We start from the raw sequence: 228,938 nt of genomic DNA, 5'->3' as shown, positions 1-228,938 counted from the left end.
CTTCCTTCGCAAAAATTCCATGAGAAATCCCAGGGAAACGTGGCTGAGGCCGCATCCGTAAGCAGCGTCTGCAGCTCTGATCCATGCTTATGTAAGTGTCCATAACAGGAAGGTGTGTGTGTGTGTGTGTGTGTGTGTGTGTGTTTTAGTTGGACCCCATTCGGATTTCCGTGGGGAAGCCAGGAATCAGGCATTCGTGGAGGAAGTGAAAGCAGGGCCCCCCCACCCCCCTCACGCGTGTCGCTGCGGAAATAAGAACACAGAAATGTGAAGGACAGAAAGGCGCTGACTCAGGCTTTCTGCGCCAGGCTCCGCCCTTCGCATTCATTCCGCCGGGAAGGATCTTCTGTACGTGAGAACGCGTGTGAAGGAACGGCCTGGAGGCAGTTCGGCATCTGTCAGCTGTTCTCCCTACGCATGATTTCACTTTGCGGCCAGAGACCACAGCTTGTGCATGACCTCATAAACGCCGGCGCTTCCCCTGCACGGCAGAGATGGTTTTATCCAGACGAGCGTCTGTAGCCGTCGCCTGAATTCAGAGGGCCGTCCACAACTGTCCTCCATCACACAGGTAGGACTGGTGCAGAGCCGGCGGCATCGGATCTCACGCGCTTCCTGGGCTGCGCAGGGATGATGTGCTGGAAAATATGCACACGTGCAGAGCTGCGCAGGTTCTAACGCTGTTGCCTCTTCACTCTGCAGCGATGTCTCTTGTCTGCACCACCGCAAAGCTGCAAAAGACCCACCGGTTGACCTCCAGTTGTCCAGGGACAGGAACTAATAAGTAATCGCATGCTAGGGGTGGTGGTGGCCTAGCGGGTAACACACTCGCCTATGAACCAGAAGACCCAGGTTCAAAAGTGTCCCTGAGCAGGACACTTAACCCCGAGTGTCCCCAGGGGGGGACTGTCCCTGTAACTACTGATTGTAAATCGCTCTGGATAAGGGCGTCTGGTAAATGCTGTGAACGTAAAATGTAAATGTAAATGCATGCACTGGTGTGAACGGCGGCTTCTGTCGGCCCCACGCGGAGTGAGAAACGCCGTGGGGCGCGGCATGTGAAGACGTACCAGACGTGCGAGTTTCACTGCGTGCTCTGCAGAAGCCCACACGCGTCGACCCGCGCTTCAGCTCCGACGAGAACCGCGGTCTTTCCGCGACCGCTGCGCTCTCGCCAGCAACCCCTGCCCCGGCGTGGGCCTGCTGCTTCACACTCTAGCTGTTGCAGCTGTGCCAGCGTGCACGCTTAGCCGCCCACACCACCCACGCGCGTCCCTTCAAGGGGCCCGCAGGTCAGTCCCACAGAATCGGCTCCTCGGCGGCCCCAATCAGGGGCCAGGGACATTTCAGCAAAGGCCACTTCAAAAGCTGCGCTGCAGTTACCAGATAGAAACAGAAACTTGACTTGTTGGGTCCACCCAGAAGATGAACTTGATGTTTGATGATTTTTTTCTAAAGAAGTGTAAAAAGGGGCGGGGCCTGTAGGCACTTCATTCCGGACGATTTAACCCCCCCCCTCCTGTCGATGTGCAACACACACAGGTTTCCCTCTGTTCGCTGCACGCCTAATACTCCTTGTCCACAAATGGGACCACGCCCTCTGCCAACACCAAATGTTTTATATAGATACGAGAAAGTATGGCCACATGTGTGAGATATTCTCTTGGAAGAGGCTGTGTTGGCCTGAGATCTTGGGGGTCCCAGTTATGAAAGATCTGCAGGGTTGTGTTAAAACAGGAAAGTTGCACACTGCGCTCTCGTTCCCACAGAAGCGAATCCGCTTTCGTCCCATCGTAAAACGTTCATGGTGTCGAGTTTCAATCTGGTCTGAAGCCCTTCATTCACTTGTGACATTTACAGCCGCCTGGACCGCCTGCGACGCCCCCTTCCACGGGCCTCTCCGCCCGCTGGAAAACCCCCACAGCATCTGCCTCGCGTTGGCCGGCGGAGTCCGCGGTGCAACTGCCAAACTCTGAGATGCGCGTGACGCAAGCTCGCTGCGGAGGAGCGGGCGGGGCCGCTCTAAGCTAAACACCGCCAACCGGCAACGGTGGGGGAGCGGAGGGAACTTCTGCATTTCTCCCGTGATTATTACTTTTTTTTTTTTTCCGAACAGAGCAAAGTCTCAGCGTCTAGATACCCGGGCTCTCCGGTTCTCTCACCACCTCCGCCAATAACGGCATACCTGTCCCTGTCACAGTGGCAGGAGGCCCCAGGTCTACTCGGATATCAAAGCCGGGGCGGGGGACAATGCTGCCATGAGCGGAACAGGCCCTCGGTCACCTGAGCTCGGTGCGAAGTGAAGATTTAGGGCCTTTAAGCGCGCCGACTTGCAGAACCAGGACGGGCTGCAGGAGAGTGAATGAAAAACCCCGAAGATGAGGAAGTCGGGTGCCCCGCCCGCAATGCAGGAGTGTATTAATACCACTCACTGATTTTCATAGTGCATGGAACAGCTGCCACACTCAGGATGTTCAGCTGCTGCATTCATCCAGCCATTTGGTCTAATTGTGGTGAATCAGACCCAGGTCCAGCTGAACCTACAGTTGTTTTTGGTGGCCTGTCTTAGTTTTACTTTTAGTCTAGTCTTTGTGTCAAGCTGTCATTTGAGTTTTTACTAGTCTTAGTCATAAAAGTCTGAGCATTTTAGTCTTATTTCAGTCAGAATTATTAGTCAACGAAAATAGTATTTTATAATAGTCTCTTAAAAAATAGTCTCTTTTTTTAGTAACGCAATTCTGTTTAACCCAGTGGTGGCCAAGCGAGTGAGGAAATAGACCCGTAATCTGAAGGTTGCTGGTTCATATCCCCAACCACCAAGGTGCCACTGATCAAGGCTGTGGACACATGTTGTTGTGTGTATTGTCTGCTGTGCTTGCTGTGTTTCGCAATCCCAACCGAAACACATTCTGTTTTCTTTCCCACTTCACTGTAATGAAAGAATGTCCAAAGATCTCAACTGTCTTCTAAACCATCACAAGTATCCTGAAATCAAGTTAATGCCGCGAATGCTTATTGAGGAAGTGACATTTTCTAGTTTAGTCAATGAAAATGAAGTGACATATGTCTAGTTTCTATTTTATAAACCATACTTAGTCTCGTTTTTAATCAATATTAAATTATATATCATCAAATGAACAGGATTTACATGGTGTCTCGTCTTCAAAACGTTTTGTTGACGAAGATATTTCGTCATAAATTTTGTGGACGAGTTGTGACTCCAGCTGAGTTGTGGGGCAGCGGTGGCCTAGCGGTTAAGGAAGCGGCCCCGTAATCAGAAGGTTGCCGGTTCGAATCCCGATCCACCAAATTGCCACTGAGAAAAGCACCGTCCCCACACACTTCTCCCCGGGCACCTGTCATGGCCGCCCACTGCTCACTCAGGGTGATGGGTTAAATGCAGAGGACAAATTTCACTGTGTGCACCGTGTGCTGTGCTGCTGTGTATCACAAGTGACAATCACTTCACTTCACTTCACTTCACCCTGCATTGTGACAAGTGTTCAGAGCTGAAAGTGAGGAACTATGCCAAACAAGCATCGAGAACCGAATCTGAATGACAAGTGGCGGAAACATCCAGCGATCTGAACAATGCAAGCTGACGAGATGCCCTGGACTTTTCGCTGTGCTGCAGAGATAAGCTGGGGACGACTGTAATTCTCTTATCGTCTCGTGTTTAAGCGCTTCTCGGGTTTCTTGTCTATCAGGGCGACATGGCGAGCTCCGCATTCCTCTGCCGCTCCTGTCTGTCGGCCTGGATTTTCCCACACAACCTTAAAAGCCGTTACTCTGAGCCCTTCTTTGTTTTCAGCCCTTTCTCCCCAGCCGGCCCGCAGCAACTTCCCCAAGTCGGAATGTGGCTGGAATGTCAACACCAGCTACCTGGCAGAGAGGACTACAGGCTCCGGTCTGGCCCTGCTGGGAAGTAGTCCCGCTGCGGCCGCAGGCGTCCACTCCTGTCCCCGCACATCACATCGCAGCACCTGGAAGACCATCCCGATCGAGGGGGGCGCCCGATGACGCCAATGCTCGATGAAGTGTCTCATGCCGCTGCTGAAGGTGTATGTGCATGAACGACTGCGGCAACGAGCACGTGTCAATTCCCCATTCAAGTAGAAGAAGAAAAGAAAGTGAAGTGATTGTCACATGTGATGCACAGCAGCACAGCACACAGTGCACACAGTGAAATTTGTCCTCTGCATTTAACCCATCACCCTGAGTGAGCAGTGGGCAGCCATGACAGGCGCCCGGGGAGCAGTGTGTGGGGACGGTGCTTTGCTCAGTGGCACCTCAGTGGTACCTTGGCAGATCGGGATTCGAACCAGCAACCTTCTGATTACGGGGATGCTTCCTTAACCGATAGGCCACCACATTTATTAAAGGTGTAGGGGGGAGAGGTCACTCACTGCTCACCTGGGATATGGTTCCAGGATGTTTGGAGTCCTGGGTGAAAATAAGGGAAGATGGCCACCTCAGTTTGTTCACGAGTGTAAGTTGTGGGTTTCTCTGACTTCTCTGACTTTTCTCTGGGTTTACTGACTGTAAATCGCTCTGGATAAGGGCGTCTGATATATGCTGTAAATGTCGAGGCCTGTGAAGCTGTGTTGTCCTACTTTATTTTCATTTTGGGATGTACTTTTTTCCTTTTGAACGTTTTTTCTCTTTTGATGCTGTGTTATTTTTATATGGATTTTGGGTGCACCTACAAAAAGTGATGAGATCCGCAGCACACCACAAACCGAAGCATCCATTTCTTTACGTGCCCCTGTGGATGTGAGTCTGACTCGGAGACAAAAAAAAAAAAAAGAAAGACATCGAATGTTTCACCGGAGAGAATGTGACAGACATCAAACCTGTCAAACAAAAAATCAAACAAGCAGGTGGCCTGGGGACCCAAGTTCCTCTAAATCTGCAGAGAGCAGCCCGGCACCAGGGTGAGTTGTAGCCTAGTGGGTAACACACTTGCCTATGAACCAGAAGAGCCAGGTTCAAATCCCACTTACTACCATCGTGTCCCTGAGCAAGACACTTAACCCTGAGTGTCTCCAGGGGGGGACTGTCCCTGTAACTGCTGACTGTAAGTCTGGTAAAGGCTGTAAAAATGTAAATGAGTCCCATCAACAACCAATGGGAGTGCAGGAGAAGCACTGTGACCAGAGAACGGGGACTTTGAATGGAGCACATGGCTTCATTGAGGCCTGTGTGTTAAACGAATACACAAATATAAAAGGCTGCAGTAGGTCACCCACTCAGGACTACATGCTTCACAGCCCAGCTGAGGTTAAAGGCACCTGGGAGGCGCTGAGAGCTTCATGGGTTTCGTTTCTTGCTGCACGCGTGGAAAATGATTCATCTCCACCGGCGCTGCGTGGGAGGAAATCAAAGTGCAGCGGTTGTGGGAACCGTGCCTGTTGTCTCCTGGGAGGCAGGGGCAGAGAGACAGGTCACCCTGCAAGCCGATGGCCCGGCGAGGATGCATGGACGCCCAGGGGTCCCCCCCTCCACCCCCGGAGTCGCAGAAGCTGAGGGCGGACGCGTTCGTCTTGGCTCGCGGACCACCCGGATTCCTGAGGAATGAAAATCACTGGAAAGGGAGGATGACTTCCTGCCATCCAGACGGCCTCTCCAGAGAGGGGGAAACGGCGCGAGCAGCGTGGAGATGGCCTGAGCAGAAGACCTGGGAGGCTAATATCACAATATCATGCAACACGTACCGTTCCGGATGAAATGCATGCCACAAACAACTCATTTTCAGCTCACTAATGTCAATTGTGCGGTTTTCCCATTCTTGCCGTGGAGCCGGGCCGAAGCCAAGGCCTTGTGTTTGCTGTTTACGCCTTCCTCTCACCACGGTCACCAGGATGCGAAATTGACACACAGCGGCAGAAAGAGCCATTTCCTCTTTGCACAGGAATTACGTAAGAGCTCATTTTTAAGTGGGAGCCGTTGTGCAGTGTGAAGAATGTGACTTCCACAGACATATATATAAAAAAAAAGACTTCAAAGGACGTCTGGCACGAAACGGCGCTTAAAACGAGCTCAACAACGCCACCCGGACACAGTGAACGGTACTGCAGAAACAAGGCACGTTCTAGAAAGGATGGAATTGGGGAGAAAACAACTTTAAAAAAAGTGGCGTGGGAGGTAAAGACAGAAACGTCTTTTGTGTGTGTGTGTGTGTGTGTGGGGGGTGGGGGGGATCCCTCTGCATGAATAATTGCATTGAAAAATTGTAGAATACAATTACTGAAAAGGTCCCCTTCCTAAATTCGGAGCGCTTTGCACTGCCTGGAATTTCCTGCATGCGCACATCTCCCAAGATCTGAGAAGCAACTGACCAAACTTCTTCACTTCTCAAACGCACGCCTAGTAAGCACGAGAATGTGTTCATAGGAAACAGTCCCTGCCACGCCCCGCTGTCGGCAGGTGGCCCGCCGGGCGGAGCGTCACCTCCCCTGCAGAAGGTGCAGCAGGTGCAGGACACCAACCGACACCCGCCCTGTGGCAGGCTGGAGGCGTCACCCCCCCGCCAGGTGTGAAGAGGGCAGCCCAGAGCCCACCTGTGCCATAAACTCCGCCCAGGGCGTGTTGGGTGTTTGACAGGTGGGCGGCTTCGCGTGTTGGGACATCTGAGTTGCGTCCTGCGGTCGCTAATGCAACAGTATAATAGAAGAAATGACTGGGGGGGGGACAGGAAGCATATGGAAGGTGGGACTGTCATTACAGGACAGGACATTAAGATATTAATCAAGGTGATTGTCGTTGTGAAACACTGCACACGATGACACAATGAAATATGTCCTCTGCATTTAATCGTCACCCTTCGTGAGTAGCCATGACAGATGGCCAAGGAGCAGTGTGTGGGGACGGTACCTTGGCAGTTCGGGATTTGAACCGGCAGCCTCCCGATTACGGGGCCACCGCTGCCCCCCTCACCTTTAAATTAACAGAGCTTCGCAAAAAAAAGTAATTTTCCCATCAGTCTCTCTAAAATTGTGCCTTCCTAAACAATCTAAAAGTGTAAAACCCGCCAATAATTCAGATCGAAAAGTGTCAGTAATGGTGATGCTGACAAGTAGAGATGTTCTAGAGGAACTGCGGTTGGTCTCTCCCAACTAATGAATGATCTTCAGATGGAGAAAATGATTGTATTGCTGCAGAGAACAGAGAACAATAAGAGAACAGAGTCTCTTTCTCTACACACATGAACGCTTTAGGTAAATCCATTTCAATTTATTCATTTTTTGGTAGGTTAAAGTTGCTTGCAGCGCAGATTAAAAGCGCTTTTGTCCTCACTGACTTGTGCACAGTGCTGTGTAAAGGTGAAGCACAAATATTAATTTGATGTGAAACAAGTTTTTGAGGTGGGGGAAACCTGCGGACGAGGTTTCATTCTCCGCTGAGTCACGTCCTCTTCGTCAAAAACACCTCCTACCTTCACGCTGGTTCCCCTCAACTAAGAAAACATTCAGATGAAGACTCTGAAACAACTGCACAACATTTCCACCAAAGGAAGTGAAAGTGAAGTGATTGTCATTGTGAAACACTTCAGCACAGCACAGGGCGACACAACGAAATATGTCCTCTGTATTTAACCGTCACCCTTGGTGAGCAGTGGGCGGCCATGACAGGCGCCCGGGGAGCAGTGTGTGGGGACGGTGCTTTGCTCAGTGGCACCTCAGTGGCACCTTGGTGGGTCGCGATTCGACCTTCTGATTACGGGTCTGCTAGGCCACCACAGCCCCAAATATATAGGCTGGTAGTAAGAAAAAAAAGAAAGTGAAGTGATTGTCACATGTGATACACAGCAGCACAGCACACAGTGCACACAGTGAAATTTGTCCTCTGCATTTATCCCATCACCCTGAGTGAGCAGTGGGCAGCCATGACAGGCGCCCGGGGAGCAGTGTGTGGGGACAGTGCTTTGCTCAGTGGCACCTCAGTGGTACCTTGGCGGGTCGGGATTCGAACCGGCAACCTTCTGATTACGAGGCCGCTTCCTTAACCGCTAGGCCACCACTGCCTAGACTAGTGAGTAACACACTCACCCAGGTTCGAACCCCACTTACTACCATCGTGTCTCTGAGCAAGACACTTAACCCTGAGTGTCTCCAGGGGGACTGTCCCCGTCACTACTGATTTTAAGTCGCTCTGGATAAGGACGGTAAATGCAGTAAATGGAAATGTAAAATGATGTTGAGCAGAGATGATGACACCGAAGTGGTTGTTAAAGAGGGCAGGACTCATTTATTGGAAAGAATCCAAACACAAAAAGGACAAAAAAATGTACAAAATAATAAAAAAAAAAAAAAAAAGATAACAGACAAACATGCTGGTGAACACTTTACCACACCTGATCAGAGTAAATGGAAGTGAAAATATCAGACAAATCCATCCTTTTCTGTCAACACAGGCCACCCAGATACTGGTTCAGTCTTAGTAATCTCACGACTGGATTACTGTAACTCCCTTCTAGCACTTTACTGCCCTCCTGCTCTTCAGTAGGCCATTCTGACACCCAAGACTAACAATATACTTATTTTCTTATAGGGAATCTGTCTACTGGGATTGGCTAAGAACCATATGTCTCAATAAGTGTTTTAATTTGAACCCTTTCTGTTGTCCCGGGTAATTTTATACTAAGTATATACAGTCCAGGCCAAAAGTTTGGACACACCTTTTCATTCAATGTGTTTTCTTTATTTTCATGACCATTTACGTTGGTAGATTCTCACTGAAGGCATCAAAACTATGAATGAACACATGTGGAGTTACGTACTTAACAAAAAAAGGTGAAATAAGTGAAAACATGTTTCATATTCTAGATTCTTTGCTCTGATTACTGCTTTACACACTCTTGGCATTCTCTCGATGAGCTTCAAGAGGTCGTCACCTGAAATGCTTCTCCAACAGTCTTGAAGGAGTTCCCAGAGGTGGTTAGCACTTGTTGGGGTCCAGTTCACCCCAAACCATCTTGATTGGGTTCAGGTCCGGTGACTGTGGAGGTCAGGTCTCCACTTTTTGTTAAGTACAGAACTCCACATGTGTTCATTCATAGTTTTGATGCCTTCAGTGAGAATCTACCAACGTAAATGTTCATGAAAATAAAGAAAACACATCGAATGAGAAGACGTGTACAAACTTTTGTCCTGTACTGTATGTATTATCATATTATCATATTGCTGCTACTGGTCCGCCTGGTTTGTCCAGTTTGTCTCGACCTGCACTGTATATTATGGATTGGTACACAATGTCCTTTGTCTTGTGTTGTGTGTTATTTGTCTTTTTGCACACTGCGAATCCCCGCAGATTTACGATCTTGTCTCTCTGTGTACTTGTACATGGTGAGATGACAAAGTTGACTTTGACTTTATCATATGCAGACACCCTGACTGGGCTGCTGGGAATAATCACACAATCAAACAGTTCATTCAGATTTTAATGAAAGCATACAAAAATTTTCTTTTGCAGGTAAAATACATTGCTAATTCATTTTAGGTAATAGAAACCTGAACATTCTTTATGTAAAAATAAAAGATGTTGAAAAAACACACACTGACTGTAGTTAATTGGTGCGTTTATATGTTATTTTTCTCTGTGCTGGACACGCCCCGTCTCCTGTACAGTAGCATGTACGCTGTAGCACACCTGGAAAAAGAAATCCGAGGGCCAGTCAATGTCTATTAACCTTGTTTTTTGGAAGATGTTCAGATGTTACCTTGTTAACTTACATAAATCTGCATCTATGTCCCCCGAATGTGCTTTTTACATCTTCCCATTGAACCTGAGAATTGAAATGCGTTTAAATGCAAGCATGGTACGCGTATTGCGCGTTGGTCACGTGTGGATTTACTCACCCGCCGCACATGCATGTCGTCCACGTGGCACCACGCCTGGGACTCGCCGTACCGGATGTAGGTGGTGTAGTGGCCGAAGGTGGCTGTGCCTGCATGCGCCACCACGGCGTAGAGCTCATACTGCCACGGCACCTGAGAAATTAAACATGAAATAAATCCAGACCATTAAATAATAATAATAAAAAAACACACACACACACAGATTGGTACCTGATCTGACATCTGCAGGACATCAGTGAAGTCCAGCGTGGGAGGGAAGCTGACTGTGCCGTGCAGCTTCTCGGTGAAGCCCCTGACATTTCGGAACCTCTTCAGGTGGATGGTCAGGATTTGCGGCAAGGAGACCGGTCTGAATGTCTGCTCACAAGTTGCAACCGACTGCATCACTTCTACAGCCCAGCGAGCGCATCTCCAGCTCTTCTTCGTGGAGTTGGAGGACCTACCTGAGAAGAAGGCTGCTTCTCGCCACACCTTTCACAGTAAAACCTGTCTCCGTCAGACAGATCCTCTCGGCCGAAGAACCGCCGGACGCAGTTCTCCTGAAAAGGCCACACGGTGAGCGGCGGGCCAGAACAAGAAATGCGTCTCGGTCCAGGCGGCGGGACCTCACCAGGGAATCTGGGCATTCCTGGACAGCCAGGGGCAGGCTGAGAACGTAGCTGCTCAAGTCTGTACAGTGCGTACAAGCAGAACACTCGATCTTCCCCTTCATGCCGATGGTATAAAGATCCCGAATTTCCTGTGCCTTAAAATGGTACATTTTATTTCTATGGCATCATAAGGTGTCAAACTTTTTTGTTGGTTTATGTCATACGTAGTGATAAAAATGTCCCAGGAGAACATGGATACCGCCCCATGGAGCATGGTTCTGCACATGGTCCGAAAGGTCCACATGGTATTAATGATCATTTCATCAGACGTAATGTTATTTTTATGCTTGTATGAACAAAGTTGCATAACTGCTGTGGGAATGAGAAACGGACTATAAAATTTATGCTGGTGTGTGTGTGTGTATATATATAATTTTTTTTTTTGTACTTCTGCGAAACATCAGCAAGATGGCCATTGGTTCACCGGACCCATGCAGCTAAATGGTTTTTCATATTTAGCTGCACTTGGATCTCTTTATCTGTAGACCAACACCATTGGCTCTAACAGACAATAGATCCATAAAGCCACAGCAACTTATAACCACATGGCCTACAGTTCAATCTACTGACCTGTCATTGGGTCATGAAAGCCTTCGCTTCAATAAAAAGTCCCCTAATCTGACATTTTTTTGCTTTTATATAGGTCTTAGTGGTACCCTAATGCTATGTTTGGTACAGACAGGAAGTCGTGTTGGCATTTTTCCTGAAAAAAAAAAAAAAAAAAAAACGAACCCACTGGATCTTCAGATTCTCGGGTGATGGAACTAAAAAAAAAAAAAGCCAAAAAAAAAAAAAAAAAACCAACAACACACTTTTGCGCTCATGTTTACATCCAATCACAGAGTGAATGCAATGCTTTGCACGTTTGGAAGCCTTCCCAGTTGGTGGAAATAATGTTTTAGGGGAGGGGTAGCAAAAAGCATGAGAAACGGGAGGTAACGTCATAAGGGGACAAATTCCAGATCCGACCGCCTGAGCTGCCGCTCTCTGAACGGTGAAGCAATATGGCCAAAGCGCTCTTTACACCTATCGCCATTTCTAGCCACTGCAGGACCATACACAGGCGAGGGGAACCCGTATTAATGTTAAATCATCTCACAAAGTCACATTTTCATAATAGGGGACCGTTAACACAATGAGAAACGTCAATGCATCTTAGAAAAGATTCAAGCATTAATTACGACCAAACGTGAAATTGCTGTGAATTTGCAATAAAACCTCAAACACAGTTTCTCCTTCAAATGCAGCCACCACACAAGAGAAAACAGGGCGGTGCAGAATCGTCCTAGTCTCCCTACCAGCGCCCTGTCCCTCATCTGCTGATGGATGAAGTTGAGGGTCGAGTGGAAGACCTCATCAGCGTCGTGTTGCACGCTACCTGGAAGACACGTGTCCGGGCGTTAAAAAGGATTTTAGAGGGGAGCGTCCCCAAAACCCTACCAGAATCTGAAGAACGTACGACAGATTCCGTTGCGATGCAGACAGCGGAGGAAGTCCCGGTGGCAACCTGAGGACCGTACGTCTGCATTCATCGCATGCAGGGCCTTCCTTAGCTGGAGGGGGACATTGCAGGACTCCTCCCCGTCCCCACAAAGGTCTGCCCTGGACACATGGATGGAGTATAGAGAACTGCGCGGGTCTGACACAGATCTGAGATCTCCGTAAAGATGTCCGAGATTCACTTCTCGAGATGGTCCAGCAGCTCCGGCGTGGCAGAGAAGGTCTGCAGCAGGGCGTTCGCGCAGCAGGACAGGTCGAGGTTCAGCAGGCCTCCTGCAGGAGGGACGCGAGGTCACCACGAAGCCACGTTTCAGCCCCACCAAATGAACGCCAATATAGCTGCTTTATATTCTACAGCAGGAAGATGAAGTGTTAAAGCCGACCTGACCTGTACTGTGCATCTTGTACCGGCGCCTCAGAAGTAAGAAGCGCTTTCACTTTCACTTCGCTGCCCCGGAAATGAAACTTGTCTGGAGTTCGAGGTGACGAGCGCCTCGTTTCTTCGCGTTTATTAGCGCTATTCTACATCGGAAGATCCTGCTCGGAACCGGCCCGGTGTAAACTAGTAGACACTTTGGCGCGCAGATTCGGTTTCGATTTTTTTTTTCCTCAGGAAAACCCAGGAAAAATTCTTTGAGCTCGTGCCGACGATATTATGAATGAATTGTGCTTTATCCCCCCCCCCCCCTTTAGACAGCAGTATGCAGGCACACGGAGGACCTCGAGTTCACGTCCCGCATGTACGGGGGTGACAGAACAACGTGCACATGATCAAAGTTCCCATGTCAACTTTGTTTTGGGCCAGGAAGGTTTTAGTTGATACTATTTCTACACATATTATTTTACCCTAAACAAGTGAGTTTTCAGTGGCCCAGCGCTTCTAAACCGTAGTGTTTCCTTTTAAACGCCTTCATCAATCCAATCCACGGTTTACATGTGAAATGTTCAGTGATTTCAGTGACAGATTTTAAACATGGTTTATTTCGGAAACAGATTTCCCGCTGTAAGCCTCGCTGAACCCCCTACAGGCACAACACGGGTACTGCAGATTGCTGAGCCCAATTTAAGGTGGAAATGCAGCATGCGGAGCACAATTTCAGGTGGAACTGCAGCATGCTGAGCACAATTTAAGGTTGAACTGACACTTCGAACAAGGAGCCAACTTAAGCGACGTGTTTTACTTTGTGAGCTGGTTATTAGATGTCTAGCCAGTCAGAGAACTGCCGATGCCACGGTGCCAATGCGTGTGATGCCGGCTGTATATAATTCTATCATTTATTAAAAAATGGCTCCAGGAGAAAGTGGACAGTCCATACTGTGCACGCCCTGTGATTGGCTGAACACTTTGACGGCTCCGCACTGCACATCTTAAAATCCCACTGCACAGCTATAATTTGCAATAAAACATTTTGCATTATGAAGGAGGATACATATATATGTAATAATTAAGAGAGACACTCAGGCATGTGTTTTATTGATCTTTTATAATTATTTGGTCATCTGTTGCAGCAAGCAAGCACGCGCACACACACACACACACACACACACACACATCACACACACACACCATTTCTCAGGCAAGGAATAAAAAGTCTGTAAAAGTCAGTCTGGCTGTGCAAAATCGGTCCTGGTCCCAGTCCCGGTTCCTATCTGTGCGCGGCGGCCCTGTAGAATGGCCCGAACATCATGTCCCACGTCTGCCTGAACAACGTGAGGAGCCTGAGAACCCAGGGGAAAGACGAGGGCTGTGCTGGAGGAGGGGAAAAAAGGAGACGAGAGTTGAGGAAACATTAGGAAAAAACAGTAGCAGTTTCGAGAGACGGAACCTGGACGCTCACATGGGTCGATGCGGACGAAGAGTAGATAGAGAAGGATCAGGGACAGGAGAACCCTGCGGCGCAGGAGAGACCGGGCGCTAGATCCAACCGCTGACAGGCCTCTGCTCATCAGTCGTATTACGGCCTGTAGCCTGACGGATAAGGAGCCTGTAACACACAGAGAACATTCAGACGTGCAGGAAGCAGACAGCGGTTCACACTGGATCCCAGTCGCGACAGCGTACTTTGTGGAGCAGCTGCAGTAGCCGTGGCAACCACAGAATGGCCGTCGGTGCGAGAGCGTGGGCTTTCAGGCCGTTGCTGGCCATGCCTCTTCTGGACGTCCAGGATCTCCAGCGCGACGTGCCGCTGGTCGTCCGTGAAGGTGCCGCTGCCGATCGTGCCCACGACGAACTGCTCGGCCTCCTCTGTCCGGCCAAGCGGCACCAGCACGTGCAGAAGGTACAACTCGGCCACTGCCCTAAAGCCTGGCAGGTTCATGTTGGAGGGGCAGTGCAGCCAAATCCGAGTGGCTTCCAGCACGGTGTGGTGCTCCTTCACCTTGGAGTAGAGGAGAATGCTGCACAGCGGGAGAGAGAAGAAAGGCGTCCCGCAATGAGACGCTGAAGACCACGACGGTGGGGTGCATTTTCTGAACTCACCACATCTGCAGCAGTTTCGAAGGGATCTTCTCCACAGTGCTGTAGCGCTGGAGGACCCACGACAGAACTCCCTGCCATTGGTTGAGCTCGGCCTGGGCCTGGATACCCACAATGCAGAGAGAAGCTCTGAGCTCCCCACACCTACAACACACACAGAAAACTCTGTATGTGCATAACGCACTCAAGTTCACCTGGTACTACATCGATATCAGTTACGAACCGGGCTAGATAAAGTCTGACGGAGCTAAAAACAAGTGAAATGAATAATAATTTCTTCCTTTGAAACATTACATGTTTACCTTGTTATATCCCTGTTTAAAATCAATAACAATAATGTTGAATTAAAAAAAAAAAATATTGAAATATTGTCTAGTCCAATAGTAAATGTATTTCTAATTAAAATGTGCTTAACACTAGTCTTAAAATTTATGGTCACCGCATGTTTCCGGCACTAAGTGCTATAAGATTTAAGACCTGATTGACAGGAGAGTGTGTGCTTTGGTATTCACAGGCGTGCAAAAATGTCCTGCGAGATCACTTTATGTAGATTTATTATTACGGCCCGGCGACATGGAGCGCTAATAACTACAGATCCCAGAATGCACCGCTTCAGTTGCCGTGCCGAACGCGGACTTTACACCGAAGCTGGATCTGCGCAGGAGCCGTTTCCACGTCGACATCAATCGGCTGCTCGAAATGATTTTTTTTTTTCGCGCTTCAAAGTCACCAAAGCGCCGTGCAAACGTTTGTCAGCACAGCGCGCAGTGCGTTATGGGATGTGTAGTTCGTGTGTTATCAGCGCTTCACATCGCCGGCCCATAAAAACAGATTTATATAAATTGATCTCGCACCGCACCGGCCCCGGTAGCGTGGCAGATCACCTGGCCTCCTCCTGCTCGCCCGGTCCGCCCAGCTGCTCCAGGCCCCTCTCGCAGGCGTCCAGGGCCATGTGGAACTCTTTATCCACCATCAGGTGGTCCACGGCGGCGTCCAGCCAACCCAGCACGGACGCGGGGCCGCAGTGTCCCGGGGGACTGGAACCGCGAAACGAGCCCATGCCGGGGCCGCCGGAGAGAGGAGAGAAACGTCAGCGACGCAGCGCGCCTAAGTGCGGGCCTCCATGACGGTTTACCGGCGCGCTTCTGCAGTTTTCTGCTGCTGCGACCTGCAGCTCACGGAGCCGCCGGCGGCCCCTGCTGGACGGGAGTTTTAACTACAGATCTGGTCCATTCCACCAGAACACATTTAGAATACCAGTGGTGGGAGTGTTCCAGAGTCCAAACATCTGGGAATCACAGATGATAACAGCCTAGACTGTGCAAGTCTTTATTACTGAGTTATTATTTTTTGGCTGTTTGAGAACGAGTGAACCAGCCTTCACAATAAAGCTACAATAAGTAGTTGAGAGGCCAGTTCCAGGAGCTGGGTGGCATGTCGAGTGACATCACTGCGAGCTATAAAGATGACTTGCCCCGAGTCTGAGATGTGGTCAGCAACCCTCACTAAGCAATCAACAGAGTAGTTTACAGGGACAGTCCCCCCCTGGAGACACTCAGGCTTAAGTGTTTTTCTCAGGGACACAAGGGGGGGTTTGAACCTGGCTCTTCTGGTTCATAGGCGAGTGTGTTACGCACTAGGCCACTACCACCCAACATTTGTACCAAACGACATTCGTTACTGTCCTGCAGCAATGGAGAAGAAATGCTGTCGACGAACTGGGTCAGACGTGAAGTTGGGTTGTTTTGCAGCTGCTTCTACTCAGGGGGGTGGGGGGGTTCCCCACAACCCCAGAGCCCCCAAGCCCCCGTGGTAAATTCCTCCATCTATGTGCACACACACACACACACACACACACACACACACACACACACACACACCAGAGTGGCGGCAAAATGGCTTTGACCCTCTAAACGGCCATGTTGATGAGGCTCAGAAAGGGTGCCGCCTTTGTTCCCCGGCAGGATTTAGGGGTCCAGGTTACTGGGGTAACGGCAGGAGCCAGCAGGGGAGGAGAATAGCAGCGGGGGTTCAAAATGAAGAGGCGCACGTGAGCGTGAAGGGGAGGAGTGCATTTTTTTACTCCCCCGGTTCCTCGGGCAGGAACAACCTCCCTCCCAGCCACACCGCCGGACGGTAAGTTCTGGAACAGTTGACCGTTACTCCGTCACATTCGAGAAACTTTGGCGTTGGGACGGAGCCCGTGGCTTTTCTAATGATGCAAGCATGTTGTGTACGTGTGACGAAGATGATGGCGCTACATCTCTGTGTTCTGCTGCAGTCTGCTGTCTGCCAGGATGGAGGGAATCGACGCCGAGCCTGCGGGACACGGACAGAAAGCGTCTCCGGGGAAGACGGAAGCGGTGCACCTGAAGAGGTCCATAGGCCTGCTGTCCGCCACGTCCTTCATCATCGGCACCGTGGTGGGCAGCGGCATCTTCATCGCACCCAAAGGGGTTTTGAAGAACAGTGGCAGCGTTGGACTGTCCCTGGTTGTGTGGACGCTGTGTGGAGTTCTGTCTCTGTTTGGTAAGAACAATCTCCCTGGACATATAAACCGTGCATGCGATTACTTATACGGAACATGTGTGCACGCTGATAGGGCGCCAAGTGTCAGGCGGTCATTTTTATGCACAAAATACAGCCCTTCCGTCCACAAATGCATTCTGTCTATTTCAGCCGAACAAAGAATGTCGTTTTGTCAGGAGAATGTGTGTTGGCAATGACAAAAAGTCAATTTGTTCATAAAATGCTCTTGGTCAGCGGCAGGAATGGACAAAAAAAGTCATTTCAACATTTTGATGACTCTTCGGAGAACTTTGTCAGCGTTGGGGCGGCCGTGTGGAATTCGGTCGATGTTTCAGTGAGAACGAACCCACCAGACCTCATCAAGCATGGTCGTGTTCTTCTACGGCGTATCAAACTCGCAAATCTAGTGATCACGTTACACAATACTGTGGTATTCAGAGAACCATGTGTGCACATGATCGATCCAGCCATATAATAAAGTGAAGTGATTGTCACAGCACACGGTGCACATGGTGAAATGTGTCCTCTGTATTTAACCATCACCCTTGGTGAGCAGTGGGCAGCCGGGACAGGCGCCCGGGGAGCAGTGTGTGGGGACGGTGCTTTTCTCAGTGGCACCTCAGTGGATTCGTACTGGCCTTTCGTCCCCAAATGCATTCTGTCAATGAGAAAAAAAGGGCATTTTGTCAACAAAAGAATGTCGTTTTGGTCTCAGAATGCATGTTATCAACAACAGGAAGTCAGTTTGTTCATAAAATGATGTTCGTCAGTGGCAGAAATGGCCAAAATGAAGCGAACAAAATGACTTTTCGGAGAACTTCGGCAGCGTTGGAGCGGTCGTGTGGAATTCTGTCGTTCTTCTGTGGAGTATCAAACTCGCAAATCTAGTGCTCATGTGATACAATACTGTGGTATTCAGAGTTGCGTGTGTGCACATGATCGATCCAGCCATATAATAAAGATAAATAAAGTGAAGTGATTGTCATTGTGATACACAGCTGCACAGCACACGGTGCACACAGTGAATTTTGTCCTCTGCATTTAACCATCACCCTTGGTGAGCAGTGGGCGGCCATGACAGGCATCCGGGGAGCAGTGTGTGCTCAGTGGCGCCTTGGCGGATCGTCAAGCATGGTCGTGTTCTTCTACAGAGTGTCAAACTCGCAAATCTTGTGATCACGTTGCACAATACTGGGGTATTCAGAGTTGCGTGTGTGCACACAGTCGCGGGTGGCGGTGTCAATTAAGTGCACAAAATCAATTACAACTTTTCGATTCTGTGAATGAAAAAAAAAAAAAGAGTGGTGACTTTATTCTTGCTTTCTGTGGACAATATGCAACAAGGTGGAAGATGAATTTGTACGATGGCGGACTTCTATGCAAAATACGTAGTTCCTTTTTTTTGAAAAACGTTACACGTCCATGTCCATCCAGGGGCTCTCTGCTACGCCGAGCTGGGAACGACCTTCAAGAAATCCGGGGGCCACTACATGTACTTACTGGAGACTTTAGGGCCGCTGCCTGCTTTCCTGCGCATCTGGGCGGAGTTTATTTTCATAAGGTCACTTGCCGTTTTTTTTTGCCTATACATTATTATTAGCGTCGTTTCCTGTCCGTCCCTGCTTCTTCTCAGTCTGTCGTCTGTGCCTGTACCCCTCAGACCGGCTGTGGCGTCGTACGTCTCCCTCGCCTTTGGCCGATACGTGGTGGAGCCCTTCTTCACACCCTGCTCGGCGCCGGACGCCCTGGTCAAACTGGTCAGCATCCTGGGAGTCAGTGAGTGCAACGTCCGGCCACCTCCGTAGTCCTCCTTGCTCGGCCTCTCGTCTCCCCGCGACTGACCGCCCCCCCGTTTCGTCGCAGCGTTCGTGGTGGCGGTGAACAGCTGGAGCGTCACCCTCGCCTCTCGGACGCAGGTCGCCCTCACCTTCGTCAAGATGTTCGCTCTGGTCCTCATCATCGGCCCGGGGATCATGGCTCTCGCCCAAGGTGCGGAGAGAGGATGCTGCAGACACGTCTGCATTGTGGGCGGGGCTGGGGGGTTAACGGGCGTGTCTCTTCTTCAGGGCGGACGGAAAACTTCCAGGGCGCCTTCATCTCCGATTCTGCAACGTTAACCAACCTCCCGCTGGCCTTTTATTCCGGCCTGTACGCCTTCGGCGGATGGTGCGTATGCTGCGAATGGAGATCTGACTCGCTGGTAAACTCGCCTTCATCTCTTGCTCTCACTTCCTCGCAGGTTTTACTTGAACTTCGTAACGGAAGAGGTGATTAACCCCACCAGGTAGATCCCCGCATCCAGAATCCCTCACGTGACCCACGAACGATCGGCGCCGGTCTGAACGATGCGTTTCTCTCAGGAACATCCCACTGGCCATCATTATCTCCATGGTGCTGGTGACCATCTTCTACGTGCTGGTCAACGTGGCGTACTACGCCATCATGTCCGCGGACGAGCTCCTGATGTCTGAAGCCGTCGCGGTGGTCAGTGAATTAAACGTGTGAACGTTCGTGTGTCTTTTGTGCTTTGACGTCATCGTGATGTTCCACTGCAGACCTTCGCCGACCGTGCCATCCCAAGCCTGGCTTCGGTGGTGCCCATCTTGGTCTCAGTGTCCTGCCTTGGGGCCCTGAACGGGGGCTTCTTCGGAACGTCCAGGTCAGTGTGCTGCCACCCGCCACGAACTCCACGTGGAGTCCACGCTGGAGCTCTCACGCTGTCCTTCTGGCCTCCAGGATGATGTTCGCTGGGGCCAGGGAGAGCCACTGGCCAACTCTGTTCTCCATGATTCACATCCGCAGGCAGACCCCCATGCCTGCCGTGCTCCTGCTGGTACGTGCAGCTACTCCAAGGACATTCGCTTAAATCGGGGGTCACTAATCATGCGGACACCGCGACCCGTGATCATTTTCATTATTTATGCCCTTATCCAGAGAGACTTACAGTCAGTAGTTACAGGGACAGTCCCCCCCTGGAGACACTCAGGGTTAAGTGTCCTGCTCAGGGACACAATGGTAGTAAGTGGGGTTTGAACCTGGGTCTTCTGGTACATAGGCGAGTGTGTTACATACTAGACTACTACCACTAGCATCAAAATAGCAATATTATATGCAGTTTTATGGTCATTTTCACTTTTGTGGAAACCGGGTCCGATTTGCTCCTTAGTGTTGAAGTGAAGTGACAGCAGCACAGCACATGGTAACACGGTGAAATGTGTCCTCTGTATTTAACCATCACCCTTGGTGAGCAGTGGGTGGCCATGACAGGCGCCCGGGGAGAAGTTTGTGGGGACCTCAGTGGCACGAACCTACAACCTTCTGGTTACGGGGCCCCTTCCTTAACCGTTGCCCACCACTGCCCCCACTGGCTTAAATGGATTCCGTAGGTTTAACCTGTAACTGACAGTATGAACTTAGATCCCGTTTTCGTGATGTGAACCTGTGATCCATCTGACACACACCCCCCCGTCCCTCTGCAGTACCCCCTGTCTGTGATCACGATCGCACGGGGCGAGATCTTCCAGCTGATCAACTTCTCCTCGTTCTCGCGCTGGTTCTTCATCGCCCTGGCCACGCTGGGCCTGCTGGTTCACCGCTACAGATATCCCCAGCATCCCAGGCCATTCAAGGTGGGGCATTTCAGGTCGTGCCGTACTGGTGACCGAAGGCGTGATATAGTGACTCTCTCGGCCAATCAGAACTGCCGTGTTGGCCCGTGTGTGTGTAAACCAGGTTCCTCTGGCTGTGGTCGCCACCTTCACGCTGGTGTGCATGTTCATCGTGGGCCTGTCTCTGTACTCGGACCCCTGGAACACCGGCAGAAGCTGCGCCCTCACGCTGACCGGCGTGCCCGTCTACTACCTGACCGTGCACCGCCAGCGGCTGCCCGCCCGCTTCCTGCGGGCCTTCGGTGAGCCCCAATGCTTTAAAGTGAAGTGATTGTCACTTGTCATACACAGCAGCACAGCACATGGTACACACAGTGAAATTTGTCCTCCCTGAGTGAGCAGTGGGCCCGGTGAGCAGTGTGTGGGGACGGTGCTTTGCTCAGTGGCACCTTTATGGGTCAGGATTGGAACTGGCAACCTTCTGATTACGGGGCCGCTTCCTTAACCGCTAGGCCACCGCTGCCAGCAATGTGACGTGACGAGCAGTTTTTTTTTTCTCTTCCAGAATTCTGTAGCAGGCAGCTCCAGATTCTGTTAGAAGTCGCCCGGCAGGAGGTTCAGACCTACTGAGGACCGACAGCAGCTGGGAGGAAGAAAACGGCACAAGCAGCCGAGCGAAGAAAACCAGACGCAGAAAATTATAGAATTATATATTGAGAAAGAGGAAAAAACATTTTAACACGTACATTTCGCTCATCGCTAATAAACCGGTGCAGTTTAAACGCTCGTCTTGTGTGTTCTGAGGGGTGCTAGTGTCATAACGCAAATATGACCACTTATGTCCAACCGCTATATACAAATATATTAGTAATATGTGCAAAAGAGTAACTACATACATTCATCCAACGGATCTAAGGAGCAAAAACAGACACAAACTGTATATACGGTTTCATAAGAGCATAACGGGAGTAATTAAAGTAGGTCCGGGATGAACTGGGACAGGTTTCCCGTTCCCAGGTCTTCGTAGTCCATGCCGGAGAAGCTGACGTCCACCAGGATTTTGCTCAGGCTGTCGTTCGTGGTGTCCAGCACCAGGCCCTCGGTCAGGGAGCGTCTGGCCGGCGTGCCGCACCCCACCAGGAGGTCCCGGGGGGAGCCAAAGAGCGGGAGCTCTTTGAAGGGGGTGCTGGTGAAGCTGTAGGAGGCGTACTCGCGGCTCGGCGTGACGCTCGGCCCGCTGGGGGTGTGGATGGGGCTGAAGTCCGGGACGTCGCGGCCGCCCTTCGTCAGGGGCGTCCCGCCCCAGGACCCGGGCTTGCTGGGAGTGGACGAAGCGAGATGGCCGCCTTTGACGGGGGTCTTGAAGCTGTAGTCCTTGCCGGGGCTGTCCGGCTTGTGCTTGACGGGCTCGGTGCCGGAGACGTCGGAGGCCGCGTCCGAGTCAGAGAAAGTGCTGTTGGGGAAGAAGAGGACGGGCTCCTTGGTGGACGGTAGCGCCAGTCGCTGCTTGCGGCGTGAGCCGCTCGTCCTGCCGCAGGGTGGAGGGACCGCTGGCGTCACGGAGATGGGGACGCAGTCAGGCTCCGCCTTCACGTCTGCGGTGGGGGGAGGGGCCTGTGCGACCTTTAATCAGAAAAATAAAAATGCCACCGGCATTCTGCATTTTACAATCGATTTTCCCATATATATGTATTACTGTTTTTATCGACCAGGCTCCTGCTGTACGAGTTTCACAAGAATTTCCACGACGTTTCAATTACTCTAAAGCACATTTTCATGACCACACGTTCTCCGAAATTCCTGCGCAAATGCGAAAGGGAGAAAATAAATAAATAAATAAAAGGACCCCGAAAAGCTTCACTTCCAACGACAGCGTTTCTTCCTGCGGGTTCGAGTAAAATGGACCAGATCACGTTCCGGCGTAGATCATCAGCCGTAATTTACACGACTTCGAAAAGGCGAAGGAACGCGCAGTGGTTCACTACGTAAAGCCAGCAACGTTGGAGTCTTACGGGAGCCACGTACTCCGTTATACGTTCATGTGCCAATCACATTTCAATGACTTTTCCAGAACTTGAACCGTTTTCATGGCGTCCAGGATTTTTCTAATGACCTGGAGCTCCGGGTTTCAACATGATGATGATGATGCAGACTGGATGTAAATACGAACGCAAATGATGACCGCGGACGATTAGAAGGCTAATTCGCATTTACACGAATCGGATGTTCCGGTTTTAAACGACTATGTTGCCTCTCTCGGAGCATGAAAGCCGCTCCTGGTTAACGTGGTAGTAGCCTAGTGGGGTAACACACTCGCCTATGAACCAGAAGACCCGGGTTCAAATCCCGCTTACTACCATTGTGTCCCTGAGCAGGACACTTAACCCTGAGTGTCTCCAGGGGGGGACTGTCCCTGTAACTACTGATTGTAAGTCGCTCTGGATAAGGCGTTTGGTAAATGCTGTAAATGTAAAACGTCTGGAGAGTCGGCACCTTGGGGGCGATGCGGACTTTCTTCCCCACACCGGGCTGCTGGGGGGCCGAGGAAGGGAGGAAGAGCGGGGTCGCCAGGGGCACCAGGTACGGGTCCGTCCGCGGCAGCAGCGGCCGCTTCGTCGTCCTCTCTGAGTGAGCGAGGGAGGGAGAGTGGGGTTAACATTGCGCATCCGGGCAAACCGTCTCACCGCCGGGTCCGACCTTCCTCACCAGATCCAGCCGCGCACGTCCTCTGGGGCTCCGCGGCGGCCCGTCTCCGCTGCTGTCGGAACACACCGGAGAGTCGCGGCGTTAAAAAAAAACACACGAAGGAAGTCCGGCTCCGACCTCGCCGGCAACGGCCTGACCTAACCCTGCGCGCCCCGCCCGGAGACGCCGGGAGCCGGCGCTCCTCTCCGGCCACCTGCACTGCTGCTCTACACGCGCGGGCGAAAAGGCGAGGGGGGTCTTACTTGTCGGTCACAGACCAGCGGCGCGGGAGAGGAGGCGGAGGCGGCGGCATCGTCCGCCACAGGCTGCGGCGGCACCGGACGTTTCGGAACGGCGAAAAAGGGGGAGAGAGGGTTGCCTGGAAAGTCAGTGTTTTGCAGAGCAAGAGCATCTTCACACACACACACACACACACACACACACACACTACAGTACCCACCTTGTAGACCTGGTCCAGCGTCAGACAGCGGTTCACCTCGGGCCGGATGGTCCAGTAGGAGACCTTGCCGTCCTGCGTGGTCTCCCGGGTGAACATGTCGTGCAGGGAGAGGTTGTGCCGGATGGAGTTCTACAGGTCGGGGGGGGGGGGGGGGGGGGGGGGGGGGGGGGGATGGGGGGGGGGAGACGGTGTAAAATTGCGCGCCGCAGGATTTGGGAGGGGGGCCCTCCAGCCGGGCTTTTTACCTTCCAGCCGGGCTTGGCCACGTGTCTGAAGTACGGGAAGTTCCCCTCGATCCAGGTGTAGATCTCCTTCAGTGTCATTTTCCTGCGTTTGTTACTGTTAATGGCGAACTGAATCATTGCCATGTACGAGTACGGCGGCCGACCGGGGTGGGGGTCCTTGGCGGGAGGTTTTGCGTTGTCACAATCTCCGGGTGGCTAAGGAACACAGTTACGAAAGAGAAATATAGCAGCACATTCGTTTTATGTTGACCTAGAAACAAGAGACAATTAGCAAGAATATTAAAAAAAAAAAAAAAAAAAAAACTTATTTAAAAAGGTCCCATGACATCAGCCTTAGCGTCCCCTAATACTGTACCTGAAATCTCTTTCCCAAAATTACAGCCACTTTGATCCAGTCTCGCAATGAGATTGTCTGTAGCTTTAAATGCTAATGAGGAGGAGAGAGGCGGGACGAGGAGAAGTCGAGGGGACATTCGTCATCAACATCCACCAACCACAATGTTTGGCACCAACAGGATGTCGTGTCGATTTTGCTCATTTTTACATCCAATCAATGAGCAACTGCAATACTTCACACGTTTGGAAGCCATGACGGTCGGTGGAGATAATGTTTTAGGGGAGGGGCGGGAAATCGGCGGAAAAAAGCATGAGAAACGGGAGATAACCTTTCTCCTTATGACATCACAAGGGGACAAGTTCCAGATCCGACTGTCTGAGCTGCTGCTCTCTGAACGGTGAAGTAGAATGTCCAAAGCGCTCTGTACACCTATCGCCATTTCAAGCCACTGCAGGGCCACAGACAGGCTCGGGGAACTCTTAGTAATGTTAAATCATCTCACAAAGTCACATTTTCATGTCATGGGACCTTTCAGAAAGTGGACGCTCATTTTTTTCTTATTTACCTGTGCAGCTGGACGACCAGCTCCATGGTTCTCCTTGTCTGAAGACCCAAGGCAGTCGCTCTTCATGTCTTCAAGCCACTGAATGTTAGTCAGGCTGTCGTTCAGCGGACGACGTTCCAGTTCCGACTTCACTAAACGAACAAGAGTCGAGGTTTGTCCAGTTTTTACAAAAAAAGAAAAAAAAATATTCACCCTTAAACTCACGCGTCTTAATTTCGGCCAGAGGCTTCCTGTCCGCCGCTGCGTCGGCCGACCCGGCGCCGCTCAGCAGAATGAACCGGTTTGGCCCCTGGGGGCCGCGCTCCTTGCCCTTGGCGCTGAGGGCGCCAATGACGCTCTGCAGGTCCGCGGACTTGGGGATGAGCACCACCTGCGTGCCCGGCATGGTGGGGTGATCCATGATGCGGACGCAGCGGGCGGCGGAGGGCGCGGCGGCCGGCTCATGGCTGTGGAAAGGCAGCTTCCGCCTCTTGAGGATCAGGGGTCTCCGGGGGCTCCGTCTCATCCTGCTCGGGGACCGGGGAAGCGACTTCACGTCTAGGTAGAACGGCGAGAAGGTTGCGATTACGGCCGAGACAGTGAGCCGACGCGGATTTAATCAGTTAAACCGACGACATTCCGCGTCGTTTCACAGCGGCGTGAAACGGCGACCGGAGAATAGAACGTTTCACTCTCGGCGAGTGTTGACGCGCGGGTCCCGCGGCGCTCGTCGGAAAGCTGGCGTGGGATCGCACAGAACCGACCTTCATTGTCGATCGCGTTCTGAAACCCGCGCCGCGACCCTCAAGCGCCTTCTGTTCATGGCCGAAGTGATTTTTGAATTTTGGCGCAGTGCGATCAGTTCCGGACACGTGACACCTGCTCGTCCAATGGGCGAGGCGCTTCCGAGCGTCGCGGCAGATTTAAACCAATCAGGGAGCCCGTCTGGAGGCAGGCCCGAAACAAGCAGCTTCGGCCACATCGACTCGACTTTCTCCCTGTTGTGTGTTGTTCGACAAGGCAGGCTGGGTAATGTAAACAAAATCTTTTGTTATTTGTTCGAATTGGTCGATTAATCGCTGCTGTGCTGCTTCAAGATTCAATTTCTTCACGTTCATTTACATTTAGAGCATTTACCAGACGCCCTTATCCAGAGCGACTTAGTCAGTAGTTACAGGGACAGTCCCCCCCTGGAGACACTCAGGGTTATGTGTCCTGCTCAGGGACACGATGGTAGTAAGTTCGGTTTGAACCCGGGTCTTCTGGTACATAGGCGAGCGTGTTGCATACTAGACTACTACCACCCGCATCACGTTTCAAAATCTGACGCCTCCTGGTGGGATAGTTATGGTTTAATGATTTGCATTTGATGTTGAATTTAAGTCGATAAGTTAGCCGTGTAGCGTTAGCGCCGCCATCGGCTTCTACACACTTACTACACATGTAGTAAAAAAATATGTAAAAAGCGACGTTTGGGCAGCAACCGCACACGCACAATCTACGAAACCCCCCACAACTTCAACCCTCACCATCAACAGTCAAATTTAGTTTGCTGCATGTATACTTTCACTTTGGCTCTTTATTTCATTATTACCTTATTTCTTTATTACCTTCACATATATTTAGCCTAGTTTTAAAACATTTTTTTTTTTAGACATAACCTGTCTTCTAGTTTATAGGCGAGTGTGTTACCCACTAGGCTACTACCACCCATCAGCTTTACGATCACCCAACAGCACATTCAGCTGTTATGCTGGCTATAACTCTAAAAGTGTTCATGTTAATTTTAAACTTGTATGTAGTTACGTAGCTCTGTGTTGTGCTGTTTGCCTTAAAAATAAAGTAATAATAAAAAAAAAAAAATTAAATAAATTCTTGGGATTGGGGGGGTGTTAGGTGGTCGGCCATGACTTCTGATGCCCCGTGCCGGGCGAAAAAAGACCCCGCTGAACCCCAACAAGTTGCAGCTGGCTTTTGCTGAAGCACCCCTCAATGGAGAGACGCACCATTATGGACCAAGGCTTCGGAGCGCGGCCAACCCCAGGTCCCTTATTCGGCACCAAAATGGAACATCTTGGGTACTTTTCCCCCCTTTGGAAGTTGTATCTGAGTTAAATGGTAAACGCAGCGCTAGGTGGCGCACTCGCTCATATTTTTTCCTGATTTCTTTTTCTACAGGTGTCTTCTCAGTTTGACCAACTCCAGATCCCTGAGCGTCGAGCTAAGCAACGGAGGGAGAGGCTCCAAAGCATCAGCGGCACTCGCAGCCTGAATTCCCCGTATGTTCTGCCTAAGGTCAAAAAGGTCAGCGTTTGTAGATATCCTTCACTGTCCTTCGGACCCGAGCGGAGAGCCCAGCAAGACGTGCCTTCGTGCAGCGCTTCAAGCGTCCAGGACATGAGGACGCCGCCGCGGGCAGTTTGTATTAGGAAAAGACCCTTGAACGTCCCAGGCGCTGCGAGAGCAGATCAAATGACCGACGTGCTCACAAAGCCTCTGCAGGCTCTGGTCCCCGATGGAACTTATAAGGCCGGTGCTTCTGCGAGCCGCTCCTCGCCTGGCGCGAGCCGCGTCTTCACACCTCCAGATATAGCGACTCCGGAGGCGTCGAGGGATGGCGCGACTCCACCGTCCCTCCTTAGTCTCTTTTGGCCTCCAAGCAAAGCCAGGACTCCCCCACGCTCCCCCAGTCCGGAGATCTTGGTCGAGGACACTCCAGAAAGGGACTACGGCTTACGGGTGACGTGGAGGAGCAGGACCGCCGTGATGCGGCTACTAGTGAAACGAGGACAACTCACAGACGCACAGATGTCTGTAAACAGCAGCTGATGCAACGAATAAAGGAGGCGAATGCACAACTTGAACAAAAATGGTCTGCAAAATCTATGAAATTCACACACAATTTACTCTTGTTACGTTTTTAAATGGACCTTTTAAAATGACAATTTTCAATGAAAACTAAGCTGATGTTTATACATAAATATGAAATCGATTCCCAATGTCAAATACGGATTCATGGGGGTGGTAGTAGACTAGTGTAGTGTGTAACCCACTGTTCAAACCCCACTTACTACCATCGTGTCACTGAGCAAGACACTGGGTGTCTCCAGGGGGACTGAAAGAGACTCTGAGCTGCAACACAATGTTTGAAGTGAAGTGAAACACAGCACACACAACGAAACGTGTCCTCTGCTTTTAACCCATCACCCTTGGTGAGCAGTGGGCAGCCATGACAGGCGCCTGGGGAGCAGTGTTTGGGGACGGTACCTTCATCAAGGGGACCTCAGTGGCACCTTGATTTGATGTGGGATTCGAACCCACAACAGTGGTGGCCTAGCAGTTAAGGAAGCGGCCCGGTAATCAAAAGGTTGCCGGTTCGAATCCCAAACCGCTGAGGTGCCACTGGCTGCCCGCTGCTCACTCAGGGTGATGGGTTAAATGCAGAGGACAAATTTCACTGTGTGCACCGTGCGCTGTGTATCACAAGTGACAGTCACTTCACTTTACTTTTCTGATTACAAGTCTGTTTCCTTCTCCGCTAGGCCAATGCCCCCGTTCTGTCTGTAGACTTTCGCTTGTAGGAGTAAAAAGGTCTTCTAGCACGTTCCAGATGCACGAAACGAAAATCCCGCTCAGCTCCATAAATGAATATGAAATGAAGAAGTCCTATCGGGCCCCGCCCAGTACTCGCGTGGGCGTGGCCTTCTTCCAGTTTGGCGTGGGTTTTCGCGCATGCGCAGTGAGCGCGCAGCCGTGGCGGAGGGTCCATAGCAACCGCGGATAAACATGAGTTACCCCAGGTAAGCTAACCCGCCCGCCTTCGCCCCGCTTTTTATCCCCGGCGTGAGATTAATCGCTGTCGGTCGGCTAAACGAAGCCGCGGTCGGCGCGGCGGGCCACGTCCCGGTTTCAGCCCGGGAGCCGCGGCCACCGTGAGACGAACCCGAGCTTCGCCTCAGCCGCTCAGCTAACGGTACCGCGAACCGAACCCGCCGAGGGGGCAGATCGGCTGAAGCAGCCGGTCCGAGTCCCGCACGGTTTTATAGTCTTCGTTAAACAACCCGTGAGCGCAGAACGACCGGATCTGAAGGACTGGATGAGGCGGTACATCTTTTTTTTTTCTTTCTCCCGGCCAGGCTAGTCGTCGTGCTAACGCCAGAACCGCCAGACGTCCCAAGTTTTATTTTTTTTTCTCCTGGGAAAAGTGCGGAAATTCTCGTCGTCGCGATGGCCGAGGATCAGAAGTCTTCTCTCGTTAAAAGTTGATCACGCTTCCTTCACCCAGTTCTGCTCCTTTACTGTAAATGATCTGTCATTTTAAAAAAATGTCTTCATGTAAGAAGCATTTAAAGTGAAGTGATTGTCACTTGTGATACGCAGCAGCACAGCATACGGTGCACACAGTGAAATGCGTCCTCTGCATTTAACCCATCACCCTGAGTGAGCAGTGGGCAGCCATGACAGGCGTCCGGGGAGCAGTGTGTGGGGACGGTGCTTTGCTCAGTGGCATTCGAACCGGCAACCTTCTGATTACAGGGCCACTTCCACCACTGCCCCAGACGCCCTTATCCAGAGCGACTTACAGTCAGCATGTACAGGGACAGTCCCCCCCGGAGACACTCAGGGTTAAGTGTCCTGCTCAGGGACACGATGGTAGTAAGTGGGGTTTGAACCTGGGTCTTCTGGTTCATAGGTGAGTGTGTTACCCACTAGGCTTCTACCAAGACAGTGACCACTGTCACCTTCACTAATCAAGTTGCAGTGATGTTGTGTGCCACATGCAGACAAGTTCAACTCAAGATTCATCACCCGTATCTCCAGACGTTCCAGACCGGATCGAACTCTGTCTAATAAAATCCAGCACATTAAATTACCCGAAAGACCAGAACGTTTAGTGATTTTAGCGAATTTGCCGATTGGATTTGTCCTGCAGCATCATCGTGCAGAAGCCATCACACCAGGTCCCGATGCTCCAGGATCATTCACCTGGTTCCTTCTTGTTGTTCGTTAGAATCAAGGCCTGATGACGTTGTGGCTGCCCAGGAGAATGTGACGGTGACGCGTGCCATCGTGTCCCGACTCGTCTCCTCCCTCTTTCATGCTCTGGAGGTCCCCAGGCGAGATCTGTGATTTTGGCATTTAGCTCAGGACGTTGCCCAGTGTAAGATAGTCCAGTTAGAGCCTCTGCAAATGTTATGAAGCCATAGAAAATATAAAGTTTGCTGAGACCACAGCTGATGGTGCCTGGCGCTGGGTGAAGAACCCTTTCATCTTCATCCTGGCCTGTAACCCTGAGCACCGGGGACAGGGTGTGATCAGGGGACGAGAACTGAAACTCGCTCCATCATCTGGCCTGCCTTGATGCTGACCACAGACGGTGGTGGCGGGGGTCACAGGAACGCATCACGCCGACTCACGGTACGCTCTGGACGTCACTGGTCACGGTCGTCTGAAGGAGCGTCCCGACGGAGGCTCTCCTGTTGTTTTTCCTTCATTTGCGTTGGCAGGGATTAATTACCCCCAACAGAACTGCTCCCTAAAGACCCGACGGCCCTGCTCTGCCAGCACTGCTCCGCTCCGCTTCTGTACCTTCTGGACCTTACAGACCATCTTAAAGAGAAGTGCAAGTGATGTGATTATCATTGTGAAACACTGCAGCACGGTGAAACGTGTCCTCTGTATTTAACCATAAATACCCCTGGTGAGCAGTGGGCAGCCATGACAGCAGGTGGGACAGTGGTGGCCTAGCGGTTAAGGAAGCGGCCCCATAATCAGAAGGATCGAATCCCGGTCCGCCGAGGTGCCACTGAGCAAAGCGGCGTCCCCACACACTGGTCCCCGGGCGCCTGTCATGGCCGCCCACTGCTCAACAAGGGTGATGTGTTAAATGCAGAGGACACATTTCACTGTGTGCACCGTACGCTGTGCTGCATCACATGTGATGCAGGGAGCAGTGTGTGGGGACGGTACCTTCATCGAGGGGCCTCGGTGGCACCTTGGCACTACGGGATTCGAACCCGCAACCTGTTCTGCTGTTGGTGTCTGTAATATAGTGGCCAGCCGGTGTATTTTTATTCTGCTGTTGGTCAGCGGCAGGAAACGGGTGCATCACGGTGAATCGGGAAGTGTTTGTGCCACATGTAAGCGTTCGGTCGGTCCTACGAGAGCGAGTCCCCGCTGACCCGAGGCTGGCGGGTGGCAGAGGGCCGGGCCCAAACGGCGGCAGTAGCGCCATGGACGCGGCGAAGAGCAGCGCGCAGCCCGTCTACAGCCGCTGGTCGTACAGGTAACCCGCAGCCGCGCCCGCCCGGGCCGGTAGGGTCGGGGCTTCTCCTGTTGCGTTTTTACTTATTCAGAGCCTCGGCGGCGCGGTTCCCGTCGTGACCGTTACTGTTCAGCTCGGGGTAAAATGTCCCGTTCCGTGAACCGGGCATCAATAATGTATTTTCGCGGCTTTTTTCCTGCGACTAATCCATTTACATTTACGGCATTTATCCAGAGAGACTTACAATCAGTAGTTACAGGGACAGTCCCCCACGGAGACACTCTGGGTTAAGCGTCCTGCTCAGGGACACGATGGTAGTAAGTGGGGTTTGAACCCGGGTCTTCTGGTTCATAGGCGAGTGTGTTACTACCAACCCTTTTAATCCGGGATCCTGTTCTAAAATAATCCCTCCTGTTCTACCTCCATCTGATGCCGTTCATTGTCCCCGGGGTATTACATTTTAATTGCCCTCATTTTTTTTTTTTTTTAATCTGAGTGGGACATTAAATCGGCAGCCCGGAATTTTAAACGCGCCGGAGCCTGTGCCAGATCTGCAGCTCTAATTACGGACTCTTCCGCTCCCGACGGTAGAAATGTCCCCCCGGCTCCTGTTCATGGTGAATTCCGCGTGGAACGGGGGCCCGGATGTATGTATATGACGGGCTGGAGGTTTATTTAAAAGTACTTTCAGCTGGAAATTTCCTGCAGCCCGGCTCATGAGGGTGGTAGTAGCCCAGCGGGTAACACACTCGCCTACGAACCAGAAGACCCAGGTTCAAACCCCACTTATTACCATCGTGTCCCTGAGCAAGACGCTTAACCCTAAGTTGCTCCAGGGGGACTGTCCCTGTAACTACTGATTGTAAGTCGCTCTGGATAAGGCCGTCTGATAAATGCTGTAAATGTAAATGTAAGACACAGGTTCAAACCCCACTTACTTCCATCGTGTCCCTGAGCAAGACACTTAACCCTGAATGTCTCCGGGGGGGGGACTGTCCCTGTAACTACTGACTGTAAGTTGCTCTGGATAAGGGCGTCTGGTAAAATGCCGTAAATGTAGATCAGGGGCGTCAAACTCACATCCTGCGAGGTCACTTTATGTCGATCTATTATTGTGGCCCGACGACATGGAGCGCTAATAACTAATGAATGCTCTTCCCCGCCTCTCCCACGTCCTTCGCACGCGTCTCCGTAACCATGGAGGCCCTCCGGCTCCGGCGGCTGCTCCGCGAACTCCCTGCTGCCCCTGTTACCCGGCAGGTAAGCGGCGGCTCCCGCCCCCTCGCACCACACGCACCGGGGCGGCAGCGCCACGGGACCGTATCCGCTCGCCCGGGGCCAGCCAGCGTATGATACACGCACAGGAGAATTCTCCTACGGTGCATTGTGGGAAAGCGCTCGCTCGGTCCGTCATTGGCCGAGTAATAACAGGAGAGAAACGGGTAAAATAAGAAAGGCGCTTCCTGTGTAGATTCGGTTCTGCTTGGCGAAGTGACGTCCCCTCTCACCAGCGGGTCTCGCGGTGACGTGGCGAGTGACTCAGTGCGCCTCTGTAGGCATCACCGACACGCCACCGGAGGAGGAGCGCCGAGCGCCCCCCCCTCTCCTCCGGCTGGGAGAGACTGAGTCACATCCAGCAAGAATCCACAATGAGTCAAAAAACGGTTTTATTTCACTTATTTAACACACACACACACACACACACACACACACACACACTGTGAGGGGTGGCAGACAGACCATCTAGAAGGCCACATTCAACTGATTCACATCCTCTGGTCCTGATGTTTGAAAGTGGGCACATGAGGCATTGGATAGGGGACAGGTGTGGGGACATTGCGGCCGGTCCACGTCCTGTGTGAGGGTTTGCTGGAAGTTCTCTTCTGTTTGTCTTTTCAGCGGCCTGGATGATGACAGCCTCAGCCTCAGACAGCAGAAACTGGAGAAGCAGGTAAGACTGTGGGGGTCTGGCTGAGTGTGTGTGTGTGTGTGTGTGTGTTGAAATGCCCCCGCAGGTCTAAGTCAGGCAGAACTCCAGTGCCAGACACTCGCGCGTCCCGCCCGTTCCTATAAACACACCAACGGTGCTGCGCTGGCCCTTTAACATGGAACGGTGTGTGTGAGTTGTGCAGTCCACACCCCCCGTGTGGTCCTCCTCAGTCCTCCTCTCTCTGTTCGGTGGGCTCGGATGCCGTGTGTGTGTGTGTGTGTGTGTGTGTGTGTGTGTGTGTGTGTGTGTGTGTGTATGAGAGAGTGAGAGTTGGCGCTCTGGAGGACGGAACATGCCCGAGACAAGTGCTGCACTCTACTGGTCTCTGTGGCTGGACTGAGGAGCACTTCTGCTTTCTGAGGGATGTCGTTGGAGATGGTGGGTTTCCTTCTTCCCTCTTCTCAGAGTGTGTGTGTGTGTGTGTGTGTGTGTGTGTTTGGAGCGAGTGGAACACGGACGTGTGTGTTGATGGGATTATTTACACACTTCCTGGATTCTGGATTTCTCTGTAGAAATCCCAGGCGTGTGAGGTTTTTCCCTCAGAGAGAAGTGAGTATTCCCTGATTACATAGGCGACCTTTGATGACGACGACGATGATGATTATACGTTGGCTGTGATTCTGGTGCCGATCCGACATCAACAACATTTTGCGACCGGAGGCCCATGAGCCTCTCCTGGGGCGAAAAAGGCAAATGTCACGCGAGTAGAGCGACTCTGAACGCTGTCTGAGCGACCAGCAGAGCGATCGAGGAAATGTTCCGCGTGTCCAGAGGACTTTATTCACCGGCCGGTTTGCTCATTACCATATCCCACTCGCTCTCCTTCCGTAACGAGGATTGCGGCGCTTTAGCGTGCTCGTGGGCCTCTCCGTGTTAATGAGCGTAATGAATGGGCGCCAGAACGGCCTTTTCCAGTCCACTTCTTCATCTGAGACACGTCTTTGTGTTTCTCCATTCCCGGCTGTTACGTAATTGGACCGGCCAGCGCGGACGTCCACTTCTCAGATGGTGACCACAAAAGGGTCCAGTGTCCCGCTGGCAGTGGGAAGAGCGACCTATTCTCTATAAAGATGGAACCGTTTTTTACCTTTACAGCGGTAATTAAAACAACGACTAAATAAAATATGGAGCGAACTAACAGAGCTAGAACTCTACATCTAGCATGAACCGGAGTGAATGGTGCTTACAAAACGTTTGTAGGCTATGAGATTTACTAAAGAACTCACTCGCCGCTTTGTTGTCTCCTGGGTACTTTTTCCCCTCGTTTCTCGGGGTGACGAGGCCGGTCTCCCGGGCAGATCCCCTCCAACAAAAACCTGGCCGGCCACAGATCACACAGCATTCGCTGCTTCACGCACAGACCCGTAGGGTGCTAGTAGCCTAGCGGGTAACAGACTCGCCTAATGAACCAGGAGACCCAGGTTCGAACCCCACTCAATTTACATTAACATTTACTTATCCAGAGCGACTTACAGTCTGCAGTTACAGGGACAGTCCCCCCTTGGAGACACCCAGGGTTAAGTGTCTTGCTCAGGGACACGATGGTAGTAAGTGGGGTTTGAACCTGGGTCTTCTGGTTCATAGGCGAGTGTCTTACCCACTAGGCTACTACCACAAACGTAATACCATTGTGTCCCTGAGCAAGACACTTGTCCCTGTAACTACTGATTTTAATTTGGTAAATGCCGTAAACGTAAGGCCCTGCGCGACCACATAAAAGAAAATTAAAAAAAGATTTATCTGTCTGAAGGTTTTCCGCTGTATTTTGGCTGAGGGAAGTTCATAGTGGGTCTAATTTTTTAGCTGTTTTCCGTGTAGAATTAGTGACCGGTTGAAATGTTGAATCCTGACCGCATGTGTCCCCATGATCCACAGAGGGCGCTCTTGGAGCAGAAGCAGCGCCGAAAACGGCAAGAGCCCCTGATGGTCCAGCCCAACCCGGAAGCCAGAACCCGGCACCCACGGCAGCGGCGCAGCGAGGAAAAGGCGCCGCTGGTCGAGCCTCGCAGCAGCATCACCAGTGATGTCATACTGGATGGTGAGGACGTCACGAAATGTGCCCTGTTCAACAGAGCTGCGTCCGTGACCTCTTGACACACGTATGTTGACCCTCTGCAGGCATCGATGGCCCTGCGGCGTTCCTGGGCGCAGAGACCCCCGATCAGGGCACCAAGGCCCAGATCCTCTCCGTTGGCCTGCCGTCGCAGCAGTCTCCTCCAGCCGAGGAGCCGGAGCGGGACGGGGACACGGAGACGCTGCTGGAGCCCAAGACGGACATCCACGAGCTGCTGCAGGGTGAGGGTGGACACACACTCACACTCTCACTAGGTGGGAATTACTGATGGATGGAGTATTGATCAGATGGAGTACTGAACGTTAGCTGCGCTGCTTTTTAGCTCAGGAAGTATCTAAAATATTGATTTATTGGAGTATGGATCAGCTCCAACATTAGCTGTGCTGCTTTTTAGCTCAGGAAGTATCTAAAATATTGATTTATTGGAGTATGGATCAGCTCCAACGTTAGCTGCGCTGCTTTTTAGCTCAGGAAGTATCTAAAATATTGATTTATTGGAGTATGGATCAGCTCCAACGTTAGCTGCGCTGCTTTTTAGCTCAGGAAGTATCTAAAATATTGATTTATTGGAGTATGGATCAGCTCCAACGTTAGCTGTGCTGCTTTTCAGCTCAGGAAGTATTTAAAATATTGATTTATTGGAGTATGGATCAGCTCCAACCTTAGCTGTGTTGCTTTTTAGCTCAGGAAGTATCTAAAATATTGATTTATTGGAGTATGGATCAGCTCCAACGTTAGCTGCGCTGCTTTTTAGCTCAGGAAGTATCTAAAATATTGATTTATTGGAGTATGGATCAGCTCCAACCTTAGCTGTGTTGCTTTTTAGCTCAGGAAGTATCTAAAATATTGATTTATTGGAGTATGGATCAGCTCCAACGTTAGCTGCGCTGCTTTTTAGCTCAGGAAGTATCTAAAATATTGATTTATTGGAGTATGGATCAGCTCCAACGTTAGCTGTGCTGCTTTTTAGCTCATGAAGTTTCTAAAATATTGATTTATTGGAGTATTGATCAGCTCCAATGGTAGCTGTGCTGCTTTTTAGCTCATGAAGTATTTAAAATATTGATTTATTGGAGTATGGATCAGCTCCAATGTTATCTGTGCTGCTCTTTAGCTCAGGAAGTATATAAAATATTGATTTATTGGAGTATGGATCAGCTTCAACGTTATCTGTGCTGCTTTTTAGCTCAGGAAGTATTAAGAATATTGATTTATTGGAGTATTGATCAGCTCCAATGTTAGCTGTGCTGCTTTTTAGCTCAGGAAGTATCTAAAATATTGTTTTATTGGAGTATTGATCAGCTCCAAGAAAATAGATTTATTACTGCAACGTAATGAGTTAAAAATGATGAGTAGTCGAGCTCAGGAGTCCCAATTTTACTGACTGAGGATGAGCCATCTGGCTGCAAGTCTCTCTCTGGAGGCAGAAATAAATGAGAATTCATTTGGAAGGAAATGTTTAGTCTGTTTGTCTCTCTGCGTGGGGGGACGTCGGTATCCCGAGCGGCTATAGGGATTTTCTCTGGGTTTCCCCGTTACTACAAACTTGGAAACTGAATTGTTAGAACCTTGATTATGAATTAGGGACTCAATGTTTATAGCAGCAGGTTCTGCCGTCTGAGATATTTTCTCATGCTGATATTAAATGCTTGAATAAGCCGGTTACAGCTTGTATTAAATGCTTTAAAGTGGAGCTTGATTGCTCAGGGTTCCGCTGTGGTCGCCTGGCTACCGTCTCCAATCGTCGGCTCCGTCTGTGCCTCCTCTTCATCTTTATGCAGATGGGGTCTATTTTAAAAGTGAATATTTCAGGCGGGGTCCGTGGTCCGACCGGCGTTCGGGCTGCATGATGGGGAAGCCGCTCTCTTTCCCAAATCAACATCATCAGTCCATTTTTAGCATTTAGCACTTTACTCTTATATTTCATCCATACTCTGTTGATGCCTCCGTCACCTTCATGGCCAAAAATGTGCGCACACAAAACCTGCCATAAAATCCTCATGTAATTGAGAGGGAGCGTTTGACACTACACCAAAAATACTAATGCAATCAAATCAATTTTGTTGTTTACCTTCGACCAGTCCAAGACTTTAAATCAGCACCAAAACCTCCCTATTTTTTATTATATGGAAAATAATTTGTTTTTTACTTCAAATTCACGACTGGCATAAAAGGTTTAAAATCCCTAGCGGGGTCAAATTGAGGAGGGGATAAGGGGGAGGCCTGTTCATACCTCCGGACTGAACCTTCAGAGCAGAAAAGGTTCCTCAGGTTCTCTCCTTTTCTCAGGACTCCCCACCACCATGAAGTACGAGACCAGCAGTGACGATGGGGACAACGATGATCAAGATCCGACTCGGTCGCTGTCACCCAACACAGAGTCGACGCGGCCACCGTCAGCCTCCAGCGTCAAGTCCAGCACAGTGAGCCACCGTCTGTTTATTCCTTTCCTTATTTACAACTCCGCGATCGCCACGGTCCCATCACACTCCCCCCTCGGCAGGAGTACGTCACCTCCGGCTCCCCCACGGCCGAGGGCTCGTCCCTCGAGGTGGACAACCTGGAGGAGTTCGTGCTGAGGCCCGCCCCACGAGGCGTCACAGTCAAGTGCCGCATCACCCGGGATAAGAAGGGAATGGACCGCGGTCTCTACCCCACCTACTTCATGCACATGGAGAAAGAGGACAGCAAGAAGGTAGGAGGCGTGGTCATCCAGGCCCGTCTGTCGTGTAGCTACGAAAATAATATTTTTCCTCTGGAAGATATTCCTCCTGGCGGGCCGGAAGAGGAAAAAGAGCAAGACGTCGAACTACCTGATCTCCGTGGACGCCACTGACCTGTCGAGGGAGGGCGAGAGCTTCGTTGGGAAGCTGAGGTGTGTCTTGTCTTTTTTCAGAGCCAGGATCTAAGTGATTGTGATTGTCACTTGTGATGCACAGCACACGGTGCACACAGTGAAATGGGGGCAGTAGTGGCCTAGCGGTTAAGGAAGCGGCCCCGTAATCAGAAGGTTGCCGGTTCGAATCCACTGAGCAAAGTACCGTCCCCACACACTGCTCCCCGGGCGCCTGTCATGGCTGCCCACTGCTCACTCAGGGTGATGGTTAAATGCAGAGGACACATTTCACCGTGTGCACCGTGTGCTGTGCATCACATGTGACAATCACTTCTCTTTACTTATGTGTCCTCTGTATTTAACCCATCACCCTTGATGAGCAGTGGGCAGCCATGACAGGCGCCCAGGGAGCAGTGTGTTGCTCAGTGGCACCTTGGCAGATCGGGATTCGAACCACCAACCTTCTGATTCGGGGGCCGCTTGCTTAACCGCTTGGCCACCACTGCTTACAATAAGTAAATAAGCTAGAGTGCAGCGGTGTTCTTCCATCTCTTCTCATCTCTCGGGGTGTTAAAGGTCTAATCTGATGGGCACCAAGTTCACGGTCTACGACAACGGCACCAACCCCAGCAAGAACCCGGGCACTCTGCTGGAGGAGAGCAGCTTGCGGCAGGAGCTGGCGGCCATCTGCTACGTGAGTCGTCCTGCAACACAGTCCTACAGCCTTCATAACTGACATTTAAAGATTCCTTCACGTCACGCACGATCGCGTTTTTAAAATTAGTTCTGTTTTCTGCCCCTGCAGGAGACCAATGTCCTGGGCTTTAAAGGGCCACGGAAGATGACCGTAATTATCCCGGGAATGAATATGAACTTTGAGCGTGTGCCAGTTCGGCCTGCCGGCGTGAGTCTCCGGTTTATTGCGTTTTTTTTCCCTCTAAATCCAAAATTCTATAAAAAACACGTTGAAAGCGAAGATCCATTAACATGGTCGTTTCCATGGTTACAGGAGCAGGACACACTGCTCAGCAAGTGGCAGAATCACTCGCTGGACAACCTGATCGAGCTGCACAACAAGGCGCCTGTGTGGAACGACGACACACAGTCCTACGTGCTCAACTTCCACGGCCGCGTCACTCAGGCGTCGGTCAAGAACTTTCAGATCGTCCATGACAATGACCGTGAGTGTCTGTCTGTGTCACAATAAAATCAAATGTACTGTTTCGCCAGTGCGGTGTTGCCAGATTCAGACCAAAATTATGCACTAAAGTGAACTTTCAAGGTCCCCTGACATGATTTTTTTTTTTGCTTTTATATATGCCCCCTAATACGGAAAAGTCTCTTTCCCAAATTAGGGGAAAAAAAATTCCAGAAAAAATTTAAATGAATCCAATCACCGAGCAACTGCAATGCTTCACACGTTTGGAAGCAATGACAACATAAGGGGACAAATTTCAGATCAGATCAGACCATCTGAGCTGCTGCCCTCTGAACGGTGAAGCAGAATGACCAAAGCACTCTTTACACCTAGGGTGGTACTAGCCTAGTGGGTAACACACTCGCCTATGAACCAGAAGACCCAGGTTCAAACCTCACTTACTATACTTGTGTCCCTGAGCAGGACACTTAACCCTGAGTGTCTTCGGGGGGGACGACTGTCCCTGTAACTACTGATTGTAAGTCGCTCTGGATAAGGGCTTCTGATAAATGGTGTAAATGTACACTTATCACCATTTCAAGCCACTGCAGGACCATAAACAGGCTAGGGGAACTCGTATTAATGTTAAATCATCTCAGTAAGTGTCACATTTTCATGATAGGGGACCTTTAGACTGGATTTATATTTACTGCATCTAACAGAACCTGGGACTTCCTGGACGTCTGGCTCATAGGTGTCTAACCCACTAGGCTACTACCACCCATTAGAATTTGCTATCAAGGTAACGTCTCTGAACAAGGGCGGGCAAGATGGTGGTGGGGTTTGTCTGTGATTGGCGGGTCAGTCGCCAGGACTGAGCTTCTCCCTCTGCTGCTACAGCGGACTACATCGTGATGCAGTTCGGGAGGGTGGCTGAGGACGTCTTCACGCTGGACTTCAACTACCCCATGTGCGCCCTGCAGGCGTTCGCCATCGGCCTGTCCAGCTTCGACAGCAAACTGGCCTGCGAGTGATGCTGCCCCGCCCCGTTTACACACACAATTCTCGAACGCTACGGACTAAGAACCTCCGTCAGGACATTGTCGTGTGTAGTGCTTTTTTTTTTTTTTAAGAATAAAATCTGAAAAAATGTTGGGGATGAAAATCAGGAGTTTCCTCTACAACACTACAGTAGAGGTGCAGAAGCGCCTTTATGGAAGAAAAGGTTAACCCTGTCTGTCCTGTTGTTGGTATTTAATGTCTCTGTGTTGGTGGGGGTCGTCGGGTTGGACAGAGAGGACCGTAAGTCCCGGCCGGGGGTTTTCCAACCCTACAGACCGGCGCAGAACCCTTTACTTTCCACCCCTGACGCTGTGCTGGCCAGCAATGCGGGTTCATATTTCTTCTTTCTTCAAAGCATCGGTAGAATTAATCCTTAATCCTCAGTTTTACTGTGAAATGTATTTTTTAACAGTCTTGTTTGTGTAGCTGATGTACAAATTAAACTTGGAAAAGGGATTTTGTTTAAAAAAAAAAAAAGCCTTAATAATCGGAATAAACGGAGTGCGGAATCGGCAGAAATGAACGGAAGAAGCTCCGCCCAGCAGCCAGCTCCAGATGCAGGGTCATTTCGATTCCTTTTGCCCGTCGGAATATCATCTCTGTGTGCGTGTTGTGAATTTGACCGGCCAATCGTTGTACTGGACATCCGTGGAATGCTTTTTTTATTTTTATTTTTCCCTACACGTGCTGTTTATTGTATAAAATATGCTGAGATTTTAATTAGAAAACGAGGAAGCTGCGGTAAATACCCAATCTGATCAGAAACGAGTCACATTTTATTATATTTTTGAAAGAAAAAGAGTTTGTAAATATTAATGTGTCACAAGTGCCCGTCTGTGTTGGTTCCACGTGAAAATCTGGCTGCATGGATTTGATATTTTAGCAGAATTTTCCACGAAACACTATGTTACAGAGAGCTGTAATAAAATCAGAATATATTTCAACTTCGTGCGTCTTCATTTCGGTCACCTGAGTCTGTCACTTGTGCTCCGTGGTCACAGCGACGTCCCGCGGCTGGATCCTCAGCGGACACGCCTTGCAGCCCACCCAGAAGTAGGGAAAGACCGTCTCGGCGAAGGCGTGCCTGAAGGTGTAGATGGGCGTGTTGTCGTCGGCGTCGGAGAAGGTCAGGCGGCCGCGGTCCCAGTCCAGCGCCACGCGGACGCGGCTGGGCCGCCGCTTCAGGCTGAGGCGGGTGAGGGGGGACGTCCCGGCGAAGTACATCTTGTGGTAGTAGTACACGGTCAGGTAGCCGTTCTTCAGGACCGAGGAGACCTTCTCCTTCCGCTGGACGGACTCCTTGGCCACGCCGAGCACCCACGCCGTGTTCTCGCCCACCTCCACGTCCCACCAGTGGGACCCGGAGCTGAAGCCCACGGACCCCAGGACGCCCGTGTCGGGGTCGAACCTCTCAGGGTTGTCTGGCAGCGGCTGCCTGCTGTCACAGTCCCTCACGCTGGTCAGGACGTCGGACAGGATGAGCCACGGCGCTGCGGTGTTGGGGTCCAGCACGACCGGAGCTGGGGGGACAACAGGAAATCAACATCAGTCTGCTGGTCCTAACCAAACGTTCTACAAATGTTCTACAAACGTTCTGTAACCCCAGAAGCTCTGTAAAGAGGACCCTTTATGTTATCAATCACTGAGGAGAGTTCATGTTGCGTCTTATTGGGGCGGCGGTGGCCTAGCGGTTAAGGAAGCGGCCCCGTAATCAGAAGGTTGCCGGTTCGAATCCCGATCCGCCAAGGTGCCACTGTCATGGCCGCCCACTGCTCACTCAGGTGGGTTAAATGCAGAGGACACATTTCACTGTGTGCACCGTGTGCTGTGCTGCTGTGTATCACAATGACGATCACTTCACTTTCACTTCTGTACTCACTGAACTGGACGACCTCCTGCATCTTCTCCCACACCCTGAACCGCAGTGATCCCAGGTAGCGAGCCACGTCGATGAGCGACCCTGAAGCCACGATGGGCTCTGGGGCCACGCACTCCGCCCTGCAGTTAAGAGGAGAGAGAGGAGGAGGAGAAGTAAACCCACACACTGAACTCACTGCTGGGGGGGCTGAAGATCAGCGTTGAGGGACGCGTACCGCTTTAGAGTTTTCTTGCATTTCTGCAGGAGAAAGAGAGAGACACGAAACAAGTTCTTACGGCGACAGCAGAGCTTCTACAGTGACTCACGGAGAAGGAACCTAATGGGGACTTACGTGGAGGAAGGACAAGTCGTCTATCTGCAGCTCCTCCTCGATCGCCCTGACCGAGTCGGAGAGCGATGCCATATTGCTGAAGATCTCGTCCAGCCTCTGGCTCACCGTCTGGCTCTTCCTTCTCTCCTCCTGCTTCAGCTCGGCGATTCTGGCCGCCTCCTCGCCGCGCAGGAACTGGTGCAGCTTTTCGAACTCCTCCCGAACGAGCGCCTCGGTCTTCTCAGCCTGGGCCTGAAACAAGCGGCGTGATGGAGGCGCGTCACACCCGCAGAGTCCGAGTGGCACCGGAGGACGTCGTTTACCTTGATGTGTTCGGCTGTGGTCTCGTAGTTGCGTTTCATTTTCTCAAACGCCTCCAACTTCCCCTGCAGGACAGTCAAAGCGCACCTCAGGTCCTCCTACAATGGAACATGTCCGTCAAAATCTCATAATCCCACTGCTGAAGAATATTACATGGGTAAGTAGCCTAGCGAGCAACACACCCGCCTATGAACCAGAAGAGCACAAAGTCCCAGTTTCAAACCCCACTTACTCACTCGAGCAAGACACTTAACCCTGAGTGTCTCCAGGGGGGACTGTCCCCGTCCCCTGAGCTGGCTGCGTTTGTGTGTGTGTGTGTGTGTGTGTCTCTCTGTTTTGTGGCCTCTTTTTCAGGTTTCTGTAGTGGGCGGAGTTTCCTGCCTGGCGGCTCTGCCTGTTGCAAAATGATGAAGTGATTGGCATTGTGATACACTGCAACACAGCACACGTGCACACAACTAAAAGTTCCCTCTGCTTTTAACCCATCACCCTTGGTGAGCGGTGAGCAGTGTGTGGGCGCGGTGCTTGGCTCAGTGGCACCTTGGCGGATCGGGATTCGAACCGGCAAACCTTCTGATTACAGGGCCGCTTCCTTAACCGCTAGATTGATCGTGTGATTGCTAGTTTTCCCCTAATGCCGCCGTCCCTCTGTATTGAGTGTGTTTATTTGTGGTGAATGTCTTGTACCCGGACCAGGACGTGAATACTGTGACATACAGGCATTAATTTAGCAGTATCTTCATCCACATTCCAGAATTTCAGTGCAAAGAGATACTACCACCATCATCATCTTCATCACCTTGATGTCCACCATGGCCTCCTCCACCGGGCAGCAGTCGTGCTGCTTGTGTTTCTTGGAAGTGTGGCAGACCATGCAGATGGGCAGCCGGTCCACCAGGCAGAAGAGCTTGAGCCGCTCCCCATGCTGGCGGCACCGCTCGCCCGGCTCATCCTCCCCGCCCTGCTCGTCCTCATCCTCCTCCTGCACCCAGGAGTCACACAGGTTCTTGAGGGTGAGGCTGACCACCGGCTCATCTGCCGACTCCCTCCGGCACAGCGGACAGTCCCGCGCGGCCGGGCCCTTCTTCTCCCAGTACTGCTGCAGGCAGGCGGCGCAGAAGCTGTGGCTGCATTTCAGCACCACGGGGTCCTTGAAGATGCTGCAGCAGATGGAGCAGGAGAGGTCCTCCTCCACCAAAGAGATCCTGGCAGCCATCAAGCCACTGCAAACACACACACACACGCAGAGCAAACAGCTGGAGTTAAAGTCCAGGTCAGGACGGGGCGGGGCCAACACAGGACGGGGCGGGGCCAGGTCAGGGCGGGTCACCTACCCTAAAACACAATTTCCTCGTGAAAGTAAAACAAAGCGAAGTAACGAGGAGCAGAAACGAAACCGAAACACCCGAAAAACCCCCTTAAATAACGAGACTGGACAACCTGCGCAATTTCATGGAACAAATCAACACGGAACGAATTCACGTTAATGCTCCGTCGCGCGTCGCAACGTTAATAACGCGTGTCGGCCTGTGAATCAGCGTGTGTCGTTTCATAGTTAACGCGCATAAGCACCGTCAACGCGCTCAAACTTACAGAACGGTGACCAGCGTTGGCTGTGACGTCAGCGGGTCCAACTTCCTGCTTCGCGTTATAAGCGCCGCCCAGGAGGCGGGGCCAGACGCGGCGCCATCTAGTGGACGAAGTGAAAACACGCGAAATGCACGACGCTGCACACGTTGCAGGATCTCTTGAATACGTGAATATATTTCTCTAACCAACGTGCGGGCAGTTTTATTACGGAGCCCAGTTTCTGTTTTACTGCTGTGCGATTATAATTGATTAATGCATATTCAGTCCCCTTCAATCGCACCGCCACGAACCCGAGTGCACTGTGTACCACATTCGGGAATAAATGCATTCATCCGCAATTTTAAACGGGCGTGAAAAATGTGTGCGATGCGTCTCCCTCTCCACTAGATGTCATTAAGAGCCTGAAGAATCTGAGCTCCGAGCTCCGAAGCCATTTGTTGTCCGTTATGCAAAGCATAATGGAAAATATGGAATACATAAAAACGTGCATATTAACATATTTTCACATTCACTTCACATTTATGAAAAAAAGTCTGACACCTTCTGATGCACGGAGACGTGGAGTCCCACCAGCTTATTAATAACTGCGTTCAAATCATGTGCATTTGTTCCACAGTCTTTTGATTCAATTTAAACGAATGTGAGGCAAAGTGATGCACAGGCTGCCCTTTTTATGAAGAGCGCAGCTCCTCTCGGCTGCCAGAGCCGCGGCAAGGCCGGGGGAGCGTGAGTCACCAGATCCTCATCTCCTCTCCTCCTCATCTGGAGACGAGGCCCTCACACACGCTGAGACGCTGCGCTCTACTCCACACGTCTGATGACCCAGACACAAGTGTGTGTGTGTGTGTGTGTCACACTACTAGCTCAGTCTGCATTACAGCAGCTGCTGCAGGGACTCAACGACACGGAAGCAAAAAGCAGCAGCGAGCAGACAGTAAACAAGCGGCACTTTCTGAGATCTGTGGGCACCATGTTGGCAGGTGGACGCTCCTGCTGCTGTCCAAATGTGAGTGTTGGACGCTGGGGTGCCTGTGTTGGGATGAAGAACGTCTTCACTGCAGACTTTCTGCAGATGGATGTGGCCAAGACGTGTAATCATCTTGCACTATTTCGGTCCCCCTCAGTCTGGAGAAGCTTAAATAATGACCAGAGGGAGTCTGAGCGGAAGCAGCAGCTCTTCATTCTCAAAGGGCGCCTCTTCAGCACATAAAGGACATGATCGTCCTCAGTCTGGAACAGTAGAACAGATGCAGATTTCTTACACTCAAAGTCCAAAGTTTAATGAAAAGAGAAAAAAACATAAACAAATGAATTGCTGCACTGCAACAAACCAGCAGCAGGCGTTCTATGTGTGCAGGACTGGAACCCGAGCAGATCTTCTCCCCTGACGTCACAGGAAGACTCTTCCCATTCATTCTCAACACTGAAATTTGGTTAAAGTCAAATAAGTGGTTATTTCATGCTATAGGAGCTAAAATAGCTAACAGAATTTAACAACTTCACTTCGTTAAGTGTATCATTAGTAGTATCTTATTGAAATAAAAACTGCAGTATAAACTGCTTGGTGAGGTGTTTTCTATCCATTATATTGCCGTATGTATAATTTATCAATTTTCTCCATTTCTCCTTGGCAGCCGACTGCTCATCAAGGGTGATGGTTAAAAGCAGAGGACACATTTCGCTGTGTGCACGTGTGCTGTGCTGCGGTGTATCACAGTGACAATCACTTCACGTTCACTTTATATCTGGTGGAAACGTGCCACGTCCCCGCCCTATCAGGCCTCTTCCACTAGGGGCCGCCACTTGACCATGGACCCGGGTTGAATTTGTTTTCTCACCTCTGCCTCATTTCCCGCCCTCACCGCTTTGTGGAATTTTGCCACCTTGGACCCTTGTGTCTTAGGGTGTACTCTAGAGCTGTAATACTTTTTAGGATTCGGCTCCCTCTGAGTCACTCACTAAACTGATCCGGGTATGTGAGTCACTTGAGTCACGCACCCGGATCAGAGAGCGGGTTAGCGCTCCTGGCGGTTAACTTCCTCTACAACCGGACTCATGTAACCGAATCGGAACCGCTCAGAGAGCGGGTTAGCGCCAATATATTGGAGTTTACTATTTAGACATGGTGTAGTTAGGACTCGAAGGATTCGGTTCAATGGAGACCTCAGATTCGTGACTCATGAGTCATTTAAAGGATCCGGGTGATTAACCCGGGTGAGTCATGAATCTCACAACTCTAGTGTACTCACAATAGGCAGTTTGAACCGTGCCCGAGTGCGTTTGACCACCAAAGCGCGGTTCGTTTGACTGGTGTGAGTGCTCCGAGCCGTGCCCTGGCCCGGTTGGAAGAGGTGCGCCCGGGCGCGGTTCAGATGAAGTGTGAGCGCTAACCGTGCTGAAGCACGGAACAGTACGCGTGATGTCACGTTTTTGCGACGTTCCAAAACCAACATGGCGTGGAAAGGGTCGTTTTGGTCTAAAGCAGAGGTGCAATGTTTGTTGGAAATTTGGGCAGATGAGAGCAAAACAACAACAGCTGGACAAAACGCATAAAAACTCCGATATATTTCGCAAAATCCGGGATTATCTTCTTCATCGTGGATACCAAAGAACCACCGAGCAGTGCCGAGACAAGGTTAAAACACCGCGGACCAAACGACTCAGTAGTAGCCACACAGTGACCAGAGCGATGGACTCCATTCTGTTTATCCTGAAACCCCGCCCACCATAATGACGTAAGCACATGTGAGTGCAGGCCGGAGGGGGCACAATCGTACTCGGGCCCGGTTCATTTACATTTACAGTATTTATCAGACACCCTTATCCAGAGCGACTTACAATCAGTAGTTACAGTTTTGCCCTATTGCCCTGGAGCAACTTAAGGTTAAGTGTCTTGCTCAGGGACATGAAGGTAGTAAGTGGGATTTGAACCCAGGTCTTCTGGTTCACAGGCAAGTGTCTTACCCACTAGGCTACTACCACCTACGGTTCACGGCAACCGTGCCTAGTGTGAGTACACCCTGAATAGTTTTATGTGTTTTTGCGTAACATGCTTAATCAATATCCTTCAATAGATCAGATTCTACTTAGATTTTTTTTTTAAACCAATAGAAACATTGACCACCGATTGCTGTTTCTGCCGTATTTCCTCCATCATCACTATACAGTACAGTGAAGCTGCATCTCGCCTGTGTCGTTATGCCGCATAACACTGCTGCAGAAGATGACGTGTCCATGAGGTCGCAATTCATTTTTTTCCAGTGTAAACAGACGGGAGTGTTCGAGATCCTACTTCTCTTCGTCTCTTCGTCCTGTCTGACTTTGTTCTTGTATGCTGAATCACAGGACAAAAAGAAAAGAGGACACAGCGCTGTCCTCGTCCTGCAGCCGGGTCCCCGGGGGCCTTGATGAAAGCCCACCTGCACGAGGGCCTTCGCCTCACGGAGGAGATGAACGGAGGAGGCAGCGCCCCGACTCGGACTTGTTCGGTCTGAAGTGTTTGTGTTCCGGTGAACGGCGCGAGATGAGAGGCTGTCGCTCCGGCAACGGCGCCGCGGGCGGAGACCTGCCTCCAACACTAATTAACGCATGGCGCTAATGCCTCGTTAGGGCGGCAGTGTGCCGCGGGATGGCTGCGAAGTGAAGTGCACTTTTCATATTTTTTTTCATGCATTAATAAGTTTTGTTCACAGTGACAGCAGATGCACGTTCTGGTTCAGCGAGAAAAACAAAATGGCACAAAAAAGTGCACAAGGTAAATCTGTCCTGGTAAAAAGGCCTTTTGTAGGTGCAGAACAGGGTCAGGGTCATGCATTCTGGGACCCAGAATCCCGAGCGGCGGCCCGAATGAAACGTATTGTGTAGCGGGGAAATAAAATCCGGAGAAATGAAATAAAATGGAAACGGAGCGTCAGCTCCGTGTTCCGTGTGTGTGCTGGGCGGAGGGAAGCCGAGCCCTGCTCTGTTATCAGCCATCGATCCGCGCGAAGTCGGGCAGCGGCTCTCCGCCAGTCGTTATCCTGCGGGGCCTTCGATTTCAGTAAACAATGATGTATGAGCGCGGCGGAGGGGGAAACGAGGTGAGATAATAGTTTTATTGGTGTTCGCTCGTGTCCGTGGGCCCTAGAAAAGGTCAGGCTTTACTTCAGCGGCATCCATAAGCACGTTGTTGCGGGTAATGGCATTATTGATTGTGTGGTGGCCGCCGAGTCGTGCTTTTTACCAACTCCCCTCGCCGCTCCATAAACATGCAAATGAAGTTTTCACCAGACTCCCCTCCAGACATGGAATATAAAATGGCGCGCGTCATGGATGATAAGTTCACGCCGCAGGGCGACCATCGTGTAACAGGCCAGGATGGCATCATGGAATTACCGTGTGATCGCCGGGGGGGGAGCCGGTCAGACCGGATGACCCCGCCGTCTGTGCTGGACTCTCTGAGTAGCCATTGGGTATTGGTATTTTATTAATGCAGTAATATTTTAAACTACATGTATCATATGTGCACTTTCCAATTCGTGCGGTTGTCCTTCTGTTTAGCGCAGATGATATTTAAGAAAAATTGAACAACAATTACCTCTTCAGTGCAGTCAGAAGAACAGCATCTTGAACTTCTTACTGTTCTCCAGTCCTTAAGCCCTACTGAGAAAAAGCTGAGAGCAGTTTCAAAAGGCAATTTGAGTGTGTGTGTGTGTGTGTGTGTGTGCTCTTCACAGCTAAATGTGCTGCACACCATGCAATCAAGTGGGAGATAAAGTTAATTCATGCTGTATGTCGTTACGCTGTTCAATAAGGACCGATCCGGAACGTTCTCCCAGGCTGGAATGTCAAACTGCACGTTGCCATGGGAATTAATGCTCAGGCTGCGCACAGAAACGTATCCAGACGTGGACCAGAGAATATACTTTCATTAATAATGCATGTTTTTCAAAATGAGCTCTGAGTTTTGCGATCAAAGTTTAAACTGATATTTAAAGTGAGGATCTTTCTTTATTGTTGGGAAGGAGGGTGGATTAGGAAGGATTATGTAGGGAGCAGCTCTGTAATATCAGAACTTGCTGTACAGTAGAAGTGGCTTTGTGTGGTTGGACTGTGGACGGGCTTATCAACGTTATTGATCGTTTAGAGGTCATGGACAGCTGAGACTAGCAGGAACTGAACAATGGGTCAAACCAAAACACACACACACACACACACACACACACACACACGCACACACACAAGAAAAGAAAAGAATATACATATACACCTTCTCATTCAAGGCGTTTTCTTTATCTTCATGACCATTTACGTTGGTAGATTCTCACTGAAGGCATCAAAACTATGAATGAACACATGTGGAGTTATGTACTTAACAAAAAGTGGAGACCTGGCCTCCACAGTCACCGGACCTGAACCCAATCCAGATGTTTTGGGGTGAGCTGGACCCCAACAAGTGCTAAACACCTCTGGGAACTCCTTCAAGACTGTTGGAGAAGCATTTCAGGTGACGACCTCTTGAAGCTCATCGAGAGAATGCCAAGAGTGAGCAAAGCAGTAATCAGAGCAAAGAAACTAGAATATAAAACATGTTTTCACTTATTTCATCTTTTTTTGTTAAGTACAGAACTCCACATGTGTTCATTCATAGTTTTGATGCTTTCAGTGAGAATCTACCAACGTAAATGGTCATGAAAAAAAAAAAAAAAAAAAAAAAAAAAAAAAAATATATATATATATATATACGCACACACACACACACACACATACACGTGTGTGTGTCTTAAATATATAAATAACAAATCAATAAATAAAAAACAAATAAACACGATAATAAATAAATAAACAAAGGAATAAACGAAAGAAATGTATTTTAGTGTTTTTGAGCCAGTGCTTTAATTTATGGTCAAATACTGTTTTATGTTTCTCTTGATGAAAAGTTAGTGGCACTGTGACTCACAGGATCATATACAGAATAACTTCTGCCTTTAGATTATTTATATCCACCATTTCCAGAAAAAGAGCACTTATATCCCAATATTTAGTACGTTTAAAACTGAATAAAGATAAAAGATAAAATACATCTTTAGCTGGAATTATTCACCCCACTCGACCACCATCCCCAGCATGACGCTGATTTAAACAGTCGACTCACATCTTCTGTTCTCCAGAAATCTCTGTAGACTCTAATCCTGTCTGACGGCCCATATGCCACAGAAACAAAACCGAGATGAAATCGTTGCAGATTTTAAAATAATATCTGCACAGAGAGCGACAGAGAGAATCAATCTGTGATTATAATTATCGCAACAACAGAATAAAGCAATTTATGAAAACATGTCCGTGTCACGTCTGCTCTCTGAAGGGGTTTTCGTAGATAAATGCAGGGTGGCGGAGTACGGAGGGACGGATTCCGGGCCGCCGTTTCGCTCCGGCACACATGACAGTGTCGGCGCCGGGCTCCCACTGATTAATTGTCGGCCCTAAATTAAGTTCCTTTCCATCCAATTGCGACGTGGAAGTCGTCTCTCTGGGAGAAGCAGATAGCGGGGAGGTGGGGATGGGATCACAGACCCGTTTCCACATGATTCACCTCACCTGCCATAGACTTCAATTAGACTCATATCAGATGGGCGGCCCGTTCCAGGCCCCACCGAGGAACGCCAGGGTGACATTTGGCGCAGGAAAAAACAGAGTGACAGATGAAATGTTTGTTCTTTTTGCTTAGATGAACCTCAATTTCTGCTCACCTGCCTGTGGAGGGATTCACTGCGTCAACAGGGGGCTGCAGACAGTCGCTAATTGAGATTTAATTGACTATTATTAATCGGTGGAATCAGGAGTCACTATGGGCATTATAGTGCATGATTTCCTGATTTTTCTGCCCGGAAAGTTGAGGGCTACAGCTGCTTGCACCTTAAAAGTAAGGTCAGGTATAATCAAGCCAACCCCACACTTTTATTAGAAGTTAGGGAGACATGATAAATATGAGTATTTCTTAAAAAAAAAACGATTCACTATTCATGCACACAATCTTTCTAGGGAAATTAAATTATGGTAATATTTAATGAATATATCTTAATATCTTTTCCTTAATTCATCAGCATTCATTTAGCTGCGCCATAATTAATTAATGGGGATCAATGGGGTAATTTGTAGATTCAGTTCTGATGCACATTACGGGAGAGCTACAGGGGGGCTTGTGTGTATGATGCTGTCATGTCGATTTTATTTTTTTTTTATCTGCGCAGGACTTGCTTTCTCTCAATGTGATTATTAGTATCGGGGTGTCGCTATTAATCTGCTGCAGGTTTGCATTTTTAACAAAACAAGAGTCAATAACAATGCAATAATGTTACAGTTACAGTAATCTCCAGATCCTGCAGGTTCACTCTCTACAACATTCACAAGATTCGGCCTTTTCTCTCGCAACAGGCTACGCAGCTCCTCGTCCAGGCAATGGTCATCTCCAAACTCGACTACTGTAACTCTCTCCTGGCTGGAGCCTCTGCAGTCACCATAAAACCACTCCAGATGATCCAAATATGGCAGCCCGTCTCATCTTCAATCAGCCAAAATACACCCATGTTACACCTCTTCTCACCTCCCTCCACTGGCTCCCGGTAGCTGCTCGCATTGAGTTCAAATCCTTGATGCTGCCTACAGGGCTGTAAATGGAACTGCGCCCTCCTACATCAACACACTACTACCTAGATACACTCCTGCACAGAAGCTACAATACTACCTCCTACATCAACACACTACTACCTAGCTACACTCCTGCACAGAAGCTACAATACTACCTCCTACATCAACACACTACTACCTAGCTACACTCCTGCACAGAAGCTACAATACTACCTCCTACATCAACACACTACTACCTAGCTACACTCCTGCACAGAAGCTACAATACTACCTCCTACATCAACACACTACTACCTAGCTACACTCCTGCACAGAAGCTACAATACTACCTCCTACATCAACACACTACTACCTAGCTACACTCCTGCACAGAAGCTACAATACTACCTCCTACATCAACATACTACTACCTAGCTACACTCCTGCACAGAAGCTACAATACTACCTCCTACATCAACACACTACTACCTAGCTACACTCCTGCACAGAAGCTACAATACTACCTCCTACATCAACATACTACTACCTAGCTACACTCCTGCACAGAAGCTACAATACTACCTCCTACATCAACACACTACTACCTAGCTACACTCCTGCACAGAAGCTACAATACTACCTCCTACATCAACACACTACTACCTAGCTACACTCCTGCACAGAAGCTACAATACTACCTCCTACATCAACACAATACTACCTAGCTACACGCCAGCACAGAAGCTACAATACTACCTCCTACATCAACACACTACTACCTAGCTACACTCCTGCACAGAAGCTACAATACTACCTCCTACATCAACACAATACTACCTAGCTACACTCCTGCACAGAAGCTACAATACTACCTCCTACATCAACACACTACTACCTAGCTACACTCCTGAACAGAAGCTACAATACTACCTCCTACATCAACACAATACTACCTAGCTACTCTCCTGCACAGAAGCTACAATACTACCTCCTACATCAACACAATACTACCTAGCTACACTCCTGCTCGCTCTCTCAGATCAGCAAATGAAATGAGACTGAAAATTCCCTATTCACGGGGTCTCCGATTCCAATCATCTCTGTTCTCCGTTGTTGTCCCTGGCTGGTGGAACAACCTGCCCTCCTCCACACGACTAGCCGAGTCTACCACCACCTTTAAGAAGCAGGTGAAAACCCTCTTGTTCAAAAAGTATTTCAGACAAATCTAACACTTACACTCGCACATACATTATCATTTTTTTCTTCGTCTAGCACTTAACAATCTCCGAGCATGCCGACAAGTTGGGCTTTATCAGGGTTCTTAGTTTGTAAACTCAATATTCTATAGAAGTCGAACGAGAATTGCTGGTGTCTTCCTCTTGTAAGTCGCTTTGGATAAAAGCGTCTGCAAAATAAAGTAAATTAAAGTAAAAGTAACGTTTCAATAATGTCACAAAAACGTTACAGCCTCACATAATCTTTCATTTAAGAGATTCATAATAATAATAATAATAATTACCACTATAACAAAAACCTTTAGATAACAATTACATAATATTATATTTCATTGTGTGCACAATACATTATTAGTAAATAACCTTATTACATGTAATTAGACAGAATATTACCAACATGTTATACTGCTATATTGAGGCAGGTATACTTGCCGGGTTGTCGTCTTCTACACAGTTCAGCACGTGTGGAACCAGCCTGAACTTTCATTCACAACAAGGCCTGAAATTCCTCAGTTGACGCCTGCGCTCCTTGTCCCCGCTGGAATGAGGTGTGTGTTGGGAGTGTGTTTGCCGTGTTGCATTAGCGCCCTGAAATTGGCCGCGACTGCGCCGAGCGGCATTGAGGATAACAGCTTTGGAGGCTGAGACCCTGGCGGGTCCCTCTGATGCACCCAGGCGCCCATCAGGAGAGAGTCGCCACGGTAATAAGTTCAATCTCCATTTCCCAACTCGCTCAGAAATTGGACGTTTGCAAAGGGACAGAATGAGGAGAAACAACCGCGGCGACGCCCGTCCCCCACAATCTCCTTCCCAGCCGGTAATTCTGCAGCCGGCCCGCGTTCGGGCCTGAAAATGACGGAGCGGGAGATTGTCTGTGGACCTCAGGAGGTGTCAGAAGATCGACGCAGGAGCCGAAGATTTCATTTTATTTCATCAGCTGCAGCTGCCTCTCTCTCTCCGTCTCGCTCACACACACACACACACACACACACACACACACACATCTTTATACCAGAAAAACAGTGTTTGCGGAGATAAAATGGCAGCCAGAGTCTGTAGCGTTGGCACAAAAAAAAAAAACAACGGCGTGGTAATGAGGCGAGACTTCACCCGAGAACGCGGAACCAGAACCCCGAAGCTCCGCCGGTTCCGAGCTGTCGGGCCTTCATTATTTACGAGAGGAAAATGAGGAAGCGGCGCATGGCCACAGTGCGACCATCACACACTCACCATCGAGCGCCATGAATATTTCAGCCCGGCCGCTGCCTGTCAACGAGGTCGATGTCTGCACAGACGCCATTTATGAATTATGGAAAAAATAACTTCGCCTGGTTACTGACCAGCATTGTCCAGCGTGGAGATACTCCTGCTTTTACTTCGCGTACATTTGCATCATTTATCAGAATTCGGAGCCGAAATATTCAATATTCAGAGTCATCATTTATTAGTAATCATCAGTAAAACCTCTTCTGAAGTGGTGCATTGATGAGGTTGCCAGGTTGTCGCCTTTTTATAAGTAAATTTTATTTTATTCTGATCATATTTGAATCAAAATTCCTAATGTCATGAAAAACTGGAGAAATCGGGCAAAAACTGAAAAATGCAACAATTTTACAATAATGAAATCATGTAATCGTGAGAGTTGAAACCAGGGTGAAACAGGAGGGTTCGGTCCACAGCTGAGCTTCTCAGATCTTTCCTTGTTTGGTGAGGTTTGCAGGATCTGATCTTCCAGTCAGCAGAAGATCCTCATGTCGCTGTCGAAATTCTACTAGCAATGACAACGGATCGGAATGCTTATTTTTGTTCAATTGATGAAAGAATGTTTATCACGCAAAATTGTGTGATGGACCAGAAATGTTCTGAAATATTTGCACAGTGACATTTATGAATGTAAAATCAATTATGATTCTGCCACTTTCATTTCTTGTCCATGCTTGGACCTTCTTTTCCCATTTTAACAGGAAGGGGACGGTGGGCTGGACGTTCCGACGCCGCACGTTTTAGTTTTAGTGTAACTCGTGCGTCCCGCTTCTCTCTCCCTCCCTCCTGCCAAGTGGCCGTCCCTGGAGTGACCTTGTGGTAATGAGTCCCATCAAACACACACACACACAGACGGGCCCCTCCGGCTCTAAAAACACATCAGCTGCCCGGCCCCGTGGACAGGACAGACGCGAGCGACACAGGGACAGGAGGGAGGACGTGTGACGAGGGGCTGAAAGAAGGACCGAAGTGGATGAGGGGACGTCAAGTGCAGAAACACCTTCTGAAGAGTGAGTGCGAGAGTTTGAGAGTAAGTACCGCAGCCGGGCGCTTGCACGTGGTGGGAAGAGGCAGCCGGGCTCCGTGCGTTTTACCCCCCGCCACTTTCTCACAATTCTCAGGTGAAACGTGAAGTTTTTGCACGTTCTGCTCGTTCTGACGTGCGAGAACGGACTCCGGATAAACACCGGCGTTGGTTTCCCAGATGCTCCGCTCGCGGGAAACTGCCATCGCCGTTCCACGCGAACCTTTCAAAGCTCTCCTGTTGAGGGAAGTAAAAAAACTAAAAAAAAGTTCTCCGTGGCGCGTTCCACTATCTGCCACGAGCGGGTCTGTGTTTGTTTTCCCCGGGGAACGTCGGCAGAACGTGAACATGCTGCCAACCAGCCTCCAGCTTTCTCAGATCTCTGTAATAATATGCGTTTGTCTGAGGTTCTCCACGTACCTTCATCCACACACACACACACACACACACACACCACACACAACGGCCAGGCGCAGCGGGAAGGTGTGTTTGCAGGACAGACATTTTCCCAGGATGCTGTAATTTGGGTCATTCCTGACCGGAATGAGAAACTAGGGCGAAGCGCCACGGAAGCGCCCCTCTGTTTGAGGAACCTTCGGCCATCCATGTTGCCATAGTGTCGTCCAGTCTGGGTGCAGCAACTCGGCGTCCCTTCTCCGGCGGCACTCCCGCCGCGCACAAAGGCGCACATTCCTGCCGTGAATGGGAACCGGCCCGCTCATTTCCACGCGTGGTGGGCACCTAACGAGACTCGCACGGCACCGGCCCGGCGCGGCCGTATTACGCCGGAACACGCGGTGCCGCTGGAAGGGCTTCAGTGTGCATTTCTATACAGGGCCAACAGAGAGAGCCCCGAGAGGGCAGCGTCCAAAAGGAACGGGCTCCTGAAAAGCCGCGTGGCCGCGGGGAAGCGGCAGAGGCCCACAATGAGCTCCCCATTCAGACACGTCCTGGCCCCGCACACCCGTAGGACCTTCTTCAGCAGATCCATGGGAATCGGGAATGTGTGATGGCAGAGGAGGGAGGACTGCAGGTTTATTGCACCTCAGGACGGGTCTGCAGGGAATCTCTAAAGCCAGACAGAGCAGAGGATTCTGGGGGGCTTTCACGATGAGGCATCAAAACAGCAGGATCTTCTGCTTCTTCCGTTGCAGAAAGGACCTGGATGCAGGTGGAACAACCCCCTAGCTGATTGGCTGTATGTTGACCAGGATGCAGATTGACCTGATTTGCAGTGTGGCCCTCACCACAATCGATAGGTACACTAGGCAGAGAGCCTAGTGTACCTATCGATTGTAGTGAGGACCACATTGTGGTGGATCCAGGGATCGACTGGAACGGAAAGATGTAGAAGCTGCAATCTCTCAGTGAAGAGATTGTCATTGTGAAACACTGCATCACAGCGCGTGGTGACACAATGAAATGTGTCCTCTGCATTTAACCCGTCCCCCTTGGTGTTGCAGAGGGCAGCCATGACAGGCACCCGGGGAGCAGTGTGTGGGGACGATACCTTGATTCAGGGGACCTCAGTGGCCCGTTGGCGGTTGGGGATTTGAACCCGCAACTTTTTCGATTATAAGTCCATTTCCTTACCCGCTAGGTCACCAACAGCCAGATTGCCAATAAGTTGATTGAAAGTTTATGAATCATTGAAACCCACCCTGGTGTGTGAAACACTGCAGTCTCATCAATTTATTCATTTCTGCAGGAACTCAGAAGTCTGCTGATGTGACTGGTGGCATTTGTGATGCCCTTAAGATGTGGCTTCTCTCTCATTGTGTGAAGGAACCTGCTAGGTGTCCTTTCATGTTTTACTTTGCCCTGTGTGTGTGGGTGTATGGGACCCATCTGCAGCTCCTCACTGTTAAGAAACTTTTCCGTGTTTCTGAGAGATGCTTTATTTCTGCCGCAGACTGTGAGGAGAAGAAGAAAACCTCACAATGGTGTGCTCCACCATACCTGATACATCTCTACATCTGGGCGGAGAGGTGAAGTCAGAGTGGAGTGATTGTCATTGTGAAAAACTGCAGCACAGCACAACAAAACATGTCCTCTGTATTTAACCATCACCCTTGGTGAGCAGTGGCCACCATGACAGGCGCTTGGGGAGCAGCGTGTGGGGATGTGACAAGGGGACATCAGTGGCACCTTAGCGGTTTGGCGATTCGAACTGGGTCCGCTTCCTCAACCACTAGGCCAAGACAGAGAAGAGTCTAGATGAGTGTCTTCCTTGTACCTTCAGCGGTGAAGGGACCAAGCGAGCAGTACTGGAGGTGCAGTGTAGGGTATAATAAGGGCTCTGAGGTGCTGCTACATTCTGTATTAGTTGTAGAGGCCAGATGGCATTCAGAGGTAGACCCGCTAGACAGGAGTTACAGTAATCCAGTCGTGAGGTTACCACAGGGTGGCCTGTGTCGATAGATACGGACGCCTCCAGGTGATATTGCAGAGAAGGAATCTCAGCAAGCTGGAAAGATTGGTGATGTGAGTTGAGAAGGAGAGTTTATAGTTTGTTCATAGTTACTCCAAGGTTGCGTGCATTTGCAGAAGGAGAGATATGAGAGTTTTTTAGGTAGATAGCAAGATCCTGTGGTGAAGAATCTGCTAGAATGAATATTAATTGAGTTTTAGATGATGGGCTTTTGCAGAGATTTTGGAAGTGGCATGTACATCTGAGGGAGGAAAAGAGAAGATGAGTTGTGTGTCATTGGCATAGCAGTTTTAGGAGAACCCATGTGTGGAAATGACCTCACCAAATGATTTCATGTAGAGGGAGAAAAGGTGAGGACCGAGTACTGAGCACCAAGGGACACCAGCGGAGAATCTGATGTGGATCCTGACAACACACAAAACAGCTTAATATATTTCTGGAAATGACATCGTAAATAACCCCTAATGCATCCCTCTACTCATTCATCTTTCTGAAGTATTTTGTCATTGGAAAAAAAAGCTGAGAAATATTACTGGTCCAGTCCTGAAATCCTCCCTGAAATCTGTGTAGTGTTTATGAAAATTTACATTTACAGCATTTACCAGACGGCCTTTTTCCAGAGCGACTTACAATCAGTATTTACAGGGACAGTCCCCCTGGAGACCCTCAGGGACACAACGGTAGTAAGCGGGATTTGAACCTGGGTCTTCTGGTTCATAGGCGAGTGTGTTACCCGCTAGGCTACTACCACTGGATAGAAAATTAAAATCAAAGCTGGTTTCTTTATCACTTCAGCGTTAAAGGCCATTTTTCATTAAATCCCGGGTTTAATACGTTACGTCTTGCTTTGTGCAAAGGAATCGATGAAAATCAATGCAGGCCATTAAGCAGAAGGAACATGCGCCACGGGAGCATCGGGCCGCGCCGAAGCCGTGCCGCAAAGTTAAATGTCAATAGGGGCCTGATTGCGGCCGGAGCTGTAAGCCACACGTTGCACCAATCAATGTCTCTCCTGTACGACCTGCCGATTCCGCTCCAGAACCCAGTTCTCACCAAGACGATGCGGCCGCCATCGGATGAACTGGGAGGAGCTCCGGGCTGATATTGGTAAGCGAAGTGAGTCAATAATCCAGTCATTTTGATTTCGAAAGAATAAGTATTTGCGGATGGATGTCGGGGTTATTACTCAGACAGTGACCTGTGGGGAGGTCACCACAGCGTCCTGGGCAGTAGAACAGATCACGCAGGGAATCGCAATAATGCTGATGTGAAACGATGGAAAAAGGTAATAAAGGTAATGTATCCACCGGAACACGACTTCAGGCCTCCTCCATCTTCCAATTTCAGGCCCAACAGGACGGCATAGAGAAATGGGAGATGCAGCGGGGTGGAATAAGTGAATCGGCTGTAATGGTCGCTCTTTATCTGCCTCTGCTGGACTCTGGACCTGCTTTGTGCAGAATGAGTAACGTAGCTTTGATGCTGCTAAATAACACGAACGAGTGGTCCATTTTTGCAAGCTGCCTTTGTTGGTCATGCGTGAGGCATTTTTGCTGTGATATTGTGCAATTATGGGATTTGTGCATCAGTTTAATTGCATCCATTAGAATGATGCAATGTTGCTAATAACGATGCTAAAAAATGATAATTAGAACTTTTTAAATGCTGAGGGTTCTGAAAGTTCCACCGATGCCAGTTATTGTGGAGCTTATGGGAAGGATTTCTGGCTGCAGCACATGCCTTGAGGGCATCTCCAATTTACAGCATCGCCCCACCAAATAAGACGAGAGGAGGTCGCTCAGGGGAGCCCGTGGAAGAATCCAGCCTTTGTTTGCGCTTGGTGGACGTCCAGGACCGCTCGGCGCTTCCTCCAAACCTCTCACACCTTGGAGTGTAAATTTATCTTGTGGGCAGAGAGATAATGAACGCTGCACCTTGGAGACGGATATGCACTCACCCAGCTGTCTGTAAGCTGCTCGCATGGTGTTAGTTTAGCGCGCACAGGCTACTGTATACACACACACACACACACACACACACACACACTGTGCTCTCTCCTGCGATCTGTATTCCCTTCGTGATGCGATCTGAAAGACAGAGAATCATTATAAGTTTTTTTTTTTTCTCCCCCTGCAGTTTAAATTCCTCCCTCTGTAAACAGAAAGGGCTTCGCCTCTCACTTTCTATAGGGGGTTCAGGGGTGACGCCCGCTGGAGCGAATCACTTAACATTCAGCAGGAGAGCCACAGGGCCGGCGGGGAGAGCAGCGGCGGAGGAGTCTGACACCTCGCGCCTGCTTATTTCTTTATTTTATTTACATGCATATTCCACTCGCGCAACAGTCAGTGGTTCTGGGATAATTAGTCATATTCTGCCAGAATGTCTCATTCTGACTGGGACCACGAGAGGAGATGTGGCATATTCATGCAGCCGATCGACCCGCAGCAGTCACGAAAACTGTTTGCTTCGCTTGTTGCTCAAAAAAATGAGTGACACGCACAAAAATAAAAACCGTGAAAAGATTTCCAACATCAGACTTTGCTCGTTTTTGCTGCAACTCGATGCAACACCCCAGGTGGTCGGCTCCGTCTGAGGACCCCTTCTCTGGCCCGGGGCAGTAATTTGTGGTGACGCTCTGACCCGTGCAGGAGGCAGGTCTGCAGGGTGTTCCTGTACCACTTCTGCCCAGGGGAGTCTGGCTGTGTCAGGCTGGTGGTGTGGGTGTGGACAGGTTATAGACATGAGCCAAATCTCGACATCATCGAGGTAAATGATGTGTCAGAGGAATACGTCCTTACGAAAAAGGAGGCTGGCCTTCCCCAACCACGCCATAATTCACTGCAATACGAATCAACTGTGTCATTTTAATCTGCTTATTTTCAAAATTCAGGTGGCATTATATTATCTTACATAAGGATGTAGAAGGCCCAACATATGCATAGTGTATAAGTAATACAAGTAATACATTTTTATGTTCCATAATGATGCAGAGAATAAAACATTGCAGTGGTATGCACTGGTATCATCCCAGAATGGGCATTATAAGATGTTCTACGTTCCAGCATGAATATAGTATGAAACATACTATATTTTTAGTTGAGCAGAGCTGAATGCGTCAACTCCATCCGAGACCGGAGCCAAGTTCTGAATCAGCACCAACCACAGTGAAAAATTCAGGTTTAACAATCAACAAAAAAAATCACCAGAACGTAGCCGAATGTACATGAAGAGGCATAAAAATGAATGAAGAACATCCCTTGTCTTCTGGCCTCCAGGGCTGGGATGTCACATCACCTGTTAAAATGTGCACAGGGGACAGGAGAACTTAAATAAAAATGAATAAAACAAGTGAAAAGGTGCATCTACACATTAAGATTCCGACCTGCTGCTCCTGATAGGAGTCTCAGTAAATGTGGTGATGAGGAGTCTCAGTAAATGTGGCGATGAGGAGTCTGGAGTGGAGAGGAGTCTCAGTAAATGTGGTGATGAGGAGTCTGGGGTGGAGAGGAGTCTCAGTAAATGTGGTGATGAGGAGTCTGGGGTGGAGAGGAGTCTCAGTAAATGTGGCGATGAGGAGTCTGGAGTGGAGAGGAGTCTCAGTAAATGTGGTGATGAGGAGTCTGGGGTGGAGAGGAGTCTCAGTAAATGTGGTGATGAGGAGTCTCAGTAAATGTGGCGATGAGGAGTCTGGGATGGAGTAGAGTCTCAGTAAATGTGGGGATGAAGAGTCTGGGGTGGAGTTGAGTCTCAGTAAATGTGACAATGAGTCTCAGAAAAGGTGGTCATGAGGAGTCTGGGGTGGAGAGGATGTGGTGATGAAGAGCATCCTGGTTCCTGTCTCTCAGCAGCAGGCCCTCGGCTGGGGAATAAATGAGAAGACACGCTGCTGCATGCAAATAGAAGCAGGTCAGGGTGTCCATTATGGTGCAAGACAGTGTGTGTCTGCTGGTTAATGAATCATTTTAGAAGTGAAGTGAATATATATTGAGAACAGAAGACCAAATTGATTATTAAGTGCCATTTGCAGAGCTATTGGATTAACAGCATTACGTGTTGCTACCGTCACTACAGGATTTCTTTTAAAACTTTAACTCCTGTTATTCACTTTATGCCATGGAAATAAAATTATTACACATTCGGAACCCGAGACAGAACAGACATCGATGCACACTGGAACTAAGGATGTTGGAATTCAAAATCTACATAACACTGTTTCAAAACTTGGCCACTTATTCACATACGATGGTCAAACACAGAATAGCACAAAACAGGCAATCACCTCTGGGATGAAATGAGCCGTGTTTTCCCCTGGAGTCCTGGCTCTTGCCTTTCATCAGGTAATCCCATACAGTTTATCACTGAGTTTATCACTGAGCAGCCGCTGCTGTTCACAGATTCTTTAAATCTACCGTTGCGGTGCTCATTACGACCCGACGTGGAATAAAGCCGAGGTCCTGGAACGTTCCCATTCCCGTGCTCCAGCATCACTAAGCCAACATGAGGAAAAACGTATCACCAGATTCTCAACACATCGCAACATCTTACAGCTGATGTTGTGTGTAGGTTCTACTTTATTGTGAGCTTTAAGAGATTTATTAGGGCCAGATTTATCCGTAGAGCCTTTTAATGCAACCACAGAAATATATATAACAGATCTAACAGCCCTTACCAAACATAAAATACAAACGAAATAAAACCGAGCCATAAAACGAGAAGTTCGGTTCCTCAGTTCCTCACAAACGCCACCAGGCCAGCCTCCTGTGGGCCGGAGATTTATTCCGATGCAGGAGAGAGCAGGGGAGGGCAGGGGACATCCTCGGAGATAAGGCGAGCGGCATTATCAGTGTGGACCGGACTTCACAGACACTTGGGCTGTAGGTGCTTCACGCAGCAGGGCAGAAGAGATGAGATGAAATAACGGCGTTCTCGGCGAGATCTTGACTGCACGCCGCGTGTTTACCTGCGCCGCTGATTAATGGCTGCAAGGTGAAGGCAGCAGTGAATTGATTTCGTATTCGAAGCTGCGGCACATTTTTGAGAAAGTCACACGAGGGAACACATTAGTGGCCCATTATCGACCCCCATTAAAAGTCCCCTTACGCCCTTACTTCACAAAGGAAGTGCTGATATGGATACGAAGACCCCCCCTCCTGCGATGAGCTGATGGGCCGAGCTCAGTACGCGGCGCCGAGCACTAGGGGGCAATGTGTAGCTGCTCTCCTCCTCCTCCTCTTCCTCCTTGCACGTAAAAGCACCTACAAACAGTGATGCAATGATGTGGTGATCACAAGAGGTCCAAATGAAACCGGCGCACGGCAATAAAACCGGCAAAGGCAAACACCTCAGCCTTTTCCCCCCTCCTGCCTGTATTCTCCGGCAGCGAATAAATGGAGATGGAACCACGGATCAGTTGCAATTATTCTTTTTCTACCATTCCGGTGCGTGCATCTGAAATACAGACGATAATAAAGCCTACAGAGGTCTGACACCCAGGGACAAATAAATAGTCTTTGTTTGAGATATATTTCAACAGGAAAAAACGTATCCTTTTCCTTTCAGCTGGGCCGGAAGCCCCCGGAACAGAGCCGGCGGTGAGAAGAGTGGCACGAACAGGCCCCAGATCAGTGCAGCTAATTTTTTTTTTTTAATTTATGGTGCACATATGCGCGATTAAGCGAAAGCACTTTTCTGTGGGACAGACTAATGGCTTCCCGGCGACGCCCACCTCCCCAAATCTCAGCATCGGCGCCCAATGAGGCTGGAGGTTAAAACTCCAACCACCTGCTCACGCGCTCTACGGGAGGCGGCGGCGACGCAGCTTCCTCTCGCCCGGGCCGGTAATTCGAAGGGCCGCCGGGTGTCGGAAAGTTCCGGGCCTGTCCGCAGTAATGGCTGTGAAAGTGGTCTGGGATTACAGGTGGCCGCAGCTGCTGCCTGACCGCGAGGTTTACCTCGTCTCTGCGAGGGATCTCGTCTCTGCGAGCACCATGACCTGTGTGCCTGTGGACGTGCCGAGTCGTGAGCATGCAGGACCGTCCCCGTGTGCGTGGGCTTGTGTGTTATGCGTTAACGTGAGTGGAGTGGGTGTGTGTGATAGTGTGTTAACACTTGCATGTGTGTGAGAGACAGTACGTGAACCCCACATGGCAGTCCCGCTCTGTGTGTGTAACAATATGTGACTTGCTGTCTGTGTGTGTTGTGTTATCATTTGCTGTGAGGAATCACGATGCTCTGTTGTGGTTTCTTATTTCTTTTATAGACCAAAATCACATACAGTATGTCTCAACGGGCTTTGACACTTGACACTTCTGCACAAAAAACTAAAAAGCCTGCGATCGCTTTCAGTGCAGGGTTGGTAATAATTTGTCCAAGAAAGAAAAGTGCCCATCACAATGCTACGGGTCCATTTGAAGACCCCTGAAGCTGTATCCATTACGGTGTTGGTGACCCTCTGGTACGTTTCATGCTGGGTCGTCTTGTGAGAAGCTCATTGCCAGGAACCAGTATATTTCATGCTGGGTCTTACCACAAGTCATGCTTCTGCATTATTTACATTTACATTTAAGACGCCCTTATCCAGAGCAACTTACAACATGTTACCATGGATGAAGTGATCAGTTCTGGTTCACTAGGACCCCCAACTATGAATACAATCTTTTTATTCACTCTGTTGTAGTTTCTATACAGAAGTCAGACAAGAAGAAGGTTACAAGTTCATCTAAATATTCTCTAAAGAGGAAGGTCTTGAGCTGTGCTCAAGGTGCTTGAAGGTGTTCAGTGACTGAGCTGTTCTGACCTCGAGGGGAAGTTCATTCCACGCATTATGGTTCTCATGCATTCAAGCACCCAGGACTGAATACTGCACATTTTTACAGAAATTTGCATTCAAACAAAATAAACATGTGGTTAAAAACTGCTCACATCTAAAAAAGATGAGCTAAAGTGAAAATGAAGAAGCCCCAACATCAGAAACGTTCTCCCCTCTCTGTTGGACGCTGAAAGGATTGTGATAGGATCTTGTTTCTGGAGGCCCGCCTGATGTGCTGCTGACTTCTAAAACTCCCTCACCTTGATTTAATGCCGATAACACCATATCTGATGTTCGCTGACTGGATTTTCCGTTTGTGGAATATTGCTTTCAGTCAGACGTCGGCCGCAGTCCCCGGAGGAAAATGAGCAGAGACGGGAAATAAACGAGTTCTCCTCTTCCAATATCGTCACGGCCGAGGAGCGTCTTAATTCTAACCTGGGTAACCTGAACTGATCTGAGAACAGCAAATCCACTCTGTGGGACACAGCTCTCGAGGTGTGAACCTTCGCTGGTCTCACGATATGATGTGATTACGATTATTAATACCTCGATTACCGATGCATCCCATTTTCTACGTTACTTCACATGAGAGTTAAGGCCTCGTACACACGGACGTCTGAACCAGGCGTTTTTCTGGCATTCGTGGTGTCAAAGCGTTCAGCACTGGTCGGCCGCGGGTTCGGATCACATCAAATAAACGCTACGTGCAACGTTTTCTTGCCGTCAACTTCTGCCAAAATCCTGACAAATGTTAAACAGCAACGTGTGTTAAACAGCATCAGGCCAGCGGCAGTCAAACGGCAATCGAACTCAGCTACAAAGTGCAGGAACAATGTGTATGCCGTGGACGATACCTGGACTTTTTAACTAGAAAATCACCAAGCAACGTCATTATGATGTAATCGATTATGTTCTGCAATGCATCAATTTTGATGCCATTTCAAGTGAATTCTGCATTCGTGATCATATCAGTTTCTTCTATTCTCCATCAGAAACTCGTAACTATTTATCTTTTCATCAGCGCTGCTTGCTGACCACCCGCTGCTAAGAGCATCTTCTGGAGTGAGATGCTGGAGGCTGGTGATGTGCTTGGCGAGGCTCATGTCGATTATCCTTTGTGCTTCAGACGCTAAGTGGCTCTTCTCTTCGAATTTTTGGTTTCAATGAATCTCTCCAAGCCACAAAATGGGCTGCTTCTATAGGTCCCTGCATCTTCTACATTTTTTAAAATAGAAATCATTAAGGCAGCAAATTAAGAGTGAAGGTAAGACAGATGGCTTCATAAATGAACCCCTGTTTCTGTTCCAGAATGAGACAAAAGCAACAAGCAGACACGCTGTAGCAGCGAGTCCCCGGCCACTCTGAGTGGGTGGATGAGATTTAGATGTAAGTGTAGTCACAGAAACCGGGAATAGGCCGAGGCTAATGAGGACAACCTGAAGTATATGGGCTGTGGTGTAGAAGAACATCTTCATTTCATAATTAATTTAGCAGTGTCTCAGATCAAGGAAAAATGTGCTACATGCACATCTACATACCAATCAACCGTAACATTATTAGACAGTTAGACCTCTGAAGGTATCCATGGATGCCCAGTGGGGTAATATCTGGAGAATCTGGAGGACAACCATCACTCTGATCTGCCACAAAATTAGCACCAGACAGATTATCCAGCCAAGGCTCATTGATGGACATGTGGAGTGCAACAGAAGAGCTAATGCTCAGATCACTGAAGATCTATGACAAAATATCTTCATCAACAAACCTTGAAACAAACGCAATGAAAAAGCTGTTCATGTGATGATAACTATAACGAAACACATCCTGTCATATTGTTGACGAGTAAAAGTGAGACTAAAAATGGATTACAAAATAAAAACTAGACTAAAATATCTCTGTATTTTGGTTCACGGAAATGAGACAAGAATTTATTTCCTGTTTGCATTATTTTATTGCGATTTCGGCCTCCTGTATCTCCCATCCGGTCGCATAGATGACATCACTTGCGCATTATGCAATCGCGCAATAATATGTTTTCAGGATGCTTGTGGTGGATTAGCAGATGGCTGGGAGAAAATGATGAAGCGATTTTTGGATGCACTATGTGCACTATGCACTACTGGGTTAAATAAAATTGCATTACTAAACTAAGAGATTTAAAATAAAAATTTGACTAAAATGTCATCAGTTCTTGTTGACTAAAACTAGACTAAAATAGTAATGGATTTCTCTGACTTAAATGTACATTTACATTGAAAGAAAAGTAGTAATTAGCCTTTGCTGTCACTAGGGCTGCCACAAATGATTATTTTGATAGTCAACTAGTCACCTATAATTGTTGAGATTTGTAGCAAAATCAGGTCATGCTTAAATTAAAAGTAATGTAGGTGCTCTTAAATAATAATCATTAGCGTACAGCTAATTATTCCAGAAATAATGATACCAGAGATGGTCTTACAAAACCAACAAAATAAATAAACAAATAAACAAACAATGCATTGCATAAAGGTCCCCTATTATGAAAATGACACTTTGTGACATTATTTAATATTAATCCGAGTTTCCCTAGCCTGTCTATGGTCCTGCAGTGGCCAGAAATTGAGTGCTTTGCCATTCAGAGAGCCGCAGCTCAGACGGTCAGATCTGGACTTTGTCCCCTTATGACATCATTAGGGGAAAGGTTACCTCCCATTTCTCATGCTTTTTCCGCCCAGAGAATTTCCCACCCCTCTCCTAAAAGAGGAATTGCACTGACTGTCATCGCTTGAAACCATGGATAGCATTGCAGTTGCTCAGTGATTGGATGTAAAAGTGAGCACAGATGTATTTTTTTTAGTTCAGTCACGCTAGACTGAAGAACCAGTGGGATCATTTAATTTTTTCGCAGCACATGACATTGTGCAGAACTAAAGTGGCTGTAATTCTGCACCAAGGCTAAACTTCAGAAAGAGACTTCAGATACAGTATAAGGGGACACTAAGACCTTTAAATTAGCCCTAGCTATTGTAAAGATGATAAAGGCTAACGATACAATCATTGATAGTCACAGCTTTAACAATGCATTTTTACAATTTGCATAAAAAATTTACTTTGACTATACAAATATTTCATTTATCATGTTGTATGTTTTGTCTTATTGAGGTGTTGTGGGGAGCCATTCATCATTGCCGACCATCTGCTGGCCTCGGGCGGATGCTGAAAGCCCACATTACCCGGGCAACTCCTGCACATGGCAGAGCGATTCGGCAAGCCTCGGTATCTCCCCGCCCGGTCCCGGCGATGGAGGGGGAGATACGTAATGAGGGAGGGAGACAGGCAGAGCAGAGAGCATGAAAAACAGATAGTGAGATACTTCAATTAAAAGGCAGCCGCCGCCATCCACGCTGCATGCAAAGAGCTTTTCTCCCCGACACACTTTAATGAACAAGCATCCCAAGGTGCTTTCAACTGCTTCAGTGGAAAAATGAATAGGCTGATTTATTCAGGAAAGCCGGCATAAACTGGAGCATTCTGAGAATGGATTTGTAAAGCGAGCTGGGGAGGAGGATGACAGAAAACCGTCCCTTGTCACCACTTTTCTTGGGGGGTCTGTTAGCGGATCTAAATGAAACGAATGCTGCAGAGTCTCCTATAATCAGGGTGCAGGTCCTGCTGGAATGAAAGGACAGGCCTAAGGTGAAAACGGCGCTTTACAGTACATGCAGGATGGTCCTGTGTTGTGAGTGTGGGTGTGTATCATCCATAATTGGGCCGGAAAAGTTGGGCCCAACCCGGCCTGAGCCCAACCCGACACGATAAGTGTAGCTTTTTAAAAGCCTGGCAACCTTTACATGTGCTATGAGTGCTAGACTAAGCGGGAGAGGAAATGTGCAGGGAAATAAGTCGTTTTAAAACATAATCATCGCAGTCTAGCCTCCATTTCTCCTCCTCAGCATCCATTTTCACACCTCTCTTGCGATAAATAAAACTCATCACCTGTGTCACGGCTGTCTGGCATGGCGATTCAGGTGATCTGAAATGATTTGACGATCAAGAAGGACGCATTCGTACGACGTCACGAGACAGGGGTTTAATCTGTGATGAACATGACAGGGGAGACATCTGGTAACAAGTGAACAGGTAACATGTAACAAAGACCCGACAGTGAACAGACACGAACAGGGCAGCTTTATACCATCAGACACAGGTGAACACGATTAGGAAACATTACACATGACTAAAGTTCGGACGTAACCCCTTCCGGACCGGATCATGACAACCTGATGATGGTTGCAAATCAAATTAACATTTAGTAACATTTAGCAAAACAAATTTACAACATGCAAAACACAGTTACTAATCACCGAAACAAATTAGCAAGCAATGAATCAATGGACAGGATAGGTACAATAGACTGGAAGTTCGTGTTTGCTGACCGATCATTTACCACACAAAATAAATGAACACACATCAAAGTCTCAGAGCTACTTTACTCCCACTATAATGGACCAATGGACTTGTGGACCAATGGACTTAATGGACCGTTGCAGGAAGAGGCTTGGTGGAGTTCTCGGACAGTCTGCTCATTATCAGGGCCGAATTCAATTCTACCTTTTCCCATAAAGACAAGATTCCTTTATTTGAAATTGGAATAAAAAACGATCCTCCTGTAGCCTAGGTTCTCAAATTTTGGCACACACGGTGGTACACAATTTGTAGATATTCATTATTCTTTAGTTTTGGATTGAAGGAGATGCTTTCATAATTTGCCATTGGTATGTCCGGCTGATCTTATCTCCCCGACCTCACAGTCTTAACATGTTTTTTCAGCAGAGGAACCAGGCGAAACTGTGAAAGAACCAGCTGGTTTACAGGGCAACATGCTTAATCCCACCCTGCAGGAGTGAATAGTTTATTCTCAGATGGTATTTCGGGGGAAAACGGGCCGTTTGCTTGTTCAGACCTAAAAAAAAACACACAAAAAACGGTGCATTTATCTTCCTTTACCATCTATGCATAATTTAATCCGGTCGGGTTTTCTGAAATGGGGGATTTGTAACAGGAACAGGCCATTGCAGGGCCGAGTCGGGAGCCTGCGGGCGACGAGAAAACATGAGATTTCGATTTTGCCGCGGCCAGTGCTAAGCACAGGCATGTGTTTGCATACAATCATCCATTCATCGCAAGATCCCCCCCTCCCTCCTTCCTCCGCATGCATTTCTTTTCTCAGAAACGAGGACGGGTGGGAAATCGCGAGTCCATGCTGAGAACTGCCCTGGGTCCTGTTCTCGGCTCACAATGCGCTGTAATTAAAGCGCAGCATTCGCCTGCCGCAATGTAGATAACGTGGAACATCAAAGCCGCCGCCGTGTCGCAGCCTGCATTGTCTTCTGCATCATTACGCTTCATGGAAATGCACCCCAGACCGGAGATCTAGTCTGTTCGTGTCTTATGGACATTCATTAAGATCCAGGCATCTGCACATACTTGCCCGCGTCCTGTAATGGAACGAGTCCGGAGGCCCGAAGCCACCGGCCATCGGAAGCAGAGAAGCGGAGACTCTTCAGCAATTAAAACGAGAATCTGTTGACAAATAAAAGCGCGGAAGACAGAGGGACACGCCCCCCCCGGGGACAGTCTGATGCCTGTGGCCAGAGGTAATTATGAAAAATGCATGAGCTGCCGGCGCTATCATGCCCCAGGTCTGTGCTCTTTACTCCGAGCCTTCCATTATGCATGGTGTTGGCACTGCAGGAGGCAAACTGCTTATAAGAGCCAGAAGAAGGGACTCGCGGTAAATATTTGATGGACACAAACGTTGCTCCGGCGCCTGGGAGGCATGGTGCAGCGCCCCTTGACTGCCGCGGCAGGACCAGCATCCATAAGCAGGCGCCTGGGAAGCCGTCCGTCTTGCCCCTCCTACGCCTTAACCGCTCATGAATCTTTAAACGGGGGCCCGACAGGGACGGGGACACTGATAACATAAGAGTGTCTGCCTATTTTCTTCTTGAATAAACTCCTGGTAAACCGTCAGTATGGCACAGTTCTGCTCCGGCTTACAGTCTGTCGTGATCAGTTTCTCACGGTCGGCCATGTTTCTGGTTTACATGATGCCGGAATATCAAATTACCGTAATATAGGGCTGTAAATGCAAGTGCACCCCCTTATATCAACACACTACTATCTTGCTACACTCCCTCTCAGATCTACAAACGAAACGAGACAGAAAATTCCCTCTTCACGGGGTCTCCGATACCAATCTTAACAATTCCCTGCACGTTCAATTCTTGACAAGTTCAGCCTTATCAGGGCTCTCAGTTTTGTAACTTAAAATCTATAGAATCCGAAGGAGAATTTCTGGAATTTTCCAAGTGTTACACATGACTCAACGCAGGAAGGTTCTTTTACGTGGACTGTTCAGTGGTCTTTTCAGCAGTATTATGGTCAAGCTGCTCACGCTTTAAGATGGTAAGTTTGATGGTATTAATATGTTGGTATTAATTTGTCTTGCTCCATGCACTTTACATGCTAATGATGTGCTTTGCTCGCATTGAAATATAACTATGTATGGAATATAAAGTCGATCTGTGATGTTCTCCATTAATTAGCACATTGCCATTCAATTCTTAATGGCAATAAAGTACTACTGCAGACCAGAGAGTGTTAATGCAGTTTTATTCTCTTCTTGTGGCAGAACAATATCAACGTGATCGTTTCTCTTGTGGAAACCATTAGAGTACGGCAAAAAAAAAAGGGATTATCTGTGAAACATGAACGTGACGGGAACTGGTTGATCGTCAGATTTGTGTCCACGAGGTGGGCAGTTCAGACCATTGTCTCTGATGGACAATAACGATGAATTTGATCTAAACTGCAAGTGCAGCAGGGCGGACATGTTGAGCTGAAACCCTCTGACAAGAAAGGCAGCAATGGGACTCATTATGGATGCCCTAATGAAGACTGAGAGTTTTCTCTGCTCTATTAATAAGAGCTGGATAATTAATAATAGAACGCAGGGGTGGGTGGGGGGGGGGGGGGGGGGGGGTGGTGTTTGCCCTTTTCCTGAAATGCATTTGTAATTCTGTCTGTCTTGTGTTCCGCGCAACACCGGACAGCTAAAAATACCAATCCACAAGTTTCAGTGTCTAAAAAAATCTAAATTGCCCATATTTTGGGATGTCCCAGGCAACTCGGGACCTACCAAGAACAGAAAAGCGGCATTTTTTGGTGAAAACCTCCAAACTGAACTATAACCTACAAGAAATCCTATTATACAGACAAGACTGTAGAACAACAGCGTGTTTAAGAAGAGATACGGCCTGAACGAGAAACAACAAAGTTCAGAATCTGGCCTTTTGCAATCAATGCAGAACCAAAAACTACAGAGCTGAAGGTGGTACAGTGTGGGGAAGGAGATAAAAAGCGTCTGATCTCTCCCAGGATGCAGCCCACTCTGCACTGGTAACCAGGACGCCCGATCTCATCATTTGGCATGGTCCACTTTGCCGTGTGGGTTTTTTTGCCGTCTGTTTTCACAGCTGTGCTCCGCTATGTGTCATACAGTCCACTAGCGGATCTTCTCGAAAGGGGAACGGGGGAGTAGAGTCTGAGTACATTGAGTACGTTTTTTTTTTTTTTTTTTTATGCATTCCAGCATGGACACACAGCAGAACTGGGCGTGGCTCACTGTGTTTGGACTCCTGGTCCTGACCATGGCAGTGTCCGAGGGTGGAAAAGTGGAGAAACCGGGTGAGAAACATGCATGCACAGTCCGTGGTCTGATCTTGAAAAACCACAGAAGCTCAGCAGGCAAGAACCATTCTGTTCTGTTCCGCCTGCCGCAGGTAAGAAGGAGCGCAAGTCGGACTGCGGCGAGTGGCAGTGGAGCGTGTGCGTGGCACACGAGGGCGACTGCGGCCTGGGCACCAGGGAGGGCACCCGTGGCGGCGCCGACTGCAAGCAGACCATCAAGACGCAGCGCTGCAAGATCCCCTGCAACTGGAAGAAGCAGTTTGGAGGTCAGTAGATGTACCAGGAGCCCACGGAGACAATCAGTAATTTACAGGGACACTCAGGGTTAAGTGTCTTGCTCAGGGACACAATGGTAGTCAGTGGGGTGTGAACCTGGGTACATAGGCAGGCTGTAATTGGATGAATGTAAATTAAATATTTGTTCATGATGATTCATAAGCGGTACATAAGTGGTACATATTTTGGGGGTCCTTTGCATTATAAATTAATAAAAAAATATATACATTTTTTTCAATATTTCCCAATGTTTTTGTGCATTTCTAACACAACTACATCCAGTTAACACTTCCTTTATGCTTTATGCTATAATAATAACAAACATTGTTGACAGATTCAAGCCCTTTGCTCCAATTTGCTTCAAGTTGGTTTGCCTTTTACAATATATTTGCCCAGTATAACTGAAGACAATCTAAAAACGATTAGAGTTATTCAAGTTATTAGAGTGCCTGCTGCTTTAGTACATGTATATGTTTAAACGACAAAGTTCAGAGCTGATCCGGGAGCTGACGCCAGTATCCCACTCTGATCCCAGAGTGAGTCCTACCTCTTACGACTTATTTCGAATGCCTATCCACCGGATTAGACTCAGTGCCATACAAGGCAATTCCTGTCACTGCTGTCCCACAATGCCCCTCTCCCCGTTCTCGCGCTTCACCGCCCGGTGGAATGAACGATGTTGTGTCTCTGCATCCCCAGACAGCGCCCTCGTCATGTGCGCTCAAAGTTTAATGAGCTGCATGTTCCTGTGTGTCTGGGGGCGTGAAGATCCGGGTTCTGCGTTGGTCTGCATGTCTGCATAATCAGACGAATGACACAACATCACTGCGAAGTCGTCGGTGGTGGGTCTCATCACCAACGGCGCCGTGGAAACGTACAAGGAGGGGGTCAGCACCCTGATACAGGGATCAACTGACAGTGGACTTCGGGTGGAGTACACATCACCATCAGCGGTGCTACTGTGGAGAGAGTCAGCAGATCACGGATCCCTCGCATCCTCAGAACTCTCAATAACGCTGCCAATTTGGCAGTAACCTACGGTGACCCAGAAGGGTCAATTCAAATGCAAAAGCCACAATGGAAAGGCAGGGCAAACCATGAAAAACCAGGGAAAACCAAAAACCATTTTATTATTATTGTATTATTATTAATGTTTACCTATATTGTTTGAGAGGCAAGACGTGACAATAAAAGCCACTTGATTTGATGTGAGCAGAGGTGCTCCCTCCCGGAGGAACAGAGGCGTTGTCACCATCGTACCGGTGCCATCAGTCCTCAGATCCAGAACCCAGCAGGTAGCAGACAGCTCTTTGTCTGGGGTCCAGATAAACAGGAGGGAGTGACAGGCAGAAGGAGGGAGCGAATGGGGAACCTGCGGCCAGCAGGTAGATAAAAGACACAATCACAATCAGAGACATTTGGGAGGAGAGGCCATTGATGCCATTTAGCCTGTTTGAATAGCGCCGCCTGTTCCAACGTGACGTCTAGGGGACGAGGAGAAAATCTGGGGACAAGACGCAACACAAAGCGGTCACGATTCTGCCGCAGGCGGTGGGATTTCATTCCAATTTGGCCTTTTCTCCTTCCAGCCTTTGATGTGGGCCGGGGGGGCAGGGCTGGCAGTTAGGAGGCTGTTTCACGTTTCACCGCTTGAATGACGCCATGTCACCGTGTCATGCCAGCTGAGGGGCTCTGTTCTTTTCTCCACCCACCCAGCCACGATGGCACAGTGGACTGGACATGGACATTTCTCATTTCAATTCTGCTTGTGTGTTAACACTTTTGGAAGATCTGCAATGTTTCATATGTTTTATAAAAATCTGAATAATAAGTCAGTACAGTACTCCTCAATGGGCTTTGAAAGGGCAAACAGTTGACGCCCCCCACACTTGACCCTTCTGCACACACGGAAAAACTATACTGAAAAACTCTAGGAGAGAGAAAAAAAAGAAAGGAGGAAACGTTGGGAAGGAGTAGAGAGGGACCCCCTTCCAGGGTAGAGTAAGTTTTAGTTTTAGTTTAAATTCAGAGCGATTCATGTAAATTCACACACACACATAAACACATTTATACATATATTGTATAATGAAGGGTAATCCTTTAAGTCCTTGAAGATGAGAGCAGCTCACGTCAGACACACCAAACAGTAAAAATGCAAATATCTCTCCACTCCTGTCGTGGCTCCAGGTGACTGTAAGTACGAGTTCAAAGCGTGGGGCGAGTGCGACCTGTCGACCGGCAGGAAGAACCGGACAGGCGTGCTGAAACGGGCCCTCATGGACGCCGCGTGCAAGGAGACCGTCAGCATCACCAAGCCCTGTGGCAGGACCAAGGTCCAAGGTGAGAAGTGAGAGTGGACTAACCTAAATCTATCTTTTTTAACCTTCTGAAATATTATTCTGATTAAGTGATGAAATCAGACTCAAAGTCCAAATCCTGTTTGGCATCTGCACTGTCAATTGGCGTCATGTTCTCATGTTCAGTAACTGCGAATGTTCGCGTTCAGCCTGTAATGATCCTTATCAGCCCACTAAGGATCAGTGGAAGGTGATTAAGGACGGGCTGGAGTGAAAACGGACAGGCGTGCTAACCAGTGCTGGTCCAATTAACTGTGAAAGCAAATAGATGTGGACTTGCCGTTATGGTAATGGTCCATTACCATGGTACAATCTCCAAAGTGGAGTATTGATCACAACGATATTTAATCTCTCGGCCAACAAGTTTAATTTTGCCCTAAATTTAGCCCTTTATAGACAGATGGACTTTATTGTCATTTAGATTTGAACATGGTAAAGCAGGGCCGGCAGGAGCGACGCCAGAGGCCGGCAGGGGCAACAATCCACGGAGACGGAGGGTGGGATCTGTACAGAGTCTATGGTGCTTCTGTAGAAAGTGGTGAGGAAGCTGCAGCCGAGCTTTGATGTGCCGAGACCAGGTCTTTGATGTGCACTCCCAGGAACTTGGTGCTTTTGACCACCTCTTCTTCCGTGCTGTTAATGAGGAGTGCTGTGTGTGTCTGGGCTGGATTCTTCTGATGTTGACGACGGTTTCTTTTGTCTTTTTTTCGACCCTCAGGCTGTCCGCCATGTGCCTCTTCTTCTGTCTGTGTAATGAAACCTAAAGCAGCCAGTTTGATGATTAAATGCGGCAGAATGATTGTGTTAAATAGCAACACAGCAGCGTTTTCCCCTCCAGATGCTCCAAACTGCATCATCTGGTTATTAGTGGAAGAGGTGGTCCAGCCCAACAATTTTTTTTTTAAAGATGCCACAACGTGTCCATATCCGGCTCAAAATCTTGATTTTACTCATTCATTTGTCCTAGACGCGTAGACCACTGGAAGTGAATTTAAAGTCATGCAGAGCCAATCAATCATTCAAGTCAATCGATGACATCATTCACTGTCAACATCTAATTTGAAAGCTGCTTAACGAAAAATGCTCTCCAAAAGAGCAGTATTCACCATTCTCTTCTTCACCTTCCAACATCTGCTGTGGCGTTTCTTGCCTACTGTTGATGTATTTACAGCATTTAACATGCGAGCATGAGAACACCATTCAGCATGTATAAGCAATACGATTAGTATTTAATTCTGCTATGAAGTAAGTATATGCTGTACGTTAATTGACTGTATAATGAGGATCAGGCATTAGTGAAGAGCTAGTGCGATGCTTTCTGTCGTGTTAGGGATCGAAAGACTCCTGAAATCACATCTGACAGTTATCCCCTCCCAGGCAGATGTGCGAGCTTGAATCAGGCCGCACACATGATCAGATTTTTTAGTTTTTGATCAAAAGGCGTACAGTATCGCGACCCGCTTCTAGTCCACACTTCAGTTTGTTGTAAAATTGATTTAGATTATGATTTTCAGAGGCAATTATGTTTTTCAAACTATGTTCCACAACACAACAGACACACGTTCAGTATTCCAGATCAGCAAGCTCTTTAATTAATGTTCAGGTCTGTTTGGAATGTTAAAACGCTGAAAATCCTGGTGGATGGTGTTGGCTGGTGATTCTGTGGGCGTGACCAGGGTGTGTCGCTGACTGGTTGACTGATGTTGATCCTCCATGTGGTGAAATGAGATCAATTTCACTTTAACATGTGTGTGGTTGGGTGATGGGATTTGTCTTCAGATGTGTGGGTGATTGACAGGTCCTGAGGACAGAAATCTCCCACATAAGACCAATTAAGCCTATTAACATGTCACATTAAAGGACAGCCCATGTACCCATTTCAGTAATGACACGATTAGGATTTATTTCTTCTGGTCTATATTGAGAAATGGGGTAAAATGTTTGGCAACTAAATTTCTTCTGGTCTATATTGAGAAATTGGGTAAAATGTTTGTCTGCTAAATAAAGTAAAGTAAAGTAAAGTAAAGTAAAGGGACATGATGGTAGTAAGTGGGATTTGAACCCTCATACTGTTATTCAGGCAGTTTTAGGTGTTTTCACATCCAGAACCTTCTCATAAGAGACTATAATGAAGGTCATGGGTTTTTTTGCCAGTGTGAACTGAAACCAGCTGAGAAGATCGTCTGAGAAGATGTGAGCTGTGAGCATCACCCTGAAGATGTGAAGAATGTTGTTTCCGCTGTAAATTGTAAAAGAATGAGGTTACGGTTTTATTTTCTTGATCTGGTTGTTGCTGTCATCTTCACACAAGCATGGATCCAGCATTGAAGAGTCCGAGTTTTTGCTGTTGAGATGTTTTTCTCATCGAAAAGAAGACACGCATGAACACAGCGTAATCGTTTCCTGTTGCAGTTGGAAATCCCTAAAAATCAACAGATCATCTCAAGATACTAAAGCAGCAGTAATTGAGCTTACCACAGACAAAAGAAACGAACAAAATGAAAATTAAAGCACAAAGCACATGACCTAGACCCAGCACCTCTTTACTCTTGAAGAGCTCCAGGTTAATATCAGCATCAATAAAGCACATGTGGGTGATCAGGCGCATTACATTCTATTCCTGCAGCAGCAGTTCGTGTTTGATAGGGAGATAAACTCTGATCTGAGGTCAGGTGTGCTGGTAAACAGGCGGGTGGAGACTGGGCCCATCTCACCCAGCAGCCTTTGCAAGTCTGAGCAGCTGGTGGGATAGGTTTCCCCTGACTACGGCGCCCTGGACGCGACGTGCGCTGACATTCAGGCGGAGACAATGAGGAGAAGCAGTCTGAAGGGCCCTCGAGTGCCAAGGGTCACCAAGAGCACCGGCGCTGCGGTGGAGAGGGAACGGAACAGCACAATGGCAGGGTGATGAGGAGCTGTGGTCACCAACGCTTATCACTACAGTCCTTTTCCTCTCCCCTTTCCCTCCTTTCTTTGCTGGAAAGACCTGCTGTGTGGCACCACATGAAAGGATGCTGGGAGGAGGTGGCATTCAAACACTCAAAGGGTCTGATTTGGTTTATACTGAAGAGTCATTTCTTTCAGAGAACGTTTTTTTTTTTCTGAGCCCAGTGTCCTAACAGAGGAACACTGTGAATATGAATAATCTCCACTCCAGGGAGCCCGGGCACCACCAGCGGCCCACACACCACAGTTGACTGTGCCGTTTCTTAGCATAAACGTGTCCACTTGTGAAAGGTCCGCAGTTGAAAGTGCCATTATAAGCATGTTTAAGCATGGAGAAATTAGCGCGAACAGTAGACACCGAGGTAATAGTTTACTACCTGCCAATTATGAGAGATTATGCGGAAGCGCCACTAGATGGAGATTCTGCCTCACTGTGAAAACGAATTGGCAGCAGGAAAAGAAACGCAATTCCCGCTTCGGAAATTCTAGTCGCAATGGTCCACTGGGCATCCTTTATTACATTTGTTCCGTAAATGCACAGTCAGCTTCTCCGGAGGAAAATAATCGTAGCTCTCGCTCCGCCACGATTTTTAATTCAGCGGAGGGTGCGGAACGTTCAGCGCTATCGAGTAGCTGAGGGCCACCGCAGGGCCGCGGCCGAACTCCTGTTCTTAGGTGTAGCTGAACGGCTAAATCCTCGGCTGCCGGGGATGATTATGTAAGTGGATTTGCAGCGCAAACAATGCATGAATTAAGCTTAATCCGGCCACTTTATATTCCGGCGCCGTACTGACGGTGGCCATTACCCATCTTCCCCGGCATGTGCATGAATAATTCAGCCGGGCTACATTAAAAGTTTCTTCTCTCCTGAAAGTCGGTGGGGGCCGCGGCGCGAGGGGTGGGTGTAATTGGGGTGGATGGGCCTTCGTTTCCACGACAAGCAGGAACTTGTTTGAGTTCCGGTACACGGATTATCAGGTAAAATATGCTGCTGATTGGATGACCGGCGCATGCCTTTTCTGTGTCCCATGGTACAATACGCAGGTTGTCCCTGACGTAACCTGCAGGTGTGGTTTGAAACACACACACACACACACACACACACTGTTCAGCGTACTGAGGAGGACGTTACGGGCTTTAGTTCCTGACGAAGTACCAGGTAGTACATCCAGTACTGCTCACCTGGTCCCTCCATCTCTGAAGGTAAAAGGAAGACGCTCATCTAGACTCTTCTCCATCTTGGCCCCTCGGTTGTGGAATGAACTTCCCCTCGAGGTCAGAACAGCTCAGTCACTGAGCACCTTCAAACGGCAGCTCAAGACCTTCCTCTTTAAAGAATATTTAGATGAACTTGTAACCTTCTTCTTGTTGAACTTGTGTACAGAATCTACAACAGAGTGAATAAAAAGATTGTATTCATAGTCGGGGTCCTAGTGAACCAGAATTGATCTCTTCATCGATGGTAACTTGAAAGCACGTCGTAATTCGCTCTGGATAAGGGCGTCTGCCAAATGCCGTAAATGTAAATGTAGGGCGCGCTGTGCTACAGCGATAACGGAAATCTCGCATTCCCCACGCTGATGCGACCTGATCCAGTCCAACAATCACTGAGCACTTTTCCTCTTCGGTGCTCCGGTGTTGCGATTAACGTTTTTTTTCAGCTGCAGCCGCTCCGAACGCTTTTCTTTGTTAGGGTTTTTCTATGGCTAATGTTTTATTGGACTGATGGTAGCATTGCTACCAAAACACACCTCCGGCTGTGGTCTTATCAAATGAGTTCGACCAGACGGAAACAACGGGCACACCTGAGGATTTTGACTATTAAAGTTAGCATTTAAATCAGATGTTGTCTTTCCGCTGAATGTATTCTGTAATTGTGGGGTGGTCACATACGACCAACAGGACCTTCTATAGTAAAGTATCTTGATAAGCGCTCTTGCGCCACACAAGCCGTCGAAAAGAATGGCTTTCAGAGCAAAGCGCAGCCCATGCCACGTTCGGTCTGAGAATGGCTGTAGGTATGCCATGACAGGTTGAAAACCTGTAAATAAACACAGCGTTGATCCTTTTTTTTTTTGAGTTTTCACATAAATCGCGCTTCGCTTCTTTTTTCCAGACTCCAAGAAGCCGAAGAGAGACGGCAGAAAGAAGGAGCGCACGACTACAGACTAGTGCAGGCCCAGCTTGCCTTTATCTTCAGCCTTCTTTCTCCTCCTCCTCCTCCTCCTCCTCTAGGTGGACCAGGTCAGAGAATCGAGAGCCGTTCTAGTGAAAAGAACATTTATTGCTCCTTGTACCGTCTGAAGCTGTGCTGTCCTGTCCTGTCGCTTTGAGAGCATAATGTGGTTCATACTAAACAGCCTAACATGTAAAACACAGCAGGGCTTGAGTTCTACTTTAACAACTGATGGTGTTTCCATCAGTGTAGGAAATTACAGCTCATAAATGGTAATGGTGTTTGAGTTTTAATACCCGCCGCTTTTACTGAATGTGAAGCCTGTTGCGTAGAAAAATAAAGGAAAAATTGCACATACCTTGTCGACATGTGTGGTATTTATTACACATTTTTGTATGCTAGTGTAGTAATTATTGGCTTTGGTATCGGAAATGACAAACGTCCAGAAAGCATTCGTCTTAGATCATAATTTTTTTATTTGATTTCATTCTTTTCCAAATTAATGTAGCACGACATATGCGATATGTAACTCCTGTTTTTTTTTTAACATCCAGACTCTTCGGCCATTATCATCTTCAAAAAAATCATTAATATTCTTACTGTACAAGAAGCAAAATCAGCATAACGAGGGTAAAGGGGTGAGAAGGAGGAAGGGAACATATGATTTCAGAACCATTAACTGTATATATGTACATGTCCCCACCGAAACCACCATGATGGACTATATACACCCGCCGCCTCTACTGTACGAGAGCCATGGTGGGCGTATGTACACCGTGCCAGCTCATCCACCGAATGCCACATCTGGCCACACGTTTTTTGGTAGTGTCTTCCAAAAAGAAAAGAAAGAAGAAGCAAAATTCCCAACATTTTAAAAATAACGCTGTAGTTTAGAAACGTCCGTGAGCTCCTGATGAGCCAAAATGGCCGCCGAGGCCTGATTCCTCTCTGCAGTTGCGCTCATTAACACACAGTTGTTTCCATTTTTGAGCAACTAGTCGGAGTCCTTGATCCTTGTTCGCTTGTTTAAAAAAAGAAGGAACTCAGAAATGTAAAAACGGGACATGTTTGCTTAATTGGACAAATCCACCCCTCCGTGCTCAGAGCCTGGTCGAGACAATCCAGAAGCCCTTTACTCACTCGCAGACAAATTCCTCCCCTCGTCTGGTAATTGATGGTTCGTAATTCCATCTTTCTGCTCCCGACATCCGGCCTCTTGATTTAATGCCCAATTATCCCTTGTTGCCAGTGAGGAAATTCCTCGGCGGCGAAACCGGTCCCTCGCGAGCCTCTCCGCCTGACCTCAAATCAACCTCTGCGAATTTATACACAAGTTTTTATATACGCGATACAGCACTGCAATACGTACAAAAGTTCATACAAAACCACAAATTTTACATTGTCCCTTTAATCACACACACACACACACACACACACACACACACACAAAAAATGGCTCCATCTTGTTGGTGGACGTGTGCGTGCACAAATAATAAGAAAAGTGAGAGTGTTTAGTAAAGGAATGCTATGGTAGTGGACGATGACATGGACATTTGGATTCAATTTCACTGAATGTGTGCGTGTGTGTTATAGAGACGTACAGTCGTTATGTGTGTGTCTTTCTCGTCTGTCAGTGATGAACTGGGCGAACGGAACTATGAAAATATGAAAATAAAAGGAGAGGGCAGGGACACACAATTCTAAAAGCACATGCAGAAAAATCACACACACATACACTCTCCAGCTTACAAATATGTATAACACACATTCACCCACTCACACAAAAAGACGTGTATAATACATATTTACACAGGACTCATGAATGAACTTCTTTAGTGTGATTCGCGTGAGTGATGCTCCGGCTGCAGAATCCACAGACCTGCGCTCGCTGCCTTCCACTCGATTCGCTTTTTAATTTTCCCCCCGCTCTGGTTGCGATTTAACGTGTGAAAATACGAAATGGGGTCTTGTGCTTTTCATAAATTCACTCGTCAACAGACATCCGCTCCTCTCGGTTCAGGCACACAGTAAGTGACACACGGGAAGCAGCACGTAGCCTCGTAAATATACAACCGCATGGAGTCTTATGTCTCTGTTCAGAGGACCGTCCTCAGGTCCAAGGCACTTTACTGTACAACACACTTTACTTATAAACCTTATAATTATAAGCGAGATACAATCACAGAGTAACTGCTGCATGTACTACATTTGTTTTCTATATTCTACATATGTTCTAGACATAAATTGTCTTCACCCCCGGATCAACGGGCCGTTGAGGGGAGGTGAAGGTTTAGCCCTTTGGTTGACCGGTTTGATGAACGTCTGGTGAACGTCAGCCTGGCCTGTATGCGCCTGTGACTCCAGGAGGATGCTGTTTACGCTGAGAGACGGTGGTGAAATAGGGGTTTTATGACACGAGAGCAGGCCGTCTTGTCTGGACGTCTCCCAGGGTCAACGTGGGACATTTTTGCACGTTTCTAATCATGGCGTGAGGAAAATGTTTGCCGCCGGCTGATGTTTTGTTTCATTCAATTTCTGTCCCTGGACTCCACCAGAATTATCATGCTCCAAACCAGGAACAGGCAGAGGAATGTCTATTTGTCACATTCCTCATGTCTATTTATGGGACTACTCAAACTTACAGAGTCGGAACAATCTGTTCCTGACAGACAGGCGTCAACACACATCGTCCATGAACCCGCCCTCACTCCCAAACTGCCCCATCAAAACCAGAGTCTCAGACCCATCACAAACTGGAACAGCGCCCGGGGAGCAGTGTGTGGGGACGGTGCTTTGCTCGGTGGCACCTCAGTGGCATCGTGGCGAATCGGGATTCGAACCGGCAACTTTCTGATTACGGGGCCGCTTCCTTAACCGCTAGACCACCACTGCCCCAAATTCACCATTCCAAAATGTTTACGGTAAAATTCTAAATGCAGTCCTATGACAACTGTTCGGTCAAAATTCCATGTCACAGATTTTAAGCAATTTATCAATATACAATATTATAAATTATAAAAAGTGTTTTACGAAATTGCATGTATTTGCATCATGTCTATGAATTGGCAGATGCGTTATGTAAGCACATAAAGCAGGTGGAAATTAGTGAGAATGAGGCAGGGGGAGATGGAAGTGAATTGTTCCTGATGGCTGGAACAATGTCGTCCCATAAGGAGCGTCATGGATAACAGGATAAGCGCAGGGTGGGACGTTGGCCGCCTGCCTCGATGGAGTGTCTAATGTGAAATCTTTCATCTCAGATGTAGGTGTTCCACATCATCCGCTAATCAGATCCATGACACAGAGAGGCTGCATTATTTCTCTGTCCTAGATCTCTTTCTTGGCCCCAGGGAAATTCCGTTGGATCGCTCCGGCAAAACTCCCTGCCAAATACTGCGGCTGTGAGAAAAACAAAGAGGCTTCGGGGCAAAGCCTGAACAACAGGTGGCAGGATGTTCTGTCAGCAGATCCAGACAGGCTGAAATTCACGCTTCGTACGTCCCGTCCTCCAACACGTACCTCAGAATGGACATTCCGAGTGGCCTACATGCAAAATGCATGGGAATGTAGACAAGCTTCACAGGAGGATAAATTAGCCCTTTAATTCACAAGGCCGAGGCCTGTGATGAAGATTTACCCCCATTCTGGGGCATTCACATCGCACCATCCATTCATCCACCCACCCGTACATACATACATACATTCACCCATCCATCCGTCCATCCATCCTACCTTCCACCCACCCATGCATCCATCCATCCATCCTTCCACCAAACCATCCATTAACCCATCCTTTCATTCATCCATACACATATCCATTCCTCCATCCTAAACTTAATAGCAGCTGAAGTACACTGGTCCTCCAGACCCTCTGAAGGTGGAAAAGAGGATTGTTTATTATTATGTCCATTTTTATGTACATAATAATTTTGAGAATGTGTATGTAAATTTGGTTGGGATTTCAAATATTGATTGTGCTTTATCATCAAGCTGTCATTCTGAATGGTAGAAAGATTACAGGTACCAGAATACCAGAAAGATACCAGATACCAGAAAGATCTCCCCTGAACTGTGGCAGCCTGACAGAGCTGATGAAGCCAACAACAGGGCAAAGCAAATTGTTGATCAATCAAATGGTGAAATGGTCCTTCAACAATTCAACCTTCCATCACACTCATAACACACTAACAATGCCACAATGATCAGAGCACTCGGTCATTCACAACCCCATACTAAACACACACACACACACACACACACACAGAAAAGCACAAGATCCCTGCAGGAAAATAAAAGCGCAACCTGCCGGATGGGATAAATGTTTCTCGCAGGTGGCAACATGTTCCAGCCATCTGTCTTTGTCTAAATGAACCAAAAAAATAAAAAATTCAAACTGCAAGAGAACTCGCTTCGGTCCCGTTTTTAAAAAAAAAAAAAAAACTCTCATTCGACAGGCCTGTCCCCCTCACCCCACATCATCAGGTCATCTGTCCATGTCTGACCGGGTGTTTCATACGCAAAAGCACAAAGACACACACATCACAAAGACAACACTGACTGTACACTGATGTATGTACACTTATATACAGTTATCAACTTATACTGAACACCAAACACAAGGTTTGATTATTCAAAGCCCTATTTTCCCTTGTTAATAAGCAGAGCAGAACACAGCCAGCAGCCAATCGAAAACGTCCTCCTGGACGCCCCCGCATATGTCTGCTCCTTCTTATTACGTATTGAAACGTTGCATGCGTTTCATCGAGAGAGTTACGCTTTTGTGTTCCAAGAGAATTCCTGTCTTATTCTACAGACCACCGGCATGTCATTTTTTTTTTTTTAGGTCTGTGTATTCTTCCCAGCGGCTTCTCGCTCACAATTTGTGCATGGAGATCCAATGGAGGTTTTTTTGTATGACACATTATTTCCCGTCAGCTGCAGTTGCATTTTAGTAAAGTGCTACAATAGGTTATTTAAAAAGAAGACAAGAAAAAAAAAAAAAAGAATAACACAGAATCAAATGAGATATAAAATATAAACGTCTCACACATTCATCCATTTCCTGTTCTTTTTTTCACGCTCCCGCACGACACAGACAGATAGACACTCCGTTCTCCCCGGCCTCACACACACGTTAAAAAAGATGGTGACATTCATCTAGCCGAGCGAATGTTCTTGTACTGGCAGAGGAGGAGGTGTTTGAAGGTCTTTTTGAAGGTGACATTGCAGAGGGCGTAGCAGGCGGGGTTGATGGTGCTGTTGATGTAGCACAGCCAATAGCCAATTGTCCAGACAGTGTTGGGGATGCAGCTCGAGCAGAAGGTGTTGATGAGCACCATGACATTGTAAGGAGTCCAGGTGGCCACAAACGCGACCAGGATGGCCATTATGGTGCGTGTCACCTTCTTCTCCCGCGATGGAGCTGCCTTCTTCTTCTTTGGGGGCTGCTTGGTCATCTTCACGATCTTCCGCGCCACTTGGTTCTGCTTTTCTGCTCCATGTACGATCTCCACTGTGGTGTTGGACGCCGTGTAACAGTCACCTTTCGGCGACTTTGTCACAATCTTGATGCATGTGAGCTTGGAGCCACCTGCTTTGGCTCGATGCCTTGTGGGAGGTTGGTCGGCTTCATCATTGCAGTTTGCCCTGGAGGGCATGGCATCTTCCTCTTTCTGATTCACTACAGTGGCACTGCCAGAGGTTGAGTCGTTGGAGCTCTCTTTCTCCACCCCCATGACACAGGTGTCTCTGGTCCCATCTTCTGCTTCAGTCTCTCTGTCTCCACCTATTGTTGTTGGGGCTTTGCCATTTTGGAGCCTCCCTTCATGCTGGTTTGTCACCTCATCTGTGCTCTGGTTCGGTCTCCGTTCACTGTCATTGGCGGTTACGTTGTTGTTGTTGGCCTTGGGCACCTGGCCGCCTGGCGCCTGACTTGGGGACAGCGTCCCAGGGTTGCCGCTGGAGGGCTTTCGGTTGTCCTTCTTGACACGACTCTTGCTGGCCATGGAGATCTGCCAGTACAGAACCATCATGATGATGACTGGCAGGTAGAAGGCAGCAATTGCTGTTCCAAATGTGACAGCGGCGTTTGAAAAAAACTGGATGTAACACTCCTTTTCAGGCACCGTCCTACCACCAACGATGAACTGCCAGAACAAAATGGCTGGTGCCCAAAGGATGAAGGATAGGACCCAGGCAGCTGCGATCATCATACCCGCCATCTTGGTGGTCCTTTTGATGGGGTAACTGAGGGGCTTTGTGACACAGAAGTATCTGTCAAAGCTGATGATGAGGAGATTCATGACCGATGCGTTACTCACAACGTAGTCAAGCGCCAACCAAAGATCGCAGACCACCGGACCCAAAGGCCAGTAGCCAATCACAATGTAGACAGTGTACAAGTTCATGGAGCACAATCCGATGATTAAGTCTGCACAGGCGAGGCTGAACAGGAAGTAGTTGTTGACAGTCTGTAGGCTCCGGTTGACCTTTATAGACAGCATAACCAGGATGTTTCCAATGACTGTGACCAGGCTGAGAGACCCGGCCACCAGCACGATGAACACCACCTCCACAGTCTTGTAGGGGCTCTCAATGACCGGAGCCTCGGTTGAATTCCCATCCGATTCATTCCAGGAGGTGAAGTTTATCCCATCCATTGCATTTGATCTTTAATGCTGATCCTAATGCTGTTCAAAGCTCTCTTCACAGCCCTTCACACCTGGGGAAGACAGACAAGAAGAAGTTATAAACCATGTGCAATCCACAGTGCATGCTGCATCCTTAGTGTCTTTTGTGGTCCTGTGAAGGAACACAAACAAATATGGCAGTGCTTTCTGGGCTTATAGAAAAGCTCTAATGTTATTGAGACCGTGTGGTAAATGAGAAGTCAGCAAAAATGAACTTCCAGTCTATAGCACCAATCATATCCGTGTAATTTGTTTCTTGTTCATTTGCTTCGGTGATTGGTAAAAGTGTTCCATATATTGAAAATGAGATTTTCTGAATTCTGCTGGATTCTACTGGGCTCGGACTGAATTATGTCATGCTCTGGCCGACAGCTCTACTGTGCTTCACAGCTTTCCTTCTCCTGATACTTAACGGGCTAACGGCTAACCTGCGGCCAAACCTATGTGCTTGTATTTGGGACTTTAAACCAAAACAGGGTACTTAGTAGCTTAGTGCACTTAAAATACAGCCTTTAACACATTACTACACTACCAAGGTCTGGTCCAAGAAAGTGCTAGCAATGAATGGTATCTGGCGGTAAAATTAAACCTTCAATTTGAATTATTGCAAATGTCACTTGAACTTGATTTGTGTGCATGTCACAAAGAATGAAATCCTTCGGGAACACATTCACATGATCCAAGTGGAAACGTGTCCGGCAGGAAGTAAGAGTCACGCGGCGCGCAGACTGACAACTGGCCATTAATCAGGATGACAGTGTCACTTGACTGTGACGCCGCTGTCAAATCTGACATTAACATTTCATGGAAATGACACCTCGTGGCATCAGATTACTATCAAGCGCTGACAGCTTTGCTGTGTTATGACAATGTAGGCAGAGACCGATTTCCCCGCATCGTGTAAATACTGTGTTCACATCAATAACTGGAAAGTCCAAAAATTTGTTGAACTCCTTTTCTCAAGTGGAATAAAAATGTAATGACTTAGAAATTACAACTTACATTTCGAAATCTGAATCTTGATAATTATGAGCTTCATGGCCTAGTCTACCGAGTAGGCCAAAAGTCAGACAGTTATAATCCAATCAAAATTAAAAGATACAGCTGATTAAATATCAAAAAGTCATATTAAAATTAATCTAAATGTGTTTAATCTTGGGAGGACCATCAAACTCTTTCAACATTTACTTCAAAGACTTCACCTCATTATGGCTGCTTTTGATTTAAACCTTTCGTTTAACCTAACATATGCCCAATCAAAATTGGCCAAGGTGGACACACACATACAACAAGATATACTGTTGAACTTTTGATTCACTTGCATCATGCGCATACCACCAACGCTCTGGACTCGTCCAATAAAAACCTTCCTTCCACCACCTCAGTGTGTCCCTGTGTGCAAGCAGCTGTGCTCCAACATAAAGAAGAAGCTCAAATTGAGGATCAGGGACTCGTGAGGAAGTGTTTTTAGGGTAAAATTTCTGTTTTCGGTGGCTTTGATCCTTGAGGAGGAGAAGGGTGTCAACCTGGGTGTCCTGGTTGTCAATACATCTGGCCTGGAGGGTTTCACATCTATGGCAAATACTGAAGGAGCCTATCTGAATGACAGAATACAATGAGTGGTTTCCACACAGACCACGCTCAGAGAGATTCTAAACGTGGCTTTCATGCAGGTCCCAGATCTACTCCTCTCAGATGGTGGACATTTCCTGGTCCCCCCTTTCTCTGTGAATCTTGGATTCCACATCTGACACATGCTATGCAGGTACATGGACCGTGAGATGAACTGATTGTAAATTGAATCCTGGAGCATTTGGGACTCTAAACAACCTTAAATTTTTAAGAGACTGAATCCCCAGGAGGTGCTGAAACCATAAAACTAAAATGTGCTTGTGCGGCCAATCAGGCACATGGACATGAAATCCATTCCAGATATTGACATATAGAGGCTGGAACTGACCAATCACAGCGGCTGATACCGGGCCACGTCAGGTGTAGGCGGGAGTCGACAGAACGTGAGGAGAATTCACTTATCTTCTGAGCCAGAAACCCTTAATCGTAGTCTTCTGCATTGAGCTGAACTAATCCCCACGAACTAATCCCTGTACAACTTTTTTTTTTTAAAGGAGAGGAACATGTCAACAGCAGAGAAAAGGCGATTATGAAGTCACACCTCCAGACCATCAAGAGCAGTGTGGGCGTCGCCCCTTCTTTCCTAGCAGCTGCTCTCCGAGTCGTCAGTGAAGCCATCACTGACCTGTCAGCTCTGGGCTGTTTGGGGCGTTGCAGAATATTAGGACAGATGAATATTTTATGCACGGTGATTTATTGGGAATTGCGGCTGCTCCTGATCTACTATTTCAGGATGAAAGGGATCCCTCCCACAAACAGGTGAGACTTCCGTCCGCCTCAGGCAAGACCGCTGGATCAATCCTCTCCGCAGCCCAGCTCGTCCACCATATAAGGCCGCTGAACCCCTGACACGTTCACTACGGCGGCGGACGAACAGCAGACACCCCCGGCAGGCAGGCCTGTGTGTAAACTGCCGGGACGCTGACATAAAAAGGGCGCGGTGTTTCCGTGGCCTTGCCGTCAGGGGCTCGCACAAAATAAATCCAAAAAACCGGCCTCACCAGAGCTGAAAATTGCTCGTGTCCTTCGAGAGAAGCGACCTCGGCCTTCTGTCGTAAAATGGAAACGCTTCATGAAGACTTTTCATCTAAAACTATATTGTGAATGTAAAATGCTTTAAATTCATGCAAGTGCAAAAAAAAATCTAGTCCATAAGGGTCCCTTTAGAGTGTTACCGTACAGCAGGTAATACGTAGCCTCCCTGGTCTTTTCCCCGTATGGTCTTGGCATACAGATTGGCGACCCCCATCACGGCGCACTGATCCGGGGTATAAAGCCGGAGACGTTTCCCCCACTGCTCTCTCCACACGATTAGCTGCATTTTTATTGCCTGACCTCTGGGCTGCACGCGGGGTCAAGGCTCTCCTTTACTGTGCAGTTTGCAGAGGCGGCGCTCGCATCACGGCCCATTACGGCCCACCGGGCTCGCGGCCGGCTTGGTGTTGGCCTTTCAGTAAGTAATCTACTGACGCCGGTCGTCACCACCGAGACCAAGGGTTCCATTAAAAGGACAAACAGCATGCTCTATGCCACAAAATCACATTTCCTAGATGATCTCTACTGTACGAATCACTCCTGACCATCACACTAATGCACAGATACACTGGCTCTCACTGTCGTATCAGGAAGCACCAGTAGAAGCAGCTGCTTCATTGTGAAACTTGCATACGAGTTAAGGTGAACAAGTTCCACACATTTAAAACATATATATCGCCCCCTTGTGGTCTCCAGAAGGTCTGATTAGGAAAGTGCACATCTCAATTTAGAATAAGTGAAGTGATTGTCACATGTGATACACAGCAGCACAGCGCACAGTGCACACAGTGAGATTTGCCCTCTGCATTTAACCCCTCACCCTGAGTGAGCAGTGGGCGGCCATGACAGGCGCCCGGGGAGCAGTGTGTGGGGACGGTGCTTTGCTCAGTGGCACCTTGGCAGATCGGGATTCGAACCGGCAATCTCCGGATTACGGGGCCGCTTCCTTAACCGCTAGGCCACCACTGCCCCAATTTAAACGGTGGCTATAATAAATGATTTTTTTGACAACTCTAATATGTGCATGTTCCTTCTAGACGAGTCACAGATGCAGACGGCGAATCGATAGAACCGTCCCACACACAGAAAGAACGATCCGTTTGAGAATTCCCCTGTGAAGATGTTTTATACTGTTATAAAAGTGTGTGTTTCTTCACCACGTTCTCCGGGATAAATAATAAACCCCAGGTCCCCGTGTGCATCGCTCTGCCGTCCCGAACTGTTTGCTCATAAAGCAGTGATGAAGTGAACAGGCTGCCTGCCGGAGATTTTCAGCAGCAGGCGAGAGTAAATCCTGGCTCGGTGGTTTGGAGAGGGGGCGGGTGCCGAACGGGCGCCGCTGCCAGGCGTCTCTGGGCGAGGGCGAGATGTGACAAACATGTGACTGGCACCGGCAGGAAGCGCAAGTGACCTCATGTGGATCCTGGATCCTGAACTCCACAGAGCACAGAAAAGAAGTGGGAGATACTTCGCATGATCATCCCGCACGCATAGAAGTGTCAATACGACAAAAGGGAGACGCCAGAGTGATAATTCTGATCCGGAATTAAAACCGGCCTCTGTGCTCCGGTGCTTCCGCGCCGGATACAGTCTGTCGGCTGCACTTGACAGCCGGCTGGAAGACGAGCGAGCATCATCTCCGCTGGTGGCCCGTCAGCTCCTTATGGGAGATTCTGACAGACGTCTGTCACAAGATTTTCTTCTCTCGCCGCGCTGCGCCGGTACGAGAGGAGCAGCCGGGTTGGCGCTTGTCAGATCTCATCAGGGTGGGACTTCCCGAAGTGGGTTGGTGGAGGGGGGGGGTCTTCTCAAGTACACTTTTTCACCTGACGTTAAAGTTAAAGAAGGGGACGAGCGACAATCGAGTCAAAAATGACAGAGACGCACCTATAACTAAACTTTACCTCTAATCTTATGGTAAATATTTTCAATAACAAAGCCTGGTTAGTGTACCGGGCCACTGTAGCACCAATATGCCACTATTACCACATATTTCAGTATCAGTCGCACGATGCCACCGTCTGCCGCTGCTGCTGTATGTTCTCTCCGAGGCACGGAATCAAGCGCCCAGACTACCGGCAGACTGGAGTGAAGAGACCAGCAGATAAATCCTGGTTCCTGGCAACTGCTAAACGAGGACTCAGCATGAAACGAACCAGAGGGTCACCACAGCCACCACCACCACCACTGGACTTCATTTTGGACTTCTCCACCTCTACAGCTGTAGGCCTTTTTCTCTTATTGGACAAACCATCACCAGCCCTGCACTGACACCACTTCAACCATCACTCCTTCCCAACGTTTCTTCCCACCTTCGTTTCTCTCACCAAGAGATTTTATCCTTGTGTGCAGAAGGGTCAAGTGTGTTGGGTGCCAACTGTAGGGTCTTTCAAAGCCCATTGAGACATACTGTAGGGGATTTTGAGCTATAAAGGAAATAAATGTTGTTGTTGTACATGTCATGTAATCACTTTAAGATGAAAATGGGTGCATCGCCTCATGGTTATGATATATAACTGTAATTATTCATGGTCTGGTGTTTGAAAAAAATCAACCGTCCTTGATTAATAGAACATTTTTTGCATTCGTGAGAGACAGGGGCAGTGGGTGAGGACACGGACCTGTATTCGCAATCAAGACGGTTCAAATCCCGACCAGCCAAGGTGCCACTGAGTAAAGCACCGTCCCCACACACTGCTCCCCGGGGGTCTGTCATGGCCGCCCACTGCTCACCAAGGGTGACGGTTAAAAGCAGAGGACACGTTTTGCTGTGCTTTCTGTGCATCCAAATGACAATCACTTCACATTTCACTTTTTGTTGGAGTGACGCTGTGGGGAACTCCAGATCCAGTTTACTGTGGATGATTGTCCCTTCATTCACGAGTGTGTGCACCCTTATAAAACTACTGTTGGGTCATTGTGTGGGGTATTATGTCCTCTGTTGCTATGCGTGTCTTGGTCCACGTTTTTTGTAGATAAATCCCACTTTTGCGTACAAGTCGATCGAACGCGTCCTCAACCATCTTTGCCAGCGCCGGAAACAGGTGACAGAGAGACAGCAGTAAAAGGGATGAGTGAAGTGTTAAAACGTCTCGGTCCAGGACCAGTAACCTTGATTCCACCTGACAGGCAGCAGCCGAGGCTGAGCTTCTGGTGACAGTCCGGACACGTTAACTCCTCCTGCCACATCACCCCATCCGCACACACAAACACACCAACACACACACTTTTATTTTCTTTCTCGACTTTATAAGTCAAGAATAAAATGCGGATCATGGTAAACGGTGACAGAATTTCATATCGTTAAAGAGCATCAAGATCCGCTCCACCATGTAACCATTAACCCCCGATCAGCATTCATCCCACATTCCACACACACCCACAGGAATCAGAGAACACACTGTCCCCAGTGCAAGTCACCAAAGTGCTCTCAGGGGACGAGCACAACCGCCTCGCAGGAGATTACAGTACAGCTGGATCAGTCACAGCACACCACAAGCCCCGCCTGCATCCTGCGCTTTTACAGGCGAGTCTCCGAACGCTCACGTCAGACTTGTTTTGACAAGTCGGCTCCTCGCCGTTAAACCGCAGCAAACAGAGCTGACCTTTCCAGAACAGGACTGCTACGGTGTCCTACACGTACAGTGTCCTACACGTACAGGCCGTTCTGCACAACCACTGCTTAGCTGTTCGCTGTTCCTCAGGGCCGGTTATTGATGATACTTTACTCTACTTTACTTTGCTTGGCAGACGCTTTTATCCAAAGACACCAGCAATTCTCATTCGGTTTCTATAGATTTTGAGCTGCAAAACTAAGAGCCCTGATGAGGCCGAACTTGTCAGGAAAGAACGTGCTAGGGAATTATTAAGGGCTAGATGATTTTTTTTTGTTTTTTGTGCGTGTGTGTGCATGTGCGTGTTAGATTTGTCTGAAATACTTTTTGAACAAGTGGGTTTTCAGCTGCTTCTTAAAGGTGGTGGTAGTCTCGGCTAGTCGAATGGAGCAGGACAAGTTGTCCCACCAGCCAGGGACAACAAAGGAGAACAGAGTCGATTGGGACCGGAGACCCTGTGAAGAGTGGATTTTCAGTCTCGTTTCGTGTGCAGATCTGAGAGGGCGTGCAGGTGTAACTGGCTAGTAGTGTGTTGGTGTAAGAGGGTGCACTTCCATTTACAGCCCTGTAGGCAGCATCAAGGATTTAAAGTCGATGCGAGCAGCTACCGGGAGCCGGTGGAGAGAGGTGAGAAGAGGCGGGACGTGGGTGTGTTTCGGCTGATTGAAGACCACATTTTGGACCATCTGGAGTGGTTGCCTGGACGAGGAGCTGCGTAGCCTGTTGTGAAAGAAAAGGCCGAATCTTGCGAATGTGATGTCCCTTTGGTTGAGATTTCAGCAGTGAGAGTTCTTAGGCTGAGATTTGTGCCAGTAGAAACTGATTTGAATGAAAAATATTTCCTGCACGCTCTCTCAGATCGGCAAACGAAAGGAGACTAAAAATTCCTTCTTCACGGGGTCTCCGATTCCAATCATCTCTGTTCTCCGTTGTTGTCCCTGGCTGGTGGAACAACCTGCCCTCCTCCACACGACTAGCCGAGACTATCACCACTTTTAAGAAGCAGGTGAAAACCCTCTTGTTCAAAAAATATTACAGACAAATCTAACACTTACACACGCACATGCGTACACATTGCACAAACAATACAAAAATGTATAAATACATTATAATTTTTCTTAGTCTAGCACCTAACAATCTCCGAGCATGTTCTTCAATGACAAGTCTGAGCCTTATCAGGGCTCTTAGTTTGTAAACTCAATATTCTACAGAAATCGAACGAGAATTGCTGGTGTCTTCCTCTTGTAAGTCGCTTTGGATAAAAGCGTCTGCTAAATAAAGTAAAGTAAAGTAAAGTAAAGTAAAGTAAAATATTTGAATTTGAAAGGCACAAACTGAATTTGAATTGTTCAAACTCAATTTAACGTGTGGTAGTAGCCTAGTGGGTAACACACTCGCCTGTGAACCAGAAGACCCAGGTTCAAACCCCACTTACTACCATTGTGTCCCTGAGCAAGACACCTGAGTGTCTCCAGGGGGGGACTGTCCCTGTAACTACTGATTGTAAGTCGCTCTGGATAAGGGCGTCTGGTAAATGCTGTAAATGTGAGTGTATTCATGAAGGGTTTTTCAGGGCGTTTCATACCTGAGACGTAACGCAAATTCTCTTCTCCAAACTCTATTTCAGTTTATTGCAACACACAACACGAGACCTTGAGAAAAAGCAACGGAGCGCAGGTTCCCAACAGAGCTCATTTCCACGTTTTACGACAGCCGAACGTCCGGTGGTAGAGGCGCGTGGCAGCTGGTGTCACGCAGCATCTGGTGACCTGCGCTGGGTAACCGTCAAATAAAGCGATCGCTAGTGTCCTTATTAAACGCCATTTTGTTAAACACAGTTCCTGGCTGGGGCGATATTTCCAAATATCGGTTGAAAATAAAAAAATAAATAAAGTAAACGAGTGTCCATTAGGGATTCGAGAAATGAATCCCGAATGCGCCCGCCACAGCCTGGCCGATAAGAATGAAGCAAATCTGCGTCATGTGGGTGGTTTCTTCTGCACGTTTAGTAAGAAATCATCCTCTTTAAATTGTACGCAATAAAAAAACTCCTCTTGGTCTCATGGTGACCATACGTTAGCAAGCTCCTCCAGCTTGTAACCTCTGGTCCACTGGAAGTGGCCTTCTTGTCTTAAACTGTCCACAAATTGACAGTTTTTGCACCAAAAATTTGGAACTCACTCCCACAAAAACGACTGCATAGAAAGGACCAAAAGTATTATGGGGACACGATCAGCCGGTCGCACTGCAATGACATCCTTATGTCGACATGTTGCTCATGCGTCCTTCATCCAGCGGTAATTTCAGAGAAACACAAACTCTTCATCATGAGCCGTCTGTCGTGCCACCGGCTCGCTCTGTCCACTGTCCCCACGTCAGCGTTGGCAGGCGAGGGTGGCGACTGCCCAGCGGGTGTCCAGGATGGCAGCTTGACCCATGCAACAGGCTCATTATGGACAGGCAACCTGGGCATCTTTCTGGCTCAGCACCGTGGGTCAGTGCCAGGGGCTGATATGACACCCGACAGGTCACGAAGCCACAAAAGAGAGACGTGCCGATCACAGAAATTTAGAATGTGTCTCCGAATGAATCCAAGACTGATGGACCTTTTTTAAAAATGGCTTAGATGCTGAAGACGATATTCCCTCTCATTCACGGCTTTAAATATGAACCAAATGATTTGTTTCCTCCAAGACCTGACGTCTTATCTAGATAATTGGCAGTTTGGTACTTTAAGGTCAAGCTTGATTGACTTGAAGAGTCATATTTTTAGGACTTTATAAGACTAATGTTCACAAATTCACTAGTTCACCCATCTGAACGCATTAACTTGCATTATGGTGTTGATAATTTGTGTACAAGGGGTTTTAGGAGTTTAGAGAACGGACAGGAATGGAGGCTGCGCTACACGTGGCGTGTGACGTATTGACTGGAAGGGGTTTTAATGAGGAAGTAGGGTGTGTGACAGCTGTCAAGCATGTCTACAAGCTCCTCCCCAACCGAAAGGGCTGGGTTTATTGTAAGTTTCTCCCCCTTAGGCAGTGGCGGCCTAGCGGTTAAGGAAGTGGCTCTGTAATCAGAAGGTTGCAGGTTCGAATCCCGATCCGCCAAGGTGCCACTGAGCAAAGCACCGTCCCCACACACTGCTCCCCGGGCGCCTGTCATGGCTGCCCACTGCTCCCCGGGCGATGGGTTAAATGCAGAGGACACATTTCACTGTGTGCGTCTGTAATTTTTCCATATTTCATAGAAATTGGTTGCTGGCCTGCACAGCCTGTTCCTGGGAATTAGCAGTAGCAGAGTGTGTCAGGAAGTCTTATTTCCTAAATAATTTCCCCACCGTGTCGGAGGAAGCTGGCTGCTTCATAAATCTGCTGCTATTGTAAACAGACGCCGCTCCGGCTGCCGCCCCGTTGTCTATAAAAGGGCGCCGTCACCCCTGGCAGGGTACCTACTGTTTATTCGAAGCACATTTCGATTTACTCAACTCATTCTCTGGTGATGGATAAGGCATCGTGGCCCATTCAGATTTTAATCACGAGTTCCTCAGAAGGCTGCGGGGTCTGTGCCCGGCCAGTTTCCTGAAAAAGGAGCAGTGGAAACATTCAGCACATGCACGCCAGCCCTGGACACAAGCTGCTCCACAAGGTCTGGGTGCAGAACGCAGCAACGCAAGGTGCCTTCACGTGCCGCTCGTAGGATACGACTCCTCCGATCGCAAATAGTAATTACAACTCATTAGGCATCTTTTCGCTCAACCTGTTTCATTGTATATAGAACGCTACCTAGAAAAAACTCTATTTAATTTAAATGGTTCACGTAAATAACTAATTTTCACTTGTGACAATACAACATGATATATCTTACTCTCGTAAACTAGGGCTGGGGAGACATTTCAACGTCATGGATTGCGTCAATGTAAAAAATACGTTGACCCGATATTAGCACGTCGATGCGTTGAACCTAAAACAAAGACTTAGTCAAAGATGTGGGAGTACTTCAATGTAGAAGGAAGTTATTGAATTCACAATGAATCATTCGATCATTCGATGCATCGTAAAAATAATCGATTAATCTAGATTAATCTAGAAAACGGAAAAATAATAGGTTTGACCAGCCCTATTTTTCATGTGCACGTATCTCTCCCGCTATTTCGCTTTTCACTGTTGCTCAGGGCCGGTTATTGATGATACCCCACAAATAAATACATGTTAAGATTTCAGCAGTGAGAGTTCTCAGGCTACTTTCTTACGTAGAAACTGGTTTGAATTAAGTACATATGTGAATTTGAATTGTTCAAACTCTATCTGAATGTCTTCATCTGAACCCGAGTTTCATCCCAGAAATGTAATGCAAATTCGATTCTCCACAATTCTATATTAGCTTATTGCAACTCACAATCCGAGTCCTTGAGAAAAAGCACCGGAGCGCAGATTCCAAGGAAGGGAGCTATTGAATTGACAATGAATCATTCGATCAGTTGACGCAGCGTGAAAATAATCGCTAGATTTATCTAGAAGACCAGAAAATAATAGTTTTGACCAGCCCTATCGTTCACGTGCACGTATCTTGTATTTACGATATTTCCTCCCCGCACGCGAAGGCAAGCTTACAGCACAATGCAGTCGGTGTAAGACGAGTACGACCTCCCCCTCCCCGCGACTTTTGATGCATCCATCGCCCTGAGTTATCTGCAGAGCTGGTACTCATTAAGATCTGAGGGCGATAGCAGGAACAGGGAAAAAAAGGGTGAACGTGTGAGTTGTTCCACTTCATTGTTTTCACTCTCTTCCCCCTGTCTTCTGATGCCGCTGACGATGGCGACCTGCGGCGTCCTTGAGCAGCTCGCCTGTTCTGAGTCACCCCTCCATCTGCCATACCCCCCCTTGCTCCTAATGTTCAATCAGTGCAGATCCAGTGTGCTTCACTTGAGCAGACGTATGGATTTTCCTCCCTGCAAGCTGACGTTGAGGTGCTCTCAGCATGAATTACCATGTCACGGCGCGGCGAGCTGTCATCTGCACATGTAGCCCCACCAGCGGTAAACCTGCTGCACATCAGGACACGGCTGCTACCTGCCTGTCTACCTCGCAGGGTCTGATGGGACCTGCAGTCCACCGATCACTCATGTATGAAGGTGTTCGGTGGCCACTCGCCCGCAGAGCGATCCGTCTCTCCGCTTGTAAGAGCGGCTGTGTTGGTTGTGGAGAGGGGCAAAATGACGCACCTTTACCCAGTACAGAACGCACCACACCTCCATTACACTGGTACGTTCTGGCAGCACGCAAATAATCCGATCATGCACGAACTGTCCGCTATCTTGTCCGATTACTTTTCTTCCCATGGTATCGGTATTTAAGACACAATTTTCCATGCATATTTAGCTCAACAACAAATTAGCGTTGGCTCAACAAGTTCCTTGGCGTTGATGGTTGATATCTGATGAACCCTGACTCTGCTCTTATCACATGAGGAGGCTCCAGTAGATCGAGCTCCTGTCTGATTGTGAAACATGCAAATGAGTACAGTAGGGTATGTGGCCGCATTCGTGTTTCTTAAGCTGGACATGCAGTTTTTCCAGTCGTTTCCTGTTGTGTGGTGAAACACACAGCTGAAATTGTGCGACTAAATCATCTGCAAAGAAAAACAAAAGCCTGTGATTGGGGCGGCGGTGGCCTGGCGGTTAAGGAAGCGGCCCCGTAATCAGAAGGTTGGCGGTTCGAGGTGAGGTGCCACTGAGCAAAGTACCGTGCCCACACACTGCTCCCCGGGCGCCTGTCATGGCTGCTCACTGCTCACCAAGGCTGATGGTTAAAAGCAGAGGCGGATTTCAGAAATCACTGCACGAGTCTCAAACCTTGCAAAGTGTATCACCAGTGGGTGGTGTCTTGTATTAGCTAGGTAGTATAGATTCATGTACTTTCTTGCTGGAGTTCACTTTGTTAATATGTAACAGTCGCCGCATGAGTTACGTACAGTCTTGCTATTCATTACCGGACCAAGAACACGTTTAATAAAAACTTTAGTAAAAGCGGCTGATTGACTCAGGCTTATTATGGTCGTTGTTACAAAAGTTGTCACAATGTTTTGTGAAAAAAATGAATCTGAGTCGTTACAGATACAAGTTCTGATACCTTCAATAAATAACTGTTTCAGAGAACTGGCTAATGTGAGCTCATTATATTTATAACAAGCTGGAGAAATAAGCTCTTCTCCTCTTTCCAAGCAAAGCACTAAAGTCGCCAATTTGCTTCTCGTCCCAGAAGCTTTCGTATTCTTCGCCACCGCTGACATAAATTATACAAAACACTGTTTTTGCTGCTCAGTCATTTGCAAACGGCGCCTGTCCCAGATGAAAAAGTGCTGGAGCTCCGCGACGCCATAATCAGAGAAGTTCGCTTCTCTCGTCCGCCGCACGGGGAAACACTCTGAGATGTGGTTTCGCTAATTTGAAGAAAGGCGCTCCTGCGCGTCCAAAGGTTATGAAGTGGTGGACATGGAGCAAACCACAGCACTGTCCACTATCTGAGCGGGAAGTTCTGCAGGAGCTCCGGCGCCCGTGATGGCTCAAGACGTCCTCTCACTAACCAGGAGGTCAGGAGGGGCAGCTCATTACTCAAAGGAAAGTTGATAACGGCCGTGACATGCGCCGGGCCGAGGGGCCAAACACAGTCTTAGGAAAACGCACAAGAAGCTGTATTGGCTGTTTAATTAGCGCCTCCACTGTCCTCACATGTTTCTCATGGACGCCAGTGTTGATGATCTCCAGAGAGGGTCTGGAGCTCCCACACAACTCCTTTAATTAGAACTACAGTAGCTGGCCGATTCTGGCTGGTGAACCATGGTGACGTTGAATAAAACCTCGTTTTCAGCTTTTTGGCTTATGCGTCAAGCCACAAAGCTTTAGCCAAAGAGCTGAAAACAAGGTTTTTGTATGATAAGTATGACAAAGTGCCTCTGAGGAGGACGGGAGTGTTGGATGTCCGAGATTGTGGCCATTTTCATTTCTGACACCCAGAAGATGAACTTTTTATAAACAATTTTTAAAACGGGAGCGGCCTGTAGCCATGATTGACAGCTCTCACACACAAGTTGAATGGTTTTACGTTTGCTCTTTGTTTCCTGCTTGGTCTCTGTTTTAAAAAAGAATAAAACTTTTGGTCCCGGAATGTCTGGAAATCCTTTTAGTAAGTTCTGTCCAAAACGCTACATGGGGCAGATAGAGGCAAGATTGAAAAATTTCCATGACGTCCCTTTAATAATAAATCTGCGTGATAGTGCACATTAACATTTTCTCATCTTACACTTCAGTGGCAGCAGCTTGGTGGAGAAAATATGAATTAGGTACGAGGGAGGGGTGTGTAGTTATGGTTCATTTGAAGAGCGGTGCAGGGAAAATGTACACAGAGTCTGACGACCCTGTTTCGGAATAACGCCGAGTCGCCCCATCACTCTCGAGAAGCCTTCGTTTCTCCACGCCTGGAGCAGCACTCTCTAAACTGTCTGAGAAGAGGAGGCACGTTCCCCTAAATCACTGCGGCCAACTGAAATGTTCTGCCACAAGCTGCCCATCTCGCTTTTAAAAAAGCGGGAGTACGTTTCTGATATTCCGTTATTGGCAATTCACAGCGGAAAATATCAATATGCCAACAGAACTTCTACAGTCTGCACAGCTTGTTTAGAAATGACCATATAGGCTCATATAGGCTCATAGGGAGGGACCTTAATATTGCATAGACAAGGGATGCTGAAATATTACACAGATTACTTTTCATGTTCTCTTACATTTTCTAGACAGCCGAAGGTGATGACATTTCATTTTCTACACACCGATCTACCAATCCTGAACAGTTCGACAGCCGTAAAGCACGCTGCTGGGTGAACGAGTGAAAACGAGTAAAATCAAAAGTCCAACCTCCCCAAAGAGTGTCAGATGTCACACCTGGCAGCCAAATGACTTCTCTTCTAACCGGAGACCTCCACACGCGGCGCTCCGAGGCTGACTGGGCTCTGCCGCGTCTGAGGAATCTGTCAGGCTGACATTTGGCCAGCCCCACTACAGACACCAAATGCCATGTGGGAGAGTGGATGGGAGGGGGCAGCTCATCGCTCATCTCAGGACGTTTTGTTGCAGAAGAAAGGACACTCTCTAAAAGTCTCGAAGAGCTCAGAAGCTGCTGCTGCTGAGGTTCTGTGTGAAAACATTTGAAAGCATCCAGTGTTTGAGATGCTTTTATAGCACCAGTATCTGATCTTAGGCAATTATCTAGACATACGTTGGACCTTCTGCTCATACAGAGTGGTAGGACTGCAGGAAAATGCCAAAAAGAAGAGTTACAACCTAAGGGCTCCACCACCAGAGGGCTGGAACCACAGTCTACGTCGATGATGATCACATAAATAAATGTCCATGAAATTCAATAAGTTCTGTGTTTGACAGACATTAATAGAACTTCGCTGGATTTTCTCTTACTCATCAAACAAAGATGAGGGTGGTAGTATCCTAGTGGGTTTTACACTTGCCTATGAACCAGAAGACCCAGGTTCAAATCGTGAGGTTACTTGACGTAACCCCGGTTCTCTGATAACATGAGTGAGGTATCTCACTATGGGAAACGCCCTCAGCGTGACCGATCGCGGAAGCACCAATGACACCACGTCCGTCGCAGACGGACCAATGGCAGCTGCACCCCGGGAGCCCCGCCTCCCTATATCAGGTGCCGCCGCCCACCGGAACGGCCTTCTCTAGCATGCTCTTTCCCGTGCCAAAATGCAAGGAGGGGAAAGCAGTGAGATACCTCACTCATGTTATCAGAGAACCGGGGTTACGTCAAGTAACCTCACGTTCTCTTTCAAACATTCGCTCGGTATCTCACTATGGGAAAGATATGGCCAACTCCCGTATTGCATGCTTTCCGAAGTACCTCCGTCCGGACGCACACGGAGCCGAAACAACACTAATCAGCGGCACCGACACTAAGCACAGCGTGCGCAAGCGGCGGGGCCGTGACGTCGAGTCGGTAAAACCTAATAAATGTGTGTGGCGTAGCCCAGCTAGCAGCAGCACAAATATCACGTACAGAAACACCCCTGAATAAAGCCCAAGAGGTAGCCGTGGCCCTAGTGGAATGAGCCCTAAGCCCCTGCGGGGGCGGGAGATCCCGTGCATGGTAGGCCATGCCGATAGCCTCCACCAGCCAGCGCGATAACCGCTGAGATGAAATCGGCTTACCTCTGTATGGAGGAGCCCAGGACACAAACAGCTGGTCACTCCTCCTGAAAGCTCTGGTACGGTCCGTGTAAACCCGCAAAGCACGTACCGGACACAAACAGTGCAGCCTCCGATCTTCTTCTGAAGTAAATGGAGGGGGGTGAAAAGCGCTCAGCTCCACAGCGCTACAATTATAAGCAGAGTTAACAACCTTGGGAACAAATGCAGGGTTAGGTAACAGCACAACTCTAGCATCGCCCAGGCCGAAGTTCATACAAGAAGGATGAACAGAGAACGCATGAATCTCACTCACCCGCTTCGCTGAGGACAGCGCGAGAAGCAAAGCTGTCTTGAGGGTCAGGAGTTTCACACTCACTTGTTCCAGAGGCTCAAAAGGAGGTTCTGAGAACATCTGCAGGACCAGGGGCAAGTCCCATGAAGGGACGAAAAGCTGACTAGCCGGCCGGAGCCGGCGGGCACCCTTCATAAAACGGCGCACGAGAGGATGCTGACCAACAGACGTGTTGTCAAACCCCACGTGGCATGCTGCTATAGCAGCTAGATACACTTTAACAGTGGAAAATGCCCTGCCCTTGTCCAACATGTCCTGCAGGAAACATAACACCACAGTAACCGAACACACAAAGGGCACAACCCGCCTCTGTTCGCACCACTGTTCAAAAACGCGCCACTTGCTGTCATACAGTGTGCGCGTGGATGGAGCCCTGGCACTCTGGATGGTGGTGATCACCCTGGCAGGGAGACCAGCCGCGTCCAAATTCAGCCTCTCACGGGCCAGACCCACAAATTCAGCTGACCTGGAGAGGGGTGGAAAATCTCCCCGCGCGCTTGTGACAGAAGGTCCCTGCGCGGCGGGAGCTGCCAGGGCTCGTCCCACAGAAGCTGAAATATCTCCGCCAGCCACGGCCTCCCAGGCCAGCGGGGGGCCACCAGCAGGAGAGTCAGACCGCCCTCTCTCACTCGCGAGAGTGTGGGGCAAATCAGGCTCAGGGGTGGGAATGCGTACATCAGCGCGTCCGGCCACGGGTGCGCCAGCGCGTCCACCCCCAACGGCGCGTCGCTGTCTTTCAGAGAGAAGAACAGGGGACAGTGCGCGTCTCCGCGCGAGGCGAAGAGATCTACGGCAGCCCTGCCGAACCTCTCCCAGATCTGAGTAACCACCTGAGGGTGGAGCCTCCACTCGCCGTACAGGGGGTTCCCCCTGGAGAGGAGGTCCGCCCCCGAATTCACCAAACCCGGCACATGCGTCGCACGCAGTGACGCGAGGTGCGCGTAACTCCAAAGAATTAATCTCCGCGCCAGACCGTGCAGACGGCGTGAGCGCGTCCCGCCCTGCCGGTTGACATATGCCACCGCGGTTGTATTGTCCGTCCTGATAAGAACATGACCGCCCCGCAGGTGGGGGAGAAAATGCACCACAGCGTGAAAAACTGCCAACAGCTCCAGGTAGTTTATATGGGCGTCCCGAAGCCGTGACGGCCAGAGCCCGTTGACCGTCCTGCCTTCGAACACGGCGCCCCAGCCCGTGAGGGAGGCGTCCGTGGTCACCGTCTTCCTTACGGACACGACACCCAGTGGCGCGCCGGACAAATAATTGCCCGCCCTCTGCCACCAGTGGAGAGCCGTGAGGCAGTCCTCCGAGACCGTGACAGAACGGCCGAGGTGCCGACGGGGACAGAGACGCAGCGCTGACACCCAGCGCTGAAATTCCCTCATGTTCAACAGTCCCAGCGGGACCACTGCCACAGTAGAAGCCATGAGCCCCAGCAGGCGCAGGCAGGTCCTGAACTGGACCGCTCTGCCGCTGCTGAACAGACCAACGCACTGTTTTAACGACAGTACGCGTCTCTCGGACAGTGAAGCGCGAAAAGACACAGAATTTATCTGGAGGCCCAGATATTCTACGGTCTGGGACGGAACCAGTGCGCTCTTGGCGTAGTTTATACTGAAACCCAGGCTGGTGAGGTGGGTCACCAGCGCTTCCGTTTCGTGCACTGCCTGCTCGCGCGATCGGGCGCAGAGCAGATAATCGTCCAGATAAGCCAGAACCCTGACGCCCGAGGATCTGAGCGGGGTCAGAGCTGCTTCTATACATTTGCTGAACACACGGGGCGCGAGGCTCAGGCCGAACGGAACCGTGAGAAACTCGTAAGCCACACCGTGGAAACAGAACCGGAGATACCGCCTGTGGGCAGGATAGATTCCGATGTGAAAATACGCGTCCTGCAGGTCCACTGTAGTGAACCAGTCGCCGGGACGAACCGAGCGAAACAGGCCCTTGTGAGTGAGCATTCTGAATCTGAACCGCCTGAGGTGTTTGTTGAGAACACGCAGGTCCAGAATAGGGCGGAGCCCTCCGTCCCGCTTTGGAACCAGGAAATAGCGAGAATAAAAACCCCGCTGCATTTCCTCCATGGGGACGGGCCTTATTGCCCGTTTGCTCAGAAGGGAGGTTATTTCTGCCTCCAAAACCTGAGCGGCATCCCCAGTTGCCAGCGACGAAACCACCCCGGTGAACGCGGGGGGGACGTGCCGCAAACTGCAGCCTGTAACCTTTCCCTACCGTCGCCAGGACCCAGGGGTGAACTGCGCATGCGCGCCAGCTGTCGAAACGGCGCGCAAGGGGGTTCATCTGCCCCACCAGCGGCGCGTGAGCACCATCTGGTGGAGGCGCAGAGGCATGACACTCTCCGCTTAAGTTTCGTTTTTGTTTGTGCGGCTGCGCCCTCAGCCCTAGGCGTGGATGCGGCAGCGCCATTTTTAATGAACCCTGAGAACGGCAAGGGGAAAATGAACAGGGACAAACCCGCCTTACCCGCTCCACTCTCAAGCTCGACCGAACGAGCTGAGGGGAGGGCGTAAGTGGAAGCACGATGTGAACTGGTGCTTTGGTCCTGCAATGAAGCGGGGGAACAAAAGTGGCCGCTGAACATTGAACAGAACGTACTGCCGACGTGCACACCGTCGCCCGTTTTGCTGGGGGAGGGGCGAGCGTGACGTCGGTCAAGGGAGGGGGGAGGCCAGAGACCACGTGGTGCTGGCGACGCCCCTGGTGTGAGGGAAACGAATCCCTAGGTCTGCCGGCGCTTCTTACCGCTGGGGGGAGGAGCCGGGCGGTGCTGTGCAGCGACCGCCGCGTATGACGGCTTTGTCCCCTGTCTGGAGCTGGTAGCCCGGTGTTGAGCTCGGGGTTCAGCTGCCCTCCCCGTGGCTCGCGGGCCAGGTGACCTGAAGTCAGATCGGAAACCCCGGTGTTGAGGCGGGGGTCCCGGGCGGGGGGGGCGGGGGAGGGGCGCGCGGCGCCGGCTTGCGAGGCAGACAGAAGTCGAAGGCTTCTCCTTCTTTCTTCTGGAGATCGCATCTCTGCCGCATTGCCTCGACTGTTGGGCCGAAAAGGTTCTTACAGTCCACCGGCGCGTCGAGAAATTCAACCTTCTCCCGGTCGGTGAGACTGGATAAGTTTAACCACAACGAGCGCTCACCCGCGACGGCGAGACCCATTGTACGGCCACAACTCTGAATCGCGCCGCGTGAAGTGCGCAGATTCAGGTCCGAGATCATGCAGATCTCCACCCAGGTCGCTGGATCGGGGTTGCCAGAGTCCAGCTGCTTTCCCAGCTCCTCGAGCAGTTCGGCTTGGTACGCCGTCAGGAGCGAGGTCACGTTTAGCGCCCTGGCGGAAAGCGCGGAAGATTTAAAAATCTTCTGATAAATGGACGCGGTAAAGCGATCCATTTTACCTGGGAGCGACGGTCCTGTTGACGAAAATGAAGCCCTCCTGGTCGGGTGGAGGTGATGAGCCACCGAAGCCTCGACCGTGGGGGGGCTGGAGAGCCCCAGCTCCTCCATGTCGCCAATATCCAAACCCGAGTAGCCCTTGACGGGAACGCGGTTAGAAAAGGGTTTATCCCAGGACCGTCTGACCTCGGTCACACACGCAGGCACCGCGGGAAGCGATTGGCTGAATGCGGGCGGACGAGAAGGGAGTCTTTTCCCGTCGAAAAAGTCCCTCTCAACCCCGAGGTCACCACGGGGGGCTGGCCATGCAATGCCCAGCTTGGCCGCGGCTCTTTTACACACCTCGACCAAACCGAAGTCCCCCGTGGAGGGCTCGCTGCCCTGAGCGCCGGGAGGTCTAGAGGGCTGCGCATCCGGGAGAATGGCATCCTCGTCGTCCTCCTCTGGCTCGTCTCGGAGGAGCTGATCGTCATCCTCCTCCTCGACGTCCGCCTCCTCCCTGTCCGCGAACACGTGCTCGTCGAACAGCGGGGGCAGCATAGGGGACTCGACGTCCATTATGTCCGCCCAACTCGTGGAGGCGCGGGGTGGAGGGGGCTTTGAGGCGCCCTCCGCCGCGGTTTTAGGCAGCAGACACGTGTCGGCGCGTGTGGACGCGGCGATACGCAGCCTCCTCTCCAGAGTTTTCACCGACATGGCTTTGCAGTGAGCGCAGCCATCCGGGTCCGCAAGCGACGCCCGAGCGTGCTTCACCCCCATACACGTGATGCACATGGGGTGCGGGTCCTTGCCTGAGATACTGAAACCACAGGCAGCGGGGCAATAGCGGGACACGACGCCCTTTGTCCCGGAGGACCCGGCGGGAGAGGGGCTGGCCATTAGAACCTGGTGAGAGCTCCAAATGGCCGGGGACACTCGCCACAACGCGTTAGCGTCGAATTGAGTCCTTTCGCTTTATTTCTGCTTTCCTACCCCCTCGCCTTGACGCGTTAGGCGGTATTCGGAGGGCAGCGGGGGGTGAGCCCACTGTTCCTCCACAGAAACTAAGATAAAGGAAGACCTCTCGGTACCACGTGGAGGGTGACCGCAGACCTGCGTTCTGCGGCGAGGTCCTTGACGGTTCGCCTGTGAACTGTAAGCAGGGGGCAGCCACAATCCGGGCACTGAGGAAAGACCGCAGATCTTCACGGGGAAGAGTGCGAGAAGGCCGTTCCGGTGGGCGGCGGCACCTGATATAGGGAGGCGGGGCTCCCGGGGTGCAGCTGCCATTGGTCCGTCTGCGACGGACGTGGTGTCATTGGTGCTTCCGCGATCGGTCACGCTGAGGGCGTTTCCCATAGTGAGATACCGAGCGAATGTTTGAAAGAGAACCCACTTACTACCATTGTGTCCCTGAGCAAGACACTGAGTGTCTCCAGGTGGGGACTGTCCCTGTAACTACTGATTGTAAGTCGCTCTGGATAAGGGCGTCTGGTAAATGCCGTAAATGTGTGGTATTGCACGTAGTACATGGATTTACACATGTAGCTTAATCCCAAGATGAAAAGCAAAATATTAATGTACATTAACTAATTCCCTGTCTTTCTATTTGGAACTATTTTTGGAACTTTTACTTTGAAACACTTTTTTTTTTTTTACTTTTGAAGCCTTAAATTGGAAGTGCGGCTGAATTTATTTATTTTTTTAAAGATTTCTAGGTTTTTGTTTAGTGAGTAAGAAAAAATACAGCAAAATACATCAATCTGTGGATGTCTTTTGAATACAGGGTCCACTGCTAACTTTAATCAGGTCAGATTATCGATGTTGCACCACTTTCTTTTTAACTCTCAAGTAGCTGCAAGTAGGCGTGGTTTTGCGCATGTGATGCAGATATGTCTGTGTCCATAGTGTGAGATGCATCGGCTGCACAGCCAGCATGTGCGATTCAAAGAGCCTTTTGTGTGCGCCCTTCGAGTAAATAGAAGCCACAAAGATGGAACTGATGCAGAAAGGACACTTTTATTTGAGTCGCCAGTGTGAAAGGCCTTCGCCTTCTTTCAGCGAATAACAAGGCCCCAAATCCTCTCTGGCTCAAAGGTCACATGACGGCAAAGTCCGCAGCGCTCATTTACTCTCGCACCAAAACACCACTAAGGTCGAGGCACCGGGGCAGAAGTGGCAGAAATGGACGCTTTCGGTCCTTTTGAAGAGACTGTCCTAAGAGGCTCCGCGGATGAAAAGGCCGAAGCGTCGTTGGGCCCCGGAGACAGAAATAGCTCTGACGGAACAGATATCATCTCAGGCATCTTATGGACACTGCAGCGCCGAAGCCAGCATCCCACGGCGGTGGCCACCACTTCTAAAAGCGGGAGCTGGGCACGGCCCACCGCACTCTCTCTCTCGTCTGCGCGGGTAAAAGCGGCATTTTACTCTGATAACGGGTCTTGTTCGATCGCTTTAATGCTGCCGATTTGTTTGCTTGTCCTCCTCGTCGGGCCTCAGCACGGCTCCCACTCTCCCCCCCGTGGAGCCATGCCGGGACTTCCTTCCTCACTCCGAACAACGTTCCCACCCATGGTCTACTTGTCTACAATCATTTGTTGAGGCACGAATGATGGATTAGTCCATGCCTTAATGCATCTTACATATTTGAATAAGAGGAAATGGAAAGTTGTTCCATAATTTAACAAGACAGAGAGTACAGATGAAATACACACTTTAAAAAAAGTTTTATAGTCATGTTAGTACTATATTTCTAATTTATGATCAGTTTCCAAACTCGTTTTCCTTGCTTTTTTTTCCCATGGTTCTAAACTGTAAGAAAATGTAGGTAAATTTTGAGGAAATCAAACCAAGATGTATGTGTTTGTGTGTGTGTGTGTGGGGGGGGGGGGGGGGGGGGGGGGGGGGGGGGGGGGGGGAGGGGGGGGGGGGGGGGGGGGGGGGGGGGGGGTGATCTCCACATTAAAAATCCCATCAAACGAGAGCAACCTTCTCACAGAATTTCCATCTCCCACTGGTAGCCAGTGCTTTCCCATAATCTGATTAGGAAGTGGCATGTGAACTTTGACTAATGGGCGTAACGAGAAGCCGCTGGGTGGTCAGCAGTAAAAGTGGGAATAGTGTTCAGCTCACAGGAGGTATGCATGTACAGATGCCAGGATCTGTGCAGGTAAATCTGCAAATCACATCTCCATTGTGCAGATGGTGACAGGAGATGGCCAGGAGTTTTCTTTATTTTCACGACCATTACCATTGGTAGATTCTCAATGGCATCAAAAGGCATCAAAACTGTGAATGAACACATGTGGAGTTATGTACTTAACAAAAAAGTGGAGACCTGACCTCCACAGTCACCGGACCTGAACCCAATCCAGATGGTTTGGGGTGAGCTGGACCAACAAGTGCTAAACACCTCTGGGAACTCCTTCAAGACTGTTGGAGAAGCATTTCAGGTGACGACCTCTTGAAGCTCATCGAGAGAATGCCAAGAGTGTGCAAAGCAGTAATCAGAGCAAAGGGTGGCTATTTTGAAGAAACTAGAATATAATTTTAGGAAGGAATTTTATAACACGGCCAGGTTTAGACCGAAAAAGGACTGGAATGGACGTGTCTCAGGATCCGGTCCGGAAGTTTCATGGGACTTCTCCCTCTGACCTCTAACCCCGCCTCCCCTAACCCCGGCGCGGATTAATGGCCTGGCTTTGGTGCTGGAGGCTGCAGATGGCTGGACAATGCGTTCCCGATGCTTCCATCTCAGCATTCACGCTGGGATTTGCCCGCCTCCCTCCCTCCATCACAAATGTCATGGCCCGCGGGTGACCAGTATACTTCACTGCACAAAAATGTATCTCCAGCACAGCAGAACATGTCAGCGATTCAGTTTCAATAATGCCACTGATGCCACTTTTATGAGTGATTATGGGTCATGTGATCAGTATGCAGCTCTAATTAGGACAGCGTCTGTACTGGTTTCATGGCTTCCCAGTCAGGAGACCAGCGTGCTTCTAGTTAATTGGGATGGAGCCCAGGACCACAGGAAGTTCACCTTTAAAGGAAGTCAGGCATTAGGCAGCTAAATAACCCAGATGATCTTGGCCCCGTAATCTTGGCGTATTTAATTCGGTGCGCTGTGCGACCAGGAGCATGGCGGCGCTCCGCTCTGCCCCCAGAAAATCCTTCCCTGACCGCGCTGACAAGTGCAAATTGGAAAAAGCTTAATTACCAGCACTTCCGTCTGATTTGCTCTGACACCTTAGCAAGTGTCGGAGAAGAAAAAAGTAACATTAATTTATCAGTCTTACAATGCTACAATGTTATAATTTGGATTGATTAAAAGGTGCATTTAACTGACACTAATGGCCATGAAAGAAAGCCACGAAGACGTCTCCAACACCCCTCGCCTCGATTCCGAGTGACTAGGTAATGGGCCACGTCACCCTGTTCAGGTTTGGACGCATGTCTGAATGACGGCAGTAAAGTTTGCCTGAAATCCTCAGTGGGGAAAATGAGATTTGGGACGCCGCGCCTCGCACGGCCGCGGGGGATTTTGACTGTTGCAAATTTTCACAAAGTCTGGCTTTGTAAGATTTCACGCGAGGCTGGAGTTTGGTACATAATGCTTTTTAAAAAAAAGGAGAATGGCGACGCTGAAGTCGAAGAAGTCACTGCCTCCTCGGATTTAATGCAGGTTTCCGTACGAACTGCCGTCCACTAAGATAAATCACCGTACCGTGACCTGGGGAAGCTGCTTCTGTTGTTTTCTCATAATACATCGATCAGGCGACGTCTCTCCCAAGGTCCAAGGCTGATGGATGAGCTGCTAATGGCGTCAGAGATGAAGAGTGTGTCAGACTGATCGTTCAAGGCAGAATGAGCCATCTGAGAAAAAATTCCCACTCAATAAAGATATTGTCTGATAAGGATTTCCATTTTTTACCAGTCTGTATTGTAAAATTGTATTGTAAAAAACCAAATGAAATCAACAAAACTCATCTAGGTTTACCTTTTACCTTCATCTGAAGCTAATTCACCCACCCGAACAGTTGAATTAAAGTGCTGATAACTTGCATGTTGGTGTCGGTAGTGGGCGTGGTCACGTTCACTGGAATTAAAGCGTCTGATAACCTGCATGTTGGTGTTGGTAGTGGGCGTGGTCACGTTCACTGGAATTAAAGCATCTGATAACCTGCATGTTGGTGTCGGTAGTGGGCGTGGTCACGTTCACTGGAATTAAAGCGCCTGATAACCTGCATGTTGGTGTTGGTAGTGGGCGTGGTCACGTTCACTGGAATTAAAGCGCCTGATAACCTGCATGTTGGTGTTGGTAGTGGGCGTGGTCACGTTGACTGGAATTAAAGCGCCTGATAACCTGCATGTTGGTGTTGGTAGTGGGCGTGGTCACGTTGACAGGAATTAAAGCGCCTGATAATCTGCATGTTGGTGTTGGTAGTGGGCGTGGTCACGTTCACTGGAATTAAAGCGCCTGATAACCTGCATGTTGGTGTTGGTAGTGGGCGTGGTCACGTTGACTGGAATTAAAGCGCCTGATAACCTGCATGGTGGTGTTGGTAGTGGGCGTGGTCACGTTCACTGGAATTAAAGCGCCTGATAACCTGCATGTTGGTGTTGGTAGTGGGTGTGGTCACGTTCACTAGGAATTAAAGCGCCTGATAACCTGCATGTTGGTGTTGGTAGTGGGCGTGGTCACGTTGACTGGAATTAAAGCGCCTGATAACCTGCATGTTAGTGTTGGGTTGGTAGTGGGTGTGGTCACGTTTGTGTATAAGGGGTATTAGATGTGTACAAAATGGAGGAGAATGGAGGAGATGGACGCTGCGCTACACCTGGTCATGTCACGTAGTTACAGGAGGGTGGTTAATTTGTCCTGAATGACGAAGAAGGGTGTGTGAAAGCTGTCAATCATGCCTACAGGCTCCTGTTCTTTTTAAAACTATGAAAACATCAGTTCATCTTCTGGGTGTCAGAAATTAATAGACAGCAACAAAAAGGTCAGGTGGGTAGTTAGTTTCTCCTCCACAACATACAGATTACCAGCAAGCAGACACCTCCAGTTTCTGTCTGTTATTTTATGTGAATCCTGAATAAACTATGTAATATTGGTGAATATGACACGGCACATTTCTGTGATCCATGGGCACAATGCGAAACCCTCCCAGGACTATGATGTGCGAGGCGTGTGTTAATGAAGCACTCTCACCCCTGCCTGACATCCCGGCCCGGAGGGAAATGAAAGCATTTGGCCCCGAACAGAGACGTCAAGTCGAAGTCACTAGAAGGTTGAGCGCATGTGGCGAACACAATGAAAAGGAAACAATTAGAAGGGGCGAGTGGAGACATCCTTGGCACTCGTCCACCCTAAGCGGCATTGGAGAGCGGCGAAGAAAGTTTCCCGACAGCAGTGCGGCAGGATTACCTAACGCGATTACGAGCCGCGGACCGTAATTACCGCTCGCGGAGGAAGGTGTCTGGCGGAGACGGGGCCAGGTGAGGACGTCTGCCGCTCGATAAGGGACGCCCGGCCCTGCTACACTGGAGCGAGTCTTGGACTGCAGGGTGAGATTACGACTCGCTTCCTTGCTGATGCTCCCTCAGCGGCCGGAGGAAATAAGGAAACGGAGTACGGCACGCGGTGGACAATCTGGCGTGACGTAACAACACAGGTCTGCTTTTGCTTGATAATTTTTCTTGTTACGATTCCCTTGTTTTGCCTCCTGAGCTCAACTCAAGTGAAGATGAGACCCTGGTGACCAAAGGCATGAGCTCATTTCTGTCTCCTCCCTGGAAGAAGATATGAAGAGGGAACCACCAACAGGGTGGTAGTAGCCTAGTGGGTAACACACTCGCCTATGAACCAGAAGACCCGTGTTCAAGTCCCTCTTACTACCGTTGTGTCCCTGAGCAAGACACTTAACCCTAAGTTGCTCCAGGGGGACTGTCCCTGTAACTACTGATTGTAAGTCGCTCTGGTTAAGGGCGTCTGATAAATGCTGTAAATGTAAATGTAAACTGGTCTCGTGATTCACCAATTTTTACTTCACATTATGTTTTCAACCACGTCAGTGAGATGAGAGTTAAGGCCTCATTCGCGTTCGTGGCATCATGTGATGTGGCATCGTGGACAATCGGGCGTTCAACACCAGTGTTCGTTGGCAAATGCTGCATGATTTCTTTTAACAATCGTTAAACGGAGTCGCGCGAACGTCGGGGAAACGCCAAACGAACAAACAAACCGCAGCTCCAAAGCAAAAACTCGTATGCCGTTCAGAAGGAGTTCATTCATTTACAGCATTTATCAGACATTTTACAGCATTTACCAGACGCCCTTATCCAGAGCCACTTACAACCAGTAGTTACGGGGACAGTCCCCCCCCTGGAGACACTCAGGGTTAAGTGTCTTGCTCTGGGACACGATGGTAGTAAGTGGGGTTTGAACCTGGGCCTTCTGGTTCATAGGCGAGTGTGTTACCCCACTAGGACACTACCACCCCCTATTCCAAATGTCTGTGACTCAGATCAGGCCGCCACAGTCACTACAAGCACTTTTTTTTTTACTCGAATTTTCATACCGAGCAACGTCATTATGAAATAATCGATTATGTTCAGAATACGAGATTCATTTCAACACTCCTAGTATTGGAAAGGACTGTGAATGTACAAGGAAAAAACAAAACTCCACCTGTGATCCAGATCTACACCGGTGATCACGGTGATCTGCGAGTTCAGCGCAACACAATCTCAACCGAGTCGTCCGTCAGTCTCGGCAACCGTAGAACTACCCCCACCGGAAGCCCAGCCTGTCACCTCTCTTCTCCCGCGAGGCCGACAGCCGCTTTCTCTCCCGCTGACATCTCATTCGCCTCACCGACAGCTACAGCCTGGCGCTCACCTGCCACCACCGCCGCTGCCAGGCAGCAATTTGGAAGTAATTGGGATGAATACATGCCGCGCGTGTGGCTTCAGTCACATGGAAGTCATCATCCTGCTAGACTCAGGCCACCATAGGGAACATATTTCCAATGTAAAAGTTTTTTTTAAAGGGGCCAATGAATGCAAGCTCTACCGTGTGTTTTACTCCTTTTTTTACTTGCTTAACTGAATGAATGAAACATGATCAGTCCCACCGCTGGACCTCCTGTGACGGAAAAACTAAACCAGACATAAAACCCGTGGAAAATTTACTGCAATTTATTATTAAAAAATTCCGTCTATCAATTGGTTAAATCTTTTTAGCTAATTAATCACATATTTGACTTCACATATTTTATAAAGAAATTTTGCTCTCAGACTAATATTGCCACCCCAAATACTATTAATAGTATTGATTCTTAATTGCATCTTATTTCATGTATTTATTTTTTAAATAAACCATTTTTAACAGCAACAAAACAACCCTCCTTACTTAAAAAATTAAAAGTAAAATAGAACGTATACATATATACCCATATACAGGTGTAATAGAAAACCACATGACCACACAGATGTCGTTGGAACAGTCACAACTGGTTCAACAAAGTACATTTTTCTAATTGAAAAATAAATGTGAAATAGGAAATAAATGGATACCTCAAAACAATTACATGTTCAGAATATAAAGATGTTTTTTGGGCCCACGCCCCCTTCTTCCGATGTCTGTTCTTTGGTAAAAATGTTTTCTGTCCGCCTGCATGGCACCTGCGTTCCTCCTCTACAGTTGCATTTGACGAGCATAGTGCCCTGAAATGCACCGTTTTATTTGTATTTAAGCACAATGCAACTGCTAAACTAAGTTTGTGCACAAAAAAAAAAGAAAAAGAGGGCGGTTCTTCTCACCATCATCATCATCATCATCATCAGCTCCCAACGCCAGCGGCAAATCTGACACCATATGGTTGCTGTACAAGGCCGCATAATTCCCTCCATATACCCGTCACGTTGAACTTAATTAAACTTTTATTCCTGCATATGGCAGCTGAGGGACAAATTGGTACACAAGGCGTCTGGCTTTGTGACAAGTGTGACTGTTTTGTCAGCTGCCGCCGCATCCTAAATGGCTCTTTGGCTTTTCCACTGGGGGCGGAGCCGGCCTCTATATCAAAAGCTGGCGAAGGAACCCAGAGGAGAAAGTCGCTTAAGCTATAATGGAAGAAGGAATTAAACAAGCGTGGGAATCGAGTGACGGCCACAGTGCCTCGCTAAATAAAGAAAGAAGCGAAGGTGTGACAGAGAAACGAACCTTGTCGCTGGAGTGGCCTGCACTCCGTCATTTCCCCCCCTTATATCAGCGTTCCGGGCATGATAAACGCACGGAAATGTCGGACATTAATCAGACAGGGACACTTGACGTTCTGGAATTAGACAAGTGCCCTCTCTGCCTCATCGGGTGCACGTGGCGCCCCTCGCTGTGCATCTGGCAGCAGAGCGACGCCCCGTCCCCATCGAGTGTCCTCTGCTTCAGCCGTATCTGAAGGGAGAACGGAGTCATGTGACTCATCAGAATACCCACAGCGCCCCACTGTACGGGACATGGAAAAGGTGGTGGGTCACGGTGCGGAGCTGGACATCGAATGAATTTTAACTTTTTAAAGTTTCAGTTCTTTTGAAACAAACACTGCAAATGCTAAGGCAAGGGTGGTACGTAGCCCAGCGGGTAAAACACTCGGCTATGAACCAGAAAACCCGGGGTCAAACCCCACATACTACCATGGTGTCCCTCAGCAAGACACTTAACCCTGAGTGTCTCCAGGGGGGGACTGTCCCTGTAACTACTGATTGTAAGTCGCTCTGGATAAATTCTGTAAATGTAAAATGTAAATCTACAACGAGGTTAAAATAAGTTGCATAGCCATCTGACCAATTTCAGCGTGTGTGCAAGTGATTGTTATCAGGAAAACATACCGGAAAAAAATCACCGATTTCACTGGTTTAGGCTTCCCTTCCGAACCTGGAGTAAGTTGCATGATGACGTTTTTTTTGCCCAGCAGAAGGCCAGAAGGGTAGATTATACAGGAAATTGATCAAACTGAAGGACAACAGAGCGAAGTACAAGAACAGCAGCACCCTTTAAATTCCTCTCTGGCTCTCCGTACATAAGCAGGAAGGATATAATCCCCGTCTGAATGCAGAACCGGGTTCACGTCAGGGCAAGAGGGCTAGCACTTCTTCTCAGAAATCGTTCGTGGTGAGCTCCCCTGACTGCATGCATACAGCCATTTGATTGGTTCATTCTTAATTCCCAGAATGCAGCCAATAGAACAGGAGTATTCTGAGCAGCGGCACGTCTCCAGAGCCGTTCTCTATGAAGCAGTTTAAACTGCGTGTCAAGGCCCCCCTTTACGACTTCAGAACAGGGTCTGAAATATTTAAGTCTATGGATCTCAGGAAGGAGCCGTCTGAAGCCCTGGCTCACGCTCCTCAACCACTCTGATTTGGGGAGGATTGAGACGGCAGGGCTGGATTTCACTAGATTTATTTCTCCATCATTCGGGCTCAATTTTACATACCCTGCCTGAGCCTATATCTTCACTTCAATCCAGTCAGACTTGTAACGTTCCGAGGTTCTGGTGTCTTATGCTCATCACCCCACCGAAATGCATCTGTGTCCAGCCTCCCTACACGGACTTCCTTTCTCTCGTGGTTATAATCTGATGGCACCTGGACCACCTCAGCAACCGATGAAGGCCTGGGGACACCCTGGAGATGTGGCTTCATCACATACCCAATCGCACATAGCACTACCCACATGTTTCTATGGCAACCCCCCTCTCGTTAACCAAGAGTGACCCACATACATCCTGGGATGTAAAAGCGGGAATATATTATTCCCACCAAGCATCGGAGCAGGTGAACTGTACTGATTTATGCATTCGCTCTCTGTGCAACAAAGTAATATTTCAGTTTAGGAAGGCCGTGAGGTAGAACACCAAATCAGAATAAACTCCGCCCACTGCACAGTTTTGAAAAAAAACTTTGGACAAAAATGAAGCCAAAGACTAGTTTTGCATGGGGTGTGAATACTGGGGTAGATTTAATGATTGAAATTATTTTGTTAAAATAAGCAATGCAGGGGCATAGGGGGGCAGTGGTAGCCTAGTAGGGGCAGTGGTGGCCTAGCGGTTAAGGAAGTGGCCCTCGGTTCAAATCCCGATCCGCCAAGGTGCCACTGAGCAAAGCACCGTCCCCACACACTGCTCCCCGGGCGCCTGTCATGGCCGCCCACTGCTCACCAAGGGTGATGGTTAAATACAGAGGACACACTGTGTCACTGTCTGTCAACGTTCTGTCACCGTGTGCTGTGCTGCAGTGTTTCACAATGACAATCACCTCACTTTACTTTGTATTTTTATGGCAGGTAAAATATCAGTCATAATTTTGGTGTCATGAAAGCATTAATCCAGACACACTGACCTCTGATGAGAGGGGGTTAAACAGATTGTAATAAACAGCCTCAGATAGTTTAAAACAATAGACCCCATTTGAGGGCCATTTTGTCAATATCGACATCATAATAGGTGTCATTTTCATATTGATTATGTGTGATACATTTCATGGGCACACTAGTCCAAGGAGACAATGACATCCAAGCCATTATAAGAGCCAATACATGTCCAGTAATTCGTGGCATTCTGTTCATGCCGGTATTTGACCAACATTAAAACATGTGCTTATCTAGCCGGGCATATATGAACAAAGACACGGCAGCGATGATGAAAAAAGATGAAAAAGTTTAATCCCCTCGAGCTTAAAGCTTCAATGAAGGACGAAATCATGAAGTTGCTGCAAACTCATTCATATTACAAATCAGCTCCGCTCAACTCTGTCATTAACAAGGCCGTGCAAATAAAGGCGGGAAAAGAGCCAAGATCTGTTGCTTCTGTAATTACTGGGTCTCCGTCCAACAGTTCATATCCGGCTCCGCCACCTTGGTAAAGACGCGGCAGGTGAGCAACTTGTGGGATGCGGCGTAATTGGCGATGGTCGTCCTGGCGGTAGCGGCTCGCGCCGTGTTGGAAAGCCTCTCCCGCATTCAGCCTTTGTGTCCGAAGGTCCACGTTTTGACATTTACACCTCATTAAAGCAAGAAGGGGGACGGCGTGGGTCGGGGGTCAGGTGTCGGCGAAGCCCACTCACCGCTAACTAATCTTCGCCAGCAGGCTGCGCCTCCCGCTCCTCATAAACACGCGTGGTGCCGGCACATGCGGGTTCCGGACGCTTCCCAGCTACGGTGAACAGATGTTACTGTAATGGCTGGATGGAACCATGCGGCGCTCCAACAGTAAACATGGTTTAATTAATGGTCCCCTGCAACCTTGGCGTCGTCACAAATGCACGTCGCCTGGCCGTGGACGAAGGCGCTGAGGACAGATTTGGCCGCCATCGGACAAAAATGGGACAAGAAACTCCATAAATTCATGCCACAGCCACCAGTGGAAATGGCCATGCGGCAAGGGACGGCCGGGACTCTACATCACAAAAACCTCGACATGTGGGTGTTAGTAGCCTAGTGGGTAACCCATTCGCCTATGAACCAGAAGACCCAGGTTCAAACCCCACTTACTACCATCGTGTCCCTGAGCAGGACACGTAACCCTGAGTGTCTCCAGGGGGGACTGTCCCTGTAACTAAGTCGCTCTGGATAAGGGCGTCTGGTAAATGATGTGAATGTAAATGTATACCCCACGTCAGGAGGTTAACATCAATTTACCGTGTGAAACGGGGTCTTTACTTGACGCCATCGAGCAGAATCAGATCCATTCGTTGCGGCTGTTGGAAATCAGGACAAGCGTCCAATCTCTTCTCTCCCCGGCTGACTCCCACTTTCACCTCGTCCTGATCCGCAGTGACCCTTCACCCTCAGTCCTTCATTCATCGTTGCCCGCCATTTGTCCCCGCCCACGTGCCCGTCCTCTGACAGGACTTCGTTGTAATGAGCGTTCGCCGATAATAAACAAATGGACTCGGAGAGGCCGTCCGTCAGCAGACGTGTACTTAACTACGTAAGATGAGCTCCGCCTCGCGCCGCTGCACTCCGCCCACTAAAGGTCAGATCTGCCCGGACCCCAGGGTGCCATTACCCACTGATGATGTTTTCCTTCGCCGCCGTGCATTTGTTATCCGCGGCTGACAGCGTAATGCGGCTAGAAAGCCATTTCGTCTGATGGATGCCGGTAGGAGGGGGCAACACAAAACACGCCGGGGTCCTGGGAATTATGCAAATGAGATGACTGAGAAGAGCCGCGGACCTCCTGCACGACATGCGCAGAGGGACACGCCCTCGCCGTTCCAAGGCGCAAATGATCGTCGTAAGTGGCTACACGACAGATGATTGATTGATTGGCTCGGAGGGCAGCAGCTGTGCCGCGTTCCGGTGCTCCTTCCGCAGGACGAGGCGTCGACGCGGGGCTCCTGGATCTCATCCCTCCCAGTAAAATCAATAACTGTAAAAACACGAACACCCTCTGGCATGAGGACATTTTATCTAAAACGGGAACATTTCTACCCGACCTGGCCTTGCGTCCGCACGGAAACGGTGTTTTTCTAAAACGTGCTACCCCAACCTCCAACCTGACCTGTAATGGTGGCGCAAATTTCTAATGGAGAACCGCGATACGTTTAACTCAGCAGCGCCACCTAGGGGTGTGGATAAAACAACATTCATGACGTTCCCTGCATGTCTGCGTGGACGACAACATTTCAGATAACACTCTCGCTTGGACGGAGGTCTTTTAGAATTCTTAAATTTACATTTACGACATTTACCAGACGCCCTTATCCAGACCGACTCACAATCAGTAGCTACAGGGACGGTGCCCCCTGGAGACACTCAAGGTTAAGTGTCTTGCTCAGGGACACGATGGCAGTAAGTGGGATTTGAACCTGGGTCTTCTGGTTCATAGGCGAGTGTGTTACCCACCAGGCTACTACCATCCCCCAATTATAAACACCCGTTTTAGAGAAAAATCGTTCTCGTTTGGACGGATCTGGAATTTCGGCAGAATAGTGAAGTAAATCTCTCCTGAGTTCCACCAACAGCCAGGTGCCACTTGCCGTGTTAAAACTGCTTCCTTCAAGACCTCGGCTGCTGCACACGATGCATTTTCTAACAGCAGCTCTGGAGAAGAGAAGAGAAGAGAAGAAGAGTGTGTGTGTGTGTGTGTGTGTGTGTGTGTGTTGGGGTTGGTGGAACGACGCTGATATATGAGCCACAATTTACATAAATTCAGCAAAGAATTTAAACAATGGACAGTGGAATGAGTTCTGCATGACAACAACGGACTGTTATGATCTGATGGGCATGATGCTAGACATTGTCCCTGTGCAGAGTACACGTGTGTGTGTGTGTGTGTGTGTGTGTGTGTGTGTGTGAGGGTGAGCATCTATGTGTGTTTTCAGTACCGAGCCACCGGATTACCGCTTTCTGATTGGAGTCTTTCTTTCTCGCGGAGCTCAGCGCACCATCACTCTTGACCTGCTATTACCCCCAGGGGCAGCTTCGGCGTTCTTGATCCGACTTTATTGCTTTCACACACACACAAACACACACACACACACACACACACACACAAAGCCACTTCAGAAAGAATCACTCAGAAAGTCTTGGCCATAAGTGTGTTACACAATCACTCACCGTCCTATCTGACATGGATCCTTGCAGCCACACACACACACACACACGCACAAACGCATGCACGTATCTGAACAAAGTGTCAGCACGTGTCAGATTATTCTGGGAAGTCGCTCCTCTCAGCCAGACGAGGTCAAAAGGACCCGGCCGGCATTCTAACGCACTCTCAGCGCCGGCAGCATATCTGCATCAGCGGCCGCGGCCATTAGCCCGACCATTCAGCCACGCCTGTGAGATTAGAGGGACGGCGTCTGTCTCCGTCTCCGAGAGACTACAAGCTCTCGGCGAGCGTGTTTGACACAGAGTGGGGGAAGTTTGTCCCTCATTGCAAAGTGCAGAAGCTCATTGGACGAAGCGGAATGAAAGGAAAGCCCGCTGCTAATTATCCAGGAATTCTGACGAATGGGATCGGCGCTGACAGGTATTGTGCAGATTGCAGCTCACAGAAAAGACGAATTTCTAATGGCTGTTGACACAGCGCTGCCCCGCCACGGGACCTCGCTCACCGAGGCCTTTTGTTGACCAACAAAGATCTTGGTTCTGCCGATGAAATACCACAATGGCCCTCTAATGAGGACCGACTGGCCCGGTGCACATCGTCCATCACACTTTCATCTGCTCTCGGCAGCCAATGCGCTCGTTATTCAGTCCTCTTATCGCACACGAGCAGGAAAGAAAGGTCTGGAACGTCCAGCCCGGGTCTCCAGCCTGGTGCCTTCAACCCAAGAACAGTCCCAGTCTCCAAAATGCATTCTTTTTTTCTAGACACCTTTGCTCAGATGCTCGGAGCAGAATCTTAATAGCTCAAACTATCGCAAAAGAGAGAAAAAAAAAGGACACAATTAAATCAATTAATGAGAAAAAAAAAAAAAACTAATTAAATTGAATGTGCATTTGCCTGCCATTGCACAATCCTGCAATTTAGGCCAAGGAAAGTCTTAGAAGAAGCGCGGAAAAACGGACTTTTGTTCTTTTTTGTCAAGCGAGTCGGAATCGCGTCCAAGCCGCTCCCCCGGCCTGCGCCGCACGATAGCGTCCGCGCCACTGCCGCTTTGTTCCGTCTGAGGATTAATTAATATCCATTAATTCTGCCACAGAGATTTGCACAAGTTTCAGGCCCTGCATTTCCTTTCCGTGCAAATAAAAGTAATGAGTGGGTAACTTCATCAGCATGGGCCGATAATTAAATTTGCATTTGTAATCACTTTTAGTGAATCTCGCCTGAGTGAAGAGGCAGAATGCGTAATGCGTGCGTTACTTGCATTACCGGGAACTTTTTTTTCTTTTTGCAGGCCCGTCTCAGGAGTGTACGGAATCGACTGCTTTGAAATTTCGCTGATGAACTGGAAATGAGGCTCTGGGAGCCGGAGTCTGCTGCTCAGCACATGATGCATTTAGCATAAACACCGTCACAAGCAAACGCAATTACCGCATTCCCCTCTCATGCATAAATCTCACGGTAATAACATATTTATAATCCTTTATGGGGGAGAATCGGGAAAATGAATTGGATTTGGTCCGCGGATGCTGCCATGGCGGCGAACGTTCCCATCTCAGGATCTGAGATAGCTCTGTGGCTTCACACACACACACACACACACACACACATACACGCGGTTGCCCGTTGTTTGTTGTTACATTCTGAGGGGACATGATAAGGGCTGAACTCCAGAATCCCGAATGAGGGGAAGGGTCACACACTCCATGTGACCCATGGATTATGTCCACGACGCCTGCGGGGGGTCAGAGGTCAGTGTGTGAAGTCGCTACATGCGACGCATGCATCATAATGGGATAAGTCCACAACTGCAGCGGCAGCAGTGCGGCCCATACGTGCTAATTCTTCATCTCAGGCCCCTTGCAGCTCTTCTCGGGGGCTGACAGACACATCAGCTGGGGCTGGAGAAACGGGACAGGAGGCCATTTAACCTGAGCCGTGGCCGGTGGATGGAAAACTGTTGAGTGCGACGCACATCATGCGCAGCCGACCAAGATATTGTCAGCAGATACGCTGCATTCGGCTGATCCGAGCTGCTCTCGTGTCTGCGTACCTGTTATTGTTAACAACATGCCGGGAAAAAAGAAAAGAAGTCCAGCAGCCTGAACTGGAGAAGCTTCCAGAAAACAAGCGGCACGTTGGATTTCATAAAGGATGATGAATCGTTATAATTCCGAGTGGCTACACGTTGGCCAAAACCATTTCTCCCCTGTGACTCACTTAATGATCTCTGCCTCTGGGGGCTTAATGCATTCTGTGCTCTAATAGGAAGAGTCATTAGTCTGAACACAAAGGTGTTCACACACACACACACACACACACACACACACACAACTGTTTCTAACATGTTTACAAAAAAGATGTCCCAGGCAGACGAGGGGAATGGCGCTTATGAATGACTTATCATCATCCCACAAATTGCACTTGATGGACCTCCATGTAGCAGCGATGATGATGATGATGATGGTGGTGGTGGTGGTGGCCGCTCTCGCTCGTTGTGTACAGGAAGAGGTTGAAAGTGTACGGGCGGAGAGGGAGAGCGAGGTGGAGCATGTCGCGGGCGGTGGGGTCGGGGGGATTATTCAATGACGCCCCCACCAATTAACTCGGCCGCCTTTATTCGCCTCGCGTGGGCGAACGCCTATTGCTTTCGAGCGAATGAAAAATTCATATCCCCGTTTTCAATATGTGCACGCGCGCTCGTTGATCTCCTCTTCGGTGAAAATGCGAGGATACCTGCAACAGCCTCTCTGCGTACAACTTTCACCTCAAAAATGAGGATCTGAACACTCGGAATAATTGAGTTTTCGCCCTTGAGGCCGACACGACCCTGCGTTTACGTAACCCCCCTTCACCCGATGAACAGGGGCAACATGGAGAATCTACGGCACTCATGCCTAATGGCACTCGTATGTAAATGCTTTCAACAGACACTCCTGTCCTGCAGTAACACACACACACACACACAACTTCCCCGCCACTGCAGCCGCATTAGCAATTGAAATGTGGCTGCAAGTGTGGGCATAAGACGCCTGCAGCATTTCAGCATGGGTGCCATGCGACGCCTGGTCTCTGCAGACGGAGTCAACCTGTGGACAGTGTTGGGCGCGTTATATTAAAAAAAAGTCCTTGGTTACGGTTAATAGTTACTTTCAAAATGTTAGAGCATTATAAAGGTAGCTAGTTTCCAGGAAAAGTAACTTGTGACTGGCGTGGCTCCGCCTCCTCCTTCATCACTGGAGCTCATGTTAGAAGTTTCTATGCTCTTGGCCACAAATTTTGATGAAGTGTGAGACAACGAGAGGAGCTTCGTCAGATTCAAATCGTTCGCTAGCGACGTGGATATAAAAACCAGGGCGTGTGGTTGGCCGCGGGGAAGTGGTGGAGCAAAGCACCGTCCCCACACGCTGCTCCCCGGGCGCCTGTCATGGCCGCCCACCGCTCACCAAAGAGGAGAGTTTTGCCTGGTAAACCCCGCCCTCTGTCAGGTGCCATGGTAACCAGACAATCAATCACCTCGTCATAATGTAACGATTGATTTAAATTCCATCGTCTCTTCATTCTGCAGTAGTGCACGTCACCCGGCACACCATCAGAGGTCACAGTGAAGAACATTATGTCATTAGAACATTGCAGTTTTTTTCCCTACCATCCATAACCATCTACAAGTCTGACATTTTTGAACACCCCAAACTCAGTTATAAAAAAACTGGAAGGAAACGGAAGGCAAAAGCTCCTGCCAACCATCTCCTCGTTGCCTCTGTGGTGCCTTCATCCCAGCTGCAGCCCTCGTCGCAAGTTGTCTTGAGAAGGTGCAATTAGCCACTTTCCGAAATCATATCCACCAATCCTGCCCGCGGTGCCACAGTCGCCTCCCTCCAGCTTCCTGAAATTCCCCCCAAACGAATGCCACCATCTGGAGCCACCAACCCACCCAATCCATAGGGCACTGGACCACGCCACCTACTGGTACAATGTGTACAGCTACGTTACTAGCACAGCGATCAGGCCGAGCATCTCCGGAACTTTCCCTCCGGATGCTCCCTGCTTCGTGCTGGCGCCGGTGACTGAGCAGCGAGAGGGGGCGGGGTTTGTCCGAGTTGATTTAGCGAGGAGCTGGTCAGGAGGGGAGCGTGGGCCCTGGAATGGCTCACACAAGGCCTTACAGGCTCCTTTTACGAGGCCATCAATCAGCACATACCCGCAAATTACCGTGGGCAGGGGGTGGGCATGCCGGACGGACTCGGCGTCCTCGCCTCATTTCGGTGGAGTTCCTGCAGCAGGCATAAACGTTTATCTCCACGTGAACGTGCAATGAATCACCCCTCCCGTACCTCAGCAGATCCAGGTCAGATAAGGACGTGGGCCGTCCGTCCTGGTGGCCTTTGTGTGAATTCCTTGGTGTCATCGGTACACAGAGGCGGACAAATGACATAAACTTCACTTATGAGGAGATGCCCTGTTAAACCCGGCCAGTATTGACTCCAGGAGGTCAGCGGGTCCAGGATTTTCCATCCTTCGATTCCAATAATCGATAAAAGCTTTTCTCACCGTGTTTATTGAACCTCATCCCACGTAACCCCCTCGATTCAACGTGGGCTCTGTTTACTGGGCTGGACGGACGGACTCAGACCGGAGGCGAAAATCCTACTAATAAAAAAACTGACCTCTGTGAAGCACCCAGGGGAGTGTGGAAGGTTGTCGTCTGAACTTCAGAGGGTCCCGCCATGCTGCGGAGCGTCAGGGAAACTCTGTAAAACAGGGGGAAGAGGACAGAAGCCGTGTGAATCTGCTCTCCCGAGGCGGCCATGGGAGTGAACGTTGCTCGGGGAAACATAATTACATCCACAATGAAAGATTTCCAGGGAGGAGTCAGGCCGTAAATGTAATTTTCCTTTAGCAAAGACGCGGTGCTGGGGGTGTCCCGGGGAAAACACGCACCCGGGGACGGGCATAATGAAAGGCCCTCGCCCTCCTCCTCTCTCCACTGTGACGTAACATCACGCATTTATCCTGCCAATATGTCATCGTGCACAGATGGTCACATCTGCAGATGTGTTCGCATTAAAGCCGAGCTGGAAATGGATCTTTATTAAAAACACCGCAGTTCAGAGTCCGTTCAGGAAACAGAAAAATGCCGTTTTCAGTAGCAGCAATATAATGTGACAAATCATCACATATCCTGTACAAGGAGCAGGTTTACTCTGTGTAGTACGACCACTTTAACCCATTTAATCACAAGATTTTACACAATATTCCTACATACTATTAAACAGTTTGGCACAGAACAGCTCACGTAATCATTTTATCAACCAATAATAACTCAGTTTAATCTCGATTTTCACGTTCACGTTTAATCTCAGCGAAAAGGCTAATCCCAGATGGACACCCCTTATTCCGTAGAAGCCAGTTTTACCCAGCGTTCCAGCAAATCAGGAGAATAAGGAGAGACTCAAACGTGCACGGCCGTCATAATCCTGCATTAATCCGCAATTTAATTTCCTGGATTTGCCTGACGCCGCTGCCTTTTCGCAGACGATCTGATTGTAGCTGCCCCTTTTATTACATTATATATTACATTCTATACACCCAGGCGCTTCTGAGTTATGCCACATTTCCTTGTTCAGAGACCTCTCGAGGAACTAAATGTCCATTTCTCATGATTATTAACGTGTGTGAAATAACGTGAGCGCACTTAGTAACTCAGGAACCTTCAGAAACCTTCATCCCCCTCATATTATATAAAACCATAAGACCATAAGATTTTAAGTCAGCCGGCTGTGATGCATTCTTTCAATTTAATTTAGGAAATTAAGTCTTTACAGCTACATTGTCGTGAATTTGAGAGAAGTTAAAATGCTTTGCAGTCGGTTGCCTTTTCTTTCACAATGTACTTCATGTAAATGATTCTACTGTATTCTGTGTGCAAGGCATTGAGTAAGTTCAGGGGTCCTCCAATTTTACATAAGAAAGATAAAACAAAAGAAAAGTACTGCATGTTCATTATGGGAAACCAACCATCATTTATGTCGCCCCGAACCTTCCATTACGTTTGTTAAAATCCGCATTACATCAATATATCACACGTGCAGTCGCCATCAAGCGATCATGCTTCCCTTTTCTTTTTTGGTTTTGTTTGCTATCAAGCTCACACAGGTTTAAAAAATGATTGACTTGCCGAAAATTGTACCACATCAGATATTTTCGGTCTCAGCAAATCCCGCATATCTCAGATGAGAAGTCAAAAGAGCAGCACAACTGAATTAAAAGCACGAAGCAAGCGCAAGGCGGTCAGCTGGGGAAACGCCAGGACGAGCGAACCTGCATAAAAAGCCGAGTCTGCACGCAGAGCAGCCGAGAACCAGACGCAGGCCGCGTTCTCCGCTTCAGACAATCGATTCTTTCCACGGCGGCGGCGTAGTGTTTATCTGGCCAGCGCGGAGCTTCCATCGTTGCAGGTGCGGAGGGGATAGCTCTCCCGCCGTCCGCGCCATCGTGCTGGAGCGACCGGGGCCTGGCGGCAGGAGGAGGGAAGAGTTGCCATCAAATGTTCACAAGGGTTCTTCTGTTTTGCTGCTGCCGAAATTCCATAGTCGGGTGAAAAAAATCTGCCACAAAGACGATGACTTCCGCCTTTTCCATGACAATATTTAAAAAAAGGAAAAATTGTTTCGTTATTTCCAATTTTATCACACATGTAATTGAAAGTGTTTTAAATGTACTCAAATTTCAAATCTTTTTCTTGTAATAGCTAAGAATGTGAAGATGTACAGTGGGGCAGTGTTGGCCTAGCGGTTAAGGAAGCGGCCCCATAATCAGAAGGTGATGCCACTGAGGTGCCACTGAGCAAAGCACCGTCCCCACACACTGCTCCCCAGGTGCCTGTCATGGCTGCCCGCTGCTCATTCAGGGTGATGGTTAAATGCAGAGGACAAATTTCACTGTGTGCACCGTGTGCTGTGCTGCTGTGTATCACATGTGACAATCACTTCACTTTACTCACTTTACACTTTACTTTTTAACAGAGAATAATTCTCCACCATCACCGGCCTGGTTAATAGTGACCTCTGCACTGTTCTTCCTTGTTGTCATGCACCGTGTGTTCAGCTCACCCTTCAGGAGGCGTGTAACGGATTAAAATTAGACCTCATTTGCGTGTTGGTGGACCATTAGGCTGATTATCGGGCAGCCAGGGTTGAGTTGAATAGACTTCTCCCACCTCCCCGTCTCCAAGGTGAGGTTTCCGTTTGCTGGCGTGATTTTCGGAGGATAATAGCGTCCACCAGTCATCTAGCAGGCGGCGCGGCGCAGGATTGATGGACCTTCATCCTGAAACAATGGAGGGGCCTTACGAGGGGCTCATGATGTCATAACTTCAGCGGCTGACAGGCGGGGCTCACAGATGGGAGCCCTCGTCGGCGGGGACGTATCGATCAATCCCGCCGCTCTTCAGGGCGCCATCAACTCCGCTGTCCGTCCACAACCGGCACCTTCTCCCGGTAAACAGGCGGAATTATGCTCCTCCAGGAAAAAAGGAAAGAACAGACGCAAGTGGAAGCGTTTGAGTTGCTTTCCCTTTTCATCACGGCCCACATCCCCGCTGCCTGATATCGGGGTTGGATTAAAGCCTCGGCCCGGGCTTGTGCGAGAAGATTGAATAATAAATAATTCATCCGGCCCGCTGGAGGCCGGCCGTAAATCTCGGGGAGCTCGCCGACGGAGAGCCGCGGGTAATTTACGGGCCGGCCACTGTTGGCTCTGACGGCCATTAAAATGCCTTAAGTTGCCGGCGTTAATAAAAACGACACTTTTAAAGACAAACTCGCCGTCCATCAGACGAGCTCTCCTCTTTTCACCGTCCACGTTGGTCTGCAGGATTAATCACCAGACCTCCAGCGGCTATTTCTCCCGTTTTTATAAACAGCGATGATGTATTTAACAGTCTGTGCTGAAGAGGCGAATCGGGTCCCGTTCCGGATGTTCTCTTCAGACATCCTGCAAAGTGACGAATGACTTGGATTGGTTGTGACATCGCAAAAATGGCCATTTTTCTGCGGAACATTAAGATGAAGCACAATGAGCGAGTGGCAGGCGGAGGTGTGTCCTTCAGCGAAGAAGCTCTGGTCTGGGGCGGGGCGGAGAAGCAGCGGTCCAGTTTCTCGACGCCCAGGCTGTCACTTTAAAGCCGCAGGGGCGGGATGAGTGTGCGTGACGGACGAGGTTTCCGTGCCTGTCAGAGGGAAGAGACGAGAACCGCTGGGGACGGAAGCCTCTGGAGCTTGCGCAGCTGTGATGGCGGAGAGGCAGGAGGTTCGCCTGGACACTGGACACGCTCCGGAAGGACAATCGATGCTTCCATTAAAGAGGAAATGTCCGTCGAAGTTCTGTCAAGGGCTGAGCCTGATGATGGAAATCGTTGTAGACTCATTTTCACCAATTTAAAATGCTGTCGGTCCATCCATCGCTAAAGAAGATCCTGGCGCAAATATTCACTCAAAAGGGAACTGATTAGGTTTTGGTGGTCAGAGGTCATGGTCTTTTTGAGAAGGGGTGCATGGATTTATGGATAACATCTTAAATGGTCAAAGGTCAATGCCACTAATTGTGTGTGCAAACGAAATTGGATTGGCTTGCGAAATCTCACGAGGGAGCCGTGGGTTCACTTATTTAATTGTGTTTATCTTCAAACTAAATCCAAACCCTCGATGGACACCTCGCTGACCTTCTGTGAGTTGGCAGCCAGAGATTTATTTGCCCGTGGTGGTCAGTGCGTTACATGGGGTTGGGTCTGCAGTCTTGCTTGGCTGTAGGGAGCAATTCTGGGATGGGAACCAGACCAATTGTAGTGTTCGTGACAAACCTAGGGCTCTCACACTCATAAATGTCATTAGGGCTGCAGTCTTCAATCAACTGTCTCACCATCGCCTCATCTCAGCGGAGAAACCACCAGAGTAGCGGGAAACCCATCACCCCCCCCAACGCTCGGAAACAGGAAAACAGAAGGGGAAGAATAATGGAGTCGAATGAAGAAGGCAGGTTTAAAGATGGAAAATGAAAGAGTAAGAGGACCAATAAATTAGGGACAAACAGGTAACTGGATGGCTGCACCCAGGGGTCCAGACATTCTTATGGAAATATGAATGTGAAAGCATGTCTCACCACAACATACGACTCCAGGTGTGATGGGTTGGACCAGAAGAGATAGTGAAATCGGGACCACATTCACATCCAAAGGGCCCTAGTACCTCAGGTCGATAATGCTCCTCATCCACAGGACGGAAGCTTCTTCGTCATGCCTCCCAAGGGTGACCCATTCCCAACCGGAGTTCAGACTCCTCCCTCCTGAGTTGAGCTTCAGCTAAACTCCCACCAAAAATATCAGGTCAAATCACAATGGTCAATAAACACGACCGTGGCGAATCACGTCCAGACCTGGAGAAACGTTCTCACCAAAACAGAAATGAAAACAGAACGTTCCTACTGATCTGGTTTTTCAAAGTCCGGCTTTTTACGCCTGCGATTCGAGCCCTAGACTAAGAGGGGAAAGAAACGTGCGGGTAAATGAGCGGGTTTACATGTACATGTACATTTATGGCATTTATCAGACGCCCTTATCCAGAGCGACTTACAATCAGTAGTTACAGGGACAGTCCCCCGCTGGAGCAATTTAGGGTTAAGTGTCTTGCTCAGGGACATAATGGTAAGCGAGATTTGAACCTGGGTCTCCTGGTTCATAGGCGAGTGTGTTTCCCACTAGGCAACTAACACCCTAAAACGACTCAAACCCGACCCGACCCGGCTTGAGCCGACCCGAGCCTGACAGAATCCCACCCAACACGTTCCCGACAGAATCCAACCTGACTCGGCCTGACAAGTACAGCTTTTTAAAAGCCAGGCTTTGCACGCTATGAAAAGAAATGAGCGGGTTTAGAAATATCTGCTGGCCTTCATTTCCCCTCCTCATTTTTACGTCTCTCTCACCCAACGAGACGAATCAAAAACGAATGTTCAACGAGTAAAACACTTACGAATAACCAAAACCAAATGTACATTTACAGTTTTAGGGACTGAGGTGACGCTTTGAAGGTATTGGTGGTGAAAGGAAGGCCTTTGGTATTTTGCCATCACTATTCGTCTCCCAAGAAGAAAAAGGGAACAGCAGCAGCACCACGTGTTCCTGTCCATCATTTCATGAGTTCCTGTACTCTGACGCCCTGGGCCCAGCTCCCAGGGATTTCTTCCTCTCACATGATAACGTCTCCTCTGTCAGGCTGAGTTTCTTACCGATGGACAGGCATTCGTTCCTTGTAGTGATGCAAAAAAAAATAAACACTGAATATTTTTAATTGTATAAATTTCTTCGATCTTGATCCGTAACACTAACGCGTCTCAACAGTCCAGCCCCGCCCTCATTCTGTTCATTTTTATTCAACTGTATAGTTGTCCCTTTATTTCCCACTCAACCTTTATTGGTGAAAGTGGAGTGACGTCATTGTCATTGTGAAACACTGCAGCACAGCACATGGTGAAAGGTGTCCTCGGTATTTAACCATCGCCCTTGGTGAGCGGTGGGCGGCCATGACAGGCGCCTGGGGAGCAGCGTGTTGGGACGTCACCGAGATCAAGGGGACCTCAGTGTCACCTTGGCGGTTTGGTTCATTTAAGTAACCAAATGACATCGACTTAAGCTCACCATTTAAGTGTATAGATGTTCAGAACTTTATCTCCTTTAAAACATTCATATCATATTTATTCGCTTAATCAACAATCACATTACTATAAACGGTAGAATAAATAAAGAAGATGAACAAAATTCAAGTGTTACTTATTTGTGTGTGTGTGTGTGTTTTATGCTGTAAACATCTGGTGCATTCTTGTCTGTACTCGTTTCTAAAAACGAGGGAGGATTCTGCATGTTCCTGGAAGCCTCAACCAGCTTCACGAAATGTGCAGATTTATTTCACTTGAAATGTCTGCAGAACTGAAATGCTGAAAGATGAGTACAGGATGGAGGACGAGAAATTCCTTCTATATAAAAATTCACACTTTCTGGAACCTGATTTAGAAAATAACCGTTCTGGGTCCCATGAAACGGCGTCTCCGTTTGGACGTACGACCACACCAGATAAAAATGTCCTTGTGTGGACGGGACTTGAATGTCACAGCCATGATAACCTGGAGTCTAAATTGCCTTTTTCTGTGAACTGCTGTCACCCACTGTCCAGGACCCGTGATCAGGCGGTGATGGTGTCCTCAAGTCAGGATGAAAAGTCCACGGTTTCACACAGTCCTGCCCACTGCCCAGAGGATGGTGAAGAACATGAACTCCTCTGAAAGACCCTGTGACTTTCAGTGAGAAACAGAATCCAGGTTAGGTCGTGGTCTGGAGGCCGACGTGCAGTTGCCGTCCATCTGGCCTTGGTGAGGGGTGGAGCCTGTGCATCACTACAGAAGATCTACAGATCGTTATTTCTCCGGCTTAATACCCATCTTCATCCTTCTTCAGACGATTGTAATTTTTTTTTTGTTGTGCCAGTGGCATGATGTCATGTCTATTAAGCCACCATTTTTATGTAGTTCTCATAATAACAACTGCCCGATGATCTGGTTTTCATTCACCATTTCGGGCATCCATATTCACCAGTGGGATCCCTGTGGTGCTTCCGAAGCAACAACTGCGTGTCGAAGGGGAGCCAGTTGTCCTTGACCTGTCCTTATTTTACGATGAAAGCCCCTTCAGCCACCAGGAAGAGTTTAAGAGTTCACATAAAAATGTCGGCACTGAATGGCGTATCGCAACGGTCAGCAGAAGCGGGTCGAAGAAGGACAGTTTAACAGAGTAAAGTGCACGGAGACCCCGTCCACTCCCGTCTCATTTACGGACGCTGCTCCCCCGAGATTGCCTTTTCTCTCTGCTGCTCTGCTGACAATTGGCTCAGTAAATTGCCAGGGACGAGTGCATGTTGCGTGTTTTGTGGGCCCAATCTCCCGACCCCACCCACAGATTTTAGAAGCTCGTCCTTTCATCCCACGGGGTGAGTAACGGGCAAGATTACAGCAGCTCGCTGAAAACGTTCACCTCGTCCGATCTTACAAAGTGGGTTTCATCTTTTCAACACGCCAACGGGTGAATAATGAAAGAGGGGAGAACCAAACAGGTATAACTGATGTCTTGCCAACTTTACAAAACGACCATATTTAGATCAAAATTTTTGTGACAATTTCATTTTTTCTTGAAAACACATAAAACAATATTTTATGTTTTAATCAGAAGTGTTTTCTTCTACACTTAAAAATGTCAGGAATAGGCCGACGCACTAAATGCTTCTCTTTATTCATTGTTTTTTGTGTTTAATAAAAAACACAAAAAAATGATTAAGGAATGTATTCGTATGCTGATCAGGAGCTTTATTTTGATATGCATATCTCTATTCCGTTCATATGCTTTTCATCCTTTGTGACCTCATGAGCCCAGAATTGTTTTTTTTTTTATATAAAATTGCATGCATTTCCTCTCACCTGCTTCAAGATGAAATAATGTAGATTGTAGCATCAATCAAGAGCATTGAAACTTTCAAAGATTTTTTTGGAAAAAAAAATCTACTTGGAATATTGGAATGGCAGATGATGAACCAAATTAGAATTTTTTTGCAGAGTGAGAAACAACCTCTCTCCTGGTTGCTGCTGGGTCTGAACAGAGTGGGGTGAAGTCGACTTAAAAGAAAAGATTTAGCAGGCGTGACTTTTTACACCTTTTAGAGGTAGAAATCTAATCTAAGAGCTTTTGTGACCTTTAAAAAGTACAGAGAAGTCTCTTTAAAAATGAAATGAGGAAGATCGGCGCTCTCCAGCTCCACTCCAGCGTATGTTCATCAGCACGATGGCTCTACATGTAAATGTCAAACAGACAGAATGGCACAGCGTTCTAAATAAACATACGCTCTCTACATCATATGCTGACATAAGCCCCTCCCCCCCACGTACAACACGCTGGGATTGGTTAATACCAGTCATTGTCACCTGCTGGGACCATGGGGGGTGGGGTGGGGGAGCAGAATGGAAAAATGAGATGAAGGGAGAGACAATGTGTGTATGTGTGCCCATGTGTGTGTTTGTATTAGTGTGAGAACGTATGCATAAGAGAATGTTTTGCGGTGAGTTTCTAAAGGCAGAAATATACTTGCTGTTAACTACATCCCACTTCTGACAGAAAGTCCTGTTTGGGGCAGTGGTGGCCTAGCGGTTAAGGAAGCGGCCCCGTAATCAGAAGGTTGCCGGTTCGAATCCAGATCCGCCAAGGTACCACTGAGGTGCCACTGAGCAAAGCACCGTCCCCACACACTGCTCCCCGGGTGCTGGTCATGGCTGCCCACTGCTCACTTAGGGTGATGGGTTAAATGCAGAGGACAAATTTCACTGTGTGCACCGTGTGCTGTGCTGCTGTGTATCACATGTGACAATCACTTCACTTTAAACATACATATGTACGTACATACAGCCATGGTCCATATCCTGCATTCTATGCAGCGTTTTTTGGGCACCTACTCAAAAATTAACGGAACGTGTACGGATAGGGATGCAATACCTGCGTAATTCTATAGGGGCAGTATTGCGAGATCTGCACCCAACAGAGGATGATTTTAAGATGCAGGTATTCATTCGTTTATTTGCTTTGCGGCCTCGACACTGACCCCTGGTGGTAAGGAGTACTGACCACAGATTACAATGTACAGTACGGATGTGAAACACTGCAACACAGCAGTGACACGGTGAGCAGCCATCACCCTTGGTGAACAGTGGGCAGCCCTGACAGGCGCCAGGGAAGCAGTGTGTGGGGACGGTGCTTTGATCAAGGGGACCTCAGAATACCACCACCCAGAATACCTCAGAATACCACCTTCTGATTACGGGACCGCTTCGTTAACCTCTAGGCCACTACTGCCCCAGTGGATGCAAGTATATCAGCACAAACATTAAAGGATACGTACGCATAGTTCACGGCAAGTATATTTCTGGATTAAAAATGTTCTTAACTGTGTGTATGTGTGAAAGAAAGACAATCCCAGAGAGAGAATGTGTGTGTGTGTGTGTGTGTGAGAGAGAGAGATTGAGAAAAACTATACGTGTGTAAAAGAGATAGTGTGCCTGGAATTTAAAGAGATTGCTAGTGTGATAGAGAGTGTTTGTGCAAAAAATAATGAGACATTGTGTCTATGAAAGCCATAGTGAGTGTGTGTGTATATGTATATAAAGTTAGCTAGACAGTGTCAGTGTGTGTGTGTGTGTTTGTTTGTGTGTGTGTGTGTGAAGTTAGCGTGACAGTATGTCGGTGAAAGAGACTGTGTGTGTGTGTGTGTGTTTACAAGTTTCCTGTGGGAACTGCTGTCTGTCTAAGTTCACACACACACACTCACACACACAGTCTGTGCTCTCAGTGGTCCAGTTAGAGCTTCTGAATGATTTACGTCTCGCTGCTGTCGGCTCCGTCTGAGGGTCTTCACGCCGCAACACACCATCCTGTTCCTGCGGCGCTCCCTCTTACGCTGAGCTAATGGCTCATTAGTGTCTCTCCCCAAAGTCCGGGGATTGGACAGACAACACACACACCGTACAGCTGGAACATGAAGCCGGGAGCGAGCGGCGAGGGATAAAAAGAGCCTGGAGTGAAACATCATCGAGATGGGGCGTGGCCACGGAGCGCCGTGATTGGCTCTCCACACGACTGCTGCGCTTGGTGCATTACTGCTGGCTGAATTGCAGGGCTGAGAAACACCTGAGGCTCCCGGGCGGCCAGACAAAACTCAAACATTACAACCGTATTATTGTTATCACATACAGATGAACAGATCAGACACTCTTATCCATCATTCACATCAGTCCCAGTGAATATCCGCCTAGTTTACTGCAAATAAAATGCAACTTATCAGTTCTGCCACACTGCGACTGTAGCTTAACCAGCTGCAGTTTCACAGCAGATCCAAGAGGCGGTACTACAGAGCAACATCTTTTCATGATGAGCACCATAAGGTAGCAAAGGCCTGTTTAACTGCATATGTACAGTTTACTCGGGGACGGTACCTTGGCCAAGGGGACCTCAGTGGTAAACGACCACTAGAGGGAGCCCCAGTGCCACAGTTTGAGAACCGAGGCCACAGAACAGAATCCAAAATAACGTAAAGAACTGCACACCATAATGGCCATAATTTTTTTCCTGCGTTTGGTGAGGCACGTGGCAAATGGCATTGAGCGGAGAGCGAATGCAGCATGTGCAGAGAGGAGACAGCGGCCGGGCATCAGCTGTGGCAGCGGTGGCGAAACTCCAAGGTGAAAATGGAGATGTCCGGATGGCAGCACTCCGAGAGCGAGCGCTGAGAAGACACGCAGGACCCAAAAAAAAGTTGTCTCCTCCTTTAATGCAAATCTGTGTGCATTCTGATTTAATGAGATTAATTTGCAGAAGCAAATTCTACATTTACGGCATTTATCAGACGCCCTTATCCAGACTTACAATCAGTAGTTATAGGGACAGTCCCCCCCCCCGGAGACACTCAGGGTTAAGTGTCCTGCTCACGATGGTAGTAAGTGGGGTTCGAACCTGGGTCTTCTGGTTAATATTCGAGTGTGTTGCCCACTAGGCTACTACCAGCCACTCTAGATGTGCATCATGATACAGATTCCGTCCTCATCGTCTACAGGGTAAAACAGCATGATATCTGTGCATATGAGTGAGGTTTGCCAAATAAAAGGCACCGCGGCCTGGAAACTCACTCACCCCCCTCATTTTCACACACACAACCCTCATTGTTCAGAATAATTGGCAGCCATAATTGCCAACGATTTCACAGCTATGAACTGTATGTCTCTGGAAGTGCAGCGGTGCCCTTCTGACATAATCTGGGTATTTAAAAGCTGCTCCAGCCGTCGGCATCAGAAGCGGCTTTCAGTCGCAGGTCCGCCGCGGCTGTCACAGCCGGAGTAACACAAAAAAAACAAAGTTCAGCCTGGTTCATTTGTATAATTACATCCAATTTCGTCACTCGTCTCCCTCTCGCTTGTCCATTTTCAACCCCATCGAGTTGAAAGGGTGCAACAGGGGAGGCCGCCGCTTTCTCTCTGCCCAGGTGCAGGACGCTGCATGCTGCAGTGGAGAATTTTTAGCTCCTTTTAAAAAAAAAAATAAACGACACAACGACCCGACGAGATTATTAATTCTGCAATCAACCAACGACCCCCGTAAATCACTGCTGGAATAAATCACACGCTGCGCACAGTTTATTTCTTCACTCCCTGGCTCCATGTTCATGAGCTCCTTCCCCAGCTCATCCATGCAGTGAGAACACAACATTTTAATAGCAGGAGGACACAAAGTGTGCAATGACTGCAGTGCTTCTCAACACTGATCTACCACCTGAGAGGCTTCAGTCCTCGGTCCCACCCACGGACCTCCATTCACAGGTAGGTTCATGCAGACTCCTTTACCTGCTCGTCCGGCTCGATTCTGTTCTGTCCCCGCGGTCCTGGAAGAGGAACTTCGGACAGGTGGCCACACCTCCAAACTGTCCGACTGCGCGCTGCCCCGCCCACATTCCCGACATTCCCCGCCCCTTCACCGCTCCTCTACCGAGAAGGAAGCGACACACCCCGACTTTTACGCACCCGGCGCCGGAAGGGACATTCTGTCCCAAAAGTCACCAAAACAATCACGCGGAACTCTCGTTCATTAAGGGTAATGATTTTAAGCGCTCCTTCCATCAATTCCTTCAGCGTGTCGTGCGCCCGAGGCGGCCGCGGGGTCACCACGGAGGTCACCCGGGCTCCACGATCGACCGCATATGCGCGGAGGTGAAAGGGCTTCGCGTGATAATCTCAGCAGCAGCGGCGATAACGTTAATTTTACCGATCGACTCCCGACATCGCGGGCGGGGGAAGTGCGCCCCCTTCCTCCCCAAAAAAGCCGGCGCGCAACGGAGGTGACCAGGCGCCCGCTACGCGTCGTTACGCGTCCCTTGTCTCCTGCTCCCGGGTCTGGAGACGTTCGCAGAGGAACATGCCGTCAGAAGAACATCCCAGGTGCTGCCTGTCGATGCCATTTTCACGGCGACATTAACGTGCGTACGACACACCAACTTAATTATAGATTTAAAACCAGGGAAAATGTTATAAAATTCGTTTAGTTTTATTTAACCCAATCATCATTTTTTGCATGCCTCGTGTGGAATAATGTCGTATCGTTTATGATGGGACCTTCAGCAACAAAACACGGTAGTTTTTTTACGTGGACGCGTAGAAATGTCGCTTTGAGGAAATTTAAAACGCTGGCAGAACACCCGAGTCCCGCACTCGAACTCTACCAAATACATCAACCGTACCCCGAAAGTCAAAGAAGTGTGGACCCCGTTACTGCAAGCGGGCAAATGAGTGTTAATTTAAAGAATAGGTGCTCTGGTATAAAACCGCCGCACGCCGTTTACCTGGTTCAGATTGGTGGAATTAAAAGGTAGTTGAATTAAGAATGAATTTATTTGCTGATTTATCCAGAGCAGCGCGTTAAAAAGGTAAAAACGTCCGTCTGTCGAGGGTGCCGCGTACCTGCTCTCGGGCGTCATCGCCGCTCCCGCGCTCCGCTGCCGGCTGCGCGTCCGAGGGCATGGTGAGGCGCACGGCGCGCAGCTCCGCTCTGGACCGGAGACGGAGGGACTGGGAGAGAGAGAGAGAGAGGGAGAGGGGGAGAGGGGGAGAGAGAGGCAGAGGAGAGGGGGGGGGGGGGGGGGTGCTGAGCCTTTCAAGCGCTCAGTAACGCCGACGGGATCCGTGGCGCATCGCTTCCTCTACGGCTTCAGCACCCTGGAGAGCTCCTCGCAATTTCAGCACGATCTGTGGGTTCAGCTAATTAACCTGCCGCGCTTTCGGACCAGGACTCTCTGGCCTCTATAAATCACGCACAATGTACATATGTACATGCATAATGCGCTTATGGCACCTGTTCATGTCACCTTCATCCACAGCGAGTCGTTTCCTTCACACCTCTGCAGCTGTCCAGTAATTCTGCTGGTTAACGGGACTGCGGTGGCGCCAGCTGCTGATTTCTAAAGGCGACCTTAGACCTACAAGAAAGAAGTCACATCAGCGACCTGCATATTCCCTCCCAGACCACCGACTGACCCACCGTATTCCTGCGAATCCTCTGCCGTGGTCACTGTCGTGAGCCGCTCCGTCTCCAGCCCCCTCCTCTCCACTCGGAACGAGACAAAGCCATCAGACAGAGAAGAGCCGCTTCTGATTTCATGCCGTTATTGGCAGACTAAAAAGTGGGCTTGGGCTGGATTCGTGGAAATAGAGGGACCTCAGACTGGAGCTGTCAATTAAGATGGTGGACGGCTGCAGGGACGTGTAATCGCATCCCTGCTGCTAAATTGATTTTTTTTTTTAGCAATGGTGGTCTCAGGCAATACATATTCAGATGTGTAGAATGCAATTACATAAGAGAATACTTTTAGAATATGTCTGGAGCAACTAAAAAAATACTATATATAGTAGCTTTCTATTATATGTATTACTTTCGTTTGCTTTTACCAATTAATTCAGAAAATATTAAGCATTAATATATACAGTTGTGTGCAAAGGTTTTGTGAACGACACAAATTCTGGCTTTCAAAGTGTTTTCTGCTTCCATTTTTATTATGGCAGGTTGCATATAATCCAGAATGTTATGAAGAGCGATCAGATGAATGGCAAAGTCTCTCTTTCCATGAAAATGAACTTAATTCCAAAGAACATTTCCACTGCATTTCAGCCCTGCCACAAAAATACCTGCAGATATCGTTTCAGCGATCTTCTCGTTAACACAAGTGAGAGTTTTGAGGAGAACAAGGCTGACTGGATGCTTTAAAAGGAGGGTGATGCTTGAAATCGTTGTTCTTCCTCTGATAACCATGGTTACATGCAAGGAAACACGTTCAGTCATCATTGTGTTGCATAAAAAGTTCTTCACAGGCGAGGATGTTGCTGCTACTAAGATTGCACCCAAATCAACCATTTATCAGATCATCAAAAAGTTCAAGGAGAGAAGTTGAAGTGTCTGAAGTTTGAAGAAGGCGTCAGGGCGACCAAGAAAGTCCAGCAAGAGCCTGGACCTTCTTCTAAAGATGATTCAGCTGCGGGATCGGAATGCCAGCAGGCAGGTGTGAGGGCATCTGCACGCACAGTGAGGTGGAGACTTTTGGAGGATGGCCTGATGTCCACTTCTCTCCAAGAAAAATGCTTGTCTGGAGGAGAAATGGTGAGCACCACCATCAGTCTGGTCTCGTGCCAACAGTAAAGCATCTGGAGACCATTCATGTGTGGGGCTGCTTCTCACTCACAATTTTACCCAAGAACACGGCCATGAGTAAAGCATGGTACCGAAACATCCTCCAACAGCATCTTCTCCCAACCACCCAAGAAGAGTCTGGTGAAGAACGATGCCTTTTCCAGCATGATATGCCATAACAATTTTCTGACAGTTTGTGCAGAAGTGTTTTGGTTATGCAAACCAATTGTTGCTGCAGCTGTACGGGTTGCTGTTGTCAGACGATCATGGAGGTGAACACGAAAGTGAAGTCATTGTGAAACACTGCAGCACAGTACACGGTGGCACAATGAAAAGTGTCTGCTGCTTTTAGCCATCACCCTTGGTGAGCGGTGGGCAGCCATGACAGGCGCCCGGGGAGCAGTGTGTGGGGACGGTGCTTTGCTCAGTGGCATTTTGGTGGATTGATGCTTCGGGTCCACTTCCTTACCCACTAGGACACCACTGAACATGCTGGATGTGGAGGTCCTGGGCTGGTGTGGTTACACATTTACATTTACAGCATTTACCAGACGCCCTTATCCAGAGTGACTTACAATCAGTAGTTACAGGGACAGTCCCCACCTGAAGCAACTCAGGGTTAAGTGTCTTGCTCAAGGACACGATGGTAGTAAGTGGGATTTGAACCCGGGTCTTCTGGTTCACAGGCGAGTGTGTTACCCACTTGGCTACTACCACCCCAAGATTTACATTTACAGCATTTACCAGACGCCCTTATCCAGAGCGACTTACAATCAGTAGTTACAGGGACAGTCCCCACCTGGGTTCACAGGTGAGTGTGCTATCCACTAGGCGGTTGTGAGGCCGGTTGGATGTACTGCCAAATTCTTTGTTACGCCTTTGGAGAGGGCTTATGGTAGAGAAATGAACATTCACTTCATGGGCAACAGCTCCGGTAGACGTTCTAGCAGTCAGAATGACAACTGCTTTGTTTGTTTTTTTTTCTGCTATGATGTTCAGAACACATTAGCAGCCTGATGCAACAGTGCTTTGAATGTTTTATGTTGTGTTGCAGGCATACAATATCATCCTGAAACTGTGTGCAGCATTTCAAATGATCCATACGATAGATTTAACTGTCCAAATGGGCAAAAATGTTGTTTTTGATATTCAAAACATATATAAAATATGTGTACATGTGTTATTAATACATGCAGTCAGGAAAAAAGTTGGAAATAAAAAGTTCTTTTACAAAAAGTTTATTACACAAAGGTGACATCAGACAAATCATATCAAAAGACGATGCTTAGTTTTCAATTCAAATTACTTTCCAATAAGCCCAAATGGCAAAAACAAAGCGGCCCCGTAATCAGAAGGTTGCCGCTTCGAATCCCAATCCGCCAAGGTGCCACCGAGGTGCCACTGAGCAAAGCAACGTCCCCACACACTGCTCCCCCTGGCGCCTGTCATGGTGCCCACTGCTCACTCAGGGTGATGGGTTAAATGCAGAGGACACATTTCACTGTGTGCACCGTGTGCTGTGATGACAATCACTTCACTAAAAAAAAAATAAAAAAGGAGGTTAACGCACGAGACTCCAACCTGAATTATTCAGGTAGTCAGCGCGTGTTGCTATAAGAGCAGATGCATGGCGAAGGGAGGCGGTAAGGTGGCACGTATTCAGATCTGCAGCGCTGGCAGAAAGTCAGTGGAAAGAAGCGGTGTTTGCTCTGGTAAAGCGCCGCCTTCACGCGCTGCAGGAGCAGGAGGAGCAAAGTCGCACGAAAAAACAAATGTCTGCTTTTTTTGGAGTCGAGCATGAAACGAGGCAGCCTCAGAGTGCGATGTTCCATCCGGTGTCATTTCGTGCCCTCTCTTCTTGTAGCCGATGTGCTGGACGCGGGGGGAATTCGATGAGCGTAAGGACTTGAGTGACAGCAGGTCTCTTGTGGTTAGGATGGCCAGGTCTTCATGGAACATTTACCTGGAGAAAGCAAACCGCTGGAGGCCGCTAGGAAACCTTCGGCCCTGCATTCGTGTGGATGGAGGCACCACCTCACAGCTTTGAGGATTTAAGGGATCTGCTGCGTGAAGGGACAGGGGGACCTACTCATTATGAGGTGGGCAGTTTGAATGGGCAGCTAATCTGATTGAGCAGGCTGCTCTGTGAAGGGAAGATCTCCAGCACTGCGCTCCATACATGGTTCAAGTGCCGGGTTAATCTCACGTTGAGACCATCCAGAGAAGCCAAACCCACCTTCTACCCAGTAAAATGTGGTTTTAACACAGGAGCCGGAAATTGAGAGTCATATCTGTTTTTTTTTTTTTAATAGCAAGGCGGCCGCCCCTCACTATTTACCGGCAGATGCTGATAAATGGCAGGACCTTCTGCGCCGAAAGCCCCATTTCCCTGTTCCGGGCCCGACGTGATCTATCGGCCTGGCATTTCACGGCGCCACGCAGCCACTCCATCACGCGAACATGAGAGGCCGCGCTTGTGAGTGGCTCTGAGTGAAGGCTTCATCAGACCCTGTGGGTGAATAATGAACAGATCAAGAAGCTCCACAAATGCAACGTGACGCACAGAACAAAACTCCTTTCACGCCGTGGTCTAATATTACATTTTTGATTAACTTTTATCAACATCAATGTTTACCAGATGAATAGTTTTATGCCACTGTTTTAGGAAACAACTTGAGCAGTGTAAGATGGGACGTCGCGGAGCCATGACATCTCTGTGCTTTTGTTGTGCATGGAGATTCAACACCTCCGTTTTTGCCTGCCACAGGTTCTTGTGATACCCTGCCCTGCCTTTGTCTGCCCCAGACGGGAGACCACGGGGGCAGGACAAGACAGAAACAACTCATTCTGATTGGTCGGTGACAACTTCCTGTGGGCCAAATGTATAAAGGATTGTTCACTTGTGGTCAGGTGGCTTTCATTTTTCTTTTCAATTAGAAGCTGAGGGAAATTTTCCCATCTTTCCTATTTTACCTATTTTTCTCATGTCTTCTCTCTCTTTCTCTCTCTCTCTCCCTTTACTCTTTCTTTTCATCTTGGTTTTCTCTGTAACATTGGTACCTTTTTACATACAATATTCATATGTAACTGCAATAATAATTTACTGGTGTTAATAAATTAGAAACTACTTATCCTTTTAACCTCTTTTATTGTGCCACGCCTCTTTCTGCCAGGTAACAGGGATGGTAGTAGCCTAGCGGGTAACACACTCGCCTATGAACCAAAAAGACCCAGGTTCAAATCCCGCTTACTATCATTGTGTCCCTGAGCAAGACATTTAACCCTAAGTTGCTCCAGGGGGGGACTGTCCCTGTAACTACTGATTGTAAGTCGCTCTGGATGAGGGGGTCTGGTAAATGCTGTAAATGTAAATGTAACATCAAGTTGGAGTGGTTTGAATACAGTGCTTTTGTGTGTAGAGAGAGAGTCTCTTTTCTCTCCCCAGTTTTACAGTAGATTACGTCAGAGGTGTCCGTTCTTGTGCCGCCGGCCCATAGAGAACCGGGCACTAACATGCAAATGAGGCGGCGCTGGACTTAATCAGGCCTGACAGGCCAATGACAAACCAGGCCAGAGAGTCGTTGTCCGAGGGGGAGAGGAGGAGGTCAGGACAGGGTCACAAAGTGGCAAACCAGACCCTCGCCACAGCACCAACAGAACCATTGTTTGATATGGCTATGGTGCACCGTGATTCGAACCATCAGACAAGCTTACTTTTCTCCATGGCTATCCCTGGATCATGAAGATGACACTCCGACCTTCTCACATAGACTCTACCATGCATGGAGATCTGAGCTGCCTTTTCCCCTTCAGTCATCCACTTTCAGTAATCCTAGACTTTTCATGATCCTACAGACACATCACTTTCTAACATCACGGACATGTGGAGATATTTTTAACGTTCTGTAATAATTCACATCATTAGAATATAAGTGCATTTTAATCTTCATTTTCATATTTTACATTTTCTATCATAACACTCCTGTAGTTAATTTAATATAATAAGCCCTTGTGACAAGCGTTCCATGAAGGGAGCACTCTCCTCGTACTGGATTAATTGTCCCCAATTCATATACTCTGTCCCTGTCCTCTGTCCCTGTCGCTAAATGATCTTATTAGCAATTCTTTGGAGTGAGTGCTGGGTTATAGTGCTTTAATTGAAAGTAATTAAGTAAAGTGATGACACTAGTAGGTCAGACAAAGAGCGGAAATCTCGCGTGAGTGAGTGAAATGGGCCCGTCATTAGTGGTGATGGCTGAGTACGAAGTGCTTTCTTTATGCTTCAGAACATTGGGGTTTTATATTACCATGATCTTGGATTACATGGACCAGTAAATTGCAGCACGGCCAGGTAGAGTTGTGGAGGTGTAAACCTTGACGGGTCTCACATTTTGACGTAATTGTGATTATGAATGCACCCAGCTTTTTTTCTAATTTACTTCAAATTTGATTTTAAATACATCAGTATAGTAGATATAAAATCTCTCCTGCCAATATCCCCTTCATTTCTCACATCATAAATGGTTCAGTTACATCTGGTCATGTACATTCTATAATGCTAAAGAAACCCACCACTGGTCTAGCAGACATCAACAAGTACAGACCCGTGTCTCTTCTCTCATTTCAAGTCCTTAAGCGCTGTGTCTACGATCACTTCATCAATCCCACAACCTCCTCAATCCCAGCCAGTCTGGCTTCAGAGCAGGTCATTCTACAGAGACAGCCCTTCTAGTTGTTTTTGAGAAGCTACATGTGACCAGATCAGCAAAACTCTTTATCTGTTCTTAATCTCTTTGACCTCTTTGCAGCATTTGATACAGTTAACCACAAGACTATCCTGTCTATCCTGAAGAGACTTGGAATTTGGGGCTCAGCATTGCAATGGTTGGCTTCCTACCTTTATGAGCAGACTTACCAAGTGTCTTGGAAAAGATCTCTGCATCTTACAGATCCACTGGCGTCCCTCAGGGCTCAGTACTTGGTCCTCTCCTTTTCTCTTTTACAAAATTACTTGGTGAGGTCATTTCCTCACATGGCTTATCCTACCACTTCTATGCCAATGACACACAAGTCATCTTCTCTGTTCCTCCCTCAGATGTTCATGCCACTTCCAAAATCTCTGCAAAACCTCATCATATAAAACTCGATCCCACCAAAACCAAACTAATATTCATTCCAGCAGACTCTTCATCACATCAGGATCTTGCTATCTACCTGAACAACTGACAGATCTCTCCTTCTGCAGAGTAGAGTAGAGTAACTATAGACAACAAACTCTCCTTTGGATCCTCCGGTAGCCTGACAATACAGGCCACCCAGATACTTGCTCAGTCCTTAGTAATCTCACAACTGGATTACTGTAACTCCCATCTAGCAGGTCTACCTCACACTCTCTGACCCTCCAGTACTGCTCGCCTGTTCCCTCCACCGCTGAAGGTACGAAGAAAACACTCATCTAGACTCTTCTCTGTCTTGGCCCCTGCATGGTGGAAAGGTCTTTTCAAACAGCAGCTTGAATGCAAATAGCAGTTTGTGTTCATTTCAAAGGTACGTGTGGACAAGGCCGAACTCCTACCTGGAATGGAGCTGGACTCTACTAACGGCACTACTTTTTAACTAGAATTTTTTTATACCGCCGCCAGAAAAATCACCAAGCAACGTCATTATGATCATCATGTTCTGAACGGCATCCATGCAAAATCATCTACTTTTGCACCACGATGCATTGATTATGAGATTAAATTAAACGTTCCTGGTAGACATGCAGTGGAAAGGTTCGGTGAGCTACATCAAACTGTTTTCATGGAGCAGACCATGAAGATGAGAACCAGGGAAGTTTCTCATGGTCCAGCAGGCTTACTTGGTGGAGCAGGTCCTTACAAGTCGACTCCTTCCTGGAATTCAAAGAACATTCAGGAAGAATGTTCGGGAACATTCTTGGGTATTTCAGTGGGTGAAAAAAGTCCTCCAATGTCCCTGAAATAGACATTTGAGTTATAGTATATAGGATGGACCTTGAAATGAATGAAAGTGAGGGTGAGCAAAGCCAGAGTTGTTCAGTGGTGAAAGATTTGTTCCATCAAACTGAGCATCAAGCCCACAGGATGACAACGTTCCTCTCCAGCCAATTGGAGCAGATGGTCTGTTGGTATGAGATTCTGCTGCTCCTGTTGACACTATCATAGTGATTCACAAACGTTATAAAAGCGTTCTATATAAACTATAAAAAGATGACTTGGCGGAGAACAAATAAATCCTCACACTGAGCTATCTGACCTTTTATTCCCGTTTTTTTCAGATCGATTCGTATATATTTTATGGCTTACTCTTCATACAGACACGAATGGAGTGTAAACATTGTGGGTTCATATAGAACATGACGTTCCAACTGCGTCTCCTGTCCACATTTTTCTGGTCTGTTGGAGTAACCTTTTCTTCTTACGTTCTCTCGGTAAAGTAGAGCACAAACAGCGCCACAGGCTCCTAATACACCACTGCAGGGTGAAAGAAATCTCAGCTTCTCAGAATTCATTTGGAGCGTGATGGGAGTTTTTGACCGAATTCCAGCGGTGGAGCTTGAAGTTGGATGAATAATTTTGCCGGACGGCATTTTCCGGAGCTCTTGTTAGAGCAATACTGGCTGTGACAGAGATACTGCTTAATTACTGACTCTGTCTGGCCCGCCTTGCCTGCTGCAATAGCAGCTGTCACTATAAAACATGTCTAAAGCTGGGCTTTGTGTGTGTGTGCATGGCTTTAAGCGATTTGGGAACATCTAGACCTCCTTTCAGACACTGTTCCTTGCCTACTGCAGCACAGGCGCCCATGGATCATGCCTGAAAGCCACCATGCCAACGTCCTCCTCTTCAGCCAGGCCAGAATGCAGCTCCTGAACCTCTGACCTCAGAGCTCCACACCAGGCTCCCTCAGATCCTCCAGCACTGCTCGACTGGATCAACATCTCCAGTCAGTTTCTGTTTCCAATGATGGTCATGATGGTTGTGGTGCTGATGGAGAAAGTTCTAGTATGTTTGCACGCTTATTGCCGCCTGTAGTGGCTTCATGGATAAGCATTTTAATGGCTAATTCTTATTTTCTGTGATGCCCAGAAATGAGAAGGTGTGGCATTATGTCAGACTGAGTGTGAATAAACATATATCAACTAACCCGCTTTGCTTTTAACTGTCACATTAACTAGTTAACTAGTCTGTGTGAAAGGTGCCTGTCTGCCATGAATGCATTCCGTTTCATTTGCACTTCTTTACAATGGTCACAGAACATCTTTACAAGGCTCTGATATAGGATAAGCCACACCCACTGCCTCGGCTCCACCCACCTCACCAGACTGATATCAGGACGTGACTTCTGTTATTAAGCTGCCAGGTTTCAGAAGGGAAATGAAGCATCCTGGTGAAATCACACGGCTCTCAAATTAAAAGACAGAAAGGGAAGTTTGAAAATTGCACAGTCCCGGTTTTGAGAACATATTTGGCGATGGAAGCAGGTGGTGACGGAGGAAGAAAAGAAAACGAGAGATTGGAACAGGGACGAGAATAAACACAGAATGAAAGAACAAAGAAGCTCTGCCCCCCCCCTCTGGCATCCCTTTGTTTCGGACTGAATGCGGAATGGCAACTGATCGTGCCAAGAGGAGCGAGACAGGCGCAAGTGAAATGGAAACGGATTGCCGGGGTGTGTAGGAGTCCCTCGGAGACACGAGCCTGGGCTTCCTGGAAGGTGGGGGTCCAATCCCGGCAGCTGGCTGCCTTTCCTATCAAGATACAGTCATATTCCAATAACATTCCTAATCGATTTAATGGAAATGTCGGACATTGTAGTATGTCTTTTAAACATTCTTTATACCTTCCGGGCCAGACACCAACAAAAAGGGCTGGGTGGGTAGTTTGTTCCTTCTCTCCAACATACAGGTAATGAACAAGCAGTAACTTCCTGTTCCTGTTAATGTCTGATAATGTTAGTGAACACTCCCGGCATGCTATGGTACTGCGAGTGTGTTAAGACGGGTGTGTTTTAGTAGTCCTGATACGAAGCTGATCACCTACTATTTGCAGAGGACACAGTTAGTCCTGCAGTGGGCACGTTACTGTCACGGTACCAACGCGGGACCAGAACGTGAGCCGGCGTGAGCCGCAACACCACACGGATGCTGTCTTTTCCCGTTCTAGGTTGAATTGGGGAAGGGACAGGGTGAGAGGGAAGATTGGAGAGGTGAGAAGACGAGCAGGATAATTTGAGCCAAACTCAAGCCAAGTCGAGTTTGACGAATGCCATTCAATGACTGAGCGGCCGGCAGTGGCCATCTTGCCAATTCATAGGAGTCACGTTACCTCATCTCCGTGTTGCTCCCGATCACATGGATGGAATCATGTGACAGTTACACAGTACAGGGATTCAGGTATTATTGCAGAAAGTAATGGGCCAGGCTGGTGGGTTTCAATCCACGACTCTGAGGGTGGGGGGGTGGTGGTTAGGGATGGAAACCTCTCTTTTATTCGCCGTTAATTATGCTGTAAATTTCAGCAGTAACATGAAGTGTCCCTGGCCAAAATCCGAGGGGAAATTATGCTGCGATTAATGATGAACGTGGGAGATGGTGGAGCTCCTTGTTTTATATTAATGGCCGAGACTGGGCGCGGGGCGGCAGCGGGCGGAGCCCAGTGCACCTCAGCGGTACCTTGGGAGTCCGTAGAGAGACAGGTGGAGGGGAAATGAAGAACACTTTCACGAAGCTGGAGTCTGGTGGGTTTTTTTTGGCGGGAAATGAGAGGTGCCACATCGGAGCCTAAAATATATTAAAGAATCATGGTGAGGCAGAGGCAATACTAATAAGAGTAATATAAGAGCAAGTTAATAAGATTAATAATTATAGTTGCAATAACAAAAGGGCTCACTTTATAGTAGTTCATAGTTTTTTTTAATTATTAAATGCTGGAAGAAGGACATGGGTGAAATTAATAAAAGAAGGCATTTCCATGATAAGACCTGGGATTAACATTAAACAGCACATTTTTTGCATAAAATTTACTGATTTCTAGGGGTGTTGAAATTAATCTCATAATCAATAAAAATTCTAGTTAAAAAGTAGTGACTGTGGCAGCCTGATCTGAGTACAGCGCCGCTCTGGGGAGAAGTTCGGCCTCATCCACACGTTTGAAATGAACGCCCTCTGAACGCTCTATACACCGCTTTGCTGCGCTTGTAGCTGCATTCGATTGCCATTTCACTGGCATTCGCTTGACGCTGTTTAATGTCCGTTGCAGTTTAGCACTTGTCAGGATTTCGGCACGAAAACATTACGTGCAGCGTTTATTTGCCGCCATCCAAACGTACAGCCGACCAAACGCTGGTGCTGAATGCCCACGTGGGCGTTACTTGACATAACGTGAAGTCAAGTAGAAAAATTGATGAGATGCACCATGATGCATCAATAATCGTAATCATAATCAAATCGAATCGTGAGAACAGCGAAGATTCACAACTCCACTGATTTCTCTAAGCAAATTAGCAGCCTCACATTTAAATATGAGACAATAAAACACTCGGTTCCACTCACATGAATAATTCCTGACTTCGAGAAGCCCCCGCCGCAGCCTGGGTAAAATTTTCGGATATGGAGTATTATAAAATAAAATGACTTTTTTTCACCTAGGATTCACCAGGAAATTAGTCCCACCGAGACACACAATGGATGGGGAAATGCAGCTGTCATGGTGGTTCGCCTCTCATGGCGGGACCATTTTTATGTTTTTTTTTTTCTTTTTCTTCTTCAGAGCACTTTCATCTCCACATTGGAGGAGCACTTTTGAGAACTTTTCACTTATTCGTCTTCCCCAAACGAAATGCGGTGGCGTCGTTTTGAGGTCGTTGTTGGTTCATGGCACCGCTTTGTTTCTCTGAAATGAAGGGTTGATTGATTTATCTCCTCTCTCGGCTCTAAAGGTAACCGGAGATACTGAGAGACCCTCACCTGCCTCGCAGGAGCTCAGGTCACACGCCACGTGACCGCGGCAGACCCCGCGCCGCCCCCGGCACATCTGCGGATGAAACTGGACTTTGTTCCAGTAAAGTGGCGGGGGGATCATCAAAGAGAGCGGAAGACGACCCGCCGGCCGAGGTGACGTCCGTTTCTTCGTGTGCCAGCGACAGACGCCGTCTGCCAGCGGCGCCCGATGGAAAAAGTCCAATCTGGACGGAAGCGCTAAAAGCATTTCACTGCATATCATGCCGTGTATGACTGTGTATGTGACAAATAAAAATTTGAACTTGGTTTGCAGCTGGCTGCGGGGGTGGAAGTGGTTTGGTGCAGAACGCCGCCCGCCACTTCTGTCTTGAGTGCCGGTGTCCAACCGCACACCGTCAGCCTGCAGAGAACTTCGGCGAGAGCCTGTGTAAAAAACTCTCTCTCTCGCTACACACAAAAGCACTGTATTCAAACCACTCCAACTTGATGTCACCTGGCAGAAAGATGCGTGGCACAATAGAGGTTAAAAGATGAACCGTTTCTAATTTATTAACACCAGTAAATTATTATTGCAGTTACATGTGAATATTGTATGTAAAAAAGTACCAATGTTACAGAGAAAACCAAAATGAAAGACAGGAGGAAAAGATAGAAAAGGACAGCACAGCCTAAACCAAGTTTCAGAGACATCACCTGATCCAGGAGAAAAAAAGACTGGAAAAACAGCTGAGAAAGAAAGAAAAAAATCCCTTCCCCACATGTGAACAGATCTTTATACACCTGGCCTACAGGAAGCTGTCACAGACCAATCAGAACCTGTTGTTTCTGACGTCACGCCCCCGGTGCCTCCCGTCTGGGGAAGACAAAGAGAGTGGGCGGTCCCGACGGCCGACACCTCACACGTTTGGCTCGGGGGAGGGCCGGCAAATGTTGCAATGCCGTTCGACAAAGGCATGCAAAAACGGAGGTGTTGAATCTTCATGCACAACAAAGGCACAAAAATGTCATGGCTCCGCGACGTCCCATCTTACACCTGTAAGAAACTTTTCATGCTGGGCTAAAAGCATGTCAATGCAGCAGGTGAGGAAGTCAGCGCTTGTTCCTGTTTTGGTGTCGGGTGCCAGTTTCACCCAGTAAACAGCGTGAAATCTCAGGCCATTGAATCCGTTTGGGTCCTCGGACGGATGTCTGTGTGTGTGACCCGTTCCGGCCCGTAAACGGCACGTGGTGATGAAAAAAAAATGACACCGTTAATTGTTCTTTCCCCACGAATGCCTACATGCTGTATGATGTTTACATGTGGCTGTTACATCCCTGGACGTACGCTCCCACGTGTCCTGTGTGGCTGGCTGGGGTTTTTGTGTCCTGTCTCATTTAGGTTGACTTTGTGGGAGGAGTTGAAGCCTTCCAGCCCCACCCACCATCTGCCTATTGGTCACCTCCACCTATATAAAGAGACTTCGGATGGTGTTCGGGAGGTCCCCAGGGTCTGCTAGGCCCTCACTCTTTTGGGATGTCCCCAGGGTCCCTGGGTTCACGGAGATCTGCAAGTAGATCCATTGGGGATCTCATTCGTGTGTGGTGTGGCTTTGTGTGACAGACCCTGTGTTAGCCTGTTAGCTTAATGTGCCCTTTTTGTTAACTTTGAGTTGTCCCCGCTGGACCGTCCCTTCCTTTAGGCTGTACTGATGATGTTTAGTTGTGCTGAGTTCGCTGCGTACTTCACTGTAAATAAAAGCACTGTTTGGATGTGTGTAACAGTAACGTCGCGTCTCTTAGACCCCTACACTTAGGACCGTGACAGTGGCATTTTTGCGCAGGTCCCAGCGGTTGACATCCATGGCCGATGTTTACCTGTTCCTGTTTGTGCCGCACGTGGCAGGACGTTTTAGGAGTAAAATATGTCCAGCGTGTCCGGCGGTGACCCACTGCAGCTCCGCCTGGGTAGAGCACAACAGCAATGGGACACAACAGCAACAACAGCGGAATCCGGCTCCTCGAACCGTCCGGTCGGTGGGACACCGCGTGAAATCGGGGACAGAAGGGTCTCTTTAAGTCGCCTTGTTCCTGTGCACTTCGGTTGATTATTTTTCGCCCCTACTCCCCTTCCCCGGCGTCTCCGTTGCTGCCGGATCCAGGGACGCGGCGTGTAAAAGCCTCCGAGCTGCGGCCAGCGTTACTTCAGGCCTCGTTTCCTGCGTGGATGAGGACGTGGGCGGGGAGACGCTCGGCGCTGCTGGAAGCTGCTGAAAATAAACCGGGGGGGGTGAGTCAGAGCTAACCTGCGGATTTCCGCTTTCCCCCGCGCTCCCGTCCGCCGTGCGAGACGCGTCTGAGGTGCAAATCCTGCCGTAAATGGCGGCCTTCGAACGGGCGGCTTATTTGCATGACAACAGAGCATCCTTGCTCTGATTCAGTGGCCGTTTGCAGCCCTTTAGACTCATTTAAGGGACGGCAGGGGAGACCTGGCGAACACCGGGGACACTTTTTGGGACTTCTGCCTGGCTTCAGGCTTCATCATTTCATGCGGCGCCTGTGACGAACAATGGAGAGGAAATCACGACCAAACCATGGCCCCAAGAATCCCATAATCGATGCGTCGCGATGCAGACGTGGACGGTTCCACGCCGATTGGTATAAAAATTCTCGTTGAAAAGTAGTGCCGGTAGTGACTGTGGTGGCCTGATCTGAGTACCGGTCAGGAGTATTTATTTACGCCCTTATCCAGTAGTTACAGGGACAGTCCCCCCCGGAGACACTCGGGGTTAAGTGTCCTGCTCAGGGACACGATGGTAGTAAGTGGGATTCAAACCTGGGTCTTCTGGTTCATAGGCGAGTGTGTTACCCGCTAGGCCACTACCACCACAAACGGTTGAAATGAAAAACAGCATAAGCGTATTTGCTGCGCTTTGTAGCTGCGTTGTGGCTCGTCGTTCGTTTACCGCTCGTCTGTTTGACGCTGTTTAATTCTCTCTCTTGCCATATGGTGTGTGCACTGCTGTTTCACTGGAATCTTCTTTTTACTCACTCAGGGTTGAGCAATCTCGGTTTTATGCTTGATTTCATGGTATGCTTTATGTATTTGTTTGATTTTATGTTTCATACTTTGTCTTTCTGTTCTGTGTTCGTTCCCCTGTTTCATTCTGTCTCACCGTTGCACAGACTTTTCGTCTGTGATGAGCACTTTAAAAATTAATGACTTCTTTTTAGGAGCTTTAAATAATAACCATTAAATAATAAAAAGGACAGAGTGTGTGTGTGTCTGCTTGTTCATTTACGGTGTTTATCCAGAGCGACATACAACGGGCTTTCATGTTACCATCGATGAAGAGATCAATTCCGGTTCACTAGGACCCCAACTATGAATACAATCTTTTTATTCACTCTGATGTAGATTCTGTACACAAGTTCGACAATAAGAAAAGTTACAAGTTAGTCTAAATATTCTCTAAAGAGGAAGGTCTTGAGCTGCCGTGTGAAGGTGCTCAGTGACTGAGCTGTTCTGACCTCGAGGGGAAGTTCATTCCACCACCGAGGGGCCAAGACGGAGAAGAGTCTAGATGAACGTCTTCCTTTTACCTTCAGAGATGGAGGGACCAGGCGAGCAGTACTGGAGGCTCGGAGTATACAAGGTGTTCCCGTGCAGTAATCCAGAGAGTCCTGATGTTAGTTAGGAGGTGAGAATATTTTATTCTTTAGAGAATATTTAGATGAACGTGGAAGCACGTTGTAAGGCGCTCTGGATAAGGGCCGTCTGCCAAATGCCTTAAATGTAAGTGTGAGTTGGGAATTCAGCAGTTTGATGGTGACTGGGAGGAAACAGCTCCTGAACAGAGAAGTGCGTGTGAACAGCGTCCCGTAGCGTGTAGAATTTGTATGAAAATGTTGCATGCAGCATTTATCTGATGCCATCCGAACGAAAGCTGGTGCTGAATGCCCATGTGAACGAGGCGTCAGATCTCATCACTCACTGACATATTGGAAAAGAAAATGTGAAATATTGTAGAAAAATGATGGCATGCATCGTGATGCACTGATGAACAAGCCATTAATAATTGTAATCAAATCGTGGTACCAGTGAAGGTCCACATATGTAATCCAGAAAAAATCTTAAAACCTCAATTTTATTGCTAATTTAATTATCATTAGATGCAAAACAGACAGACTAAAACCTGTTATAGGTTCAAATTGAACTTATTTAGCACTGACTGTCACGTCATATAAAAAAACTAAACCATTTGCAGACAAACTGTGCAATTAACTTTGAAGTCATTTTTCCTGAATACTTGATGGAGCCACGGATTTGACTCCTCCCACTCTCGCCTGTATTTGGCCCAAAGACCTCTCAATCACATTCAATTCGTCCACGTTTTCATACAAAACGTGTCCTGTACTGAACGAAAATGGGACACAAATTTCATTGTCGCATAGTGGGACAATTCCATATTTGAAAGGATGGACTAGGATTGTCCAACGATGTTCGTTTAAAATTGATTTTCAAGGAGTCCCTCTTCCAGCTCAGCATCTGTGTCGTGAAGGGCTTTGGTGGACACAGGTGTTTGAGTAGCAGGTTATAACATGGAAATAAACCAAATGACCGAATTACTCGAACGAGCACGGCCGTGTCTGATGAGACGTAACACACTCAATCATCTCCAGCGCCTCCATCTTCTCAGCAGTTACTCCCCCTTTTAACTCTCATTGAGTTATTGTTGTTCTTCCTCGCTGCTGAGTCTAATTACCAGCGCTCGTTCCTCTCGGCCCTCCTTCTGTACTCCGAGACGCGCTGTGCTGTGATACGCGTGAAACCGCCGCTTTTGTCCAATTTTGGGTTGCGATCTTGCAAACTCCCACACAGAAGATGAAGCATTTTATTATTCATTTAGTTTCCCTCTGGCCCCTGTTGCCCATAGACACACACAAGCATTTATCATATCACAAGCAACAACTACATTTTTACTGATTCAGCCATTTGGCCAGATTTGAGGTGCACTCAGGGTTTTCCAGGGTCATGTCTACACTTTTCTTGTTGGGGGGGCAAGGCACGTTTTATTACTAGCAGGGGACAGCGCCGTGGTGGACTCAGTGGAAAGTTCATTATCATTATTGTTATTACTAATACTACTTAATAGGCTTTGCTACGCAGGAAAATTCACGTCGGCTCGTACTTTTCATATTAAGACACATTGGTTCCCTTGGTCCCCTTGATCAAGGTACTGTCCCCACACACTGCTGACCAAGGTGATGGGTTTCATGCAGAGGACACATTTCGTGTTTCACAATGACGAAAAAAAAAAAAAAAAAATCCCTTTCACTTCACAACAAGGACAAAACTCAGGGGTTTGGAAACGTTTGCCAGGACCAATAACACATTTTTAGCAAACTTTTCTCTAAAGTAGTGTACAATTTTCACTCTATTGCAAATGTGCAGTTAATAAGAATTCAAAGCCGTGCATTAATAGCCCTCTTTCACATGCTTCCATTGCATTTAAAAAGAAATGTTGCACACATCTATAAATGTACAAGGAGAACTATTGCACTTGCTTTTCTGATGGACACCTTGGAACATCCGATGCCATGAGTGCAGTTTTTTTACTTATTGATATTCTGCGTTATTTGAACTAAATATAGTCAGGTGCTGTCACGATTGGGTGCACCTGGACATGCACCTGGCACCAAACTGCAGGACAGCAGGGCGGTTATAAAGGACTTAGTGGGTAACACACTTGCCTAGTGGGTAACACACTTGCCTATGAACCCGAGGTCCCAGGTTCAAACCCCACTTACTACCATCGTGTCCCTGAGCAAGACACTTAACCCTGAGTGTCTCCAGTGGGGACTGTCCCTGTAACTACTGACTGTAAGTCGCTCTGGATAAGGGCGTCTGGTAGATGCTGTAAATGTAAAATGTAAATGACTTGTTGAGCAGCCCATCGAGGCTGCGAAATTTTTATGTGGGAATCTACGACTTAGATGTTTAGTTGTTTTCCGTTCTGGCAATCGGCACACGCCTGCGGGTTTGTTTATGTTCCCCCCTTTTGTTCCCCGGTTTTCGGCCCTCGTGCTGTTTCATTTGCATTTAATAAATCGTTGTTTCCAGAATGTCCCGCCTCTGCGCTTCATTCCCCCTCAGCTCGTGGACGTGAAAGATGCATTTCTCTCTATGAATCATAATAAGTCCGTTACCAGGTGATAAACTTTTTTCCTGTAGGTTCTGCACCTCCATCATCTCAATTTATCTATCCTATGGCCAACATCTGTCCTCCTTTATTCAGCCGCCCACAATGTATGTTCAGTCCTTTCACGTGATCAAATATGACCCATTCTTTTCACATGGTCCCCCTCTTATCTTCTCCTCTAATATCTGCTTTATTGTTCTCGCCTCTCATTGTAAATGTACACTTTCCCCCACTGACTGGCCAGAAACTGGCAGGTTTTATAACTGAAGGTAAACTGCTCCGATACGCTGCTTGAACAAAAATTTGATCATTTAATATTAATATGCAACAACTGTCCAGATCAAGATGTGTGTTTATTTTGCGGCACTGTAAATCCCTACAAGATGTTTTTTTTAATGAGATATTATCAATAAGAAATACACTTTAAGTGCTAATTGTCGTTACTGGGAATGCTCAAGATTGCTTGAATTTATTGTTTATATTCCTTCCCAGCATGCTGCTGTCAGAGAGCGAAGCATTGGTGATCAACCAAAGGCGCATAACTGTGTTATTATTATCCCTCCCGAGCAACAGACGACGGGTTATGACAGCGCTGGCCGCCGTCTAGCGTCGTACTGTAATTTAAATATTCTTCTGCTCCTCGGTGTGTGAATAACAGTAACGCTGGTTCAGAGGGACGTGTGAGCGCAGCAGACATGAGCCACGGGTACCCCAGTCTCCGCTTCAGACAGTTGGTCCAGAGTCAAATCGGTGGTTTAACGATATCATATCATGCAGCAAGGTTCAAGATGAAAATGAAAGTGATGTTTTTTGTCATTGAGGTCCATTTACGTTTACAGCATTTATCAGACGCACTTATCCAGGACTTTGATCCATCAATGGTAGGTTTGGACTTGGGACTTCTGGTTCATAGGTGAGTGTGTTACCCACTAGGCTACTAGCACCCTTAGCCACACTACATGGTGAGACACAACAAAATGTGTCCTCTGCATTTAACCCATCACCTTAGTGAGCAGTGGGCAGCCATGATATGCCAGTTCGGGAGTTGAACCAGCAACCTTTCAATTATGGGTCCGCTAGGCCTTCACTGTCCCATTAAGGTGAGACTTTCTACAAGAACAACTATTATTATTTATTTAGCCCATAATCATATACAGTATGTACTTTTGAAAATCGTTGTTTCCTCCGGAACATTTTTGGGGGATTCTGGGACTTTGGATGCTCCATCATAACCTGGTTGGAAATAAACTCACCTCCCTGACAATTCCTGAAGAGTGGAACTTGAGACAAACTTTGAGGATTTTTTGGATGTTGTTAACGTTCTAACGTCATTATGTGGGCTGCCATCGTTTACAAAGTCTGCTGAAGTGCTGACTGCCACCAGCAACAAAAGAGCAGAGCTAAATATGTCTTTCGTATTATCCCTCGAACCATGGGGATGCTGGGAGTTGTTCTATCGCCGGCTCTCAGGTGCCCACGCGTCGTCTCGTCCTCCCGTCTCCATTGACAGTTTTGTCATGGGGGGTCTCGGCTGTGCTTAATTACCTCTGTGTGTTTAATAAGTGTGATGTGTGAGTTGACGGCCTCTCCCAGTGTCCCCATTATGCTGTCGTTAGCTAATTGAGCAGGTTTGTAATGGGAGCCGGGGGGGGGGGCATGATCTAAGTCTGCAGGGACTTCCTGTGTCCTTTTTCGGACTAAATGAATCCCACTGGTGATTCATGCCGGCTGGATTAGTGGCTATGCGGCTGAGATGTTTCAGTGGATTCAGCAACATGGTCCTTCTGTTTCTTCTGGCCAGAACATGGAAAATGAAGAGCAGCAATAATTATGACAAGGCAAACACCTCAGAGCGGAACTGAAGCTTCTGACAAAGCTTCTCCCGGGGCAGTGGTGGCCTAGTGGTTAAGGAAGCGGCCCTGTAATCAGAAGGTTGCCGGTTTGAATCCCGATCTGCCAAGGTGCCACTGAGGTGCCACTGAGCAAAGCACCGTCCCCACGCACTGCTCCCCGGGCGCCTGTCATGGCTGCCCACTGCTCACTCAGGGTGATGGGTTAAATGCAGAGGACAAATTTCACTGTACACCGTGTGCTGTGCTGCTGTGTATCACGTGTGACAATCACTTCACTTAAAAACATCCATGGGTTAAGTTCCAGGAGTTCTGATGCACCTGAGGACCCACCATGGTCATGCCGACGGGAAGGAGTGAAAGCGACGGACAAAAGGACAGTCACATGCCAACACTACCGCACACCACGAGTGAAGATCGGACGTCCATTTATATTTACAGTATTTACCAGACGCCCTTATCCAGAGCGACTTACAATCAGTAGTTACAGGGACAGTCCCCCGCTGGAGACACTCAGGGTTAAGTGTCTTGCTCAGGGACACAATGGTAGTAAGTGGGATTTGAACCCGGGTCTTCTGGTTCATAGGCGAGTGTGTTACCCACTAGGCTACTACCACCCACACAGTGTTACCCCACTAGGATACTACCTACCACATCCACTAGTGGGCGTGCTGGAGTTTTAAAGGGGAGGCGATCAGGAGGTGTACAGGTGTGTTGCACTGAAGTGGGTGTGGCTTGCAGGTGCGTGCAAGGGGTTTAGGGAGGCATCAGAAATTTCATATCTCACCTCACTTGTTCCTGTTTGTTTTAGTATGCTAAGAAATATGGAATTGTTCTTCAGCTCGTGAAACCCATGAGGGTCGTATTGCTGAGAAAACCCATGCGTCATAAAAATATCGCACGTTAAGAGCAAAATGATAACCGTATGAATCCTTTTGGTGGCGCTATAGAGGTGCATATTTAAAACTGAATCTATAATGAGATTTTGGACTGGTCGGATGATGAATTCAGCCACTTGCAGCGGTTCTCTCGCTCATGTGGAACGGGGTGAGTGAGAGTCTGTAAATGTCGAGGTGGGCGAACCTGTAGCCGAGCCCAGAAAATTCCTGTCCTTCCGTCTGGAAGTGGCATTTAAGTTGAATGTTTGGACGTGGTCCAGTCAGCTGGCGAGGAGAGGAGAGAGAGAGAGAGAGAGAGAGAGAGACTTTGCTGTAATGAAAGCAGCATTCTGTGACTCAGCATCATAAAAGCATCTTTAACGTCCCTCGCTCAAACCCAGCTCGACTCACAAGCAACAAGATGGGCAACAGGCTGGCCCGAGGGAGTTCAGTTTGAGTTCAATCGCTAGCTCGGCCTCTTCAGACACCTTCTGATGCCTCGCCACCCCAGAACAAACCAGGTAATCACCGGCCCTCTGTTGCGAGGCGCTTGCCGCAGACAATAACGGCTCCGTGGCTTTTTATTCCCGTGATTACCACGCTGGCAGCTGCTCCAGACGTCTGGCCCGAGCTCCAGAGCGGAACGTTCCCTCTGATGTCTGTCCGAGATGGGATCATTCAACATGCAGAAACCCACGCTATGTGCTTGTTTTGCATATATTTCTGCAGGCTGATAGAATTTTCCTGACAACTCTGTTTACTCATGAAACTTAAATTATAACATCAGGTCATATTTTCATTGTGGTTGGAGCTTAATTTAAAGCGCCTGATAACCTGCATGTTGGTGTCGGTAGTGGGCGTGGTCACGTTGACTGGAATTAAAGCGCCTGATAATCTGCATGTTGGTGTTGGTAGTGGGCGTGGTCACGTTGACTGGAATTAAAGCGCCTGATAATCTGCATGTTGGTGTTGGTAGTGGGCGTGGTCACGTTCACTGGAATTAAAGCACCTGATAACCTGCATGTTGGTGTTGGTAGTGGCCGTGGTCACGTTCGCTGGAATTAAAGCGCCTGATAACCTGCATGTTGGTGTCGGTAGTGGGCGTGGTCACGTTGACTGGAATTAAAGCGCCTGATAACCTGCATGTTGGTGTTGGTAGTGGGCGTGGTCACGTTGACTGGAATTAAAGCGCCTGATAACCTGCATGTTGGTGTTGGTAGTGGGCGTGGTCACGTTCGCTGGAATTAAAGCGCCTGATGACCTGCATGTGGGTTTTGGTAGTGGGCGTGGTCACGTTGACTGGAATTAAAGCGCCTGATAACCTGCATGTTGGTGTTGGTAGTGGGCGTGGTCACGTTGACTAGAATTAAAGCGCCTGATAACCTGCGTGTGGGTGTTGGTAGTGGGCGTGGTCACGTCGACTGGAATTAAAGCGCCTGATAACCTGCATGTTGGTGTTGGTAGTGGGCGTGGTCACGTTGACTGGAATTAATGCACCTGATAACCTGCATAATGGTGTTGGTAGTGGGCGTGGTCACGTTGACAGGAATTAAAGCGCCTGATGACCTGCATGTGGGTGTTGGTAGAGGGCGTGGTCACGTCGACTGGAATTAAAGCGCCTGATAACCTGCATGTTGGTGTTGGTAGTGGGCGTGGTCACGTTGACTGGAATTAATGCACCTGATAACCTGCATAATGGTGTTGGTAGTGGGCGTGGTCACGTTGACAGGAATTAAAGCGCCTGATAACCTGCATGTTTGTTTTGGTAGTGGGCGTGGTCACGTTGACTGGAATTAAAGCGCCTGATGACCTGCATGTGGGTGTTGGTAGAGGGCGTGGTCACGTTTGTGTACAAGGGGCATTAGGAGTTTAGAGAATAGAGGGAACAGAGGAGAAAGGGTGGAGATGGATGCTGCGCTACACCTGGGCGTGTCACGTATCAACAGGAGGGGGGTTAAATCGTACAGAATGAAGAAGTAGGGTGTGCGAGAGCTGTCAATCATGCCTACAGGCTTCCCCCCCCTATTAAACTCATTTTATTAAAAACTTAACGTTCATCTTCCAGGTGCTTTTAGGGTGGTACTAGCCTAGCGGGTAACACACTCGCCTGTGAACCAGAAGACCCAGGTTCAAACCCCACTTACCACCATTGTGTCCCTGAGCAGGACACTGTCTCCAGGGGGGACTGTCCCTGTAACTACTGATTGTAAGTCGCTCTGGATAAGGGCGTCTGATAAATGCTGTGAATGTAAATGTTCCAGGATTCAGAAATAATTGCACACCAACAAAATGGCAGAGTGGGGGGTTAGTTCCTCCTCTACAAAATACAGGTATCCAGCAAGCAGCAACGTCTTGTTATTATCCATCTATTTAGGCAAATTCTGAATATATAAATGCTTTAACAATTTAGCATAAGATATCTTAAAGTATAAACATATATGAATGCAAAATTCACAAGCCCCTTCCCAGCATTCCCTGCTGTTTGAGGCGTATGGTCCCGCCCGCTGCACCAGGAAGCGGTTTTGATGCAGGGCGAAATTTATTTACTCGGAGTTAAAGCCCATTCTCAGCGGCTCTCATTAACTGCCCTTGGCAGCTCCTCACTATTCTTCAACACGGTATATAAAAGAAAAGCCCAGAGCTGTGTGGGGTTTTTTTAAATGAGGGAGACGCTTGTCATTATGCTGCACGACCCATCTGAAGTGCATGAAGACCCACAGCAGACTGGTCATTGGCCTGGAAAATTCCTGCATTACACTAAAAGCATGATCTTACATCACAATCAGTCATGAATTATTAATTTGGTTGCTCCATGAATGAAATATATTAATTTTCTGGACTAAAACACCCACCTGTGCTGTCAAAAGGACACAACTGCGTCCCAAGCCAATACCTTGGAACAAGATGTGGCGTCCTGCTGGATGACTTGGACCAGGCCGGTACCCCCAGTCCGGCTGCATAGTGAGAGTCCCAGATTGTAATTCGCAGCAACAGGCATCCAGGGAGCGGGGAGATGAACGGACGGAGTTCCCTCATGGGACGGGGTGTAGGGAGTCCGGCGTTCTGTTCATGTAGGCTGGAGAACGATTAATCTGTGAGAACACCTCTTTTTCGTCTCTCTGTAGCCCATCACACCGAGTCTAGTCTGAAGTGTAATCTCTGCAATCTGCAGGCCGACGAAAGAACATTGAAATCAATCACAGCGAGTGTGTGTGTGTGTGTGTGTGTGTGTGTGTAGCTCCTGCAGAAGCAGCCTTTGTCATGTGCATGTTACGGCTGAAATGACATTTCAATTTGCCGGACCCCTCTGGGCCGGGCTGAGCGTCGGGCTCCGAGCGCTGGCTGGAATGGGGGGGGGTGGGTGGCGTGTCTGCTGGTGGACGGGATGGGGGGGGTGACAGGCCGTCTGATGAATGGCGTCCAAATGGAACGTCTAAAAAGCCGCAGCAGGCTGAGCTGGATGGCCTTGATTCGTTCTCTATGCACGTGTGTGTGTGTGTGTGTGTGTGTGTGTGTGTGTGTGTGTGTGTTTTGTTTTCATGTCGTCTTCCCGCTGGCTTTCTGGGTGGGAATGGGGACGTTTATGCATTATGTGGACTCCTTAGAAAAGGATTCAAGTGGGAATGGACAGAGACGCATGTGATTATTTTCCTCACTGTGGTCTTCATATTTACAAAAACATTCATATCTGTAATTATTCAGATATGGTCCATTATGGTGTGGGGAGTCTTAGAAAATCTGCATGAAATTAACTAAAATGAGTCACTGTGCATTTTTTCTCCATTCTATCCAGAAGCGCATTCTTTTAATATGTATGAAATATGTGAAGAGTGACATGGACGTAACATTTTGGCGGTTTTACAGAATTTTAAATGAAATGCATAGAATACATTAACAGAAATAAAAAAAAAGTGTTCAGGTGAGGACCTCTTGAAGCTCATCGAGAGAATGCCAAGAGTGTGCAAGGCAGTAATCAGAGCAAAGAAACTAGAATATAAAACATGTTTTCACTTATTTCACCTTTTTTTGTTAAGTACAGAACTCCACATGTGTTCATTCATAGTTTTGATGCCTTCAGTGAGAATCTACCAACATAAATGATCATGAAAATAAAGAAAACACATTGAATGAGAAGGTGTCCAGACTTTTGGCCTGTACTGTATATATATGCATGTAATGTGATTATGAGCACGCTGTCCAATAATAATCATTTAATTGATTCCTCTGTATAAAAACCAATACTTAGTATGCAAAGGAGTAGACGTTGACAGCAGATTGGATGAAATCATATCAGACTCCTGATCCATAATATCTGAAATGACGCTGCTGCTGATTGGCCCGGTTGCCTTCGCACCTGAATGTGCAGCAGAAGGGCTGGACAGCCATCGTCCAGCGAGACGCCGGCACGCTTGTGGAACTCGAGTGAAATATTTGAGTGCGGTGTTGTGTTTTTGAGATGGAATAACAGTGCGGCCGAAAGTGGCAAGGAGCCGGAGTGATGGATGGCTTCCTGCAGCTCACAGCCATGCCCATTCCAGCCCTCTTATTGTTTCCCATTTCCTATGCGCCTTTTGTATTTTCTTCGTGCAACATGAAGCTATTTTCTTATCTGTGTTTGTCCTTTATGGCTCTGTCAGACTCTGTATTTCTTCGTTCCCCCCGTCGCCGTCTTCCTTCCTGCGAGCCGTTTTATCTCCAGCCGTGGAGAAGAATCGATCAAGGCACGATGGACTCGACACTGCGAGAACATCACGACTCCACCAACAATTAATAATGCATCTGCGTGTTCACAGGCGATGTTCCTGCTATTAAAAATACAGATAAACGAGTGTTTGTTTGCATTGTTGCCTGTTTATCTCCTGCCCAGAGCAGCATGCATGATAAATGAATACACCACAGAAATATTGTCATTTATGATTCAGTAAATAAACACCTGTTGTGGCCCTTTGGAATGGCCTTGAGGGAATAAGGGACCTTAAGGACATACATCAGCTCCATGACTTACTATTCGGAGAAGGGTTGTTTGTTTGTATTATGGTGGGTTTTACATGCTTGAAGACATTCATGGATTTATTTTTTAGGCAGTAAAAAAAACACACAAATTCAATATTCATAAACGCGAGCCTGGTTATACATGAGATATATTAATCTGGCCATTTGAGACTTGGTTAAGAGGCGAACAAAACCTATAATTCAGTCGGTAGTGCTGTCTTTCTCAGATTTATGCAATGATCTGCCACAAGAAGGTAATTAGGTGAGTTTTCTTGCTCTGTAAACGTTTTGCACCACTTGCCGTAGTTTGTAGACGGTGCCTAACATAAGCTAAGAAAAAAAATTTTTCTCGGGTAATTCTAAAGATGTTCTACTAAGGCATCCAATTGAAATATGTATATGTAATTGGATATATATGTGTGTGTGTGTGTGTGTGTATATATAAATACACACACACACACATATATATATATATATATATATATGTATATATATATATGTATGTATGTATATATATAAAAACACATAAATATATATATATATATATACACACACACACACACATATATACACACACACACACACACACACACACACACACATGTCCTTGACATTATATATTAATTTTCCACAAAATAATGCAAAACTCCTTGTGTTCTAAATGTTGTGATGCTAACATTCAATCTCATAGTTGGACATTTAGTGTTTCCTCTCCTCATTTCTCACGAATGAAAACGTAATATTTATCTCTACGCCTTTTTAGGACCGGTGCAGGTAATTATTCTCTGCTGGAGCCAGATTGCCAGATCACCTGCCTTCCCATCACTCTCCCAGGCATGGCTCCTGCTCGTGCTGGCATCTCCAGGAGAATGAGCTCCAGCCAGAGTGTGGAGCTGAAAACTCATTAATCAAACCAGTTAGAAAAGTGTCATCAAATTTCCGAGCCGTATTAAACCAGGGAGGGAAAAAAGAAATGTGAATTTCAACATTTTCTTGAGGTTCCACCTTAGGTTCCATCTTATTTTTTGTGTGACAAGTGATTTTAAACTTTCCGTGTGTTTGTAATTTTTGTCACCTGACCTCATCCTGGATTCATTGAGGAAATGTTGAGCGCCGTGCTCCATTTTCACCGGCATGCAAATGAAATGCTAAATAAAGCCTGGGCGTTACACTAAATTAGGGTTCATTTTACGGAAGCAATTGCCTTGGTGATTGAATGTGTTCCTTTTGGGGATACTCGATTGCTCGACTGATGATGGCCATCGCGGCACTCGCCGTCTGTCTGGTCCGAGGTGCCACTCGCCTCTCTTTACGCTTTATTAAGAAGTCGTTTAGTTGACTTGACTTGTTTGTGACGTGAACGCCGTGCCTCGTTTGGCATCCGTTCACAAAGATGTCACGGCGCAAGTGACTCATGCAGGAGATCAAAGCAATCTTCTTCATGCAGGATGGCAGCTGCTGTGATAATCACCTTGGCCCAGTGTTTCCACTCCATGCCACGTATTGTCACTCTTTTGATGTGCAAAGCCTCCCAGGGGCCACAGGATGCAGTCGGGGACGTGGAGTCATATCTGGGTTAGAGCTGAGGGACCTGTGGTGGATCTTACTCAGAGGATTGCACCACGCTTACGCAACAGCCTGCTCTGGTGCAGATGAGCTTGGTGGCACCTCTGGTTTCGAAACCGAGAACCAGTTCCCATGAAGCAACTTGCTTCCGGCATTGGTGCAGCTGTCTGGGGACCAATTATCACGGCTGCTTTCCCATAACATCTAATGAACATCTTAGAGCAGCGATACATTGTTCAAACTGGGCCATGTTCGTTCATGTCAGGTAGCATTAAAATGTTGGATGCAAGTTCTCGTTGGGGGGTGGAAGTGACGTCTACCTGTGGGTCAAGAAATGGACTGGTCATGGACGTGGCCAGTAGGGTTTGCCAGATAGCTTGTCGCAAGTGTCATTGACCATATTCACACAAATGATCAATCAATCACAAATTTGCTTCCGGTCATCACATCGTGATCAAGATGTTAATGGGTCTTGGGTTGGCCTAAAATGTCAAGATCTGTGATTGGTCAGCTTGGCTTCTTTGTCATCTCTTTGTCTTGAAATGCTCGCAACGCGTAGAACCAATTTATCAGGTTTAAGAGAAGATAAACTTCCAAAAGAGATTATTCTCTGGTACTTGAGGCTGGTGCAGTGTTTCGGAGGACTTGTTAACTCCATGTCCTGATTTGTTCTTCTGTTTTGACGTGCTATTTCCATAAGATCAGCAACGCACACTACACTCCACACGTTGCTCCCATTAGATTCCATGCCGCTCCGTGGTTATGGATTATGCTGCATGTGTCATTTAGGTGGTTTTATGGGCTGAGGGAAAATGGCGCAAATGGCCATGAAGACAAATGCGTTGTTGCCACAGCGCTCCTGCTGTGCACACCCAGACTCTTGATAATAACCAGAAAAAAAAAGAATAGCGGCGTTGTCGGGGGAATGCTAATTCCAGGGATTTATTTTGAGCCGCGGTGTTCGGGGATGAGGGTTGCGAAGATTTTGTCTTTTTCCAGGTTAAGCGCACATCATCCATTCCGCAAATTGGCTGCGAACTTGCCTCGTGGCGCGGCGTGTTTGGTTTGAATAACTGAGGGTTTAGGCTCAATTTACCATCACTGACCTGCACGGCACAACTACTGCCAACAAGTGATAAAATCAAGACATCTGCAATGCAGCTGAGACCTCACTCTTTTATCGCATCGTTCCTAAAGGGGCAGTTGTGGCCTAGCGTTTAAGGAAGCGGCCCCGTAATCAGAAGGTTGCCGTTTTGCATCCCGATCCGTCAAGGTGCCACTGAGGTTCCACTGAGCAAAGCACCGTCCCCACACACTGCTCCCCGGGCGCCTGTCATGGCTGCCCACTGCTCACTCAGGGTGATGGTTAAATGCAGAGGACAAATTTCACTGTGTGCACCGTGTGCTGTGCTGCTGTGTATCACATGTGACAATCACTTCACAATCACTTTACTTTCTTTTCTTTGACCGAAATGGATTTAGACCAAATGCACCCAGTAGACTAATGAGACACTATAGTGACAATAACTATATTGAAATAAATCAAGTAATATTGTATAAAAGGAAACGAAAAAAAAAAGACTAAAACTTTTTTTTATTTTCGCTGACGAAAACTAGTTAATATCGCATTATTATTTTAATGCAGTATCTCTGTTTCCTTGTCTCCCATCTGGTCGCACAGATGACGTCGAGTCCTCGGTACACTTTTGTGACACAGAACAAATCAAGGCATCTTCCATGTCTGGAGTGGATGGCGAGTATTCTTGAGTCTATAAGGTAACAATAATAATGAGATAACCCTGTTTTAATTATGAAATGGGTTTGACTATGTTGTTTTCGTCTGTTCTACCAGGTATTTGTACTATATTAACTGGGTTAAATAGAATTTAATCATTGATAATAGTGTTGGATAATTCCGACTAAAACTAGACAAAATTATTCATAGATAATTCTGATTTGGTTTCATTAAGTCAGAATTTGTGATGCTTCAGTGTTTCCAAAGATGTTATTCTTTATAAAAGGTCCTCAGAACGTCCCCATTTTCTATGTGAATCGTAGATTTTTTTTTTGGGAAGATTTTTCCCTTATTGCCTCCTCTGTATTTTTATCGCCCATGTTGCTCCAAGCCCCGAGAAAGGGGGAACGGGATAAATTTTTAAATGTTTGTTTGTAATTTATTGAAAGATCTCAAGCACTGATAAGCCTGATGATGCTGAGATCTCCACTATCTTGGAGGGAGATGAAGTAAACATATACAATTTAATAAATAATTCAATACAAATGTGCTAATGATATTTATTAGTCACTCAGCTTCAGCTAAATCGATAAAAACCAAGCATGCACGATTCTAACCCTAGGATTATTGTTAAACGTTGGAAGAAGCATGGGAAGCCACAGTTTGTTTGCATTTGTCATGTGGTTGAATGCTGCTTTATGGATAAGTATGGCATTAATCCCATCTTCACATGCAATATTTTTCTTTGTAGGTTCTCTTTGTAGCTGGAATCCCGAAGAAGCTCCAGCAGTGACTGTGCAGCTATAATGGGGGACTGAACATCATTGCTCAAGCAGGGAGATTGAAAATCCTCACCCCAAGGAAGTAGTGTGGCTACCAGGAGAAGAACTATTCTCAGTGTGTGTGTGTGTGTGTGGTGAATAATCCATGGTTATTTTGATTGCATTCAGTGGGGGACTTATTTAGATGCAGACTACAGAGTGGCTGCATTAGGATTATAAGGAATTTGCCTTGTTTGGATTTGGAATTAGGATTAGGATTGCATAATGGCACTTTTGTTGCCTTAGATTGATTTAAATGACCCGTATTGTGAGAGTAAATGCACCCCTGACTTGTGTGAAGGTTGTCCTGCGTGTTCCAATCTCAAATGTCCCCAGTCAAGGCTAAAGGGTGAGCAGTTGCATCTCGGTCTGTCCTGCAGGAAGCACTGTGTTCTTAATAAAATACCTTCAGGAGTGCCCCGAAGACAGCGCTCATCACATACGTTGCCAGATCCTCATATTTCAACCGTGACTGTTGTATCCTAGCAACAGGAAGTGATGGCAGAAAAACAAAAAAACACATGCAGACACAACTGTGCTCGTCCCGACATTTAACTGCACTTTTTATAAATGTTTCAGAATCCGCGTCCGCCACTTCGCACCAAGTTGTGTTCATTGTGCAAGTCGACATGTAACACTTTGCAGCACATGGGTTATTCTGTGGTCCATTTTGGACTGGGTGTTTTTTTTCTCAAATTGCTTTCTGATAGATAGTGAGATCTTGAAAGGATTATTTTTTTAAATAATAAACACTTCCAACAGTAGAATGATGGCAATAAACTCAATTTTTTTGTTCTCATTATTACCCCCATGTCTCACTGTAGCCATGGCTACCAGGTAGTGGGCAGTGGTGGCCTAGCGGTTAAGGAAGAGGCCCTGTAATCAGAAGGTTGCCGGTTCGAATCCCGATCCGCCAAGGTGCCACTGAGCAAAGCACCGTCCCCACACACTGCTCCGCGGGTGCCTGTCATGGCTACCCACTGCTCACCAAGGGTGATGGTTAAATACAGAGGACACATTTCACTGTGTGCACCGTGTGCTGTGCTGCAGTGTATCACATGTGACAATCACTTCACTTTCAGGTATACAAATCCTGAAACAATGTTCCCAGAATATTTTTTAGAATGTGTGAAGGACATCGTAAAAAGACTTTTGCTGTAAAGTCGATAAATTTCTCTTGCCCAGGACACAAAATATACCATAAAAACTATAGCTGTTGTTTGTTTAATGTTTTTTTTTTCTCATTCCAGTAGTGGTGGCCTCCACGGAAGAGGATCTCTTGGGGCAGTGGTGGCCTAGCATGTAAGGAAACAAACCGTCCCCACACACTGCTCCCCGGGTGCCTGTCATGGCTGCCCACTGCTCACCAAGGGTGATGGTTAAAAGCAGAGCACATGGTTCAGTGTTTCATGACAATCGCTTCACTTTCACTGGAGAAGGTCTCACCTTCTCGCCTAGAGACCTTTGTGAGACCTTCAGTGTTCTCACTATTTAATTTGATTTTCATGTTTCATCCCATCAATTTTTCTACAGTACTTCACATTCTGTTTTCAGTGAGATGAGAGGTAAGGTCTCGTGGGCTGAATCTCGTGGGCCACAGTCACTACCGGCACTACTTTTTAACTAGAATTTTTATACCAAGCAATGTCATTATGATACAATCAATTAAGTAATGCACTGCGTCAGAAGGTTTGTTCGGTTTATTAACATTATGGCAATGCTAAAATATTAGGTGTGTCAGATTACCTGCAATTTTTAGAGTTGAGACGGTGTTTTTTTTCAGTGTGGTACGAATTGATGAACAATTTTAATGAAAATGAAATGAAAACAGTGAAAACAGCATCTTCTAATACCAAGTTCTAGGGAAAACCAGCCCAGGCACATCCACTATCCTTTCAAGTTCCAAACAGCATCTATAAATATTCATCTTAGATGGATGGTATGAGGGCTCTCCATTAAAACACAGGGAAGAGCTCTTAATCATTTTCTTCCACTCAGGCTAATCGCACACATTTTTTTTTTTGATAACGCGGCGATTGCAGGTGGATTTAATTGCGATTGAATCACAACCAATTCAGTGGTACGTTTGATGTTTTATACGCTCCCATTTTTCTTTTGATTTGTATATGGGTAAAAACATAGAGATTAATGACTGTGTTTCCTCTCTTCGCAGTTGAAATCTAGTGGTGTCGCAGTATTCACAAGTTTGCTCAACTGTCCGACTTTACAAAACGAATTTATAAAAAAGCAAGCGCCAACGAACATCCCGTCTCAATTATTGCAGACTCCTCTACCCACAATGCTTCAGTTCAGAGGGGTGCCACCCAGATGCACAATGCACTCAGCGTCTGGATCAGAGTGCTTATGATAAACGCTGTGGGGGAAAAAAGGATCGGCCACTTCCATCACCTTGAAAGGAAAGACTCGGGGAAAGTGGGAGACACCTTTAATCTGGCTGCAGGCCGTCGGAGAGCTGCAATTAGGCAGGAGCTGGAGTGCCTGCTCCTCCACACCTGTTTCTGGCGCTCCCCTGGCTCCATTACAGGGACCCTTGGCCATGTGCAGAGGGCCAAATCTCAGTCTTGGCCATGAGGAGTCAGCGGCTGCTCCGGGGGATGAGACAATCACACAGTCGTGTGCTTAACGCGGGAGAAACTTGCATCAGCCCGTTCATCAGTAGTCACTAGCGCTGCATGCCTTAAAATCTGATTGGCCACCACACCAGGCGGTTTCACTCAAGAGTGCCTGGATATTGGGAAATATCTTGATAATCAATAATTGATCATTTCTCTTGACTGTGTCTATAAGGCCATCTTGGAGTCTGACTGCCTTCCCTCCCGCAGGCTACATGGTGAAGCGCGGTTCAGAGCAGCAGCTTGAGGTGAAATGCATCCTCAGGGTCTCCCACAGGCATCCAGCCCTTTGCAGAACAAGGATCTGAAGCCATTTGGCATTTCGAACACTGACCCGCGATGGATTCCCACGACCATGTTCTTTTCCATGCCGCCAGTGGCAATTACTCGCGTCTCGGTGGGAGGTTGTGGTCCACGGGTGTGAGAGCCTCTTCTTCAGACGTGCAGAATTGCGGCAGTTCTACCATGGTGGGAGGCGACAGGAGGACCATGGACCATGATGAGAATGCCCGTCTGTTGTGTACTGAGCTCTGGAAGTTCTGAGCATGAGTTCATGCAGGCTTTCATCAGCTTTAGGTGGCTGGCCTGGTCCCAGCAGGCAGATCTTGGTGACAGGTCTCCCAGCATAAAGACGTCTTCATGCTGGCTTGTTCTGTCTTGAAGTCGGACCTTCCAGCCCATTAAGATGAAGAACAGTCTCAGCCTCTGCAAAGCCTCGTTCCAGGCCGCGTTCCATTATTTAAATTATGAATGTGTTCCGTAAACATGGCATTTTTAAAAATATTTTCATCATAATAATACTGTCTAAAAGTTGTGAGGGTTGAGTGTGTGTGGTTGTGTATGTTCTGGACAGACAACAAATGACAATTCTGCCTCATGACAACATTATAAGCACAATAACATTATCGTTATTTTTCTAATGTGTGTAATGTGACGATATTTCATTCACCCGCTGTCTACTGACACATCATTGTGAAGGAAGAAAATCCGTAATTAGATCTGTACTCTGAAATGTTGTCTTTTCTTCCCCACGGAACCTGTTTGGAGAACCCGCTGTGGAAAATGTGCTGATAAATTATGAATTTCTTCTAAACCTGCTTCTCTGTGTTTGGGAACCAGAATAAAAAGGAACTTTTCAAAGTGAAAGGTCAGGTGATGTTCTTTTTAGCCTTATCTCTCACACACACACACACACAGAGAGAGAGAGCTCTTAAAAATGAAGAGAGTGAACTGGATTTGCATTTGTGTATTTGTTTTTTATTTTATTCAAACATTTTCTTATATTTTCATCTAATTACATTTTAATCAAAATGGTCATGAAAACATTTATTAGCTGAGGTTGGCCAAAAAAGAAACATACAATAATTCTAATCTGCTAGCTAATAAAATAATAACAATAACTTAATAATATTTAATAATAATAATTTGGTCCTGTAGGGTAAAAAAAATCATGTAACCACAGAAAGTCAATGACATGAACTCCACATACTGAGACCAGAAAACTGTTTTTACTGATATGAAAAATAAGAATAATTTCAAATGAAACGTGTACACGTTATTGTTGCATGTGGATTTGAATCGTATCTGCCCTTTCACTCGATTTCACAAATTGCATTCATGCTCTTCAACACTTTAATGAGATTTAATGAAAAGAGACCATGAACCCAGAATTGTGTGTTCTTATCTGATCCGTGGAGGAAAAGAAATGAGTGGGAACGAAGGGCTGCCCTATTAGAACCAATGTTCTTCCACCGTTAGTTCTGATTCTCTTCTCCTTTTGCTGATACAAGCTGTTTTTTTTTTTTTTTATTAAATGAGTATCTGACCAAAATGTCGGGTGCTGAGCGTGTCCTCTGCACTCATTATGAAAAACGATTAAATAATGTCTGCTTATGCAGTATGTCGGGCTCAGGCAGGGAGGTTTTATGTAAACTTTAGCAATAAATCTCCATGTGCTGGGTGTGCGTTGACGGTAGGATCTGCTTCGTATGCCATTTTCCGGTTGCAGCATTAGTCTGAAGGTTGCAACTAAGTTGGAAAACGCCGTAAATATAGATTTAGATGTGAACCCACGACGTACCTGTATGTAAGTGTACAGATGCTGGTCTGAGATTTACACTATGCAGGTATGTTATGTATCTTTGGATAGGAATGGTGCTGAGAAGCTGACATTTCAGACCTGACACTTCTCATAATGTTCCTCATTCTGTGTGGAGATGTGCAGGTACGTAGAGTGTGCACTTCCCACAAATTCAATAATAAGCATGTGTGTGTGTGTGTGTGTGTGTGTGTGTGTGTGTGTGTGTGTGTGTGTGTGTGTGTTTGTGCCTACACATGAACGATGGTGCAAGTGCAGGTGACAGACAGAGAGAGTATTTTTCCCACTTACTAACCCTCATGGCAGAGAGAGGAGGAGACCTGGAGATCATTTCCCATCCAAACCCAGGGGATGAGAGAGAGAGTGTGTGCAAGTGTGTAACTGTGTGTGTCTGTGTGTGGGGGTGAGAAAGGCAGAAAAAAAAGAGCTTTGATTTGACTTTAAATATCTTACGATGACAGGGCAAATGAAAATTGAGTTTGTGTCTGATGGCCCATATTATTATGTGTAAATTTTAATATTCTGCTGAATTCAAACAGCACTTGTACCGAGATAGAGGATCAAGCTGCAGAACATAGCACGAGAAAATAAAGAGAACGCAGTGACGGAACATGTTCTCATTCAACTTTTTTTAAGGTGGGGGACACAATTTTTTACAATTACACAATACTTTTCATTTATTTTGTATTATTAGAATACACTATAAAGCTGATGCCAAATCAATAGCAATAGACTGACGATAACACCATGGACGATGCCGTTGCCACGTGCCAATCATCAGCAGTAAAAGCAGATCAAAGGCCCTCAAATTGCTGTCTTAATAGCTGCTGTGATGAAAGGGGGATTTTAAATAGAGAAATTCTCGCAGAATTGTAAAAATACAATCGTCATGGGCTAAAAATAAAAACGATAAATGTTGCACTCCACCTGCTGTTTTAATCAACTCTTACTATAACTCAACTATTTCTGTAATTTCATGTTGTCATATTTTCATATCTTCATTTTTATATGATATCATTTCACTACTGCATGTTTTATAGGCTGTTAAAAGCTATTTTGGTATTGCTGCACTATTATGTCTCCTATGTCCGGTTTGAAGTGTTATATGTCTTGTCTGTAGAGATGGGATGAATTTTCTCTCACATGATACTAAATTTAAACTAAACTGAACTGAACTGAACGATAATTGAAAACTCCAATGCAGCGGGTTGTCTAGCACTGATAAAACCATGTACAGTAATAGCCATGTGAGATAAACGGAAGTAAAGTGGTTCTCCTCAGCCACTTCCAGTCTGTAATCACCATTTTTAACGTTGTCATGTGGGACTGGGAAGAATCCAGCTCTGATTGGTTCGTCTTAGATGTTATCGTGAAGGACCTCCTAGCAGTTTATTCTCCTGATGGTGCATTTACATTTACATTTATGGCATTTATCAGATGCACAGCAGGTGCACAGCTGCCTCCTTGTCTCCTTGTGCCACATTTTGATCTCCGCTGTTCGCGATTTGCTTAATGGACTGTATGGAATCAGTGGAACATCTCAGAAAACAGCAAGCATGAGATACCTACCAATGACCCCGCCCCTATACGCTGCCATGATTGATTTTAATCACTGACATTCAAAATGAAACCCGTGTAATTTGACGAGCTTATTCACAAGGATCCTGTGGGTATGGCTCTAAATTGGAGAAGAAATAGATTCGTAAATGCACACATTATATATCTGAAAATTGTTCACTGTAGTGCCCCCAGGCACTACAGTGGCAGTAGGAAGGATTGATGATGCATTGAATCAGTCCTTGAAGATGATCTTATATATGTTATAATTTTAACCAACCTTAAATGCCACCAAATGAAGTTTTAACAATTATACATTTTTTATTAAAGTCCAAGTCAACCTAATACCTAGTCAACCTTCGTGACACCACACCAGTATACAAAATAAAAATACAATGCAGTTTTTACCTAATAAATCAAACTTCAAAAATCAAAAATCGTAGCTCGAATAAAACCGTGCTAGGAAACATACATACTGGGACCATGGGTAATGGACAGGGAAGCAGTGGAGGAAGCGGATTTCCAGTTCTGTCCGTATATTGTTGGTCCTTTCATCGTATTCACTGTATTTGAAGTATAAGAGCAGACGGCGAAGGTGCCGAGGGTCACAAGCTTTTTCCTCCATGTGCTTTCAGACGGGAAAGAAAGAACCGGAACAAACAGCTATTAAAGCCCCAGCGCCGCCGAGTCCCCCCCACCACCACCACCTGTAGGGCCTTGTCTTTTACAGCCTGATGCGCCCTGACAGAGCTTCCATACCCACGAGGAGCGAACGAGTGGGCGACTCGCTCGCGGCGCTTCCAGTAGACAGTGCCAGCTGACCTCTGACCTTGCCGAGGCTAGCTGTTGGCCGACCTCGGGGCGGGAGATTAATGGGAACACGCGCAGTACGGGCAGAGTTCAGGCCTCCGGTGGCCACTGGTACTAATGGTACTTAGTACTGGTACTAATTAGCTTTAAAAAAAAAAAATTAAAATCGTGTGCGGGGGCATTTTTACTTTTTCTCGAGCTCTTACTGACATTCTTAGATTACAGCGAAGGGAGAAGCAGCGGCCAATCAGATGTAATTTACCCTGCTAACCAGAGTGATTGTCCTCTCTCGTCCGCCCGCCAGGGAAATTGCTTTTGATATCCCCACATGGGGCATGGGGGCGGCCTGCCGATCTCATTTAACCGGCCGTCGGCGGCCACGATACCTTCTGGGCGGCTGCCGCCTCTCTGCCCCCGGCGTCCAGCTCTGCCTTAACGCGCTGTGACACTCAGCACTTTTCATGTGCAAATATCCCCCCTTTCCAGCGCAGGCCAAGCTTGTTTACCGGCAGTCACCGGGTTTCCAGCTCCCTGGCTCCTGTCTCCCTGCTGTCACGTTAAGCCTGCCCTACATAACACCGGGACGGTACATTGTACGGCGGCAGCCGTGCACCTCCACACTTCACTCTCGCTTACTGTCCGCCAGGCCATGTTCCTGCGTGTCATGGAGAACCTGAAGACAACATGGAGCAAGTGACATTCCCAGTAGCTCCTCCAGAAGCAAGCATAAGACGGGGAAGTTTGTGGAAGATTATGAGGGACTCATTTGGCTCGATGACTTCATGGCTGTTTGATTTATTGCTGCCTATCAAGAGACTTGGTGAGGATGGCCTGTGATTTATTGCCACTTCATGGACAGGAAGTAAGAGTTTTTGGGTCGTTTGTTCATTTGCATGCCCACAGTCCACATTGTTGCCCTGTTAAAGGCAAGGGGGTCGTCCTTTTTAATTAAATTAGGTTCCAGAGCATGTGATCTCATGCCGCCTTCAGAGAAGAAGTTGGAAGTTTCGGAGCAGTTCTGTTCGTGCGGCTGGTTTAAACACGATTTAAGTGTCTCTGCACAAGACACTTTACTTTGAGTATCATCAATAGGACTTGGCTTCTACTCCTGTTCAGAAATATAACTATTTCAATGCAGAACGATGTTACTCCAAAAATCGTGAGTGTTTTCACCTGCTGTTATCTGTATAAACCTGCCCTGTTTGTATCGTGCCTTCATCGTATCATTGCGTGTGTTATGTGTTCTGTCCAGACTTCCCATGCGTGCTTTTGTTACCACGTTTGTAATGAACCCCTCTTTAAGTGCACAATTCAAGTGTTTGGCCCGATTATAGCTCTAGCCTGGGGTTTCATGGATTAACCATTGGACATGAAAAGACATCGATTCCATTTTCCCATGCTGCATGTTGCCTTGTCCATATCCTGCATTAACATTTAACAATTAAGGAAAAGAAATATAATCCAGTATAAACATGGTTTCTTACAGATGTGTTGAACAAGTCACAGATGTTGTATTAGGGTTTTTTCAAACATCTGAAACTGGTGTAGATCAGGATGTTCGTTTGAAGTGAAAGTGAAGTGACTGTTACTGACTGGTACTGAAGTGACAGTACCTTTATCAAGGGGACCTCAGTGGCACCTTGGCGGATCGGGATTCGAACCTGCAACCTTCTGATTATGGGTCCACTTCCTTATCCGCTAGGTCACCACTGCCCCAATATATGGAACGCTTCACGAATTTGCATGTCATTTATCTAAACTGCTTGGTTTTATGGTGGTTTGTTGGGTTGCTCAGCTGAAGCTCCGTCTCTGCCTGAAATACCCACAACGCAGGTGAATACGTGAGTTGCTCAGAATGCAGTCGAGAGAGAGTTGCCGAGCAAAAATACAAAACTGTAATTAATCATTTTCCCCCAACGTAACACACAGAATTATGAGAACATTCAATCCTCTTTATAATCTTTATAATCAGGAATCCAATCCAGAAAGAGAAGCTTTCCAGTTGCCGGGTCCTCCGCTTTTGATCTGATTCATTTTATTGAGCTACTTCGTGGATTTAATGCGTCATGAACTGTGGATTAAATGAAATGTAAATGGGCTGCACGGTGCATAGCCTGTTATTAGTGTAACAAAATTGCTTTTGCTAACTGTGAACCTGAAGCTTATTGATGCCTGAATCCACCTGTGTCCTCCCCGAGACGCGAGCTAGCATATTTAGCGCATTAGCATGTGCATCGGCCTGGAGCGGTTCCTCGGACCGCGGGTTTGTTATCCGTCTCGGACCTAATTAGGCCGCCGGCCCGTCCCAGTCCCCCTTTCTTCCCCCAACGCATTCGCCAAAATGACAGACGGCTTGCCGACTCGATGCACCACAGAGATCTGCCGGTTTACACTGCAGTGTCTGTGTGTGTGTGTGTGTGTGTGTGAGTGTCTCTTTCAATGTGAAAAGGACTTTAACACACGCACACACAAACACAGTTTCAGAAGCTCTTTGATTGGATGACGACTCAAATCCGATAGCCCAAAACTCACATCACGCTTTAATTCGAAGGCACAGATGGTTATGGCAAACAACAGGCCCAGACCAGCGTTCTCTACAGATTCAAATTCTATTTGTGGCATTGTGTATGCAGGATCTCTTCAATTGGATATCCAATAATATCATATATAATGGGCTCTCCAGACAATGCAACCTCAGTATATCTAAACGGTGGTTTTCATATGTTGGATCTAAGGCTAATAAATCGAATCAACCTAGTGACTCACGAGATAAAAGAAACACAAGATTTGCATGAAAACGAAGGAAAGCATTGTAAATTGTGCGAAATATAAGTCATTTTAAACGCAATCCCTCCCCCTCTCAGACTCCTCGGTTAACGCCGAACGCAGCTGCCAGTGTCATTACTAGAAGCCCTTCAACAGAACATTGTTCGCCTGTCCTTTTTTTTTTATAAAGCATATTGATTCGAAGACTTCGCCTCATGACTTCCACTTGACATGTGCACACCTTCTGGTGCCCCGAGATCATCCCCCTCCTCATAATATACATAATATACAGATATACGGTCAACCACTGTAATATTGACCCTCTTAGTCCCGCAAATACGTTCATTTAAATCACTTATTTATTTTGTTGACATGATTTTACTATAAAATAGTAAACAACATTTTTTTTTAAAGGAAAAAAACATTTATTATTTATTGTTGTTGCCTTCTTTGCGGTGGTGATGGATAAAATCAGGGAAAAATTCGGGGTTTTTTCCCCCGTCCTATCCTGTCGTCCTCCTGCAACATTTTTCGTTTCCTTCCCTTTTGGCACGGCTGCCTGTGGAGCGGCGGCAGCCAGCGGCGCTTCCTCGGGGGCCGCGCCCGGGTGCACCGTGTTATGGTTGGTAATGGGCGCCGCGCGCCGTCGCGGGGCCCAGGCAGCCGGGGACATTTTTTTGGCAGGGGGATCCTCTCCGCGCTGCCAGCCGCCGCTGTGAGCCCACGCGCTGCCAGCTACGGGTTTTTGCGGGCGCGCCGGGCCCGTGGGTGCCAGGATGTGGGGGCCTCGTCGGAGAGCGTGGGGACTCAAGCGGGAGATTGACTTTTGCAGGGAGCAGACGGGCATGCGGTGAACGCTTGAAGTGTTTCCTTCACAGCGACCAGCCGTCCCCGCAGATTAGTGACACCGACAGACCGCTCCTCCTGTCAGGAATACTGATCAGCGGCCGGGCGGGGCTCAGGGGCCGGGACTTTAGGGCATTAATTTGTTAATTCATCACCATTAACACGACGGGTGTGTATGTATTCTGTAGCTGCTGGAGAAGCTTCACCTCATGTTCTGTGGGATGCCATCATCTGAGGTCTAGCGGTTAAGGAAGTGGCCCCGTAATCAGAAGGTTGCCGGTTCGAATCCCGATCTGCCAAGGTGCCACTGAGGTGCCACTGAGCAAAGCACCGTCCCCACACACTGCTCCCCGGGCGCCTGTCATGGCCGCCCACTGCTCACACAGGGTGATGGGTTAAATGCAGAGGACACATTTCACCTTGTGCACCGCGTGCTGTGCTGCTGTGTATCACATGTGAAAATCACTTCACTTTATTATTATTATCATGGAGGTTTTTTTTAAGTTAAGAACATGCGCTCTTTGCACTCAAAATCTGGTGAACAGCATGTATGAAGAAGGCTTTGATTGACGGCTGTTTGGATTTCGCTTTCCTCAGCGACCATCACGTTTGACGTGGCTTGTGGTGAACCGCTCTCCACGTTTCTACGGGCTTGTATGTTATACCATGAATCCTTTCTTCGAGAACTTTTTTTGTGATTGCGGAGAGCGTTCGTCGGTGGGTGGCGTTCGTATGAAAAAGAGCGAGCGCTGTAATGTATTCCCCCGCTGCGCAGGATCTTCCTCCTTTTATTTTCCCGTCCGCCTCTCTCACCTTGCCGCCTTGAGGGCGGATTTTTCATTTCCACCCGGCGCCAAGTGTCCCTTGTGCAAAGTTATTGTTCCGTTTAAATTGTAACCAGAAGCTGCTAAAGTTTAATAGACTTTATTTCATACGCGAAGGGCCGTAGAAGGCCGTAGAAGGCCGTGGAAATAAGTAGAAAGTGGCGGAAATTGGCATCACGTCACGTGTGATTTCTTATTCGATGTCAGAGAACATGCATTCGTGCTAATTGTTGCACCTGACAGGCATATTTCCACGACCGGGCCTGTGCCGCTGGTTGTATCCCATTGTAGTTTCCGTCCCGGTGAAGCAGGCCCCCCGTTCATTAGCGGGAGCCCCGCCGCGCTAATTACAGCCACGATGCCGAGAGACGCCGCTCATTTCCATCCGTCTCTGTCCCCCATCGCCCCTCGCGCCGACCTAGACGAACCGCTCTCTCGTCCTCCGCAGGACCAGAACATGGGGAGGATGTGAAGTGGCGCGCTCTGCTAGAAGAGGCCATCCATCTCCTACTGCAAGGTCGGCAGTAAATAAGATTTTAACCGCGTCCGTCCTCCGCGATCTCGTTCGGACCCTGACGACCGCCGACCCGGTTCTTACTTTCATCCGGCGCCTTTATTACAACTGAATACGACTCTTGTAAAACGTAACAGAAGGAGGGAAGGTGAATAAATGAAGATGAGCGGACAATCGATAAGCCATTCTGAAGGCCATTGTCAGACTGGCCATGTGGATGAGTAGCAGCAGTAGTAACAGCGATAATTAAACATAACACCGAGTTATCTTAGTAGCACTAAATAAATATGATCACGATCAATGCGTTTGGCGATGTGAGCCAGTAACGCGGCCGTCGTCCTCCTTATCGGTTTGTATTTCGGTCCTGCAGTGTCAGGGCTCCATCTGTTCGTCCTCCCCGGGCTGGCTGGGCCAAACGTGAGACGTGAACGATGTCCCTGTGGGGAAAAAGGCCTCTGATTGGCCAGATGTCCTGGGCGTGATTAGCTATGCTAATGTATGCGTGGCAGCACCCAGAACCGAAGCATCCATCACGCTGTGGGCTGAAGGGTTTATGTGAGAATGTGGACCTGCGCGTGTAAATATATAAATATGTGCATTTTGCTGCAGCTGAGGTGGCATCTCGCCCGAAATAGTCTGGGGGCGGAGTCTTTGTTAGAGTTCCTTTACCTTGCAGTTTCATCTCTCCCCCGCTCCACCGTGACCCCTCCGTCTTTCTCTTCCCATCCTTCTCCGTCTCTCAGTTGGTCCCGAGTGGGCCGTCTCCAGCGTTCTCTCCCCCACGTTCTGCTTTCATCTCCCCGGCGTGGATCTCCCGCCTGGGCCCACACTCCATCCGCGGGAAAATGCAGCTCTTTACGCAACCGCGGCGTCTGACGTGCAGAAGCGCACCCCGCGCTGGGCGAGGGTGAAAAGGGGTTAACACGGGGTCTGCTGGAGGCATGGGGGTGCAGGGAAGAACTTGATCCACGCAGGCTCCGGCTCACAAGGTGCCTGGAGGCGCCTGAAGAGTGTTTAACCGGAATAAGACGTCTGTAATCAGACGGCCGCCTTGAGACGTACGGTGATGTCCCAGGACACCCATGATGCGTCAAACCCGGGACCGGTTCCCTCTGGGACGAACACCGGTGTCCTGCCCACACAGTGGTGGCCTAGTGGTTAAGGAAGCGGCCCCGTAATCAGAAGGTTGCCAAGGTACCACTGAGGTGCCACTGAGCAAAGTACCGTCCCCACACACTGCTCCCCGGGCGCCTGTCATGGCTGCCCACTGCTCACTCAGGGTGATGGGTTAAATGCAGAGGACAAATTTCACTGTGTGCACTTCACTTTCACTTTCACTCATCTCAGCATCCGTTCACGGTCGGGTCCGGCTGCGGGGACGCTCGATCGCTTCCTCCTTTTCAGGTTCCTGTGCAGGAGCTTTTATCCACTTACGCCGCTTAACCTCGGCCTTCGTCGGCAGTTTGCAGTTGCGGCACGTTCTTCGCGAGGCACGAACGCTTCTGGCTGCCTCGCGACTCCAACTGCAGCGGATCAACCTCAACGTTCATTTATTCCATAATTTATTCGAGCTTTTTTGTCCTTCGTCTGACTGAACGATCGGCTTTTCATCATTTGTATCGTTTCGTTGTTCCACCAGGGCCACCAGCGCAGAGCTCGCTCAGGAAGGGCAGCGGGCAGGTGTGAGGGCATCTGCACGCATTGTGCGGCGAAGAGTTTTCGGAGGATGGCCTGGTGTCAAGAAGAAAAACATCAAGGACAGACTGATATTCCGTTGGACTGGGGTAAAGTCATTTTCTCTGATGAAGCCCCATTTTCATTGTTTGGGGCATCTGGAAAAATGCTTGTCTGGAGGAGAAATGGTGAGCTCCACCATCAGACTTGTCTTGTGCCAACAGTAAAGCATCTTGAGACCATTCATGTGTGGGGCTTCTCATCCAAGCTAGTGGCCTCACTCACAATTTTACCCAAGAACACAGCCATGAGCAAAGAACGATACCAAAACATCCTCCAACAGCAACTCCTCCCAACCGTCCAAGAACAGTCTGGTGAAGAACGATGCCTTTTCCAGCATGATGGAGCACCGTGCCATAAGGCCAAAGTGAGAACTAAGTGGCTCGGGAACAAAACATTGAAATTGCGGGTCCATGGACAGGAAACTTCCTTAATTGAGAACCTGTGGTCAATCCTCAAGAGGCAGGTGGACAAGCAGAAATCCACAAATTCTGACAAATTCTGATTGACAGCATGAGAGCGCGAATTACAGAGGTCATGAACAAATAGGGTCAAATAGGCTGCCCACTGCTCACTAAGGGTGATGGTTAAATACAGAAGACACATTTCACTGTGTGCAGCATGTGCTGTGCTGTTGTGTATCACAAGTGACAATCACTTCACTTTCACAACAATGGCGTATAACACGTTCATCTTCATGCACAAGAAATCCTCTCTATGATACACATTTTTAATGAAAACATTTATATTTACGGCATTTATCAGACAGCATCGATCCAGAGTGACTTACAATCAGTAGTTACAGGGACAGTCCCCCCCGGAGACACTCAGGGTTAAGTGTCCTGCTCAGGGACGCAATGGTAGTAAGTGGGGTTTGAACCTGGGTCTTCTGCGGGAGGCATGGGGGTGCAGGGGAGAACTTTCCTTCGGGGGAATCTGATCCACGCAGGTTTCTGGTGTGTTACCACTAGGCTACTACCACCCTACTATCACGGAAAAGAGAGAGAACGAAGAAGTGTTCAACCCACTGAGGAGGAGAACTAGTCGGCAAACAAGGAGAGCGGAGAGCTCTCTACAGCGCCACCTACGGGTGTGGAGGGGGCCTTAGTGTTCCTGGCTCGTGCTGTGGAATTCTGTGTGAATCCTGCTGACCCTGTCACGATGTGGCACTACAGACAAGCGACTTCGCTAAGTTCTTAACTCTGGAGAGGACGACGTAAGAGCTGGAACACGACACCAGGCAGGGAAAATATGAAATGAGAGTTATCAGCAGCGCTTTGAAGTAACTCCTGGCTCCGGATGGTCGGCACCACACCAGGCAGGAAGTGAGGACCTGGAGGTTCGCCACGCTGATGGGCACCGGCAGCCCATCTGTTTCAATTCCACCTGGGCACACTCCTGGGCAAGTGGGTAAGGTTGGCACCACAACTGGCCAATTAGAGGCCGGGCGTAACACAACGCTGCTATCAAAATAGCCCGAGAGCATTTGATGAGCTTTACTAACCACTCTTTTTCAGCAATTAATTTCTGGTTTTATATATTTTTTTGGACATCAAAATGTAATCAGGGTTGGCAGAACGAGCTCCTTTTACACACACACATATACACAGTCAGGTTGTTTCATTAGCGGGTATCGGGGTGCCTGGACGTGATGATAAAGTGTCATGTCAATGGGAGGCTCTGCAGGACGGCCTCGCTCTGCTCCCGCGCGGACCACCAGTTCCCGTCACCCGGCGTCCCCTCCGGCCGGCCGGCCAGCCCCAGCATGCATTTGTAAAGGTGCCATCACAGGTCGGCTGAGGCTAAAGGTGGCAGGCGATCAAGCGCCAAGCGCCCTCCATATGCCAGACCGTTTCACTTGGTCGGTAGGCCGCAGCGGCCGCGTTTCCGTGACGCTGCGGATGGAAACGACACCTGATGGAAAATGCACGACGGGGTGGAATAATGGTTTTAAGCAACATTTGGAACATATTCATTTAGATTCACCTTCAAATCTGGAATGTAATTTTTTTTCTCATGGGTTTGGACCGAGGTGTTTCTGAAATCTGTCCATTATTTTTTGAGGGAGAATTAATACCAACATCAGCCCAAATGAAAAACAGACTAAAAATTTATATAATTCACCATGATCCACGTCCTTCTGTATTGTTAATTAATGCTGAGACAATGACGAGTAAAGTGGTTCTATTGACGTAAAAGATCTCCATATTTCTTAATTGCTATACTAATAACAGAACCTGTTCACTGGATTTTTTATTAGATTTTTCCAGATTTTACAGAGCATGATGGTGAGTGCAGTCTCCCTTTGCTCGTTTCTGCTCAGCTTCCTAGATATTCAACAAATTATAATGGCATATAAGTAATGCAAATATTGCCACGTGTAACTTTATCTTCATTTGATTTCCCACAACCGCAAGAGCAGATTATTACGACCAGGAATCTATTAAACGTCTTTACCGCCAGCGGCATGTCATCATCTCTGTTCAGCTACTAATGCTGTCACCTTGTCATCCTTTAAAGTGGGAATCTATGGAGGAAGGGTGCTTATATCCCATCTATTCATGATTCAGCATTTGAAACCCAGCAGGACACCCACGTTGGCAAATGGCATCGTTGAATCACGCAGCATTCCGTGCTTATTGTTGACTTTGGTCACCAGCAGTTTGGCGTTTTGCAAAAAGTATGACAAAAAAAAAACTGTTTTTTTGAGAAGATTCACTCTCAACTTTCTTTGCTGTCTTCACCGAGCTTTGAAATAAAAGGCACCACCAACCTTCTAACAGCTCCGGACCTCCATTCCATGTAGCTACCGGCTTAACGCCACGAGGTTTCCAGATAATAAGTGTAGATTAGTGAGAGCTGTCAGCGGTGCTGATCCCTGAATTTTAATGGGTCAGGAACTGGGGGTTATTGCCTTTCACTGAAGCGAAGGCATTAGGTGAAATTGCCTTTCTGTCGGGTGGAAATCCAGTGATTCGCGAAGCCAAGGAAGAATACGGCTCCGGCCTTATCGACGGTGCGGAATTTAAATAAGCTGATTAAAGCGGGCCAGTCTGATGCTCACCGCTGGTTTTGTTTTCCAACACTGTTAAGACGCGTAATGGAAGCAGGCCGCTCTGAATGCTGAATCCTGGCCCAGAAGGAAGCAGCGAGTCGGAAGAAAGTGGTCCCCAGGTGCCTGTCGGGGTCTCGGAGGAGAGGGCTCAGTGTTCATTCATACATTAGCGGGGATTTCATAACTGTGCTAAGCTGCGCTAATGGCTTCACCTTTATCTGGAGCAGCTGTGTACTGCGGTAAAAGCCCTTTCACTCACAATCCTCGATTGTCCCACTCAAGGCTTCCTTGAGTGGGACTCTCAGTGATTGACACGTGACATGACCTTAGTTCACCTAAACAGCTTTTGGATCATGTCTCCACCAGCAACATCAAACCAGAGAAGATCTACGTAGCTCCAGCGGAGAGATTATAACATGTCAGATACAATAAATCATCCAATGATTGAAAAATGTAATGAGCTGGTAGTCCCAGGTTCAATCCCCACTTACTCCCATCGTGTCCCTGAGCAAGACCCTTAACCCTGAGTGTCTCCAGCGTGTCACTGCCGATTGTAAGGCGCTCTGGATAAGGGCGTCAGATGCCCTTGTCATATGCTAGACATGGAAATGTAATGAAGCCATTTAGCTCATTTAGCACTTCACTCTTCTCCCGACTTTTGTTCCTGTTCTGTTCCCACTCTACCTGTTTTCTACCATCATGAAGATCATCATGTGGACGTGCAATATCATCTCCAATTTGCCGTCTCCGTTCATCAGGTACCTCTGCCAAGTCTGTACTTCAGCTTCTGCAGGAGCCTGAAACAGGGTTCCCTCCTAGAATCCCTTTATGCCTCAGAACAGAAGTGTCGTTTTAGCTGAATCTATATCGAATGTTGGCTCCAGTTAGGTTGTCTGACCGTTGAAATGCTGAAAACAAGCTGCGTAACTCTGAGACCGTACCTCGCTGACCTTGGATTAAAATGCCGGAGGTTAGTCTGATCAAAACCGAATTAGCATTGTTTGTGTTTGCTGTGACCCGCGAGTGCTGGAAGTGTCCTTATGCAAATTTCCATCCGTGTATTATAAAGGATTTACGCTCTAAAGTCTGACCGCTGGCCATCTTGGCTTTGAGTGATCCATGAGTTTCACAGGAGATGTTACAGGTGATGTGGTAACAGTGGAGTTATTTGCTCTGTTGTAAGAATTATGTAGTGATGAAATCACTGCACTTTATCCCCTTCAGGTTTTGCACACACATGCAATTGGACAAATGCAACTTGTGGACAAAATGACTTTCTGTTGATCACAAGATGCATACAATGAAGATTCTGTCCACAAAATGGCAGGTGCTGATGCACAAAATAAATAAAAAATCTGAGGGGGTTTCACCTTTCTGCGGACAAAGGAAGTACGTTGATTTTGTCATTATATACAGTACAGGCCAAAAGTCTGGACACACCATCTCATTCAACATGTTTTTTTTATTTTCATGACAATTTACGTTGGTAGATTCTCACTGAAGGCATCAAAACTATGAATGAACACATGTCGAGTTCTGTACTTAACAAAAAATAAGTGAAAACATGTTTTATATTCAAGTTTCTTTGCTCTGATTACTGCTTTGAACACTCTTGGCATTCTCTCGATGAGCTTCAAGAGGTCGTCACCTGAAATGGTTCTCCAACAGTCTTGAAGGAGTTCCTAGAGGTGTTTAGCTCCTCTAACCATCTGGACTGGGTTCAGGTCCGGTGACTGTGGAGGCCAGGTCTCCACTTTTTGTTAAGTACATAACTCCACATGTGTTCATTCATAGTTTTGATGCCTTCAGTGAGAATCTACCAACGTAAATGGTCATGAAGATAAAGAAAACACATTGAATGAGAAGGTGTCCAAACTTTTGGCTGCACTGTAATTCATTTTGCATTTTATTGTTCATCAGCAGCATTTGAAGCTTTCATCCAAACATTTCCACTCTATGTTTTGTATAAATCTTTTTAAACGAAATGAAAATGCCCATTTGGTTTTGTAGAAGGTAAATGGGAGGCACTTTAGGCTGCTGGGGATGTGCGGGCCACTGATAGCTCCAGGACTTTTTAGAAGGTGAGAGTCGTCTGAAAAATGCCCTGCGCCCTCCTGAAAGCCGCGGTAAAATAATAGCCCTGATAAAGAACCCTGGAGATAAAACCTGCAGCTTTATCAGCCAAATTAGGGGCCTTAATGGCTTCAAGGTCAGTGTTTTTAGCACCGGGCCGGGCTTTTAACACCAGCACACTCGTGGCTGTCAAAGAGCTTTTTATAAAGTGCTGAGAGGGGTGCTCTGCTGAGACAAAGACGCATTTCTTCCCCCCTGCGCCGCCTCGCCGCAACATTGGGTTCGGTACGACAGAAGAATAACTATTAAACGCGACTGGTCAGCGTTTGCCTCTCACCGAACCCTGTCTCGCCATATTCCTGGGGACCCGCTTTTCTGCTGCTGCCTGCGTTCACCGGCTCATTTTACAGGAGAACTGTTACCACTGCTGTACGGATCTGTGTATTTCATTTACATTTACAGCACTTACCAGACGCCCTTATCCAGAGCGACTTACTATCAGTAGTTACAGGGACAGTCCCCCCCTGGAGACACTCAGGGTTAAGTGTCTTGCTCAGGGACACGATGGTAGTAAGTGGGATGTGAACCTGGGTCTTCTGGTTCATAGGCGAGTGTGTTACCTGCTAGTCTACTACCACACTAGGCACACGTGAGGCGCTGGACAACACACAGCAGGGGTTTGTGGGATGTGGGGGCGTGTCTACATTTTTTTGTTGGGGGGGTATGGTTGATAGCTAAGAGTGTAGTTGTGGGGTGGAACAAACTGAACTAATAGAACAAATTGATTTACACCTCTGGTGGTGGGTGGGGGGGGCGGATGAGCTGGACAATCAGATTTCAACCCCTGTGGACACGCCCCCGATGGGAAGTACAAGAACCTCATGACCCAACGCTTTTCAAATAAAGTCAAAATGCATAAAGATCAAGTTCATGACCTGTTTGTGTTGATTTTAAAAATGTTCTTTACTCCGGTTTCTGATTGGTCATTGCAGAATGACTTCTTTTCAGTTTTTGAGCATGAACTTTATGGCCGGATTGACACATAAATCCTAACACACACATTTCTCTTCTTGCACCAGACGTGGGGTGGGACTGAGGGGAGAATTGTCTCCACGATTCACATCTAGAGACAAGCGGCAGAAGGGAACTGCACGCCTGTGCGCCAAGCGGTGTTGGTGGAGTTATTTCTTCTGCGAGGATGATGAAGTGTCACCCTCGGCGATGTGTCAGCAGTGAACAGGGTTGCCCTCTGGGTGGGGTAAGGCCATTTTTATCCTCAATACGGCGCGCTGGTCCCCTCTGGCAGACAGGAGAAATAAACACGTCCCTCTCCAACCCACTCAGATGGTGGATGGTGCTGAGGGCCCATCGTTTCAGGAACCGTGCTCCAGATCGCACTCCATGACTCACCGCCGGACATTTCTATTATTTCAGCACGTCCGTTCTGGAGTGTAGTTTTATTATCTTATTTTCAAAGGTTTTATTTACGTCTGTAGCTTTAACTACATGTCCGTCAAGGTCATAAAGGTTAAATGAATACAGTCATAAGGCTTATGAGACACGAGTAAGACAGCAGGGTGTGTAAAGTGCTCCGCCCTCCAGCCCCTCCATCCATCATCTGTAGTGGCTGTAGTCATGCCAGAGTCCCGAGGAAAGTGGAACCAGTCACAGCGAACATCAGGTGCTCTGTGGGAAGAACCTCTGGGCTGTGTGCAGATCGATTGCAGCATGAAAACACACACGCACTCACACACACACACACACACACACACACACACAGATCCAATTTCCATCCTCTGTTTGCTATATTACCCAAAAACGAAAGGCATTACCATTAAAGGCATTTATGGTTTTGTACGGCTCTTCTGGGAACATGCAGTAGATCTCTAGATGGGGTACATGAAAGTTGCCTTGATCCAGAACATCTCAGGTGAATATGAGTAAACGGAGGTCCCCGTCTATCGTGGAGCGGATTACCTGTGGGTGGGGCTGGACGAGGCTGTGGCCCTGACGTGGACCGCGGGGACGTTACAGCAGGTGAGGCAGCGGTAAGGCAGTGTCGCTGATGCAGTGCGCACGGTGGCAGAGGGCTTGGCCGTATGCCCGGGAGATAGAGAGCTCACAAGTAGGTGTAGTGGAAGGTGAAGGTGTAGTGGAAGATGGGTAGCTGGAGAAGTTGGGGACGTGGGCCATTCACATCGGCAGATCGTCTGTCGGAAAGCTGGATGTTCTTGTGGTCATGGATGGAGCGATGGGTCTGCAACGTTCTGGGCGTAGACAATCCAGAAAGAGGGGTTGAGGGCCATAAAACGGTCAGAAGAAATCACAAGGACAAGAAACGTGGGACAGAAGCCTAGAATGCTAGCTAGAAGGCAGAAGGCTCAGGGGGCCAGAGGTTGTTTCTGTGGGTCGTTGACCTCGACCCATTCCTCTTTCAGGTCCCCCGGGATGGCCGTGCGCCATCTGGTGGCCGGTAGCCATGACACCATCCCACATGGTGACCATCAGATGCCCCAGCAGGAAGCTGCTCCACCTTAAGGAGAAGTGAAGCTCCTCTGGTCTCAGGTAGAAGGTGCTTTTGTAAATGCACCAGGGGGGGTGACAGAACGACACACAGAGGAGCAGAGCGCGGAAACCTGCATCACACACCTCTTCCTCCATGGGGGGGAGTGGGACCTTCATATCTCCTGTCCTCTGACTGCATCCCCTGCTGCAGTCCTCCACCTCCGCGGTTTACCACCTCATTCCGTCTGAGTGGTGAGGGCTATTATTTACTTCTTCTTGTGGACGCTTACAGAAGACGCTTCTCAGGTTGCTCTTGCCTGGTCAGTATACCTGATTTATGCATTCATTATTTTGGAGTCATTTGTTGTTCATGATGCTTTTTTTCATTGGCTGAAGATGACATGAGATTGCATCTTCAAAATGCACACAAATAAAATTCATCATTTTAGTCCTTGTTTCTCTCTTTTAGCACCTCGCACAGGGATTTGAGTCAAAGCAAGAAATCGAGAACATTTGGACAAATTCATGGGCCATTTTGAATAGTGTCCATCCGACGCGGCCATCCTGAAGGAAGCCGAGGTCACGGCTGAGACCAGGTGGTGAGTCCCCCATTAAACCCCCTTCATAGCCCCACCCACGACCGGAGGAGGCTCCGCTGTGCATCGCGGGACATGAAAGGCCCCGGGGTCCGCCGCCATTAATTAGACACGAGACAGATCTGAGGGATCGGGCTAATTTGGGTTAAAACAGCAATTTGTGTCAAGCACCCCGAGCCGAGTGCCATTATGAGGAACACGCATCATGTCCCCTTTGATTTCCAGACCCCCCCCCCATCTCTGCCTGCGTTTGCTGCAGTTGGTTTAAGTGTTGTGCCGTGTCTGGAACACTAATGCCGTGGAGTGGCGCGAGTCCTGCTGGTGTCTCACAGCGCACGTCCCTTCCTCTGAGCCGGAGGGGCCCTCGGCGCGAAAAAAAGAGACTGAATTATTGATTTTAATGGGCCACACTGGGAAAATGCCACATATATCACCGAGCAGCACTGGCGAGCAATGCGGCCATGTAAATATTCCCCCCGCAGGCACGCCGCTGTCAGCGTCGATTATTCCTAATATAAAAGCGCCGGCGTGTTCTTACTTCATTAATAATGAATGTCATGCTTTAAGAAAGCTGTAGCCTGGCCTAGGATGGAGCACGGTGTCGTTTACCGCAGCTTCTTGCTTTGTACTTTAATGCACACTGAGCGCCAACTCGTGGTCGCAGCGGGAACTGCGGTTTGGTGAAGAGCTCTTTCCTTTTTAGAGACGAAAGTGATGTACGGCCGAGCGGTTTTCGTATAAAACCCAGCTATCCGAGCCACCTGACCCGCCCAATGACAATCAACGTGGCAACTCAATCGGTGGGATTTCACCTGTTTACCCGCCTCCTAATCCGCCCAATAGGTCCGTTTCGTTCATTAAGATGTTGACATTGACTTACTGCTGTGCCGCCATCGATTCATTTCTCGCTGATTTAATTGAAATCTTAATGACTCTCTAGCCTGATTTTCCCCTCTTCTGAGGTGCTGATTAATGAATTGGGTGTCAATAGTAACCTTTACCCGACTCTCCTCATCTCCTAAGGGCACAAACTGCAGAGCATTTCATTTTCCTCCTCGTCTCGGACGCTTCATCAGAATTGCGCTGGTTTATTTCTCGTCTGTCAAATGACGTTTTCACATCTGACACCGTGATCCACATTTAGATTTATTCCTCCTGCCTATCAGGAGGAATAATTGATCATTGGCATGAGTGAAGATCTCAACCCAGGATCGGGACTGACGGCGGGACGGAGTTTTATTCTTTGGCTGGTGTCCAGTGTATTCGTCCCTCTTTGTTGCGTAATGAAACCCCTCGTGTGCATGTATTCTTCTCTCATTTTGGTTCCTTCCGAATGTTCCGCAGGGCTCCTGGGCCCCTGGAGCTGTTTGTTTCTTCAAGAGCTCGGGTCATTAGGCCTGAAACATTGCCCGGCGTGATCAGGGAGATATTGACGCCGTGCGCCGTGAATTAGATGCGTAATGGTGCCACTTGGCAGTAATGATTCCTCGGGGGTGCACGCTTTCCCTCCCCGTGGTACATAATTAAGTTTAGGGAGATCCCTAATCTCCACGTCAGAAAGGGGAAAAAGCAATAAGGGGGAATGATAGGTTTTCGGCCCGCTGCCAGGAGCGTCCGGCAGCGCTAATGGGAAAGCCCTGCCACGCTCTGCGGGTTAAAGGAAAAATGGAACATAGTAGGGAAAAATAGGAACGTCGTTTCAAAATGTGAGAGTAATTCATTTCGCCGGTTAAACGGGACCCCGGATGCTCCTCCTCTTTCTGAGCCGAGGCTCTCCTGATTAATTAGACGCATGGCAGGGCACAACGAGGCTCAGGACTCTTCTTCTCGGGCAGCAGCCCAGCTGACGGCATGAAAAATATTGTTTGCTTAACACACTTCTGTCATTTATAAGTTTGTAGTCACCATCGGTGAAGCCTGAAGACGCTTCCAGCACCCACCCAAGAAAGGTTGCCAGTTCTGTGATTCTTTTGATTGGTTAAGGTGTTTAGGTATATCCTATGCACACAAAATATCTACTTCATTATAGCAATTCATAGTTTTTTTGGACCAATGTCCAATTCTCTGCAAACCATATACAGTACACGCCAAAAGTTTGGACGCACCTTCTCATTCATGTGTTTTCTTTATTTTCATGACCATTTACGTTGGTAGATTCTCACTGAAGGCATCAAAACTATGAATGAACACGTGTGGAGTTATGTACTTAACAAAAAGTGGAGACCTGGTCTCCACAGTCACCGGACCTGAACCCAGTCCAGATGGTTTGGGGTGAGCTGGACCAACAAGTGGGAACTCCTTCAAGACTGTTGGAGAACCATTTCAGGTGACAAAGAAACAAAGCAAAGAAACTAGAATATAAAACACTTATTTCACCTTTTTTTAAGTACATACGTAAGTACATACATGTGTTCATTTATAGTTTTGATGCCTTCAGTGAGAATCTTCCAACATAAATGGTCATGAAAATAAAGAAAACACATTGAATGAGAATGTGTGTCCAAACATACTTTATCTACCTAACACACAAGGATCTGTCAAAAACCCTCAGGGTCCTGGAGCTGCTGATTCTCCAGCCTCCCTCAACCTGTGAGCGTGGTGTGGCCAATCAGAATCAGGAACTATCATTTCCTTTAGGGGTGTGTATTGGTAAGGATCTCACAATATGATATGTATCACCACACACAGGTCACGGTACGATTATATCACAATATATTCTCATACTGTATGTTCTGCGATAGCTCACTGAAAATGTAAAACCAGAGCTGAATTACAAGATGCTGTGATCAGTCTGTCATGTTTTGAGTTTTCAGTCTGCCTGTACAGCGCCATCTTCAGTGGTGTTCAAAAAAAAGAATCTTTTAAAGGAACATACTGAACCAAATCACTTTCTCAAGTGATTCGTTCCTTTCTCAGGTCAGTATTAAAGGCACCCCAGACACACTACTACTCATCGTTGTATCGTTGCACGTTGCTGTAAGCCTTATCATATTTGAACATTCCCTTGAAGACCACAAGACCTCAATTCCTGGATGGTCCTTACCTGCTCTTGTTTGGAGCAGATGAACTTTGACCCTTGCTCCCCTCCCAGCACTGCTCCAACTTCCACCCTTGATATTCCAAGTCCTCCTGGTACCGACCATTTCTCCCTGACTCCTCTCCAGGTTCGAAGGTGCCACTGAGGTGCCACTGAGCAAAGCACCGTCCCCACACACTGCTCCCCGGGCGCCTGTCATGGCTGCCCACTGCTCACTCAGGGTGATGGTTAAATGCAGAGGACAAATTTCCCTGTGTGCATTGTGTGCTGTGCTGTTGTGTGTCACAAGTGACAATCACATCACTTCACTTCACTTAAATGGGCAGTCAACAACTATAGGTGCCTTTCGGACATACAAGGACACCGTACAATCAACAATAGAGACAAGAAAGACAAGATTATAATGCATAATAAAAAAAGTATAAAATATATACTACAATTCAATTACAAAGTGCAAATGACTCAGAGAGAGTCCATTTGAACAGATGGGTTTGGAGGATTTAAAGGGCGAGAGAGAATTTATAGTTCTAAGCTCGTGTAATACTGAGTTCCCCATAGAGGTAAGATGGGCTGAGGGGACATTCAAATGGACGGAAGAGGATGATCTGAGGGTACGAGAGAGAGTTGTGACCTGGAGAAGGTCAGACAGATATGGAGGGGCAAGGCCTTAAACGCTAACAGAATCATTTTGAATTCATCCCGAGACTTAGTTTCTGCAATATATGGTGTATAGGTGGATATGGTGGACCAAAAATTAGGGAGTTACAATAATCCAAATGAAAAATGACAAGACAAGGATGAAGGAGATTGATATTACAAAGAGGACAGTATGCAGACCAGGTAATGTTATTAAAATGATATTAAAAAGAAAGGCTATTGTAGAGGATGACACCCAGAGCCTTAACCTACTGACAGGATGAGACGGAAAAGTTATCAATATCAATAGAAAATACTGTCATTTTTGGATAAGGTTGATTTAGTACCAGTTTTTTTTAATCCCAAAGGAAATTGCTTCTCTGCTTTTAACCATCACCCTTGGTGAGCAGTGGGCAGCCATGACAGGCGCCCAGGAAGCAGTGTGTGGGGACAGTGCTTTGCTCAGTGGTAACTTTGCGGATCAGGATTCGAACTGGCAACCTTCTGATTACGGTGCCGCAGGGCCACCAATGTAGTTGTGTTTGGTGTGAATTATACAGTCCTTCTAATGGACAAGTTAGGACGGGACACTTAAAGCAATTAATAAACCAGGAATGTAGCCACAACTTTCAGTTCAAGAAGTCGGGTTCACAGGCTCCTCCTGACATGCACTGAATGATTCTGTGACTCTGTGAACAAAAATCTTTTTAGTGAACTGATTCAGTACATCTAAAAGAGCCCCTGTGCCCATCACTAATCTACAGGAGTGGAGGATTTAGTCGCACACTGATTCTCATCTCTGCTGACCTCTCTATAGAAATCGCGTGACAGCACCACCCCATGGACTAAATTTGTATTCAAAAATATCGATGTTTGATGTCCCTGAATCGATATAATATCACTAGCAAAACTGTTTGTACCAATATTTTCTAGCACCCCCAGTTTCCATCATAGAACCCACTGTTCTTCAGATGAAGTGTTTTTATCAGGGTTAGAAACACATTATAAGGATGTCTGCCAATCTGTGGGTAGAAATTTCTGAAAACTCATATTCTTGTGAATGTTGGATTATTACTACAAATAATGTTTGAAAAACATTATCAGAAAATATGGCCACTAGTGGCCAATGTGTGCAAACGTTGTCACCTGGTGTGGAATGGTGTCTCGTTCGTCAGGTTTGCTCTCTTCGTGCCGCGCCCCCTTCAATTCTAGTTTTATTGACCCACCTCGAGGAGCCGAGGGTCATTGGTGGGTCCATTCACCTGGTGCCTGTAGCAGGAGGCTTGGGCCAGCCCCCAACTTGGCCTGGAGGGTGGACATCAGGGGGCCACGCCCCCTTCTTTTTTAGTAAATCTTTTTGCTGAATCAGAATTGGTTTTGACCCGGCCAGGGTGTCATCATCAAAGCCTCACTGCTCTGAATAAAATCTACCTTCTTTAGGAGAACAAAGATCCTTTTCCTTCCTGATGTACATTTTTTTAAAAAGCACTTGCTTTTATATTCCACTGTCTCGATCTGATCCGTGCTGATGATGATCGCCGCCGTTGGCACCTCCTCTGACTGCTTCCCTCACCGTCTCGATGCCTGTTTGATGATATCTGCACGTTTGCCGTGCCTCCCTCTGATACCCTCCCACCATGAGAGCCGGGAATTCGGGGGGGGGTGACGTTTCACCGATAAGCCATTCGCATGCAGACGCCATCCCGCCCTCGCTCTCGATAATGACGTCTGAACATTCACGCGCCTTCCTGCTCCACCCCCTGCTCGGTCTTCAACCAGGACGTCACTTCCATTTCCTCCTTGTCTTTCCACTTGTCAGTGACATGGGCACCAATGGACTGTTGTCTGTGTGTGTGTGTGTGTGTGTGTGTGTGTGTGTGTGTGTGTGTGTGTGTGTGTTCTCCACTCATCACTGCCAGCAGCCAGCGTGTGTGCGTCCACTTTTTGACACTGCGGGGCGTGATCAGCCCTCAGGTGGCGTCTTTTCTTCCACCGTGCATTTAAATGCCCTGAACGGCGGAGAGCTGCTCCGTTTTCACACCACCGGTCCACACCGGACGTCTGCCTGGATCCAGAACCCACCCACCTGCAACGCACACCCCAACAAACAAGGTTGCCGGTTCGAATCCCGATCCGCCAAGGTGTCACTGAGCAAAGCACCGTCCGCACACACTGCTCCCCAGGCGCCTGTCATGGCTGCCCACTGCTCACCAAGGGTGACGGTTAAAAGCAGAGGACACATTTCACTGCATGCACGGTGTGCTGTGCTGCTGTGTATCACAATGACAATGACTTCACTTCACTTCACAATGCCGAGGCTTCTATTCCCTGCTCTGAAACGGCCACACCACCTTAAGAACGTTGTTAGTTTGTTAACAGAATAAGAACTCTAATGCCATCACTTGAAATGTCAGACATTTTAAGACAGGCATTGCTTATGGCCGTACGATTTAAAGAACATCTGATCTTGTCTGATCTCTGAAGCTTAGCAGGGTTGGGCCTGGTTAGTTCTTGGATGGAAGACTGCCTTGGAACTTTTTTTTTTGTCTCAGTTGAAACGTCTCACGTATAATTTGACTTGAAATGTCAGACATTTAAAGACAGGCATTGCTTATGGCCATACCACCATTTTCTCATTTTGAAAGCTGAGCAGGACCGTGCCTGGTTAGTTCTTGGATGGGAGACTGCCTTGGAACTTTTTTTTTGTCTCACGTATAATTTGACTTGAAATGTCAGACATTTAAAGACAGGCATTGCTTACGGCACTGAGCAGGACAGTGCCTGGTTAGTTCTTGGATGGGAGACTGCCAATTGTTGCACGTCTTAAGATGGACAGGGGGCTCTGCCAGGGCAGCCGGGTCGCAGACATCCACGCTGCGTTCGCGGTCTATACGGTTTAATTAATCCCTCTGTGCTGCTGTTCTGTTAATGGATCAGACCAGGCTGGGGTCCGCCAGAGCCCACCAGGGTACCTGGGTCATGCCGCATACCCGTTTAAACAAACTCTGACTGTGGGTGGATAAGGCTTCCAGTACAGAAGAGACGTGAAAGTGGCCTTTCCCAGTTAAAAATCATGTTCAATTTCTAAAGCAATAGCTTGGAATAACAGTAATGCTAAGAGATGTGATAAACAAGAAAACACATTTTTTCACTGAGACACTAAATGGGACACGTGGTTTTGGTAAATGCTTGATCCTGATTGACTGCACCTGTTAAACTGCTGTAATTCATACTGTAGAGTTCATAAGAAATTGCTAGCCTGGCTGTGTAACCGCAGCAACCGTGGCATAATTTATGCAAAATTAAATTTGATAAAATCAATCAGGATTTGATGTCACATGTCACAGTTATTTAACTTTAATTACTTAAAGTAACTGCTCTCCAAATAACAGTACTTATGTATAATGTCAAATGGAATGATTTTGTTGGTCATTTGGCTGATTTGAGACATGACGCTAATACGAAATATGCCTCTGTATGCTTCAGATTGACCAATTCTGTTTAGTTTTCTTTCTTGTGTGCACCAGCAGGTCAAGGAGTTGAATGAGGTCCCCCCCACGGGCCTCTTGGTATTCAGGACACACGCCCGACCGCTGCCTCCACTTTTCGGGAGGGCAATCACAAACTCTGAGCTGATGAATGGAGGGCCGTGGCATCAAACCTCCCGCTGCACCGTTTACATGCACTCTGATTGAAAAGGAAATTGAACGCATAATTGCATCCACATCCAGGCCTTGGTAACTTTTGTAATTAAAACAGGCCGACTGACCTGCAGCCCTTATGTACTTACTCTGACATCATTTCAGATCCACCAGATTCAGTGGCGGAGACGACCGACGGACCCTCACTGCCGGATTATTATTACTGCCCCTGTAGCACGGTCCCATCCTGTGCCGGTGCTGTTATGGATGTAATTAACGGCCTAATTAGTCGATCTCATTAGCATGGATTGTAACTCTCCGTCTTCATCTGCTCATTAGCCAGCAATATTCATAATTAGCAACGTTATTGGTAATAAACATTTAAGGTCAGCATGTTTCCTGATGTCTGACTGAGGGAGGGGTCTGATATGTCACATTTTATTACTATGATTTGTCATAATTAGTCTCTGAACGAATCGCTTAAAATGGGTAAAAATTGATCACGAATTTCCAAAAGCTAGATGAACTCATTAAAATAAAAAATTCCCCCAATGTTCGCCGTAGCACAGTGCCGAAAAGCGTTTATTTCATCTGGTGCTAATAATCTGGGCTAAATAATAATAACTTTGTGCAGTAATGTTTCTGGAGCGAACGCACACACACTCTGTGTTTAATTGGCCTAGCGAGGTTTTGGGGCTGAAGCGGTGAGATCTGTGTTTTAATTAAGGCCGCGCCACTCGCGGCTGATTTATTAGATTTGTTCTGAACAGACGCGGGTTTTTTCTGGCGAGGGGGAGTGGACGGGTCATCTGGTGTGGGACAGGAAGTGGTCTCCAGCAGCGCTTAACGAGGGGATGAGCCTCTTACTCGGGCCCTTGAGGCCATTTACTCTTTGGTTAAATATCAATCCTACATGAACTTCCTTTGAGTTTTAACACGGTCATTGACACTGAGGGCTTTACTCACCAAGATGGGCGGGGCTTCAGTGTAGTGCAGGGTCCTAGTATTCCACTTATGTTTTCAGTGATAAAAAATGAGGTTTCTTACATACGTATGTATCAGGGTGTCACGTCCCTGTCTAGGGGTCAGGAGACGCGACAACAAACGAGGGGAATATGTGCAGTGGGAAGACACAAAATACCAAACCCAAGTGAAATATTGTGCTTTTATTTACAGTGAGCGGTGAACAACAAACCAAACCAAAAGTGCTAAATACAACAACAACACAATTCACAGGAGGACAACACACCATGAAAGGAGAGACAAAACAACTACACAACAAAGCCACAACTAACCACATCAACAACTCTTTATCCCACTCTAACACAATCCAAACTCCAAAACTCTCCTCCTCCGGCTCCACAACAATGAGCCCTGAATGGTGGCTGGAATGGTCCTTAAGTAGTTCTCTGTCCTGTGCGTTGATTGGCTGCCACTTGACGAGGGAATTGGTGGGTGGAGCTGTAAAGCCAAATCTCCTCCCTCAGCAGACAGCTGAGAACATGTGCAAAACAGAGCACCCCAAGCCATTCTACTGCCTAAAGGACGTAACACAGGGGCAGTGGTGGCCTGGTGGGACTCGTACCCGGAAGGGGACCGAACCGTCCCCACACCCTGCTCCCCGGGCATCTGTCACGTGTCTCGCTTCACTTTCACTCATTTCGCTTCTTATATCTTGTCACTTCATGAACCCACAGCTGCAGGTTCTAAATTCATTGCAGCATGTGTCATGTATAGTCATAATGCGCAGTCCTTTATTATATTAATGTAGCAAATAATGTTCACGTGCATCAGATCCCACGTGCAGGAGATGTGTAGTGTGAAGAGCAGAGGAACCGGCGCTCTGGAGAGGTGAGCAGATGAAACGAGAAGTAAAGTCCCAGAGACCCGGGGCACGACGAGGAGATGGAAGAGGAGTAAAGTGAATCCAAACCCCCAGGAGAAGATTGGGTCTGAATCTACAAATGGGGTGTGAAAGAGGAAGGAACCTGGAGGTTTTCCCTAGAGAGGAACGCTGGTAAGCGTGAGCGGACCATCTGAAGCAGTACATACCCTCGGTGAAACAGCAGCTCAGCACCAGCCAAAACATCACCTGGAAAAGACGCTGGTAGCTTCATGGACCTTGGGTCCCACATTCAACGTGCTGAAATAGAACAACCGCAGCAAGAATGTTTACTTCTACATGGCCCAAAACGTGGAATGAACTGCAGAATGTTTCAGAGGCGGTTGATTAAATTAAATCCTTCATTATTGGGGGACTGGAGTAACGTCCCATGATGTTCCTCTTGTAATGAGTTATTGAAGCTGAAGACAATTTTCAGACAGCAGTAATGATAAAAGATGATTGCAGTGCAGTTTTTCTCTATTGCTTAAAAAATACATTTAAAAAAAAAATTAACTGTATTTTCATGGATGTTTTCTTCTTTTAACACATATCATGATCGAGAATCGTCTGCATTCTGAGTATTACTGTGATTATCATGGATTATCCGGTGCAATTCAGCACGTTCTCAAAACGTCCTTGTAAGGTGGGAGATTCCGGGTCCATGACTTCTCATGTGTGATTAAAGACCCCCCAACTTTATTTCCAAGTTGTGGCCTTCACCTCACCAGGTGGCCAAAGGGGCAGCAAATGGCCAGGTCCAGGGCTCCTTGCTCTCAATCTCTTTCTCCTTTTCTTCTCTTTTCTGTAACATTGGTACACTTTCACAAACAATATTTCCATGTACCTGCAATAGTTCATAAATTAGAAACTGTTCATTCCTGTAACTTCTATTGTGCCACGATTCTGCATGTCCAGATCAGTTCATATATATCGCTAATAACTGATGATTCAGATTAACAGGGTCAACTCTGATGTCCACCCATCACTGCCGAGTTGGATTCCATTTTTGGACTGGTGAAGACTCTGGGATCTCTGGTGATCATGTTACGGTGCTGGATCAGCTCGGATCGGTTCATGTCTGGATCAGCGCTGGCAGAGGTGGTGTTTTGTGGCGACGGGAGGAGATTCGACTCGAGGGCCAGCGGTGGAGGTGACAAATGGCCCTGCCTGCACAGGAAGTGATTGGAAATCAGCATGTAGTGTCCCACAGTGTCCTCCTCACCTGCGGCCTGGGTGGGGACTGGGAGAAGCCTATCTTGGTGGAGCTCCAACAGCTGCCCTTTTCAAAACATCACCGCGGTCTGAATCAGAAGATTTATTATTTTTTTTTAATAAAAAGTCCTTTCCGTCGGCGTAAATCCAGGTCAGAGAGTTTCCCTCCAACTTCCTCTCAAACTCGCCGCTTTGTCTGCTTCATGCACGCCGCCCTTCTCTTATCTCCTCGCTAGGCAAAGTCGTTTGTTTTGTCCAAAGCAATTCTTGGGGTTTATTGCGGTGGGACTGCAGAACTGCATGATGCTGCCTGAGCTCTGATAAGCAGGCTGAAACTCACACTGGCCATGGCCACACACACACACACACACACATTGTGAATAATGCATGAAAGAAAGGACAAGGGCCTTTTTAAAATGAATGCGGCCAACATAATGGAAACATGACAGACCGACACATCCGAATAAAAAAAAAAAAAAAAAAAAAACCTCGGCCGGCAGCTGCTGGACTGGCCACAGATGTCCACCTGTCCCAGAATTCCTGCCCGTTGCGTGACTGCCCCCGAGTTTTTTCCCGACACGTTTAATTCTTCAGCCCCAGTCACCGTGATTGCAATCATGGTGAGGTACGGACGGCCGGGAGACCCTCGCCGTCTTGCCGCCGCAGGTTGACTTCATAACAGTTTTTAATCAGCGAGCTCCTTCCTGCTTATTAAAAGTCAGAGGCTTACCAGGCACAGGGTGACAACAAGAAAAAATCTAAAAGAGGGATGATTACATTCATCAGATTGAAAGATAATGAAAAGAAATGATCACATTCTGTACAAATCTGGTGACTCGACCTTAATAAGGCATCGCATCTTATTATGTGCTACACATAACATGTCATAATAAAGTCGTATTGGGTCTATAATCATGCTGAAACAGGAGAAACATGCAAATGCTGCAGATTTAACTGCACTTTGATTTAGTTTTGTAACCGATCAAAAGGATTGGATTATTTCATGGTTATCACATCCAGCCATGCATATGCAATATAATGCAATTATGGAAATTGATTTGAGAAAATCATGATAAATATGCACAAATGTCGCTCTAGTTCGTCAGGATTAGAGAACGTTGGCAGGATCTGGTCAGTGGGGTCCAAGGGCGTCCTACCCTGAGAGTCGTGACCCCTGCATGACCCCGTCTGTCTGCATGATGTGTGAATGTAAGAAGGCGTGTGCAGCTGTCGTCTGGCTGCAGTGGAGCAGTTTATGGATGTTAGAAATTTTGCTGCTTGGCGTAATAATATGACCCAGGGTGCTTTTGGGATGATGCAAATTAAATTTGGGCTGGGATTTGCATGCTGATAACCGCCGAGTTCTCATTTCACCTTCATTGCATTCGAAATTGTTGGAAATATACGTTGAGGCGAGATGGAAATGTTCCGCCCTCACCGGGGTGGAGAACCGAGGGCCTTATTTGAGAATGTGATGAGGCTGAAATGCAGTTCTTATCGCCGTTTGTTCCGTCTCCCCCGGGCCTCTTCTGCCGAAACATCACAGACCCGCTTCCACATTCAACGCCCAACCCGAAGATGCATGCAGTGTACAGATTAGGACGAGTCTCAGTATATGATCATGATAATATTTTAGCACTTTGCATTTATTGATTTATTTTTTTGCAAACGCCATGTATAGGCAGGGCGAGAAGCAGCATGCACCACCCCAGGAAGATTTCATATAATGAAGACCATCTCAGCAAATAGAAAACAGTAACGATTTTCTCTCGTCAGTAGACTGGCAGCAGACAAATGACGTGAACATTTGTAGGTTTGATTCCCACTTTTTTACCACTGGTTGACTGGAGCTGCTCCAGTTAGTGACACACATTAAAATGGCATCTTGTCAGGTGTCAGGAGATGTCAGTCCTATAGATTTTATATCAGCCCCCTTGTGGTCGATCTTCACCCTCATTTCATTGATTATTTTGTTAAAGTGGCATCAAGTGAACATTTCGTCCTTCTGACGCTCAGACAGGTTCTTCACGCTGTCTCTAAAACTGCCAGTCTCCAGGGAGGTTCCTGGTCTGAACCTTGGTCAGACATGCTGACCCATAGAAGGTCCGGTAGAAGATCTACCGTAGTTGATCCGATGTTCACTGCCTTGTTTTCGGGGTTTCCAACAGGGTTTCTCTGGTTACCACCGTCAATCTGCAGAATTGATGACGGTTCACCACTGCAATGCCGTGTGGTAAATATTCAACTTCAATGTGAACTTTAAATGCAGCATAAATCTATGAAAGCCAGGAAATGCAAATAACAGAATGGATTTGTCTCTGGACAGGTGGCACTAAAGGCCACAACTGACCCAAGTGTGTGTGTGTGTGTGTGTGTGTGTGTGTGTGTGTGCGTGTGTGTGTGTGTGTGTGCGTGTGTGAGGTCTCCTGATCTGTATCTGTCGGGCCACTAAAGCCCCAGGCTGTTGCACTAAACCTGTTTCGGTGCTGCAGATATTCTCGCATGCATAATGCAAAACTTTCCTTGTTCGATGTACATTTTTTTTTCCGATATTCTTTGGGGGATTTGTACTTTTGGCCGGCAGGCAGCTTGATTTACCGTCCAACAGCCGCGCTCATGAAAAGGTGACGGATGAATCTGGCAAAGGACGGCGCATAACTAGCATGGCTGGGTGTGTTTTTTAGCGGCGGTTTGAGCGCGCCGTCGAACGCGCCTCATAGATCACGCGCCGAGATTTATGGGCCGTGCTCATCGCCGCTCAACAAGAGCAGATTGACTGTGTTGGTTTCGTGCACACACCCTGCACAGGGCATCCACCCAGCGGCGCTGGCGAAGGAGGGGCCTCTCCGCTCAGGGTTTAATCAATCACCCCCACGCCGCTCGCCACGAGCCGATTCCAGCCTCCCCCCGGGGGCCGGCGGAGGGCCTCATTTTTCTCCGCGCCGGGCCCCGGATCATCCATTCATTAAAGGTTGACTGCCGGCTCCCTAATGAGAATGATGGGGGCGGAGCCTGTGGTGAAGTGACGCCAGCATCCAGAGGGGTGACAGCGCGGGGACGTTTGGCGTCAAAATTCCGCCCGTGTCCGTCTTCACTTACAACGGCAGGTCAGTCACGCAAAACGCTCCACATTTAATGTTCCGATGTTACGTCTATCGTCATTGTCCCGTTGACACCTCCTGCTCGCCTGTCAAGGAAGGACACATTTCAAAGACGCTCCGTCCCATATGCAGATAACTGTCCAGGGTCAGGGGAGGACAAGTGTGCGGGGGACAGGGCCAGGACACCCAACTCGGTGCAAACAGTGACAATATTTATTTGCTGTATGGAAGTGATTGTAATTGAAAGTGGGTGTCTGGGGCTGGAGACCCAAAAAGTTCCCCCTGATGGAGAGCCCTCCGCCGGGCACGTAGCAATAACGATGTCCGTCGTGAAATTCCTGCTCTCGTACAGCCACTGACCCCAGCATATCAAGAGAGAGAGAGAGAGAGAGAGTTCAATCAAGATTTGTGTGGTGGCGTGGGCCTCATTATGAATATTTTTGATATGCACTATGTTCATTTATGAGTGTCATTCCAGAAATGAAGAATAATCCAAATACATTATTGCATTATATTTGCATTTCCACCATACAGTATATCTAATACTAGACCCAGGAGAAATGTTCTCTCTCTCTTTGTCTGTGTGTGTGTGTGTATGCACTCTATGGACCCCCATCTCCCCCTCAGGGGATCTTCTCGCTTCCTCTCCTCTTCTCACACACTGCGCCACCGACAGCATCACTCTGCTCCTTTGCAATTATTTTATGTCACTCTTTTATCCGTCCCTTTGCCCATCGGCCATGGCTTGAGTTTTATTGCGCTCTTCGCGTGAATCAGTTTTGACTGTCGCGCTCGACTTCCTCACGTGTCCTGGCATCAGACAGGTGGCTTTTACGAACACGTGTGTGTGTGTGTGTGTGTGTGTGTGTGTGTGTATAGGAAGCAGCCGTTTCCCTGGCTGCGTTTGCGGTCCCTGTAGGTGTGTTCTATATTGATTCCCAGCAGCATATGCAGGAGCAGAGGCTAAAATTACCCACCTCCGGCACAACCAGTCAGTATACATGCGACATACGTATCAAAAGAACGTGCGTGCCCTTCAACTAATACTTTGTGGAAGGCTTTTTATATTTAATTCCAGCTTCAGTCTTCTTGGGCAGCGTGGCACATCATGACAGATGAAATGATGCTCTCCTTTCCGTATTTCCGTGTGGGATCAGTAAACTGCTGTATCATCTCTATCTGAGATGACAGGGTTTTCTTCTTTCTGTCTTGGTGTTTTTACTGCCGTTCGAAGATCTGAACGTGGATTTATTGTGGCATGAGGTGGCACGCTGGACCGGTGAAAGGCCCATTCTCATGGCTCTTGTCTGCGAAGAGCTCAGGCTTTCTGGCACGTCAATGCTTACAAAAGTTGGTTTCACAAGAAAAACACAGTTTATTCAATTCACCGCTGGTGGCCGGAGCCCAGAAAAGCTCGCATCAGCAGATACCTGCAGCCCGGGGTGAAGATTAGAGCGGCGGGTAAAACTTTATCGGTCGCCACAGACGCGGCTGCCATCAGACCAGCCGGAAATCCACAGAGGCGAGAGAAGATGGTGCTGGGTCAGCCGATTTCCTCACTGTGCCGAGGTCTTACAGAAAATATCTTCATTGAGCTACTTAACAACGAATGACTGTAAACTTGACCAATCATATCATCCCTTCGATATGAACATGCTTTTTAATCATTTTCTTTTTAATAATAAACTTTATTAGATATTCCAATATGATTTATTATTTCATACCTTGTATGGCCATCCATGTTTTTATGCTCCTTTTAATAGGCCACCATGCATCATTTATTCATCCTTATTGTTTATATTATTTATATTTATTTATGTTCATTTTATGATTTTTTTTTTAATTACCTGTAGTGATTTTTCAATAATTCATTTTATCCTGCCACTGGTGTTTGATTGTAAAGAATCTGTTCAGGACGAACGTATATAGAGGAGAAGGGTGTAAAATTCTGCCTGAAGCCAGTATTGGCTTTGGTGTCTGATGTAGATCCAAGATACAGCAGCCAAATAAAAAACAGGTATATGCTGCTTGTTGTATATTTCATACGCTGTGCATTGGCAGCGAGACTCAAAAAATACATATTTTTGAAATTCTCAATACAAATTTTAGAAGTTCGACCGATCCGAAGAGCTCCACTCGTGCTTCGCTACAGAAAGTGTAATAATGATAATCACTGCTAACCATAGACAAAACAGCGTGACGTTGTTTTAGATTTTATGAGCCACTCCAATGATCTCATTAGTAGACTTTAATTGCTTATTTGCCAGAAATATTATTGGCAGGAAATGAATTAGTTGCACTCCTCAGAGCGTCACCCTGTGCCGTAAAAGCTGACTTGGTTTTACTTTGCATTTAAAGGCTTCATTTTTCATTGTTGATGTCAGGACGCGTTGTCTCAGGTCAATGTTTGGTGGCGTCCAAACCTTGAATTTTTTTTTTTTTTTTTCAGTTGGTTAAGCAAAATGGCACCTGCTGTTGCTGCCGTTCAGGTCACTGTCACTTTAACGTGATCGCTGGGTTTTCCTCGTCTTCTGCTGGCACGTTGATGCTCAGAGTTCCCCCGTCCGGCCTTTTAATTACAGGCCCTCCGGAGAGACCCTTTCCCTCAGCGCTGATTGTGGCCTGTGATGGATGCGCTTTTTTAATTAGTGTAGATGTCCTGTTTTTACTGGGTTGCGCTGTCAGTAGAAAGTAAATCTCACTCCTCTGCTGCTCCAGCTCCTGCAACATTTCGCCTGTCTCTTCTGTGGGGTTTCAGTGTAATCAGTGTGTGAAAAAATGCTGAGAAAATCTCATCGTCTTCTCATCCTTCTTATCCGGGCAGATTGGAATTGTACGTCTTGGCCCGAGCCCGTTGGGTGAAGTTCGGGCTCGATTTCTATCATTTCAGTCGGGCTCAGTTTCTATCATTTTAGTAGGGGTCAGGGTAGGCATGGGTCAGACCGAGCCTAACTTCTTACAGCCCTTGTGCAGAAGACAGGAAGACTGAGGGCCGAGCCCACGAGACCCGTCTGATGGGCGGATGGATCGGATTCTCTGTAAGCGATTTCCTTATCGCAACGTAATCTGAGCGTGATGGACCAATGGCTCCATAATCAGAAGGTTGCCGGTTCGAATCCCGATCTGCCAAGGTGCCACTGAGGTGCCACTGAGCAAAGCACCGTCCCCACACACTGCTCCCCGGGCGCCTGTCATGGCCGCCCACTGCTCACTAAGGGTGATGAGATAAATGCAGAGGACACATTTCACTGTGTGCACCGTGTGCTGTGATGCTGTGTATCACAAGTGAAAATTTCTTCAGTTTATCACTAGGCAGAGGTCCGGGCGTGGCCATCATGAGCTCCTCCAATCGTGAACTCCGCTCGCTTCTCTAATCAGCTGGTCCTCCACGGCCCCACACCTCCACCTGCCGCCGCTGCAATGCACCATGGGAGACCCTCTGAGATTATCAGGCCTGGACTCAGCTAGGCTTCATGAGCTCGAATCTTCACTCAGGTTTTATTTTATTAATAAATTTCATCTTCGGCATGTGATGGTTATCTTCATCGCCACGGTGCTCCGGCACTTCTGATTGGTGTGTCCCTTATCTCACGGCGACTGCGACTGTGTTATCTTGCGAATATTAATGCGCCTGTTTTAAACAGGAGGGCGTGGCACCTCACGCACCTTATCCCTGAACCCCGCTGCAGGCCCGAAGAGAGGTGAAAAAAAAAAAACGCACAGCGCTTCACAGAGTCGCCGGCAAAATCGAATAAAAATAAATAAAAGATTTCATACGAAAGGGCCGGAGTTGTTCCCATCAGCCGGTCACGCCTCGCCACCGCCAGGAGTCGGCGCTTCACTTCTTATTGATTTAGTCTTGCACTCTCGAGGATCTGGATTCAAAGAACATTTTGAAAAAAATAATTAAGTTGGGGGAGGTTTATATGAATTATTTGTGTTTGTACATCATAGACCGAATACTGAACGCATTTCCACAAATGTTTCCAGTTTTGTGTCGCAGAAAACTTTTAGAATCTGTGTACAATAAAATGTTTGAAATGCACGTGGAAAACAGCGGTGCTATTTTGCAATAGTTTTTTTGGAGTATCAACATGAATATTATGTATTATTTTATGTTACCCCAAAGAATTCTTAAAATATTTCTTTCTAAAATCTTTCTAGAAAAAGCCCTCTGCATAGCAGCCGATCCCACCCATCCAATGCAAACCTTCTTCAGCCTGCTGCCATCAGGGAGGAGACTTCGGAGTCTCCAGGCCAGGACCAGCAGACTGAAGGACAGCTTCACCCATCAGGCGGTCAGGAAGCTCAGCTCTCTCCCGGCTCTGCCCGCACTCCCCTCACTCCCCTCTTCTGCTCCACAAACTTTCTGATCTCACACACACACACACACACACACACACAGACTGACCGTGCACCAGTCACTCTGTGCAGCATTGGTCTGCCAACTACCTCACTTTGTCACTTTGTCACTTTTACACTTACAAGCTCTGTTGCACTACATTGTTCACATTGTTTACATGGTTTGCACTCTCCACCATGTGCCCTTATTTGTATATTGTGTTAAAATTGTATTTATACCTTTGTATTTAATGTTACTGTTTGTATTTAATGTTACTTGTAAGCACCATGGGTCTGAGAGTAACACAATTTCAATTCTCTGTATGTCCTGTACATGTGGCAGAATTGACAATAAAGCTGACTTTGACTTTGACTTTGACTTCTCTAATTTTTCTGAAAGTAGCCATATTCCAAATCCAGTGTACAGATTGTTGGTGTTCTGAATACATTTAAGTCCATAACTCCACGTGTGTTCATTCATAGTTTTGATGCCTTCAGTGAGAATCTACCAACGTAAATGGTCATGAAAATAAAGAAAACACGTTGAATGAGAAGGTGTCCAAACTTTTGGCCTGTACTGTATATATCTGAATACATATCACCATTGCATGTGTTCTGTTTCATCCCGACCCAGGTTACAGAACTGCCCTCCTTCCCGAAGGTGAATCTTAAAGCGATGACGAATTACTGATCTCTCATATGGATTTATTGTGATGGCAGCAGAACGGGGCAAACAGGTAGAGCCAACGATGGAGAAAAGTGTCCTGGGGCAAACTTGGGTAAGACCAAACTAAATGAAACCACTCAACGTGCATGTAGAAATTTTGCTGTTACAGTCGGGGAAACTGATTAGAAAAAGATCCTCTTCGTTTGAGAAAGTGTGTGTCATACATGCAGAATGCAGATTCGAGTTCTCCTCATCTCTCCTAGACTCTCTGGGTTGTTGTGCCCGGAGGTTATAACCTTCACCGCTGCACTGAGTGCTTTTTTTTTTAGTCACTCAGCCTCCCGATCGGAGCAGAATCCAGCAGGGATTACGGAGGGTCGCGGCGGTCCGAAGGTGCGGAGACAAATTGATCCTTATCCTTTTCTCCAGCGAGAGACACACAGCGGCTGAACGGGAAAAACACTTCGCTCAATCCAACCCAAGCAGTGCGTCGCAGGCGGATTTGCATGTCTGCATTGATTAATGGAAGTTGGGTGGGAGAGTCGATTAATCGGAGGTTACAGAAAGCAGAAATAAGGCGCGGCGTTCCAGACAACCTTCAGCAAGCAGCCAGGAAAGTTTCTTCGTCTGCTCTCTTGCAGATAGAAGGGCACCGAAGAGGACAACAGCTGAAGGAGAAGGCCAGGGTAATCGCACTCTTTAGCCCCCGGTGAGATGTTCTGACGGGGGGGATTACCTCCGCCAGACGAAGGGCAAATTTCACTTCCTGTGGAACTTCTGGAAATGAAAGTATGAACATATATGAATATGGAAATGAGAGTGCATTAACACTTTACATTTTTTTCTCTCTCTCCGGCTCCTGAAAACAGACAGCAAACAAGTAGGTGGTGATTGGAGGTTGTTGCCGGGTTGATTGCATTGGGGCCACATAATTAAAATGTAAATCTGAACGAATCCGGTTCACCTCATTCCTGCGTGCATCAGCCTTAAACAAGAGCAGAGGACGGGCCATAATGCATCAGAGCTCCCGACGACACACTGCTTTTGACAGAAGCATTTCATAAGCATTGCATTTCCATACCGCTGTGGTAGGGGTAGAGGTGGGTAGAGTAGTCAAGTATGAGTAGAGTTACTCCAAAATAATAATACTCAAGTACAAGTAAAAAGTAGTCACCTTTTTTGGAACTGTTACAAAAGAATGTAGTGATAAAAAACGTTGACCGGTGAATTGTAAAATCTCATTTCCTTTTTTGGAAACAATGCATTCAAACAGAAATATATATATGTATATATTATTAGGAAATATAGAGTACAGGCCAAAATGTTGGACACACCTGCTCATTCAATGTGTTTTCTTTATCTTCATGACCATCAAAACTATGAATGAACACATGTGGAGTTACGTACTTAACGAAAAAGGAGAAATAAGTGAAAACATGTTTTATATTCTAGTTTCTTTGCTCTGATTACTGCTTTGCACACTCTTGGCATTCTCTCGATGAGCTTCAAGAGCTCGTCACCTGAAATGCTTCTCCAACAGTCTTGAAGGAGTTCCCAGCTCACCCCAAACCATCTGGATAGGGTTCAGGTCCGGTGACTGTGGAGGTCAGGTCTCCACTTTTTGTTAAGTACAGAACTCCACATGTGTTCATTCATAGTTTTGATGCCTTCAGTGACAATCTACCAACGTAAATGGTCATGAAGATAAAGAAAACACATTGAATGAGAAGGTGTGTCCAAACTTTTGTGTATTCACAGACTATACAGTGAAAGCACAGCAAAATGTATCCTCTAAATCACCCTTGGTGAGCAGTGGGCGGCCATGAAAACTTCCGATTATTGGTCACTGCTCCAAAGTAAAGCAACTCTGGTGGGACTCGAACCCACAACCTTTAAATCTCTAGAAGTCCAATGCACTATCCATTGAACCATAGAGGTCTACTTAGCTTACAGCACCATTTAACAAAATGCTAAAATGAGCAATAGGAAAGACTGGGATTCTGTATTCTTTCTGTAACCTTTGTTTTTAGCACTGGAGACCGTCATATCTGGCCTTTTTCATTCCGTGTCTGCGCTGTGTGATGAGTTTGTGCTGCTATGGTGCCACAGAGTGTGTGTAGTCATGTGACTACATGGCAACGTCTGATTGGTGAAACATTGTCATGTGTTCGATCTACTGGCGGAATCTGATGGCAAAAAGCCTATAAATGGTTTTAAAAAGTATCAAGTCAAGTTTTGCCCGATGTAGAGTTAAGTTTCTAAATCACAAATGCAGTCAAGTAAAAGTACAAATTAAAGCTATATTTTTTCCAGAAAGTCACTCAAGTAAAAGTAATAGAGTAAATACTACCCACCTCTGGGTTGGGGTTACAAAAGCTCCATGTTGTATTGACTGCTGACAAAGGTCTGGGCCCAGAGAACGGCCTGATATGGCTAATGGAGATCGAGAGGAGGAGGAGGAGGAAGGATGAAGAGCGTGCCGACCTCGGTGGGCATTGCTCACGCGTCTAATAGGGACGTCGTGTCCCATCAGCTCGCCCAACACACAGGTAGGGCCGGCGGTGGACAGGCAGAGTGAGTGATGGATGATGGAAGGGAGGAATGCATGATGGGAGTTAGGGTGAAATAATGGAGTTCACGGGGTGATGAAGGTGTGCTGATGTCGGAGTATTTCAGCAGCTCTGATTGTCCTGCCCAGTGTTGGGTATTAAAGTCAAATTTACGGCAGTGAAACTCCAAACACATTCTTTTTCTTTTCAAAGCACATAAAACCTACTGAATAAAAAAAGGCTTTCGGATCTAAACTCTAGTGGGGCAGTGGTGGCTTAGCGGGTATGGAAGCGGACCCGTAATCGGAAGGTTGCCGGTTCGAATCCTGAACCGTCCCCACACACTGCTGCCCGAGCGCCTGTCATGGCCGCCTGCTTCCTCATGAGTTAAATGCAGAGACCACATTTGCTTGTGCGATTGTGTGTCTCTTTAATCACAAGTAGTGAAAGGTCACCATTGGCCAGCCAGGCTCTTGCCTAATCACAAGCACCTTAGACCAACAAATCAATCAATCAGTGTTTTCATATTCAATGTGGATGCTGCAACCATTGCCCTGTTGGTCATACAGTATGGTTTCACCGACCCTGTGTGTGTCCTGCTTAATAAAATTATCTTATCTAGGTAAAAAAAGAACTGATTTTAATCAGGCTGCACTGGACCCAGGCAGCTTTATAGAGCACATCTGACCCATCCCACTTCTGTTTCACCTTCACTGCTCTTTATTTGTGACCTTCTTTCATTTACATTTACGTTTACGGCATTTACCAGAGCGACTTACAATCAGTAGTTACAGGGACAGTCCCCCCCTGGAGACACTCAGGGTTAAGTGTCTTGCTCAGGGACACGATGGAAGTAAGCAGCATTTGAACCTGGGTCTTCTGGTTCATAGGCGAGTGTGTTACCCACTAGGCTACTACCCACTTTCAAAAAACAAAAATTGACAAGAAGGAAGAGAGCAGCAGCCCAAAAAAACTGATTTCTCAGCCGATCACTTCATGTTACGGAATTTACACAAAAAGTCTCTGTTTTACTGGAAAAGTCTCTATTCCCGTTTTCTATTTAGAATTTTTCTTCTTATTTGGTGTGCAGCCCCACAGCAGACCTGAGCGATCACGTGTCCCTCGTTCCTGGAGACCAGGTGTGCTGCTTTTCTCCTCGCTCTGATGGCAGATTTTGTCAATTGGATTGGATTCGTATGCAATATCTCATGGCCCAGCAGCAAAAGCAATCACGTTGCCCCTGAAGGTTATTCAAACAGGCGTCTCCGAAAAGGCTACCTCCCCGTCTCCACTCATTAATAAGCAGCCATCAGGTAAATATCAGGCCGTTCGCGCGTTTATACGAAGCCGGATCCTGCACGCCAGGACTCCCGGGGGGTCGGATTTTAATACGCTGCTCCGACCGAGGAGAGGAAGATCGTTAATAAGTGGCTGCAGGAAGGGTTTGGTTACGTGGACGTACAAAACAAACAGCCGTGGACTATCTACCATCGCGCCGGGGGATGCGGGAATGTTCCCGGCTTCCTGGAACGGGGGCAGAGGCCAGGAGATGCGGCCTGGCGATACAGTGGCAGGAAGAAAGGTTTGATGGGTGGCAGCCCGCGCCTGCTGATAAAGAGAAATTGACCCAATTACGGCTCCCCATCCTGGGCCCTGACACACTTCAGCTCCTCACCCCCTCACTTTTAACCACCGCCGGCAAGAAGACCTGCAGACATGCGAGGGGGAGGAGAAGCAGCGGCAAAGTTGCTTATATGAGGGAAAAATAAAGTTTTTATTAAATGCACGACGATGGCACTGCAGGTATGACGGCTGAAATAAATGCTTATTGCAATCATGATTTATTATGTTCTCCAGCAGTGGAGCGTAGTTAAATAAAGAGCGCCCCAGGAATGTTCAGACAGCTCCGTTTTTTCTTGCCACTTTCAGTAAGTAGGAGGGACTGATCTGTGCAGATTCATCTCTGTTATGGATTGCGCTTGGAACTTTAATCCATTATATATTCACGCGTCCCTGTTACCAAGCGAGCGGATGTGCTTGGCGTTACGTGCTGAACGGCTGGGGGACATTTTTGGATGACAGCAGTGCTTCCTCATCTGGCCCAGGAGGTGGACTGGTGATCGCTGGGTGGGTTGAGGGGCTCTGATTAGAGCTGTAAGGACCGGTTGGAGCCCGACAGGATCTGCACCAACGCTAAAAACAAAAAACGCCAGGGGCTAGCCTCCGTTTCACCTCCTCAGCTTCCTTTTTACATCTCGCTCGCAATACTTAAAACGCATCACCTGTCGACAGGGGGCCGAGAATTGCAAATTTACAACATGCGAAACACTTTTACCAATCACAAAAACACATTTGCAAGCAGCGAATCATACGGAATGGGAGCTGTAACAGGAAACCATCACCCTTGGTGAGCAGTGGGCCGCCATGACTAATTAATCAAATCGTGGAGCAGTGGTGGTTGTGGGGCGGTGGTGGCCTAGCGGTTAAGGAAGTGGCCCCGTAATCAGAAGGTTGCCGGTTCAAATCCCGATCCGCCAAGGTGCCACTGAGCAAAGCATCGTCCCCACACACTGCTCCCCGGGGTGATGGGTTAAATGCAGAGGACAAAATTCACTGTGTGCACCGTGTGCTGTGCTGCTGTGTATCACAATGACAATCACTTCACTTTCACTTTTCACTTTAAGTATTGCACTACTTGCACTAGTAGAAAGGTATGTTCACCTTGCCCCGTTAAATTGTGGACACTTGACATTTCCGTTTCCCAGATGTTTTGGGAACACACACCAAAGAGAACAGACGCTGCAGCAGAAACAGAGTCTAGACGCCCAAAGGCCAGTCCATTTGATTACATTTAAACGAGCCATGAAATGAAATGACTCTGTTAGGGGGGGCTGAAATGAGCCATGTATGCTGCAGACCGGGGCTTCTGAGTGGAGATCAGCCGTTGTCTGTCCTCTGGAGACACTTTCTGCCACACACCTCTAATGGCTATCTGGAGCTGACTGCCGCGTGTGTCCCACTCTTTCTTTGTGTCTCACGCTGCAGCAGTAGTGGCCCTCAAGCCGACTGTATTTGGTGTGAGGAGAGATCTAATTACTTTTTCTTTTTATTCTTATCACGGTGCCGTATAGATTTCTTTTTTGTTATGTTTTTTTTATTTTTGCCAAATAGTGACTTTTATGGTCCCCTTTGTCCTCTGGCTGGATTGGATTTCTCTCTGGAGGGCTTATTTCAGGTAATAATTGTGCTACCAGCAGCTTTGTCATCTCCTATATTTCTTTCGAGGGGCCTGGAGAGCGGGAGTACATGCAGCGTACGGCAGATTTTTTTCTCTGCTCGTGGTGAGGAATGTGCTTCAATGCAGAGATGAACTTCTATCCCAGGAGCGAGTTGATTGACACCTTCAATGGATCAAGGCCACCATCCCGTCTCTGCTTTAGTGCACATGCCAGGTCTGCTTTTCATGAGAAAAAAAATCTAATGAAATAAGGAAGGTAATGAGAATAAGAAATGGCTGCATTGAGAATGTTATCTTTCTCTCCCTGTCACACCGCTTCATCTTCCTGAGATATGGATATGGGCCAATCCTTCCATTTCACAACCTCATTACCTCTCAACACAAGCAGAAAGAAGAACAGCCATACCTTGTCCTCTTATTTTTTATGTATTTTTTTTATTTCAGCTGTGTTGTAACACACTTGATTTTAATAGACATTCAATAATAATGAAATATCTTGCTAATTTGTGTATCTCTTACTGAAACATTTTAATATCAAATATCTGACTTGTTTTTATTTTGTGAAAATTATTTTATTTTACTTATGACTGCATTAAGTTGTAATTTGTCAAAACTAAGAAGTGCACAAGAAGTTCCTGTCTTGTTTGGAGAAATGCATGACTAAAATATGGAAATATGAACACAAATGCAGTTGTGACGGGCATGTGAACTGGCATTATGAACTCATTATGACACCAGTTTCTCTAACATCCGATCTGATTTGGCCAGTTGATTTATGCACAGAGACTTACAGACAACCAAAAATAAATCTTAAACTGAAGCAATTTGTAGTGTACTATTTAAAAAGTGTCTTATTTTAGTAAGAATCCTGTGCTAAAATGATTACAAGAGATTAGAACAATAATAAACCTTTGTACTTCTGCATTTGATGGAAACTACTTCAGTTAATTTACTCAAGCAAAGTAAAAGTGAAGTGATTGTACACTTCAGCACAGCACACGGTGACACATGGTGACAGGCGCCTGTGGAGCAGTGTGTGGACACGGTACTTTGCTCAGTGGCACCTCAGGGGCACTTTGGAGGTTCGGGACTCGAACCAGCAACGTTCTGACTACAGGTCCGTTTCTTTACCTGCTAGGCCTCAAGCACAGCCCCTGTAAAATTGAGCGGGTATGGAATAATATTTTATCTAGAGCATCTTTACTTTAACTCTTTCACCTCTGAGCAACAGGTGACCTGCACCATAAATAACTGCCTGTTTCAGAAGAAAACCTCCTCTGTAGACTTTTATTTTGTTACATGCCGTCTCCTCTACAGACTTTTAAATTGTTACACGCTGCCTCCTCTGTAGACTTTTATTTTGTTACACGCCGCCTCCTCTGTAGACTTTTATTTTGTTACAGGCTGCCTCCTCTATAGACTTTTATATTGTTACACGCCACCTCCTCTTTAGACTTTTATTTTGTTCTACGCCGCCTCCTCTTCAGACTTTTATTTTGTTACACAACTCCTCCTCTGTAGACTTTTATTTGATTTCAGGCCTCCTCCTCTGTAGACTTTTATTTTGTTACACGACTCCTCCCCTGTAGACTCTCATTTTGTTACTCTCCGCCTCCTCTGTCGATTTTTATTCCGTTTCAGGCCACCTGCTCTATAGACGTTTATTTTGTTACACGCCGCCTCCTCTGTGGACTTTTATTCTGTTTCACGCCTCTGTAGACTCCTATGTAGACTCTTATTTTGAAGCGCAAGTTTGGCACCAGAGCGGAAGTCCAGTTCGTCTTTGAGGCTCGCGCTAAGGCGGATCCCTCCTGTCTCGCTGGAACTTTTCTCTGCCTGCGTTCTCCGGCCTGCCGGGGTTCCATGTCCCACGTCCCCCGGGGAGCGAGTCTTTCCACTCCTGTCGCCCGAACGCCCGACGTTTGAGCGGAGTCGCCTCGTCAGCCAAGTCAGCCAAGTTAGCCGGCGGCTAGCTGGACACCTGCAGCGTCCCCCCCCCCCGAGAAGCCTGAGGTCCGAGGAGAACCTGAACCATGGGAGACAAGGAGCTGATGTGGGCCCTGAAGAACGGGGATCTGGACGAGGTGAAGACGTTGCTGGTGAAGGTGAGCGCTCCCAGGAACCTCGGCCTGCCCGGGCCCGTTCTAGAGAGGGAGGCCGGTTCTGGAGCTCAGGTGCTGAACGGGGTTCTGATCGGAAATACGCTAGTAATAATTTTAATAATGATGATGATGATGATGATGATATTATCAATAAATACATTCCGTCACTTCTTCATTTCTTCTCTCCTCCCACTTCCTGATGCCTCCTCACATTCTTCCGCTTCTTCTTCTCCTCTTCCACTATTTACCAGAGTTCGACATTCCACCAGGTGGACATGTCCTCTTCTCAGGTGGACGCCTGCTTCCAGTTCGGGAAAAGAACCACTCCCACCTTGAGTAAACTGGGAATTCTGGTCTTCTCAGAATTCCCAGCTGGACCTGGATAATAGTCGACAAATTTTATTTGATGTAGTGCGGAACCGGGCGGGTCGTGCGGGACTGGGTCCGGCGTCCGGCCCCGCCCTCCATGTGCCCGCTCGCGACTCGCCGCTTCCGGTCCCAGTCTGACAGGTTAAAAGACGCCTGGACGCTCGTCCTCGGGGCGTCGCGTCCACAGGCGTCGACATGTCGGTGCCGGGCTCGGGCGGGGTCCTGCACGCCTGTGGAACTATCCACTATCGCATTCCTCAGTGCGTTCTATACGTTCGTGGGGAAAGCGGGAGCGTTCTGGAAGGTCACCGCGTCTGTTGCGCGTCTTTCCCGCAGGACGAAGACGTTAACCGGACCCTGGAGGGCGGGAGGAAGCCCCTGCACTACGCGGTGGACTGCGGCCAGGCGGAGATGGTGGAGTTCCTCCTCTCCAAGGGAGCCGACGTAAACGTAAGCGCCGCCCCCGCCGCTGTGTCCGTTCCAATTAACAGTTTCCTGTCGTGGAGGCGGAGTCGTGGCGGGGCGCCGCCCCCCAACAGGCGGTTCCAACAACTTAATCACCCAAGATCCCGTGCGCTGTGTCCCAGTGGGCTTTGACGGGACCCTCGGCAGGGCGGCTGTGGCCTGGCGTGTGGGGAAGTGGCCCCGCAACCGGAAGGTTGCCGGTTCGAATCCCGACCCGCCAAGGTGCCAGTGAGGTCCCCTGGCGCCTGTCACGGCTGCTCACCGAGGTGACGGGACACGTCTCGTTTTGTCACCGTGTCCTCAGCTGCAGCGTTGGAACAACCACTTTCAGTTCCATATTATTAACCTTTATTTACGGTTTATTTTACCGCTATCGAACTCAGACAAGTCGTCTCACGGTCTATCAGGCGAAATAAACTCCTCGTTGGAGTCAAATCTATTGGATGTACGGAGTTAATTATGAAGAAAATATTTAGTTTTTTTTGTTCGCTTTTTTTTCTGAATCACAGGTAATTACAAAATAAAAAACATACATAAAGTGTTGGTGCCACTGCGGGGATTAAAAGGTATTTTACTGTGGAGTGAAAGGTGGGAGGAGCCTTCTGGACACGCCCTGCTGTCCGTTTAAAGTCCCTCGTCCTCACACGCTTCCCCTATCTGACTCCATCAGCACTTCCTTGTCCAGCTGTGGACGCAGAGCTCCCGAAAAAAAAAAACCCAGAATGAAGCGCTCGGCCGTGGACTGTTGTGGGCGCTCCAGAAATGGCCTGATAAGGCCTCCCGCGCCACGCCCGCTCTCCCGGGGTAATTCGTCGATGAGATAAGGAATAAAAAAAAAACGCTCATCGCTGGAGCTACTTCCTCTGATCACGAGAGCGATGTGCCCTTGTGTAGGAGGCCGGCGTGATCTGCTGATAAGCAAAGGCCGCATCTGACCTCTCTCTCTCTTTCTCTCTACCTCTCTCTCTCTCTCTCTCTCTCCTTCCCTCTCGCATCACAGGCCCCAGACAAGCACGGCATCACTCCGCTGCTCTCCGCCACGTATGAGGGTCACCTCGCCTGCGTCAAGATCCTGTTGGAGAAGGTGGGCCCTCACGCCACGAACACACAGAGAACGAGGGCGGGAAGCGGCGGCGCGCTCGGCCACCTTCATCCACAACTCTCACTCCAAACCCGCTCACTGTGGCGTAACGAATCCGCGGATTGAAGTTTTCCGTCGCTGTGCTCCGGCTCTGAATCCCATCGTTTCCAGCGGTCAAACTTGAATATTGTCGAACTTTGACCTCTGCCGTTATGACACATTAACGTCCAACCAATAGAAACACAGCATCAAAGCAGGTTAACCACGCCCACTTTTCAAGCCAGTGCTTTTAAAAAAATATCTATATATTTTTTTGCTTTAAAAACATCATGCGGGAAAGACAACTGGTGTTGTTGCGGAATGATCCAGAAGCTGTCCCAAACTGTCCCTTTATGCAGGCTGGTGGACGAATGTCTTTCTCTCTTTGGAAGCAGCGGAGGCCTCTGGAACGTTCCAGCTCCGCTCTTCCTTTGTGTTGGCGGGTGTGTTCGGTTGTGCTGAGCCGACTGTGCCTCTAGCCGGACGCGGGTCCTTCTGGAACGTTCCGACCCTGAGCTGTCGCTTACTGGCGGTGGGCCGTAGGGTTTCAGGCGAGATGCGGTTTTATTTACAGTGAAGAGTGAATCGGGGGCCGATCGTTTCGCTGCTCTAGACAAACTTTTTTTTTCTTAGGTGCACCTTTTACTTTTATGCAAATTTTCCACTACATGGTATTTAACAACGCACTTTCACCGATTTTTCTTTTTTGTAAATTGCGGCCATATAGGCGACATATCGACTTGTAAATGATTAAATTACAAGCTGGTTAATATATATAATTCTTAATTTGAAGCACAATTCTACAAAAATGCTGGTGGGCAGAGGGGACACGTGCCAGCAAGTTGGACTCCCCTGCATGGCGGTCCCTCTTTTTTTCACCAGTTATTGTTAACATTTTAACTTTGCTAGAAAGTTCCGTACAAAGCGTGACCATGATCTAATATGTAATGTTTCATTGGCTGGATTTGTCGGTGCCGGTAGTGGCCTCGTGTCTGTCGCTGTGAAGTGAGCAGCTGCCTTCCTGGTTTCTATTTGCGAGGTCTGTGCGGTTGAGGGGGCGGGGCCGAAGCGTTGGCGTCGCACCGCACCCGAGTGGGGACCTGCTCATCCTGCGGCGAGGGCTCAGAGAGGTCAATCGCTGCGCCGCGACCTTTCTGCCCAGCCAATCAGCTCCGGGGTCTGGAATTAATCATCGTCTCCTGATTATCAGAGACTGAAAGTCTCCCGAGAGTGTCAGAAGAGTTGACCCTTGACCTTGTATCTGCTTCAGGCAGCTAATGAACATCTAAATTTACATTCGTTGACCACTTTTTAAAACTTGGTAGGAAACCACAAGATGACATGACGCCCGCGCTTCCTGTATGCACAATCTGCACCCCCGCTGTCTGCACCTCCCCAAAAACGGTGCATTTTCAAGGTGACTTTCGTTTATTTTAATTCATTAATTTGAACGATGATTGCGTGATGGCTGTAATTGAACAACTGTAGTTTATTAAGGGGCGTTTTCTGTTGATCAAGCCTTGTGGCGGTTACGTCATCATCAACAACATCATTTATTTCTTATAAAGCCCATAATCCCATACAGTACGTCTCAATGGGCTTTGACCGGCCCTACAGTTGACACCCAACACACTTGAAAAAATCTCTAGGAGAGAGAAAAAAAAGGTGGGAAGAAACGTTGGGAAGGAGTGATACAGAGAGGGACCCCCTTCCAGGGTAGAGGGAGCCTATAAGTGGTGTCAGTGCAGGGTTGGGGATGTCCAATAAGAGAAAAAAAATCCTACAGCTGTGATTCCCAACATTTCCAGCGGCCGCAGGCATTTGAATATTGTCGAACTTTGACCTCTGCCGTTATGACACATTAACATCCAACCATTAGAAACAGAGCATCAATGCAGGTTAACCACGCCCACTGTTCGAGCCAGTGTTTTTAAAATAAATAAATAATTTACATTTTTGCTGTAAACCATCATGCGGGAAAGAGAACTGGTGTTGCTGCGGAATGATCCAGAAGCCCCATTCTGGAACTGTCCCTTTATGCAGGCTGGTGAGACCTTGGTCGTTGAAAGGGACGAATGTCTTTCTCTCTTTGGTAGCAGCGGAGGCCTCTGGAACGTTCTTCTCGTCCTTTGTGTTGGCGGGTGTGTTCGGTTGTGCTGAGCCGACTGTGCTTCTAGCTGTACGCGGGTTGTAGAGGTGGAGAAGTCCAAAGTGTAGTCCAGTGTCATGGTGTACATTACGTGTCCATTATGACACTACTGGTCCACTTGAAGATCCCTGAAGCTGTAGTTGTTACGGTGGCGGTGGCTGTTGTGACCCTCTGGTTCGTTTCATGCTAAGTCGTCGTTTAGCAGTTGCCAGGAATCAGGATTCGTCTGCTGGTCTCTTCACTGGTGTAGCAGTGCAGCAGGTCCGTCTGATGGACCTGTCTTCTGCGTTGGACTGGGCCTGAGAGTGGGTGAGACCTGCCTGCAGGAAACGAGCCTTTAGGGCCACGCCGGCAAGCATTTCCTGTCCTCTAAATATAGCTCCGCGCGTCTCGGCCTGCGGTGACCGCGTTGTGAGGTGGAGAAAACGGCATGCGTGACTGGAATGAAGCGATACGAGGCGCTCGTCTATCGGCGCGTTTTCATTCCCCTCCACGTCTGGTGTAGCTGGCAGCTGCCAGGTCCTTCAGAACGCGCCATCGATCCACACTGCCAGCGGGGTTGGAGTCCAGGGGTCGGTCGGACCCTCGGGCCCCGGGGTGTCCTGGTTTTATATACGGTAAATAGGGCCCTAGAGCGTGAGCAGCCGTAAACTCCCTGTTGTTCAAGCAACAGACACGTGTGTGTGTGTATACACGCACACACACAAGGTCCATGTTGTATTCTGAACCAATCAGAGACGGTGAAGGGAGGGGCCTGCCTCTTATAAAAGATGAATTTCTGTCTTCGTTTTTGGTTTTATGGTCACTTCGCCTCTTTTCCAGTGCCTCAGCGGCGTCCATTTTCATGCCGAATGAAAGGCGTCACCTGACCCAAGTAAAATGGTAGAAGTTAAAAAGCACAATGCATCCATGAAGCACATTACACGCAGCGATAAATTCCTCTTCAGAAAACAGATCATCAAGTTCCAGCCCTTTAGTTTAGGTTTATCCAAGTTACCTCTCTAGATATTTACATTTACAGCATTTATCAGACGCCCTTATCCAGAGCGACTTACAGTCAGTAGGTACAGGGACAGTCCCCCCCCTTTCTCAGGGACACAATGGTAGTAAGTGAGGTTTGAACCTGGGTCTTCTCCTCTCCCATGGACGAAGGTTTGCTAGGCTGTCTGACATGTAATTTCAAAACCGTTCTACAGCAGTAGAACGTCCCCCAGTGGCCATGGCAACAGAGGTTTCCGGAACTCGTTCCACCGTGGCCCCAAACCTCCCGTTTCGTTTCAGGGTGCCGACAAGACCAGGAAAGGACCAGATGGCCTCAGCGCCTTCGAAGCGGCCGAGAGCGAAGCCATCAAGGCTCTTCTGAAGTGACGGCCAAGCGGAGGCGGCGACGCCAGAGGAGACGGACGGGCAGACGGAGCGCTCCCTGGACTGACGAGACGGAGTCCCACCCCCCCTGCAACCTCTGTCCATGCACTGCTGAGTCTGTTGGGTGGTTCTGTTTGGTTCTGGTTTTCTTTCTCCTTATGATATTTTGTGTTTTTATTTTTTTTGCGGGAGGGGTGGGGTTTATTATTTCGAGATGTATTATTGGGTGGATGTAATCGTCAACCGCGTCTTGCCCGCAGGACCAATTGTTCAGTGGAAAGCCTCTAGTTCAGAAATAAAAAAAAAAAAAAAAATTTTAACGTCCATACGTCCAAATGAGTGAAATTAGCGCTTAATGGCTGCTGCTCCTCTACCCTGTAAAGTCCCGGTCGTTACCGGTGGCCAATTCAGTGGGCAACGTTCAAAAAGATTTTAAAAGAAAAATAAAAAAAAAAGCGGGGACGCCCCCCTCATTTGGCCACCGCCCCCGTAAGTCCCTGTTGGACCACGTTTCACACTAAGACCAACTGGCGTCTCATGAAGCAGGTTTAAGAAGAAAGTGTTGGTCGTGGAATGTGCTCCTTTCTCCCGTCGCGGCGGAACTGGCCCGCTCTCGGTTTGATTCGCTCTCCTGCTGGCTCTGCTGCATGCCGCTTCTCCGGACGGCCGCTTTCTCACCTTTTTTTTTTAGTTGCTTTTCAGATAGCAAGTACACGTTGAAACAAAAAAAAAAACGCTTTATAACTGGCATCATTGTGACAAAAAGTGGAGGGGGGGGGGGGGGGGGGGGGGGGGGGGGGGGGGGGTTAGTAAACTAAACAATAAAAACTATAAGTCGTGCTGTTTGTCCGACTGTTATTGGGGAGGATCTGCCTGGTTGGGCCTCATGGGGAGTGGGAACAAATCATTTTCATATTTCTGTATACTATTCTCCCGACTTGCTTCGATGTGGACGCATCAAGAATCTGAATCTCCGGCCCCACGGGCGCCATCATTACCACAGATCTCTACGTTGGCATTGTTTTCAATGGACGGGAATCTATCTAATGAGAAGACGATGTTCAGAAGATGTCCCCTCTGCAGATGCTCTTGTAATCATTTTTTAGGACTCCAGACATCTCCAGTGGATTCAGAGGTTGCAAGGCCTCGGCCGTTCTTCACTTGCTGTGTGGTCAGGAATTGAAGACCACAATCGGAAGCTCTTTGTTCTCTGCTTTACCCCAACCACACGGTGTGTCTTCAGTTAATTGTGATCAATATAAATATCGAATACATTTACATTACATTTACATATACAGCATTTATCAGACGCCCTTATCCAGAGCGATATACAATCAGTAGTTACAGCAACTTAGGGTTAAGTGTCTTGCTCAGGGACACAATGGTAGTAAGTGGGATTTCAACCTGGGTATTCTGATTCATAGGCGAGTGTGTTACCCACTAGGCTATTATCACCCCTATGTGAATGAATGAATGTGAAGAGCAGTAGATAGTAGACCTGGAGGAGCTCGAGGGTAAGACCTCACTGATCGCTTCATGTTACGGCCTGTCCAATTTCTGTATTTCATCACTTATGCACTTCCTTTGCTTTACATTTACAGCATTTATCAGACGCCCTTATCCAGAGTGACTTACAATCAGTAGTTACAGGGACAGTCCCCCCCCTGGAGACACTCAGGGTTAAGTGTCTTGCTCAGGGACACAATGGTAGTAGGTGGGATTTCAACCTGGGTCTTCTGGTTCATAGGCGAGTGTGTTACCCACTAGGCTACCACCAGCCTTTATTTATGAACAGTTGGGTTCATCCATTCGACCATTCAAGTCATTTGCTTTTTTAATTATTATTTGAGCTCTGCCTGCCCTGAAATCACGGTTCTTATTGGCAACGTCCAATTTGTAAACCGTAATAAACAAGCAGCAGCGAGCAGGAAGGGCGTGGTCTAAACATGGCTAGTGACAATGGGCTGTAGCAGCCACCACCCTGATATAGATAAAGTGCTTATGGACAGTGCCTCAGGGTTGGTCTTCAAGGCGGCTATATCATACGTCGCCCCCTTGTGGTCTCCAACAGCTACTATTCCTTCATCAAACAGAAGGATTTTAAGAATTTGCGCATAGTACCAGCTCTGTCAAGTTATACCGGCTTTGTCATTGCTATATTATAATTTACATTATCAATAATCCATAAGCCGGTAATTTATGCCGTTGTGAAAGATCAGTGATTAAGCTTCCTAGGAACCTCCTGTGGATTACATGGTTGAAATTAACAGCCATCTCCAAAACGCTCCTGCTGAAACACCACGAGTAAGGAGAAAGTAATTATTGAAGACGTGTCCGTGTGGAGGACAAGGAGAGGAGTGGCTCTTCGCTTGGCCCCCACTGAGCCGAGATGCTGCATGTGGAGGTGTTTGTGTCTTTTGATTGGCGGGTACACGTTTTCTGTCAAACGTTCCCGATGTTGTGCAGATGAGCGGCTGAAATGAATGATTCATCAGCCGCCCATTTTCATTTCAGTCCATTGACCCTGCAATTGATCCCTTCCTCCAGCGGGTAGGTGCAGGGTGTGGCAGGTGATGGATTCGTCCTTCTAGAACGCAGTAGGAGACTTCTTGTCCCTCTGTCCGTATTTATAAAACGTGCATTATGATTCATGTCATTTCCACATTTGAAAAACATCAATTTGCCCCGTGACCGTTGACCTCTAGCTCCCCCTGCTGGAGCCCGTCCTGCGCCCCCCCAGGCATGACGCCCGTTCCTGCGTGAATAATCTGCCTCCCTCGCCAGGGTCCGCCAGTGCAGGAGCGGATTGATTGCAAAGTGTCCACATTAGCCGGATAATTGGCGGCTGCAGTAATTAGCACATACGTGGTTCCCCCTCTCCTCCCCGGGCCTCAGTCGCCACCCGCCGAGGAGGGCCCGTGATCAAGCGGCTCGGAATTGTGCTTAATGAAGTATCAAATCCAGATCATTATAATAATAATTATTTGTCTATGTGTGCGTGATTGCCTCTGGAAGAGCGTGCCGGCGACGCCGGGCCCCTCCCTCGGGGTTTCGCTCGCTCCTTCTGGCCCCGACACTCATCTGTGGCGGATGGACTGTCATTAACCAGGAACAGTCGTGTGAAAGGACTTCGGTAGGGCCTGTTGCCCTGTGAACGTCCAACGTCCGAGAGCTGGGAGAAGTTTGGGACCCAGCCCGTGCACCTTGACCTCCAAACCAGTCACCATCCACGCCCTCGGGGGAAGCCAAGAGCAGCCTTGTTGGAGGGAAGATTTTGACAGTGGTGCACCCCACTTTATAAATCTCTGTGGCCCATTTCCCATCATGCTCTCCCAGATCTCAGACTCTCTCCGAGGAGCACTCACTACTCTCCGCCGTTCACGGTTCCGCTGGTTAATCATTTGAGCAGAAATCAATGCGGCTAGAAGCCCATTAGGGTGATTTTAATTGGGAATAAAATGGGATTTATTGTTGCGGCTTGGACAAGCCTCTTCATTTTCGACCAGGATGCTGGGTAATCTGGGCTTTCTGCCTCATGTTATAATTGGCCTGGTTCAACTGGAACCAGATCTCAGAAAGGTTGCCTACAAAATGCATACGTTCATTTAATCCCTAGAAGTCTGTTTTAATTCATGTTGGAGTGGGTGAGTACTGGAGCATTGAAGACCTCCTTCCAGTGAAGAAACCATCTGCCTGGAGGGTTACAGTTCAAGAATAACTGTGCCAACCCGGACGATTTATAGAATTGCAACACATATGTATAACATACATAGATTTTTTCCTTCTGATGTCCCTTACAGTTCACATTTTTAATAGATCCTATGTGCCTCTAGACTTGTCAACAGTCAGAAAACAGAAAAACAGTGACAAATGTGACTAATTCTAAATAGCAGAAGTATCAGGCCGCTGAGTTTTTAATTATCGTCTAGTTTAATCACCTTTTTTCTAAATCAGAATTACGTTTAAAAACAAGGAATTTGGTTCCGGCCGTTGGCATCTCTCACGCTTATTTACCGACCAACACAACACACATAAAGCCGGTAAACTACACTGTGCCAGTCTGGGACGTGGAAGCCGTGTTGTGATGCAGGGACGCTGAATCCTCGTCAATTTTCTTCTCCAGTTAGTAAGGAGGAAGTGTCGGGATCAATACCCCCGATCTGGTCCCGTCGTTATTGGACGAGTGGGTGGGTGAAGAGCAGGAGCCTGCAGCATGAACTGCTAAGTGCCCGAGATTCCCGAGCCGTCATGGGAAGGTCCTTGAGACGGTGCATGGCTGGACGTCTTGTATAGTCGTGGGCCAGGATGGGGTTGGCGAGGGCCCCGGCGATGGAGCCTCGCTCTGGCATTGATTATGTGCTTCGCTTTTAATGCGTGGGCGCGCAGGAGGACGGGGCCTGTGGGCGGCTGCCTTGATGCGTATTGAGTGAATCCTAAATGGTGCGAGGGAAGCCATGTGTCACCGAATCGATCCGTCCAATAAGGAGTCACCAGAGAGTCGCCTCTACAGTGATGTACCCATCTAATGAACCGGGCTGCTTTATTCCCCGGACCTCTTCGCACATTACCGATTTCCAGCAGCTAGTGCTCGCCTGCTCATGTTAATACTCTTTACCAGCCATTACCTCGTATACAGGAGACAAAGGCTTCTATTCACCACTATTATAACATTTCCACGATTAAACACCCCCAAAAATACCAGTGTGATGCCTTCTGGGGCAGTGATGATATTTTATCGATACGACGCATCACGCCAATGCTGCTCGTTCTTCGCCTGCCAGTGCGCATTACATGTCTGACACACGCCGTTCTGGTCCAGTTTTACAAAAACGTGAATTCTTTTCTCGCTCCCAATTGTCTTCATTAACAGAACAGAACGTCTTCCAGTTTTCTGCTCACATCAAGCTCTCATTGAGCTATAAGTCCTGCAGGATCACTGGGTTCTCCGCCGTTAACGACCTGTGATGAGCAGAAGATAAGACCTGTCAGTCACGCTCTGCTTTTCCCCACAAAAACCAACTGGAACAAACGTTGAGGATTATTTTCTCTGCAGGAGACAAGCTTTTCTTTGAAAGCTAGCATTGCAGCTGCAGCAAAATGTCGGATGATGAAATGTGTGTTTGTTGGAGAGGTCGGTCACTGGCCACTAATGGCTTTTTGCGGCCAGAAAACGTCGACTGTGTCTCTGAATGTTCATATGCATTTCTCTTGGAGGACTTGAGCACATCCCTGATGCTGTAGACCACACCTACTGCTCCGTGTTGCTCCCAGTTCACCTGTTCACCTCCCCAGAAGCCTTCATGAGACCAAGTCGTGACTTGTTAACTTTTCTGAAGTTAACCGCAGAAAAGTCCACATTATTGTTTACAGCATTCCTGAGACGTTCTTCACATGAATAGAGGGGAAATGAAGGAACGCGCCAGAGAGCCAAAGTGAGAACAACAGCGCGGGTCTCCTCACATCTGTTCCACATTCTGGCCTGGGCCGGTGAGGAAGACCATTTTACAATCTGCCTTCCTCATGCAAATTTGATACAGTTCCTCAAGTTCTCAATACCAACCCTGGCACAACTTTTCAGGGGCATTTATTCATATTATGTCCTAAGCCTAGTATTTTATGTGGTCATAGTGAATTAAACTCAAGTTGTAGAGCAGCGTCTGCAGCTCCCCTGAACGCGTTTATAGGCATCATAAAAATTTCTTGCCCAAATATCTGTGAAAAAGCAGCACCAGCATCATAAATCAGGGGGCAGTGGTGGCCTAGCAGGTAAGGAAGCAGACCCGCAATGGGAAGGTTGTGAGTTCAAACTGCCAAGGTGCCACTGAGGTCTCCATGATCCCCTGAGGTAACAACAATGATCTCCATCTGAGTGGAGATGGAGATGGCTGTCCCAGCTCCACGACTTGTGGTTTCTAAATTATGCCATCTGATCAAATGCCTGAGGAGATTCATGGATTTATCTGATTTCTGAGGCCGTAAATAAACAAAATCAATACTTTTATAGCACTATGGCAAGTGAGAGATATTAATGTGGGCATATGGGACACCAACATGGTTGTAGAGACCAATGTATTTATTTTTAATGGTCATTGGACAAGTTTCCTTCTCTGAGAATTTATCACTGCTTGCAGACTTTCGTAACCGGTCCCTTAGTCGGTGGTTCTAGTGAAGGGCCACGCTCTGATGGTGGGTGTTAGAAGATTTTTCTGATGAAGCTCGAAAGACAAGTCACAGTTGTTGGATCCCAAGTCTTCTTGTGGAAGGGAGGTCCAAATAATACAAGGTGGAACCAGAAGATCACCAGGTTCGAAACCAACTTACTACCATTGAGTCACTAAGCAAGACACTTAACCCTGAGTGTCCCCAGGGGGACCGCCCCTGTAACTACTAATTGTAAGACACTCTGGAAAAGGGCTTGTCATGTAGTCCTCTTCGCACGTCTTTTTCTGGTGTCTCATTACTTTTCTAGTCCGGTTCCGACCTCCAAAATGACGTCGGTGGAGTCTCAGTTCAGATCTGCTAGTTGCAAGGTCGAAGCCTCCACCGGTCTACCTCTATCTACCCATGTTGACTTGCGTCCATTTGCAGGAACAGAGAAGAGCCCTTGACGTGTTTACAACACGCCCTGCTCAGCCCAGTGGATGATGTTGAAATTAAAGGAATATCCTGTTGTTTGATTCCTTTATGTTCGCCTGAGAGGTATCTGACAGCTTTTCAGATGATTTATGGATTTATTGTCTGCCGAGTTGAGAAAGTTTCTCACGTTCCTCCACCTGGAAGTCCCGAGCTGGTAGCGCGGAAGTTGCTCTGACTAAAGAACGGAAGCAAGTTCCCAGCAGCAGCCGATATTCCGACTAATTAATTCCCATGCCTCGACACGCCGGCCTCTTCCCGGGTCGGTCAGGAGTCGTCCGGTCCAGCCGAACCGTGTTTTCAACAGAAGGCCAAGGCAGCTGGAGCTCCCACAGCAGAGCTTCTGGTGCATCA

At 47.9% G+C, this 228,938-nt stretch overlaps 10 protein-coding genes and 1 long non-coding RNA gene across 26 annotated transcripts; 6 read left to right on the top strand and 5 right to left on the bottom strand.

The window, feature by feature from the left end:
- Positions 1 to 9,421: 9,421 nt before the first annotated feature.
- usp18 (ubiquitin specific peptidase 18) lies at positions 9,422 to 12,457 on the bottom strand. Its single transcript, XM_028954975.1, has 10 exons — positions 12,396 to 12,457; positions 12,190 to 12,280; positions 11,967 to 12,109; positions 11,806 to 11,885; positions 10,468 to 10,602; positions 10,301 to 10,396; positions 10,068 to 10,214; positions 9,858 to 9,989; positions 9,732 to 9,784; positions 9,422 to 9,648 (listed from the first exon to the last, which is right to left on the bottom strand). The coding sequence occupies exons 1-10, from the start codon at positions 12,406 to 12,408 to the stop codon at positions 9,579 to 9,581; spliced, it is 960 nt and encodes a 319-aa protein (XP_028810808.1). The 5' UTR covers positions 12,409 to 12,457; the 3' UTR covers positions 9,422 to 9,578.
- A 1,007-nt stretch (positions 12,458 to 13,464) lies between these two features.
- Positions 13,465 to 15,619, bottom strand: pex26 (peroxisomal biogenesis factor 26). Its single transcript, XM_028955363.1, has 5 exons — positions 15,368 to 15,619; positions 14,487 to 14,627; positions 14,070 to 14,404; positions 13,846 to 13,992; positions 13,465 to 13,757 (listed from the first exon to the last, which is right to left on the bottom strand). The coding sequence occupies exons 1-5, from the start codon at positions 15,541 to 15,543 to the stop codon at positions 13,654 to 13,656; spliced, it is 903 nt and encodes a 300-aa protein (XP_028811196.1). The 5' UTR covers positions 15,544 to 15,619; the 3' UTR covers positions 13,465 to 13,653.
- Positions 15,620 to 16,498: 879 nt separating this feature from the next.
- Positions 16,499 to 21,385, top strand: LOC114765268 (cystine/glutamate transporter). 2 transcript variants are annotated; one of them, XM_028955361.1, is made up of 13 exons: positions 16,499 to 16,619; positions 16,765 to 17,012; positions 18,447 to 18,573; positions 18,673 to 18,788; positions 18,876 to 19,001; positions 19,079 to 19,178; positions 19,252 to 19,296; positions 19,373 to 19,496; positions 19,568 to 19,671; positions 19,749 to 19,845; positions 20,492 to 20,641; positions 20,745 to 20,922; positions 21,186 to 21,385. In XM_028955361.1, exons 2-13 carry the CDS (start codon positions 16,781 to 16,783, stop codon positions 21,248 to 21,250), a joined length of 1,464 nt encoding a protein of 487 aa, XP_028811194.1. In that variant the 5' UTR covers positions 16,499 to 16,619; positions 16,765 to 16,780; the 3' UTR covers positions 21,251 to 21,385. The 2 variants fall into 2 exon arrangements, with proteins under 2 accessions (XP_028811194.1, XP_028811195.1); XM_028955362.1 differs by having other exon boundaries at positions 19,373 to 19,500.
- On the bottom strand, positions 21,316 to 25,724 carry foxm1 (forkhead box M1). 4 transcript variants are annotated; one of them, XM_028955357.1, is made up of 9 exons: positions 25,656 to 25,724; positions 25,117 to 25,449; positions 24,913 to 25,043; positions 24,011 to 24,205; positions 23,766 to 23,894; positions 23,569 to 23,631; positions 23,327 to 23,378; positions 23,114 to 23,244; positions 21,316 to 22,243 (listed from the first exon to the last, which is right to left on the bottom strand). In XM_028955357.1, the coding sequence occupies exons 2-9, from the start codon at positions 25,415 to 25,417 to the stop codon at positions 21,593 to 21,595; spliced, it is 1,653 nt and encodes a 550-aa protein (XP_028811190.1). In that variant the 5' UTR covers positions 25,418 to 25,449; positions 25,656 to 25,724; the 3' UTR covers positions 21,316 to 21,592. The 4 variants fall into 4 exon arrangements, with proteins under 4 accessions (XP_028811190.1, XP_028811192.1, XP_028811191.1 ...); XM_028955359.1 differs by lacking the exon at positions 23,569 to 23,631; XM_028955358.1 differs by lacking the exon at positions 25,656 to 25,724 and having other exon boundaries at positions 25,117 to 25,490.
- A 131-nt stretch (positions 25,725 to 25,855) lies between these two features.
- rhno1 (RAD9-HUS1-RAD1 interacting nuclear orphan 1) lies at positions 25,856 to 27,720 on the top strand. Its single transcript, XM_028955258.1, has 3 exons — positions 25,856 to 25,920; positions 26,788 to 26,969; positions 27,070 to 27,720. The coding sequence occupies exons 2-3, from the start codon at positions 26,808 to 26,810 to the stop codon at positions 27,718 to 27,720; spliced, it is 813 nt and encodes a 270-aa protein (XP_028811091.1). The 5' UTR covers positions 25,856 to 25,920; positions 26,788 to 26,807.
- An 889-nt stretch (positions 27,721 to 28,609) lies between these two features.
- tulp3 (TUB like protein 3) lies at positions 28,610 to 40,757 on the top strand. Of its 5 annotated transcripts, none has more exons than XM_028954523.1 (12): positions 28,610 to 28,691; positions 32,360 to 32,416; positions 33,056 to 33,107; positions 35,022 to 35,184; positions 35,265 to 35,441; positions 37,510 to 37,643; positions 37,724 to 37,915; positions 37,983 to 38,095; positions 38,633 to 38,750; positions 38,862 to 38,960; positions 39,066 to 39,237; positions 40,095 to 40,757. In XM_028954523.1, the coding sequence occupies exons 1-12, from the start codon at positions 28,678 to 28,680 to the stop codon at positions 40,226 to 40,228; spliced, it is 1,425 nt and encodes a 474-aa protein (XP_028810356.1). In that variant the 5' UTR covers positions 28,610 to 28,677; the 3' UTR covers positions 40,229 to 40,757. The 5 variants fall into 5 exon arrangements, with proteins under 5 accessions (XP_028810356.1, XP_028810358.1, XP_028810355.1 ...); XM_028954522.1 differs by lacking the exon at positions 28,610 to 28,691 and adding an exon at positions 30,812 to 31,177; XM_028954525.1 differs by lacking the exon at positions 32,360 to 32,416 and having other exon boundaries at positions 28,633 to 28,691.
- A 300-nt stretch (positions 40,758 to 41,057) lies between these two features.
- On the bottom strand, positions 41,058 to 44,515 carry trim35-14 (tripartite motif containing 35-14). Of its 2 annotated transcripts, none has more exons than XM_028954528.1 (7): positions 44,101 to 44,515; positions 43,566 to 43,989; positions 42,769 to 42,864; positions 42,467 to 42,697; positions 42,350 to 42,372; positions 42,136 to 42,254; positions 41,058 to 41,776 (listed from the first exon to the last, which is right to left on the bottom strand). In XM_028954528.1, the coding sequence occupies exons 2-7, from the start codon at positions 43,980 to 43,982 to the stop codon at positions 41,235 to 41,237; spliced, it is 1,428 nt and encodes a 475-aa protein (XP_028810361.1). In that variant the 5' UTR covers positions 43,983 to 43,989; positions 44,101 to 44,515; the 3' UTR covers positions 41,058 to 41,234. The 2 variants fall into 2 exon arrangements, with proteins under 2 accessions (XP_028810361.1, XP_028810360.1); XM_028954527.1 differs by having other exon boundaries at positions 44,360 to 44,514.
- Positions 44,516 to 55,282: 10,767 nt separating this feature from the next.
- ptn (pleiotrophin) lies at positions 55,283 to 80,568 on the top strand. Of its 2 annotated transcripts, none has more exons than XM_028953905.1 (5): positions 55,283 to 55,469; positions 72,359 to 72,453; positions 72,549 to 72,722; positions 74,920 to 75,072; positions 80,152 to 80,568. In XM_028953905.1, exons 2-5 carry the CDS (start codon positions 72,360 to 72,362, stop codon positions 80,205 to 80,207), a joined length of 477 nt encoding a protein of 158 aa, XP_028809738.1. In that variant the 5' UTR covers positions 55,283 to 55,469; position 72,359; the 3' UTR covers positions 80,208 to 80,568. The 2 variants fall into 2 exon arrangements, with proteins under 2 accessions (XP_028809738.1, XP_028809737.1); XM_028953904.1 differs by having other exon boundaries at positions 55,287 to 55,489.
- Positions 80,569 to 80,663: 95 nt separating this feature from the next.
- On the bottom strand, positions 80,664 to 139,140 carry chrm2a (cholinergic receptor, muscarinic 2a). 6 transcript variants are annotated; one of them, XM_028953898.1, is made up of 5 exons: positions 138,918 to 139,140; positions 138,732 to 138,855; positions 138,341 to 138,625; positions 125,419 to 125,502; positions 80,664 to 86,932 (listed from the first exon to the last, which is right to left on the bottom strand). In XM_028953898.1, the coding sequence occupies exon 5, from the start codon at positions 86,868 to 86,870 to the stop codon at positions 85,365 to 85,367; it is 1,506 nt and encodes a 501-aa protein (XP_028809731.1). In that variant the 5' UTR covers positions 86,871 to 86,932; positions 125,419 to 125,502; positions 138,341 to 138,625; positions 138,732 to 138,855; positions 138,918 to 139,140; the 3' UTR covers positions 80,664 to 85,364. The 6 variants fall into 6 exon arrangements, with proteins under 6 accessions (XP_028809731.1, XP_028809732.1, XP_028809733.1 ...); XM_028953899.1 differs by having other exon boundaries at positions 138,341 to 138,448; XM_028953900.1 differs by lacking the exons at positions 138,341 to 138,625; positions 138,732 to 138,855; positions 138,918 to 139,140 and adding an exon at positions 125,595 to 125,611.
- Positions 139,141 to 159,347: 20,207 nt separating this feature from the next.
- Positions 159,348 to 168,101, top strand: LOC114764318 (uncharacterized). Its single transcript, XR_003742493.1, has 3 exons — positions 159,348 to 159,470; positions 167,189 to 167,283; positions 167,994 to 168,101. It is a non-coding gene; the product is annotated as an uncharacterized LOC114764318 (long non-coding RNA).
- Positions 168,102 to 216,112: 48,011 nt separating this feature from the next.
- mtpn (myotrophin) lies at positions 216,113 to 222,326 on the top strand. Its single transcript, XM_028955597.1, has 4 exons — positions 216,113 to 216,486; positions 217,189 to 217,302; positions 218,318 to 218,401; positions 221,868 to 222,326. The coding sequence occupies exons 1-4, from the start codon at positions 216,415 to 216,417 to the stop codon at positions 221,952 to 221,954; spliced, it is 357 nt and encodes a 118-aa protein (XP_028811430.1). The 5' UTR covers positions 216,113 to 216,414; the 3' UTR covers positions 221,955 to 222,326.
- Positions 222,327 to 228,938: the final 6,612 nt, after the last annotated feature.

The sequence above is a fragment of the Denticeps clupeoides genome, chromosome 15 (genome assembly GCF_900700375.1).
Source record: "Denticeps clupeoides chromosome 15, fDenClu1.1, whole genome shotgun sequence".
NCBI classification, from domain to species: domain Eukaryota; kingdom Metazoa; phylum Chordata; class Actinopteri; order Clupeiformes; family Denticipitidae; genus Denticeps; species Denticeps clupeoides.
Note: the sequence above shows the minus strand (reverse complement) of the source record. Positions and strands in the feature narration are given on the sequence as shown.

Bases quoted from the DNA above. Each gene is read 5' to 3' on its own strand.
- usp18 (XM_028954975.1), bottom strand. The intron at 12,110-12,189 runs GTGAATCTCGGA...CCATGTGTCCAG, and splicing joins CTGCTGGACCATCTCGAGAA to GGCAGACCTTTGTGGGGACG. The intron at 10,397-10,467 runs GTGAGGTCCCGC...TGGCCTTTTCAG, and splicing joins AGGAATGCCCAGATTCCCTG to GAGAACTGCGTCCGGCGGTT.
- pex26 (XM_028955363.1), bottom strand. From the start codon at position 15,543: ATGGGCTCGTTTCGCGGTTCCAGTCCCCCGGGACACTGCGGCCCCGCG. The intron at 13,993-14,069 runs GTACGCTGTCGC...TGTGTGTTACAG, and splicing joins TACTGCAGCTGCTCCACAAA to GCTCCTTATCCGTCAGGCTA. The intron at 13,758-13,845 runs GTGAGCGTCCAG...CCCCTCCTCCAG, and splicing joins CTTCGTCCGCATCGACCCAT to CACAGCCCTCGTCTTTCCCC.
- LOC114765268 (XM_028955361.1), top strand. From the start codon at position 16,781: ATGGAGGGAATCGACGCCGAGCCTGCGGGACACGGACAGAAAGCGTCT. The intron at 17,013-18,446 runs GTAAGAACAATC...ATGTCCATCCAG, and splicing joins TGGAGTTCTGTCTCTGTTTG to GGGCTCTCTGCTACGCCGAG. The intron at 20,642-20,744 runs GTGGGGCATTTC...TGTGTAAACCAG, and splicing joins AGCATCCCAGGCCATTCAAG to GTTCCTCTGGCTGTGGTCGC.
- foxm1 (XM_028955357.1), bottom strand. From the start codon at position 25,417: ATGAGACGGAGCCCCCGGAGACCCCTGATCCTCAAGAGGCGGAAGCTG. The intron at 23,895-24,010 runs GTAAAAAGCCCG...CCCGACCTGTAG, and splicing joins TGGCCAAGCCCGGCTGGAAG to AACTCCATCCGGCACAACCT. The intron at 22,244-23,113 runs GTGCCGACTCTC...TTCTGATTAAAG, and splicing joins AAGTCCGCATCGCCCCCAAG to GTCGCACAGGCCCCTCCCCC.
- rhno1 (XM_028955258.1), top strand. From the start codon at position 26,808: ATGCCCCGTGCCGGGCGAAAAAAGACCCCGCTGAACCCCAACAAGTTG. The intron at 26,970-27,069 runs GTACTTTTCCCC...CTTTTTCTACAG, and splicing joins ACCAAAATGGAACATCTTGG to GTGTCTTCTCAGTTTGACCA.
- tulp3 (XM_028954522.1), top strand. From the start codon at position 31,125: ATGGACGCGGCGAAGAGCAGCGCGCAGCCCGTCTACAGCCGCTGGTCG. The intron at 31,178-32,359 runs GTAACCCGCAGC...GTAACCATGGAG, and splicing joins TACAGCCGCTGGTCGTACAG to GCCCTCCGGCTCCGGCGGCT. The intron at 38,751-38,861 runs GTGAGTCGTCCT...CTGCCCCTGCAG, and splicing joins AGCTGGCGGCCATCTGCTAC to GAGACCAATGTCCTGGGCTT.
- trim35-14 (XM_028954528.1), bottom strand. From the start codon at position 43,982: ATGGCTGCCAGGATCTCTTTGGTGGAGGAGGACCTCTCCTGCTCCATC. The intron at 42,865-43,565 runs GTGATGAAGATG...GTTCCATTGTAG, and splicing joins AGGCCATGGTGGACATCAAG to GAGGACCTGAGGTGCGCTTT. The intron at 42,698-42,768 runs GTAAACGACGTC...CGCTTGTTTCAG, and splicing joins CCACAGCCGAACACATCAAG to GCCCAGGCTGAGAAGACCGA.
- ptn (XM_028953905.1), top strand. From the start codon at position 72,360: ATGGACACACAGCAGAACTGGGCGTGGCTCACTGTGTTTGGACTCCTG. The intron at 72,454-72,548 runs GTGAGAAACATG...CGCCTGCCGCAG, and splicing joins TGGAAAAGTGGAGAAACCGG to GTAAGAAGGAGCGCAAGTCG. The intron at 72,723-74,919 runs GTCAGTAGATGT...TCGTGGCTCCAG, and splicing joins CTGGAAGAAGCAGTTTGGAG to GTGACTGTAAGTACGAGTTC.
- chrm2a (XM_028953898.1), bottom strand. From the start codon at position 86,870: ATGGATGGGATAAACTTCACCTCCTGGAATGAATCGGATGGGAATTCA.
- mtpn (XM_028955597.1), top strand. From the start codon at position 216,415: ATGGGAGACAAGGAGCTGATGTGGGCCCTGAAGAACGGGGATCTGGAC. The intron at 216,487-217,188 runs GTGAGCGCTCCC...TCTTTCCCGCAG, and splicing joins TGAAGACGTTGCTGGTGAAG to GACGAAGACGTTAACCGGAC. The intron at 217,303-218,317 runs GTAAGCGCCGCC...CTCGCATCACAG, and splicing joins CCAAGGGAGCCGACGTAAAC to GCCCCAGACAAGCACGGCAT.